The following is a 264181-nucleotide window of genomic DNA, read 5'->3' as shown; positions in this document are numbered from 1 at the left end:
CTGACCCTCTAGTGTTTCATAGAGCAGGGAGCGGTTCCTCAGATAGTCCCTCAATATTCGTAAGAGATAGTTCGGCACGTGGAAAGTATTGTCTAGTGTACCTAGAATGTCTTTCCATCTTGCGGAATTAAAGGCGTTTTTGAGGTTAAGCTTTACGAGGAGCATCACTCGTCGAGTTTGGTGGCTATGTGTCTCCACTCGTCGAACGGCATCCACGACTTGCATGACAGCATCAACTGTGGATCTCCCTGCTCTAAAACTAGCAGCGCGTATCGCTTCAGCGAGTCTACTTCTGATGAGCTTTTCGAGCACTCCAGCAGTGTCAAGCATACATAGTGGGCGGTATGAAGCCGGCAACTCGAGGTCGCCTTTCCCTCTGTGGATCAGCGCAAGCCTTGCCACCTTCCAACGAGCAGGGAAAATGTCCTCTTTCAGGCAAGGGTTGAATGTGCCGAGCAGTGGGTCTGGCCGGTTTTGGAATCCGAGTAGTAGGTCTGGCCGAGTTGAATTTACGATAGTGTCGGCTGCAGTGCCACCGCCCCCAGGAATACCCTCCAGCGCGATCCCACCTGTCCCAAGAGTTTCGGCAAACCTTCCGGTGTTCACTTTCGCGACGTTCCAAGCATAGAAAGAACGTCGGGGTTGCGCACACCGAGATTTTGTGTCCACCACTTCCAAGACAATGTATTGATGGTCGCTTACCGAGAAGTCTTCCAGCGACACCAGTGATTCCGACGTGAAGTTTACGTCTGGAATGCTTCCCTCGCAGCCCGGGGTGGATCCAGTGTTTAGAACTACCAGTCCTGTTCTCGCGTCATTTCCAGAATTCGTTTCCCTCTGGAGTCTGTGTGAGGCATTCCCCATTCAAATGCCCTAGCATTGAAGTGATCCCCAACCAGGATCCGCCCATCTGTGTCTAAGATAGCGTCCTCCAAAGCATGAAACCTGTGTCGAAAGTCCGGCATCGTTTCATTCGGTGTAAGTTATATACTAAAAAACGTTATCCCTGAACACCGAATCCAGATAAAGCCGGCCTTGGGTAAGAACCCTAAGGAGGGTGCCATCCCGAACCCAGATGGCAGCGGTACCTGATATATCAGGGTGCCATGAAACTGGGTCCTTGCTTTGGTACTGCTCACTGATGAGTACTAAATCAGCTTTGGTCTCCGCAGCGAACTGCGCTAGTAGCTCGTGAGCGATTGCACTCCGGTGCATATTGAATTGTAGGATGTGAATCATGTTGACCGCGTCCTTGTTCTTTTCAATTCTGCTCTGAAAACTGGACACCGCACCGAGCCCGCGGTGTGCACAACGTTCTCATCAATCGCGCCACGGTCCCTGCATAGGACGCAGCTTTCCTTCTCGGATGTGTGCCCATAATCCAAACATCTGTAACATTTCATTGGGGCGGTCCGGATTCGTATCCTACACACTACCCAACCAATTCTGATTTTCCCGCTGTTTAGAAGCGGGAGTTCGCAGAGGTGATACCAATCCGGGCATTGGTTACCTCCGAATATTCGCGTTTGATGGCCTCTTCTATCTCGTTCTTTTCTGTGAGGCAGTCAATGTCTCGGATTTCCAGAGAAAACGGGTTCCAGGCTGCAAACCAAAGCTTTTTCTCCCAGAAAACCCTTGACTGCTTCACAGAACGTAACTTTATTTATTGTCTTCGGGCCTAGTTCGACTAGGACTCAGGGCTCTTGCTTTTTCATTGGTAACAACCGTTCTCGTAGTGCCCCGATTCCCCTTGCAACACCTCCGTGTTGCAAATTTGAAGAAACCGCCAATTCTCTTTTTCTCACTTCTGAGACCCGTTCTCCCGGGTGGTGTACTTCCAAGAGAGTCTATATAGACTCAACTCTGGAGTTCGTGAAAGTATCATCCGGTTTTCTAAGAGAGTCCAACCTGGCTGATATTTTTGTTCAGAAATTGAGTGGGAAGCCCCCTTAGGTTTACCTTGGAATCATCAACGTTTGCAAATATAGGCTATACTGTAGAGCATGACACTACCAAGTTTGGTGGAAATTGCACTATTACTAACAGAGTTACAATAGGTCAAAGTTGACACTTTTGTGCAAATTTAGTGCATTCTAAGACTTTCAATGAAAGTGTCCATTCAAATATGTTTATATAAGCAATACACAAAACCTTTCATACCTGAGGCGTTTGGCTTCCGGTTTCCCGACCTGTTTGTCGGCGTTCGCTTTTGATCTCAGAAGCTATGGACCAGATTATGGACTGCATTTCCTCAGGATATCATCAATACCCGTCGCTTTAATGTTTTCCTGGCTCCTGATATCCTGGATGTTATTTTAAAAGCAAATTTCTCGTTGGCAGATTTATTACAAAATGCAATTTGTCCTACATCATGAGAACTTCCCCTTTGTAAAAATTATGTAAAAGCGACAAATGCTCCTCCGGAAATTGAGAAATATTCAACTTTATGTTGGAAATTACTCCTTTAATTTTGAAATAAATGGCCTCACTTCACCCCAGTATTGTTTTGAAAAACAATTACCATTTTTTTTGGAAGATAGTTAGATATCTCCGTGTTAAAATCTATTTTTTGCCTTTAGAAAAAGACCCCACAATGTCTGTAATGCCGGTCACAATGAACTCTGCTAGACTCTACTCATATCATTAAGTGATAAACAACAAATTCATTATCACTTCAATGTTTGATTTTGTTGATTAAAAATCTAGAAATATTCAATTTCGACCACTTACCATTGGACAAAGATCAGTGTCATGGAAAATTTATGACAAAAAGCATTTTGGCAGCAGATAAAGTTTCGCGTATTTCTGGAAACAATACTAAAACAGCTTCTGAAAATTCCTGGACTTTTATCAGAAAATCAGGAAGTATACATAACATATGCACTTTTTAAGGGTTTTTGTAAACCGCTAGGTCTCCTTCCGTCTACTCACGGGGTTCGTAACCGCGCCTTCCTCGCTTTTTCTGCTTTTCGCAATTTATCCTGGATTACTGCGATCATGGAATTGATCGCATCCCAGTCTTCCTGACAAGCTACCATTCTCCAGACAAAATTTTCCGGTGATAGCAGAGTTTCCTCTAGTTTCCTCCTTCCTTCCACAGAACTAGGACACTGGAAGAATACGTGCGCTGAGTCCTCTAGGACCCCGTCGCAGTTTGGACAATTAGGCGAGGTGTCCAATTTAAACCTGTACAGGTATTGACTGTATCCTCCATGGCCGGTGAGAAACTGAGTGAAATGAGGGATCAACCTGTAAGTTCCACGACCCTTTTCTGACTGGTTACATCGCTGTTACCATCTGCTTATGGATCTCTTCCTTTCGGCTTTTTACACCTGCAATAAGGGAGAGATGGACCTGGTGTTCTAAATGTTCATCATTTCGGTTGCCAGGATGTCAATCGGCATCATTCCCGAGATGACGAACGTTGCATCGTCGACGATCCTCAAGGCAGAACACACCCTTAAGGATGTTTTTCTGTAAACCGTACTCAGTTTATGTGTATTGCCTCAAATCTACAGCGCTTTTCCCCAAACTGGGACTGCATACAGCAAGATAGAACTCACCACCCTGGTTATGAGCAGCCTCCAAGTATGCCGCGGGCCTCCTACGTTCGGCATCATCCTTGCCAAATATATACTGGTGGTGGCGCTTAGTGATGAGGACCGCTTCCGTCTTTTCTTCAGCGAGTGCCAGTCCAGCACTCTCTAACCAAGCCTTAACAACACTGATTGCTTTGCTTGAGTACAACTCAGCATCCTCGAGATGCTTTGCGACCACAACCAGTGCTATATCATCGGCGTAACCCACCACCGTGGCCTCTTCCGAAACCGGAAGGTTAAATGCATCATTATACATGATGTTCCACGGTAGTGGGCCCAGCACAGAGCCCTGTAGGACCCCCACGAAGACAACGTACTCCTTAGGTCCATCATCGGTATTATACCACAGTGTCCGCTCTAATAGCCGCGAGGTAGAAGGGAACACCAATCGTCGCCAGAGACTTTCGTATAAGGTTTCAATTGGCCGAGTTGAATGCATTCCTCACATCCAGGGTCACCACCACACAATATTTGCTGGTACAACCCCTTCCGTGAATTGCATTTTCGGCCAAGCCAGTAACCATTTTGATGGCATCAATGGTTGATCTGGCTTTTTCGAACCGATACTGCCTATTTGAAAGCCTCCTTGGCCCGCTCCAACATTTTCCCCATAGTATCTAGAAGACATATGGGTCTATAGGAGGACGGTTCCCCTGGAGGTTTGCCAGCCTTAGGCAACAGCACCAGCTTCCGCCGCTTCCATGGTGCAGGAAAGATACCCTCGGACATGCACGTTTCGAACAGCTCCACGAACATATCCGGTTTACATTTGACGGCAAGTTTGAGAGCCTTATTCGGTATACCGTCCAGACCCGGGGCTTTGCTGTCGCCTATTCCACTGCAGATCTCCAGCAGCACGTCCCTGGTGGCTGGTGGAATCGGCGTCACATTCGGCGCTGGAAGGTGTCAGTACCCCCTCTTGTTGGAAAAATAACCCCTGGATTATTTTCAACAAGAGTATAGGGCACGTGATCTACGGAGATGTTCGGCCTCTGAATCGTCCTGTCACGATTTTATAGGCGCTACCCCACGGTTTTATGTCCGCTTCCAAACAGAGCTCCTTAAAACATTCCCTCTTACTCCGCTGTATGGCGAGCTGGAGGTTCTTGCGAGCTTCTCTATAGGCATACTCCTTTTGCCCTTGATCAATCCTACCTATTGCCTTCTGAGCCGTTCGTCAGGCTCTGTGGCAAATCGATCGAAGGCTGGCAAATTCACTATTCCACCAATAATTGGGTCTTTTAGTGGGGAATGAGCATCTCCTAGACATCGATGCGTCACATGCTTCAGAGATGCTCTGTGTGGCATGGAGAGCTCTATCCGTGGTGCCTGCTTTGCTACGCAAGTCTAGCCACACCTCCATGAATGTTTGCTCACCCATCGCTTTTGCAGATCATCCTGGTGTTTTTTTTGGGTTTCGGTTTCCGGGGGGCGGGTCTCCTGCATGGTGGTCGCTGTACGTGAAGTCCTCGCTAACTTGTCAGGACATGTCACGTGCTAACGCAGGGCTAACAAAAGTCAGATCTACAACTGAACCAGTTCCCCGTTTCCGGTAAGTATTTACATCGCCTTCGTTGGCTGTCTGTCTGTCTGTCCGTCACACGCAATTTTCTCGGGCACGGTTGTAGCAATTGACACCAAATTTGGTAGAAAGGTGGGAACTGTGAACGCTCACGCATATAGGGAGTTACATCCTTTTATATCGAATTTAAGAGGGGGGGGGGCGTCCCCATACATGCAAAAGCGGGGTTTACATTTTTTGTTTTCATCAAATATAATCATGAAGGTCTCAGTTAGTACTTTTCGAAGTCGGTCTTAGTTTTGACATTTGGTGGAAAGGTGGGGAGTGCCGGGGGTTGAAAGTGATAATTTCTTTAACGGATCCATTCTCAGAAATTACTTAACCGAAAAATCTAACTCTGCACTGAAGAAAGGAACAAGTTGTTCCCGAAATGTCGATATTTGCTGAATAGAAAAAATCTACTAGCGACGGAGACGGTGTCGAATTTTAATTCCTACTCCCTTTCAAGATAGTCCGTCTAATCATGAAATCCATTCTGGAAATGGGCACCATTGCACCATTTTTCAGTGAAGTGTCATCTATTGAAAATTGTCCCCTAAATATTAAACGTTAAAGATAAGTAACAATATCAAACTGATAACGTTGGACAGCAATTTCTATAAGGAAGTAAGTACAGGCAAATGTAACCCACTCATAACGGAGAAATGCTCAATATTGCATTTTAGATAAAAGTCGATATCAATACCTTTTTGTCGTTATGTCTACAAAACCTCTTATCTACGAGTATTAATTACGAAACACCAGAGTAATATAGGGTATCGATCTTTTTTGAATTTTCATTAGTTTTAAGCATGTTCTCCCCCGAGTTTCCGGCGGCTGATAAGGAATTTAGGATAAGTCATGTGATCTTTCCAATTTGTTGAGGACTATTTTCGTTCGAAAACAACCGAAAGCAATTAATACTTTTCAACATGTTCTCGCGTATAAATGAATGAATGACAGGCACCTCTGATTTCTAGCAGTTCTTATCTCCGATCCAAATAATGAACAATGCCCAATTTTTCTGTAATTTAAATCGCATAATGGTTTTTATCAGGTTTTTTGAAATTAATTTAAATCTACCCAGGATTGAAAGAATAAAAGTTAATTTGGACATTCTTAAAGGTTTAGTATTTAATGATAATTGTGTGTGTTTGAATTTATTATCGACTTAAAACTGCGTATGAAGCTGTATTAATGGCTTAACTAATGATAGTTGACGAATTTTCATAATTGCGGAAATACAGGAACTGAGTCTAATTATAAAAATTAATATACATTCACTCCGTACATATGCATTCATTTTATCATATATGATACATGCCCATGCTATGTGGTAGTAAATATATTTTGCCTAGCGGGGTCTTCTCGGTGAATTGCGAAATGTTTGTGTCTTGCCTCGAAGCAGCTGAACGTATGTGGCCTGGGTGCGTCTGAGATGACTTGTTCGGGAAAGTACCGCTGATGTTTATTTTTGCTTTTGACGACTGTTGAATAGGGTTTGGGAAAAGTTGATTGAAGATTGGAAATTAATTTGTCGCAAAAGTATTGGGGATTGAGAATGAAATTGAAAGTAGTAGACCTGAAAGAGTTGGATAGGAGGATTTTCCGTAAAAAATTGTAAAATATTTGAAATAATTAGACGGTTTTTGATTTCTCGCTAATATCTTTATTCTGCAAAACCGTCTAATTATTTCAAATAGTTTAATCGTTAGAAACACTGCAAGATTACACTTAGATGGGTTGTAAAAGTCAACCTGCAGAGATTTTTCAATATCTTGTCATGTTACATTTTTTGGTGAATATTCTTCAATACTCTTCAGATGCCGGTTTCCCGATTTCGCCTGAATAAAGAAAAAGAAACTTTCGTGATTTGAGTGAAAAAATTGATGTCCGAATCGCCTCGAAGATTTTTGGGTGACATTACTCCGGACTTTCGTTATCGAATCATGTTCAAAATTCAATTGGCGGTTCATTTCAAGCCAAGGTTTAAATTTGTTTATAAAATGTGTAATGAACTAATCGGATTGAGATGGTCAGATGACCATCACGGGTGGCCGAGGACAACCTAGAGGAGCTATTCCCAAAACCTAAAAAGATGGCAAAATTGACCATGAAGGGCCATCCAAGCGCTCGATTGATACGTGCTTGCTTGCCACTATGCTAGCCAGACTCGGGAATGTGGGGGTCCTTTGAGCGCTTCACGTGCCATTATACAAAATTCTCTGTCTATACCAGTCCGTGGTTTCGCAGGATGTCAAGGAAGGGAGGGAACCTTAGAAATCGGTCCTCAATAAACATCTGAAGCAAAAGAAACAGGGATCGAGACTGTGATCCGTCATCGATCTTCCATCTCGACAGTGACCCTTTGGGTTCGGAGAATTACGGCCCAACCCGCGCGGTCGAGTCGTTGTCTTTTTTTTATTGTCATTTTTTAGGTTTTAACTTGCGTTTTGGTTTATCTCGTTAGACTGACACGAATCTCCATGTTTTTGTGGTTATTTTCAAAATCCGGTGTGGACCCACGCACTGGTATAGACACGTGAATTTTCTATTCTCGATCAAAGCGCTCAAAGGACCCCATAGTACACAATCGTGAGCCTGGCTAGCACAGAGGCGTGCAAGTACGTGTCGACCAAGCGCTAGGATGGAGCTTTAATATTTGCGAGCGGACTTTCGCGGTCAATTTCGCCATCTTTTTAGGTTCTTGGGATAGCTCTTCCCTCTAGGTCGTCCTCGGCCACTGATGATGGTCGTCTGACCATCTCAATCCCATTACTTCATTAGAAATTACCACCCAGAATTTGCAATGAAATTTTAGCGCTTTGTCGATACAACTAAAGATGTTGATGTGTGCAGGACGGTTCAACGTTCACGAGGATCCAGCAAAGAAATGTCATTGGCGCCCACGTTGTGCCTCAGTGTACCTTCAGTATTTGTACGCGAACCATCACGGCAAATTTCGTCATTTCTTTAGGGTTTTGGAATAACTCTGCTTTCTTTAGTCAATTCGAATGGCATTTGACCATTACTCAATACAATGTGTGAGAAACACTAAAAACCCAGGGAACAACGAGAAAATCGACAGGTTGGTATAAACTTTTAGGTAGAGGCCTAATGCATCAACCACAATTATGTTTCACATTTTATTAGGGCATTTTAGGTGCAATCCTTACATAATGCTTTCTGGTGTATTGTTACGGTGTTAAAATGAAGTCATCTAGCACGCTCTAATGAACGTCGATGTTGGGGAGGTGCAGAATAATCACCCGGGTTGTTGATGATCAACCACGAGGGTAGAGCTATTCCAAAAACAATGAGAAGAGAAGCGGCAAAAGTTTACAGTGCAGGCTTACCAGCACATAAATGGAACTCAACTGAATCTTCCCTTTAAAATGCGCTTGTACGTCTCTGCATTAGCCCTGCTCAGAAATGAGGGGGGGGGGGTCCTTTTTACTTCATATATCCTTTACCTAGTGCATTGGCATCACATCTACATCTATACGAAGTGACGTCAAACTGGTAATAACGCCACAATGACGACTCTAAGACGTGGATGGGACCGGAAAATGTCTGGATCTGGTGCTGCTATTTAGGAAGGTGATCAATAACCGATTGTATCTTCAATATGATCTAGAACCTGTGCGGCTCCCTTTCATCCTCGTCATCTCTTCATCAGTGTGTTATAAGATGCTCCAAAGCTGAAAAGGAACAAAGAAAGCTTCTGCTAGAGGCTAGAGAACGTTGGAAGAATGGAGATCCTTATTGATAAGAAAAGACTTAAAATTATTGACAAATTTTATAATTGGTTCATATTTATCAGCGAGAGAGCAGGTTGCCATCTCCTGTGGTTGTTTACGTTAGGAGAGAAAGAATTGTTATCCCCGCGAATTGACCTGGATCGATGCTAACGTATCTTGGAGTCAGTCCACCATCTCAAGATATAATTGAAGTTAGTTATTCTCCACAAAAAGTGCAACCACGCAACTCACGCTCTTAATCAAACAAAGGGTAAATTTAAATCTCCCGAAATCATCTTCCCAGGGAGGATAATGTATTCCCTGGAAGTAATTTCTATATTCTAGAAGGACTAAGTAGGAAAGTTAAATTATCGTTACGTGGGGAAAAAATTTCGCGCATTGCTGAACAGTGTCATCGATTTCGAAGAACTTATAGTTCCGTCCAGACGTCGCAAAATTCGGTAAATGCCCCTAGCCTGGGCTTCCCTCAAGAATTTGTCCAAACTGGAACTGATAGCTTCCCTCGATCAAGACTCATTGTCACACTCTTTATTCGGTTCTTAAGTAGCAATTGAATTGAACTTTCTTTCTTTCTGTAACACTAATATATTACACTCGCAGAGGCTCCTCATATTTCTTCCTCATAGGCTCGCAATCCAATCTATCATTTTCCGAATTTATTCAATTGCCGTTTTTCCGTTCTTCCAAAGGAAATGTCTTTTGAAAAACACTTCAAATCGGTTTTTTCTCTATTAAACCGGTATCTCGTTCAGGGTACCTCGAAAACATGTCACTGTTTGAAGTTTTCGACCGATGCTGGCGGTCACTTTTCATGTGCCCTTTCCCTATAACAGAACAGTATTAATCGATGATAAAGAACTTGAATTTGAAAAAGACGACTTACGGTACCGTCCAGAATGAGCGGACTTATCAGACGTTACCTCACATATGCCCTGGAAGTGGCGTGACTGAAGTAGACCCCAGACGTACGAAAACTGCCTTGTTCAGGCCCATGGTTGGACGAAGCGGGCCTCTTTGTTTAAGGATATATGAACTGGACTCTCCCCGTTTATCAGCAAGGATTTCATGATCAAGCTTGATGCTAAAATTTCGCACCTCGGGCATTGGAAGAATACGTGCACTGGGTCCTCCGGGACCCCATCGTAATTTGGACAAACATGTGAGGTGTCCAATTTAAACCTATGCAGGTGTTGGACGGCCAGCTTATGTACAGTTCTGTTCCCCTAACTGGGACTGCATACTCTATGAAACTCACCACATGCCGCGGCCCTCGGCATTCGGCATCATTCTTGCCACAGCCGTATTGTTTGTGGATGTCTTTTCGCAAGTACTCTAAGTGCAGCTAGAAATTGAGCTTCGCATCTATCATCACCCCCAAGTATTTGATGACTTGCATGTAAGTGATGATATGACTACCAATTCTAATGCGAGCGAAATTTATCTTTCGGCGCTTGGTGATCAGGACTGCAATCTAGAGTTAGCCTCGCATGGGTACAACTCATTATCCTCAAAATGCTTTTCAACCCCAACCAGTTCATTGTCGTCGGCGTATTCAACCACCGTGGCCTGCTCTGGAAATGGAAGATTAAGATTGCCAACAGATCGGTTGTGGTTACTGCCGAAATTGCCGATCCATACACACATCTCCAAAAGGTGTTAATGGTTCTCTCTTCCTGAGGAAAAAGTTCCTTGATGGCTTCCCGCAAGAAAGTAGGGCATGTGATCTGCGAGGATGCCCGGCCTCTGAATCGTTCCATCATAACTCATAGCGCTCCGTCACGGGTTAACATCCGCCTCAGAGCAAAGCTCCTTAAAATATTCACTTTTGCTCCGTTGGATTGTCAGCCTTAGATTTTGCGGGTTTCCTTGCATGCATGCAGTTTTTGCACATACTCGACTCTATCTGCTGCCTTCGTCCGGATCAGTGGCAGGCTGATCGAAGGCTGGGCAATTCAGTTTGGTCTAATATCGGGGAATGTACATCTCGTAGACATGGATGCGCCACATGCCTTTGAGATACATTGTTTCACAGGGCGAGCTTTTCCATCTATTCTGGGCCCCGAGAAAACTGCGGTCCCGGGAGGAGTCCCTCTCTTTCCAGCTTCCTCTCGTCAGACTCGATTATGGAAACTAGTAATGACCTTCAGAATCCACGCGCTTTTTAGGATGAGTTCGTTTTTGTATTTTTATAATAACTTTTATTGTATCGATTCTAGTCACCATTTATTAATTCCCTATTATCTTTACAGTATACATGGAAGGAACATGATAAACACAAAAAATGTCGATCACCACAGCAACCACAACGTAAGTGCATCACGTTACATACTTTCAAAAACATAACATTTATTATTCCCATTTTTTCAGGTCCTGCCGCTGTACCGACTACCACATTAGTTTATACGATTCCTACAATAAGACAACTCGAAGTAATGTTCCCCAATTTTACGGAAGTCACCCTGGTTCAATGCAGCGACCAGTTACCGCCTTCTTACGCAGATGTTTCAATGCCTCCTCCCAGTTATGATCAAATTCAAATTGACGTCCGATTCTTGAATGACAAGAAAGTAGTTGACCATGGAAATTCGAACGAGCAAAATCCGATCACGTAGTAGATAACACGTAATTAGGGACATCTAGTTCGTGTTTATTTAAGCTCTTAGTTTTTAACTAGAAGATTGTGATTTAAATAATTTATTTATAAATTAGAATTAATACATAAGGACCACATACATTCATAATACATAATGTTTTTCACGACTGGTGTCTTTTATTTTTTCCAAATCAGTTTGCAAGGGTGACGAAGACCAGACGATAATTTTGAACATTCTTATTTAAAAACAGATTCTTCAAACGATGTAGTATTAAACTCATTTTGAAGTTTTCTCCGATTATTTAGCGCGAAATATTTCTTGAACGCCCCACTCCTTACACTTCTCTGGGGTTAATCATATCTGACAACGTTATCCGGAGAGAACTCCCCTGCGTCTGAACACAGTTCCCATTCCACTTTCCACAAGAAAAAAAGTTATGATCAGCGCGTCGCCTTCCACTTTATTGCAAAACACAGTAGATTGTGGTTTGCCAACCTTGTGTATAAAAGACTGGTAACTTCCATACCCGCTTAGAAACTGGATAAGGAAACAATCAATCATCAGCATGTTTTCGGTACATGCCGCTGGCCTAACTTTCCGATGAGCAGCTAAGGCCATCTGCCTTTTGGCTCATTTTCCCCAAGATAGTTTAGACTTATTCAGTAGGAAATGATGTTCTTCGGGAATAACTACCTCCCTTGAGTCTTTTTCCTTGCGCTTGTAAGTTATTTCACATTTCTTAGTAAGAAGGGAAACGGAACTCACTGCGTCACACTCATGAGAAGAGATCTCTTGTTAAAGGCAGGACGCCAGTGCTTCACATTCGGCTACTTGAAGTCGAAACCCCTGCTGCAACTGTGTTTGCCGCTGTTCTGATTTGCACGAAAAAGCCGAAAAGCATCGAGTCGTGCGTCAATCCAAGGTACTCACCCGCTGGCGTTTTCAGCAACATTTGTCGTCGAGAGAGAGAGCATGCACGGCCTCCATGACAGCACCCACTGTGGATCTACCCTCTCTATAACCGAGATGCCTTGGGATACGGGTACATATCGCTTCGGTAAGTCTACCCCTGGTGAGCCTTTCAAACAACTTTCCTGCTATGTGAAGCATCCATATGTGTGCAGAGTGATCTCTATGTAGCCGGCAACTAATGACTTTGAGTGCAAGCCTCCAGGGACAGTAAAATACGCGTTTGTGTGTGTCTACCGAAATACCGTCGGATCCAATGGCCTTCCTATTTTTCATAGAGAGAACTACCTCTTCCTCTTTCAAGATGAAAAGAGGGCAATCCACTCAATATGGACCATTATTTGACATTAAGTTAACAGGCTTTCTCAGAACTCCGATTTTTCGTTTGTAACCAAGTCTCTTTGAGTTCCCATATATGTACGTCAGTAATTAGCTCCTGCCAATGTTGAGTTTTGCTTATATTTATCGCGCGGCGGGGTTTCTGATCTGTATCCTTCCCTTCCGGCGCGTGCCTCTACATAGTTGGTTGAACGCAGTACTAAACAGCCGGTATTGCGAGTATGACACTCCTTTCACAGTTCGGCAATTTCTGCCACCCACCAATATATAGAGGTCTTGTCACGACTAGGTACCGTTACCAAATTCATAAGTGAGTTTGCGAGAGTGCCAAAGGCTTCGACACTAACTTTCGCGACGTTTCACAGACAGAGAGAAAGCCGGATTTGTGCACGCTGGGAGATAGCGTCTACTACCAAAATGGCCAAAATGCGTCTTCCAGAGAAACTAGCTTGAGTAGCAAGTCCGTCATCGTATCATTCAGTGTTAGAAAGATGCTGAAAATTCAATTCTCTTCTGCTCAGCCTTGGGTTTAAACCCGACGTCGGGCGCAGCTTCGAACCCAGGTGAAAACCGTATCTGATAGGTCGAGATGCCATGAAGCTGGCTCCTTGTTTCGGTATCGTTCGTTGATTACTATAAGATCAGATTTTATCTAGAAACTCAGGAATGATTGCTTTTTGATACATGTAAATTTGTAGGATATGGCTCATCTTAGCCACGACCTAACCCTTTCTATTTCCGAACTGAAGGCCGCACACCGTTCTCAGTAGCAAATCTTCGCTTTGTGATCTACGACATGCCGCCTCCTGTTAGATTGCCAGGAGGTTGTAAACGAATGCTCATCGCAAAAGCACTTGCAACACTCGTGAGAACTACCCGTGTTGGTATTTTTTCATTGAAGTCAGCGCCTTTCTAAATTCCGGGCAATATGCCGGGAATCCCGACCCTCACTTCCTTCACACAATAAGCATTTGGGGTCCCTATTGCACGCTTTGACAATATGGCCTTTCTCCCCACACTTTCTGCATCGATCGGACCGATCAATGCCGCTGGTGCAAGTCTTCGCAGAATGACCAAACGCGAGGCATTTCAAGCACCTCTTTAGAGAAATCTGCTCTCTCAGACAGCAAAAAACCCATCCGATTCGAACCTTCCCGGCCGCCAATAACTTCAGCGCTGCGTCCACTGGTAATCGCAATGTGGACGTTTGAGTATTGCCATAGGCTTTTCGCAAACTCACAGCGGACTCTTCGGCAAGTTCCTCCAACATAAACTGTTCCATCAGGGCAGTGCAAATTTCTCCTTCGGATATCATTTTATCGAGATTCTTGCACTGTATATAGACCTCATGTTTTTGGGTCCGTACTGTGACATTCTCCCCAAGTGAGTTCTTAACCTCAGTTCGGAAGCCATCAGTTTTCCCCAAGCTGTTGTTTTCAGCTCAAACATGGGGTAACGCTTTTGGGTTCTTCGAACCTTGCTGACATTTCCGCCTAGATTTTTTAGGTCGGGGTCAGCTTTGACCTTTTCCAGTATCTCTACGTAAGACAAACTTCCATTGCTGGAGATTACAGTCGCTTCTGGGCGAATTCTCACCTTTGTCTTTTTCTTCGCCTTTTTAAGGTTTTGTGTAAAACAAAACCTTATTAAAATCGGTTTACTGTCTGTCTGTCTTTTTTTTAAGGAGGTAGATATCTTCAAAAGACTCTGGCGTGGGCACGTCAGAGTGTGGGATTTTTACCCACTAAAACCACCCCCGACTCACCCCCTAACTCCGGGGAACCACCTTTAGCTATTACATCACGGAGCGGAGTTAGCTTGCTTTAGCTAGGTCTCCTTCCGTCTTCCCGCGGGGTTCGTAACCGCGCTTTCCTCAATTCTCCTGCTTTTCGCAGTTTCTCCTGGATTACTGCTATCATGGAATTGATTGCATCCCAGTCTTCCTGGCAAGCTACCATTCTCCGGGCAAAATTTTCCCGTGATAGCACTTTACCTAGAGTTTTCTCTAGGTTCCTACTTTCTTCCACGAACCTAGGGCATGTAAGTCCAACGACCCTTTTCTGACTGGTCCCATCACTGTTGCCATCTGCTTATGGATCTCTCTCTTTTGGCTTTTTTCACCTACGATAAGGGAGAGATGGACCTTGTTGTAAATGTTCATCATTTCGTTTGCTAGGATGTCAATCGGCATCATTCCCGAGATGACGAACACTGCATCGTCTGAGACGGTCCTGAAGGTAGAACACATCCTTAAGGCTGTTTTTCTGTAAATCGTACTCAGTTTATATGCATTGCCTAAAACCTGCAGCGCGTTTCCCCAAACTGGGACTGGATACAGCATGATAGAGCTCACCACACTGGCTATGAGCAGCCTGCAAGTATGCCGCGGTCCTCCTACGTTCGGCATCATCCTTGCGAGAGCCATACTCGTGGTGGATGCTTTTTTGCAAGTATGCTCTATGTGCTGCTTAAAATTGAGTTTCCCGTCTATCACCACCCCCAAGTATTTGATCGCAGGCTTAATAAGTACTACTTACGTCTTATGCTCTGCGAGCTGTAGACCAGCATTCTCTAACCAGGATTTAATCTCATAGACTGCTCCATTTGTATAAAGCTCGACTTCTTTCAGAAGGCGTGCAAAAACCGTCACCTGCGTGCAACAACCGTCGTCTGCGAAACCAATGGAGGCCACACCAGTAGGAAGGTCTAACGTCAGTACCCCGTTATACATAATAATCCACAACAGTAGCCCTAGGACAGACCCTTGTGAAACTCCGCATGTCGTTTCGTATGATTTCATTCCTTCATCTGATTCGCAGCACAGAATCCTATCGATTAGGAATTCGGCAACGATACGCACCAGGTACTTCACCACGCCTAAGTTGGTTAGGGACTCGAGTATCTTGCTCCATCTAGCGGAATTGAAGGCATTCTTCACATCAAGTGTAATCATTGCACAACATTTGCCCTCATCAAGTGCGGCCTCAGTTGTGTTAGCTACTAGGACAAGTGCATCCGTTGTAGATCTCCCCTTTCGAAAACCAAACTGATTTTCGAAGAGACCGCCATCCTTTTCGGCAATTCGAATTAATCTGTTATAGATTACTCATTCGAATAGTTTTCCAGTATTATTTAGGAGGCATATCGGCCTGTAGGACGAAGCTTCACCCAAAGGTTAGTTTGGCTAGGGGACTGCTTCTTCCATTGTGTAGTAAATGCTCCTTCTTTAAGGCATGTGGTGAACGCCTCGGCAAACATATTTGGAGCTATTTTGACTGCTGGCTTGAGAGCTTTATTGGGGATGCTATTCCAGTCAGGTGCTTTATTTGCAACAATTTTATCCGCAGCTTCAAGGACTCCCTTTTCGCTTACCATAGGAAATTCGGCAGTGTCTATCTCGATAGTGGGAAAGTTAGCAGTACTCACATTCTGTGGGAAAAGATCCGTTACTATTTTATCAAACAGAGTAGGGCAAGAAATCGGTGAGGAGCGTTTACTTTTAACTTTTGATATTATGGTTTTATAGACGCCACCCCAGGGGTTCGTGGCAGCTTCATTACACAGTCGCTTAAAGTGTTCGCTTTTACTTTTTTTTCTCGGAGACGGTTATAGCGATTCACAACAAATTTAGTAGAAAAGTGGAAACTGTGAACGCTTACACATACAGTGAGTTACATCCTTTTATGTTGAATGTAAGGAGGGGTCCCCATACATGCAAAAGGGGTGTACATTTTTTTTCATGAAATATAGTCATATATACCCCATAATTGAAGGTCCCGGTTAGTACTTTCCGAAGCCGGTCTTAGTTTTGATATTTGTTAGAAGTAAGGTTGAAAGTGATCATTTCTTGAAGGGGGCCATTCTCAGAAACTACCCAACCGAAAAATCTGAAAAAAAATCAGGATTTTTTACATGGTGCCTGCTTTCCGAAATACTTTTAATAATAGTATATTACCATAATTTTTAGTAACTGGCAGGAAAACCCCCCGTACGTTCATCCTAGTGATGCAGGCTATAATATAGGCCACAATCTTACCAAGTTTGGTGGAAATCGTACTATTACTAACAAAGTTATAATAGGTCCAAGTTGTTACTTCTTTGCAAATTTAAGACTATGAATATCAATATGATCCGAAAGTGGATACTCTCACATAATGTATGCATATATTACGTGCTACGTACTAAGAAATACACAAAAACTTTTGTACCTGAAGCGTCCAGCTTCCGATTTCTCGACTTGTTTGTTTATGTATCCATCCTGGCATTCATAAACTTTACCCTCCAGTGTTCACGATCAATGCCAGGATGTTGTGGATGTCGATGATGTCCTATGCCTTCCTTTGAGAGCCAGATATACAAAATCTGACATGCTCCGTACTTGTCATCTCTGTGTTCACTATTGTGAACAGTCAACAATCAGTTGAAATTGCCGCTGGAACCACTTTGATTTAGCCTCATTAGTGCCTTCCAAAAATACGATCCAATTAAATCTTGACTTTTATGCTGGTCCCATTATAATTATACTACATGCACCCCCACAGAATGATAAATTCTCCGTCTCACATCTTATCATCTTTGGAAGAAACTCGGCTGTTGCTTGCACATATGTACGTTCTTTTCTCTCCCGCCACTTTGTTAGGGTTCCTCGCGGAGGGACCAGCTTCACCAGCTTCGTCTCACTCTCGCTGAATGTCCAGTGTAGGTCATGTTTTCATTCCTAAGAAGCTTCGTTTTTGTGGACACTGCCGTTTGCAATTTTCGGTTGGAAGCCTCCTCACTTTCACGGTACCCGTCTGTATTTTTTTTACATACCGGTATTAGACAAGTTGGGTCCTCAGAACCAGTCTCCCTTCCTTTCACTTCTTTTAGTACAAGCGGAGGAGAAAGCTCTGACTGGCAGGATTAGGCCTGTTGTCCTACTTTCTTAGCAGCTGGAGTTTCTTTCTGCCTAGGCTTTCTCTTCTGTTTTCTGGTCATTATTGGCAGTGGTGCACCGGCGAACCGTAGCAGGGTTTTCAGTTTCTCTCGCCTTCTGCCTTCCTGGCTGACTGCACCGTAAGCACTAAGTTTAGTTTTTTCGCTAAAGTGGAGAGCATGCCTTCTAAAAATTTTTTCCGTGAGGATTCGAAGTGTGCGACTCTTTACTACAACGATAGAGATTTAGATAAGGTCCTCCATAGACTGCAACTGCAGCAGACTGTTTTATTTTGAGACGCTCATATTCGTCCCAAGAGCATGACTTCCCCGTAGGTCCTCCATCGTAACAGTTCGACTACATATGACTTGATGTAGAACCAACTCTTTCATTTCTATGAAGTCATTTATTAGCTGTGCAAAGAAGCTTAACTTTTTACAACCACTTTGTATCTATCCGACCCCCCGTTCTATATTTCGACCAAGAATGGATTCACTTCAAGAGTAAAACCAAAAATAACTTATAAATTTACAACTTTCCAGCTTTGATATGTCCCGCCTGCTAATGCATATTAAACCCCTTTTCAAGAGCCTCACTAATCCCCCTCCGATAAAAAGTCATGGGTTTCCTCCGCGTGCGTAGAACCCTTCCTTAGATTGTGTCAATTTTCAAGTAACGCAAATGGCTGGAATGGAGCGAAACACTATAAATTTCAAAGATTGTTGCTAATTATAGGTAATCATTGTTCGATCGAGAGCAACAATAAAAGTCAGCGTCAGCGTTTCACTTGTCAGCAGATAGGAACGCGCAGAAGTAATAAATTATTCACTCCGCCATAAATTAATCTTAATTAATATTCCGTTTGAGTGCAGACTATTATTGATGTTGTTGGATGTATGAGTAATTACACAATTGCATTTATAATGCAGAGCAGTTAATCGGGGCTTTATATCAGGGGATATGCACTTTGATGGTCTGAAATAGAAAAATAACCATTTCCTCTCCTGCAGTCAGGGGGAAATGCACTATTGCAGTCATGGTTGGAAAAGTAATTCGTACCTTAACTTCCCTGGATATCGTATCTGAAGGTGAAGTTAAGACCAGATTGCAAACATCGTTGAAGTGCAGTAGTATCTTTTTTCCCAGGAATATCATCTTTTTACTGATTCATTCGCTGGCATATCTAAATCATCTCATCCATTGAGATTTCCCCGGTGGTGAAATGTGTCAAGGCAATCACAAAATTATTGAGTGCGGCACATGCGGATATGAGCAAATTCAATTATAATGCGATACTTCCATATCTGAGCGAGGGGAACGCTAACTGTTCATTTTGTATCTAAATGATGCTAATTGACTGAGGAAATGTCGAACAAACTCGGGTCCAGAGGACTAGGTAGTTCCCAGAATATCACTCACTTTGTGAGGTGCCAAAAATTTTCCGCCTGTCTATGAAGGGGAATGACTAACAATATCAGTACATGTGTAATAAAAACGTACCCACAATTGGCGAACTTGCTAAGAGTTATGACGAAATTTGTGGGGAACACGGAGCGTTGTTATCAGCGCGCCATTCTCAGAGATAGTGTGTGAAATCGCCTCCCAGAAAAATGGATTGTACATTATTTGCAAGGCAACTCTATTATTTATCTATTTGTTTAATATCTGATGGAGGTATCTTATTTTTAATTAATTTTTGCATACATGTAGGCTATACCAACTATGGCATTTATATAAGCTTTTTTATCGTGTTGTTAGGTGGCGTAAACAATTGTGGATCACGTTGATTATAGTCTTCAATATGGTGCCTAACTTCGTCACTACGTGTTTGACGTGGGTGAAAAAAGGTATTAACAAGAGGTAATGTTTAAAGGAAAGGATTTTCGGTCAAATATAAATGGCGGGGGCTCGAATCATGGTTGATTGTTGGAAAGAAAATGACAATTTAGACATTAATTGCATAATAAGTGGTAATTTCAATAAACTTGCCACACAACTCGTGAAGACAAGGGTGCAGCGCGTGTGTGTATTTGGCCCCTTAATCCCCAACAAAGACCTGCATGATACACTCTGATTTAGCCCTTACAGCCTGCATCTACTTTCAAGTTGGTAGTCACTGGATAATGCAGAGAGGGTGAAAGCCGAGTTCTCTAATTCGTACAACAGAGATGAGCCGAGTGGTCCTCCAGGTCAGCGGCTGTCCAACAGGCTAACCACCTGTCCACAGTATAAATATACAGTAGAATATTGAGTCGGAATTCAAAATCGCGCCTCGGATCGGATCGGGAATCCAACGATGACTACGACCACGGAAGGACTATATTCTAGCCTGGAATCTGGAGTATAGGCTACCTGGCATATTTAGAGTATTCTTCAAACAGGTTGAAAAGTAGATAGTCGGATTCCAAGAGCTGGTTCTGGCCCCACCATTGTGGATCCAGACCCTCGGCGAGCCGGTCTGTCAGCCTCCTCATTACCGGCGATGTTAGAGTGCCACGGCACCCACATCAGGAATGTTTCGTTCAGTCGGCCAAGTTTCAGCAGCACCTGATGCCAACTCCACACCAAATGGCTTGATGTGTCGTTGCCATTTAGTGCTGATAATGTGGCCCGACTGCCGGAACATATTCGAATGGTGAAGGACCATTTTTCCATTTTTGTCGCAGACATTCTTCTGCTGCCAATGAAATAGCATATATCTCCGCCTGGTATGCTCACCGACAACACTTAGTGCCTGAAGAATTCGCGCGCTGGGTTCAATTGCTCTACCACGATCCGAAAAATAAAGTTGAAAGTATGGCGGGTGTATCAAAGCCGCTTCGTGTCTCTATGGGGGTTCATCAAGGAAGCACCCTCTCACCACTGCTGTTTGTTCTTGTTTTCGACACCATCACGCGGGACATCCAACCTCCAGCGCCGCTTGCACTGCTTTATGCAGATGATGTTTTCCTAGCATCGAATAGCAAAAATGATTGTGAGCAATTTGTCCAAAAATGGAATGATCGCCTCATGCAACACGGTCTCAGAATGAATCTAAACTAAACTGAATTTTTGACGACCGATTCCCATGAAACAGACACAATCACTGTCAGCGGCAGTGATCTGCCCAGAACTGAGCAATTTAAATACCTCGGGTCAACGCTATCAGCCAATGGAGAACTGCGTTGTGAAATTGCTTCACGCATTAACGCAACCTGGATGAAGTGGCGTTCCACAACTAGTGTTCTTTGTGATCGACGTATCAACGACCGTTTCAAACATAAAATTTACCGTAATGTTGTCCCACCTGTCGCCCTCTATGGTTCTGAGTGTTGGCCGACTATAAAAGACAATGAACGGCGTCTTGCGATAATGGAGACGAAGATGTTGCGTTGGACTAGTGGCCTTACACGTTTTGATCACATCCGAAATGAGGATATCCGCGATCGTTATGGGGTTGCACCAATCGTGGAAAAGTTACGAGAGAGGCGTCTTCGATGGTATGGTTACGTAATTCGTGCTAATGAGAATTCACTTGCCAAGATTGGTCTGAACATCGAAGTTGATGGTAAACGACCAAAAGGCAGGCCAAAACAACGATGGCTTGATACGCTGGATGGAGATTTAAAAGCCTCGAGATTGCACCCAGATCAGGCATTCGATAGAGCTAAATGGCGAAACCGATCACGACGAACCGACCCCGCTTGTGAATGGGACAATGGGTGAAGAAAAAGAAGAAGATAGTTTAGAAAGAGGCAAATAAGATTACACTCCCGTCGCGAAGCCGCGGTCGCTACACTAGGTTAGGAATATCAAAACCACGACAAGTGCAGGGTCAACTTTCCTTTTTGACCGGTCGTGCAATATTCGAGCATTGTTATTATTGTAGAAATTGACAAATTGTTAAAATGTAAATGAGTTTTAGAATTTTTAGGAAAGGTTAACAGGTGGTAGGCTTTGGCAAATGAAAATGACATTATTAATTTTAAAATATTATATGGTTGATGTAATGGGGGGAAGTTGATTGGGAGGAGTATATTAGGAAAGCTAAGGGGTGTTGCAATGGAAAGCAAAAAAAAATGGAAATGCATTCCCTTTTAAGATTGCCTCTGGAAAAAGCGAATGAAGTACTGCAGATTTACTAAAAGAAGCGGACACTACAAGGGGCGTACATTTTCTTCAGGAAATCTAGTCGTGTGGAGTATCAAATGAAAGGTCTCGATTACTACTTTACAAGTCTTAGGCCATCGGTTTCCAAGCAGAAGAATGAAGGTTTGGAAGGCACAAGTGAGGTTGGACTCATTCTGAAAAGTACGCAAGCAAAAAGATTTGTTAAAAAATAATGAAGATGCTTCTATCTGAAATCTGGAACCTCAAAATGCATTCATATCGATCTCTGTGGAAAGCAAGGTAATAGTATATTATTATAATTTCAAATTTTACTGGAAACCCCCTTAAATTCTTCATAGTATTATCAAATTTTGAATCCGAGCTTCCGGTTTCCGACTTGTTTATTTTATAATAATCGTTGGCGCAACAATCCATATTGGATCTAGGCCTTGAAGTGTGTTAGAGCACTTCATTCAAGACCGTAACGGTACACTACAGTATACTGTAGGAGGCAATGTGGTCAGCATTGCGCTCGCCCGAGATTATTACCCTGATTTGACTCAGGTACTCATTCACAGCTGAGTCGACTGGTATCCGACGTCAAATCACGATACAAATTCCACTGTCACCAGTGAGATTTGAACCGCGACCTTCCGCACGACAGCCTTGTGCTCTAACCACTCAGCTATCCGGTCACATTATATTTTATTTTAATAATAATATTTAAAAGCCACAAAGTAATTTAACACCAGCGGCACTCATGTATTCAAACTCTCAATATTTGGTATGTAAGCTAAAAAAATACGTTATCATTTTATATGAAATACGGAGATAATGCACTCTACCACGCCTGCACCGTATACAAAAGACTAGCAGGTGATTTGCTATGAAGTTGTGGGCATACTTAAATCTTGAATCATCATATATTCAGGAGTCTAAAAAAGGTAGTCGGATTCATTGTGCAAACGATCATTTCCAAAAGAATTATCATTTTTGATACTACATATCCATAAATCAGTTTTTGCTTAGAATCTGCAAGGTCAAGGACCCAAACATGTATCACTATAGGTGGTTGAGTAGTAACACACGGTATTCAAACTGAAGTGACATAAATCATCATTAGGAAAGATCGATAATTGCATCTACCCAAACTGACTACCCCAAAGAATGTGACAGAATGGGCAGGCTCAAATTGTTCAACAAGTCCCTTGTGTTATGCAGAATAATCTCAACCAAGTTTCCATCTTTTCTGTTATTATAATACTTGTCAATCACATATACCAATTGACAAAAAGCTCAAACGTTGAGTTGTCTTCTCTTACCTTTATTCAAGGTGATACCAGCTCCATTTACCTATGAAAGCTTATCATTTTAGAACTTCCGAAGCCCATACACATACACCTCGATTGCGGAAAGTACCCACGAGATCTCTAATTTCATTTCTCAATAAATATTTAATTTCCTAATTACTGAGACCCATATCCATACTTATTGGTAGATATAGTATTTCATGACCACATCAACTCTCTGTAAATGTACATAAATGGATCCAATAAATTCTCGTGACTAAGAAAGCAAACATAGAAAATAAAATTCATTTATTTAACTCTCTTAGATTCTACTTTGGGTAAATATTCCGACTACCTTGTTCTAGGTGCGTACCCAACTAAATTGTTTCTTAAACTAACTTAAATATGTGCTTAACATCCAGTCACATGCCCCTATTTATGGTGACAAACAGCTCTTCCTCGTGAGAATATAGACAGAATAGATTTCCAAGTTTATTCAGCGAATTATTTGGTGTATTTTCTAATATTCTTAGATTATACTCTGCGATAAATTGGGGGTTTCCAGTGGCTGCCGGGGAGCCTGTCAGATGAACTTTCTCCAATAGCTACCACTATAGACATGCAGCGAATTCATGGGGCTACAGTGGCGGCTGCAACAAAGAGAACCTAGGAATGCTATTAATATTTGGCATCTGTAATTAATTTTCTTGAAGATGGCATTTACCTTAGGGTTAGCAAATATGCACTTCGAGTGGCCTGAAAACTTGTATGATCTTTTGATAGCATAATCACACCAAACTAGCTTTCCATGTAAGATATTTTAAACAATTCATAACATGGCAGGCAAGGTTGCAATTTCACTAATCCCTTGTAAATCTTCAGTTTGTCGGTTATCTACTACACTCGTGTTCAACCGCTTCTTTTCTTCTTTTTCTAATTGTTGGGTAAATGACTAAATCTAAACAAAATGGCTAGTTCACCCAGCCGACACCTAAGTGCAGCCCTACTGATGTACCCAGTCGACACCCGCTTGCATGCCTCTGTGCTAGCCATGTTCGGGAATGCAGGTGGTCTTCTTGGACAATTGAATCCCCTGGTATTCTATGTATTCATATATAAAATCCAATTTATGGAAAACTATGCAACTTTTACTTGCTACAACCTTGTTAGTAATGGCAGGGTTTCGACCAGAATTTCCAATATAATGCCCTGTTGTGATATTACTGATTAAGTGACCTTTTGCTAATTCCCCTTTCCGCTACATTGCAATTGATCTAGAACATGATTCGGTAAGAACTGATCAGGACCTGCTATTTGATAACCTACACAGCTAAGCTCAGTGAACACTGCCCTTTGGCAGTGCTGTTGCTGATATTGCTCCTTAATCTCAATGTAGAGCAATATCATTCACTGCTGTGTGAAGGTTCATAGTTCCAACCTTCCCATCGGATGTCATGTCAGTAGATACCACCGTTTTTTTGGGAAAAGTTCGAATGATAGACAGGAGACATACACACTGGGCTTACAATCGAGTTAGATCACGGAGTGCACAACTTTGATGAATCTCTAACTACCTTACTGTCTTAAAGCCAGAAGGCACAGTCGTGTAGCACCCTAAAGGTGTGTGCTGCCTTCAGGACCTTCCCAGATGATACAATATTCGTCATCCCGGAAATGATGCCGATTGGCAGATTGGCAGAGGAGACGACGAGCATATATAATATGAAGTCCATCTCTCTTAACAGCAGAGTTGGGAATGCTCAGTCTGAGTCTGTGTGTAAACAGGCAGATTCCTATAATCAAGGAATAGACGGAGACACAGCATAGGAAAATTAACTATCATTTCAAATGCAGCATAATAGGTGCGTCGAACAAACTTAATAATTAACTTTAAAATTCCGTTAGTTACGATCCCGTTTTGACTATCCAGCATTATTCTTGATAATTTTTTCAATCCTTCCGGTCATCGATGACATCAACTTCCGACAAGTTTTTATATAACTGCGACTTGTTTTGGCAAACTATCTTCGAAATTTTTCGTTTAAGGTGGTTTCTCGTCTAAAGGCCGTTTTTTCGCTTTTTTTAGAAATTTTTTGTGGAGAACTGGATAAAGATACAAATTTGAATTTTTCACCATATATTTATAAATATCTTGAGCATGCGTAATAATTTTTTCAGCCCGATAGCATGGTTCATGATTGAAAGACAGAGCAATTTATACACCCAGCTCCAAAAAAGGTGTTTTCTGCTGCCACGATAGAGAGCGCTGTGATCATCTTAAAGAAAAAAAGTAAACGCATTTTAACGTACAGACTTAACTAGAGTCCGCAAACTAGAATTATTAAAAAAAATTGAAAGCTAAATTTTTGGTGCCTTGTTAAACTTTTTTTTTGTGAATTTTGGTGTTTTTTCAAGGCTTCTTTAATGATTAAAAAAGAATACTAAATGAATCGCAATTATACTAGTTTACGGACCGGAGAAATATGTTCTGAATAAGTCGTGAAAATTTCAAAGAATTTCGTTTGATAGGCTTTGGGCTATCGTGGCAGGCGATTTTCAACATGCAGTTCCGAGAAAAACCCATTTAAAAAGTAGAATTCGATTTTTAGCCATAAACCCTTAACTGACCATTAACCTGCTATACCTAGTCCACAAATCTTAGGTTTCTTGAAGAAACACATGTGCAGCCTTGGCTTCAATTCTTGCCCTTTTAGCAAAGTCAGTCGAACTTCATTCGGATAGATAAATACGAGCTTTATTAAGACGATCGACATAAATCTGGCATGTTACTTATCACGTGTTTAACACTATAATTTCGGAACGACTCCGAATATCAAAAAATCACTTTGCCCATATATTTTACACTATATCTGTAATAGATACAATTGATGCCATTAAAAAAATCGATTCCGCGGATCTGACAGACGGGATGACCCCCTTAAAGCCTATATTAATGCAATTTTAGTGATCTAGAGTAAAATTCGTTCGAGTTGGTTCACAGTAAATTATAAATAAATGAATATATTATTATTAACTTTATCTTAGATATCCGTATGGAGGATATTTCGGAACCTTGATGGCATAATTATGATTTTTTCAGATTTTTCTGATGGTTTCTGAGTTTCTGAGAATGGCCCCTTAATTTCAGAATTTCAGTGACCTCTTTAAGACCCCCTCACTCCCTCATTTTGCAATCGGCTTCAAAACTGATTTGGAAAGCACTAATCGAGACCTTTTATTTGATGCCCCGCATGACTATATTCGGTGAAAAAAATTTTACTCCTTCCTTTGCATATATAGGGTCCAACCCCTAAGTTCTATATAGAACGATGTAACTGCATACATAGGCATTCACAGTTCCCACCTTCCTACCAAACTTAGGGTCAATCGGTGCAGCTGTTTATGAGGAAAGTCCGTGGGACACAGACAGACAAACCGACAGACAACCAGACAGACAGTACACCAATTTAAATAAGGTTTGATTTTCAACAAAACCTTATCAAAATTGGTTTAGGCTTCACCTAATAGAGGAAAAGAGCAGAAGAGCTGGGGAGAAGTACCTTCTTCAAATATGGGACTTTATTATTCAACTCGAATAACAATTATTCTCGTTAATTATGACGTCATCTTGTTTGCATGGCTTAAGATGCAGTAAATTCGCGCAAAATTGACAAATATGAACTGCTTGAACTTAGGATGAACATAAGGAGGGGTTTCCCGTCAACTTCTAAAAGTTGGCAATATACTCTTATTAAGTTAATTTAAGCAGTTATCGGAGTAGGACATATTTCGAAGCCTAGATTCCATACAAGTGCATGACCCTGAATTATATCAAATTTTTGGGATGGGTAATTTACGAAAATGAGTCCTATCCCACTCGAAATGTGCACATTTCGGTTCCTTACCCGCGAATTTTGGAATTTATGTCAAAACTGTAAGCTGCTTGTGAAAGTACTTGTCAAGACACATAATATTCTTCACGAGTACATTAGGTGAACAAAAATTTTACACCTCGCCTTTGCATGTATGTGGAGCCCCTCTGTAAATTCCAACTAAATTTATGTCACTCACTGTATTTCATAGTTCTCATATGCTCACGAAATTTGGTTCGACTCGGTGTAGCCGTTTCGGAAAAAAGTGCGTTCGACAGGCAGACAGACAGACAGTGAATCGATTTTAATAAGATTTCGTTTAACACAAAACACGTAGCTTCCCCTTTTCTTACGTCGTTCCCCCTTTCTTGCATCAAAAGCTTTTGCATTCACCCAAAGTCACAGTGTGGTGTGCAATTTCCTCAGCTGGAATTATTGGTCCCTGGTTTTTTGAGGAAAATAAGGTTACAGTGACAGTGAATTCGGACCGGTATGTAAACATGCTACGGAATTTTTTTTTCCCACGGCTAGAAAATTTGGATTTGGGGGACACTTGGTTCCAACAAGACGGTGCAACAACACACACACTTCAAGAGCATCGATGGCTGTTTTGAGGGAACACTTTCCAGAGCACCTTATCTCAATTAGAGGCGATTTGGAATGGCCGGCACGCTCTCCCGATCTGTCCCCTTGTGTTTTTTTCCTATGGGGTTTTTTGAAATCCCGTGTTTATGTGAACCGTCCAAGAACACTACAAGATTTGAAGACCAACATGACAAACGCCAGAAATCGGTTTACGCAATGTATGTATACCTAACAGATTTGATCTTCAAAACAATGTAAATAAAAACTTTAGACATGTACCTACATTATAAAAAATTAATAAATATTTTCCGATGCATACAATAGTTTTTATTGAGTTTTGAAAAAAGGAAGTTATGCTGCCGCACCCTGTACCTTTTCCAAGCCCTGTAATTGCCTAATGAACAGCTCTGCCTTGTCGGATATCATCTTCCGCATTGCCTCCTGTAACACACTTAACGCAGAAAGTTTTTAAGTTTCCTGTGCGAAGCTCGAGCACTACCTTGAGTCTCTGATCACAAGGTTATGGCCGTCCTAAAACGCCCTACAGGTTGGTTCCTTTGACAATGTCACACTTCTTAGTTTTTAGCGTAGAATAAACCATGTACTTGCTTCTCCTCCTGAGGAAAGTACATAACTGGAAATTCGACCTCTTGTGGATTTTTTCTTAAATTAAATAAACTAGGGCACTGCGATACGAGCCGGTTTCATTTGCCTCGTGGGTCAGAGCTCTGAGCTAAGTTAACGATATCGTAATATTTTAGCGGAGACGCAATCCCGTCCGCCGAAAGAAAAGCTCCTCTTCTTTTTCCTCAGCAACCCAATTCGCTTTCAGTAATTCAGTTGGGATAGATCAGGGTCAATTCCAAATGCTGGTCACTCACCTCAAAAGTTTCATAGCACGCTAACTGAATACAATAACAATATTCTGAGGTGCTTCTGGCGAAGTTTTAAGAAGGTGAAAAAGTAACAAACAGAAAATACAAAGTGAATAGAGGAAGAGGAAGAGGGGGTGATCAGGGAGTTACGAAGGAGCTGAAGACGCGTTAGAGGCATTAACATGGACTGAAGGACAGCTGCTGATTACGTACAGTGGATATTACCAAGCAGCTGAGATTTCGAAGGACGTCTGACAAAATATAGCTGAGGACCAAATACTTTTTAATTCTCCAGATTCAACACAGCGCGGATGTTACCGAAGATGCCATGGTAAGGCCAGAGTCCTCTTAGCCGTGTCTCATTGGCACCTAAGTCTTGAAGAAGGATGAAGTTGAGAACGCAATCGCTCATGAATTTCATTCCCACGATTCTCCATTTGAGAGGCTGAAGTGTGCAAAGGACAATACCCTCACTCCTAAGCCTGGATAGCGCAGAGGCAAGTGTCGATGGGTCACTTGCTTCGAAATGCACTTAATGGCCGGACCGTATTTCCGATCGTCTCTCGTGGTTGGTTGTAGTCCACACGGATGATTATACTGGCCTTCTCTTACAGTAGCGTACGTTACAAACTAGAAAACGACTTTTTAGCTCTTCTCCTCCTATCAAGTCGTAATCAGGAAATTCACTCCTTTTTTTCAAGTGTTGTAAAGTAACGAAGATGTCGGTGTTTTTTGCCAATTTCCCGACTTTTTCGACCCCCAAGCAATGTATTTCTTTCCAAATCCTTTCCTCTAAATTGGTGAACGCAAATTTCACTGGGTTTCCCCGAATTTCAGATCATAACCAAGATGTTACCGCTTAAAGTTTTTCAAAAGATTTTTTATTTTTCGCCCATGTCCTTTTCCCTTTCGAAATGGGGACCACAAAATTCACTTCATTTCCATGCTTTCTTCATAATAGCGAAGACATCGATGTGTAAACTTTCTTATTTTTTTTTTATTTTTATTTTTCTCTTTTTAATTTTGAGTTGAGTTGGCCTCAAATCAGGAAGGGGCAGATCCTTGAATACCTCAACTTCCAGCTTTACATCTCCATCCATCCATAGTGAAAATCGTGGCATATTTTGAGCCCAATATGGGTTGGTATTTTATATTTTCAGATAATATCTTAAAGGTAGATACGACAATAAATTACCAGCATTTTTTAAGGACTATCTTAATATTGAAGTACAATTAACGTATATTATCGGAATCTTCAAATAGAAGTGCCCGCGATATGATCCTCTACATTAATTGCAACTGACGACGGTGCTGCTGCAGGTGGTGCTTGGCCGGGCGGTGGGGTGGGCGGTAGACTACTATTCGCTGTGCCACTGGTATTACTCCGGTCAGTTGCAGTTGCTTCTTCGTACGTAGGAAGTCCATCATCTTTCTTTAGCTCATCGAAATTATAAGGTAGAATGTGAGTTCGACTGAAGTAGAATCGCCTGTCCGAATGGTCGTTTGGATCACCTCCACCCATACTTCGTAGTGGTGAACTGATCCTCGAACTCTGTGTTGAGCCTAGTTGTCTGCTTTCATTTTCCACGGTAGAAATCTGAACTTCTGTAAATTAGCAATAAATTATTCATTTATATTTTAGATTCACTTTCTAAGTTTCTTACCGTTATCTGTATTTGAATTCCCAGCTCTTTTAGATGCCAGATGATGGTGAATGGCTTTGCAGCAGCGTGTGGCTTGCACCTGGAGTTGAATGCGTGCGTTGAAACTAATTAAAGCATTTCACCAACGTTAATAATTAAGTAAATTGGAACTAGAGCTCGGTCACCAAAATTAATTACTAATTCTATCTTTATCTTCGGTTTCACCTTCAAAGAAGCAAATCATTGACCTAATTCGACTCAATATTTTCCGAAATTAATAAACCCTGGAATGTTTACAAATATTCATTAAAAATGCTTTGCGTAGTTTACAATTTCATCGCATGGTGAATGTTAAATATTGGCCTGAGATACGATGCGTTTGTTTTTGTTTTGAATCTTGGAGCTGAGCTCCTTCCCGTACCAATCGGTGCTTGTACCCGTTCACCAAATATCTTCTGCCATCAAAAATTTATTCAAATATTTGCTCCCAACGGAACCAATTTCTTCATATTTATACAAGATTCAAATTTGCAGGTAATTTTCTTGCAGCAAAGATAGGTCACGCACAATGCGAATGTTGAGTAAGGTAATTGGTCCCTCTATTATCATCATTCGATACAGTTTCTCCACGAATTGGAACCACGTTACCTACCGATCTGAACACATGAAGGTACAGTTTCAAGAAAGAAAGGAAACAACCCAGAACAAATGTATCCTGATTTTATTTTAGGAACCCGATCAGTTAGGAAGGAAGTAATCCTAAAACGGGTTCGACCAGTTTAGACCTGAATTATTCGATTTTCGTTTTTTACACCCATGTCGTATTGGATACAGATAAAAGAGCGAATAACACCTGGGGACCACTTTCGGATACTCTGTTGCTAGGGCAGGATACATATCTTACACTAGAAACTGCTCTTTCCGACAAAATTATGCCTGAAGTGCGGTAACTATTTAGAAGCTTAATTCCTGCCAACACTCGTATGCATGGACTACCACTCAAAAAATATCTTAAATCATAGTATGCAATAACAGGAACAAATATCCAAAAACTCTTTAACCGGAGGGAACATCGGGGATTGGTCAAGGTACAAAAACGCACTGACAATGTACGCGATCAGAGAAGCAAACGTAATAATTATATTAAGGAAGAAAATAAGGAAACTGTGGAAACCTCGCATGACATCTTCCCAGCATTACTTCACAAAGGGCAGGAAGGGCAAGAAACAGTATCAGCTTGGGACACATACCAAGAGCATGGAAGGGGACAAAAGTTGGCTTGGTTCCGAAAGTGAATAAACATATTCCTTTTGATTCTAAATCTTTCAGGACATTTTTCCTCTCATTTTGTATACTGGAAACAATAGAGAAGGTCCTAGACAACTACACTGTAAATAAAATTGTAACATGAAATCCCTTATATCATCCCCTGGAACACCTTATTATGGTGAAGAACCTGTGGTAGTTTACTACTAGTAAAGGGGGTGTGCAAAAACACATGAAGATGGAAACAATGGACTGTAACTCTCTAAGTGGTAAGAAGTCACAGATTTCGAATCCACCCGCGATTGTGAGAAATCAGTTCGTCGCTAAGAAGACAGACTCTCTACTTCAGTAAAAAATTTGCGGCCGGTGTTTACGACGCGGTCAGCCAGAAAGGATAGTACAGCAACATCATTGATGAGAGGAACTGGAAACCTGACTACGGCTGGTCTGTCGGTAACACTGTTGCCTAACTCTTTCAGAAAGTGGGAGAACTTGCGGCAGAAGGAAACTTCAGCTGGTGATATGGACGCAACAGGTCCAATTCTAGTAGATGGGAACACATCCATGCAGCCTCGACGCCGTGACTTTGGGAGGGCTCTTAGCCAACGACAATGGAAGGCACTGCGAAATAAGGCGAAGTTTCTTGAGACTGAGGACATAGGAATTGGTACACCACCAAGTGTGGCGATATCGGACCCAAGGAAGCAGAACTTTCAGCGGAAGGTGAGAACGTGGCAGACTTTTCAATTAGCGGCGGTTTTCAAATCAGATTACATTTATTAGACATAAACATAAAGATTAGTCAAATTAACCTGCAGCATGCGAAATTCTCTTCCTGTCTACTAGCAGTAAAGTTGCGGGGCTACCCTTAGATATTTTTGGTGTAAGAGCTATGATATTGGATCAGTGACCGGAGCTAGGAACTTCTTCGATGAGAAATTAAATTTAATTAATTAATTAATTGATCAATTTAAAACTGAGCCTGCGTCCTGATGTCAAAACTATTAGAGGCAACCATGCTTACTAACCCTACGACTCTTTCTGTCCTCCGCCGACCCAATAATTAAGGGATGTGATAGTGTTTGCAGAATCTAGTGGCCTTAAGATCTTAATATGTTGGGATGCCAAAACACAGCATATTTATTGGGGAAGTAGCAAATGCAGTCCTAGGGGAGAGAAGCTGTTTGATTTTATCACTTCAGCTGATTTGTTTCCCCCACTTTTGTGGAGGCTGCATCCCTACGTTCTTGGGGCTAAGAAGAGTAAACTTTATTGACCTAACAATCCGCATTTCAAAGTTGTTAGAGTTGATTAGAGACTGGCGAGTGTTAGAGAAGTTACTTAGGGTTTAGTCCGGAAATTGTAGGCGAATTGTCTGTAATACAAAGACGGAATCATAGAAAAACAGATTGGACAAAGTTCAATGAACTCCTTGGCAACAAAGTGGAGCTCCCTAGGCGATTAAGGACTGCTTTGCCGATAGAAGATCATTTGGAAACTATGAATCGTACACTTTTAGATGGCTTTGAAGAGGCTTGTCCTATTTTCCGCCAAAGCGGTAAAATGATACCATGGTTGAACCGAGAACTGCAAAAACTCAGGAAATCAATCAGACGAATTCTAAATCTTCCTCGCAAAAGAAATAAGAATGGTTAGACTTCCAGGACTCACAGCGTGAATATAAGAGTCTCGTAAAACGTTCAAAATGAGACTCCTTTGGAGCATACTGTGAGGAATTGGAAGGTGGAAAGAAGACTTCCAGGCTGTGCAGAGTCTTTAATAAGGATGTGTCGCCCAGTTGGATTCTCTTAGAAAATCGGATGAGATTTTCATGAACTCCAGAACTGAGTTTATACAGGCTTTCTTGGCAAGCCACCATCCAAGAGAACAGGTGTCAGAAGTGGGAGACAGAGAATTGGTAGGTTCTGTAAACCTTTTATCACGAAAGTGTTGCAAGGGGAATTATGACTGCGAGAGTGGTTATCGCCAATGAAAAGGCGACAGCAGCTATACTATCCTTTGAAACTTAAACCATCTGGCATGGATGGTATCTATCTAGCGATGTTAAAGGAGGGTATAGAGCACTTCAAAGAAATATTCTTCGTGGATGTCTTACTCTGGGCTGCATGCATTCTCAAGAAGGCGTTAAGGTCGCACTCACTAAATGAAAACCAATAGGCTTACCGGCGTGGACGCAACTCTGAAAGGAAATACGCGATGGGGGTGTCCGTGGACATTGAAGGTGCGTATGACTGTGCGCCTTTCCAAAAGGTCTGTGATTTTACCAGAGAGCGTGGTGTTGATGAAACTTTAATTAAGTTGATCTATGCTATGCTAACGTACAGATTGTTGGGTGCAGAAGTGGGTGTTGATCGCTACCTAAGGCTGCTCCCAAGGGGGTATGCTATCGCCACTTCTGTGGTGTATATTGATCGACTCCCAACTATGCGAACTGCAAAATCTGGCGATACACGCTCAAGTTTATGCGGATAATGTGGGTTCCCAAGTTTCAGTACAAAAACTACTAAGCCTTTTACCAAAAAGTAGAGGTGTAGCCTGCAAATTTTAAAACTTTATTCCTATCGAAACGTCAACGACGCCGCTGATAGGGATTGACTTCCCGCCAAAGGCCTTTGAAGATCGGAAACGGGTTATGTTTGGTTTCTGGAATGTGTGAACGCTCTTCGACAAGACTAGCGAGGGTTTTTAGAATGCTCGATTTCTCCACCTAGAGCGGGAATGATATAAACTGAACATTCTGGGGCTAAGCGGAGTAAGATGATGGTACTCTAGAGATTACTTTGGAAAGCCAAGTGGTAGCAGACATGAATGCGGAGTCGGGTTGGTTCTAACAGCTACCGCAACCCGCAAGACTTCTAATTGCAAGATTCCGGTCCAAATTAACGAGCATCACAATTATACAATGTTACGCATCAACGGAGACTTCCTCCTAAAGATGACAATTTGATCATGATGGGGGATCTGAATGCCAAGGTAAGTTCTGACAATACTTTGCTGGGACATGTGATGAGGAAACACGGTCTTACCGACCGCAACGATAATGGTGAGAGGTTTGTGGATTTCTATAAATTCTACCGCCTCGTTATTGGTAGCACATTGTTCGAGCACAGAGCCTGCCATAAGGTCAGTTGGGTTTCAACTGACTGACACCGTATGAGCAATCAAGCCATCTGACGGGTGTGTTGCGCCGTTGCGTGTTACCCAACGCGTTAACAATGCTAGCGGGCGTCTCATGAAATCGTGAATCGCTGAAGCACATTTCAGGTAATCGCGAACGATGGCGCGTAGGTATGGTTGACGCGCTATAACCTACCAAAGGGTAAATGGTAACCATATAGATTTTTCGCGGTTTTCCAATTCTCCTGTGATACTTTCGTGATGAAAGGTATACAGAAACAAAAAACTCTCTCTCTCACACACTTCTGCCACCTGTTCTCTTGGATAGTTTAATTTCCAGAGAGTATGTACTGATTAACCTCTGAAGTCCCATTGCATTTTTTTAGAGACGAACTTCCCCGACTCATCCTTTTTAAGGACCTTGCACAACCTGGAAATCTGTCTTTCGCCTGCCAATTCCTCACAGTATGTTCTAAAGAAATCTCATTTTGAGTACTCTTATATTAGCGCTGAAGGTTCCGGAAGTTTAACCAGCCCGAGTGAGTCTTGGTATCAAAGTTATTAGAAAACCACACTTAGTCAAATCTGGGCTCAGGAGCTACCAGTACTCGTCTTACAAAACCTGGCTAATGACAAGAGGAGTAACGTTATAGTTATCTCTGTGTAGTTTTCTTGTGATACTCTGTGTCAATCATCGATGCTGAACATTTTAATACTATTTTTGTTTTTCCTCTTGCCTGCTAAGATACGGTAACGCATGCGGCATCAAGCGGCTTTCAACTCCTGATAGGTTGTGATAATGATGAGCTAATGATGAACTTTTTGGCGGCAAAGTGCTACTCCGGAGGGGACTTATAAAGCTCTTTAAAGTGGCTTGGCTCTGGATAAATGCGGAAAAATGAAACCTCGAACTCCAAAGACTTATAAAAATAACTAGACGAACTCTAAGCGTGAATAAAAGGTTCCTGCCGTGTTGGTTGAAATGAGTGTCTTTTAGAACAATTTACGTGGAACTGGACGGCGAAAGAGAGGCTTTATAGCTAAGCCTCTAGATGGGATGAATCAAGTCGCAAATCCTCCTTACGGAGCTGGCTAGGCCTACTGGCTTGCTTAAACAGTATGTCTTTCAATCAAAATTTAAATAAGATTTATCCTGATTGACGTGGTGTGAGAGTTTCAAGTTGTGACCTCCGGAAATTAACTGCAGGCGTAAGACTCATACTCCATACAGATTTTCAATTTAAATTCGGAAAATTACCCGCAACTAGATCAATTCAATTCCGGTTATAGAAAAACGATTAATCACTTAGTATACATATATAAATTGTTGGCATTATAATGATGATAGTTGAACTGTGGAGTAACTTTTTATTGATTAATGTTTCAATGTTGGGGAAGACGAATACTTGCATCGTTATTAGTTGAAAGAATTTTTATTATTTGCAAGTACTATATTTCAAGAACCAACTGTTCCTGTTCTTCAGGACATCCTCGAAGTCTAACAATACAAAGCTTACAAGGGCGCTTCGAACAACGCCGCTTTACCCGCCACGTTTGTGGCCTAAACATTGACCGCGAGGATTCACTTATTCTTGCAAAACTTACTCCTAATATATCAGTGATTTGCGAGTACAGATCGCGAGCGTTCCTGCACTTGTTAAGAATGATTTTCTACGGACACCTCAGGGCCCTTGTTTCCTTAGTATTGTATGTATTTCGGATGCCTAAGTCACTCATTGGCGTTATGCGTTTTATCCTCGCAGCTTCAGCATTGTCTGCATCGAAGCAACTTTTGTCCGCCTTTGCGAAGTATCAATACATGAATTACCTTTCTGGCGAAACCTGCTTTCAGCCGGCAAATGACCCATCCAAATTTTCTAGCTGCCAATAATTGCTGTACTGTTTCTGTTGGTAACTATATTGTTGCTGTTCAATCGCCACCATACGCCATTTTGGGATCTATAATCGATGCCTGTCAAAGTTCCGCAGTTTGGATTGCACTTTCAAGGAAATGTGAATTAATGCTCTAAATGTGACCTCATTCAAATCCTTGCCTTGCAAAGCCAGCCTCATGTATTTTGGGATACGCAGCAGCGTCAAATCAAGATATTCAAAGTTCAAACATAAAATTCTTCTTCTGAGGTCTTCGAAGCTCCTGGACAAATTTACAACTTTGCTTTATTTTGATTCATCTTTTTAGTTTTGACCTGAGTCCACCCACCGGAATCACTTCTCTAGGATTCACTTCGCCTCTTGACACTCGCACTTGGAGACCCTTTCTAACGTTTAGATCTGTTTCTCGGAGAGGTCGACACGCATTGCTGCCTTTTAGGTACTTGCTCTTTCTCTAGAGGATTCCCTCCGTTTCCCAAACTCTTTTATTTGTCGGACGTTGAATGGAAGTGTATCATTTTGGACAATTCAACTATTTTCAGCCTAAGCTGAATGAATAATTCCTTCGGATAACTCCGGCTCAAGACTATGTTCTTTAAAATTCTCCACTGGGAAATCTTACTATCCACGCTCTCATCTTTCAAGGTATGCGAAGAGCTCTTTTGAGCTTCATTGAGCCGGTGTCGTAACAATTTGCGTCGACCAGTGTTTTACCCTTAGTTCCTTCTTCTGCGCTTTTTGAATGGGTATTTTTGGTAGAACCGCACCTCCTTTGCAGTGCTTATTCTTAATGTGTCAATATGTATATCAAATATTACGGTTACCAAGTTGTCCTTCAACGAATGCTGCTACTGGGAAATAGGACCACTCCTACCAGGGTCTATCTACCTGTCTCTCAGCCTCTTCGTCCGTTCATCTGTTCAACTAGCCGTCTCCGCTCACTTGTTCGTCTGCCCCTCCCTTCGTCTTCAACCACCATAGACCACTTACTTCTTCTGGACACTAGACAAAATACCAAATTATATTTTCAGATTGCAGATACAGATACATATATTGGATGTCTGTAAGTCTCGCCACTTTTACAATAAATAGGTTGGGTGGGAATTATTTCGACCCAGAACATCCCCGTGGCAAGCAAGTCCCCACTGTTTTACCAAGCGTAGACGAAAAATGATTTTTTTAGTCAAACTTGATAGCACCTTACTTCACACACCAATTCAGATACTGCAATGTTGCGCTCAAGATACTGAGATATTTCATTTATCATTATTGAATCGATGGAGCTTCATAAATATTAACTTATCAAACACTTGTACCCATTAAATTTGCCAATTAAAAATGTTGTTAACTGACATATTGATGATAAATTTCTCGAAAGGGCAGTACAGGCGCCATTTCATTTAATTAACAAAGCCATCTGCACTGCGACAAATTTTTTTCAACAGACATGGATTAAGTGTTAGAAACAGAGACAATAAATGACTGAAACAAATTGAAATACTTCACATACCGCGGTATAGATGAGGAAGAAAATTATGACGAAAATCCACGCGAAGATGGTTATATCCATTTCCTTACATTTCCGTTTACAAGAAAAAGTTTAAAACTGACCACGACTGAACAAAACGCTGCGAAATTCGCTAAATTTTTTAAATTTGCAATTTCTCCACAAGAACTTATTGCTAAGCTGGTAGCCTTCGGCGAACTAAACGTCTGAGTTTCGCAGGCATTCTTTTTCTAGTTTCCTGCGACATCAGCGCATGTCGCATGTTTATCTAGCAATAATATCAACCTTTAGATAAGATACCCAAAATTATCGAGAACACGGAATCACTTGCAGCCACCATGTCATTGATTAAATAAAGTGGAAAACAAAAACAAACACTTGTCGTCTCATTAATGTAATTTGAATGTTTCTTTTTAGATCCAATATCGAGCGATAGTTATGTACGTTGGCGCTGATAAGAAAAGATAATCCATGGTAAGATCAACTTATGAAGTTCATTTTAAGGTGCGTCGGCTGGCACACGGCTGATTAGAAATAAAGAGAATGGGGTGTGATTGCCCAGGTTTGAAGCCAATATTCCTTGAAACCGAGTGCCTGCACGGATAGTTAAAGGAGGGAATAATTATCTAAGGGACCAAGTAGGAAATAGTGTTTCGTCCAAAATCTGAGACTATTTCAACGCCAACATCAATATGGGGTTGTTCCGCACCAATATTCTCTAAGTCCTGTCAGAGTAGCACGTGTAAACTGTCCGCCACTTTTACTGGAGAGCTTCAAGCCTTCGTCTACCACTGGGGTGCTCTGGTTCGAAATAACCTCAAATGAAGAACTACATTGACGTACGGGGCAAATTCCCGTACAAGTGTTGATGAAAAGGCCGAAGCGGCAGTGGCTAGGTCACCCATTAAGAAAATGCCCACATTAAATTCCATGTCAGACATTAGAATTCACTATTCCAAAATGTGTCGCATCAGAACTATAAGGCACAAAACAGTGGAGGAGTGTGAGTTTCTCAGCAAGTTTCGAAATACATATATTTGGGCGAACTAGCGACCATGGCACGGAGGTTGGGTTCACCCGGTATGTCCTATTTAGGAGCTATTGGATACCACATACATTCAAGCGGATCTCTATGCTAGGAGTACTAAGAAGCGGGGTAGCGGATTCAATACGCTCTTCCACATGGTTAGGCCTAGGTGACAGAACAGTCAAATTCTACACAACTAACTTTCCTGGTGTGGAATGCTATATTATATAATTTTATCTTCTTTTTCTTCAGCCTTTGTCCCGTTCACAAGCGAGGTCGGCTCATCATGATCCCTTGCACCAATTTATCCTATCAAAAACCTGATCTAGATATAAACGCGAGGCTTCTAAATCTCTATCTAGCGTGTCAAGCCACCGTTCTTTGGGCCGGCCTTTTGGTCGTTTACCATCGACTTTGATGTTCAGACCAATCCTTGCAAGTAAATTCTCGTTAGCACGAATTACGTAACCATACCATCGAAGACGCCTTTCTCACAATTTTTCCACGTTCGGTGCAACCCCATATCGATCGCGGAAATCCTCATTTCGGATATGATCAAAACATGTCACGCCACTAGTCCAACGCAACATCTTAGTCTCTATTACCGCAGGACGCCGTTCATTATCTTTTATAGTCGGCCAACACTCAAAACATAGAACGCGACTGGATGGATGATATTACGGTAAATTTTAGATTTGAGACGTTCGTTGATACGTCAATCACAAAGAACTGTTATTTGTGGAATGCCACTTCATCCAGGTTGCGCTAATCCGTGAAGCAATTTCATAACGCAGCTCTCCTTTGGCTGACAGGGTTGACTCGAGTTATTAAAACCGCTCCGTTCTGGGCAGATCATTGCCGCTGATAGTGATTTTGTTTCGTAGGGATTGGTCGTCAAAAATTCAGTTTTATTCAGATTCAGTGTGAGACCGTGTTGCATGGGCGATCATTCTATTTTTGGGCAAGTTGTTCGAGATCATTTTTGCTATGTGATGATAGGAAAACATCATCTGCATACAGTAGTGTATAGAGCACTGGACGTTGAATGTCCGGTGTTACAGTGTCCATAACAAGAACAAAGAGGAGTGGTGAGAGGGCGCTTCCAACAAAGACACGAAACGGTTTTGATACACCCGCCACACTTCCAACTTTACTTTTCGGATCGTGATAGAGCAATTGAACCCAGCGCACGAGTTCTTCTGGCACTAAGTGTTGTCGTAAAGCATACCAGATGAGTTCGTGTGGCATACGGTCGAACGCTTTCTCTAGGTCCAGAAATGAAATGTAAAGAGGGAGATGCTTCTCACGGTGTTTCTCCATAAGTAACTAAGCAGCGTGCATTGCATCAGTAGTTTCGCAATTTTTGACAAATCCGGCTTGATTCACTGTTACTTCAACGATTTTGCAAATACAGTTGTCAAGAATGCGTTCAAAAATCTTCATTGTGTAGGAAAGTTTGAACATTCTGCGGGACTACCTTTTTTTCTCTGGTACTTTCGTGCCAGTCAAATGGTGTTCTACCTTCCTGAATAACCCGATTAATAAATTCACTGAGTCACAGTGTTGGGTCCAAGCTCTTCGCTTTCCAGAGCTCAGATGCGATGTCGTCAGGTCTTGTGGCTTTCCCCGATTTCATTCGTTTTATTGCCTCCTCGACTTCATCTGCGTTGACAGTTAAGTCCTTGAGGGTTTTACGTGAGCACCTGTCTGGAAGACTTAATCCCACGGTCTCCTTAGGACACGGATTGATTTTGTGGCCACAATCAAAGCCCCACTGAGATAAGCATCAACGGTACCAGTCTATAACAAATGCATGGCTTAGCATTCATACTGGTGGATGCAAGACCTACCTAAATCTCTACCGAACTAAGGAGTACGGCACCCGTGTTGAAACGCAGCACCACGCCGAAGCCCGAAGGTCTCTTCTCGCTTGAGCATAACCACAACCCCCATGAAACTCCCACTAGGAGGCCAACCGCAAACAACCGAGCTGTACTCACATACAACGGGAGTTCACCCGAAGTGTGAGAGTCCAGGGGTTATCCCGGTTCCCATGGTACCAGTATATCCCTGGTAAGGTTTCGTGACCAATTTACCACTTCATATGAGTCCCCGTGCAGACTCGGATCTGATCGCCCTGATTAGGCCTTTGGACCATTGGCTGTAAGTGAGTACAGCGTCTCTCGGTGCCACCACTATGGAGGTTCTCCTTGGCCACTTGGTTTTGGTTTGGCCGATAGGGTTGCCGCCTCGTCTTCGTCACCGCCACCTCTGAGCACCCATCTGCGCTGACAGATGGAACTGGTCCAAATGTCGGCAATGATTGAGGAAGTGGAGGATAAGCAAATTCTTCAGTTGAAATCTGTTCGAAGTATTCTCGCCATCTATCCGTTTCGGCTCGACGGTTGATAAGCAAAGTACTTTAACTTTAATAGTCCAATTCTTTGCAAACCACACTTTTTAGGTACACCGGAACATAGACTGGGTTTTTACAATCAATACTTGATAGATTTAACAATTAGACTTTATTAAATAATTTATTTAAAGAATGAAGAAAAAGTGAAGTGACTATTTGCTCGTTAGAGGCAGAAGAGAATAATCATCTCCTTCATGTGTTTCTTTTCTGCCCCTAACTCATGGCACACTTTTCTTGCCAGTCCTCCACTCCCGTGGCGAGCTCTGCAAAGTGTATAGTTCCGCGCCATCTATTTGTTCGCATTCGCAACATTCGAAATAAATTTCGAATGCTGCGAATCCTGCCGCGCCACAGTACCGTTCTTGTCATTAACACAACAGAAGTGTTCGATATTCTGTGTGCGTTCGTTTCGGCTTTTGGCAAGTCGATACAGATCATGATTCTTTCGCATTCGTAATGGTTGGTAATCGCGAAATCGCCACCATTTAATGCGTGGAGGGCCAGTGCGTTCATCACGGTGTTTATCGGTGACTTAATTCGCAGGACGGCAATCAATGGCCAATGTTGAAGTGCGATGGTCTCATAGGGAACAGCTTTGCAATCAGTGACGGTGGTAAAATATATAATTATTGCTCCAATAACATAGATTTTATCAAATCGAACCCATAACTGTTATACCAGAAATATGTATATAAGGGCAGTCTTGCAGCTTTTTAATTCTTGCGGCCATCCGAATGGAAGAGACTTTGACATGCTGCAGATTGATTTGACCAGTTTTTATGTTTTTTTCATAGGCATAATCTCATATGTAATAGAAAACAGAAACGTATGCCAGTTTCCGTTCGAGTGACTAGCTTCCCTTCCGTTTGTTCCATTGAAGGTGTAGGGGAGGGTACTAACAGATTGGGTCTGTTCTGTAGTCTCTTCGGCAGTGCAAATCGTACGGGGGTTCTGCCAACGTTTGCACTAGCCTCTACGCCCAAATCTATTGTGCAGAAGCGTTTCCCCTTAGCGCCTTGAGACTCTTTTAGTTCACTTTGAACACCAATCTGGAACCTCCCTGTTGGCATCATACTCCTTCGTATTCATGAACTTTACTTTACATTGTCCGTTATTAATACCCTTAATATGTGAATGATGCGCTGCGCGTTCCTTCAACAGCTGAGTATTCAACAGAGACACGAAACTCTGAAGTTTCCTTCTACGGTAGTTTCCTCTTCCCTCTGGTCGATGTAGGCAGTAACGTGGATGGACTAATCATAGTCGGATTTCGAACTTCTCTCCTCACGACAGTTGCCATACTCTCCTTTTGACTGACTGTCCTGCAGACGCTAAGTACAGAAATGGATAGAAGAGTTTTCCGGAAGGAAATATACCATATATCTATGTGAGCTCTGCGCTTCAGCACAGCACAGCACAGTCGGGAGTGGATCCGAAGTCTGCTACTCTTTATCGCTTGGAGGCAACCCCACAATGACAAGGTAGTGTCCGAGGGAATACAGGATTGAATAAATTTGGGATGCGAGCTGTTGGTTCAAAATTGTTCATTGGAAAGATGCTCTCCATTGTTCAGTTTGGTTCAGCCTAGAAATTAAAGCAATTGGGTGGGAAAAAGATCGACGACGAATTTATGAAGTCGCTTTGGCTGCGTCGGCTCCCGGAGGCACCCAGGCGGTCCTCGCGTACGTCTCCGGTTCTTTGGAGACACTGGAAGCTGCGGCTGACAAAGTGCACGAAGTGCACGCACGCCCGACCATAGCGGCACTTCAACAGCCGTCGGACGAGGTGGGCGATTTAAGGCGCGAGATAGCCGCCTTAACAGCCAATGTGGCTGAGATGCGGGCGACGCTGGACTCTCAGCGTTCGGGCGCCAGATCACGAGCTCACCCGCGGTCTGCCACTCAAAAAGGGCGATCAGGAAGCAGGTCGTCAAGACAGCCTACGGACCGAGGGGTTTGCTGGTACCATCGCAGATTCCGCGAAAAAGCCACCAATTGTACGATCCCGTGCAAATTCGCGCCTGCAGCAAAAAACTAGGTCCGCGGGGGTCCTGGTGACGGCCACCCAAAACGCAGCGCCACGTCGCCTAACAATTTACGACCCTCTCAGCAGGCACAACTACCTCGTGGATAATGGTACGGAAGTTTCGGTTCTTCCCGTACCCCAGCACCATCGGCTATTTCCACAACCACTGAAACTGGCAGTAACAAATTCCTTCCGTATCAACACTTACGGGTATAGGCAAGTGGACGTGAGCCTTGGCTTGCGTAGGACATTTTCGTGGCGTTTCATCCTGGCGGATGTCAGCTTCCCCATAGTAGGCGCAGACTTCTTGTGTCACTATGGATTGCTGGTAGACTTGCGAAACAAGTCTCTTATACATTCTACCTCACTCAGGCAATTATCTTTCCGTTCTTTTAGAAGACATTACCGACTCTCGTGTTCGAGCACTTCTCCAAAAGTTCAGCCACATTACTACCGAGTGTAGTCTCTCCAAACCAGTCAAGCACAATGTGCAGCACCACATTAACACTACTGGTTCCCCGATCTTCTCGAAGGTGCGTCCTCTACCATCCCAGAAACTGGCTATTGCGCGGAAAGAATTTGAACAACTTGTTCAACAGGGTATCTGCAGGCCCTCAAACAGCTGTTGGTATTCCCCACTGCATATGATCCCTAAGCCAAACGGCGAATGGCGCCCATTTGGGGACTACCGAAGGCTAAATGTACAGACTGTTCTTGACCGATATCCGGTTCCACTCATCCACGACTTTACGCATCACCTCGCGAATTGCCGCATCTTTTCGACCTTGGACTTAACCAAGGCTTATCATCAAATCCTTGTTGCTCCAGAAGACATTTCAAAGACGGCAATATGCACACCCTTTGGACTCTTCGAGTTCACCTCAAATCCAACCCCAAATACAAATTTCGGGAGCTGCCCATCTTCGGCTCGAACCTCTCTCTCTGCTGCGAAGACTCGGAAAAGGGACCTTGGCCATATATTCCGGCCACCTTTCGCAAGGAAGTGTTCCAAGTGGTTTACGACTTAGCGCATCCCAGCATCAGGTCAACAAATCGGTTAGTCACCGAGAAATACTTCTGGCCCTCTATAAACAAGGATGTTAATTCCTGGGCCAGAGAATGCATCGCATGCCAGAAGTGTAAAGTCACCAGGCATGTAAGGAAAGAAGTGGGCTCATTCCCCCGCACTACCAAGCGGTTTCACACAATACACCTCGACATAGTAGGGCCTTTGCGAGACTCGCACGGTTACAAGTATTGCCTCACAATCATCGACAGGTTTACGCGGTGGCCTGAGGCAATACTTCTGAAAGACATTACGGCGCAATCTTGTGCCGAAGCCCTCTGTCAAGAGAGGGTACCTCGCTTTGGCGTTCCTGCAGTGATCATCACTGACCAGGGAATGCAATTTGAGTCCACCTTTTTGTCGGAGTTAGGCAAGCTCCTGGGATTTAAACGCCAGCGGACTACTGCATACCACCCGCAATCCAATGGGATGCTAGAACGTTGCCACCGGACGTTGAAAGCCGCCATTATGGCATGTGACGATCCGTCCTGGACCCAAGTCTTGCCTCTCGTACTACTCGGCCTACGTACAACCCGCAGAGAGGAGTTTGCTGCCAGGCCCGCGGAGTTGGTATACGGAGAGAACTCGAGACTCCCAAGTGATCCTGTCTTCGACGAGAGATCGGGTCTCACAGAGTCGGGATTGGTGCCTCTGCTGAAAGACAATCTCCGACGCATCAAGGCCACACTGCCCACCCAACACTCGTCCGCACCTGTCTGTGCGCCTAAGGAGCTGGACACGTGTACGCACGTCCTGGTCAGGACGGATGCCGTCCGGAAGTCGCTGCAGCCTCCTTCTGACCGCTCACATTCGCGAATCCCGCCGCGCCACAAAATCTCGAGGTAATTGGTTGTCCAACAATTTATTTCCCAAAACAAACGAGAAAAAGAATCCTAAATAAACTAACAATTGAACGAAGAAAAATGAACGTTTTCCTACTCTGTGTGGTTGGTATACGATAATGGCATTATTTAACAAAATAGACTCCCATTTGTTAGATAAGTATAATCAACTTGGAGATGACGTTTATTTCGTTATCCATTTGGTCAAAATCAGAAAGTGTTACAGCTAAAACTGGGACAGGGAGGAGGGAAACCTCTCATTAAAGTTTCAGAGGATCAATGACAATTTCTGTCGGCTTTTCTTCCTTTACGGCCTTGTTCATATTCCGCATTGCCTCCTCATATGTTGGAAGGCCACCTAAAAAAATGTAATTTGATATTGGAATGACCTGAAAACTCTAACCACAAGATAATATCACTCTTATCTTCCATATTGTATTCTAAATTCGTAGATCTTGGATCAATAATTGCAGCGAGACCATGGCTATCGTAGATTCCAATCCTCAGAGCAGGATGGCGGCTATCTGTAACATTATTCAAAAATTTACCATTGGAGATGCCGAAATTTCTTACAATACCATAGACTGTGCTTCTTCGGACAATCGTGTTTCCGCATAGATTGCACAGACACCATCTCAGAAGAACCTGGTGCAGAAATGTTTGCAGTGAGAGTAATCAATAAAACAGCCATTGGTTACCAGCAACAAAAGAATGGTAAAGGACCCCAAAATGATTGCAGAAAATATACCCATCAGTGCGCTTCGTATAATTGACGACTCCATTTAAATCATCTTCTGGATGACAGGACACATCAAATATTTATCGTTGTTAAAATTTCCCATGGAGCTTTAAATAAAATAATTATTAAATTTGGGTTGACTTTCGCTGAATACAATATTTAGGAACGCCTACTTTTGGAACAAATTATGTGCATACACTCGAAATTTCATCTGAAATTTACATTAAAATTTCAAAATTTTAATTTCAAGCTTTTAGAATATAGAAAGTTGTTAACGCTTTTGTAGTTACAATGTTGAGATTTGAATTTTTTAATTTTAATTTTTTTTTGACGGTTATGTGTCAAAACAATTATCATGAATGGAATCTATTGTGCTCACCCTAGAACCAGGGCCATAGGAAGCAAATCCAGGTCCAGGGTGAAAATTATGCGAAAAAATCGAACCCGAAATGAAAGTTATGCGGACCACCTTAAATTTCCATTCTCAGGTCCCCCCTCCCCCCCCAAAAAAAACCAAACCGCTTATTGGCTAATTAAAAGTCGCTGCTTACTTTCAACAGGGTGCATTTCACCTTGGTTCTTCCCCTCTTATAAGGCCTCCCCCTATGTTTGGGCTCCTCTTCAAAGTAGGTTTGTCAATTTAAAGGTTTTGCTTTAAACCATTAGGAATGAGGTTGGCAGCGTTCTTCATATCTTTAATATAATAGGTAAAGTAGCTAAAACAGATCCCCCAAGAATTACTAAATAGAAAAGTAATAAAATACTCGTATATACACGCTGGCAAGGGGAACTCCATTGTCATCATGGAAAGGAAAGAACTCGTTGCACTTGTGGAAGAAACACTCAACAACCCGGTATTGCCAAAAATCCGTCGCTTACCAAAAATCCATAAATCTGAAACAAGTCGGGAAACCGGAAGCTGGACGCTTCAGGTATGAAAGGTTTTGTGTATTTCTTAGTACGTAGCACGTAATATATCCATATATTATGTGAGAGTATCCAGTTTCGGCTGATATTGACATTCCTAGTCTTCAATTTTCAAAGAAGCAACAAATTTGCGGTGTTATAACTTTGTTAGTAATAGTGCAATTTCCACCAAACTTGGTAAGATGATGCTCTATATTGTAGCCTATATCACTGCAAGATTTCATGGTATTAGGATGAAGTTAAGGGGGGTTTCTAACCGATTACGAAAAATTGTAGTGATATACTATTATTAACTTTATTTAAACAGATATCGGCATGGAAGGTATTTCGGAGCCCAGGCACCATATTGAGGCAGCTTCCTGATTTTTTTCAGATTTTTCGGTTTGGTAGTTTCTGAGAATGGCCCCCTTAAAGAAGTGATCACTTTCAACCCCCGGCGCTCCCCACCCTTCCAACGAATGTCAAAACTAAGATCGGCTTTGAAAAGTACTAATCGAGACCTTTAATTTGATACCCCACATGACTATATTTGATGAAAAAAAATTTTACACCCCCCTTATGCATGTATGGGGACCCCCCCCCCCCTTAAATTCGACGTAAAAGGATGTAATTCACTGTATGCGTGAACGTTTACAGTTCCCACCTTTCTACCAAATTTGGTGTGAATCGCTATAACCGTCTCCGAGAAAAATGCGTGTGACGGACAGACAGACAGACAGACAGATGGGGTTGTGGTCGACAGGCCAAACAATGTACTGCAAGTCAGGCAGGCAGTGGCTTCGTGTGGGCGAAAATAAGTGGTGTATATGTATACAACTGCTACGCCCCGCCAAGTTTGACACTGTTTGAATTCGAGCAAATGCTTGATAATCTTGTTCTCGACGCGAAGGGCCCTAGAGTGGGGTAGTAGGGAATCAAATGCTAGGGGGCGCAGTTTATTAGAAGCTTTTGCGCAGATGGACATAGTTTTGGCTAACGAAGGTGCTGTAAACACCTTTCAGAAAGGGGGATCAGGCTCGGTTGTAGACCTGACCTTTGTCAGCCCTTCGCTGGCGCGTGGTATGTCCTGGTGTGTCAGCGAACGCTACACCCACAGCGATCACCAGGCAGTTTTCTTTGAGACATGTGTCGAACCTCAGGGCAAAGAGCTATCATGCCTGAAACCGAAAAAGATTTCAGGCTGGTCTGCAAAATCTTTGGATGAGCAGAGCTTCTTAGAGGTGTGGTTGGATCAACCTGATATAGCAGGCGCCTCTACGGAAAGAGCTGTCCATCTGGCTCAATGCATCGCCAAAGCATGTGACGCGTCCATGCCTAGGAGGTGCGCATTCCCCCGTAGAAGACCAAACTACTGGTGGAATGATGAACTGACCGGCCTTCGATCAGCCTGCCACCGAGCGAGAAGAGCGGCTCAGAGGGCGGTAGGTAGAGTCGATCAAGGGCAGAAAGAGTGCGCCTATAAGGCAGCCCGCAAAACCCTCAAGCTCGCCATCCAGCGAAGCAAGAGGAAATGCTTTAGGGAGCTCTGCTCAGAAGCGGACGTAAATCCGTGGGGGAGAGCTTATGGAATCGTGATGGGACGATTTAGAGGCCGTTCGTCTCCGCAGATCACGTGCCCCGCCCTCTTGTTGAAAATCATCCAGGGGTTATTCCCCCAGCAAGAGGAGAACACCGACACATTCCAACCACCTCTGAATGTGACGGCAATCCCGCCAGTCACCAGAGACGAGCTGCTGGAGATCTGCGGCAGAATAGAAGACAATAAAGCACCGGGTCTGGACGGAGTACCGAATAAGGCCCTTAAGCTTGCCGTGAAATCCAGGCCGGACATGTTTGCTGAGTTGTTCGAAGCGTGCATGTCCGAGGGAATATTTCCAGCGGTATGGAAGCGGCAGAAGTTGGTGCTTCTGCCTAAGCCTGGTAAACCACCAGGTGAATCATCCTCATACCGACCCATATGTCTTTTGGACACGGTGGGGAAAATGCTAGAGCGGGTAATCTATAATAGATTACTCCCAGTAGTTGAGAGCCAAGGCGGCCTTTCAGATCGGCAGTATGGATTCCGTAAAGCCAGATCAACCATTGATGCCATCAAATTGGTTACTGGCTTGGCCGAAGATGCAATCCACGGAAAGGGTAGTACCAGCAAATATTGCGTGGTAGTAACCCTGGACGTGAAAAATGCATTCAATTCGGTCAATTGGAATCTAATCCGGAAATCCCTAGCGAAGGTTGGTATTCCCGCCTACCTCGCCGCAATTGTCGATAGTTATTTAACTGAAAGGAGGCTCTGGTACGACACTGATGACGGCCCGCAGGAGTACGTCGTTTCCGCGGGTGTCCCGCAGGGCTCCGTATTGGGCCCACTACTGTGGAACATCATGTACAACGATGTACTTAATCTTCCCCTTCCGGAGGAAGCCACAGTGGTGGGTTACGCTGACGACATTGCACTGGTTGTTGTCGCAAAGCATCTCGAAGATGCTGAGTTATACTCAAGCGAGGCAATCAGTGCTGTCAAATGCTGGTTGGAGAGCTCTGGTCTGACGCTTGCGGAGGAAAAAACGGAAGCGGTCCTCATCACGAAGCGCCGGAAGAGAAATTACGCCTGTGTTAGAGTCGGGAATCATATCATCACTTCCAAGCCGGCCATCAAATACTTGGGGGTGGTGATAGACAGGAAGCTCAGCTATAAGCAACACGTACAATATGTTTGTGATAAATCATCCACTGCCAGTATGGCCCTGGCCAGGATGATGCCGAACGTGGAAGGGCCACGGCATACCTCTAGGTTGCTTATAGCCAGGGTGGTGACCTCAATCATGCTCTATGCGACCCCAGTTTGGAGCGATGCGATGCGAATGTCAGTTAACACTAGCAAACTGAATGCAGTCTACAGCAGGGCAGCTCTGAGGGTATGCTCTGCCTTCAGGACTGTCTCAGATGATGCAGCAGTCGTCATCTCTGGAATGATGCCCATTGACATCTTGGCAGATGAGATGGCGAATATATACCATGCGAAGCCAATCTCTCCCTTATTGCAGACGAAGAAGGCTGAGAGGGAGAGATCCATAAATAGATGGCAAGAGCGGTGGGAACGCTCGGGAAAGGGTCGGTGGACTCACAGGCTCATTCCTGCCATCAAGGAGTGGTTGGAGAGACGACACGGTGAGGTTAATTATAATCTCACCCAGTTTCTCACGGGACATGGAGGATATCTCCAATACCTTCACAGGTTTAAATTGGAGACCTCACCCAACTGTCCAAATTGCGATGGAGTCCCAGAGGACCCAGAGCATGTATTCTTCCACTGTCCGAGATTTGTGGAAGAAAGGAGGAACCTAGAGGAGACTCTAGGAGAGGTGCTGGTACCAGAAAATCTGGTGCCGAAAATGCTAGCACATCAAGATAATTGGGATGCGGTCAACTCCATGATCGCATCAATCCAAGATAAACTCCGAAAGGCAGAGGAAAGGAGAAAAACGCGGTCACGTGCGCCGCGTATAGAAGAAATGGGATTAAGCTAGAGTGAGCTGACTCCGCCCCGTGATGTAATACCTTATGGTAGTTCCGCGGGGCAGGGAGGGAGTCGGGGGTGGTTTTAGTGGGTAAAAATCCCACACGCTGGTGTGTCCAGGCCAGTGTCTTTTGAAGATTTCCACCTCCTCAAAAAAAAAAAAAAAAAAGACAGACAGACAGACGGACAGACAGTAAACCGATTTTAATTTTGTGTAAACACAAAACCTTAAAAAAGTTCGGGAGAAAAACCATCTACACAGGGGATGGAAACAACAATTCAACAGAGACGAACTAGAAGACATCCTGAATAGAATCTGAAATAATAAAAAACTTGTTGTTTCTTTTTCGTTGGTGTTGATATGTGTTTCCAACATTGGCAAGTACAACATCCAACTCAGCAAATGCCTTTGGTAGCGTGGTGTCTGGTCCCTGGTCCAGACACCACCACCGTAGTTACGATAGGGTTCACAGATAATGGCAACGTCAATTCCCTTCTCTCGGATGGTCTGTGAAAGAAGGGCTTGCACCGCCTCACAATTTTTGAGATTGATTTGTATCAATCTCACTTTGGCCTTGTATTTAGCGCTCTCCTGAACACTGGACATCTGCTACTGCCAGAGAAGGACAGACAACATCTCGTTTCAGCAGAACCAACGAGAATATTATAAAAATCTCACCAACCCAAGTCGGGAACTCTAGTTGTTGGTTATGGAACTGCGAAGAGGAGGCCATCCAGCACATAATATCTGCGTGTATCATACACGCAGTACCGAATACCGAGTACACCAGTCGTCATAACTCCGTCTGCAAGATTCTCCATCAAAACCTTGCGCTGAAGTATAACTTAATGGCAACCTACCATCCTTACTATAAGTATACTCCACAGAGAATCTTGGAAAATGTTGGGGTCAAACTACTGTGGGATCACACTGTTACCACCGCCAACAGTGTTAATCACAATAGACCCGATCTGGTTCTGCTTCTCAAGGATGAACGAGCGTGTTTCATAATCGCCGTAGCCGTACCATTAGATCCGGTCCAATGAACTCCACTTTTGGAAAACAGCACGAAAAAATCCGGAACTACGGCCCTTTGGTGGACGATATGAAGCAGACTTGGAGACTACAAAAGATCAAAGTAGTCCCAGTGGTAATTTGAGCGACAGTATTAGTCCCGGAAAATTTACATAACACGCTGAAAACGCACGATTTTAGGGATGGACTATACATAGAGAAGCAAAAAAGTGGTTATCTTTGCAACCTGTGCTATAGTCTGAAGAATCTGTAAAAATTTGACCTAGTGGGCTTCAGTCTTGATTCGTACTGTCTTCCATTTAAGATCTATGTCTCTATAGTATAGAACCACCGCGTCATGCTTCAAGTGTTTGCGACAATCGGGATGTAGCGTTGAAACGCATCATCGCTTTGATGCGGGCCTTTGGATCTTGTCTTCAGCTCATCCTTAGGTTGGTCGTCCCACGGTCCGGTTGGGCGGGAAGAGGATTTGTGGGCGTTTTAACTATACATACATATATATATATATAGCGGCTCCCCTCCAAATACCTTCCCTACCTTTGGAGGTAACCATGGGGCATTGCAACAATGGAGCTCTGTTGCAGGGTTGACTGCCTCCCCAATATTCGTGGGAACGAAATTACGGACATTTTTAAAAATTTTAATGGTACACAGGGACACGAAGACAGTACCCAACACTGTTAAGAGTCGCTCAACAACATCAGAGCGGCTCTTTGGACAGTCGGGTGAGGTCTCCAATTTAAATCTGTGCAGGTATTGGCGATATCCTCCATGCCCAGTGAGAACCTCGGTCAGATTATTATTAATTAATCTATTCGTCTGTCCATCTGTTCGTCTGCCCGTCTGTCCGTCTGTCTGCTTGTCCGTCTGTCCGTCTCTCCGTCTCTGCGTCCGCCCGTCTGCCCATCTGCCCGTCTGCCCGTCTGCCCGCCCGTCCATCTGTCCGTCTGTCCGCCTATCGGCCTGTCCGTCTGTCACAAAATTTGGTGATAAGGCAGGAACAGTGAACGCCCGGACATTCAGTGAGTGATATCCTTCTACGTTCAGACTAAGGGAGGTCCCCATACATTTTTTTTCACCGAATATAGACATGTTGGGATCAAATGATTAATACTTTTCGATGTCAGTTTTAATTTTCACATTCCTTGAAAAGGCGGGGAGTAGGAGGGGCCAAAAGTGATGATTTCTTTAACGCACCCATTCTCAAAAATAACCCAACCGAAAAATCTGAATTACCAGTCCCCGGATCGTTGAAATGGACAAAAATGCAAAATTGGCGGATTGCAGTGGGCGATGCCTCGTTCGAACGGGTACGCGACCCAGATTCAGAAAATGCAAGAATTTTCACTCTACGACTCGTGAGAAGCGAGATATCGAGGAAAATCGACGGCCAGAGGGCCTGGTCGAAATCGAGGAAAATTGAAAATTTTCACGACCCCCGGGTCGTAAAAATGGACAAAAATGCAAAATCGGCGGATTGCAGTGGGCGATGCCTCGTTCGAACGGGTACGCGACCCAGATTCAGAAAATGCAACAATTTTCACTCTACGACTCGTGAGAAGCGAGATATCGAGGAAAATCGACGGCCAGAGGGCCTGGTCGAAATCGAGGAAAATTGAAAATTTTCACGACCCCCGGGTCGTAAAAATGGACAAAAATGCAAAATCGGCGGATTGCAGTGGGCGATGCCTCGTTCGAACGGGTACGCGACCCAGATTCAGAAAATGCAAGAATTTTCACTCTACGACTCGTGAGAAGCGAGATACCGAGGAAAATCGACGACCAGAGGGCCTGGTCGAAATCGAGGAAAATTGAAAATTTTCACGACCCCCGGGTCGTAAAAATGGACAAAAATGCAAAATCGGCGGATTGCAGTGGGCGATGCCTCGTTCGAACGGGTACGCGACCCAGATTCAGAAAATGCAACAATTTTCACTCTACGACTCGTGAGAAGCGAGATATCGAGGAAAATCGACGGCCAGAGGGCCTGGTCGAAATCGAGGAAAATTGAAAATTTTCACGACCCCCCGGTCGTAAAAATGGACAAAAATGCAAAATCGGCGGATTGCAGTGGGCGATGCCTCGTTCGAACGGGGAGGCGACCCAGATTCAGAAAATGCAAGAATTTTCACTCTACGACTCGTGAGAAGCGAGATATCGAGGAAAATCGACGGCCAGAGGGCCTGGTCGAAATCGAGGAAAATTGAAAATTTTCACGACCCCCGGGTCGTAAAAATGGACAAAAATGCAAAATCGGCGGATTGCAGTGGGCGATGCCTCGTTCGAACGGGGAGGCGACCCAGATTCAGAAAATGCAAGAATTTTCACTCTACGACTCGTGAGAAGCGAGATATCGAGGAAAATCGACGGCCAGAGGGCCTGGTCGAAATCGAGGAAAATTGAAAATTTTCACGACCCCCGGGTCGTAAAAATGGACAAAAATGCAAAATCGGCGGATTGCAGTGGGCGATGCCTCGTTCGAACGGGTACGCGACCCAGATTCAGAAAATGCAACAATTTTCACTCTACGACTCGTGAGAAGCGAGATATCGAGGAAAATCGACGGCCAGAGGGCCTGGTCGAAATCGAGGAAAATTGAAAATTTTCACGACCCCCGGGTCGTAAAAATGGACAAAAATGCAAAATCGGCGGATTGCAGTGGGCGATGCCTCGTTCGAACGGGTACGCGACCCAGATTCAGAAAATGCAACAATTTTCACTCTACGACTCGTGAGAAGCGAGATATCGAGGAAAATCGACGGCCAGAGGGCCTGGTCGAAATCGAGGAAAATTGAAAATTTTCACGACCCCCGGGTCGTAAAAATGGACAAAAATGCAAAATCGGCGGATTGCAGTGGGCGATGCCTCGTTCGAACGGGTACGCGACCCAGATTCAGAAAATGCAAGAATTTTCACTCTACGACTCGTGAGAAGCGAGATATCGAGGAAAATCGACGGCCAGAGGGCCTGGTCGAAATCGAGGAAAATTGAAAATTTTCACGACCCCCGGGTCGTAAAAATGGACAAAAATGCAAAATCGGCGGATTGCAGTGGGCGATGCCTCGTTCGAACGGGTACGCGACCCAGATTCAGAAAATGCAAGAATTTTCACTCTACGACTCGTGAGAAGCGAGATATCGAGGAAAATCGACGGCCAGAGGGCCTGGTCGAAATCGAGGAAAATTGAAAATTTTCACGACCCCCGGGTCGTAAAAATGGACAAAAATGCAAAATTGGCGGATTGCAGTGGGCGATGCCTCGTTCGAACGGGGAGGCGACCCAGATTCAGAAAATGCAAGAATTTTCACTCTACGACTCGTGAGAAGCGAGATATCGAGGAAAATCGACGACCAGAGGGCCTGGTCGAAATCGAGGAAAATTGAAAATTTTCACGACCCCCCGGTCGTAAAAATGGACAAAAATGCAAAATCGGCGGATTGCAGTGGGCGATGCCTCGTTCGAACGGGGACGCGACCCAGATTCAGAAAATGCAACAATTTTCACTCTACGACTCGTGAGAAGCGAGATATCGAGGAAAATCGACGGCCAGAGGGCCTGGTCGAAATCGAGGAAAATTGAAAATTTTCACGACCCCCGGGTCGTGAAAATGGACAAAAATGCAAAATTGGCGGATTGCAGTGGGCGATGCCTCGTTCGAACGGGGACGCGACCCAGATTCAGAAAATGCAAGAATTTTCACTCTACGACTCGTGAGAAGCGAGATATCGAGGAAAATCGACGGCCAGAGGGCCTGGTCGAAATCGAGGAAAATTGAAAATTTTCACGACCCCCGGGTCGTAAAAATGGACAAAAATGCAAAATCGGCGGATTGCAGTGGGCGATGCCTCGTTCGAACGGGGAGGCGACCCAGATTCAGAAAATGCAAGAATTTTCACTCTACGACTCGTGAGAAGCAAGATATCGAGGAAAATCGACGGCCAGAGGGCCTGGTCGAAATCGAGGAAAATTGAAAATTTTCACGACCCCCGGGTCGTAAAAATGGACAAAAATGCAAAATTGGCGGATTGCAGTGGGCGATGCCTCGTTCGAACGGAGACGCGACCCAGATTCAGAAAATGCAAGAATTTTCACTCTACGACTCGTGAGAAGCGAGATACCGAGGAAAATCGACGACCAGAGGGCCTGGTCGAAATCGAGGAAAATTGAAAATTTTCACGACCCCCGGGTCGTAAAAATGGACAAAAATGCAAAATCGGCGGATTGCAGTGGGCGATGCCTCGTTCGAACGGGGAGGCGACCCAGATTCAGAAAATGCAAGAATTTTCACTCTACGACTCGTGAGAAGCAAGATATCGAGGAAAATCGACGGCCAGAGGGCCTGGTCAAAATCGAGGAAAATTGAAAATTTTCACGACCCCCGGGTCGTAAAAATGGACAAAAATGCAAAATTGGCGGATTGCAGTGGGCGATGCCTCGTTCGAACGGAGACGCGACCCAGATTCAGAAAATGCAAGAATTTTCACTCTACGACTCGTGAGAAGCGAGATACCGAGGAAAATCGACGACCAGAGGGCCTGGTCGAAATCGAGGAAAATTGAAAATTTTCACGACCCCCGGGTCGTAAAAATGGACAAAAATGCAAAATCGGCGGATTGCAGTGGGCGATGCCTCGTTCGAACGGGGAGGCGACCCAGATTCAGAAAATGCAAGAATTTTCACTCTACGACTCGTGAGAAGCGAGATATCGAGGAAAATCGACGGCCAGAGGGCCTGGTCGAAATCGAGGAAAATTGAAAATTTTCACGACCCCCGGGTCGTAAAAATGGACAAAAATGCAAAATCGGCGGATTGCAGTGGGCGATGCCTCGTTCGAACGGGTACGCGACCCAGATTCAGAAAATGCAACAATTTTCACTCTACGACTCGTGAGAAGCGAGATATCGAGGAAAATCGACGGCCAGAGGGCCTGGTCGAAATCGAGGAAAATTGAAAATTTTCACGACCCCCGGGTCGTAAAAATGGACAAAAATGCAAAATCGGCGGATTGCAGTGGGCGATGCCTCGTTCGAACGGGTACGCGACCCAGATTCAGAAAATGCAAGAATTTTCACTCTACGACTCGTGAGAAGCGAGATATCGAGGAAAATCGACGGCCAGAGGGCCTGGTCGAAATCGAGGAAAATTGAAAATTTTCACGACCCCCGGGTCGTAAAAATGGACAAAAATGCAAAATTGGCGGATTGCAGTGGGCGATGCCTCGTTCGAACGGGGAGGCGACCCAGATTCAGAAAATGCAAGAATTTTCACTCTACGACTCGTGAGAAGCGAGATATCGAGGAAAATCGACGACCAGAGGGCCTGGTCGAAATCGAGGAAAATTGAAAATTTTCACGACCCCCGGGTCGTAAAAATGGACAAAAATGCAAAATCGGGGGATTGCAGTGGGCGATGCCTCGTTCGAACGGGGAGGCGACCCAGATTCAGAAAATGCAAGAATTTTCACTCTACGACTCGTGAGAAGCGAGATATCGAGGAAAATCGACGGCCAGAGGGCCTGGTCGAAATCGAGGAAAATTGAAAATTTTCACGACCCCCGGGTCGTAAAAATGGACAAAAATGCAAAATCGGCGGATTGCAGTGGGCGATGCCTCGTTCGAACGGGGAGGCGACCCAGATTCAGAAAATGCAAGAATTTTCACTCCACAACTCGTGAGAAGCGAGATATCGAGGAAAATCGACGGCCAGAGGGCCTGGTCGAAATCGAGGAAAATTGAAAATTTTCACGACCCCCGGGTCGTAAAAATGGACAAAAATGCAAAATCGGCGGATTGCAGTGGGCGATGCCTCGTTCGAACGGGGAGGCGACCCAGATTCAGAAAATGCAAGAATTTTCACTCTACGACTCGTGAGAAGCGAGATATCGAGGAAAATCGACGGCCAGAGGGCCTGGTCGAAATCGAGGAAAATTGAAAATTTTCACGACCCCCGGGTCGTAAAAATGGACAAAAATGCAAAATCGGCGGATTGCAGTGGGCGATGCCTCGTTCGAACGGGTACGCGACCCAGATTCAGAAAATGCAACAATTTTCACTCTACGACTCGTGAGAAGCGAGATATCGAGGAAAATCGACGGCCAGAGGGCCTGGTCGAAATCGAGGAAAATTGAAAATTTTCACGACCCCCGGGTCGTAAAAATGGACAAAAATGCAAAATCGGCGGATTGCAGTGGGCGATGCCTCGTTCGAACGGGTACGCGACCCAGATTCAGAAAATGCAAGAATTTTCACTCTACGACTCGTGAGAAGCGAGATACCGAGGAAAATCGACGACCAGAGGGCCTGGTCGAAATCGAGGAAAATTGAAAATTTTCACGACCCCCGGGTCGTAAAAATGGACAAAAATGCAAAATCGGCGGATTGCAGTGGGCGATGCCTCGTTCGAACGGGGAGGCGACCCAGATTCAGAAAATGCAAGAATTTTCACTCTACGACTCGTGAGAAGCGAGATATCGAGGAAAATCGACGGCCAGAGGGCCTGGTCGAAATCGAGGAAAATTGAAAATTTTCACGACCCCCCGGTCGTAAAAATGGACAAAAATGCAAAATCGGCGGATTGCAGTGGGCGATGCCTCGTTCGAACGGGTACGCGACCCAGATTCAGAAAATGCAAGAATTTTCACTCTACGACTCGTGAGAAGCGAGATATCGAGGAAAATCGACGGCCAGAGGGCCTGGTCGAAATCGAGGAAAATTGAAAATTTTCACGACCCCCGGGTCGTAAAAATGGACAAAAATGCAAAATCGGCGGATTGCAGTGGGCGATGCCTCGTTCGAACGGGGAGGCGACCCAGATTCAGAAAATGCAAGAATTTTCACTCTACGACTCGTGAGAAGCGAGATATCGAGGAAAATCGACGGCCAGAGGGCCTGGTCGAAATCGAGGAAAATTGAAAATTTTCACGACCCCCGGGTCGTAAAAATGGACAAAAATGCAAAATCGGCGGATTGCAGTGGGCGATGCCTCGTTCGAACGGGTACGCGACCCAGATTCAGAAAATGCAAGAATTTTCACTCTACGACTCGTGAGAAGCGAGATACCGAGGAAAATCGACGACCAGAGGGCCTGGTCGAAATCGAGGAAAATTGAAAATTTTCACGACCCCCGGGTCGTAAAAATGGACAAAAATGCAAAATCGGCGGATTGCAGTGGGCGATGCCTCGTTCGAACGGGTACGCGACCCAGATTCAGAAAATGCAACAATTTTCACTCTACGACTCGTGAGAAGCGAGATATCGAGGAAAATCGACGGCCAGAGGGCCTGGTCGAAATCGAGGAAAATTGAAAATTTTCACGACCCCCCGGTCGTAAAAATGGACAAAAATGCAAAATCGGCGGATTGCAGTGGGCGATGCCTCGTTCGAACGGGGAGGCGACCCAGATTCAGAAAATGCAAGAATTTTCACTCTACGACTCGTGAGAAGCGAGATATCGAGGAAAATCGACGGCCAGAGGGCCTGGTCGAAATCGAGGAAAATTGAAAATTTTCACGACCCCCGGGTCGTAAAAATGGACAAAAATGCAAAATCGGCGGATTGCAGTGGGCGATGCCTCGTTCGAACGGGGAGGCGACCCAGATTCAGAAAATGCAAGAATTTTCACTCTACGACTCGTGAGAAGCGAGATATCGAGGAAAATCGACGGCCAGAGGGCCTGGTCGAAATCGAGGAAAATTGAAAATTTTCACGACCCCCGGGTCGTAAAAATGGACAAAAATGCAAAATCGGCGGATTGCAGTGGGCGATGCCTCGTTCGAACGGGTACGCGACCCAGATTCAGAAAATGCAACAATTTTCACTCTACGACTCGTGAGAAGCGAGATATCGAGGAAAATCGACGGCCAGAGGGCCTGGTCGAAATCGAGGAAAATTGAAAATTTTCACGACCCCCGGGTCGTAAAAATGGACAAAAATGCAAAATCGGCGGATTGCAGTGGGCGATGCCTCGTTCGAACGGGTACGCGACCCAGATTCAGAAAATGCAAGAATTTTCACTCTACGACTCGTGAGAAGCGAGATACCGAGGAAAATCGACGACCAGAGGGCCTGGTCGAAATCGAGGAAAATTGAAAATTTTCACGACCCCCGGGTCGTAAAAATGGACAAAAATGCAAAATCGGCGGATTGCAGTGGGCGATGCCTCGTTCGAACGGGTACGCGACCCAGATTCAGAAAATGCAACAATTTTCACTCTACGACTCGTGAGAAGCGAGATATCGAGGAAAATCGACGGCCAGAGGGCCTGGTCGAAATCGAGGAAAATTGAAAATTTTCACGACCCCCGGGTCGTAAAAATGGACAAAAATGCAAAATCGGCGGATTGCAGTGGGCGATGCCTCGTTCGAACGGGTACGCGACCCAGATTCAGAAAATGCAACAATTTTCACTCTACGACTCGTGAGAAGCGAGATATCGAGGAAAATCGACGGCCAGAGGGCCTGGTCGAAATCGAGGAAAATTGAAAATTTTCACGACCCCCGGGTCGTAAAAATGGACAAAAATGCAAAATTGGCGGATTGCAGTGGGCGATGCCTCGTTCGAACGGAGACGCGACCCAGATTCAGAAAATGCAAGAATTTTCACTCTACGACTCGTGAGAAGCGAGATATCGAGGAAAATCGACGACCAGAGGGCCTGGTCGAAATCGAGGAAAATTGAAAATTTTCACGACCCCCGGGTCGTAAAAATGGACAAAAATGCAAAATCGGCGGATTGCAGTGGGCGATGCCTCGTTCGAACGGGGAGGCGACCCAGATTCAGAAAATGCAAGAATTTTCACTCTACGACTCGTGAGAAGCGAGATATCGAGGAAAATCGACGGCCAGAGGGCCTGGTCGAAATCGAGGAAAATTGAAAATTTTCACGACCCCCGGGTCGTAAAAATGGACAAAAATGCAAAATCGGCGGATTGCAGTGGGCGATGCCTCGTTCGAACGGGTACGCGACCCAGATTCAGAAAATGCAACAATTTTCACTCTACGACTCGTGAGAAGCGAGATATCGAGGAAAATCGACGGCCAGAGGGCCTGGTCGAAATCGAGGAAAATTGAAAATTTTCACGACCCCCGGGTCGTAAAAATGGACAAAAATGCAAAATCGGCGGATTGCAGTGGGCGATGCCTCGTTCGAACGGGGAGGCGACCCAGATTCAGAAAATGCAAGAATTTTCACTCTACGACTCGTGAGAAGCGAGATATCGAGGAAAATCGACGGCCAGAGGGCCTGGTCGAAATCGAGGAAAATTGAAAATTTTCACGACCCCCGGGTCGTAAAAATGGACAAAAATGCAAAATCGGCGGATTGCAGTGGGCGATGCCTCGTTCGAACGGGTACGCGACCCAGATTCAGAAAATGCAAGAATTTTCACTCTACGACTCGTGAGAAGCGAGATATCGAGGAAAATCGACGGCCAGAGGGCCTGGTCGAAATCGAGGAAAATTGAAAATTTTCACGACCCCCGGGTCGTAAAAATGGACAAAAATGCAAAATCGGCGGATTGCAGTGGGCGATGCCTCGTTCGAACGGGGAGGCGACCCAGATTCAGAAAATGCAAGAATTTTCACTCTACGACTCGTGAGAAGCGAGATATCGAGGAAAATCGACGACCAGAGGGCCTGGTCGAAATCGAGGAAAATTGAAAATTTTCACGACCCCCCGGTCGTAAAAATGGACAAAAATGCAAAATCGGCGGATTGCAGTGGGCGATGCCTCGTTCGAACGGGGACGCGACCCAGATTCAGAAAATGCAACAATTTTCACTCTACGACTCGTGAGAAGCGAGATATCGAGGAAAATCGACGGCCAGAGGGCCTGGTCGAAATCGAGGAAAATTGAAAATTTTCACGACCCCCGGGTCGTGAAAATGGACAAAAATGCAAAATTGGCGGATTGCAGTGGGCGATGCCTCGTTCGAACGGGGACGCGACCCAGATTCAGAAAATGCAAGAATTTTCACTCTACGACTCGTGAGAAGCGAGATATCGAGGAAAATCGACGGCCAGAGGGCCTGGTCGAAATCGAGGAAAATTGAAAATTTTCACGACCCCCGGGTCGTAAAAATGGACAAAAATGCAAAATCGGCGGATTGCAGTGGGCGATGCCTCGTTCGAACGGGGAGGCGACCCAGATTCAGAAAATGCAAGAATTTTCACTCTACGACTCGTGAGAAGCAAGATATCGAGGAAAATCGACGGCCAGAGGGCCTGGTCGAAATCGAGGAAAATTGAAAATTTTCACGACCCCCGGGTCGTAAAAATGGACAAAAATGCAAAATTGGCGGATTGCAGTGGGCGATGCCTCGTTCGAACGGAGACGCGACCCAAATTCAGAAAATGCAAGAATTTTCACTCTACGACTCGTGAGAAGCGAGATACCGAGGAAAATCGACGACCAGAGGGCCTGGTCGAAATCGAGGAAAATTGAAAATTTTCACGACCCCCGGGTCGTAAAAATGGACAAAAATGCAAAATCGGCGGATTGCAGTGGGCGATGCCTCGTTCGAACGGGGAGGCGACCCAGATTCAGAAAATGCAAGAATTTTCACTCTACGACTCGTGAGAAGCGAGATATCGAGGAAAATCGACGGCCAGAGGGCCTGGTCGAAATCGAGGAAAATTGAAAATTTTCACGACCCCCGGGTCGTAAAAATGGACAAAAATGCAAAATCGGCGGATTGCAGTGGGCGATGCCTCGTTCGAACGGGTACGCGACCCAGATTCAGAAAATGCAACAATTTTCACTCTACGACTCGTGAGAAGCGAGATATCGAGGAAAATCGACGGCCAGAGGGCCTGGTCGAAATCGAGGAAAATTGAAAATTTTCACGACCCCCGGGTCGTAAAAATGGACAAAAATGCAAAATCGGCGGATTGCAGTGGGCGATGCCTCGTTCGAACGGGTACGCGACCCAGATTCAGAAAATGCAAGAATTTTCACTCTACGACTCGTGAGAAGCGAGATATCGAGGAAAATCGACGGCCAGAGGGCCTGGTCGAAATCGAGGAAAATTGAAAATTTTCACGACCCCCGGGTCGTAAAAATGGACAAAAATGCAAAATTGGCGGATTGCAGTGGGTGATGCCTCGTTCGAACGGGGAGGCGACCCAGATTCAGAAAATGCAAGAATTTTCACTCTACGACTCGTGAGAAGCGAGATATCGAGGAAAATCGACGGCCAGAGGGCCTGGTCGAAATCGAGGAAAATTGAAAATTTTCACGACCCCCGGGTCGTAAAAATGGACAAAAATGCAAAATCGGCGGATTGCAGTGGGCGATGCCTCGTTCGAACGGGTACGCGACCCAGATTCAGAAAATGCAAGAATTTTCACTCTACGACTCGTGAGAAGCGAGATACCGAGGAAAATCGACGACCAGAGGGCCTGGTCGAAATCGAGGAAAATTGAAAATTTTCACGACCCCCGGGTCGTAAAAATGGACAAAAATGCAAAATCGGCGGATTGCAGTGGGCGATGCCTCGTTCGAACGGGGAGGCGACCCAGATTCAGAAAATGCAAGAATTTTCACTCTACGACTCGTGAGAAGCGAGATATCGAGGAAAATCGACGGCCAGAGGGCCTGGTCGAAATCGAGGAAAATTGAAAATTTTCACGACCCCCCGGTCGTAAAAATGGACAAAAATGCAAAATCGGCGGATTGCAGTGGGCGATGCCTCGTTCGAACGGGGAGGCGACCCAGATTCAGAAAATGCAAGAATTTTCACTCTACGACTCGTGAGAAGCGAGATATCGAGGAAAATCGACGGCCAGAGGGCCTGGTCGAAATCGAGGAAAATTGAAAATTTTCACGACCCCCGGGTCGTAAAAATGGACAAAAATGCAAAATCGGCGGATTGCAGTGGGCGATGCCTCGTTCGAACGGGTACGCGACCCAGATTCAGAAAATGCAACAATTTTCACTCTACGACTCGTGAGAAGCGAGATATCGAGGAAAATCGACGGCCAGAGGGCCTGGTCGAAATCGAGGAAAATTGAAAATTTTCACGACCCCCGGGTCGTAAAAATGGACAAAAATGCAAAATCGGCGGATTGCAGTGGGCGATGCCTCGTTCGAACGGAGACGCGACCCAGATTCAGAAAATGCAAGAATTTTCACTCTACGACTCGTGAGAAGCGAGATACCGAGGAAAATCGACGACCAGAGGGCCTGGTCGAAATCGAGGAAAATTGAAAATTTTCACGACCCCCGGGTCGTAAAAATGGACAAAAATGCAAAATCGGCGGATTGCAGTGGGCGATGCCTCGTTCGAACGGGGAGGCGACCCAGATTCAGAAAATGCAAGAATTTTCACTCTACGACTCGTGAGAAGCGAGATATCGAGGAAAATCGACGGCCAGAGGGCCTGGTCGAAATCGAGGAAAATTGAAAATTTTCACGACCCCCGGGTCGTAAAAATGGACAAAAATGCAAAATCGGCGGATTGCAGTGGGCGATGCCTCGTTCGAACGGGGAGGCGACCCAGATTCAGAAAATGCAAGAATTTTCACTCTACGACTCGTGAGAAACGAGATATCGAGGAAAATCGACGGCCAGAGGGCCTGGTCGAAATCGAGGAAAATTGAAAATTTTCACGACCCCCGGGTCGTAAAAATGGACAAAAATGCAAAATCGGCGGATTGCAGTGGGCGATGCCTCGTTCGAACGGGTACGCGACCCAGATTCAGAAAATGCAAGAATTTTCACTCTACGACTCGTGAGAAGCGAGATATCGAGGAAAATCGACGGCCAGAGGGCCTGGTCGAAATCGAGGAAAATTGAAAATTTTCACGACCCCCGGGTCGTAAAAATGGACAAAAATGCAAAATCGGCGGATTGCAGTGGGCGATGCCTCGTTCGAACGGGTACGCGACCCAGATTCAGAAAATGCAAGAATTTTCACTCTACGACTCGTGAGAAGCGAGATATCGAGGAAAATCGACGGCCAGAGGGCCTGGTCGAAATCGAGGAAAATTGAAAATTTTCACGACCCCCGGGTCGTAAAAATGGACAAAAATGCAAAATTGGCGGATTGCAGTGGGCGATGCCTCGTTCGAACGGGGAGGCGACCCAGATTCAGAAAATGCAAGAATTTTCACTCTACGACTCGTGAGAAGCGAGATATCGAGGAAAATCGACGACCAGAGGGCCTGGTCGAAATCGAGGAAAATTGAAAATTTTCACGACCCCCCGGTCGTAAAAATGGACAAAAATGCAAAATCGGCGGATTGCAGTGGGCGATGCTTCGTTCGAACGGGGACGCGACCCAGATTCAGAAAATGCAACAATTTTCACTCTACGACTCGTGAGAAGCGAGATATCGAGGAAAATCGACGGCCAGAGGGCCTGGTCGAAATCGAGGAAAATTGAAAATTTTCACGACCCCCGGGTCGTAAAAATGGACAAAAATGCAAAATCGGCGGATTGCAGTGGGCGATGCCTCGTTCGAACGGGGAGGCGACCCAGATTCAGAAAATGCAAGAATTTTCACTCTACGACTCGTGAGAAGCAAGATATCGAGGAAAATCGACGGCCAGAGGGCCTGGTCGAAATCGAGGAAAATTGAAAATTTTCACGACCCCCGGGTCGTAAAAATGGACAAAAATGCAAAATTGGCGGATTGCAGTGGGCGATGCCTCGTTCGAACGGAGACGCGACCCAGATTCAGAAAATGCAAGAATTTTCACTCTACGACTCGTGAGAAGCGAGATACCGAGGAAAATCGACGACCAGAGGGCCTGGTCGAAATCGAGGAAAATTGAAAATTTTCACGACCCCCGGGTCGTAAAAATGGACAAAAATGCAAAATCGGCGGATTGCAGTGGGCGATGCCTCGTTCGAACGGGGAGGCGACCCAGATTCAGAAAATGCAACAATTTTCACTCTACGACTCGTGAGAAGCGAGATATCGAGGAAAATCGACGGCCAGAGGGCCTGGTCGAAATCGAGGAAAATTGAAAATTTTCACGACCCCTCGTAAAAATGGACAAAAATGCAAAATTGGCGGATTGCAGTGGGCGATGCCTCGTTCGAACAGGGACGCGACCCAGATTCAGAAAATGCAAGAATTTTCACTCTACGACTCGTGAGAAGCGAGATATCGAGGAAAATCGACGGCCAGAGTGCCTGGTCGAAATCGAGGAAAATTGAAAATTTTCACGACCCCCGGGTCGTAAAAATGGACAAAAATGCAAAATCGGGGGATTGCAGTGGGCGATGCCTCGTTCGAACGGGGAGGCGACCCAGATTCAGAAAATGCAAGAATTTTCACTCTACGACTCGTGAGAAGCGAGATATCGAGGAAAATCGACGGCCAGAGGGCCTGGTCGAAATCGAGGAAAATTGAAAATTTTCACGACCCCCGGGTCGTAAAAATGGACAAAAATGCAAAATCGGCGGATTGCAGTGGGCGATGCCTCGTTCGAACGGGGAGGCGACCCAGATTCAGAAAATGCAAGAATTTTCACTCCACAACTCGTGAGAAGCGAGATATCGAGGAAAATCGACGGCCAGAGGGCCTGGTCGAAATCGAGGAAAATTGAAAATTTTCACGACCCCCGGGTCGTAAAAATGGACAAAAATGCAAAATCGGCGGATTGCAGTGGGCGATGCCTCGTTCGAACGGGGAGGCGACCCAGATTCAGAAAATGCAAGAATTTTCACTCTACGACTCGTGAGAAGCGAGATATCGAGGAAAATCGACGGCCAGAGGGCCTGGTCGAAATCGAGGAAAATTGAAAATTTTCACGACCCCCGGGTCGTAAAAATGGACAAAAATGCAAAATCGGCGGATTGCAGTGGGCGATGCCTCGTTCGAACGGGTACGCGACCCAGATTCAGAAAATGCAAGAATTTTCACTCTACGACTCGTGAGAAGCGAGATACCGAGGAAAATCGACGACCAGAGGGCCTGGTCGAAATCGAGGAAAATTGAAAATTTTCACGACCCCCGGGTCGTAAAAATGGACAAAAATGCAAAATCGGCGGATTGCAGTGGGCGATGCCTCGTTCGAACGGGGAGGCGACCCAGATTCAGAAAATGCAAGAATTTTCACTCTACGACTCGTGAGAAGCGAGATATCGAGGAAAATCGACGGCCAGAGGGCCTGGTCGAAATCGAGGAAAATTGAAAATTTTCACGACCCCCGGGTCGTAAAAATGGACAAAAATGCAAAATCGGCGGATTGCAGTGGGCGATGCCTCGTTCGAACGGGTACGCGACCCAGATTCAGAAAATGCAACAATTTTCACTCTACGACTCGTGAGAAGCGAGATATCGAGGAAAATCGACGGCCAGAGGGCCTGGTCGAAATCGAGGAAAATTGAAAATTTTCACGACCCCCGGGTCGTAAAAATGGACAAAAATGCAAAATCGGCGGATTGCAGTGGGCGATGCCTCGTTCGAACGGAGACGCGACCCAGATTCAGAAAATGCAAGAATTTTCACTCTACGACTCGTGAGAAGCGAGATACCGAGGAAAATCGACGACCAGAGGGCCTGGTCGAAATCGAGGAAAATTGAAAATTTTCACGACCCCCGGGTCGTAAAAATGGACAAAAATGCAAAATCGGCGGATTGCAGTGGGCGATGCCTCGTTCGAACGGGGAGGCGACCCAGATTCAGAAAATGCAAGAATTTTCACTCTACGACTCGTGAGAAGCGAGATATCGAGGAAAATCGACGGCCAGAGGGCCTGGTCGAAATCGAGGAAAATTGAAAATTTTCACGACCCCCGGGTCGTAAAAATGGACAAAAATGCAAAATCGGCGGATTGCAGTGGGCGATGCCTCGTTCGAACGGGGAGGCGACCCAGATTCAGAAAATGCAAGAATTTTCACTCTACGACTCGTGAGAAACGAGATATCGAGGAAAATCGACGGCCAGAGGGCCTGGTCGAAATCGAGGAAAATTGAAAATTTTCACGACCCCCGGGTCGTAAAAATGGACAAAAATGCAAAATCGGCGGATTGCAGTGGGCGATGCCTCGTTCGAACGGGTACGCGACCCAGATTCAGAAAATGCAAGAATTTTCACTCTACGACTCGTGAGAAGCGAGATATCGAGGAAAATCGACGGCCAGAGGGCCTGGTCGAAATCGAGGAAAATTGAAAATTTTCACGACCCCCGGGTCGTAAAAATGGACAAAAATGCAAAATCGGCGGATTGCAGTGGGCGATGCCTCGTTCGAACGGGTACGCGACCCAGATTCAGAAAATGCAAGAATTTTCACTCTACGACTCGTGAGAAGCGAGATATCGAGGAAAATCGACGGCCAGAGGGCCTGGTCGAAATCGAGGAAAATTGAAAATTTTCACGACCCCCGGGTCGTAAAAATGGACAAAAATGCAAAATTGGCGGATTGCAGTGGGCGATGCCTCGTTCGAACGGGGAGGCGACCCAGATTCAGAAAATGCAAGAATTTTCACTCTACGACTCGTGAGAAGCGAGATATCGAGGAAAATCGACGACCAGAGGGCCTGGTCGAAATCGAGGAAAATTGAAAATTTTCACGACCCCCCGGTCGTAAAAATGGACAAAAATGCAAAATCGGCGGATTGCAGTGGGCGATGCTTCGTTCGAACGGGGACGCGACCCAGATTCAGAAAATGCAACAATTTTCACTCTACGACTCGTGAGAAGCGAGATATCGAGGAAAATCGACGGCCAGAGGGCCTGGTCGAAATCGAGGAAAATTGAAAATTTTCACGACCCCCGGGTCGTAAAAATGGACAAAAATGCAAAATCGGCGGATTGCAGTGGGCGATGCCTCGTTCGAACGGGGAGGCGACCCAGATTCAGAAAATGCAAGAATTTTCACTCTACGACTCGTGAGAAGCAAGATATCGAGGAAAATCGACGGCCAGAGGGCCTGGTCGAAATCGAGGAAAATTGAAAATTTTCACGACCCCCGGGTCGTAAAAATGGACAAAAATGCAAAATTGGCGGATTGCAGTGGGCGATGCCTCGTTCGAACGGAGACGCGACCCAGATTCAGAAAATGCAAGAATTTTCACTCTACGACTCGTGAGAAGCGAGATACCGAGGAAAATCGACGACCAGAGGGCCTGGTCGAAATCGAGGAAAATTGAAAATTTTCACGACCCCCGGGTCGTAAAAATGGACAAAAATGCAAAATCGGCGGATTGCAGTGGGCGATGCCTCGTTCGAACGGGGAGGCGACCCAGATTCAGAAAATGCAACAATTTTCACTCTACGACTCGTGAGAAGCGAGATATCGAGGAAAATCGACGGCCAGAGGGCCTGGTCGAAATCGAGGAAAATTGAAAATTTTCACGACCCCTCGTAAAAATGGACAAAAATGCAAAATTGGCGGATTGCAGTGGGCGATGCCTCGTTCGAACAGGGACGCGACCCAGATTCAGAAAATGCAAGAATTTTCACTCTACGACTCGTGAGAAGCGAGATATCGAGGAAAATCGACGGCCAGAGTGCCTGGTCGAAATCGAGGAAAATTGAAAATTTTCACGACCCCCGGGTCGTAAAAATGGACAAAAATGCAAAATCGGGGGATTGCAGTGGGCGATGCCTCGTTCGAACGGGGAGGCGACCCAGATTCAGAAAATGCAAGAATTTTCACTCTACGACTCGTGAGAAGCGAGATATCGAGGAAAATCGACGGCCAGAGGGCCTGGTCGAAATCGAGGAAAATTGAAAATTTTCACGACCCCCGGGTCGTAAAAATGGACAAAAATGCAAAATCGGCGGATTGCAGTGGGCGATGCCTCGTTCGAACGGGGAGGCGACCCAGATTCAGAAAATGCAAGAATTTTCACTCCACAACTCGTGAGAAGCGAGATATCGAGGAAAATCGACGGCCAGAGGGCCTGGTCGAAATCGAGGAAAATTGAAAATTTTCACGACCCCCGGGTCGTAAAAATGGACAAAAATGCAAAATCGGCGGATTGCAGTGGGCGATGCCTCGTTCGAACGGGGAGGCGACCCAGATTCAGAAAATGCAAGAATTTTCACTCTACGACTCGTGAGAAGCGAGATATCGAGGAAAATCGACGGCCAGAGGGCCTGGTCGAAATCGAGGAAAATTGAAAATTTTCACGACCCCCGGGTCGTAAAAATGGACAAAAATGCAAAATCGGCGGATTGCAGTGGGCGATGCCTCGTTCGAACGGGTACGCGACCCAGATTCAGAAAATGCAAGAATTTTCACTCTACGACTCGTGAGAAGCGAGATACCGAGGAAAATCGACGACCAGAGGGCCTGGTCGAAATCGAGGAAAATTGAAAATTTTCACGACCCCCGGGTCGTAAAAATGGACAAAAATGCAAAATCGGCGGATTGCAGTGGGCGATGCCTCGTTCGAACGGGGAGGCGACCCAGATTCAGAAAATGCAAGAATTTTCACTCTACGACTCGTGAGAAGCGAGATATCGAGGAAAATCGACGGCCAGAGGGCCTGGTCGAAATCGAGGAAAATTGAAAATTTTCACGACCCCCCGGTCGTAAAAATGGACAAAAATGCAAAATCGGCGGATTGCAGTGGGCGATGCCTCGTTCGAACGGGGAGGCGACCCAGATTCAGAAAATGCAAGAATTTTCACTCTACGACTCGTGAGAAGCGAGATATCGAGGAAAATCGACGGCCAGAGGGCCTGGTCGAAATCGAGGAAAATTGAAAATTTTCACGACCCCCGGGTCGTAAAAATGGACAAAAATGCAAAATCGGCGGATTGCAGTGGGCGATGCCTCGTTCGAACGGGTACGCGACCCAGATTCAGAAAATGCAACAATTTTCACTCTACGACTCGTGAGAAGCGAGATATCGAGGAAAATCGACGGCCAGAGGGCCTGGTCGAAATCGAGGAAAATTGAAAATTTTCACGACCCCCGGGTCGTAAAAATGGACAAAAATGCAAAATTGGCGGATTGCAGTGGGCGATGCCTCGTTCGAACGGAGACGCGACCCAGATTCAGAAAATGCAAGAATTTTCACTCTACGACTCGTGAGAAGCGAGATACCGAGGAAAATCGACGACCAGAGGGCCTGGTCGAAATCGAGGAAAATTGAAAATTTTCACGACCCCCGGGTCGTAAAAATGGACAAAAATGCAAAATCGGCGGATTGCAGTGGGCGATGCCTCGTTCGAACGGGGAGGCGACCCAGATTCAGAAAATGCAACAATTTTCACTCTACGACTCGTGAGAAGCGAGATATCGAGGAAAATCGACGGCCAGAGGGCCTGGTCGAAATCGAGGAAAATTGAAAATTTTCACGACCCCCGGGTCGTAAAAATGGACAAAAATGCAAAATCGGCGGATTGCAGTGGGCGATGCCTCGTTCGAACGGGGAGGCGACCCAGATTCAGAAAATGCAACAATTTTCACTCTACGACTCGTGAGAAGCGAGATATCGAGGAAAATCGACGGCCAGAGGGCCTGGTCGAAATCGAGGAAAATTGAAAATTTTCACGACCCCCCGTAAAAATGGACAAAAATGCAAAATCGGCGGATTGCAGTGGGCGATGCCTCGTTCGAACGGGGAGGCGACCCAGATTCAGAAAATGCAAGAATTTTCACTCTACGACTCGTGAGAAGCGAGATATCGAGGAAAATCGACGGCCAGAGGGCCTGGTCGAAATCGAGGAAAATTGAAAATTTTCACGACCCCCGGGTCGTAAAAATGGACAAAAATGCAAAATCGGCGGATTGCAGTGGGCGATGCCTCGTTCGAACGGGTACGCGACCCAGATTCAGAAAATGCAAGAATTTTCACTCTACGACTCGTGAGAAGCGAGATATCGAGGAAAATCGACGGCCAGAGGGCCTGGTCGAAATCGAGGAAAATTGAAAATTTTCACGACCCCCGGGTCGTAAAAATGGACAAAAATGCAAAATCGGCGGATTGCAGTGGGCGATGCCTCGTTCGAACGGGTACGCGACCCAGATTCAGAAAATGCAAGAATTTTCACTCTACGACTCGTGAGAAGCGAGATATCGAGGAAAATCGACGGCCAGAGGGCCTGGTCGAAATCGAGGAAAATTGAAAATTTTCACGACCCCCGGGTCGTAAAAATGGACAAAAATGCAAAATTGGCGGATTGCAGTGGGCGATGCCTCGTTCGAACGGGGAGGCGACCCAGATTCAGAAAATGCAAGAATTTTCACTCTACGACTCGTGAGAAGCGAGATATCGAGGAAAATCGACGACCAGAGGGCCTGGTCGAAATCGAGGAAAATTGAAAATTTTCACGACCCCCCGGTCGTAAAAATGGACAAAAATGCAAAATCGGCGGATTGCAGTGGGCGATGCTTCGTTCGAACGGGGACGCGACCCAGATTCAGAAAATGCAACAATTTTCACTCTACGACTCGTGAGAAGCGAGATATCGAGGAAAATCGACGGCCAGAGGGCCTGGTCGAAATCGAGGAAAATTGAAAATTTTCACGACCCCCGGGTCGTGAAAATGGACAAAAATGCAAAATTGGCGGATTGCAGTGGGCGATGCCTCGTTCGAACGGGGACGCGACCCAGATTCAGAAAATGCAAGAATTTTCACTCTACGACTCGTGAGAAGCGAGATATCGAGGAAAATCGACGGCCAGAGGGCCTGGTCGAAATCGAGGAAAATTGAAAATTTTCACGACCCCCGGGTCGTAAAAATGGACAAAAATGCAAAATCGGCGGATTGCAGTGGGCGATGCCTCGTTCGAACGGGGAGGCGACCCAGATTCAGAAAATGCAAGAATTTTCACTCTACGACTCGTGAGAAGCAAGATATCGAGGAAAATCGACGGCCAGAGGGCCTGGTCGAAATCGAGGAAAATTGAAAATTTTCACGACCCCCGGGTCGTAAAAATGGACAAAAATGCAAAATTGGCGGATTGCAGTGGGCGATGCCTCGTTCGAACGGAGACGCGACCCAGATTCAGAAAATGCAAGAATTTTCACTCTACGACTCGTGAGAAGCGAGATACCGAGGAAAATCGACGACCAGAGGGCCTGGTCGAAATCGAGGAAAATTGAAAATTTTCACGACCCCCGGGTCGTAAAAATGGACAAAAATGCAAAATCGGCGGATTGCAGTGGGCGATGCCTCGTTCGAACGGGGAGGCGACCCAGATTCAGAAAATGCAACAATTTTCACTCTACGACTCGTGAGAAGCGAGATATCGAGGAAAATCGACGGCCAGAGGGCCTGGTCGAAATCGAGGAAAATTGAAAATTTTCACGACCCCTCGTAAAAATGGACAAAAATGCAAAATTGGCGGATTGCAGTGGGCGATGCCTCGTTCGAACAGGGACGCGACCCAGATTCAGAAAATGCAAGAATTTTCACTCTACGACTCGTGAGAAGCGAGATATCGAGGAAAATCGACGGCCAGAGGGCCTGGTCGAAATCGAGGAAAATTGAAAATTTTCACGACCCCCGGGTCGTAAAAATGGACAAAAATGCAAAATCGGGGGATTGCAGTGGGCGATGCCTCGTTCGAACGGGGAGGCGACCCAGATTCAGAAAATGCAAGAATTTTCACTCTACGACTCGTGAGAAGCGAGATATCGAGGAAAATCGACGGCCAGAGGGCCTGGTCGAAATCGAGGAAAATTGAAAATTTTCACGACCCCCGGGTCGTAAAAATGGACAAAAATGCAAAATCGGCGGATTGCAGTGGGCGATGCCTCGTTCGAACGGGGAGGCGACCCAGATTCAGAAAATGCAAGAATTTTCACTCCACAACTCGTGAGAAGCGAGATATCGAGGAAAATCGACGGCCAGAGGGCCTGGTCGAAATCGAGGAAAATTGAAAATTTTCACGACCCCCGGGTCGTAAAAATGGACAAAAATGCAAAATCGGCGGATTGCAGTGGGCGATGCCTCGTTCGAACGGGGAGGCGACCCAGATTCAGAAAATGCAAGAATTTTCACTCTACGACTCGTGAGAAGCGAGATATCGAGGAAAATCGACGGCCAGAGGGCCTGGTCGAAATCGAGGAAAATTGAAAATTTTCACGACCCCCGGGTCGTAAAAATGGACAAAAATGCAAAATCGGCGGATTGCAGTGGGCGATGCCTCGTTCGAACGGGTACGCGACCCAGATTCAGAAAATGCAAGAATTTTCACTCTACGACTCGTGAGAAGCGAGATACCGAGGAAAATCGACGACCAGAGGGCCTGGTCGAAATCGAGGAAAATTGAAAATTTTCACGACCCCCGGGTCGTAAAAATGGACAAAAATGCAAAATCGGCGGATTGCAGTGGGCGATGCCTCGTTCGAACGGGGAGGCGACCCAGATTCAGAAAATGCAAGAATTTTCACTCTACGACTCGTGAGAAGCGAGATATCGAGGAAAATCGACGGCCAGAGGGCCTGGTCGAAATCGAGGAAAATTGAAAATTTTCACGACCCCCCGGTCGTAAAAATGGACAAAAATGCAAAATCGGCGGATTGCAGTGGGCGATGCCTCGTTCGAACGGGGAGGCGACCCAGATTCAGAAAATGCAAGAATTTTCACTCTACGACTCGTGAGAAGCGAGATATCGAGGAAAATCGACGGCCAGAGGGCCTGGTCGAAATCGAGGAAAATTGAAAATTTTCACGACCCCCGGGTCGTAAAAATGGACAAAAATGCAAAATCGGCGGATTGCAGTGGGCGATGCCTCGTTCGAACGGGTACGCGACCCAGATTCAGAAAATGCAAGAATTTTCACTCTACGACTCGTGAGAAGCGAGATATCGAGGAAAATCGACGGCCAGAGGGCCTGGTCGAAATCGAGGAAAATTGAAAATTTTCACGACCCCCGGGTCGTAAAAATGGACAAAAATGCAAAATTGGCGGATTGCAGTGGGCGATGCCTCGTTCGAACGGAGACGCGACCCAGATTCAGAAAATGCAAGAATTTTCACTCTACGACTCGTGAGAAGCGAGATACCGAGGAAAATCGACGACCAGAGGGCCTGGTCGAAATCGAGGAAAATTGAAAATTTTCACGACCCCCGGGTCGTAAAAATGGACAAAAATGCAAAATCGGCGGATTGCAGTGGGCGATGCCTCGTTCGAACGGGGACGCGACCCAGATTCAGAAAATGCAACAATTTTCACTCTACGACTCGTGAGAAGCGAGATATCGAGGAAAATCGACGGCCAGAGGGCCTGGTCGAAATCGAGGAAAATTGAAAATTTTCACGACCCCCCGTAAAAATGGACAAAAATGCAAAATCGGCGGATTGCAGTGGGCGATGCCTCGTTCGAACGGGGAGGCGACCCAGATTCAGAAAATGCAAGAATTTTCACTCTACGACTCGTGAGAAGCGAGATATCGAGAAAAATCGACGGCCAGAGGGCCTGGTCGAAATCGAGGAAAATTGAAAATTTTCACGACCCCCGGGTCGTAAAAATGGACAAAAATGCAAAATCGGCGGATTGCAGTGGGCGATGCCTCGTTCGAACGGGTACGCGACCCAGATTCAGAAAATGCAAGAATTTTCACTCTACGACTCGTGAGAAGCGAGATATCGAGGAAAATCGACGGCCAGAGGGCCTGGTCGAAATCGAGGAAAATTGAAAATTTTCACGACCCCCGGGTCGTAAAAATGGACAAAAATGCAAAATCGGCGGATTGCAGTGGGCGATGCCTCGTTCGAACGGGTACGCGACCCAGATTCAGAAAATGCAACAATTTTCACTCTACGACTCGTGAGAAGCGAGATATCGAGGAAAATCGACGGCCAGAGGGCCTGGTCGAAATCGAGGAAAATTGAAAATTTTCACGACCCCCGGGTCGTAAAAATGGACAAAAATGCAAAATTGGCGGATTGCAGTGGGCGATGCCTCGTTCGAACGGGGAGGCGACCCAGATTCAGAAAATGCAAGAATTTTCGCTCTACGACTCGTGAGAAGCGAGATATCGAGGAAAATCGACGACCAGAGGGCCTGGTCGAAATCGAGGAAAATTGAAAATTTTCACGACCCCCCGGTCGTAAAAATGGACAAAAATGCAAAATCGGCGGATTGCAGTGGGCGATGCCTCGTTCGAACGGGGACGCGACCCAGATTCAGAAAATGCAACAATTTTCACTCTACGACTCGTGAGAAGCGAGATATCGAGGAAAATCGACGGCCAGAGGGCCTGGTCGAAATCGAGGAAAATTGAAAATTTTCACGACCCCCGGGTCGTAAAAATGGACAAAAATGCAAAATTGGCGGATTGCAGTGGGCGATGCCTCGTTCGAACGGGGACGCGACCCAGATTCAGAAAATGCAACAATTTTCACTCTACGACTCGTGAGAAGCGAGATATCGAGGAAAATCGACGGCCAGAGGGCCTGGTCGAAATCGAGGAAAATTGAAAATTTTCACGACCCCCGGGTCGTGAAAATGGACAAAAATGCAAAATTGGCGGATTGCAGTGGGCGATGCCTCGTTCGAACAGGGACGCGACCCAGATTCAGAAAATGCAAGAATTTTCACTCTACGACTCGTGAGAAGCGAGATATCGAGGAAAATCGACGGCCAGAGGGCCTGGTCGAAATCGAGGAAAATTGAAAATTTTCACGACCCCCGGGTCGTAAAAATGGACAAAAATGCAAAATCGGGGGATTGCAGTGGGCGATGCCTCGTTCGAACGGGGAGGCGACCCAGATTCAGAAAATGCAAGAATTTTCACTCTACGACTCGTGAGAAGCGAGATATCGAGGAAAATCGACGGCCAGAGGGCCTGGTCGAAATCGAGGAAAATTGAAAATTTTCACGACCCCCGGGTCGTAAAAATGGACAAAAATGCAAAATCGGCGGATTGCAGTGGGCGATGCCTCGTTCGAACGGGGAGGCGACCCAGATTCAGAAAATGCAAGAATTTTCACTCCACAACTCGTGAGAAGCGAGATATCGAGGAAAATCGACGGCCAGAGGGCCTGGTCGAAATCGAGGAAAATTGAAAATTTTCACGACCCCCGGGTCGTAAAAATGGACAAAAATGCAAAATCGGCGGATTGCAGTGGGCGATGCCTCGTTCGAACGGGGAGGCGACCCAGATTCAGAAAATGCAAGAATTTTCACTCTACGACTCGTGAGAAGCGAGATATCGAGGAAAATCGACGGCCAGAGGGCCTGGTCGAAATCGAGGAAAATTGAAAATTTTCACGACCCCCGGGTCGTAAAAATGGACAAAAATGCAAAATCGGCGGATTGCAGTGGGCGATGCCTCGTTCGAACGGGGAGGCGACCCAGATTCAGAAAATGCAAGAATTTTCACTCTACGACTCGTGAGAAGCGAGATATCGAGGAAAATCGACGGCCAGAGGGCCTGGTCGAAATCGAGGAAAATTGAAAATTTTCACGACCCCCGGGTCGTAAAAATGGACAAAAATGCAAAATCGGCGGATTCCAGTGGGCGATGCCTCGTTCGAACGGGGAGGCGACCCAGATTCAGAAAATGCAACAATTTTCACTCTACGACTCGTGAGAAGCGAGATATCGAGGAAAATCGACGGCCAGAGGGCCTGGTCGAAATCGAGGAAAGTTGAAAATTTTCACGACCCCCGGGTCGTAAAAATGGACAAAAATGCAAAATCGGCGGATTGCAGTGGGCGATGCCTCGTTCGAACGGGGAGGCGACCCAGATTCAGAAAATGCAAGAATTTTCACTCTACGACTCGTGAGAAGCGAGATATCGAGGAAAATCGACGGCCAGAGGGCCTGGTCGAAATCGAGGAAAATTGAAAATTTTCACGACCCCCGGGTCGTAAAAATGGACAAAAATGCAAAATCGGCGGATTGCAGTGGGCGATGCCTCGTTCGAACGGGGAGGCGACCCAGATTCAGAAAATGCAAGAATTTTCACTCTACGACTCGTGAGAAGCGAGATATCGAGGAAAATCGACGGCCAGAGGGCCTGGTCGAAATCGAGGAAAATTGAAAATTTTCACGACCCCCGGGTCGTAAAAACGGACAAAAATGCAAAATCGGCGGATTGCAGTGGGCGATGCCTCGTTCGAACGGGTACGCGACCCAGATTCAGAAAATGCAAGAATTTTCACTCCACAACTCGTGAGAAGCGAGATATCGAGGAAAATCGACGACCAGAGGGCCTGGTCGAAATCGAGGAAAATTGAAAATTTTCACGACCCCCGGGTCGTAAAAATGGACAAAAATGCAAAATCGGCGGATTGCAGTGGGCGATGCCTCGTTCGAACGGGGAGGCGACCCAGATTCAGAAAATGCAACAATTTTCACTCTACGACTCGTGAGAAGCGAGATATCGAGGAAAATCGACGGCCAGAGGGCCTGGTCGAAATCGAGGAAAATTGAAAATTTTCACGACCCCCGGGTCGTGAAAATGGACAAAAATGCAAAATTGGCGGATTGCAGTGGGCGATGCCTCGTTCGAACGGGGACGCGACCCAGATTCAGAAAATGCAAGAATTTTCACTCTACGACTCGTGAGAAGCGAGATATCGAGGAAAATCGACGGCCAGAGGGCCTGGTCGAAATCGAGGAAAATTGAAAATTTTCACGACCCCCGGGTCGTAAAAATGGACAAAAATGCAAAATCGGCGGATTGCAGTGGGCGATGCCTCGTTCGAACGGGGAGGCGACCCAGATTCAGAAAATGCAAGAATTTTCACTCTACGACTCGTGAGAAGCAAGATATCGAGGAAAATCGACGGCCAGAGGGCCTGGTCGAAATCGAGGAAAATTGAAAATTTTCACGACCCCCGGGTCGTAAAAATGGACAAAAATGCAAAATTGGCGGATTGCAGTGGGCGATGCCTCGTTCGAACGGAGACGCGACCCAGATTCAGAAAATGCAAGAATTTTCACTCTACGACTCGTGAGAAGCGAGATACCGAGGAAAATCGACGACCAGAGGGCCTGGTCGAAATCGAGGAAAATTGAAAATTTTCACGACCCCCGGGTCGTAAAAATGGACAAAAATGCAAAATCGGCGGATTGCAGTGGGCGATGCCTCGTTCGAACGGGGAGGCGACCCAGATTCAGAAAATGCAAGAATTTTCACTCTACGACTCGTGAGAAGCGAGATATCGAGGAAAATCGACGGCCAGAGGGCCTGGTCGAAATCGAGGAAAATTGAAAATTTTCACGACCCCCGGGTCGTAAAAATGGACAAAAATGCAAAATCCACAACTCGTGAGAAGCGAGATATCGAGGAAAATCGACGGCCAGAGGGCCTGGTCGACATCGAGGAAAATTAAAAATTTTCACGACCCCCGGGTCGTAAAAATGGACAAAAATGCAAAATCGGCGGATTGCAGTGGGCGATGGCTCGTTCGAACGGGGAGGCGACCCAGATTCAGAAAATGCAAGAATTTTCACTCCACAACTCGTGAGAAGCGAGATATCGAGGAAAATCGACGGCCAGAGGGCCTGGTCGAAATCGAAGAAAATTGAAAATTTTCACGACCCCCGGGTCGTAAAAATGGACAAAAATGCAAAATCGGCGGATTGCGGTGGGCGATGCCTCGTTCGAACGGGGAGGCGACCCAGATTCAGAAAATGCAAGAATTTTCACTCTACGACTCGTGAGAAGCGAGATATCGAGGAAAATCGACGGCCAGAGGGTCTGGTCGAAATCGAGGAAAATTGAAAATTTTCACGACCCCTAGGTTGTAAAAATGGACAAAAATGCAAAATCGGCGGATTGCAGTGGGCGATGCCTCGTTCGAACGGGATGGCGACCCAGATTCAGAAAATGCAAGAATTTTCACTCCACAACTCGTGAGAAGCGAGATATCGAGGAAAATCGACGGCCAGAGGGCCTGGTCGAAATCGAGGAAAATTGAAAATTTTCACGACCCCCGGGTCGTAAAAATGGACAAAAATGCAAAATCGGCGGATTGCAGTGGGCGATGCCTCGTTCGAACGGGGAGGCGACCCAGATTCAGAAAATGCAAGAATTTTCACTCTACGACTCGTGAGAAGCAAGATATCGAGGAAAATCGACGGCCAGAGGGCCTGGTCGAAATCGAAGAAAATTGAAAATTTTCACGACCCCCGGGTCGTAAAAATGGACAAAAATGCAAAATCGGCGGATTGCGGTGGGCGATACCTCGTGCGAACAGGGAGGCGACCCAGATTCGGAAAATGCAGGAATTTGCACTCTGCAATTTACGGTGTCCGGATAGCTGAGTGGTTAGAACACAAGGCTGTCGTACGGAAGGTCGCGGTTCAATTTTCGCTGGCGGCAGTGGGATTTGTATCGTGATTTGACGTCGGATACCAGTCGACTCAGCTGTGAATGAGTACCGGAGTCAAATCAGGGTATTGATCTTGGCCGAGCGCAACGCTGACCACATTGCCTCCTACAGTGTACTATAGTGTACCGTTACGGTCTTGAATGATGTGCTCTAACACACTTCAAGACCCTGATCCAATATCGATTGTTGTGCCAGCGATTATTATTATTAATTTATGGTGTCCAAATATTCTCCATATCAATATCTGTTCAAATTAAGTTAATAATAGTATGTTACTACATTTTTGGTGGTGGCCAAAAGGTAGTATAGTCCCCAGGGTGAAACGTGGATTGGTACCCATGATGGAGCCTAAAACCTGGGAACCGAATGCTGAACCGATACCAACAGCTCTACTACCAAACTCTATCTCCACCTCCACGCGGTGACCGCTGAGAGCTCTTTCTTAACTGCAGACAGAAGGAACCACGGACAGGATAGATTTTACAACGACAAACCCGGCAACGAATAACGATTTGCGCATTTTCTCATGGAACGTGAGCTCCCTGTACAGAGATGGAGCTGCCAAGCAGCTAGCCGATACCCTGTCTCAATATAAGACTGATGTAACAGAATTGCAGGAAATGCGTTGGACAGGGACCGGTCTCCTGGAGAAGAACCACTACACCGTGTATTATAATGGCCAACCAGTAAACTATGTGCTCGGAGTAGGTTTCTTAGTCGACCAAAATATGAAACCTGTTCTTATCGGCTTCGAAGAGATAAGTGAAAGGCTATGCACTCTGCGTTTGTGAGGCAAATTTAGAAATATAATATCAAATATAAACGTTCACGCCCCTACAGAGGAGACTGCAAAGTCGGAGAAGGATACCTTCTACGAGGCAGTTGAGCGGACCTTCGAAGCCTGTTCCACGTATAATATCAAAATCATATTTGGAGATTTCAACAGTCTAGTAGGGACGGAGCCCGTATTCAGGCGATACGTTATAAATGATAACGGACTGCGGATTATTCAATTAGCAGTGTCACAGAAAATGGTTGTTTGGAAGCACCTGGTTTGCGCGGAAAGCGGTCCACAAACATACGTGGGCCTCACCACATGGGACCACTTTCAACCAAGTTGACCACGTGTTGATCGAGCTCCGCTACCCCTTAGCCTTGATGAATGCTAGAACATATAGGAGGGCCAATACAGACTCAGATCATTATCTCGTTGGCATGGTGCTCCGAGCTCGAATAACAGAATAACGAAAGTTAACACTGAAGCCATCCACAACACAGCCCTCCGCAACACCTATACGTCAGTCAATAGAGATCCTGGAGATAAAGCATCAACAAATGATTTTCACAATCACCTGAAGAACGTTATCATAAATACGGTCATAAACATACTCGGGCCCAGCCGCATAAAGAGTCGAAACGGCTGGTTTGACGATGAATGTAAGCTAGCAACGGAACGGAAGAATGCCGCATACCGAATAATGTTGCATTCTCAAAGAACGCGGGCACGCGCAGAGACTTATCACGAACTCCGTCGAGTGGAGAAGCGACTTCACAGACGGAAAAAGGAAGCCTGGGAGAACCAACAAGTCTGTGAACTCAAAAAGTACAGGGAGCAACCGCACCAGGCGTTGAAGTTTGTTGTACCAACAAGAAGCAGGGTGAAGCCTTACACACCTCGATGCTCATCCTGCCGACACAAAGAGGGAAATCTGATTTCCGACAGAATAGACATAATGGAGCGATGAGTTAAGTACTTTGATGAACTACTGAACAACCAGAACATCGACGAGTTGGAGGTTCCGCCAACTGAAGACGACGGACAAGTACTGCCACCACCAAGCATAGGAGAAACAGTCCGTGCAATTCATCGTTTTAAAAATCATAAGTCACCAGGAGCCGATGGAATTACAGCCGAATTGGTTAAATATGGAGGCGACCAGTTACACCAAGTGGTTCGTCAGGTTTGAACGACTGACAAAGAGGCATTACCTGTCTCATACATAAAAAGGGAGATATCACACAGTGTTGCAATTATAGAGATATCTCGTTGCTGAGTACCATCTATAAGATATTCTCAGCTATCTTGCTAGGCCGGATAGCCGCATACGCCCAGAACATCATTGGCCCATACTAAAGAGGCTTCACTCCAGGCAAACCAGCACAGATCAGACTTTCTCTCTACGGCAAGCGATGGAAAAACTGTTAGAATATGGATATCAATTGCACCATCTTTTCATCGATTTTAAAGCCGACTATGATAGCATTACTACCGATAACAGCTACGATGATGAAATCCGCACACAGTTTTTGTCAGCCAACAGAGCCTATTTCAGCTTACAAAGACTGTTCCGCTCGAAACGTCTCACCATAGGGTCAAAGCTCTTGCTGTACAAGACTATGATCTTGCCAGTCCTCATGTATTCCTCGGAAACTTGGGTTCTTAGCAAGAAAAATTGCGAGCTCTTGGCCGCGTTCGAGAGAAGAATCCTCCGAAGAATTTTTGGCCCCCTACATGAGGATGGACGATTCCGTAGCCTACACAATGACGAAATCTATGAGCGATACCATGACCGTCCGACTCAATAGGTTACGGTGGGCGGGTTACTTAATCCGTATGGATGAGGATGATCCCACCCGGCGTGGGGACCAGAGCTGACTGGTTCATAAATACCTTCGAGGCGTACATGGCGGGAGCCGCATTTCCTCCAGAATGGAAAAGGCAAAAACTGGTGTTGCTACCTAAACCAGGGAAGCCACCAGCGGACCCAGCATCCTATCGGCCTATCTGTTTGTTGGACACTTTGGGGAAGATGTTCGAGCGCATCATCTACAATAGATTACTCTCAATCGTGGTAGACTAGAATGGTCTTGCGGATGAACACTATGGGTTCCGGAAAGCTCGCTCTACTGTTAGCGCGGTAAGAAGAATGGTGGACTTGGCTCAAGAGGCAATCCTCTCTGGTAAGTGCTGTGCCGTAGTGACGGTGGATGTAAAAAATGCATTCAACTCCGCCAACTAGGACTACAATAATTCATTGGCCAGAATTAATACACCTGATTACTTCATCATCATCAACGGCGCAACAACCGATATCCGGTCTAGGCCTGCCTTAATAAGAAACTCCAGGCATCCCGGTTTTGCGCCGAGGTCCACCAATTCGATATCCCTAAAAGCTGTCTGGCGTCCTGGCCTACGCCATCGCTCCATCTTAGGCAGCGTCTGCCTCGTCCTCTCTTTCTACCATAGATATTGCCCTTATAGACTTTCCGGGCTGGATCATCCTGAGCCTGGCGGAGGAAAAAACGGAGGCAATCCTCATTACAAATCGCCGGAAAATAAATACGGTCAGTCGGCGGGTTGGAAGCCAGATGATTGTCTCAAAGCCGACCATCAAATACATTCGCCTGACTCTCGCTACAAAGGGCATATACCGTAGGCCCGTTAAAAAGCCGCAAAGGCCACCACGGCCCTTACCAGGATGGTGCCGAACCTAGGTGGGCCAAAACAATGTAGCAGGTTACTGATAGCTGGGGTCGAGCGGTCCATATTGCTGTACGCGTCGCCTGTGTGGGCGGAGGCTTTGGACAACGTACAGAACTGGAGGAAGATAAATTCTGCCTATCGTCTGATTGCGCTGAGGGTATGCAGCGCATTTCGAACTAGTTCGGATGATGCGGTGTTCGTAATCGCAGGGATGGCCCCTATTGACCTATTAGCGAGCGAGATGCGATGCTTGTATGGACGGAGGCAGGCGGGTCCATCAGGAACAGTAGCAGGTCACCGAGAGAAGAGTCGCATAGACTCTGGCAACAACGGTGGGACGAGTCGTCGAAGGTTCGATGGACATACAAGCTTATTCCTGAAATTAGGGAATGGCTTGACCGATGACACGGGGAGATAGACTATCACCTCACGCAGTTTCTCACTGGACATGTTGGTTGCTACCGAACGTATCTGCATCGTATCGGATTGGATGATTCCCCGAACTGTTCCAGATGTCGTGGGATCCCAGAGGACTCGGGGCATGTGTTGTTTGAGTGCCCGAGATTCCGGAAGGAGAGAAGAAGCCTGAACGAGGTCCTGAGAGTCGGCGTGAGCCCCCAAAACTTAATCCGGGAAATGCTCAGGTCGGGGGGAAACTGAACTTGCGTCATTCACACAATCGTGCGGATACAAACCCAGCTCCTGAGAGAAGCACGCGGAAGAAGAGCACAAAGAAATGGAGAGGCTGTACCCTAAAAACAGAATGAAGCTGTGAAGGAAGCAAGGAGGGCTGCACAGTTGGAAACATGAGGGCCTACAAAAGGCAGGTCCGCCCCGTGAAGTAATGCCTAGATGGTGGTCCCGTGAGGCAAGGGCAAGAAATAGGAGGGAGTGCTTTTTTAGTTGGTGCGAATCCCACATTACATCCATGCTAGCTTTGACATTCACACGGCAGAGCTGAAATGCATGTGTCTTTTTAAGATTTTTTAACACCTACGTGTGTTAAAATATAGTTAAAAAAGCCCACGGACCCTCTTCCCGCCCAACCGGACCGAGGGGCGACCAACCTAAGGATAGGCTGAAGGCAACATCCAAAGGCCCGCATCACAGCGATGATGCGTTTTAACGCAAAGTGTGTGCGACCATGCGAAAATGTATTATTACATCCCGATTGTCGCAAACACTTCAACCAATGACGCGGAGGTTCTACACTACAGAGGCATGGATCTTATATCGAAGACAGTGCGGATCAAGACTGAAACCCATTAGGTCAGATTGTTACCTGACAGGACTCTTCGGACTCTAGCACAGGTTGCAAGGATAACCGCTTTTTGCATCTCCATGTATAGTCCAGCCCTAAGATCGAGGGTTTTCAGCGCTTTATGTAAGTTCTGCGGGACTAATCCCGTCGCTGAAATTACTACTGGGACTACTTCGATCTTTTGTAGTCTCCAGGTCTGCTTCATATCGTCTGCCAAGGGGCCGTAGTTCCGGATTTCGTGCTGTTTTTCAACAGTGTTCCGGTCCAACGGTACGGCTACATCGATTATAAAGCACGCTCGTTCTTCCTTCAGAAGCAGAACCAGATCGGGTCTGTTATGATTAACACTGTGGTCGGTGGCAATAGTGTGATCCCACAGTAGTTTGACCCGATCATTTTCCAAGATTCTCTGCGGAGTATACTTATAGTAAGGATGGTAGGTTGCCACTAAGTTATACTTCAACGCAAGGTTGTGATGGAGAATCTTGCAGACGGAGTTATGACGATTGGTGTACTCGGTGCTGCTCAACATCCTGCACGCAGATGTTATGTGCTCTTCACAGTTGCATAACCTACAACTGGAGTTGGTGATTGAGGAGTCGTGAAGAATGTACCGTTTATAATTTTTTGTTGGGAGCGAAGCATCCTGAATTGAAGTTAGGAATGCTTCGGTCTCATAGAAAAGTACACCATTTGTCAACCATTTGATGGAGGCTTCGATGTCAATGCCTGACAACAACAAATTTTTTATATGACCTCCGTGAATAGGTTTCTCTTTCCACATGTCGATCTTCTGTTGAACTGAAGTAACATTCGACATGGGATCCCATTCTCTGCTTCTCAAGTTCAAAGGATAATTTATTATCTGCCATGACGGTAGCCTGATGTATTTGGCTAGAGGATTGTTTCTCATAGAAAAACTCACGAAGAGAATGCACTTGATTGTAGTGCATCGTTTTTAAATCAAGTACCCCCCTTCCTCCCTGATGACGTGGGATAGTGATCCTCAATTTTTCGGCAGCTCTATTGTGCATGTTGTTGTTTGCAAGAACTACCCTTACCCGTCTATTGACAGATTCTAAATCAGTATTACTCCACTGTATCACACCGAAAGTGTATAGAAGCACGGGAATGGCGAAGGTGTTGATTGCCATGATTTTATTTTTCCCGTACAGCTCAGTTTTAAGGACAAGATCCAGACGCCGTTCAAATTCCCCCAGCAATTTAGATTTGATTATTGCCACAGCAGGTGTGCCGAGGTATTTGTAGACGTCGTCCGAATCCATGCCCTCAATTCGGATATTATTTTGGCTGTATCCTCCGTTGTCGGTCTGTTTTCCCCGAACAATTGTTTTTATGCGACATTTCTCCAAACCCAACTGCATGCCGATATCCCTGCTGAACTGGATGGTGATGTCCAGCAAGGAGTGAAGTTGGTTCTCGTCTTTGGCAATGTACATTAAATGGCTTAATGTACATTTCGACAATATGCCATGCTTGACTTGGAACCCGTATTTGCTTTCATGCAAAAGATGGGATAGCGGATTCAAAGCCAAACAAAACCACAGTGGGCTTAGAGAGTCGCCTTGAAAAATGCCACGCCTGATTGGTATCTCTCCTGATGTTTGTGAGGATACCGATAGCTTCGTGCTCCAATTCTTCATTACTGTTCTCAGAAGAAGAACAAGCGTAACACTTGTAGTAACCACGAATGTGATATGGAGTCAAAGGCTGATTTATAATCGATGTAGGCTGTCGAGATATTTCGTTTCTGATGGACAGCCTGCTTTACAGCTACCGTATCGATTATAAGCTGTTCTTTGCAGCCTCGGGAGCCTTTTGCGCATCCTTTTTGCTCCTCAGCTATCAATTTATAAACATCAAGATGTTTTGAGATGTTCGCGCACAGAACTGAAGTGAAGACCTTGTAGATGGTAGGAAGATAAGTAATTGATCGAGATTTTGTAGGGCAACAGGCACCCTGTTCCTTGGGGATGAGGAAAGTTATCCCCTTGGTGAAAAATGGTGGAACTAAATCAGGATCGGCAATCATCTAACTAAATTGATTTGCCAATATCCTGTGAGTGCTCTTGAACCGCTTCAGCCAGAAGTTGTGAATTTTGTCAACTCCTGGCGCCTTCCAGTTACCTGCCTTGTCAAGGGCTGCTTCAACGTCGACTTCAGTTACGTCAAGCATGGTCATTTCAGGGAGGGCCTCGCATGAACGCATAAGGTGTGGGAGCCACGCTGCTTCTAAATTGCAACGGCTGGATTCGCTCCAAACACTTCTCCAGAAGTCTTCTGCCTGATCCAAATCGAGGTTACTTTCCCTATCTGAGTTGGTGAGATTTTTGTAGAATCCCCGTTGGTTCTGGAAGAACAAGGTCTTGTCTGTCCTTCGCTGAAAGCTTTTCTGATACTTACGGATGCGATTGGAGCATACCGCAAGTTTTTGCTTCAGCACCTCGAGGATTTCTTCGACTGGCATATCATTGGACAGATGGTAGTTTCCAATGATGTTCGCAACGCATTTGTGCACTCTTGGTGATGGATTTCCAAGGAGTGCTTGCGTCACACGACCAATCCGCATACCTCTGTTATTCGCTCTAAGATGTTGATTATGGAGACGAATAACCATAGCAGCTGCAACGTAGATCAGGCTGTGAACTTCTGTAGCAGTAATCTCGCTAGCCAAACAATCAGCCAAAATTCTGTCAACGGCAGCAATGATGTTAGTAGTTGCCGAAGTAAACTTCAGTTTTGGGATCTTTGGCCTAGCGTCTAGGAGAATCTCAGCATACTCTCTCAATGCGACCTGGAATGCGGTCAAAGCCTCATTATAAATTGGGTCGACATCCCCAGTTACTAAGCTTCTCCTGACTATTGGATTCATGGAGTGCCTTACAGGTGGAGTACTTGTGTTACTCCTTTGTCTAGTCCAGTAATTTGATGACTCCAGCCCGAGCTCAAGTGAAACCTCTTGGAAGATTTGTTACCTAGTTGGTAAGGCAACTCGGTATTGGTTGACGACGTTCTGTTCCGGAACATGACTTAGCTCCGGAAATCGGGTTATGAACGCGTCATGGAGTCGATGTCTATACCCTGATGGATTCCGTTCCAAATCCGTGACACGGTAATAGGCGCGGACGATAAATTCGTGGTCAAAGGGTAGTATAGGTCCCGGGGCGAAACGTGGATTGGTACCCACGATGGAGCATAAAACCTGGGAAATGCCTGCTGAACCAACACCAACAGCTCTACTACCAAACCCTATCTCCACCTCCACGTGGTGACCGCTGGGAGCTCTTTCTTGACGAAAAGCTGCAGACGGAGAAGGATGAACGCGAGTCTCCCGCGCCTAAAAACGGGACAAATTGTACCAACTGGTCCTCCAGGTTGGGGGTTGGGTAGGGCTGACAACCCTACACGGAAAACAACCTGTTACGAAGCCACAACAGGAGCCTCGGATAGGACGGATGTTAAAACGACGGACCCGGCAACGACAAAGGAACAACGATTTGCGCATTTTCTCATGGAACGTGCGCTCCCTGTACAGAGATGAAGCTGATAAGCAGCTAGCCGATACCCTGTCCCAATATAGGGCTGATGTAACAGCGTTGCAAGAGATGCGATGGACAGGGACCGGTTTCCTGGAGAAGAGCCACTACACCATATATTATAGCGGCCATCCAGTAAACCATGTGCTCGGAGTAGGTTTCTTAGTCAGCCAAAAAATGAAACCTGCTGTTATCGGCTTTGAAAGTATAAGCGAACGGCTATGCACTCTGCGCTTGCGAGGCAAGTTTAGAAATATAAGCCTCATAAACGTTCACACCCCTACAGAGGAGACTGCAGAGTCGGAGAAGGATACCTTCTACGAGGCAATAGAAAGAACCCTCGAAGCCTGTCCCAGATATGATATCAAAATCATACTTGGGGATTTTAACAGCCAAGTAGGGAAGGAGCCCGTATTCAGGCGATACATTGGCTCCCATAGCTTACACGAAAAAACAAATGATAACGGACTGCGGACTATTCAATTAGCAGGGTCACACGAAATGGTTGTTGGAAGTACCTGGTTTGCGCGGAAAGCGGTCCACAAACATACGTGGGCCTCTCCAGACGGGACCACTTTCAACCAAATTGACCACGTGTTGATCGAACGCCGCCACCTCTCAGCCTTGATGAATGTCAGAACATATAGGGGGGCCAATATAGACTCGGATCACTATCTCGTTGGCATGGTGCTCCGAGCTCGAATAACAATACCACCTAGAATCCCCTCTGACAATCAGGTGAGAGTGAACACTGAAGCCATCCACAACACAACCCTCCGCGACACCTATAAGAGGGAAATGGATGCCGCAATAACCGCAGTCAATAGAGGACCTGGAGATGAAGCATCAACTAATGATCTTCACAACCACCTGAAGAACGTTATCATGGATACGGCCACAAATATACTTGGCCCCAGCCGCAAAAGGAGTCGGAACGGCTGGTTTGACGATGAATGTAAGCTAGCAACGGAACGGAAGAATGCCGCATACCGAGTAATGTTGCATTCTCAAAGAACGCGGGCACGCGCAGAGACTTATCACGAACTCCGTCGAGCGGAGAAGCGACTTCACAGACGGAAAAAGGAAGCCTGGGAGAACCAACAAGTCTGTGAACTAGAAAAGTACAGGGAGCAACCGCACCAGGCGCGGAAGTTTTACCAACAAGTCAGCAGGATGAAGCCTTATACACCTCGATGCTCATCCTGCCGAGACAAAGAGGGAAATCTGATTTCCGACAGAATGGGCATATTAGAGCGATGGGTTGAGTATTTTGATGAGCTACTGAACAACCAGAACATCGGCGAGTTGGAGGTCCCGCCAACTGAAGACGACGGACAAATACTGCCACCACCAAGTTTAGGAGAAACAGTCCGTGCAATTCATCGGCTAAAAAATCATAAGTCACCAGGAGCCGATGGAATTACAGCCGAATTGGTTAAATATGGAGGCGACCAGTTACACCAAGTGGTTCATGAACTTGTGCTCAAGGTATGGGACAGCGAATCAATGCCTGACGATTGGCAACGAGGCATAATCTGTCTCATACATAAAAAGGGAGATATCACACAGTGCAGCAATTATAGAGGTATCACGTTGCTGAGTACCATCTATAAGATATTCTCCACTATCTTGCTAGGCCGGATAGCCCCATACGCCCAGAACATCATTGGCCCATACCAAAGAGGCTTCACTCCAGGCAAATCAGCAACAGATCAGATTTTCTCTCTGCGGCAGGCGATGGAAAAACTGTTGGAATATGGACAACAGTTGCACCATCTGTTCATCGACTTTAAAGCCGCCTATGATAGCATAGCCAGGGTAAAACTGTACACGGTCATGAGAGAATTCGGTATCCCGACGAAATTAATAAGACTGACTAGGCTGACCCTGACCAATGTGCGAGGCCAGATAAAAGCAGCAGGATCACTCTCAAGATCATTCGACATCAACAACGGTCTACGACAAGGGGATGCGCTATCATGCGTCCTCTTTAACCTGGCCCTGGAGAAGGTGATCCGTGATGCTGAGGTGAATGCAAGAGGTACGATCCTCTTTAAGTCCACCCAACTACTGGCCTATGCTGACGATATCGACATCATGGGAAGAACCACCCGAGACGTTCAAACTGCCTTCATCCAGATCGAGCAGGCGGCGCGAGATCTTGGGCTGCACATCAATGAAGGCAAGACAAAATACATGGTGGCAACGTCAGCACCGAAGACGAATCAACCAACAATATCAAACCGCACTGGTCAAACACAAGCACGAACAAGAATAAGGATAGGGGAATACAACTTTGAGACCGTTGACAATTTCTCCTATCTAGGGTCGAAAATCACAACCGATAACAACTACGATGATGAAATCCGCGCACGGTTGTTGTCGGCCAACAGAGCCTACTTCAGCTTACAAAAACTGTTCCGCTCGAAACGTCTCACCATAGGGTCAAAGCTCTTACTGTACAAGACTATGATCTTGCCAGTCCTCATGTATTCCTCGGAAACTTGGGTTCTTAGCAAGAAAAATTGCGAACTCTTGGCCGCGTTCGAGAGAAGAATCCTCCGAAGAATTTTTGGCCCCCTACATGAAGATGGACGATTCCGTAGCCTACACAATGACGAAATCTATGAGCGATACCATGACCGTCCGGTTGTGGATAAAATCCGGCTCAATAGGTTACGGTGGGCGGGTCACTTAATCCGTATGGATGAAGATGATCCCACCCGGAAAGTCTATAAGGGCAATATCTATGGTAGGAAAAGAAGACGAGGCAGACCCTGCCTAAGATGGAGCGATGGCGCGGGCCAGGACGCCAGACAGCTTTTAGGGATATCGAATTGGTGGACCTCGGCGCAAAACCGGGATGTCTGGAGTTCCTTATTAAGGCAGGCCTAGACCGGATACCGGTTGTTGCGCCGTTGATGATGATAAATTCGTTGAGTTGGTTCGTCCAAACCATACGACGCCGGGGTCCCTGGTGATTGACGGCATAACCGCCAAAACATCCAAGGGCGAACAGCCGCTCTGATGTTGTTGAACGACCCTTAACCGTGTTGGGTACTCTCTTCGTGTCCCTGGGGTCCCATCAAAAAAATTTGAATTATTTTCCCCAATTTTGTTCGCACGAGTATTGGGGAGGCAGTCAACCCTGCAACAGAGCCCCAATGTTGCAATGCCCCATGGTTACCTCCAAAGGTAGGGAAGGTATTTGAAGGGGAGCCGCTGAAATACAGTGCAACGTCACTGCAATTCATCCGATAGGCGCGTCGATCCCTTCACCCCGGATTACGGATTTGTTAAGGAGGTTTACTCCCCCTGAAAGGGAAGAATCGGTAAGGGAGGACGAACACAAACGTTCTACTTGTCCGCGGCTACTTATTTACAAGATTAACTTGCGATATTCGTAGCTGACCCGGTGGGTCATGTCATTATCCGCAACCCCGCTCTGCGTTTGCAACTCAGGTGAGGATAAACCTGGTACGCCAGGGTGGGTATATATATATATTTGAAATGTGAATGAATGAACAGTGCATATTACATTGATCTCATATCACCTTCCTTTGCTTCACTGAAACCGTATCTAATTTATTTTTGTTAGTCCTTGAGTTGACTGCTATACTTGTCACATAATGAGAGTTTCCGCTCAAGCAAACACCAAACAAACAGCGATATGTTCTGTGAAACACCAATAACAGCCAATCATTGATTTTATCTGCACCATATCATTATCAAGGATCACGATTGCATTTAACTAATCTTAACCCAAATGCATTTTATCAAGCCGATATTGTAGGTCGTAGTGATGACTCCGCAAAAAAATTCCGCATACAAACACATGTATATATCTAAAGATAATACATAGATTAGATCTTTCACCTTTTTGTTTTCAATATATCACAATGTGTAATTGTATCGCAAATATTTAGAAATGTAAATACTTATACTAGGCTATTTGCTATCTAATCAACCTATCGCGGTTGTAAATCAGATATAAATTATTTACTGTATTATACATACGTCGATGAGTTGAAATTCGGTAAAGGTTCAGATAAATTCTCAGCACTTAGTAGATTCTACACCAGCTCCAAGTGCAGTATTGAGAAATTGGCTCATGTTTTGTCCACACCATCTGTTCAATATTTAGTGGTCCATTCAGCAGTCTGTATAGATGGAATATTTTATCGCTATCTGGATTTTCGTCTTTATGTTTTTGTTATATTTCGCGGTAAGTAAACAATCATCCAGCCGTAACCTAATTCCTAAAGAAAAACCGTAAATACAATACAATCTTTAACTTTCAGGTCAGGATCCATGATATATTAGTAGAGAGGGCACTAGGAGAATCAACCCCAAGCCAAAGTATGCCCCATAGTTTACCCGAATTTTAGCTTGAAAATATTAAAATCTGAATTTCCCCTTATTAGCCATACGAGTATATTCGATCAGCAATCCTAACCGAGAAGGAACCTCCAGATCGGGCGAAGGAAGTGTAAAAGACGACTTGCCTTCATACGAGGACTTTGTTGTGCAAAGCGGTCTACCGGATTTCAAAACGGCCACAGCAAGCCAAGAAAACATAGCTTCAAACTCCGCGGATAATTCTGTGACGATTCCTATTGAAAACAGTACCCGTTCCGGAAAATAATATTCAAAATTAGAAAATAGAATAAGATTAGATAAAAGAATTTAGTTTTGTATTTAAAATACAGACATGAAAATATTTTTTTATTTAGTCCTTAAGTGTGTTATTGACTAGGAGCTATTAACGCGAAAATCCTTATAAATGCAGTTCCATCGCTTGGACGCCCCTTCACATCTGGACTTCAACGAAATAGGACTTGAGACCCAAATGTCAAGCGAAGCCGAGATAAAAACGTTATCACCTAGACCGCCATAACAAAGACAAAAAAAATGGCTCAACCTTGCACGTGAAGCCAAATATATCTGAGTAACAGATGTCGAGACGGCATAATGGTTGAGGGGGCAGATCGTTAGCCACTCAATCTTGCATCTCTGGGTTCGAACCTCAGTCCCAAAAGGTGTCTTTGCTCGTCTCACCGCTGTGGGCTTATCACTTCCAGAGCTTTACGTGTGATGATAATGAAACTGAAGAGCAGTCTGACTGTGTCGATGGCATATACTCCACTGTGAGGTGAACAGGAAACAGTAACAAATACCGCGATCAAGGTGCAGTGAAACCACTACGGATTGGATTCGCTCCCTTTAGCCTCAGCTGCAAACGGGGTGTAGCATATGGGGTTTCCTCCCTCCTCCTCCTCGGCATTTTAAGGCTCAATCTCATTTGAAGTCCGCTTTATTGATGGTTTGCTTGAACTTAGAAAAAACAAGTCGGGAAACCGGAAGCTAGACGCTTCAGGTATGAAAGGTTTTGTGTATTTCTTTTATAGAGAGATTTGGGTGTGCATTTGTCCCATTAGCATGTAGCACGTAAAATATGCATATATTATGTGAAAATAGCCACTTTCAAGTGATATTGACATTCATAGTCTTGAATTTGCAGAGGAGCGACAGCTTTGACCTAGTATAACTTTTTAGTACTAGTGCGATTTTCAGCAACTTTGGTAAGATCATGCTCTATACTGTAACCTATATTGCTGCAAAATTTTGTGATTCTAGGGTGAACTTAAGGGGGGTTTTCCTGTCAATTACTAAAAGTTATAGTAATATACTATTATTAACTTTATTTAAACAGGTATCGATATGGAGCGTATTTCGGAGCCTAGGCACAGTGGCAGCCTCCTGATTTTTTCCAGATTTTTCGGTTTGGTAGTTCCTGAGAATGGGTTCGTGAAAATAATGACCAGTTTCAACCCCCCGCACTCCCCACCTTTTCAACAAAAGTCAAAACTAAGACCGGCTTCGAAAAGTACTAACCGAAACCTTTAATTTGATACCCCACACGACTATATTTGATGAAAAAAATTTACACTCCCCTTTTGCATGTATGAAAACCCCCCCCTTAAATTCATCGTAAAAGGATCTAACTCACTATATGCGTGAGCGTTCACAGTTCCCACCTTTCTACCAAATTTGGTGTCAATCGCTATAACCGTCTCCGAGAAGAAAGCGAGTGACGGACAGACAGACAGACAGACAGTAAACCGATTTTAAAAAGGTTTTGTGTTTACACAAAACCTTAAAAAGGGGGGGGGAAGGCTAAGGGTAAGGAGGATTCGTATAAAATAGCTGAAACTTGTTACATCGATATAACTTCCTGTCCGCTTTCGAGGTTTTAAGATTCAAATTTGAAATTTCAAATTCACAACAACCAACACAAACTTCAAAGATAGGTTTGCGTGTATATCTTGGAGCAATGAAAACTTCCCCAATGGCATCCGTAGAGGTTCTTCGGGGATTAACTCCTCTCCATTTGTACATGCAGATGCAGGCCAGTCGATCTTCAGAATGTACGGGGAGCCGCCTAAATCGAAGGAAAATTGATAGTCTTTCTAGGCGGCATCCTGAATTGCTAATGCCAAGGGATAACATGACAACAAAGTTTCACTTCAGCAAGATGTTTGAAACATTTTGACGTAACAGGGCAAACTGAGAGAGCGTGGCATTGATATAAGGCTTCAACCAGCAACTGATTACCTGGTACACTCACGGAGAACAGTAGAGGAAGCAGGTACCGGGATTATTGGGCACTTCAAGCCAATGGGTAAGCCCACACTAGTATATTTCAGGCGGAGATATACGCTATAAACATATGTGCCTCAGTGCGACAGTCAAGCGGCTATTAAGGCACTAGTTCCTACTAGGTAAATTCCAAACTGGTATCGGAATGCCTTAACAAACTGAATACGCTCAGCTCGTTCAAAAAGGTCTGGATACTCTGAGTTCCAGGCCACATTGGGTTAACATAGAAGGCAATGAAGCAGCGGACGAGCTGGTCTGGAAAGGACCAGCGACGCCGCTATACGGGCCAGAGCCATTCTGTGGAGTCGGAAATGGGTTCATGGCTACGACATGGCAAAATGAAGACGAACGGCTGAGGGAGCTTTACTGGGCGGAATGGAAGAAATGGGGGATACGAACCCGAGGGCTCGAAAAATTGTTTAAACCTCATCAAGAAAAGCGTCCGAATTATAGTGGGAATACTTGCTACGGAATACTTGCTGGCCATTGAAGGCTAAACTATCATTTGGGGAAATCGTTCAACGCGAAACCTAGATAATCATCAGTGAGGCCAACTTTGCATACTTTAATTGCAGCTCCCTCCTTTTCTTCTAAAGCAGATTCATATTGTCCATTACCTTAAGCATGGACACTGAACCCGCTTTCGAGGTTTTAAAATTCAAATTTGATATTTCAAATTGGAATCGTCAAGTTTGGGGCACGGAAGGGAAATTTGTGGTTGTGGCTGCCCTGCTCTGGTTTGCGCGCAACCCGGCAGGAAAAGTTTTTATTTTCGAAAAGAAAAAGAGAGTGGAAAGTTTTGGGGGAGAGAAGTGTCCTGAATGGAGGAAAGAGGATTTCCCATGTGAGTTGGTGTACAAAAATTGGAAAACATTTGTACATATATTAGGAACGCTGCGTTTTATCCGGATTGTAGCCACAGTAGATATTAGCTGGGTTGCGCCAACAACTCCCTAAAAACAATTACCAAAAATCCGTAGTCCAATTGCCCGCCAATCATAATTATCTTTTTCAGTTGAACTTAAGCTCCTGTGATAAAAACGGTGTGTGTCGATGCAATCTCAGGCCTGCAAACGGGGTTATTAAAACCGATTCACTGTCTGTCTGTCCCACGGATTTTCTCCAAAACAGCTTAACCGATCCGAACGAAATTTGGTGGACAGATGGAAACTACGAAATCCCATACATACAGCGAGTGACATAATTTTAGGTGGAATTTAAGGGGGGCTCCCCATGCAGAGGGGGAGGGGGGGGGGGGTTCAAATGAAAGGTCGCGCTTAGTAAAACTGTAAAGTGCGCGAATAAGGAGTCAAAATTGACACACTTAAAGTGAGACAAGACTAATTTCCAGAAACTACCGAACCCAAAAATCCGAAAAAAAATCAGGGTGGAGCGCTTAGATGAAATCAAGGCCTCAAAATATGTGCCATTTCGATGTCTGCTCAAATAAACTTACTAATAATATTTTAATAACTTTTAGAAATTGACTGAAAACCCCCCTTTAAGTTCATTCTAGGAATAACAAATTTTGCAGCGGCATAGAGGGCAATATCTTGCATACACGTACACGCCAAAGTTATAGTAGTGCAAACTTAGCAATTTTGCGCGAATTTATTGCTCCTAAAGCCATGCAAATAAGATGCTGACTTCATAATTATCGAGAATAATTGATATTAGCGTGAAATATTAAAGTCACATTTATGAGGAATCTACTTCTCCCTTTTGTGTAAAACACTTATGTGAAATCTAAACCTCGAAAGATGTCCCATTCCAATATCTGTCCAAATAAGCTTATTAATAGTATATTACCAACTTTTAGAAAGTGACTGAAAATCCCCCTTAAGTTTATCCTAGTAGTACTAAATTTTGCATCGGCATAGAGGACAGTATGACAGTAGTGACATGCGTATGCAAGGTCAAGTTTCATGAATGAATCCGGCTATTAGTGTGAAAGTTATAGCAGTTCAAATTTATCAATTTCGTGCGAATTTACCGCATCCTAAACCATACAAATAAGATGCCGACGTCATAATTAATGAGAATAATTGACATTCGAGAGAAATATTAAAATTGCATTCATAAAGAATCTGCTTCTCCCCAGCCCTTTTTAAGGTTTTCTATAAAAAAAAAAACAAGATAGAACTCACCACCCTGGCTATGAGTAGCCTGAGAGTATGCCACGGTTCTTCTGCGTTCGGCATCACCCCTGCCAGAGCCATAATCGTGGTGGATGCTTTTTCGCAAATATAGTGTATGTGCTGCATAAAATTGGGTTTTCCGTCTCATCACCCGCAAGCATTTGATGACCGACTTGGAAGTGATGATACGATTCCCGATTCTAATGCAGGCGTAACTTCTCTTGCGGCGCTTTGTGATGAGGACCGCTTCCGTCTTTTTCTCCGCAAGTGCCAATCCAGCACTTTCTAACCAAACCTTAACAACACTGATTGCTTGAGTACAACTCAGCATCCTCGAGATGCTTTGCTAGGATGATATGATATATCGTCGGCGTAACCCACCACAATGGCCTCCTCCGGAACCGGTTAAATACATCATTATACATGATGTTCCACAGTAGTGGGCCCAGTATAGAGCCCTGTGGGACACCCGCGGAGACAGTGTACTGCTTGGGTCCATCATCGGTAGTATACCAGAGTGTCCGCAGAATGTGCCAACAACCATGCGCGGATTTCATCTTCGTAAATGTTATCGGTTGCGATTTTCGGCACTAAATAGGAGAAATTATCAACGGCTTCAAAGTTGTTGTCTCCTATCTTTATTGTCCTTTTTTGACGAGTGCTATTTAATGTTGTTGCCTCTTTGGTTTTTGGTGCTAACCGTGCCTTTCGTCGTGCCTTCATTAAGGTGTAGCCCAAGATCTCGCGCTGCCTGCGCCATCTGGATGAAGGTAGATTATACATATCAGGTTGTTCTTCCCATGATCGTAGCCTTAAAGATGATGGTGCCTCTCGCATTTACCTCAACATCACGGATCACCTTTTCTAGCCCCAGGTTAAAAATAATGCACGGTAGGCCATTCCGTTGTCTTAGACCCTTGTGCTGCTTGCCCTGCTGCTTTTATTTGTCAACCTAGTCAGTCTTATCAATTTTGTCGGGGTACCGAATTCTCCCATGGCCGTGTACAATTTTACCCTGGCTATCCTATCAGGTTTGCTTGAAGTCAATGAAAAGATGATGCAACCGATGTCCATATTCCAGCAGTTTTTCCATCGCCTGCTGCAGATCTGCAGAGATCTGTTACTGACTTGCCTGTAGTGAAGCCTCTTTGGCCAATGATAATGTGGGCGTATTTTGGCTATCCAGGCTAGCAAGATGTTGTCGATTGTGACGAAAATCACTTTGGAAGATTATGTGACGACAATATAAATCGTAGTAATGACAATTAGCCAGGACTTCCAAATTGTAGGGCGAATATTTAGTTACGATAATTGTTAACAGATGACTCTAATGTCGGTAAGAAGATCTTTACAAAGGCGCAAGATAGCTTTCTATTAAAGTGTTTGCATGCCTTTCGAGAATGTCCCGCGAGGTATAAAGGGCCGGGAATCCGCCCGCAAAGTCAGTCTAGTTCTAGAGTTAGAACAGATTGCGTCGAATTGTATCAGTTAAAGAAATTGCTCTATAATTAATTATACAGTACAGTTATATAATTTAGTGTTTAATAAACGCTTATATTTAAATTATAGAACGGCTTTTGGTTTAGTGCTACGCAATCCAGTGATACGAGCCTACTTAAAGCAAGTAACGTAACTAGTGACAGCGGTAGGATTACGTAAAAGCAACAATATCTTATAGATTGTACTTAGTAACTTGATATCTCTAATTGCTTGACAAAACTGAAAGAAGATTGATGTTTTTATGAGCGGCATCCCGAATCATTGATAAGGGATAATATGACAACCAGGTTTCATTCCAGTAAGAAGTTTGAAACAATTTGGAGCAACAGAGCCAACTGAGAGAGCTTGACAGTGACCTATGACTTAAACCATCAAATCACCTGGCACACTGACGAACCTCTCACAGCAGATAAAACGGAAGGCGGGATCATTAGTCCAAGGAAAACGTACTTTGAACGAATGGGTAAGCGTACCAGCATATTCTAGGCGGAAATATAAGCCAAAAATAGATGTGCCTCGTTCAACCTCGGAAGGAACTATAGCGGCAGAACATTGCAAGCCGAGCGTCTGTTAAGGCTCTTACGTCCTATCAGGTGAATTCCAAATTGGTATGGGTATGCCTTAACAGACTGAACACGCGCGGCTCGTTCAATAAGGTCTGAATACTCTGGGTTCCAGGCTACATTGAGTTAGAAGGCAATGAACCAATGGATAAGTTGGCACGGAAAAGGGCTACGACGCCGCTCTGAGGGCCAGCGCCATTTCGTGGATTTTAAAAAGATTGCTACGCTAAAAAAACGAAAAAGAACGGCTAAGACAACTGTACTGGGTCAACTTACCAGGGTGCTCATGGGAGGATATGAGCCCAAGCGCTTGAAATATTGTTTGAACTTCACCAAGAAGAACCTCCGGATTATAGTAGAAACACTCACTGGTCGCAGCATGCTAAACTATCATCTAGAAATATCTATGGACGCTACTTGTAGATTCTTGGATGAAACCTCCACACATGTTCTGGAATAGTATTCGGCACTTGTGCAAAGTAGGTTCGGGTACCTAGGAGAACACTTAACACCAGATGCCAGTTTGAAGTACTGGGAAGTAGGAAACATTGTTAGATTAATGTTTGCCCCTTTACCATAAATAAAATGATATTTTCAAAAATAATTTTATTCATAACTTATAATTAATTTATGTAGTTCTTTCCACACTACCGATTTTCATAAATAATCTATAAAATACAAAACACTTTTAAAATAGATCGTTCATGAACGATTCAAAATCGTGGCTAGATTTGGGCCAGAACGGCCATATGGATCCTTCGGTAACATGAACATATCCTTGCACCACGTGTATCCAATTACGCGACTCTCAATAACTTTCTTGAATGCTGGACTCTCATTGATCAAATCATTGAAATTATCATTTGATACAACAGCGGCGTCAAACTCCACAGCCAACTGTAATATAAATCTGAAACAATAAAACTCCCTTAAATAGTGGTCGCGAAAGGAACTTTCAGTTACTGACTTACCTGTCATCATACGAGGCCGTACTCTTGCCTGGCAAGTTTTTACATGGGGTCAGTACTATCTTTCCTTGACGATGAAGCGCCGCCAACAATTGGGGATCGGAAGCCGCAAACTTCCGTAGCCGATGTTGAGGTACAACTGCTTTCGCTTCATGGCCTATTCTTTCGAAGTACTGTAAAGCTATATCGATTCCTTTTACAGAGAAAAATTTGTTGCAAGAGTGCCTATGAAAGAATGAACACGAAACTTTATTATTATTATTAATTAAGGAGCATTTGCTATTTAATCTACATAAATTTATTACTATATTGAAGCTTAATGAGTCCAAGAGATAAAGACCAAAATGTTCCTGCTTGGCGCATAAGGGATTACGCTTTTGATGGTCATCTATGGCTCTAGGTTGAAATCTCGGTCTAGGTTATAGTTCTGGATATTTTTGCTAATCCGGTGGCTAAGATTTATTGAACCTTATAATAGTATCAGATTATAAATAAAACATGCCAATGTAAAACAAGTTTGTAAAAACTTCCAGTAATTCATACTGATTTATCTGATCTTTTAAATACTGCAATGAATGCCGTTGTTGGGCATGGTCAGATTAACTATTCGAGCAGACTGTCGTCAAACGCAAGGATATAGTCACCCTAAAAGTCTACGGGAAAAGTGGAAGAAGTCAACCGTACAGGTCAACCAGCACTCTGAAGTGTCCCGTCGACAGCGCTTACATGCCTCTCTGAAAGCCAGTTTCGGGAAGGTTCCGGTACACTATTTGACACTTTAGTCCTTCTCATCATCATCAATAACAGCGCAACAACCGATATCTGGTTTAGGCCTGCGTTAGTAAGGAACCCCAGACATCCCAGTTTTGTGCCGAGATCCACCGATACGATATTCCCTAAACCTGTCTGGCGCCCAGGTCTACTCCATCGCTCCATCTGACGAAGTTCTTCTTTTTCTACCACAGATATAGCCTTTATAGACTTTTCCAGCTAGCTCATCCTGATCCATAAGAATTAAATGATCTTTACCACCATCTATTTAGTCTCGCCTTCATTCATGTGCAGCCCAAAATCTCGCTGTCGGCTCATCATCATCAACGGCGCAACAATCGGTATCCGGTCTCGGCCTGCCTTAATAAGGAACTCCAGACATCCCGGTTTTGCGCCAGGGTCCACGAATTCGATATCCCTAAAAGCTGTCTGGTGTCCTGACCTATGCCATCGATCCATCTTAGGCAGAGTCTGCCTCGTCTCCTTTTTCTACCATAGATATAGACTTTTCGGGTGGATCATCCTCATCCATACGAATTAAGTGACCACAACCTGAAGGTCATGGTATCGCTCATAAATTTCGTCGTTATATAAGCTACGGAATCGTCCATCTTCATGTAGGGAGTCAAAACTTCTTCGGAGGATTCTTCTCTCGAATGCTGCCAAGAGTTCGCAATTCTTCTTGCTAAGAACCCAAGTCTCCGAGGAATACATGAGGACTGGCAAGATCATTGTCTTGTACAGTAAGAGCTTTGACCCTAAGGTGAGACGTTTCGAGCGGAACAGTTTTTGTAAGCTGAAATAGGCTCTGTTGGCTGACAACAACCGTGCGCGGATTTCCTCATTGTAGGTGTTATCGGTTGTGATTTTCGACCCTAGATAGGAGAAATTATCAACGGTCTCAAAGTTGTATTCTCCTATCTTTATTCTTCCTGTTTGACCAGTGCGGTTTGATGTTGATATGGTTAGTTGGCTTTCGATGCTGACGTTAACACCATATACTTTGTCTTGCCTTCATTGATATGCAGATCTCGCGCCGCCTGCTCGATCCAGATGAAGGCAGTTTGTACGTCTCGGGTGGTTCTTCCCATGATGTCGATATCGTCAGCATAGGCCAGTAGTTGGGTGGACTTAAAGAGGATCGTACCTCTTGCATTTACCTCAGCATCATAGATCACTTTCTCGAGGGCCAGGTTAAAGAGGACACATGATAAGGCATCCCCTTGTCGTAGACCGTTGTTGATGTCGAATGATCTTGAGAGTGATCCTGCTGCTTTTATCTGATCTCGCACATTGGTCAAGGTCAGCCTAGTTAGTCTTACCAATTTCGTCGGTATACCGAATTATCTCATGGCCGTGTATAGTTTTAGCCGTCAGCTCGATCTCGATTAAAGCAGTTTGTACATTTCCGGTTGTCCTTCCCATGATGTCGATATCGTCAGCACAGGCCAGTAGTTGAGTGGGATTGAAGAGGATAGTACCCCTCACATTTACATTAGCATTATAGATCACTTTTTCCAGGGCCAGGTTAATAAGGGTGCACGGCAGGGCATCTCTTAGACCATTGTTGATGTTGAATGGTCTCAAAATTGATCCTGCTGTTTTTTCTGATCTCGTATATTGCTCAGGTTCAGCCTAATCAGTTTTATCAATTTCGTCAATGTCAAAGTCAATGAAAAGATAGTGCAACTGATATCCATTTTCCAACAGTTTTTTCATCGCTGCCGCACAGAGAAAATCTGATCTGCTGCTGATTTGTCTGGAGTGACAGCTCTTTGGTATGGGTTAATGTTCTGGGCATATTGGACTATCCGCCCTAGGACAATATGTTATAGATGGTACTCAGCAACGTGGCACCTCTATAATTGCTGCACTACATGCTATCTCTCTTTTTATATATGGGACAGATAATTCCTCACTGCCAATTGTCAGGTATTGATTACCTACCCCACATCTTGAGCATCAGTTGTCCAGAGTCCCTCGCCTGCCATGTAGAAAACTCATGGGTTCTTTAATCTGGTGCATTAGAGCCGGACCCAAATTCAAAATATGAACTTGGAAAGCGCGAGAAGTCACTATAACCCATGTGGGCTAAATTGGGAAACAGAAAGAAAATTATGACCCGACCATGTGTGGAGTTGGAAAAACTTGTGACCCGAACGCCGAATTGGGAAAGCTAAAGGGAGAAAACGAAAGAATATTGCATTCCATTAAATGCTTTCTCCCGTCAGGTTGTCTTTGGTCAAAGTAAAGGAAATGTTGCAAATGTCGCAAAGCTGCGGACCCAACAAAGGTGAAAAATTGTTGGGCTAGCAATCTGTAAAAGTTCGAAACACTATTGCAACTGAATCGTTAACAACGCGTTGAATATGGTCTGGCCTAGTGGCTACCACCCCCCCCCCCCCCCCCCCGCTGTAGAAAACGGAGTATGATTGGTTTCTGGAATGTGCTCATGGTCCTTCACAACCGTATCGAGGTCCCCGAGAATGCTTGTTTTTTAACCTTTTGTTAAAAACAAAACCTTGTTAAAATGGGTTCATTGGTCTGTCTGTCTGTCTTTCTGTCCCCCAATCTATTACACGCACTTTTTTCACCTATTGACACCAAATTTGGTGGAAAGGTCGGAACCGTGAACCCCCATATATATGGTGAATTATATTGTTGTACGTCGAGCTTAAAGAGGGGGAGGTCTCCATCTACGTTAAAGAGGAGGGTAAAAATTGTTTCACCTAATATAGTTATGTGGGGTATGAAATGAAAGATCACGATTAGTACGTCTAAAAAAATAGTTTTGTCATTGGTGTCAAATAAGAGGAGTGCGGGGGTCTGGAAAGGACCTGTTCTCAAAGGCTACCCAAGCGGAATATCTGAAAATAATTTAGGTGGCCCTCGGATGGCACTGAGGCCACAAAATACTTTCCGTTAAGATATCTGCTCAAATAAAGTCACTAATAGTATATTATTATATTTTGAAAATTTACTTCGAACCACTTTTAAGTTGATCCTAGATCCGTAAAACTACAGTAAGATAGGCTTTCATAAGAGGCATCATAGTGAAAGCGTTGGTGGAAATCCTACTATTATTAACATAGTTAGACTAGGTTAAAGTTCCTCCTTTGAGTCAAATTATTACTCCCTAAAAGATGAAATGTCAATACCGCATCGAATTTAAAATCGAGTATATTCAACGTATATACAGTAAGAGCTACATATAGGACGAACCATCGTGTAGTCAAATATTCTTATATAAAAAATCAACAAACCCTTTCATACTTGAAGTGCGGAACTTCCGGTTTCCGACTTATTTCAGCTTAAACGATAGTTCCGCCGATATAAGCAGGTCATTCCGAGCCTAAGTGAAGGGGGGAGACTCTGGAGAGTGCTTGTGCTTTGGAAAGCCTAAAGGTAACAGACGCGAGTCCAATATGGGACAGTTGTTGACGACTACCGCAAGAGTTACTTCTTCTTGTATCAAACGATATCACACTCTTGGATCACAGACGCATTAATTTCGTTATGGGCATGGATCTACCTCCACCCACTCCATTTCGGAATCCGAGGAAGACAGATTGGGTAATGCATCAAACAGAATTGAACGCCCGAGTCACGATCCCTGGGAGGCGCATCAAATCCATTGCTGGAATTGAGAAGACAACCCAGATGATCACAACTAGCATGAGAGAAGCTTTCGAAGAAAGCTGTCCACTCAAGATGCCAAAGAAGGGTAAAACACCATGGTGGAACTCGGATTTGGCAAAACAGAGGAGAACGACAAGGATGCTTCTTAATCGTGCTCTGAAGGGCGAATCAAGCACTAGCTGGAATCGCTATAAAGAGGCACAGAAGGCTCTAAAGAAGAGCATAAGATCGGCTAAACGATCATCTTGGAGACGCTTTTGCGAAGAGACTAACTCTCTTGAGGCAACCTCAAAGCTGAAGCGGATTCTGGTCAAAGAACGCAGCCGCAGGGTTACTTACGTTTACACAATGGGAAGTACACAGAAAGCGATGAAGAAACGGCAAACCATTTGCTTGAAGTACACTTCCCAGGCAGCATCCAAAATCTAATCTCGGGGCCAACAGGTGCATACAGCCCTCAACCGAGAGATTGGAATCTGGCATGCAAAGTAGTATCACTGGAGCGAGTGAAATGGGCATTTAACTCGTTCCACAGATATAAGTCTGCAGGTCCGGATTGCATCATTCCTGCGCTAGTAATAGAAGGAATGGATGCCCTAGGTCGACACATTCGGAATATATATCGGGCATGCCTAGCACACGCTTATATTCCAATTATATGGCGGGATGTGAAGGTGTTGTTCATTCCCAAACCAGGAAAACCCACCTACACAGACGCAAAAAGCTTTCGACCGATCAGCCTAACGTCCTTTCTGCTAAAAGGACTAGAAAGATTAGTAGATCGGTTCATAAGGGATACACACATTCCTAAATGGCCACTTCACCATAGGCAACACGCCTACCAGAAAGGCAAATCCACGGAGACAGCACTCCATGAACTTACGGCAAAAATTGAAAAGGCGATGTCCGATAAAGAATACGCTTTAGGCGCATTCATGGACATCGAAGGTGCCTTCAATTATGCCTCATTTGCGGCAATTTGTGATGCGGCAAGACAGCATGGAATCGAACCGCTGCTAATCAGCTGGATCCTTCACATGCTAGAGTGGAGAAAAATCCACATATCGGTCGGCCAGAAGTCTATTAAAGCAGGATGTCTCAGGGGCTGTCCACAGGGAGGGGTTCTCTCTCCACTGTTATGGCTCTTGGTGATGGATACCCTGCTGTGGCTCCTGGAGGACAAAAAAGTCTTCGCGCAAGCATTTGCGGACGACCTAGCCGTAATAATTACCGGCAAGTTTGCGGACACAGTATGTGACCGCTTGAATGCAACTCTGCATGTAATCCACAGCTGGTGCCTCCGCAATGGACTCACGGTGAACGCTAGAAAGACTGGACTAGTTATGTTCACTAAGAATGTCAGGTGGGGCAGCTATACGCTACCCACCTTAGCAGGGGCGGAAATCCAGCTGGCACAAACAGTCAAGTACTTAGGAGTACATTTCGACTCCAAGTTAACGTGGAAGCATCATATCCAGGAACAATACCAGAAATCCTGCAGATTGCTCTGGTGCTGTAGGAATGCGATAGGTAAGACCTGAGGACTTTCACCTAAATGGATATATTGGATGTATACATCCATAATAAAACCCATTTTGATGTATGCATGCATCGTCTGGTGGCCAAGACTGAACTTTGCTAACAGCAGGAAGCTGCTAACGCAGATTCAAAGACTTGGTTGCCTAAGTATTACTGGAGCAATGAGTACTACGCCGACTGCGGCACTTGAAGCCATCCTAAATTTACCCCCCATCCACTTGGAGGTGAAACGGAAAGCAGCCAACGACGCATATAGGCTCGATACCATTAGGGCGTGGAAAGGCGGCCAATCCAACGGGCATGCGTCTATATGGAAATTCCTTGAAAAACATCCGGTAGCCCTGATGCCGACCGATCATATGGTTTCCAGATTCGTCTTTGAAAAGACATACACTATCGTAATCACCGAAAGAGAAGAATGGTCGACAAGTGGCCATGAGTCTTTTCAGATTACAGACCTAATAATCTTCACCGACGGGTCAGTCACGGAGGATGGATCGGGTGCAGGCGTGTTCTCGGAGAATCCGATTATAGAACTGGCCCGACCCCTCGAAAAAATGACGACCATATTCCAGGCGGAGATATATGCCATTTCATTGGCAGCAGAAGAATGTCTGCGACAAAAATGGAGGGGTGCACCATTCGAATCTGTTCCGACAGTCGGGCGGCATTATCAGCACTACAACAACATATCAAGCCAGTTGGTATGGAGTTGTCATCAGGTGCTGCTGAAACTTGGCCGACTGAACGAAACATTCCTGATGTGGGTGCCGGGGCACTCTAACATCGCCGGTAATGAGGGGGCTGATAGACTGGCTCGCCGAGGGTCTGGATCCACAATGGTGGGCCCAGAACCAGCTCTTGGAATCCGACCATCTACTGTCAAGTCTACTCTGAAAGGTGAAATTGCAAGGATTCACGCAACCGAGTGGAGAAATTTGGACTCTTGCCGGCAAGCGAAAATCCTTGTGAAGGAGCCCAGGGCCACTAGAGCGGCATTTTTGTTGTCCCTTAAGAAGTGGGACATGAAAACCCTAGTAGGGCTTTTGACGGGACACTGCCCCTTAAACTACCATATGGAAAAGATTGGGGTAGTGGTTTCGGCTGTGTGCAGCCAATGTGAGGAGGAGGAGGAAACTGCCCTGCACTTTTTATGCAGCTGCCCGGCATCCTCAGATCTCAGACGAAGATACCTTGGCAAGGTTTTCTTCAATGAAGAATCTGCACACTCTCTGCCTCTTGAGAATGTTCTCAGATTCGCTAAAGCCTGCGAACACCGTAGGCGGGAAGCCATTGAATAGGCAACTTACGGGGATAGTACAATGGGCCTAATAATGGCCTGAGTGCTCGGAGCTGCGGCTCCTCCCATTTAACTAAACTAACTAACTACTTTCTTGACCTAAGAGCCGGATTCTGACAAAATCTTGTCTGTAAAATTTCGCTGCAGGTTAGGGGGTACCACAATTGTACAGTGCCACGAATATTTCTGGTATAATGGAGAAAAGTGTTGAATAACACGCAGCTCACGAGAGAGACTTCCTAAGTTGACATTGCGATGAACACGATGAACAGTTGAAGAGGTCGAAGGACAAATTGACCAGGATTCTAAATTGTACTACATACGGTGAAGTTCTACCTCTTGCGTGAAGTTACACCTCTTGACAGTATCTGAAGCCAACGAACATGTTAGCCCGGATAACTCCTAACAGAAGTGAAATTATCCTTGTCACCAAGGCATTCAAACGGAGTAAAGTTGATTTTCCCAATGGTTTTCTTGCGTAACTCTTCAGTACAGTTTCTACAGTCTCTGTAGAATTACTACTTCCACTCCTTGATAAAATCCTAAAATCATCCTGACAAATAACAAGGGACATCATGCTATCCGACATCAATATCTGACTCTGACGAGATAGTGGTTGATGTCCCGATTTATCCCGCGGTAGGAGCGTACGTCACATTGTTCGAGAGCAGTCAATCAAATACTCATTCGTGACGGCTATGGAATTCGTCTTTTACTGAGTCACCGTTGTCTTCCTTTCATTGATTAGTCTGGAGTTTTGTGGACGAGAAAGCATTCTTGCCTTCGAGACTTTTGCAGGCTCCATACTTCTACATAGTCCTTGCTCGGTTGCTGTAATCGTAGTTTTATTTCCAATCAGATCCGGGGCTCAATTTTGGCTTCCAAGACAATAGTCTATTGTGAACACCTTGTCTGCTTGGCTGTGGAACAGAGCCCCCAACCTGCAGTACCAGTCTTATTTCTGTTTTACGATGCTTTCGCCGCTCAATCTCTCTGGTCAGTTGCTTTGTTTTGAACAGGGGTTATCATATACTACATGATATGAAAATAGGATTTGGTAATAGGGCTGTAGGTATTAAATCTGCGTCCATTACCCAGATATTTGTTGAGGATTTAATTGCAGAATTTGCAAAACCCTTGAGACACATACTAATTCAACCCTCAATTTAGAGAAATTTTGCAAAATTCTAATAAAAACTTACGCATATGCCACATTACTTCCATCAATTATGACCATTCGTTTTCCAGGGGACCTTTTTTCTTTGTTCGGATTATATGTGTTTGAGGTATAGAAAGAAGTTCGCTTGCGGTCCGAAGAAGTTATTGCAGGAAGAGAATCAAATATAATATCGGTTGATGGTGTTGACGACATGCTCCTCAAATAATATGGGAACCGTAAAGTATCCCTGAATTTCTTGAATGGTTGCGTAATTCTTTCAAAAAGAGTGCCAGGGCGTCTCGTTTGCTGTGATTGTTCCAAGTTCGGAGAATGCACTGGGAGATTGGGCTGTGGATTGAATAATATATTTTAAAATTATTGCTTCCCAAAAAGAGTTTCGAATATAGAACAAAATGACGAAAAAAAAGATTGAAAGAATGGAAGTTATTTCCATATATACTTACGAATTTAAACCTCCGAAAGCATTCGATAAAAAAACAGCTCAGATTGAAAATTTATTAAATACAATCAATTGAAATACATATTCACACTCCCAAAAGGAACAAAGTTAGAGTTCAATAAATTATTGTTTTCGATCCCCATTACAACCATAGCTCAACTTTTCATTCGTTCGTTATTATTATCCCCAACATCGTTTGAATTCGCAGCGACCACTGGTTCATCTATCTTTTCATCGTCATCATCAATTACAATAACTTCAGGAGGTTTTTCCACCAGGATGCAATCACTTATAGAACTTCTGACACTTCGAGACGACCTAACATCCGATTGCTCTGCTATTGAGCTGGAGCTGATAAAAATTGGCGAAGAGGTTTCTCCTAGGAAGTGCCAGCTTCTCCAGCGCATCCTTCCCAATCCAACTGGAAAAATAACTCCATTATTTCTCATATTCCATCTGACTCTCTCAATTGGGATCTCTGGCCTGAAAACCTGAGCGAAAATGAAATATTTTAAATTTTTTTGTGGATGAGTGTTCTCATAACTTAGAAAGATGACTTTGCTCGTAAAAGAAGAGTTAAAATTTTATTACACACTACACTATTGCAAACTAGGGACGCAAATTGACTGCGCGTCATCCCTTCGGCCTCGTTGTTCTGGTTTCTAATCTCCGTTTATGTTCGTCTTTGTGTTTGTCCTGCTGCTGTAGTCATTAAGCGTGATGATAATGAAACAGAAGGACAGTCTCATTGTGGATAATAAGGATTTTATCGGGGAAAGTAATAAAGAAAAAAGAAATTCATAAAGAAAAGAACAACAGACATAAGACATACACAAGTTATTTTTTATTTGAAAAAACGAATACACCATTGAAAATGTCAGGGTTACAAGGGGGATGAGCAATGACTTCCCAGCAAAGTACTGTCGACGATCTGCTGTTTGTGGATTCTTGAAAGCTTGTGTAGCACCCAGCGCGCACACACCTTGTGGTAGTCTAGCTGGCCTCTCAAAATCCGGTAAATTAAAGCCTCAGAAACCTCAAGAGCCAACTGTTGAATCATGGTTCGCTGAATCTTCGCCACAACTTCATCGGAGATTGACTGCCTTCTGTTCCGTTATTCATCTTGGATGTTCGTGCGGCCGTCACCATACTCCCTACACCATTTGTTGAATGCTTATACACGTTTTCCCATACACTTCACTTAACTGGCGATGAATTTCTCTGGGTGATAACTTTTTTGTGTGCAAAAATCAGATGACCGCACGAATTTCGCAACTGGCCGGGACGGACTCCATCGCGGTTGGCTGTCAAGCCGGTATTGACCGTCGCAGACAGGCGGTTGTTGGGATCGATGCTAAGGGAACTAGCGAACAAGGCGGTGCTGCCAGATTGCGCCTAGTCTCACGCCCGGCAAACTTACAGTTCGGTACCTTATTTTTGAAACAACCCTCGTAATATACACAGAGCACATTCGAAACGCGTCAAATACTAAAATTGAAGGCAATCTAATCGCTTCAAATTCAAACCACAATTGTTCTATTTAAAATATATGTCCATCGAATATATTTGCATGGGAACTTGGAACATAGAATGGTCAGATATAATCATTTGTTATCACATATCATCAAAAAACTGCTTAAAATGTTAATAAATTATTAATTCCGGATTAATGAAACTTCTGATTACGATGCTACATAAATAGTTTTTGAATTGTGCTTGGCTTCGATTGGCTAGAAGTTCACAAACATGTCCTTCGTATTCATGAGCATTACTTTTTAAGATCCTCAATTTCCGATTTAATATTAAAACGAGCCTTTTCTTCGAACTTCTCCCTAAAAGTATCGGTAGCGTAAATCGTTGGAATCGTGAGGAAAGTTTGCAAAATCTGGAATAGAAACGTATGACAATTCCGTTCTGAAGTATCCAAGGAACTTACTTACTTTTAAGCGCATACTCTTATAGCTAACATCACTTAAATGGGAATATTCCTTTCGCACAAGTTGAGTGTAGTTTTTGTATTCATCCTCAGGAAGCCTAAAAATAAAAGTTATAGTACATTTTAAAGTTTTCAACATGCTTAAGGGAGCCCATATGCGACCACTTAATATGGGGTGACAATGTATACAAACGTATCTTATTATGAGTGCATGGCAAACCTAAACAAGACGGAATACCAAAAGCTGAACGCTTCCTTGATATATTTCCAAGCTCCAAGGCATGCATATATAAAAGATATAAATATTTAGCACATCCCAAACTAACAAACATTTCCCATCACCGGTTACTGGCACTGAAACGAAAAAAAACTTAAAAAAGGAACACTAAGATGCCCCCATGCCCCCCGTCGCTCATATGAGTTCATTTTACATGATAATGACGTTTTACACGTCTTAGGGTGCAATAAATTCGCGTAAAATACAAAATTTTGATCTTTCATAACTTTGCTAGTAATATTTAGATTTTCTTCAAACTTTCCAAAATTAAGTGTTATATTGTCACTTATAAAGGTACCTCTAGGCGGAAGCTAATGACGTGTTTCCAGTAATATTCTAAAATATGGCCATTTCTTTAAAATTATTTGAGCAGATGTCGCAATTGGATACATTTTGCAGCCTAGATTTCATATAGATGCACCATTGTAATTTTTTTGCAGATTTTTCGGTTGAATGCTTTCCTAGAACGAAACCTGTTACACTTTTTGGGGTATATATTTTGAGCCCTCACCCCTCCATGCTTCACTCAGTATCGGAACTAAGATCAGTTTCGATACTCATCGAGCCCTTTCATTTGATATCCCTCATGATCATATTCTGTGAAAAAAAAATTACACCCTCTTTCGTATAGATGTGGAGCCCCCTTAAATCCTACGCAAAATAATGCCGCTCGTTGTATGTAAAGAGACTCACAGACCACCCGTTCGCACCACACTTTGTGACGATAGCTTCAACCGTTTGCGAGTAAATCGGGTGTGACAGGCAGACAGACGTTGAATCGATTCTAATAAGATTTTGATTCGCATAAAACCTTAAAAAGTTACTAACGACATATGAAATACCTACGCAGTTACATAGCCACACATATATTCACTCTACATTAAGCTCCTAACCAAATAAGTAGTTTTGTCTTTTCATGAACCTGCCTGCCTTAGTAAAGCAATCTAGACATTCTATTGTTGCGCGGAGGTCCGCCAATTCGATATTCATAAAAGCTGTATTGTACGCTGTGAGTTGGGGCTTAAGAATACACTCAAAGCTTTCCCTGCTTGTCATAAGAGGCGACTAAAAGGGATAGAAATTTGCGGGCTAACCTGCAAATTTTAAAACTCTATTGCTGCCAGAACGTCAACCACGCCTCCGTTAGGAACTGACCTCACGGCAATGACCTTTAGCTGTTGAAAATCGACTATGATTGGTTTCTGTAATGTGCACACGCTCCTCGACAACGGTAGCAAGGGTCCTTAGAATGCTCGCTTTCTCCAACTTGAGCGGAAATTCCAGCGATATAAATTGGGCATTTTGGGCCTAAGCGAAGTAATGTGGTGGGACTCTTGAGAGTATTCCTCTCCCTCTTACGGCAATGTACTTTTGTACTCTCTTGTTCTGGGACCCAATTTCTGACAAACTTCTAATTGCTAGATTTCGGTCCAGGTTAAGGAGCATTACAATTGCACAATGCTACGCGCAAACGGAAACATCCGATGTAGTGGAGAAGGATGCTTTATATAAGAAATTAAAAGCGGTTCAGGGGAAGCTTCCTTAAGGTGACATTGTGATCGTTATGGGTAATCTGAATGCTAAGGTGGAATCTGACAACACCTTGCTGTGTTGTGATGGGGAAGCACGGTTTTATCGACCGTAACGGTAATGGTGAGAGGTTCGCGCGTTTCTGCAACTTCCACCGCCTCGTCATTGGTCTTACACTGTTCGAGCATAAAGCCTATATACGTAACAAAAGAGGCGCTGTCATTAGCCTCGAAAGAGATCATGGTCGCTCACGTTGGCTTGCGTGTTACGTAGGCCACTTCTTGCACGGTTGAGGAGCTGCGACCCCCTAAGTTCAACATCGACCGCTTCAACGACCCAGCTGTCACTCGACACTGGGAGAGCTATATTATTGATCAAACGACAGATCTACTGAGCACAATATCGATGAGCTTTGGGGCGCCATAAAAAATGCTCTTTTCTCGGGAGCTGCACAGGTCGTCGGCCCCGTTTCAAAAGGACGTCATGAGATCTGGGGGAATCGTGGAAGCGGATCGATGAACGGAAGAGATTGAAAGCTCTACTAATCGCTACGAGCGATGGCGGGCGTGATGCGCTCGGCATCCACAAAAGAGAATTCGCTATTGCTCTGATTAGGGAAGCGATCTACAGAACTGTAAACTGCATCACGAAAGATCTTGCATGTACTCGCAAACCATTTGATGGTCCAGTGAAAGACATTAACGGTCGACTTCCCATCCACAGTGATAGACAACTGAAGAGGTGGAAAGAACACTTCACTGCACCACGGTTATTACTCGCATCATATTCGCAATAATTTCGGCCATCAACGCACTTAAGTAAAGCCGTTGGGCTGCACTTCCACTCGTACGGCAATCTTGGAAATCTGAGACTACTCCCATAGATCGTGCTTCTCCCTCCATATATCAGAGCAAGGTTTTACCAAAGTCCATCTTGACGTTTAGATCACTTATCACGATCCTAATGTCCCCTTTCGGACTGGATTCAGTTACTCATAGCAAGCCTCCTTCTTCTCCGATCTGGTGTTTGTATCGGAAGCCTCCATTGGTGCATAACGCTACATTATTGAGATGTTTCCCATTCTGGGCGGGATTCTCGTAGTTAGTATCCTTGTGTGTGTGCTCCAAGTAATAGGCCTTCACGCTTGCTTTTGACAGGCTTCCCGGAGTAGAAGAGCACAGTCCCGCGAGGTAAAGGAGTATTGCTCTGAGTTAAACCAGCTTGCCACCTGGAAGCCAGCGAAAATTCTGGGGAGCCTCGCACATTTCAGAAACCTATTCTAAACCGATTGACAACTGCAAAAAGAACCTTTTCACCACAAAATTCAAAATTAAGACAATAGAAAATTGAGCCTCTTATCTGATACCCACCACGGCTATATCCAGTCGAAAAAGTCGTTGCACCCCCAATTTGCATGCCTAAGGATTCACTGTCCCAACATTAATAGTTATGTTTCTCAGAAACTGGCACGTGACAGACAGAAAACCGATTTTATAAATCACGAAATCGGTAGCTCAGCGTTTCAGGTATGAAAGGCGTGAATTTCAATGTAGACCGTAATGTGTACACACTTAGCATGTCTGACTGTTTACTTTCATGTGATATTGACATTCTTTAACTCATATGGTGGCCATAAATACCTAAGTGGGACATACCGCTTCTACCACACATAGAGCATGCTTCAGCTTTCTTCACAATTATCCCAGAAGCTTGAATTCCTCTTCCACTATCCTGATAGCGAGGTTGCATTGAGGGCGTTGAGTAATCCTTTGATCACCTCGAAAATCGTTCAGGAATGCAGAAACCGTTTGAACACTATCTCTAGATTCAATATAGTGGAACTACTCTGCCTACCTGGTCACTGTGGCATAAAAGGAAATGAAATTTCGGATGCTTTAGCGAAAGAGAGGGCAATCTCCATGTCCATGCCGGGACCGGAACCAGCAGGAGTACCGGTAGCATTGGCTAAGGCTGTCTTCAAAAACTGGGAACAAGCTTCTCACAATGACAGGTGGCAGAGCCTAAATGCTGCTAGGCACACCAAACTTTTCCTGTCCGCAAAGTTTATCCTGTCGAAAAGCAGAAGCATTGTGGGCATTTTGACTGGCCATAATTCACTAGCTGGGCATATGTTTAGAATAGGAATTATTCAAGATGATACGTGTCCCTACTTTAATAAGGAAGCGGAATCCACGGAGCATTTCCTATGTGAATGTCCCGCCTATGGGCGCATCAGGCATCAGATCTTTGGTGCTGAAGTTCTCCAGTTGCGACGGGTAGCATGACATCCACTAACGGAAATCCTGCGATACGTTAACGAATTCGAGGTATTCTGTTAGATGATGGTAGCGAGTACAGTGGGCCAATACGGCCTGAATGCTCAGAAGCGATAGCTTCTCCCCTATCACACACACACGCATGCTGGTACCACCGTAGGCTTACGGATGAAGCCACGAGATGTACCACCCCATGCACTTTTAAAGTGACTCCCAAAAACTAAGTTCACTGAGGGTTACGCGACGTCTACCCGAAGTGCAGGAACACCCCTTAGTGCGTGTAATTATCTGGTAAACACAGACGCGGAAGTTTTCGTCCAGACCCAACAGACTCCACACCCATCACAACTTACGGCTACACGCAAGTAGACGTGAGTCCCTGACAGATCCCACAACCTCTCTTCAATCGTCGGAGAAAATTTCAACCTGCTCTTACAATAACACTCTTTTTATCATTTTTTAGAAGGTTGTCACAACATTACTGCAGAATGTAGCCTCCCTTAGCCAGTTATGCATGATGTCCAGCATCACGCCAACACTACTGGTTTTCCAGTCTTCTCGAAGGTGCGTCCTCTACCACCCCGGAAACTCGCTTTTGCTCGGAAAGACTTTGGATTACTACTTAAGCAGGATGTGTGCAGACCTTTCAATAGCATGGTCATCTCCACTCCATTTGATCCCCAAGCCCAATGGTGAATGGCGACCTTTTGGAGATTATAGACACTTGAATGCTCAGATGATTCCTGACCGGTACCCCATTTCACTTATTCAAGACTTTTAGCAACTGTCTTGATTTCTCGACCTTGAATCTCACCAAGGCCTACCATCAAATCCCTGTAGCTCCCGAAGATATTTCAAAGGCAGCAACTTGCATACCTTTTGGACTTTTCGAGTTCACAAGGATGACTTTCGGCCTGTGCAATGCGGCGCAAACCTTGCAGAGATTCATCCGCTCTGTATTACGAAACTTGGACTTCTATTTCGTCTACCGAGATGACACTCTGGTCGCTTCTTTCACCGAATCTGAGCATTTAGCATATCTCGAGTGCATTTTTCAATTCCTCTATGAAAATGGCCTAATTCTCAACATTGGTAAATGCAAATTTCTCCAGCAGCAGGTGAAATTTTGTCACCCCTGACGGCATTCGACAATCCCTTGTGATAGATATGAAATGAAAAACAGGATAATTAACTTTTTTTGAAAGGATGCACTTAAGTTGTTTACTGTTGGTCTGCAAATTTAAATGAAGACGCGAAAAAGATACTTTAAATGTATTGATTGGAACAACTTTGCGGAAGCCTTTTTAATGGACAAGGAGAACGCGTAGGTAATAGCTCCGTAATCATGCATCACAAAGAAGTACTCCAGGGCCCCCACGATTTTAATGGCCAAAACAGAATGAAAAATTTTCGAACACATTACTCTGGTAACTCTGAAAATACACACCCCATTGTGTCAATATTCAACTCAAAGGACTTTAGAATTTAGGTCCTTTGAAAAGTGGCTGCTGAAGCGGTTAATACTCCATGGATTACATGTTTTAAATAGATATAAAACATGGGGGGATGGGGTAATTTGCGTTCTTTATTCGGGTGACATAGAATCCTTTATGAGGGGATGCATGAAGCACATATGGCCGCTCTTTTACTACTAAAAATACCAATTCTTATGAAAACAATGCTTTATGTGGACTGATATGCATTTCCGTGAGAAGACCAACTCTTAGCGTGAATACAAGTAACTGAAATTTCTACAATATAGAAACCAAAGGTGACTCACCCCAAAACAATTAAATCCAAATCCTGTAGTATTTGCATATCCTGTTCAAATCCATCGTAAGGTTCAACATTCTCGTTACCTAGGAGTCTTTCTATTTTCTTTATATTCGTTTCCTAAGAATTAGAGTAAATTAGGATTATCCTTGAAATAGAAAATGACATCATCTCCACTCACATCTTTGTATCCTGCTTCACTGCAAAACTCACGAAACGCTTTGCAATTCTCTTCAGCGCATCCTTTTTTCACGTCAAATTCAAAGTATTGGAAGCACACGGCAAACACTAGCAACTCATTTACATTCCCGAGGTAAGGAGCCTTAGACTCAACGATATCACTCCAATTGTGAAAAATTCTCCCCGAGTCCGAGGACATTCGCGCCTTTATTTTTGCTAACCAACTAGTAGCGGTCGAGTCGGGAATCTGAATTTTCTTGCAGGCAGACTTCCAAATTTCCTCCATGTTTTTGGGACTAATAGAGAGTGCTACTGATTGCGAAAGGGGTGATTGTTCTATAGACACTAGATGATGGTTATGAATCACAAAGAACAATTATGCGAAACTCCCCCACGTTGACAATGGGGTGGCACACCGCCACTTGGCAACCCCCATGCCAAGCTCCAAGGTGAATGGATAGTATGTGTTCTCGTTTAACAGTGAAAAGTGGTGAGCATGCTCAGAACCTTCTTGGCAGTTACAATTCATATTTGAATCACCCACAAGAATTCAACTTCACTTTTGAAAATTCTCAGAATAAAACGTATGGGAACAACTTGTAAACTCAAAACAAAACAACTCAAACAATTATACACACAAGGAAAACTCTACCTGAATATCACTCGACGTCGAAGATGGTGAAGCGCATGGGTTCCTACCGGGTCGAGGCTTTCGTCTGGTCTTCGATGTCCTTATTATCTTATTTTGGGGTCTCCGATTTCGTTTCACTCTACTCAAAATATTCCTGGATTTAGTCATTGGTCGTTTCTTAACGCGGCCCGGTTTAGTCCTGGGTCTCATCTTCCCTTTAGCCTACCAACATATCACACAAACAAACGTCTAGGACGTGAACGGGCCAAACAATAATTTCAAACGAATTATCAATAATAATTTTCCTCTCCTGAGATACTTTCTGACAAAAAACAAAAATTTTGTGGCATCACTTATGCTAGACATTGAAAAAACATGACTCTCCGATTTGTGTTTAAGTCAGTTATGAATCCAACCCATGACAGGGATTTCAAAATTTTTGATGATATGTATATCGACTGATTTTTCATAGGCAACCTGACCCGGGAACATGAAGCCAATGGCAAATTTAATGCTATGCCAAGCGGCTAAAAATAGACCATAACAGAATAGAATAATAGAAAAGTAATAATTCCGTCGGGATTCCGTAGTACATAACGTAGGACATAATGAGACCAAGACCGCTACTTGGAAGGTGATTTTTTATCTAAACGCTACAACAACTAGCAGCATTACTTCAACAATTATTCAGCGGAAGAAGTAAATCTGGCAAGTGGCACGACCTAACTGGCAGGCTCTCTACTTCAGTGGAAAACCTGCACCCGGTGTCTACAACGTGGTCAGCCAGAAAGGATAGTACAGCAACTCCCTTAATGAGAGGAACCAGAAAACTGACTCCAGCCGGCCTGTCGGTGACACTGTTGCCTAACTCTTGCAAAAAAACAGGAGAGAAAGGCTCGACACAAAGAAACTTCGGCCGCAAAGGAGAAGGGACTACAGGCTTGCTTGTCAGAACCTTCTCCTCCGCCTCTATCAGGAAAAACGGAAGAAAGGGACGCTGGTAATGTGGACACAACTGGTCTAACGCCGGTATGTGAAAACAGACACCGAGAACCTGGGAGGGCTTCTAGCCGACGACAATGGAAGGCACTACGAAAGAAGGCGACGATTCTTGGGAATGAGGACATTGTTACACCACCAAGTGTGGCGATATCCAGCGAAATCGGACGATAGAGACGAGAAGCTGTTTGACTTTATCACTTCAGCTGGTCTGATGACCGACGTTCGTGGGGCCAAGAAGAAGTAAAGTAATTGACCTAACAATCAGTACTTTAAAGTTGTTAGAGTTGATTACCGACTGGCGAGTGCTAGATGAAGATCACCGTTACTTAGAATTTAGTCTGACTATTGCAGGCGAACAGACTGTACTACAAATGCGGAATTCCAGAGAAAACGGATTGGGCAAAGTTCAATAAACTTCTTAGCGACAAAGTGGAGTTCCCTAGGCGACTAAGGACTCCTTTGGTAATAGAAGATCAATTGAAATTGAAAAGTCTGAATCGCACACTTTTAGAATGCTTCGAAGAAGCTTGTCCGATTTCCCAAGGCCAACGCGGTTAAATGGTTCAATGGTGGAACCGAGAACTGCAAAAATTCAGGAAATCAACCAGATGACTTCTAAATCGTGCTTTCAAAGGCAATAAGCATGGAGACTTGTTAAACTTCCGGAACTCACAGTGTGAATATAAGAGGCTCGTAAAACGTCCGAAACAAGACTCCCTTAGAGCATACTGTGAGGAACTTGAAGATAAACAGGCGACTTCCAGGCTGTGCAGAGTCCTTAATGAGGATGAGTCGCCCAAGTTGGACCCTCTTCGAAAACCGGATGGTACTTTCACGGCTCCAGAGTTGAGTCTATACAGGCTCTCTTGGAGTCTATACAGGCTCACCACCCGGAAGAACAGGTCTCAGAAGTGGGAGGAAGAGATTTGGCGGTTTCTGCAAACCTTTCAACACGAAAGTGTTGGAAGGTGAGTTCCGTTATTATCAATGAAAAGGCGAGATCTACTATTCTATCATTTGAACACTTCAAAGCGCCTGGCATGGATGGCATCTACCCAGTAATGGTAAAGTAGGGTACAGGGCAACTTATAAAAAATATTTATCGAGGATGTCTTGCTCTATACTACGTGCCCTTTTGGCGGCATATCGGAAGCGAACCTGAACGCCATGGTGAATTTGCTACTTGGCAGAAGGTGAAGGTAGTCTTCATACCGGGAAAGATGACTTCAAATCCAAAGAACTTGAAGCAAATTAGCTTAAGATCATTTTCGCTGAAATGTCTGGAGAGACTGGTTGAGAGTCACATTCGCGAGAAAGCGCTAAGGTCGCACCCACTAAATAAAACCCAACATGCTTACCAACGTAAAAAGTCCTTTGAGTCTGCTCTTCATTCTTTAGTTTCAAAGATAGGGGATGCAACTCTGAAAGCGGAGTACACGATGGGCGTCCTTCCAAAAGCTTTGTGATGCACTCAAAGCGCATGATGAAACTTTAATTAAGAGGATCTACGCTATGCTAACGCAAAAATTGCTGTGTGCTGAAGTGTGTGTTGATCGCTACCTAACAAGGGAAGCCACGAAGGGCTGCTCAAGGAGGTGTGCTATTGCCACTTCTATGGAGTATGCTGATCGACTCACTACTATGCGAACTGCAAAATCTGCCAATACACGTTTAAGCTTATGCGGATGACGTGGCTGTGCTGGTTGGGGAGTTAGTCTGGACAAGAAGCTTCTTTGGAACAAACATGTAGAGGTAAAGATGAAACGAGCTCTCACAGCTTTGCCTCGACGTGGGGACTTAAGCCTCAGGTAGTAATGTGGATTTATGTTCCAATCATTAGGCGGATGTTGGCTTATGCATCCTTAGTCAGGTGAGTTAAGGTGCTTTTTCACCAGTTGTCGCTGTAAACTAGCCACACTGCAACTATGTCTGGGTACCACTAGTGTCATGAGCAAGACATCCGACATAGCTCTGAATGCATTACTCAATTTGCAGTCCTTGGCTTTGTTTATTCAGAGCACTGCAATTAGAGCAGCAATGGATGTCGGGGGCAGAGAGCATTGGAAGAGTAATTGGCAGAACTGAATCCAGTTTTCGAAACGCTTTCTGATTCTCAAATCCCCATACATCCGTTTGGTAGAAGATATGAAATTATCTTGAAACGAAAAGAAAACCGCCTAACAAGAAGAATAATAATAATAATCGCACAGTCTGGTTCAAACCATGCAGAAGTACACCATTCTGCACACGTGCTCGATGTTGCGGGGGGTACTCGACGGATTCTCCCACTGACCTACCACCGGCCACCACCACCAGTGCCCCTTTAGTTTTTAAGTAGGTAGGATCGTCCGAGCCTAAATGCTTGGCGCTTAGTGCTAGTATTAGGTAAAATCCGGCATCTGCCGAGATTGTGATAACTCAGAAATAATAATAATCGTTGGCGCAACAATCCATATTGGATCAGGGCCTTCAAGTGTGTTAGAGCACTTCATTCAAGACCGTAACGGTACACTAGGAGGCAATGTGGTCAGCATTGCGCTCGCCCGAGATTATTACCCTGATTTGACTCAGGTACTCATTCACAGCTGAGTCGACTGGTATCCGACGTCAAATCACGATGCAAATTCCACTGCCACCAGTGAGATTTGAACCACGACCTTCCATATGACAGCCTAGTGCTCTAACCACTGAGCTATCCGGACAACAAGAAGAATGCATTGAGGATATACTAACACTTTCTACACCGATGACTCAAAAACAGAACAAGGTTGTGGAGCAGGAGTCTACTTATCGAATAAAAACGAGAAGTAGGCTTTTCCCTTGAGACAGTATACAACGGTCTTTCAGGCCGAAGTGTATGTGATTCTAAGGGCGGCAACCTGGATGATTGACGAGCGGTTAAAGGGCAGGCAGTTAGGCGATAGTTACGCTGCATTTAGGGCGTTGAACAGCCATTTGATTACTTCAAAAATCGTTCAGGAATGTAGAAAGCGATTGAACTCTGTTTTTGGATTCAATACGGTGGAACTACTCTGAGTACCTGATCATTGTGGTGTAGAGGGAAATAAAGTCTCGGATATTTTAGCAAAAGAGAGTTCAAGTTGACCCATGCCCGGACGGCAACCAGCAATTGGGGTATCAGTAGCATTGACTAATGCTGCTATCAAAAAATGGGAACAAGCTTCACATAATGACAGGTGGTGAAGCCTTAATGCTGCTAGACACACAAAACTTTTCCCGTCAGAACCAAACAAACATATGTTCAAAATAAAAATTCGACAAGGTGATACGTGTCCTTCCTGTAATGAGGAAGCGGAATCCACGGAACATTTTCTATGTGAGTGACCTGCCTATGGACGCATCAGACAGCAGATTTTTGGTGCTGATGTGTTACAACTGCAGCGGATAGCATCATATCCACTAACGGAAATCGTGCGATACATAAACGAAGCCGGGATATTCCGTTAGACGGGGGAATCGAGTACACTGGACCACTGGAGAGGCTTTGTCTCTTCCCCACCTCAAACACACACCTAACTGACTTTTATTATACTTCACTATGCAATGAATTTCAAGCCAGTATCTTTCCTGTGCGTAGAGCTACCATCAAATTATAGCCTTATAATGCTGCAGACGTGACTCTCAGCTCAGGTTTACCCTTACATTCAGCGCCTAATTAGCATTACTGGCCCTCCAATGCGTAAAACTCGCATATGGTTGCTATTCACCCCTAAGTGGAGTGTGGCGCGCCCATCAAACAAACGCCCAACGCCATCGTCCCAGGCAATGTGTTTCTATCTTCTCAAAACTTTTTCAGAAGCTTGCGCTCTTCCTCCTTTGTTCTAAACCGCGCACTTCTAGGGCGATCCACTCGACGGCCATCATGCAATAATGTGTTCCATTGCATGGCATCACAAACAATGGAGTTGTCGCTCTTTCTTAATGCGTGACTTATCTACTGGCGCTTTCGTTTTTCAATCAATACATCCGCGAGCACCTCGCCCGCCTGCCGACGAAGGTCTTCGTTTGATATGATCTCAGACCAAAGTACATTGATGACACGACGCAGTCATGGGTTGATGGAAGGTTTTGGCTTTCGAGTAAAAACAGCGACCACTTTTTATATGAAATAAATTGTCGCGGAACAGTCTCAACTTGATGTTGGAGTTGAGGTACCAGTATTTCAAATTTTCAAAAAAAAACAACAAAGGTCGTTTTCCCGTTTTTGATAGGTCAAGCTACATCAAGATCAGTGTCACCATCGGCGAAAATAACGCTTTCTAGATATGTGAAGAGTGGGATGACCCATTAGGTTGAGAACTAAGGTTTTCTTGGTGTTTATCTTCGATTCGACTCTGTTTGCCTCCTGTTCAAATTCCAGAGCCATCTGGCCAAGGTACACTACTTAGCGAAAGAGCCACAAGATATTATTTACGTGGTCGAAGTATTTAAGGAAGGTTGACATCCATACCATAAGCTGTATTCAGGGGGAACTTTGAAGGTTAGAGCGCTTAAGAAGTAGCGGCAGGAAGGGGGCAATTCTCGCCGATGTAATCTTTTTGTATAGTTACGTGGCGCATATCGGGTGAGGAGAGGTCCCACATTGTGGCTATCGATGATTTCCACCTTTATAAAAAAACAGTAAACCGATTTTAAGAAGGTTTTAATTTACACAAAACTTTAATAAAAACAAACCACTTGCCAACATTTAGAAGTCTTTTATTACAAAAATGTTTCATTATCTTCACAAGAATATTCCGTAAAATATATTATATTAATTTCTCTTCTTACTTTCTGAATTCAGTCTTAGTAAAGGATACCATCGATAGCAGAAATCATTTTTCTATTTCTTTGGAGTTTCTTCGAACGCCACTATAAAATATTAGAATCCAAAGTACTGAAATAAAACTTATAGGAGATGACAAACACATTCAACACTATTTTCTTTTTTTGATTTTCATGAAAAATATGGCATAAAGCATTGACATGCAATTTTCGTGTTTACCAAATTTAAAGATTTATTCTTTTTAGAGCATAAGATTGTGAGACATTAATCCAAATAAATTGAAATCAATAGGCACCACTGAATACGTTCGCTTATGATATAGGACTACCATTTCCGACGAGAAAATAGAAGGAAACTACTTCTTACAGGATAAAAAAGCATCCGGTTGGTAAGTCAGCATTAATAAGCATTTTTTTCAGATCGATATAATATATATTCCCTTAAACGCGAACTACAAATACACATTACAGAGCGTTTGAAAAAAACATATCAAAATATTATTAAACGTAAACCGAAGAGACTTAAAAAATGAATTCCAGGTGAAATGTATGTACATCTTATATGAACTTAAAATAACTCCGGTAACAAAAAACGTTTATACTCGATTCAAAATTACGCTTAAACTAGGACCAGCTCGACCATACGGATCTTTCGGTAACATGAACATATCCTTACACCATGTGTAGCCAATTACTCGTGATTCAATCACTTTTTTAAATGCTGGATTCTCGTCAATAAGATCGCGATAGTTGTCATTGGAAACTACGGCTGCATCGAATTCGATGGCTAACTGAAGAATAAAACTGTAATAGGAATAGGAAACAAAGATAAACAATTAAAACTATTTATTTAGCAAGGTATCCCGAACCATATACGTTGAGAAAAATTATCCGGCGTTTAGAATAACTCGCTTTTATTTACGAAAATAAGTAGATGAGAATGAGTGTCGAAAATAGTGCTTTTGACTTATTTTATAATAAAAAAAGGCAAATTTTATTTTTTAAATGCCGAATAGTCCAACAGACAAAAACTCACTGAGGAAGAGGCCAAATGGTCCTCGAAATACCGGTATATGAGCAATAAAACATTCACTATACGGCATTTAAAGCATAAAATTTGTCTTTTTTTTCATTATAGTATTCATTGTTTATTAGATTATGCTCTTCCCACTTTGAGGAAATGAGAAAGGAAGCCCGACACAGCAATCATTCCACGGTCCCAAAGTTTCGAAGATCAAATATTTCCAACACCCGCTGTAAACAGGGCAAAAATGTTTTGCGTTGCAATCGATGGGGTTGTGTTTGAAGGCCGCGATTCTCGATCAGACCGCAGCAGGGTTCGGATGTACAAAATACTAGTGAAATCTTCTCTTGTTTGAATCTTGTGTTTTATTCATCACCTCAATTCCCGGGTGGAGTCTATGGTAGTGCGTAGTAACGGTCATTTGAATTATTTGACTGAATCCTGAATGCATAAGGAAATTTGTTCCTCAGGGGTTCCGAGGGGAAGCAACGTGCACCCTGATAAGTTTTTAATAGCTGGGAACAAACCAGGAATGTCTAGTGCAGACGTGGACGTGTCGGATCCTGCGCTTGGCGACGACGAAAATTTCAATTTAGTAGTAAGGAAAGAGATCGCTGCAAAATGCGCATATTGCCTCCGGCTGCTCGTTCTCAAAACAAATTACACAAAACGTGTTCCCCCATGATAACCCTGGCTCAAATGAAAGACCGCCCTGCATACCAAAAAGGTGAAGCTCTTAATGTCAACATAACCAACCTCGTTGAAAATATGACCGAGGCAACCACAGCTTCCTTTCCTGTGGAAAACTCGGCTAAAACAATTTCCACCCCCATCAGCAGAGGCACGCCTTCAAAGGCCCCGGAAATGAATTTGTACGATAAAAACACCAAATACAGATAGTATTCGGTTTTAGTGGACCGAATCCAGATAAATCAGAATAAAAGGGAGCGGATGAATCCGTTAAACCTATACACACACGCAGAAGCCCTCAACTACAGCAAAGATATTGTCAACATCAAACGTGAGAGTTTCGTTTTCGATATTTTTCAAGACGGCCCCAGCTGCTAACCGCTTCATAATGGATCCACGGGTCAAAGTACGCGGCCTTAAGCCTCCATACCGTTTGGTGCATCGTGCTGCTATGGCATCATTAAGGATGTATCACTCAATTGGACGGAAGGATCATTCAAGCCTCAGAGTCCAACGTAAAAGTAATCAAAGCCCAGAGGATGACCAAAACTGACAGTAAAAATAAGGAGGTCAAAATAGCCACGGGCATGAAAAATTAACCTTCCTGGGAGAATCGCTGCCGGTGTCAGTTACAATTGGGAAAACATATTTCAAAGTAGATCCCTGCAAAGCATAGTTAGATTTTACAACTTAAAGAACAACGACATAGTGTCTCTGCAAGAAACCTATGACATTCACTTTACTCCGGTTTCCAAAGTTATAACAAAGATTGAGAGATGATGGATATGGCGGAGTGGCGCTGTTCTTTCGCAACGGAGTAACCTTTAGAAAACTCAAGTTTGACACTGAACATGAAATACTGATTGCAGAAACACTAAATCTTAAACCCAACATCATTGTAACGTCGATTTACAAGAATTTCCTCAGAACCAATCAGACAACTAAACGATGGAAAGAAGAAATTAGGAGGGCAAACAGAAACTTCTGGAATATCTCCCTAACCCCTTAGTGTATGACCTACCAACTGCCACTTTTACATTCTGATCAACACAGCTGAGATATCTGACCCGTGCACCAACGAAGCTTTTCGTTCGACTCGGACCCTGTTCACGCTATTGAAAACCTTTCTGAAATTGATGAAGAGCATTTTTGTTTAGGAATTGCGGGATCCTAATGTTTAACACCTGCGAACTGCTTTGGTCATTGCTCCAAGGGCAAACAGACAGCTACCCTGGTACGAAACCGTGAGAAATCTTCGCCTCTCGATTTTCGATAGAACGCAAAGTGAAGCGGAGATGTTAACTTCCCACACTGTTCCAAAAGGATCCGATGGGTGTTGAAGGAAAGTAGTCTTCTCTCTGCCAATCAAGCTTTCGAGATCTACCCGACGGCAGCGAACACGCACCCTCCCAATTATCTCACTCAAGACTAGTACCTTTTTCGGTATCCTAACGATAGTATACTCTCCGCGAAAGACTTCGCATTCCCAGGATTTATAGATAAGTTGAACTATCTGCTGCTGGAAAAACTAAAGGAGCTGCGATGTATAACTCGGAGAGACCGTCGCTCGACGGCTCTACTTCGTTTGAGTGTATTGATGGCCGGGATGATTTCCATTCGATTTGCAGGAGCACTCCGTATCCATAATGTTACGATGACTAACCCATTTTTGTTAATAAGAGGCAGAACTTTACCGAATGTGATACGGAAATGGGAAAGTACTCTTTCCACCTTTTCAGTTGTTCATCATCTTGAATGAAGAGTCAAACTTTGACGACCCTGACCGGCCCATCGAAAGATTTGCTACCACCTGTAAATTCATTAATGCAATATACGGTTCTGAATTCGTTGTCAACTTTCGCTTCCTTGACCAGGGCAATACTAAATTTTCTCTTCACATAGCGCACATTACGCTGACATTCTTGGGATTTCTCACGGTAGTTCGTCACCATCGCCGCCACTCGTAGCAATTCATAGAGTCATCAATCGAAATGCAAGTGTATCGATCCGCTTCCATGATTTTGAAGTCAGTCAGATCTGGTGACGTCTCTTCCAGACCTAGCGCTCAAGAAAAGAACATTTTTAATTGTGGCTCAATGCACACTCATAGGGCATCTACCACCTGATCAGCAAGAAAGCCCTCCCAGTGTCAAACGACAGCTGAATTAATAAGAACCGTGGCTGAACTTGGGGAGTCAAAACTGTCTGCGAGAAGCGGCAGACGCAATACGCAAGCGACCATCAGATTATGATCCCTTTTGAGGCCGATGCTTAGCGCCTATTCACATATTCAGAAGGCAGCTCCCAAACCTACTACTGATCACAATGCGGTAAATTGATTGTCCGTACATTGCTGGGCAGTTGAAATTGACCTTATGGCAGGTTTTTTGCTCGAGCAATATGCTACCAGTATCGAGAAGATGGAAAGTGCAGAAATCCGGAATCCTCTAACCATTATCGTTACGATCACCAAGACCATGCTTCCCCACCATATGTCACAGCAAGAAGTTATCAAAGCCCACATTCACATCGCTCATCAAGATCACAATGTCTCCTTTAGGAAGCCTCTTCTAGACTGTCTTTGATTCTAATAAAAAGCCTGTTTCTCCTCTGTAATGGTTGTTGGTGCGTAGCAATGTACTATTTAAATGTTTCTCATTCTGAACCGGAATCTCAGCAAGTAGGCTGCCTGACTTCCTTAATTCGAGAATGCCCAGCTTGTGAAACTGGAACTCCCGTTGAGGTAAAACTAACCGAGCATTCGATATCGTTGTCGAGAAACGTACGCACACTTCAAACATCAACTTGTGCCTTATTACGATACCCAAAGGTTGTAACCAATAAGTTGTAGAATCGACAGCTCAGCGACGGGAGCGGGATTTAATTCACCTTTTTCGGGGTCGATTTGACCAAATAATGTGTAATATTTCCTCTTTCCAAAATTTTTCCTTAACCCTTTTGTTTTCCCCATTTATATTTGAGTGCAGAACTATCGCATTTGTACGTAGCCCGTTACTACTCACTTTAGCGTGAAATTTAAATGGTAAAGTAAACTTTGAGCTACTGTAACTTTGTTAGCAATAGTATGATTTTGATCAAACTTGGGAATAACAGGCTTCATACCAGAATCTATATTACTACAAATTATTTTATAACTCTAAGATAAACATAAGGGGGGTTTTTACTCAATTTCCCCAAAAATATAGTAATATACTATTATTAACTTAATTTGAGCAGATATCAATATGGAGAGTATTTTGAGGACTGGACATCGTGTAGAGACAGTTTCATGTTTTTTTCAGATTATTCGGTAGGATAGTTTCTGGGAAATCATCACCTTCGACCCCTCCCACTCCCCGCCTTTCCAACAAATGTCAAAAATAAGGCAGGAATCGAAAAGTATTGATCGAGACCTTTCATTCGATACCCAACATGACTATATTCGATGAAAAAAAAATTTACACCCCCTTTTGCATGTATGTTATGAGGACCCTCCGTTAATCTCAACGGAGAAAGATGTCACTCGCAGTCTCGGTGTTCACAGTTTCCATCTTCGCACCAAATTTCGTGTCAATCGGTATAGCCGTTTCTGAGAAAAGTGCGTGTGACAGACAGACAGATAGACGTTTTGTTTTGTAAACAAAACCTTAAAAATGAAAAGTAAAAACATACCGTCTCGACCGCGCGCGTGGAGCCGTACAATAAATCTGGACACCCGCGAGTGCGTTTTGCGGCCCTTGAGGTTCCCACACTCATAAAAATGAAGGATGTCCCTTTCATATGGATCATAAAGAAATCTACAATTATTCCCCACGAGAAGAGGTTTATACTTCTAAATTGACTCGATCATTACATGCCAGAACTGAAACAAGATACTTCCAGCAGTAATTTCCACCAAATTCCCACCTTAGTCAAAACCTTCAATTGATTACGGAAAGACCGCAACTTGTACTCCACTGGCAGAGGGCAATCATTGAATTCTCGTGGCGCTCCACTAAGTTTCTCACAAGGAAACCTTGGGTCCCTGAGAGTTCGATTATCTTGTCCCTCCGCTTCTTTAGCTGTCTTCGCCAATCGGTAAGCACGTCCTCCAATTCCACTAACACTTGTTGTAATGGAATTCGGCCTAACTTTCACGTTTAGAACGATTTAGTTCCATTGTCTTCTCCTGCTGTTCGGCGATACCAACAGGGACGCGTTCCTGCCGAACACTAAATCACCTTTGAAACAACAACCGTCTCACGATGATTTCACAGTAGTGCATATCCCAAAAATTTCTAGAATGTTTGTCTCGGTCTGTTAGGCAAAATGCATTTCAGATGGGTAAATGTTTTAAGCGAAAAATAAGAGTTTGAGGATCCGATTTATGAAACGCGTAAATACAAAAGGGAATTTTGGGGCTGCCGGGATGCTAGCTTTGTGAAGTTTATGATAAAAAAATTTAAAGTAAAATAATCATTTAGTCTTGCAATTTAAGCGATGTTAATTTTTTGGGACGTAAAATCGGGACGGGGGTGCGGAAAAAAAGTGGGATAATGAAAGGTAAATGGAAAATGAACTGTTATCGGAATCAAAAGAAATATTGCATGTCATTCAATGACTTCCACTAGTTCAACACCAAACACGAGAGCATAGAATAAATATCATTAAGGACTTAATTGTGAGTGATGCAGATCATATCAAACTGCATTCGTTATTAAAAGAGCCACATGATGAGGATTAGCGGTCATAGATTTCGAATAAAAATGATAAATGCTAGGTCAAAATAAACAACAACCTCTATCTCATTCAATTTAGAATACCAACGCTGTTACCCTGATTTGACTTTGGCACTTATTCCCAGTGGAGTCGACTGGTATTCGACATACAACCTACGGTAGAAATCCATGTACCACTAGCGTCATTTGAAAATTGCAATTTTAAATCGAAAGCTTATCACTGTAACTTTCAGTCACCGAAATGTAACTGAATTTATAACGCGCTGGATAAGTTTATGGTCGATGTTTGTCTATGCAGTTGACCGTCTGCTACGCAAATGAGTGAAGTAGATTAATTCCATTAATTTTTACTTAATTTGTTTATTCAAAAAGCCGGATAATTAGTATTGATGGAGGTTGTCCTCTCGCACAACCGAAATACAAGTAATATTCTTACCGATCATCATATGATGTGCAGCTCTTTCCCGGAAGATTTTTGCATGGTGTAAGGACAACCTTACCCTGTTTTTGAAGTCTTTCCAATGTTTGTGGGTCTGTCGAGCTTGATTTCTTCAGTCGAAACTGCGGCAAAACCGCCTTTACTTCATGACCCATTTTTTCGAAATATTTTATCACAATTTCTAGGCCTTTCACTGAAAACTGTCTATTCAATGAATGACTTAAAGGAACAAAAACCGATATTTAATAAGTTATCAATGTTTTCCAGTCAAACCAAAGTGAAAAATAAACATGAGTAAATACATACGTACCTGCAAGCGACATTAGAGCCATCTATTATGACCATTCGTTTACCTGGCTTTGGAGTCTCTTTATTTGGATTGAACGTGTTCGAATTGTAGATTTCATTGCGTTTACGCTCAGAAGCCGTGAACAAATCAGAACTCGGCTTAGTCCCATTCTTTACAGGGGTGACAGGGCTAGTTTCACCCTTACTAATGTTAGGAGCGGGTGGCACTGGGCGTTTTTTCCTAAGCTTTGTTATTTTTACCCCATCTCGCGCCTGGAACCATAAAATTCAGAATTTCATGCCAACTGCATCTAATTAACTACTACTAACCCTGACAACTTGCTTTCTTGAAGGATCGTCACTTGTATCCAAAGTTAAATATTCCTTATTATTATTATTATTTGTAACACTCGGCGAGGCAACGGTTTCACTAACGAATATTACAGAATCATCTCTTCGTTTGCGTTTCTTCTTCGGTTCTGCGACAGTCGGCGTATGCGGAATGAAAATGACATCTTTCGGTATGGGTGAATTTTCCAAAAGGGCACCTGGGACAAGTGGAGTTGAGATATAAAGAGGAATATCACTTTCTTTGAGTGTAGGATTAGCTTTGGTGTCCTCGAAGAATAGATTCGAGTTGTTCTCCCCTTTGTTGTTATCATCTTTTGAAGAATCGTTTTCCAAAGTTGCAACTTTGGGGATATTACTTTTAACATCGGAGACAATTTCCATATCAACGACGGTGTCATCACTCTCTGAACTAGAAATTGAAATGTTCTCAACTAATGCAGTGTCATCAGTGAGTTCACAGATATCAACAGTATCAGCTTGATTGTTTCTTGAGATTGTGTTTTTGATGGGACCCGTTGTTAGCGAGCACTTTCGCAAAGACTCTCTAGTTTCCGAAATTTGTTTTTCGTTAGGATCTACATTTTCTGTATGAGATAATCTGCTACTATTTGCATAATCATCGTCGTCAATTACGATAACCTCTGGCGTATCTTCAATCAAAATGCAATCGCTATCTATTCGCTTAAGTAAGATGGAGCGCCTCTTGTTGAATGCTTTCGATTTCATTTCTGACTTCGCTTTCATCCAAGCGGCATTCAGTGCTTCTGTATCTCTTAGAAATAGATTATCTCTTATAACTTTGTCTTTTCTACGCGCTTTCGCAGATCTTTGCTGTCTTCGCTTCAAAATCGATATCAGTTGTTTCTGTCGAGGAGTCTGTATAGTGAGTAAATGGTTGTTTTTGAGATGAACGTTATTGATTCAAACTTCAGATGAACATTTTCAGAAACTAAATAAGTGACGAGATTTCAATACGAACCTTCTTCCTTTTCTTTTTTGCTACCTTTTGTTGGATATTTTTTGCTTTTGCTCGGGAAGTTGAAGGACCGCCAATCTATCACGAAAATAACTTTTCATTGATTTTCTTCGAAAAATAAAACAATCGAACGTGGATCACTCAATCCTTCTTGAATTTCTTCTAACGCCGAAAATAATATAAAATTCAGGCCGCATATTCTTTGAACCAACCACGTTCGCGTTTTTATTTTAGAAAAAATAATTCTTTATAAAATTAGATCCAAGGGTTAATTCAAATCTCAATATTATATTCTTACCTGCCTTTATGCGACTCTGAGAGTTCATGCAAAAAAAAAACTAGAAACAAAAACCTTCATAACAAATTTTATTCGTCTTCATCAATTTAACAACAATTGGCAAATCCAGGAATGGAATGGAGTTAAAAACAAAAAGTATTACTAAAACCGGAATGCCAGAACAGATCAGATCTTTGTACACCACTTGACAAGTTCTGAGGAGCTTTTTACAGGACATACATTTAAAATTAAACTATTAAACAATCATCGTATACCAGCCCCGCGGGACTTGCAGCAAATTCTTCGCGATTTCCGGAGACCAAGTAGAACGAGTGGCAAGAATTGCGACCGCCGTTTGCTCCCTGTGTCACCTTGGCAGCAACCGATTGGATTGCGAGTGGTACGCGGTTGTCCGGTGGCGAGGAGTTTGCCTAACAACGAGAAAAGGGAGGACTAAAACTGCTTTTACTGTTCTGTGATTATAACTGCCGACACACCGAAGCGTGGAATCCATTTCGAAATGTCCTTCGGAGGTAACACCTGACATCCCCATGCGAACCTATTGACGATTGTAAGGCAATACCTTAAGCTGTGCGAATCCCCTCAAAGGGCCGATTATGTCAAGATGAATTGTGTGAAAGCGTTTGGTGAACCGAGGGAATACGTTTTGCAGTTTTGCACTTCTGATATGCGATGCATATCTTGGCTATAAAATTGATGTCCTCGTTCATTCGTTTAGATAACTAACCGGTTTGCTACCCGGATGGATGCGCTAGATCATGAACCGCGTGAAATTTTTCCTTGCGAAATTCCGCCGGTAATACGGGCTTGGTCCCTTGTTTGAAGTTTCGCAGTATATGCTGGACGTTGAGCTGATAATAGGAAACTCTCTAAATGTGTATTTAGAGTTGGTCCTGAGGCTCTGAAAAACTCCGTCGTCCTTCTTCGATTGCCAGAAAATCGACAGTAGTGGGGATTTTCACCTCCGCAACACATGACAAAGCATCGAAAATTACGTTATCTTTTCCAGACTCGTGCTGAATGTCGGAAGTATACGGGATGATAACACTCTGCTGTCGAAATTGACGAAGGGACATTTTGTCGGGCTTCTGTGTCAAAGTAACGGTGAGTAACTTATGTTTCGTGGACACGGGAATGCCAGAAGTATTTTATTGCTACTTAGATACGGAACTAATAACTCAGGAGCGTAGGTGCTATAATTCCGTCGAGTGCGCGTGAGCTGCTAGGAAAAGAAGTGCGCCCTTTGTTAAAGGGCATCACCTACGATAATATGTGAGATATCGACTCATAGCCTTAGGAGTGCATCTTGCTCGGATGTGTAGCTTCCACCAGCTATTGCTTGGTGGTTTCAAATGCCTAGAAAGCATGCAATCAACCCGGAATTATTAGACTTCGGGCCAAACAGGTAAGCATTAAAGATCGATTAATTGTGGGCAGCAAGAAACCACGGTAGAAGTTTAACATCCCCAAAAACCTTCTCAGCTCCTTAACTGTTTCGAAAGCAGGAAGCTCAAAATCGCTTGCACTTTGACTGGGTCCGGTTGCATGCTTTCACGTGTTATTAGGTGGCCAAGGAATCTCACCTGTGATTGTACGAATTTGCATTTCTTAACTTTGAAAAATGCATTCGAGATACTCAAAATGTTCAGACTCAGAGGAGGTTGCGACCAGAACATCATCGAAATAAACGAAATAAAAGTGGAGCTTTGCGTATTTTGATATCCGCTATAATGAACCGCCAAGAAAACAGTCGTCGAAGTGCTAAACTCATGTAGCCACACATGCAGATCGACGTTAATTTATGATTTCGATATGTGGGACGATATGTGAGATTCCAGTGCCTATATTGACTAAGTGGTGGCGTTGGCTCAAATTGTCAGGCGACGTGGTGCTGCATTTCGAGTAGCCGTCGCCAGAGTTCCCGGCAAGTCTGGTTTTTTGTAGAGAAATTTCAGCGGACGGTACATGTTGTGGCCTTTTCGGACCTGTGCTGGTATCAGTATACCTCGATACTTGTCGCGAGTCCTGACGACCTACTACCCGATCGCCCTTTCCGGGAAGCAGATCTGGACCGTAATCTAATCCTACTTCCCGAACGCAAAGCACCAACTGTCTCCGACAATTAAAAAACGGTAGCTGATAGCACTGCCACATTTGCCGCACGCAATACCTCGTCAACCACAGATTGCGCGTGGACCTCGTAAATATTGTCGGTGGAGGGGACTAACATGTCTAGAGACTTCACAATGCTCCACCCAAGTGTTCATTTGACCCAGCAGTTGGTTCAGCTTGGACGACTCTTTTCAGAGTGTTCACAATTAGACGCGTTCATTACACAAATTGCATGTCCACCACAATGTAAATTATTAAGGTGTGATCCTGAATCCCATGTTAAATTGAAAGCTAAACATAACATTGAGGACAAGAAGGCATTCCCAACGGACTAGTCGAGTTTCAAGAGAAAACTCACCGATAGTGAGCATGAAGGGTAGGATCTGCTTGCAGTATTTGATAGACCCTAACTCGATGGCAAACGCCCACCCCCTGCGCTAAGTCAAGAAACATCTGGTCCTCCTATAACAAAATCCGATCGGGAGAGCTTTTGGGTACTGGTCTATAGAGGACCACGCTGCCAGACTTGACATACCCTACAATCTGTATTTTCGAAGTTACAAGGAAGGAGAAACCACCCTCACGCGCCTTCTTTCCAAACGCCTAGCTCTAACTAGGGCCGAGCTGCAAACATATTTAGACAATTTTTAGTACCTCAAAGAAATCTCTGGTTAGTAAACACTCAACAAGATTTGCGCCGGCATTTTTTCCAAACTAGTCACGGTCTTAGAAGTTAATGGCACCACAGGGCTAATTGGTCTCCTTGGAGTGGCCACTGATACCTGCCTACCTACACCGTTTCTGGGTCAGACAGGCATGCCTGCTTCAGAGAAATGTTTATGAAAAATTTCTGTGCGTCTCAGACATCTATCTGTCTCAGACAATAATTATTTGAGTTAGACAAATGGAGCTCACTTAGACACATATATTCGTGTACATCTCAGTTTACCATCTCGACCTGCTGCGAACACGTTCGTAGATATGTATACGCGTACAAATTGAAAACAGCCGACTCCACTTTCAATTTCAGATTATCTATGTGCATACTGTGATGAATTGGTCTCAAATTGTACGCGTATGCTATGAGCGAGTTTGCAGTAAGCTGTAATAGGGAATTAACATTCGCATAAACTTATGTGTGAGCTGCATTATACCCAATTCAGAAACATACATATTTATGCGAATTTCATGTACAATTCAGATAGAAGCATTTGTCTGATTCAGACCCAGAAAACTATCAGTTATCTGAGGTAACAAACATACATGTATATATCTTGCAAATACACCAAGCAATATTCTGTCGTGTCGTGTAATTCCCAATGTATGTTAGCCAAATCTTTCGTGTCTCGTCGATCCATGTGGGCGTACTCCTTTCTTCATTATCGTGATCTACACAGAACATCTTTACCTGTCTACTCTTTCCTCATGCGGTATGCAGAGCCGAAATCATTCCTGTTTGCGTGGGTCGAGTGATTAGCGAAGAATTTATAATGGCTTTACTCTACCTGATGCGTTTTGGTGCGACATTTGAAGGGGTATTTGCATGCTCCTTGTCGTTCCAAAAATAAAAACTAAAATAATCTTGGAACGCATTAAAAACATCTCGAAAGCTTCATCGACATAAACCAAGCTGATTCGCTCCTCGTGCATTGGCTTCAGATCTCCGCTTCATCAGTTTCGCGAAAACTCACGACAGCATCACAGGGAGTGTATCTGGAGTGCTCCGCGGAGGAGGGGCATTTCAGAAAAACTAATAGCGACATATGATGACACAAATTATAACGTGCTTCATCGAGGAATTCAAAGTCCAAATCCGCCAAGGTTCCATCTTGTCACCCATATTATTTCTTCTTGTTATCAGTGACATTTTTTGTGTTGCCTTGCCCGGAGGCCACCTAGAGTTTAAATGGGCAATGGCATCATTCTTCAAACACCTCGATTTCGAAGATGATATCTATTTACTCTCTCACACAGTCATGGACCTTGCGTAAATGGCTTTAGATGTGAAAAGAGAAGTAAGTATAGTCAGACTGCTGAGATAAACACTAATAAAACCAAAGTGCTCAGTCTAACGGATAACCGCACTCTTTCTATATGCATTATTGGGCAAAACATCGTTGTCGTTGGTCAATTTGTATATCTAGGAAGCGGCCCACGATGGCGCCGAAATTGATGTAGCTCAATGCCTTCCCTGCTTTTCCTATAATCTGCAAATGCAATTATCTCAACACCAACTATCCACTATCGCCGCAGGAAGACGTTGCGCAGAACAGTGGAGGAGGAACGTAAACGTCTCTGGAAGTCCTGGGGGAAGCTGAAGCGTATTACAGTAAACTGTGAGCGATGGCACGTAGGCGGGGTAGATGGCAACCATATACATATATACCTGAGGCCGAATGAGGAGTCGAAGTCATTCCTACATATAATAGCCTTCCACTAATTATAAAATTCCGCCACTTGTGGGTGAAATGACCACTGCGACCAATGCGGGCTTACATCTCTTACCAAAAATTGGAATCCTATTGGCCATCAATTCTGTTAAAAAGTAGAAAAGCCCCATCTTTGACCTCATTTCAGGTTTATATATAATAATAATAATAATCGTTGGCGCAATAATCCATATTGGATCAGGACCTTGAAGTGTGTTAGAGCACTTCATTCAAGACGGCAACGCTGCACTACAAGATTACAGTACCCTGTAGGAAGCAATGCGGTCAGCATTGCGCTAGCCCGAGATTATTACCCTGATTTGACTCAGGTACTCATTCACAGCTGAGTCGACTAGTATCCGACGTCAAATCACGATACAAATCCCACCGTCAACAGTGAGATTTGCACCGCCACCTTCCGTATGACAGCCTTATGCTTTAACCACTCAGCTATCCGGACACAAAGGTTATATATGATTGCCATAAACAACTTTGCGGTACATAGAAAGTCAGCGACGAATACGTGCTCCCCGAAATACGTTTCGAGACTGTTCCTCGACTGTTCTCCACCATGTAGTCCTAGGATGTCATCAGCGCAGTCGAATTGTTTAAGGAAAGACAGCATGAAAAACGACACCGAAAAGTTTTATATTTGTCTCTTGTTCACTCCTTTGGTAAGTACGGAGCGTATACGGTATCTTACTTCTCATTGTTTTTTTTTTATTTTCTAATTTTAATGATATTAAGATTCGGTTCGGGAAAATGAAAAGCAAAGAGACAAGCACAAAGAGGGAAAAGACGTCCATGATGCTCGGAATTGAAACCTGTGGCAACGAAATCGGAAGCTGACGCTCAGCTAACTCAAAGCCATCAGACTCGTCAACTCCACTTAAATCACTCGAGGTAACAAAAACATTTCACACCGTTATATGTCGCCCTGATAATAACTATTAATTTTTCTAGATCGCACTTTTTCCAAAGAGCACTCCATATACAATACATACTAACGCTGGCTATTCCTGCTAGGATTATTTTAGTAATTATCATTGAGATAACATGAAGGACGCAGTTATCCCTCAAATCATTGCACTCAGGGCGGATCCTTTCCCTGGGATCTCAGTGATCATCCTCTAATGCAATCCTTGGGAAAGTATTCGAATTTCCAGAATTTTTGGATAAGAAAAAGTAGCAGTTCTGCGAAAACTGCAAAGAGCAATTCTACGTGGAGAGCATCAAACTTAGCCGTGCTTCTTGATTTGAGTGCTTCAATGGCAGAGGCAACCCAATTTGGATATTGCGATGAAGTGTCTCTTCCACGGGTCAAGTATCTTATTATCGTTGATGAGAAGCCAAAATCCTTTGCAGCACTCTCGAAAAACTTGCGACCACCTGCAAACTCGTTCGTGGCACGACATATGGTACCGAAATCATTTCTATTTGTAGCGGCTTCTGCTTCCCTGACAAACGTAAATGTGAACTTCCTCTTGTCACGGTGTACGCTATGCTGTATTTCTCGTATTTTGTCACGGTATCAGACCTCTAAGGCGTCACGCTCGCCTCCACTAACAGCGCAGCAATTACACACACTAACAAATTTCCGACCCTGCAAGTATTTGCATTGGGGTACAATTGAGGACAAATACTCTATTAAATATCATCATCAACGGCGCAACAACCGATATCCGGTCTACGCCTGCCTTAATAAGGAAATCCTACCATTAAATATGCATCATAATATTTTCTCGTTTGCAGGTACACAACCCCTGACAAGGGAACTTCTGTACTCAAACCATGATGTCTCCATACGATATCACCATCTTGACTGTGTTATCTATAATTTGTGATTACTTACATAAATGTTTTTTTTTTAATGTTTTGCGAATATTGATCCGACTACCGATAAGAGCGGTAGCCGTTTTACAATAATGCAATTTTTATTTTGAGATGTGTGATAGGAAGTTCACGATATGTGACCTTTTGAACTCCTTTTTCACTTCTCTTGATAACACTATAAAATTAGGTTTAGCGTTCGCTAATATTTAAATAACGGCACATACCTATAACGAGAGTTTGACAATGTAAAATGAACTCTCAATTATTTTTCTTTTTAAAAACAATAAGAAAAAATCTAAGACTTCTCCTTTGCTTTCCTTGTTTGTATTATAATTCGACCAGGTCAAAGGTATCAATATCGAACAATCTCAATACTTAATACGAATTCTTTAACAAAAAGTGCCCCAGCCGTTCGAAGCAAGTAGTAGACATCCATAGCCACAATGCATACACGCTGAATGCTAACAATATATTTCAACTCTCCTCCATTCCCTCCATTGTTTCATGCCATTCCGTTATGTGCGACCCATTAGCCGATGAGAAAATGTGAACACATCCCGAGGTCACTGAGGGTGTTGACCTCCATTGTCGCATGTCGGGAAGGTGGAGTCGGTCGCAACTTCGAAACCGACGACAGACACAGCATGCCAGAGTCGCTAGCACAGGGTCGGCAAGGAGGCGCACATTCTCTCCGTACACCATCTCCGCGGGGTTTGCCGTGAACTCCTCTCAGTGGGCTGTGCTGAGACCGAGAAAGACGAAAGGCAAGGACCGCGACCACGACGCGAGTCATTAAGGTGGCCTTTAGCGTCCGGTGCCAACGTTCCAGCACTTAGGATGGTATGCAATAGTCCTTAGCCGTTTGAAGCCAAGGAGCTTACCTAACTCTGCGAAAAGAGTATATTCGAATTACATTGCCTGGTTCGTGATGATTACGGCTGGTACACCAAAGCGCGGATTGGACTCTCGACAGAGGGCCTCGGTACATAATTGCGCCGTAATATCAGTCAGAGGTATTGCCTCAGGCCACCGCGTAAACCTGTCGATGATTGTGACGCAATACTTGTACCCATGCGAGTCTCGCAAAGAGATGATGGTCCTCAGCGACCTTCAACCCTTACGATACGGGGTGTGACATCCCCGAGGTGCCCGAGTAAGTAGTTCTGAGCCCCTAGCTGGCAGTATACCTGCGTCCTAGGTAGCAGCCTTGAGAAAGCCTCGGTGAAGGGCGAACCACGAATGACCGATGCACGTCAGAACGCACTGGGAGTCCCCGGAGCCACAGCTCTTTGTCAACGTCGATGGTATGATGTGAGCCTAGCTCTGCCAAGGTGGCAGTTGCGACGTGTATCAGGAGCCGGCTCCTTCGGGACCCTGGTCGGATATTGTGCATACGCCTCAGGGAACTGGGGTGGGGGCTGTGTCCCCGAGGGTACACCCGTTCTTAACTATTGCGGCCCACTCCCTTGTACACGAAGCGGTGCTGAGTTTTCAATGGAGAATAAACTAAAACCAACAAAAAATCGACGAAATAACAGAGAAGGAGGAAGAGCTGAGTGCGTTTGGGTGCCGCACAAAAATGCATCGTTCATCGCAGCGATCAGCGTGTAGTGACCCTGTTCCGAAAAAAAGTCCAGTGACAATCGCTAGTCCCGAGCAGGTGGATTCGGACACGAACCGAGTGCAAATGCAGTCGACCGTCCTAGCTAGAGCCGAAGAGGAAAAGCTCATCAGGAAATGCGCAGCAGTGGTGAAGCGTATGCGGTCGACAATGTTCTTCCAAAGGAACGTCAGCAAAAGTGTCAAAAACGGACTGATGGAACTGGAGGAACTCTTGGATCGCATCTCCTTCTACAGGCGACCGTGGACAGCAGCGGAAGACCACGTTCGACTTCGTGTTCTTGCCCAGGGCCGAGGGAATGGGTGACGAGACCTGGAAGACTTATCGGCAAGTGACCACCAGTACATCGCGTTCGTGTGTGGTTGCGGCTACTTGCCGACGAGCCCCAACGCGACGTTCCTCATGCCTGTGGAATGCCGCGAGGATGAACATCGGGAAATTCTTCGAAGCTCTTCGAGCAAGCAGAGCCGCGCTGGAGGATAGCGTCGCAACTGATACCATCAGTGATGAATCTGATAACGGAAGGGCCCCAGTCACAACAAGCCTTCTATGTACTGGTGGACGACAGAAATTGACGACCTACGGAGGGAGTGTCATAAGCTCCGCCGTTTGCCGCAACGTATACACGAGGAGCCATGGGTCATAAAGACACAGTGTAGCAAAAGGAGACTTCGCAGCGCGAGAAATAAAAGCAAAGCTCGCGGCTAGCAGAACCTGGTCAATGAGGACCCGTGGGGACTTAGCTATAAACTTGTCACCCGGAAAATCGAAGCGCTGCGGAAGCCGTGCATACTAAATACCGACGAAATGGGCAGCATTGTACGGGCATTATTCCCCAGACATCCTCTACGGGTTAATATTAATAACGCGGAAAGCGTCGGGGATTGTCCACAATAAGAGTGCTCGAAGAAGCGGTTCTCACTATGGAAAACAAGAAGAAGCCACGACCGGTAAAGTGCTCGAGAAGCTCACCAAGAGCAAACTCACTGAAGGGATCCGCGCTGCCGGGGAATTATCCCCAAGGCAGTTCAGGTTTAGAACAGGGAGATCCACAGTGGATACTATTATGGAGGTCGAAGATGCGGTTCATCGAGCCGAAGCACACAGCCATCGATCTCGACGGATAGTACTTCTTATAACGCTTGATGTCAGAAATGCCTTCAACTCCGTAAGATGGATGGATATGCTAGGCACATTAAAACAATTCATTTCACGTGCCAATTCATGAAACAGGCACAATCACTGTCAGCGGCAGTGATCTGCCCAGAACTGAGCGATTTAAATACCTCGGGTCAACGCTATCAGCCAATGGAGAGCTGCATTATGAAATTGCTTCACGCATGAACGCAACCTGGATGAAGTGGCGTTCCACAACTGGTGTCCTTTGTGATCGACGTATCAACGAACGTCTCAAATCTAAAATTTACCGCAATGTCGTCCGTCCAGTCGCTCTCTATGGTTCTGAGTGTTGGCCGACCATAAAAGACAATGAACGGCGTCTTGCGGTAATGGAGACGAAGATGCTACGTTGGACTAGTGGCGTCACACGTTTAGATCACATCCGAAATGAGGATATCCGCGATCGTTACGGGGTTGCACCGATCGTGGAAAAGTTGCGAAAGAGGGGTCTTCGATGGTATGGTCACGCAATTGGTGCAAACGAGAATTCACTTGGAAAGATTGGTCTGAACATCGAAGTCGATGGTAAACGACCAAAAGGCAGACCTAAGCAACGGTGGCTTGATACGCTGGATGGGGATTTGAAAGCCTCGAGATTGCACCCAGATCAGGCATTCGATAGAGCCAAATGGCGAAGCCGATCACGACGAGCCGACCGGCTGAAGAAAAAGATTTCACGTGCCAAGCTAGAGTCAGAGCTTCTTCGAGCAAATGAAACAACAGCGGGCAGGACTGCAGCTAGAGTCTCAGCCTTGAGTCGACTAATTCCGAATGTTGGGGGCTCTATCTACTAAATAACGTCTCCTTATGGGAGCAAAACAGTCGGCTCAGCTCAATGACGCGGAGGTATGAACTGATGCCGACGCTGAACACACCTTTTTTTCTTGTGAAAGGTGGGACGGCTTTCGTCAGCAGCTTTATTCAGACATAGGAGAGCACTCTCCAGACAGAATTGTCAGAGAGATGCTAAAGAGCGCTGAGAGCTGGAGTCGTGTTAAGCATTATGTTCGGGTTCCCTAAACTAACAACTCCCTTGCTCCCCTCCCCTCTCGTTGGTGAAAGGGATTCCCTGACTTGAAGGCTCCCAAAGCCGGGAGAGCGGGAGGGCTAGCCTGAAGTAATGTATCAAACGGTTCCAGGCTAGTTCTCTGATGACAGCTAACTGTAGTGGGAGTCCAACATTCTGTGCATAAACGCATTCACCTACTCCAAAAAAGAGCCGATGATGTCGAGATGCATGGTGTGAAAGCGCTTGGTTGACTTAGGGAATCTACTTCCTTTCGAAGGTGCTTGTTGATCTTGCACTTCTGGCACGCGATGCAGAGTTTACGTCCTTGTTGTGGACGGCCAGAAGTATTTTTCAGTGACTAACAGGTTCGTAGTCCTGATGCCTGGTTGCGCAAGATCGTGTATTGCTTTAAATACTGCCCTGTCAAAATCGGACGGAATAAATGGCCTGATTCCCTTATCTAAGGTTTCGCAGAGTAAATAAGAGTTTGAGCCGAAAATAAGAAACTCCTTGAACTTTTATTTGGAGTTTGCCTTAAGCTCTGAACTGTCTTTCTGTGTCTCGGCGATTATTATATAATCGACGGCGACGGGGATTGTGACCTCCGAGATTCGAGACAAAGCGTCTGCCACAACATTGTCTTTTCCAGCCACGTGTTGGACATCAAAAGTAAATGGCTGATATAACGCAAGTGCCGAAGTTGGCGAGGGGACACTTTGTCGGGCGCAAAAGTAAGGGGCTTGTGGTCCGTGAGCATGGTGAACAGTCTGCCCTCAAGGGAGAAACAGAAGTATTTTATAGCGAGGTACCCGGCGAGTAGCTCACGATAGTAGGCGCTTTAATTACTTTGAGCTGGGTTGAGTTGCTTTGAAAAGAAGCTCAACGGTGGGTACATTTGATTCACCCGTTGGTGAAGAGCGGCGCATATCGTTGTGTCTGAGGCATCGACGAACACAGCTAGGGGTGCATCTGACCGAGAAAATGTCAGTAGTATTGCGTCAACAAGCTGCTGTTTGACCGACTTAAGTGCATGGACGGCCTCTGCAGACCACGCAACCTCGCGGGAATCTTTGAGCCCAGACAAGTAAACGTTAAGTATTGCTTGGTGATGAACGGCCTTGGCCAAGAAACGACGATAGAAGTTTAACATGCCGAAGAACCTTCGCAGATCCTTCATCGCGGTTGATAGGGGAAAGCTCTTATCGCCTCAACCTTGTCTGGGTCAGGTTGGATGCTGTCAGGGGTTATTAAGTGGCCCCTGAGCGCTGCTCTTGTAGGAATCTGCATTTTTCAACGTTTGGGTCCGGTCTCAAGGAGACGTTGAAAAAATGCACTCGAGATGGTCCAAGTGCTCAGATTCGAACGAAAATGCGACCAAAACATCATCCATATGAACGAAATGAAAGTTCTGTTTGCGGAGCATTACACAAGCCGAAAGTCATCCTGGTGAACTCGAAGAGTCCGAAAGGTGGGCAGATAGCTATCTTCGGGAGGGTCAGAGATTTGGTGATACATCTTGGCTAGATCCAAGGTTGAAAAAATACGGTAGTTCGTAAGGATGAGTGGAATGGGGTATCGATCTAGAACTGTTGCCTTCGAAGAATGGCGCAGAACAATAGAAGAGTGCAAGTTTGTCAGGAAGTCCAGGAGAGAATTGAAATACATTTCAGTAAACCATCAACGATGGAGCGCATTTGGCGCGCTATACTCCACTTAGGGATAAATAATAGTCATATATACACATTGAAACATTTATGACCGGAATTGGGCAAGAACATAAACGTTGATTATGCCCAATTAGTTTAAAATCCTCCGTCCCATGCGGACGCGAAACAACACAGAGCGACAACAGGAAAATATACATATTTCTCATTAGTTTCTACGCACTGTAAAAATATATACATGAAAATACCCTTAATAAAAACTATTTCCTCGCATTGATTGTGCCATTTAATCATTAGCCGTAAAATTATGAAAAGAGAGCAAGCCATAATCCCAGGTGGAGCTAAGGTAAATGACTAGAAAGCAATACTACCTGAGTTTCGCCGTCCGATACGATCCTCAAGGCCCTCTTCAAAGCCTTTTCCGCAATTCTTATCCTTTGCCTCTTTCTCTTCATTTTTCGCTTTTGAGTCCTGCGGGTTTTAGCGGTTTGAGCGTCGTTCGTCGACCCCATTCTTGCTGTTAAGACAGAACTTGAAAAATTTGCAAATGGCTTCGCGGGCGATCTACGAATTACCCGATTTTAATAAATCCCAAAACTGCCAGTCGAGATGATTGAAATAAAGGAAAAGCTTCAAAGTATCTAAACTTTACAGATGGACTAAAATCAACGAACTATTTACTTTTATTTACTCCAATTCACCGCCAAACAACTTATTATCATCTGACTTGCCTTTGACAGTTCAGAGCAGCTGCTTCAATGTTTTGACGTGACAATTGGTAATGCGATGAAAACGTGCTGTGGTGAAATTAGGGCAATCGTTACTACCTTTCAGGGATAATTTCAGGACTAAATGTGCGTCAAAGTGAGTAGTCGGGCAGTGACGAACAAAATACTTCAATCTAAAGCAATGATTCAATGATTTCCCTAATAAATCGTTTAAAATCCATCAATTTCCCGCCACACTCTTCGAAAAACCTTCGCAAGTATTTCACCACACCTGAGATATCTACCACGGAAGTGAATAGCAATTGAAAGATATTTAGATTCGTGATACCAACTATTCCAGAACGAAACAAAACCGATCGGGAAAGAGGAAAACAAAGTCAAGAGTGACACTCCTGTCAAAACATACGTCATAGTTCCGCGAAAGTGCAGTTTACATGCACTTGCAGTTCGTATTTGTTTCGTCGGTGGTTACTCAAGATCTGTGTTATCTGGAACAGTTGATTGTCTGTGCCGTCGCGAAAAATCCCTTCCCTGTAAAACGAACGTTCCCTGGTTATGCGCTTGTAGCTCGTTAGATTCCACAAAAAACTGTTTTGGTAAGATGAAAGTGGAAAGAGCGCCTGAGCTCACGTAACTGACGACGTCCGGCTTTATTCTAATTTCGCATTTCAGATCAAGGGCGGATAATGGATATCTTGACACCAATTCTGATTTGCCTGTTTGTCTTCTTCCTGTGCTCGCTGTGCGGCTACTGTTGCCGAAGGAAACAACAAGGGGCCATATTCTCAAGTAAGTGCTAATTACAATAAGAAGTGAGTAATTATGGTGAGACTAAGGTCCGCCGAGGCCTTGACGACTTTTGATAATTTCACAACTGTCGGCACCTCATCCAACCAATTAGCGATTCACGAAACGTCGCATGTATCCATAAATATCGTTTGAAAGGAATTTGACGCTGAAATCGCAAGCGAAGAACCACTTGTTGGAGCTCCGCGACATTTGATAACACCAACAGCTACCTCCGCGCATCTCCCAGCCGCTGCATAGTAACCGAGTGCTTGGGAGATGAAGATCAGCACTTTTCATCTATTGATTAAAACGTCTAATCTAATCGATCCGCTATGTGGTGGAAATTGTTAAGAATGATGACTAATCGTTTCGACTGAAGGTCCCAAGAGAACATAAACATTTGCTTGGGAGAGGCCAGTAATGCGTGTATTGGCGGGGAATTCCCGCAATCGTGCTGACGACAAGAAAGATAGAAACCATGTTATGTACTTTTCGTGATACTTGTCTAGAAAAAAGTTTGTTGACTGTGTCGTTTTGATGTTGAGAGACCAAATATTGATGCATATGGTTCGATGATGTGCTTCAGACTTCTGAATGTAAGGAATATTCGAACGTGTCGACAAACTATTGCACATGGTATAAAATAAGGAGCTTGTGTCCAAAATAATAGTAATCGTTAGCGCAAAAATCCAATTGGATCTGGGCCTTGAAGTATGTTGAGGCACTTCACGTAAGACAGTAACTCTACGCTTACCTGCGGCGACCACCCCTATGTCTATTCTGTTTCACAGTTGTTGTTGTTTTGTCAAGCTGACGATGCAATGCGTTATAATAAAAGTCCGGCATTGCACCAGCTTGGCATTAACACGATCACTAAGCCCATGATCTCGCCAGTCCTTGTGTATTCTTCGGGACTCGGGTTCTTAGCAAAAAGAAATGCGAACTCTTGGCCGCGTTCGAGAAAAAAAAATTTTTGGCACCCTACATGAGGGTGGACAATTTCAGCGGCCTACATAACGAAGAAATCTATGAGCACTACGATCGTCTGGTTGTGGATAAAATCCGGCTCAACAGGTTGCGGTGGGGGGTCACCTAATCCGTATGGATGAAGATGATCCGACCCGGAAAGTCCATAAGGGTCTATCTAATCACACCCCCTAGTGAAGGGGGTCTAATTCAATTGGCCTGGTCCCCCAGGTTGATGGTTCGCAGCGATAGGTTTTGCCCCCTTCATCCACGAAAAAACAAACATCATTTACAGAAATAAGATGAATAGCTTCAGACAGTATTCTTTTTCTTCAGCCTTTGTCCCGTTCACAAGCGGGGTAGGCTCGTCGTAATTGGTTTCGCCATTTGGCTCTATTGAATGCCTGATCTGGATCGCGGATATCCTCATTTCGGATGTCCTTGAGGGTTTAACGTAAGCACCTGTCTAGACGACTTAATCCCACGGTCCTCTTAAGACACGGATTGATTTTGTGACCACAATCAGAGCCCCGCTGAGACAAGCAACAACGGTACCAGTCTATACCAAGTGCATCGCTTAGCATTCATACTGGCGGATGCAAGACCTACCTAAATCTCTACCGAACTAAGGAGTACGGCACCCTTGTTGAAACACAACACCATGCCGAGGCTCGAAGGTCTCTTCTCGCTTGAGCATAACCACAGCCCCCATGAAATTCCCACTAGGGGGGCAACCGAAAATAACCGAGCTATACTCACATACAACGGGAGTTCACCCGAAGTATAAGAGTCCAGGGGCTATCCCGGTTCCCATAGTATCAGTATATCTCTGGTAAGGTTTCGTGACGAAATTACCACTTCAGATGAGCCCCCGTGCAGATTCGGGTCTGATCGCCCTGATTAGGCCTTTGGAGCATTCGCCTACTGCATCACGGCCGGCAAGCCAAAGTGAGTATAGCGTCTCACAGGTTGCGTTAATGCGTAAAGCAATTTCATAACCCAGTTCTCCATTGGCTGATAGCGTTGACCCGAGGTATTTAAATCGCTCAGTTCTGAGCAGATCACTGCCGCTGACAGTGATTGTGCCTGTTTCATGGGGATCGGTCGTTAAAAAATTCAGTTTTGTTTAGATTCAATCTGAGACCGTGTTGCATGAGGCGATCATAGTTGGATAGTTTTTGCTATTAGATGCTATGAAAACATTATCTGCATAAAGCAGTGTGTAGAGCGCTGGACGTTGGATGCCCTGTGTGACGGTGTCCATAATAAGAGCAAAGAGGAGTGGTGAGAGGACGCTTCCTTGATGAACACCAACAGAGACACGGAACGGCGTTGATACATCCACCGTACTTCGAACTTTACTTTTCGGATCGTGGTGGAGCAATTGAACCCAGCGCATGAGTTCTTCTGGCACCAAGTGTTGTCGTAAAGCATACCAGACGAGTTCGTGCGGCACACGGTCAAATGCTTTTTCTAGATCCAGAAATGCAATGTAAAGAAGGCGATGCTTCTCACCGTGGTTCTCTATTAATAACCACGAAGCGTGTATTTCTTCTTCAAATAACGTTTGGTTTGTGTGCAGGTAAGACTGAAAACCTCCATGCCCGCTTAGAAGTTGTATAAGGAAGTAATCAATCTCACCGTGCGTTCGCTTCAACCACGGCTCTAAATCGTCTCATTTTGCCAAGAAAGATGCCACTCGGTAAGGGTGCGTTGATGTTCTTCACGGGCCACCACCTCTCTTAAATTATCGCCCTTACGGCAGTAGAGAGCTTTGCGCTCCTTGGCAAGGAGGGCAACGGGGATCACTCCCGCGATCACCATCACAGTCGGTTCGGAGACGGTGCGATAAGCAGACGCCACTCGCAAAGCTCCCCGCCTCTGCACTTGAGTAAGGCGCTTACGATGCACCTCCTTGTCAAGGGCATCAGCTAATATCTCCGCGCCATAGAGAAGAACCGACTGCGTTGCGCCCATAAGGAGACGTCTCCTAGTAGATATAGGGTCCCTGACATTCGCCATTAGCCGACCCAAGGCCGCGACCCCAGCTGCAGCCCTGTCCGCTGCTGCTTTGTTTTGCTCAAAGAAAGTCATCTTCGAGTCGAGCATTAAACCAAGGTATTTAATCGCTGGTTTTGACTCTATAGTCAACTCGCCGACCGATATGGGACGCAGGGTTTGGATTCTCCTTCTGGTCAAGATGACTACTTCGGTTTTTTCCAGTGCAAGGCTGAAACCGTAAGCAGTCATCCATCCGCTTACCCGTCGCATCAATATGCCAAAACTGCTTTGCGCCTGTTCAACAGCGTGTCCGGCAACAAATGCTGCAACGTCGTCTGCATAACCGACCAGGCGCGATTCTTCGGGCATATCGAGTCTCAGTAGACTATCATAAGAAGCGTTCCAAAGGTCCGGCCCTAGGAAAGATCCCTGCGTCACTCTCGACGTGATTTCCATCCTCCTTTGGCACTCTAGCATCTCATAGAGCAGGGAGTGGTCTTTCAGATAATCCCTCAATATCCGCAGAAGATAGCTTGGCACGTGAAATGGGTTTTCTAGTGTGCCTAGCATACCTGTCCATCCTACGGAATTGAAGACATTTCTGACATCAAGCGTTATGAGCAGCACTATCCGTCGAGAGTGGCGGCTGTGTGCCTCGGCTCGATGAACCCAATGCGGCCCATCTGGTCCGGTATGGTACTTAGTACGCAGGACCTCCGCAGAGCCCCGATTTTCCGGGTGACAAGCTTATAGCCAAGTCCCCGCCGGTCCTCATTTACTTCGTTGACAAGGTTCTGCCAGCCGCGAGCTTTGCTTTTATTTATCGCGCTGCGGAGTCTGCTGATCTATTACTGTGCCTTTATGGCATATGCCTTCTCGTTGGCGTGCAAACGGCGGAGCTTATGACACTCCCTCCGTAGGTCGACGATTTCTGCCGTCCACCAGTACATAGAAGGCTTGTCGCGCCTGGGGCCCCTCCGGGGCATGGAAGCCTCACACGCCGTCTTTATCAGGTTCATCACTGAATGTACGACAGTGTCAGCTGCGACATTACCACTCCCCGGAGCGCCCTCCAGCGCGGCTCTGCCTGTTCCAAGAGCTTCCCGATGTTCTCCCTCGCAACATTCCACAGGCAGTAGGAGCATCGCATTGGTGCTCGCCGGCAAGTAGCGTCAACCACTTCGAACACGATGTACCGATGATCACTTGTCGAGAAGTCTTCTAGGACTCGCCACCCGTCCACCAATGATGCCAGGTTTTCCAACGCAAAAGTGATGTCAGGAATGCTCTTGTCTTTGGACAGACGTGTCTCTGGCGGCGTTGTCAGTTGTTTCTTTTTTTCTTTCTTCGCCTTCTTTTTTGGGTCCTGGAAACTACTTCGACGAAGTAGAAGAGTCTCCTTCCGCTTTTCCCCAGTTCGCTTTGCAGTGGGCTATCTGCGGTCCGTTTGACACAAGCAGCCTTCTCAGCGGGGAGTGCGGCTGTTTCTGCTCTCGAATCGTCTTCCGCTGCTGCTCTCCACGTTCGCCTGTAGAAGAAAATGTGATCCAATAGTTCCTCCAGTTCCATCTGTCCGTTTTTGACGCCTTTGAACGTTGCCGACCGCAAACGCTTCACCACTGCTGGGTATTTCCTGATGAGCCTTTCTTCTTCGGCTCTAACTAGGACGGTCGACTGCACTTGCATTCCGTTTGTGTCCGAATCCATCTGCTCAGGACTAGCGATTTTGACTGAACTTTCTTTCGGAACAGGGGCACTCCAAGGTATTAGAGTTGCCACCTCCGCACGGTCAGTCGCGCCACTTGATAAGGCTTCCTTTTTATTTGGGCGCCCCGGTGTCACATCGTGTATGTCAGCCCTCACTGATTGCTGCTGTGAACGACGCATTTTTGTGCAGCGCCCAAACGCACTCAGCTCTTCCTCCTTCCCTGTTGTTTCGTCGATTTTTTTTATTAATTTATGTTTCTCCTCCATGAAAAACTGACCAGGACATCGTGTGCAAGAGAGCGGGCCGTAATAGTCGGTCTACTAACACCGGTTTAATGCACACTACCCAACCAGTCTCCCGAAGGGGCTGGCTCCTGATACACGTCACAACTACCATCTTGGCGGAGCTACGCTCACGTCACCCCTTGAAGGTTGACAGAGAGTTGTCGGCGATTCCGGAGACTCCCAGTGTGTCCCGACGAGTACCGGTCATTCCCGGTTCGCTCTTCACCGAGAAGCTTTCTCAAGGCTACTACCTAGGACGCAGGTATGCTACCAGCTAGGGGGTCAGAACTACTTACTCGGGCACCTCGGGGACGTCACACCCCGTATCATAAGCGATCCGTTAAAGGTCGGTAACGATCCCTGAGGCAGGAACCGGAAGGTAGGCCCAGTACGGAGCTCTGTGGGACACCCACGGAGATAACGTATTCCTTGGATCCATCATCGGTGTCATGGTCTATGTAAATTCAATGCTATGTCAATAAAAATTGGCAAAAGCCGTTGAGAAAAACCCTGGCCCGGGGGTGAAAATTATGTTGAAAAATTGGACCCGGAGTGAAAATTACGCGGGCTCTGTATTATCCCTTTTCTCACTATATTTCCATTTTGCGCTCAGAGGGAATGGCCTTTTCTTGCCAGGCCTATAATTGGCCACTGCTTATTTTTTTATCGCGCTCGTGCCTGCCATGTGCGAGATAATGTTATGCTTTTTTTCGACATGCACTGGACTATAGCCGTAATAATATGTGTTTTTTTTCTTTAATTTTTGTGTGATCATCCAATCACTGAATTTCTGCTTGAAGTAGCCCAACATTTGTTTGGCGAATTCACAATAAAAACCGCAACTTATTATTCTGATTCATATTTTTGATTCACTGAAGTTACTATATGTTCACTATCATCAATTTGTCATTGTACCCATTCGAATTTAGTTCAGAATTCCATAACAACAATACTCAAAATACAAGTAATAAAGTGTATGTTAAGGTGCCCGTAAATTTTATCCACCCACAATATTTTCAATTAATTTCACCGCACAATTGCAGTCAGATAGACATCTACTATCTTCTTGAAATTTGTGATTATGATGAAGACCCCTAATCCATCAATTCTCCTCACAACCGATTACATAGTATCCCGATTAGATAAAACCCATTAACAACGAACTCCAAAATACTTTCGAACACTCTTAGTGAGTTTTGGAGACGTAATAGCGTTCGGTCACTGGATTTTGGAAGTTTGTGCGGATCGTTTAAGTGTTCCATTGCAACAGGATCTAGAAGTTCCATTCGAATGAGTTTAATTTCTTAAATCTGATCCATACCAATAATAGCAAATAGTGCATAATGTATTTCGGCTACTGGATAGCTGCCCCGATTGTCGTCGTGGTTATTATAATTACTGCAATCGCGTTTCATGCCATTAGAAGACGCAGATACATGACAACTGAAGTAATTGCCGGTGAGTACATTACAAAAGGTGAACCTAGTTAATATCCTGCCGAATAAGCTGGCTTGCGTCGAAAATGACCATGATACTGTTCGCTCTTCCCCTCTGATCGTGGCGTCATTTTTATGTGTACGAAAATTGCAGAAGTATCTAAGATAAACTATCGAAGGTGTGTTTCTGATTTTGATCTCTAGTTTGCATGTAATGTTACCTAAACCTAAATGAGTGGAATAAAATTACATTTTTTAAGAATGAATCATAATAAAAAACCCCATGTAGAATCGAAGGCAAAGAACATCGTCCTCAAGGCCCAGTGAAATGCGTTGGGAGTCTGAAAACAAATTAAGAAAGGCATATGTTCGATAGCAATAAAAAAGTTATTGTTTATGAGTTATCAGTGGAAGAACAACTCATACACCCACTTCCGCTTAAAAGATTCCAATCATTAGACATTTTCCCCTGAAATTCAAAGTATTATCAGTAGAATAACGAAAATTAGATCATTCAATATTGGGTTCGCGACAAAGTCTTTTTCGAATTTTTGGCTGAATTTGATTCTATTTGTTTATTACCTTAAATTAATAAATGGTAAAAAAATGTTCACAGTCCCGAATCTAATCTGATATATGTATCTCCCACAAGAACCGTGGGCTGTTGCTGGAGAAATTGAGGGCTCGAACTTCCGACATAGTGATCTACTGTATGCCAACGGATACTCCAGACCCCACTCTTACATGGTGGCTTGAAAAACCTTCTATCTTGGTCACCGACCCATATGATGGTATGATCGTTGTAAGGTGACTTATCATAATAAGTCAACGGGAAGATAAAGAAAATCTTTGTTACTCTACTTATTTCGCCTACGACGAGGACGAACTTCTACGCGGGACGTTCATAAGAGCTATTTAATATACCAAAAGTAAAAGCATGGGGTAGTAGCAGGTTGTGAAGCTAACGCCCATCAACATATGGGGATACAGATCTTCAACTGGAGTAATGAACCCAACTTTTTCAAGGACCAAGAGAGGAGCCACCGACATTTTTTTTATGAGTTGAGGTGAAAATCTTAAAAAGGCGCTCCTATGCCAAATTCCAGCAGTGTGTGGAAATTGCACCCACTAAAACCACCCGCACTTCTCCGTTCATATCTCCGCGGGACCACCGTGAATTATGACTTCGTGAAGAGGGCTCTAGTTTACAGCAGTACAACTAAGTCATGTGTCCGTCGCGTTTTTCGAGCTCTTTCCAGTTCCTGCAACTTTTCGTATATTACAGTTACTGTTGGTTTTATCGCACTCCAGTTTGCTGCGAATCTCAGCATCTCCTCCACGAAATTATGGGATCCGATAACTGCGTTGAGGGCGTCGTTTAACCTCCCTCTTTCAATCGCAAATCTGGGATAGTGGAATATAACATGCTCCGGATCGCCCGGTGTAGCGACGCATTCGCGGGACAGTCTAGGAACTTATCCAATCCGAAGCGATGTAAGTACTTCCTGTATCCACCGTGTCTTGTAAGGAATTGTGTTAAGTTGTAATTCAATTCTCGCAATACACGGGATCAGTATATGGGTCGAGCAGCCTTTTTTGGAATTATCCCACCGTTGCTGCCATCTCCTGTACAGCTCCTTCCTAGTGGCGTTTCGGAAGCCACAATCACTTCGGCCGGATTCACCCTCCTTCTCTGGTATAGACAGTGTACCTCATTCGCGAGAAGTTTCAAGGTAATCATCCCCGCGATGATACACACTGCCTCACCAGATACTGTCCTATACACTCTTAGCGTGATTGGCCGGTATGGCGAAATTATCCTTCCCTGGTTCATTGTGTTATCCAATCTGCACGTCCAGAAAGGAGGCGCGTGTAGCAGTATGGATTTCACCACCCCTGCGATAAGCAGCCGGCGACTAAATTTTGGCCCTCCAATACTAGGCATCATCCTTGCTAGACATGAGCTGCTGCCTTTGTCTAGGTGCCCCTTGAAGCTCACCTTGGCTTCGATCATTATCCTCAGGTATCTAATGGTCGACTTTGAAACGACCTAGTGATTACCAACCCGGATTTTGACAGTGTTGTTTTTCCTGCGATTGGTAATACAAGACCGCCTTCGTCTTATCTTCCGCCAGGTCCGGTTTCACCATTTGAATCCATGCTTTTATGGCATGAATGGTTTCATTTGCATACAGTTCCATGTCCTGGTGATGTTTGGCAACTACTACCACTGCCAGGTTGTCTGCAAAACCAACCATCTTTGTCACCCTGGGCACGTGAAGGCTGAGCACTCCGTCATGCATTATGTTGCACAGTAGGGGGCCCCAAAACAGAGCCTTGTGGAACACCTACTGCCACAACATATTCGTTCGGCCCGTCATCTGTCTCGTGCCAAAGAAGTCTCTCCGAGAGATAACTCTGGATTACCCGAACTAAGTAACCAGGGGCACCCAGTTTAGCCAGGGTGCCCTTAATCCAACCCCAGTTGGATGAGTTAAAGGCCTTCCTGACATCCAGCGTCACCACCGCGCAGCACTTACCAGCGCCCGATGCTTCCCGGGTCAGGTCTACGACCGTTGCAATGGCATCGACCGTGGACCGCGCGCTGGGAAACCCATACTGCCGCTCCGCTAACTCGACGAACGTAAGCAGCCTGTTGTATATCACCCTTCCCAACACCTTCCCCACAGAGTCTAAAAAACAGATAGGGCGATATAAAGAGAGTGCGGCGAGTGTTTTTTGGGGCTTTGGTAGCAGAACCAGCCTCTGCCTTTTCCACTGGGCGGAAAACACTCTTTTGATCATGCAAGATTCAAACGTACTTATGAACCCTTAAGAAGCTGACGTCATAATTAACGAGAATAATTGACATTCGAGTGAAATATTAAAATTCCATTCATGAAGAATCTAGTTCTCCCCAGCCTTTTTGTATCTGTTACAGGTTAAGTTCTTCATATTTGCTAATAATATTTGGTTGGGAAAAAAGTAATCTCGTATTTGTGATCGAATTTTAACACTTTATTTAATATACTTAGAATAATCCGATTTAAGTCAAATATGCGCCGTTTTATTCGCAAACTTGTTGCCATTTAGAAGGCAACTCCATTATCCCCCTCTTGTAAAACCTCCCCTCCTTATTTGCAAAAAAAACTCAGACAGCCAGTTTTCGCAAGCCTCTTTTGAGGCCAACTTTGTAGCACCAAGAGCGTTTTGCATGGACCGGAAAAGATGGCCCGGACTATATGGTGGGTGCGATAGGACATCCCGTCCGAGCTCCCGTAGCTTCTAGCGGGTCATCAAAAATGTGTGTGGCCGAGCGTTGTCCTGGTGGAACAGAACACCATTCCTATTGACCTATCCTGTCCGCTTCTGGCCAATCGCCTGCTTCAAACGGTCGAGTTGCTCACAGTAGAGGACCGAATTGAGGGTCTGCCCATAGTTGAGCAGCTCATAGTGGATGACTCCCCTCCAATCCCACCAAACACAGCAAAACCTTCCTGATCGTCAATCCGGGCTTGGCGATGGTTTGGGCCGGCTCGCCGCGCTTCGACCACGATCTTTTTCGCTTGACATTTTCGTACGTGATCCACTTTTCATCAATAGTCACCATCCGCTTCAAAAATCGATCGAATTCGTTCCTTTTCAGCAGTGCATCGCAGGCGTTGATTCGGTCCAAGAGATTTTTCCCGTCAACCCGTGTGGCACCCAAACATCCAGCTTTTTTTGGAATCCAATCTTCTGCAAATGGTTCCAAATGGTTTTATGGTCTATACCCAGTTCCTGGCTAATCGAGCGAATGCTAGACATGTTCGTGCCCACTCGAGAATGTCCTTGGACATACTAGGCCAGACATATTTTCGGCAAATCAGCTTCTTCGTGACGCGTCCGCTTGGATGAGATAGTCGGTGAGTAATCTCAAATATTCTCCTCCTGAGAAGTATTGGGATATACGGCCGTATTTGGGAAGTTGACACGTCGCAGTACAACATTGTATCCTTGTCGTCAACTCGCAACTTTTTCAAATCCAAGGTCGTTTCAGAACGCAGTAGATGTTGGAGTTCCTCATCCTGTCGTTGCACTGTAGCTAATTCTTCGGGCGTTATGGCAACCGGCAATGTAACAGCACTAATTCGGGACAAGGCGTCTGCTGTAACGTTTTCCTCGCCAGTGACGTATATGATATTGGTCGAGAATTGGCCGATATAGTCCAGTTGCCTTAATTGCCGTGGACTAGCTTTATCGGCTTTCTGTTGGAAGGCAAACATTATCGGCTTATGATCGGTTTTGATTAATAACGGACGACCTTCCACCATGTAGCGAAAAAACTTGACTGCACTGTAGATTGCTTGGAGTTCTCGATCTTAAGTGCTGTTGTGTATCGGAGAACTTCTTCGAAAAGAAACCGAGCAGTTCCCACACATCGTTGTTCCACTGTTCGAGAACTGCTCCCATAGCCGTGTCCAATGCGTCTGATTTGATGGCCAATGGTGCATTCTCAATGGGATGTCGTAGTAAGGCAGCGTTGGCAATTTGCTGTTTGCACTTTTCAAATGAGACATCTGCTCGTGGATTCCATTCGATTTTGCGTTTATCCCCTTTTCCTTGCACCAATGAGATACTCGTGGAGAGGTGCTTGAATTTCGGCTGCATTCTGCAACGATTTTCTATAGAAATTAACAGCTCCTAGAAATCGTCGCAGATCGGCAATTGTTGACGGTTTTCCGAAATTCAAAATGGTTTCCACTCGTTCTGGAAGGGGCTTGATGCCATTTTCGCTCACCAAATATCCTAAATATTCGGCAGAAGATGTTCCAAAGCTGCATTTATCGACATTGATGGATAATCCGTATTCACGGAGTCGATTAAATATCGTCAATAAGTGCTTCCGATGCTCCTCGTTCGATTTAGAAGTGATAAGAATGTCATCGATGTATGCATAGCAAAAGTCCAATCCGCGCAGTGCATGATCAATGTACCGCTGGAAAGTTTGTGCGGCATTACGTAGACCGAACGTCATTACTCGGAACTCAAAAAGCCCAAAAGGAGTAATGACAGCTGTTTTGGGAATGTCCTCGGGTGCGACAGGAATCTGGTGGTATGCTCTCGTCAGATCAATCGTGGAAAATACCTTGCATCCACTCAGTTTGTGCGCAAAGTCACTAATGTGAGCGATGGGGTACTTATCTGGGACGGCGATAGCGTTCAAACGCCGATAATCTCCACATGATCTCCATTGTCTGTTTTTCTTCCGTACCAAGTGTAACGGGCTCGCCCATGGGCTACTCGATGGTTGGCAAACTCCCTGTTGTAGTATGTAGTCAAATTCGGCCTTTGCTTCGCGCAGTTTTTCGGGCGTTAATCGTCTGGGTCGGTCAAAAACAGGCGGTCCTTTAGTCAGGATATGGTGGTAGATATCATGAACCATCACTTTCGCTCCGTCAGATGGAATTGTGATGTCGACAAAATCTCTCAGAATGTCATGATAACTTTCGCTAGACTTCAGTGTTGCCATACCACAAGTTATGGTGCCGGTGAGCTTTGCGATGCAGGATAAGTTGGTCTTATCGTCGATTATCTTCCTCCTGCGTAGGTCCGCTAATAAGCCATAATGGTGCAGCAAATCGACACCGATTATTGGTTGTCGAACATCCGCTAAAACGAACTTCCAGGTAAACGGTCGTCGTAAGCCGAGGTCGAGCGTTATGATGCGATGTCCATATGTTTTGATCGGCGTATTGTTGGCGGCATAAAGCTGAAATTGCATTGGCGTGTGCTGATTTTTGTCTTTAGGCAAAACTGAAATATCAGCACCAGTATCCACCAGTAAATGCATGCAGCTTTTCCGATCGAGTACTAATAATCGGCTGGGTTTACTGTGAGAGGGGTCGTCCTCGACCGCCGAAATTCGGGACGACGAATTTAGTTTTCCGTTGCCATGTTGGTGCTGTCATGTCATTACCATGTCGCTACAAGCCGTATTTAAATGTCGTACCGGTTCCAGGCTGTCTGCTGTCACTGTTTTTTTTTTGCAAAAAATTCAATTAGTTCGACAATGCGAAAGAACATTTTCCGATATCGCCAACGTTACACAATAGATATGCGTTTCAAACTTCATCTATCAACTTTCGTGAAACTACGCCGTCTACAGTAATTACATATTTAAAATTTTCACCTGGACATGCATTCTGAAGGTGCATTTCAAATTTTTCTCATTGTTGTGAATTGCCCCGCAATCCCCTACTTAGTTTTATTGATTTCTGTAGCATAGATATTGAACGTACATTTTTGTCCTTATTATTATAATACAAAAATTTTGGATAAGGAGTTCGCTCAGCAAACTCGTGCGCCTTTTGGGCAATACTGCTTCCTATAGATCATGCGAAAAGAAATACGCCTCCCGCGCAAAGTTCTCTTACAAATTGATTGGCGGTAGTTGCACTCGATAATTCACATCTAAATATAGTACGACGACATGATTATGAAATATCTAGCAGGAGAGTCCACTTTCTTAGCAAGCCCAGCCAGTGGATCATCTCAAAACTACAGGGTACAGATCATTTGAGAGGAAGGTCCTAGTGAGAATTGAACCCCATAGCTAAGTACCGAAAAGGCTTGCTCACTTAGGAGTCGTTTCAACCATAGCAGGGGTGTTATGCCATATTATCTTTATCCCCATTTGAATTTGTTCGCCATATATATATTCGTATTTGCCACATTTTGTATTGATAACTTGAATATTAAATGATACCATGAGTACTCATTTACGCTTCAATTGAACGAGAAATTCAAAAAACTTTATCGAGAACTTGAAAAGAACAGGTTTCAAAATGACTTACAATCTTCATTTTATATGGTAAAACCGAAACCTCGAAACTTCAATAGATTGGCAGAAAGACTGCCCTGGTTGGTACTCAGAGAGCAGAAAGACGCACTGCAAAAAGCCAGACTGTCGACTCACCGAATGCTAACGCCAGTCAGTTATACTTGCTAGATTGTCGTTTGAAGTGTTGTGAAGATGTGGTTATCGTTCATTGCAATTCTCAGCTTCCACTGCTTCATTGGCGAAGCATGGCACACTACGCCTCCCAGTTCTTTATCATCCACTACGATTCAGTACAACTCCACCACTACTCGCCCAACGAGAAAGCCTACAGTTAGAATCTATCCTGGATTTTTGGCTGCGAAAATAATAATGTTGATATTAATTGCTACATGTTTTTGCTGCGCTGGTAACCAATGGCTTCGCAGAAGAGGTTATTACATGCAAGACCCAGGTAATTCTTATCAACCATTTGCACCATTTAATCGCCAACTGCACGTCATCTGATGGATATCCAAATTGCATTCAGCTTTGTTTGAATTATATTACGCGCACCTTTCTGGGAATGAAGACGTTCGATTGTGTTCAGAAATTATAGCTGAGGATCCTATGATCTGATCCCTTCCTTGTCATGAACCAAATTTACAAGTTCACATGATATTCCATACAAAATGTTTTTCTGGTTCTATGTTCCCCAAGCTTCGCGTAAACGAAGCAGTCATGCTGCTCATTATCAGCTGTAGGAAAACACTTGTTCACACACACTATATACACTTCATAACACGTTCGCCCAGAGAGATTTTTCTTAATTCATGCGCTTCATGCTGTGCACTGTAAAGTCTCTTTTAGAATTGTTCTCAGATCAATAATAGAAGCTGAATTAAATAAGCAACTGGTGCCTGCCATATACTCAACATTTTGTGTGCAGCTTTCGATAAAGATCGGAATAAGTGTTAGCAAATATTTCACTATTTTAGGGTTGTTCGAACGAACGTAAGAAAAGATATATTTTCCCAGAATAACTGAATTGCTGCTATGCCTCCATAAAAATTGGTCCGGAACTATTAGATACCATTGGGCCAGATGATGCATTAGTACTTCAACATAATCGCATAAATGAAAATATTTACAAGAGTTTTCCGTACCGTGTTGATACCACGTCGAAAAATTTTTCCGCCAGCTCCTTCATTCACTTCCCCTTCACTTCTTAATTCGCTGGAAACCTTTTTCCGCCCATGTGTACCTTCAGGGTAAACACAAAACCTTATTAAAATCGGTTCAATGTATGTCTGTCTGTCACACCCGATTTACTCAGAAACGGCTGAACCGATTGTTACGAAATTTGGTGAGAACATGTGGTCTGTGTGTCCCTTTACATGCAGCGAGTAGCGCAATTTTGTGTTAAGTTGTAAGGGGGCTCCCCATACATGCGAAAGGGGGGTGTAAATTTTTTTTTCACAGAACATAGTCATGGTATTACATAGTATAGCCATAAGTTTTGTCAATCAAATAAATCTTTATTTTTCAGGAACTAATAAACCAAATCAATCGAAAAATACACCACTAGAAAAGGGAAACATAGAGATTTCAAACGAAAAAAAAATATTCAAAATGGCCGCCGCTAGCAGCTACACAGTCTGTGAGGCCATACATTGATCGCTTCACGCACGGTATGAAGCGGCATTTCTCGAGCTGCACACACGATGCTGACTTTCAAACTCTCCAAATCGGTGTAAGTTCGATCGCAAGCAGTCTCCTCTAACTTAGTCCAAAGGCTGTAGTCCAGAGGATTCAAATCTGGGCTGCCTGATGGCCATTCATCTGCGGTTATGAAGTCAGAAACATGCGCCGCTAACCACTGCTGAATTATCTTGGCTTTGTGAGCGGAGCCGGGTCCTGCTGAAAGCAGCACAGCTATCCAGCGAATAGAGATATGAGACGCCCCACTATATCATGACAGAAGGCAGATGGTGACGAGCTTGGACTCGAGGAGCATTTTCTTTGGCTTCATAACAATTGTGAGCATATATTCGATCATTTTATCGGGTCAATTTTTCCTCGATGGTCAAAAATTTTTTCATCGGAAAATTGAATTTTCGGATATTTTTTACTGAGAAATCTGAGTTCGTCGTATTTCCTTCAGGTTTGGCGTTAACATATGGCTAACGCCCCGAGACCAAGATCTTCTCGTAAAATAGGACTCATACTGCACTTCGAATTGAAATGTCCATTTCCGCCGACATTCGTTTCTGCTTGCGGAGAGCATTGCGACAAACACGCTCACGCACAGCATGCACGACATTCGGGAGCGCGGGCGCCACTCCCGCGGCCTGTCAACCACATCAGCAATTTCGCGGTATCGAGCTAATATCCTAAAAAGGAATCGTTCGTTTACTGGCAGCTTTTTTTAACAAACTATGAGTCTTTTTCGGCCTATTCCCACATTGGTGCAACGCAATAAACTCGATTCTTTTTTCGTAGTTACCGAACTTCATCGTGTTGTCGTTGACGTGCTATTAACCTTCGGAACCTGAAAGTCTGACGAAAATGGGGTATGGTTAGGTACTCTCCGTGCGCAGTGTTACCAGTTTGGGCGACCTAACATTTCTCGCCATACGCGTCGACTGACAGAACAAAACAAATACGTGTCTGCACGCTAAATGTTGGTACCCTAACTGGAAAGACCGAGGAACTCGCAAGAGCCCTTCGGAAAAGGTGCATTGACATCTGCGCTCTGCAAGAAATCCGATGGTCTGGTTCCAAAAGCTGCGACATTGAACGCGAACGCGGTAAAAATGGCTACAAACTTCTCTATTTTGGTAACCCACACACTCAATATGGTGTTGGCATTGCCATCTCAGAGGGTTTCCGTGATGCCATTAAAGAAGTCGAACGATTTGATGATCGGCTGATGAAGCTCACCATTATATCAGCTGATCGCACTATTCACTTCTTCACCGCGTATGCACCACAGACAGGCCGACCTGATGCTGAGAAAGATGCCTTCTGGCAACTTCTCGATGAAAAGACTTGTCACGTGCCTGCTGACGATTACATAATCATTGCCGGCGACCTTAATGGTCATGTGGGTGAAAAGGCAGACGGTAACAGGTGCCATGGGGGAAAGGGGTTCGGAGCGCGCAACGAAGGTGGCGAGCGTATAATCGATTTTGCGGACACCCATGACCTTGTACTTATGAATACATGGTTCATCAAACGATTGTCTCATCTTCCCACATTTTATAGTGGGAACAATAAAACGCAAATCGACTATATTCTCATAAGACGTCAACATTTTACCACTGTCACTGATTGCAAAGTCGTTCCCTATGAGACCATCGCACCTCAACATCGGCCGTTGATTGCTGTCCTGCGAATTAAGCCACCGATAAAACGGCGGGAGGAACGCACTGGCCCGCCGCGATTGGTGAGAAGAACGAAGAAACGGTCTCACTCATACGATTGCCAATCATTACGAATGTGGAAGAATCATGGAACCAAATGAAAGACATGATCCACAAAGCGGCCTCTGCAACCCTCGGGGTCACCAAGCCGGGTAAGCGGTACATCAACCGAGATACTTGGCTTTAGAATGATGATGTTGAAATGAAGGTCCGTGAGAAGAAACGCCTCTACCACAAATTTCTCGACGATAAAACGCCTGCTAATTGGCAAATTTATAAGAATGCCAACCGGGAAGCAAAGAAAGCGGTCGCTGTCACCCGAGCGAACCATTTCAAAAATCTTTACGATAAACTGGACACTCGGGATGGCGAGAGAGATCTGTACCGACTTACTAAAAGCCGTGATGAACGCACACAGGATATCGAACACTTCTGTTGTGTTAATGACAAGAACGGTACTTTGCTTACTGATCGTCGAGCCGCGACGGATAGATGGCGAGAATACTTCGAGCAGATTTCAACTGAAGAGTTTGCTCATCCTCCACTTCCACAATCATTGCCGACATTTGGAGCAGTTCCACCAGTCAGCGCAACTGAAGTCGAGGAGGCAATAAAACAAATGAAATCGGGGAAAGCAACAGGACCTGACGACATCGCATCTGAGCTCTGGAAAGCAAAGAGCTGGGACCCAACACCGTGGCTGAGTGAATTCTTTAACCGGGTTATTCAGGAAGGAAGAACACCATCTGACTGGCAAGAAAGTACCACTGTTCCAATATGGAAAAAGAAAGGTAGCCCAGCAGAATGTTCAAATTACCGTCCGATCCGGTTACTTTCCCATACCATGAAGATTTTTGAACGCATTCTTGAGAACCGTATTCGCGAAATCGTTGAAATAACCGTGAATCAAGCCGGATTTGTCAAGAACTGCGGAACTACTGACGCAATACACGCTGCGCGGTTACTCACGGAGAAACACCGTGAGAAGCATCGCCCTCTTTACATTGCCTTTCTGGATCTAGAGAAAGCGTTTGACCGTGTACCACACGAACTCATCTGGTATGCTTTACGACAACACTTCGTGCCAGAAGAACTCGTGCGTTGGGTTCAATTGCTCTACCACGATCCGAAAAGTAAAGTTCGAAGTATGACGGGTGTATCAAAACCGCTTCGTGTCTCTGTTGGAGTTCATCAAGGAAGTGCCCTCTCACCACTCCTCTTTGTCCTTGTTATGGACACCGTCACACGGGATATCCAACGTCCAGCGCCCTACACACTGCTTTATGCAGATGATGTTTTCCTAGCATCTGGTAGCAAAAATGATCTCGAGCAACTTGTTCAAAAATGGAATGATCGCCTCATGCAACACGGTCTCAGATTGAATTTAAACAAAACTGAATTTTTGACGACCGATCCCCATGAAACAGGCACAATCACTGTCAGCGGCAATGATCTGCCCAGATCTGAGCGATTTAAATACCTCGGGTCAACGCTATCAGCCAATGGAGAGCTGCGTTATGAAATTGCTTCACGCATTAACGCAACCTGGATGAAGTGGCGTTCCACAACTGGTGTCCTTTATGATCGACGTATCAACGAACGTCTCAAATCTAAAATTTACCGCAATGTTGTCCGTCCAGTCGCTCTCTATGGTTCTGAGTGTTGGCCGACCATAAAAGACAATGAACGGCGTCTCGCGGTAATGGAGACGAAGATGCTACGTTGGACTAGTGGCGTCACACGTTTAGATCACATCCAAAATGAGGATATCCGCGATCGTTATGGGGTTGCACCGATCGTGGAAAAGTTGCGAGAGAGGCGTCTTCGATGGTATGGTCACGCAATTCGTGCAAACGAGAATTCACTTGCAAAGATTGGTCTGAACATCGAAGTCGATGGTAAACGACCAAAAGGCAGACCTAAGCAACGGTGGCTTGATACGCTGGATGGGGATTTGAAAGCCTCGAGATTGCACCCAGATCAGGCATTCGATAGAGCCAAATGGCGAAGACGATCACGACGAGCCGACCCCGCTTGTGAACGGGACAAAGGCTGAAGAAAAAGAAGAAGATGTAAATGAAAGGGCTCAATTAGTGCTTTTCGAAACTGATCTCTTTTTCTGATATTGGGGAAACCTAGGGAGGGTAGAGCACAAAATGTGTGTCCCAAAAAGTGAAACAGGTCTCGTTTTCAGAACCTACCCAACCGAAAAATCTGAAAAAAAAATCACAGTGATGCCACTATATGAAATCTAGGCCTCAAAATACATCCAATTCCGATATCTGCACAAATAAAATTAATAATAGTACATTACCATGTTTTGGAAATTTACCGGAAAGCCCCCCTAAAGTTCATCCCAGGAGTACAAAATTTGACATCAGTATGGACGATAATATAGAACATAATCCTGAAAAGATTGAAGGCAATCCGACTATTATTAACAAAGTTATAGGAGATCAAAGTTTCGCATTTCAGGTAAATTATGGTACCCAAGATATATATGACGTCATCAACATATAAAGTGAACTTATAAAACCGTTATTTGCAATTCAGTATCAATTACTCCAGGTAGACATGTGCATGTATATCATCATCATCATTAACGGCGCAACAACCGGTATCCAGTCTAGGCCTGCCTTAATAAGGAACTCCAGACATCCCGGTTTTGCGCCGAGGTCCACCAATTCGATATCCCTAAAAGCTGTCTGGCGTCCTAATCTACGCCATCGCTCCATCTCAGGCAGGATCTGCCTCGTCTTCTTTTTCTACCATAGATATTGCCTTTATAGACTTTCCGGGCTGGATCATCCTCATCCATACGAATTAAGTGTCCCGCCCACCGTAACCTATTGAGCCGGATTTTGTTCACAACCTGATGGTATCGCCCATAGATTTCGTCGTTATGTAGGCTACGGAATTGTCCATCACAGTCTTGTACAGTAAGAGCTTTGACCCTATGGGGAGAAGTTTCAAGCGAAACAGTTTTTGTAAGCTGAAATAGGCTCTGTTGGCTGACAACAACCGTGCGCGGATTTCATCATCGTAGTTGTTGATCGGTTGTGATTTTCGACCCTAGATAGGAGAAATTTTCAACGGTCTCAAAGTTGTAGTCTTCATTGTTTTCGTTTGACCAGTGTGATTCGATGTTGTTCGTTCATTTGGTTTTAGCGCTGACGTTGCCACCATGTACTTCATCTTGCCTCCATTAGTGCGCAGCCCAAGATCTCACGCCACGCAGCTTAGGCCAGTAGTTGGATGAACTTGAAGAGGATCGTACCTCTCACATCGGCATCGCGAATCACTTTCTCGAGGGCCAGGTTAAAGAGGACGCATAATAGGGCATCCCCTTGGCGTAGACCGTTGTTGATATTAAATGATCTTGAGAGTGATCCTGCTGCTTTTATGGCCTCGCACATTGGTCAGGGTCAGCCTAGTCAGTCTTATCAATTTCGTCGGGATACCGAATTCTCTCGTGGCCGTGTACAGTTTTACCCTGGCTATGCTATCATAGTCGGCTTTAAAGTCAATGAAAAGATGTGAAAGTGCAACTGATGTCAATATTCCAACAGTTTTTCCATCGCTTGCCGCACAGGAAAAATCTGATCTGCTGCTGATTTACCTGGAGTGAAGCCTCTTTGTTATGGGCCAATGATGTTCTGGGCGTATGGGGCTATCCGGCCTAGCAAGATAGCTGAGAATATCTTACAGATGGTACTCAGCAACGTGATGCCTCTATAATTGCTGGACTGCGTGATATCTCCCTTTTTATGTATGAGCCAGGTAATGCCCCTTTGCTGTCCAATACCTTGACCACAAGTTGATGAACCACTTGATGTAATTGGTCGCCTTCATATTCAACCAATTCGGCTGTAATTCCATCGGCTCCTGGCGACTTATGATTTTTAATCCGATGAATTGCACGGACTGTTTCTCCTATACTTGGTGGTGGCAGTATTTTTCCGTCGCCTTCGGTTGGCGGGACCTCCAACTCGCCGATGTTCTGGTTGTTCAGTAGTTCATCAAAGTACTCAACCCATTGCTCCAATATGTCCATTCTGTCGGAAATCAGATTTCCTTCTTTGTCTCGGCAGGATGAACATCGAGGTGTATAAGGCTTCATCCTGCTGACTTGTTGGTTAAACTTGCGTGTCTGGTGCGGTTTCTCCTTGTACTTTTCGAGTTCACAGACCTGTTGGTTCTCCCAAGCTTCCTATTTCCGTCTGTGAAGTCACTTCTCCGCTCTACGGAGTTCGTGCTAATTCTACGCTCGTGCCCGCCTTCTTTGAGAATGCAGCATTACGCGGTATGCAGCATTCTTGGGTTCCATAGCTAGCTTACATTCATCGTCAAACCAGCCGTTCCAACTGTTTTTGCAGCTGGGGCTAAGTATGTTTGTGGTCTTATCAATGATAACGTTCTTCAGGTGATGGTGAAGATCATTTGTTGATGCTTCATCTCCAGTATCTCTATTGACTGCGGTTATTGTGGCATCCATTTCCCTCTTATAGGTATTGCGGAGGGCTTCAGTGTTAACTCTCACCTGATTGTCAGAGGGGATTCTGGGTGGAGTTGTCATTCGAGCTCGGAGCACCATGCCAACGAGATAGTGGTCCGAGTCTATATTGGCCCCCTTATATGTTCTGACATTCATCAAGGCTGAGAGGTGGTGGCGTTCGATCAACACGTGGTCAATTTGGTTGAAAGTGGTCCCGTCTGGAGAGGCCCACGTATGTTTGTGGACCGCTTTCCGCACAAACCAGGTACTTCCAACAACCATTTCGTACGATACTGCTAACTAAATAATCCGCAGTCCGTTATCATTGGTATCCCTATATAAGCTATGGGAGCCAACGTATTGCCTGAATACGGGCTCCATCCCTACTTGACTGTTGAAATCTCCAAGTATGATTTTGATATCATACTTGGGACAGGCTTCGAAGGTCCGCTCAACTGCTTCGTAGAAGGTATCCTTCCTCTGTAGGGGCGTGAACGTTTATGAGGCTTATATTTCTAAACTTGCCTCGCAAACGCGGAGTGCATAGTCTTTCGCTTATATTTTCAAAGCCGATAACAGCAGGTATCATTTTTTGGCTGACTAAGAAACCTACTCCGAGCACATGGTTTACTGTAGCGGCTCTTCTCTAGGAAACCGGTCCGGGCCCAACGCATCTCCTGTAACGCTGTTACATCAGCCCTATATTGGGACAGGGTATGGCCTAGCTGCTCATCAGCTTCATCTCTGTACAGGGAGCGCACGTTTGGCTCTTCTCCAGGAAACCGATTCCTGTCCATCGCATCTCTTTCAACGCTGTTACATCAGCCTTATATTGGGACAGGATATCAGCTTGCTGCTCAGCAGCATTCAGTCTGCAAAGGGAACGCATGTTCCATGAGAAAATGTCCAAATCGTTAACCCGTTATTGTTGCCGGGTTCGTCGTTGTAAAATCCATCCTGTCGGAGTCTCCGTTCGTGGCTTTGTAACATCGGTTTTCCGTGTAGGGTTGTCAGTGCTACTCAACCCCCAACCTGGAGGACCAGTTGGTACATTTTATACAGTTTTTAGGCGCGGTAGACTCGCCTTCATCCTTCTCCCTCTACAGTTTTTCATGAAGAAAGAACTCCCAGTGATCATCACGTGGAGATGGAGATAGGGTTTGATAGTAGAGCTGTTGGTTCATCAGGCGTTTCCCAGTTTTTATGCTCCATCGTGAGTACCAATCCACGTTTCGCCCTGGAACCTAGAGGGGTCCGCTTTTCACCTTTCCAAATTTAAATTATATTTTTAGGAATTCCCAATACGTGTCCGGATGGCTCAAGTGGTTAGAGCGCTGGGCTATCATAGCGGAAGGTCGCGGTTCAAATCTCGCTGGGGGCAGAGGAATTTGTTATCGTGATTGGATGTCGGACACCAGTCGACTCAGCTGTGAATGAGTACCTGAGTCAAATCAGGGTAATAATCTCGGGCGAGCGCAATGCTGACCACATTGCCTCCCACAGTGTACTGTGGTGTACCGTTACGGTCTTGAATGAAGTGCTCTAACACACTTCAAGGCCCTGATCCAATATGGATTGTTGCGCCAACGATTATTATATTAATTCCCAATACGCATAGCGCCCCCGTGTACAACATCGCGGTCTCGTCCTCGCGTAAGCTACTATAATTTTAACGTGCAGCAAGGTCGCTCAGACTGCACATACTGACCGACAGAACCTCTTGCCTCATCATAACGTCTTGGCATAAAATATCACAAAAAAGAAATATACGAGAAACTGATATTCAGAAACATGTATCCATGCATCTGGGTTTTTGCGAAGCGATTAAGAAGTGGGAGCTGAATTTCTAGTGACTAAGGCCTCTTGTTAATTGTGTTAGTAAGTTGCCACCAAAAGCGGTTGGCAGTGAAACTAAGAATCTGCAAGTCCCAAACAAATATTATCTGGCGGATGGGAAGGTTGTGTCGGCGAACTTCTTTTCAAAACGAAAAGTGCAAAATGTTAGTTAAGTGCATAGTGATTTTTTGTGCCTTTAGTGCAGTTTGTGGAGCTATTAATAATGATGAGCTTGAAAATATACGTCAACAAGCTAATTCTTTTTGGACAACTTCCACTATCGCACCTGTGATAATTGGAAAACTTATAGTTGTAGGACTATGTTTGTGTTGCCTGGTCTTATGTAAAGCATGTTTGCGATGTTGCACATCAGACAACCAAGGGGCTGTCCTGATTGAATCAGGTAAGCACGGGTTTATAATTCAATTTTAAAGAAAACTGCTTAATACAATTTCCTGAAATGTATAAAGAAAATATTTTTCGTAAACATTCGTCGGTCTAGGAAAACGAACAAGTGGTATTGAGGGTTCTGAACGATTATTAGAGTAGGATTGGTCAGACCAATCCTTATATGGCATTTTGTTTCCATCTTTTGTTAACATGTATCGATTTTTTGCGTCATCTTGCTGAATTTAACCCTGATTTTTTGGAATGGGATCACCTGAATTGCCCTAGAACAGGTTAGCTAGTGTAGGACTTGTACACCACTTTAAACTTCTGATAATACAGTAGTTCAAAATACTTTATTAAATTAGAACGTGATATTAAGACACGAGACTTCAAATGAGCAGAGTCCCACTTCCTGGTCGAAATCATGACGTGTGATTAAATGCTCAACAACATTTTCTTTCCTGCTGCAGCCTGCTCGGCTTCACCTAGTTCATGGTCAAATGTCTAAATTCATGGCAGAAAGTGCATACTATCCACACTGGCTTTGCTAAAGCCTTCGATACTGGAAATCACAAGATACTTCTGTCCAAACTCACCTCTCCCAGCGTTTCCATATCACTTGTATCATGGCTTGCCTCTTATCTTTCCAACCGATCCTGACGCGTTTCTTTTGGTGACTGTACATGCTTCTGCTCCTCTGGCGTCCCGCATGGCTCTATTCTGGGCTTTTTATTATTTCTATTCCTTACCAATGGCCCGAAGTTTTGTGTATTTTATTCTACTGCAGATATCCAGTAGCTCGTCTTTAGCTACTGGCGAAATTACCGTCGCTAATGTCACTCTCTTGCTGGATTTTTTTGAATAATTTCCGGCAACGGAGTTGGCCATGTTTTCTGTGGAGTTAGACAGCCTCTGAGTCATCACAATTCTATAGGTACTTCCCCGTCGCTCATCTAAGTGAGTGTTCTATTAGGAAATGTGCATCTTCTTAACATGACACGAAGGCACTAGCCAAGTAACTGATTTTATCTTGAATTGCTTGGCGACCGCACATTCATCTCGCTGCTCCACTAATCGAATCCCATACATTACCCTCAAGGTTTCTTTAGAGTTCACTTATAACCCCAATTTCTACCAAGCATTGGTAAGTGGTCTACGGTTTATTTGAAATAACTTCACTTCCTTATGCTTTTGACGCCTTCCTAAGTTCAATTGTTATCCACTGCCGATAATATTCCTGTTATTCCTTTCTCTTTTCCTTCCCACAATATGCATTTGAAATCCAATATATCCTCCTGCCTCACATAGGCATCGATCCTACACATAAAATCCGCTGAGCACGACCTCGCGGAATGTGCAGATATGAAGTATTTGAAGCACGACTTTAGTCAAGTTTGTTCTCTTAGAAAGAGGACAACCCATCCAACGTAAAAGTTTCCAACTCCAATTCGGAAGATCCACATGGATAAAGCTCGTCCAATCCTTGTGCCTTCAAAACCCCAGGATTCCCATGGACGACTGAGTGTTTATCAAAGAGGATTAACCCCAGGCGAACAGCCGAGTTTTTTTACTCCATATATCATAGATGCAGAATGCTGAAGGTCCTGGAAAAGGCGAATTGTAAGTGCGGTTCGGAGTCAGGAAAGCAAAGGTGAAAGTGAACCGGATTCCGACCTGGATCCAGGTGACGTCGCCAACGAACTGTTCGTGGAAGATCGACGCTCCGACAGGAATTGGCAAGCAAATTAGGCTGAGGGAATTGCAGATCAATCTGTAGCATTCGAAGTGTGCCTCAGTTAATCTGCTGGTCTTCATCCTACAGTGAGACATCGACGTCGCACTAATGCAGTAGCTCTGGATCGGAGGAAGCCGAACAATCAAAGGACCCTAAAACAAATATTACAATTTATTCCATAGCGCAAGAGACACTGATCGAGGCAGACCTAGAGCATATATCCTCGCCAAGAAGAACGTGCATGCTTTTCTGTGTTTGGACTTGAGTTCCAGCGATTTAACCGTGGTGAAACTGAAGTATTTGAGAGCGGAGAACGTGTAATTTCCTCGGCTTATATGACTCACGATCGATCAATTCTGCCAGAAAAAAAAAATGTTGCAGCATTTGGCATGCACCATCGCAACAGAAACCTGTTGATAGACTGCGACGTCAATGCAAGGCATACGCTTTTGGATAGTTCGGTAATCAACAAAAGAAGCGAATCATTCTTTGATTTTATTATTAACACAAATTTATCGGTGTAGAACAAGCACAGTATACGAACCTTCCATTTTCCCAGCTTGCAGAACTGAGAAGTTGAGAAGACGTCCTAATAACCGACACAAGGATTTTTACGATGGAGAACTGGAAAATGTCTGCCCAGAGATCCTTCTCAGATCACAGTTGAATACTTTTCCGGGACGATCGACTGGAGGAAATTTGGGCAAGTTATCAAGAATAAACTCTTGTGTGTGAAAATTGGTAAGATTGGCACGACAGAAGAACTGGAGTCAAAGATCCGCGCTCTGGAAAAGGCACTCAAGACCTTCTTCAAAGTTTCGTGCTCTGCTAAATACAGCAAGAATCTGCTACAGCCACAAATATTGGCACTCACACAGGACCGTATTTTTCACGTGAAGACGAAGCGCCGAATATGTTGTCAATGTAGTCATAGCAGAAATCCAAACCTCTCAAGGGCTCATCGAACGTTTGCGCTGCATTTTGTAGATCGAATTTCATGCATGTGCAATAATTTCTGCATGGTCTCCACTCTTCTTTTCTTCCTCTATTCTTCTTAGGCACCATATGCAAGGGTGCAACTAACGGACTATTTGATGGACACGCCAATTCTAGCTGGATCTTGGTATTGAATTCCTTTTTCAGCTTGCCCGACGGCTTTAAAGCAACTGGTCGTCCTGGCGCTGTGATGATGATGCTTAGTTTGGTAACACGCCATTTTTCCAGTTCTGTCCGGGCGAGTTATTTCCGGAAACTCCTACAGAATACCTTGATAAAGGGTTCCTCTAGTAATTGTCCTGATAGTCGGAATTGCATATTCAGCCATCCGGGAACAGTTCATAATGTGTTAGGAAATCTGCTCCAAGTATGGGTTTAGAATAATAATAATAATATTGCCAAGGGACGTCGCGCTGCTTCCTAAAAGAACTAATGTGCCCCTTTATTGGGTATAATATACCTATAAGTTCTAGTATGTCGTTTAAGCCTATAACCAAAAGGAACTCTATTATGTTCCCTACTGCCAAGTGTTTCAACCTGGTATCTGGTATTGAGTATTCTCCCAGTTGTCTCAACCTACTTTGCACACGAATATGTGTGGAGGTTTCATCACTCTCCTCACGGAATCGGCAGGCACTGTCCGTAGATGTTCCCATCTTCCCCTGGTGACAATTTTACCTGCAGCGACGAGTATGATCCGGAGGCTCCTGTTAGGGGGCTTAAACAATCTTTCGTTGGGTTCATACCGCCCAGACGCACCATAAACTGTTTGATTTCTGGTAAGTTCGTCCAGTACACTTCCGTCAGCCGTGCTTTATTTTTCAACGTCGTAGCCAAGAACCCATTTCTAACTCCACAGAATGGGTCTAGCTCGTACAGCGGCGTCGCAGCTTCTTTCGGGGCCACCTCGTCCACAGCCTCATTGCCTTCGTAACCCAGAGTATCCTGACCTTACTGAGTCAGCCAAGCGTATTCAATCTTTTCATCATCATCATCATCGACGGCGCAACAACCAGTATCCGGTCTAGACCTGCCTTAATAAGCAACTCCAGACATCCCGGTTTTCCGCCGAGGTCCACCACTTCGATATTCCTAAAAGCTGCCTGGCGTCCTGACTTACGCCATCGCTCCATCTTAGGCAGGATCTGCCTCGTCTTCTTTTTCTACCATAGATATTGCCCTTATAGACTTTCCGGGCTGGATCATCTTCATCCATACGGATTAAGTGGTCCGCCCACCGTAACCTATTGAGCCGGATTTTATCCACAACCTGACGATCATGGTATCGCTCATAGATTTCGTCGTTATGTAGGCTACGGAATCGTCCATCCTCATGTTGGGGGCCAAAAATTCTTCGGAGGATTCTTCTCTCGAACGCGGCCAAGAATTCGCAATTCTTCTTGCTAAGAACCCAGGTCTCCGAGGAATACATGAAGACTGGCAAGATCATCGCCTTGTACAGTAAGAGCTTTGACCCTATGGTAAGACGTTTCGAGCGAAACAGTTTTTGTAAGCTGAAATAGGCTCTGTTGGCTGACAGCAACCGTGCGCGGATTTCATCATCGTAGCTGTTATCGGTTGTGATTGTCGAACCTAGATAGGAGACATTATCAACGGTCTCAAAATTGTATTCTCCTATCTTTATTCTTCCCGTTTGACCAGTGCGGTTTGATGTTGTTGGTTGGTTGGCTTTCAGTGCTGACGTTGCCACCATATATTTTGTCTTGCCGTAAGACCTCGTGCTGCCTGCTCGATCTGGATGAAGGCAGTTGGTACGTCTCGGGTCGTTCTTCCCGAATATCACGGCTAAACATCTCTACTATTTGCAACAGACTACTAACGAGGTCATCAGTATCATCTAAGTATATCAAGTGTGTCAGCTTACACTTAGCACGTAGGCCATACTTGATTGCAAAAGCATGCTCTCTAGTATCATTCGGTAGCCATGAAAAGGGGTTCAGTGCCATGCAGAACCAAAGAGGGCTCAGTGAATCCTACAAGATGCCTTTCCATATGCGGATGGCTCTGCGATGTTGGTACCCTCAAATGAATCCACTGACAAGGTAGTGATATTAGTTTGGAATCAATGCGGAACAGAGGTGGGGGACATCGATTAATCAGGTGTGCGAGACGCTGCCAAAAGCCTCGGCATAATATAGTAATTAAAGAGATTTCTTTGGCCTCTAGTTGCCTGTCCTACAACTACCGGGTCGATAATGAGTTGCTCTTTGCGCATTGATCCTTCCACTTGTCAAGCAAGTAATCGGTCCGGTATCTGTCGGGTCCTGCACCGTGTCGTTTTAGGGATGAGGTAGGTAATCCCAGTAGTGTGGAAAGGTGGAAATTCCCCTGACCGACTAATGACCTAATTTATGCTATGTGCCAACCGATCATATATGCTGCCGAACTTTTTATATCAGAAATTCAGCACCCGGTTCAGACCAGGACCCTTTATTTGGTCGGCTCGTCGAACCTCCGTTTCGGTAGCTGCCGCAAAATTCATGCCCGACATAATGACATGGCGGGTGCCTTCAGCAGTAACCAACTAAGTATGCAGGTGGGTGATCTGAAAAAAACCCCGCTGGTTTCTCGCGTACGTTGCATTCTGAACACGTCTGGAGTAACTTCCACTTTCGGTTAGGTAAATGCGTTTACACACAAAATGTTGGAACTCCCGCCGTCAGACTACCAACTAAATACCTCCCCATCGTCGTTAAAGGGTTAAATCTATTAAAAAGTATATAATGTAATCATTCATAGAAGTCTATATTGACCGCCTCACCATTACCCCTGGAGCAGAACTTGGCAATTGTAAATTTGCGCATCTCGAGCTCATTAAATCTAAACAGTAAGATTAGATAAAACATCTACGAAAATAACATTCATGTACCAAAAACGGTGGGAATCTTCAATGATAACAATTCTTATCAAATGTTTTACCGTATTTCCTACCGCAGAAGCTTCTCCTCAACAACATAAGTTCTATCGTGGATTGGAATTTCCTGTGGTCTGTTGCGAATTTTCTAAAGTTTTTCTATATTGCCAAAGTTTTTTTTTTTTAAGTGAAAAACTGTTAAACACATTAAAAATGGATTCGGAAACGTGGTTTACTATTCAACTTTTTTGTTTTGTGGTGTTAATAATTTTAGCTATTGGCGCTTGTTGCTTAGCAAAACGACGAAAAGGAAGAAAGCCAGATGATTGTTAGTATTATTTCCAATATAAAAAAAAAACCTTAATGACCCTCGCCCTGTATTACGTAAGAATTTAACTTCATAGAAGACAGTGAAACTATCGCATGATCTAAGTGGAATTCCAAACATTTTGACTTTAGTTATTTGTGCCGAATCCGGGTAATACCAATCATTTTCGCAAGAACTCAAAGTATTGCAATAAAATCTACAAATGAATATATTCCTTCGCAATTGAGACAAATTTAAGTAAGAAGTGTGCCAGCCGTCAGTCGCTATGCCCCCATCTAAAAATCTCCCAATATCTCTTTTGAAACCTCATTTCTGTCAACTGTCAAAATCAACCCTTCTTTCACTAGAGTAATTAGGAAGACCATTTTGAATGATTCTAAAATTTCAATCCTGCGGAATTCTGTGACTTTTTCTTCAACCTTTTATTTTTTTTTTCTATTATGTACTATGCGTGTTCAAAGCTCCACGTTTTGTCATAATTTGATTTAGTTTTGGGAAGGTCTTTTTCCATTGCTCCCGGCACGACTTGACAGCCTCGTTTACATGCACGATGGATGAATTCTCAGAAAAAAAGGCCCAAGATTTGTTTTTCAATAAACCCAATGAATGAAAAATTAGAACTAGATGATAGTAATGTATCACGTATCTTGCTTAATCTTCTCAAGGCCATATGATTCAACTTCGGGAAAAAACATTCGTTATCATCTCTCTATACCCTTCATTTTGGCTTATTGCTCGTTGTTCTTTCTATCGTGAATCAGCCATATGTGTATGCCATCTGACGAACAAAAAACACTAGATATTTCTTCAAATAAAGAAAGTTATTGTAAATTAAAAATTCCCCTGGATGTTGAAGATAACCCACGTACTCGAGGAGCGCGACCAGACCCAAGTCTGCAATGGGACTCATCTAAAGTGGTTCTTGCCACGACGCTTCACCGGAAGTTATCTGGTACCATAGGAACCGGTCGCCATATCCCCTAGTTCCGGTAAAGGTGTTAGATAGACCTCACATCCACTAGTATGAATGCTGAGCCTGCAAGCCAATATTCAACTAGTGCTAGCCATGGTGGAGTTCTGATTATGGTCCCCAAACCTATTCGTGCCCCAATATCCTTTTCGGGGTACACTTTACGACCCGCAGTATAGTCCTTCAGCGGAATAATTCCAAGACCTATAAGCACTACATGACAAGTCCCTAAGTCAGTTCCTTCTCAAAACCGCAAATAGGGATAAAAACGGATACTTGAATCCAGGATTTAAAGGCAAATAGAAGTAGCAAAAATTTCAGAGGCTGAAAGAGCAGAACAGCTTCGCAGGGAAAGCATCCTTTAAAGGCTGGCAATCTGAAATGTCTCCTCCGGAAAAAGGAGATGGTCGTTAAGATGCCGAAGAAGAGCATCTTACAGTGAAACTGACGTCAAACATCTAAAACGAATGATCGCCTCATGCAGGATACTCTACTAGCGAATTTGAACAATAAGAGTTTCTGATGACCAACCCCCTAAAATGCTCAGATACCAGCGATTTATGTATCTTAGGCGTTCATGCATTGGTATACTCAGGGGGTAAATTTCATATACTGACGAACCCATCGGTCGAGCCTTCTTTCCTCAGGAAGCGCAACACCCCTTTTACTGGAATGCTGCGGAAAAAAGTTCTCATCAAAGGAAAGCTTTTGAGATGTTAGCTTTGCCAGTACCCACTCTCTCACTGTGCTATGGATTGATGATTTTATTGCTGCATTTAACTCCCACAAGTGATTTTTTTTATTTCCTAAGTGCTGGCTTGCGAAGAGATTATTTAGAAAAATAAACTCTCCTTTGGCAAGAGACTCTGCTCCAAAGTATGAGGACTGATAACTGGTTGTACCGCTCATCTCTGGAAGGCAATGACCATTCAGTTTCCTCCTTTTTTTTTAAATAATACCATTGTGGTTTTATTTGGATCTATTGAAAGTCCATGCCTGAGGCACTAACTCAATCAAATCAACGGTGCGTTATGTGTTTCTACAGACTGTTGCGAGGTCTCGACTAACAGCTAGCACAGCCAGGTTATTCGTATAAGCTTGAGGGTCTATTGGCAGATTTCGCAGTTCACATAGTAGTGAGTCGATCAACATACTCCACAGAAGTGGCGATAACACATCTCCTTGAGGGCAGCTTTTCGTCGCTTCCGTTGTTAGGTAGCGATCAATACCCACTTCAGCAATCTCTATGGTAGCATAACGTAATTCCACTTTTCATCAACACCATGCTCTCTCGCGGCATTACGAAACTTTTGGAAGAGCGCACAGTCAAACGCCCCTCAATGTCCACGAACACCCCCGTTGTGTACTCGCCTTTCATGTGAATGTGACGCTCAACCAGTCTCCAGACATTTCAGCGAAAAATGATGTTAAGCTGATTTGCCTGAAGTACTTTGGATTTGAATATTGATCTTTCCCAGGCGTAGGTATGAGGACCACCTTAACCTTCTGCCAAGGGAAGGCACCTAGCTCAGAGCACGACATCCGCGAAAAATATTTCATAGAATTAGTAAATTATGATAAAACCTAACATCGTCTCCGTTGCTAGTAATGAATATTTTACTAACCATACATCGATATTTCGGGAACAACCGGGTGGTGTACTTCCAAGAGAGTCTGTATGGACTCAACTCTGGGGTTCATGAAAGCGCCATCCGGTTTTCTAAGAGAGTCCAACCGGGCCGACTCATCCTTATTAAAGACTCTGCACAGCCTAGAAGTTTCCCTTCCACCTTCCAGTTCCTCACAGTATATTCTAAAAGAGCCTGGTTTCGAACGTTTTACGAGCCTCTTATATTCACGCTATGATTATCAGTCTTCTTCCTTAATGTTTTTGCAAGCACGATTTAGAAGTCGTCTGGTTGATTTTCTGAGTCTTTGCAGTTCTCGGTTTCACCCGCGTTTTACCGCGTTGGCTTCGGGAAGTAGGACAAACCTCTTCAAAGCACTCTAAAAGTGTGCGATTCAGAGTTTCCAATGGATCTTCTATCGCGGTGATCTGAAAGTGAGACTCGCCAGTCTCTAATCACCTCTAACAGCTGATGTGATAGTGCGATAAAATTAAACACCTTCTCTCCTCTAGGATTGCATTTAATATTGCCTCAACAAATATGCTGACCATTCCCATCACAATTTCTCCTATGACATCGGTCGAAAATCACAATCGATAACAGCTACGATGATGAAATCCGCGCACGGTTGTTGTCAGCCAACAGAGCCTATTTCAGCTTACAAAAACTGTTCCACTCAAAACGTCTCACCATAGGGTCAAAGCTCTTACTGTACAAGACAATGATCTTGCCAGTCGCCATGTATTCCATGTTTCCAGCCCGGAAAGTCTATAAGGGCAATATCTATGGTAGAAAAAAAAAGACGAGGCAGACCCTGCCTAAGGTGGAGCGATGGCGTAGGTCGGGACGCCAGACAGATTTTAGGGATATCGAATTGGTGGACCTCGGCGCAAAACTGGGATGTCTGGAGTTCCTTATTAAGGCAGGCCTAGACCGGATACCGGTTGTTGCGCCGTTGATGATGATGATTCCCATCACAACCTATTAAGAAATAATAAAAAAACTTGTTTTTTCTTATTCGCTTGATTCGGGAACAAATGGTTCCTGAAAGATCGGTATTTGCAAAAATAAAAATATCAACACTAGCGAATAAGAAAAAAACAAGTTTCTTATTATTTCCAATCATTAATCGCTGGAAACACCGCATAATTACGCTCAGAGCTATTAAAAGTTCACGGCCACTTGATTCTGCATACACTACCCCTTAGTTTTTACGTCGGCGGAGGACACAAAGAATCATAGGGTAAGTAGGCAGAGGCAACAATGACGTTTCTCCTCTTACCATTAACCTGGTGGTGTAACTTGACCGTAGCAAGGTCCTCTCCGCATGGTTGCCTCAAACAATTTTGACATCAGAAGCCATCGTAGAAGATCCCAATCCCCTTGACTGATCCAATACCACAGATTTTGTTAAAACAAACCCAGTGCTCTTGAACCAGAAATAAATAAGGACAGTCCTACAACTTTGTCAGCCTTGCCGCCTGTCGATAGGAAGAGGCTTTGGCATGCTGCAGATTAATTTAACTAACTCTTATGTTTGTAGACATAAATGTAGCCTAATATGAAAACCGCCGCTAACTGAAAAGTATGCTGCGTTCAGTGTGGATCTCACCGGCGTTACCAGTTTGTCCTCACTTTCCGCCGAAAGTTCCGCTTTCTCACGTTGGATTCCTCTGAACATCGGCACACTTGACGGTGTAGCAACGTCCATGCCCTCATTCCCAAGAAACTTCGCCTTTTTTCGCTGTGTCTTCCGTTGTCATCGACTGGGAGCCCTCCCAGTTTCAGAGTGTCCGGGCTGCATGGATCGGAGAAGAAGGTTTGACAGGCAAGCCTGTAGTCCCTTCTCCTTTGTGGCTCAAGTTTCCTTCTGCTGAGCCCGCCCCCTCCCCTTCCCGTCTTTTGGAAGTGTTAGGCAACAGTGCCATCGGCAGGCCGACCCCACCCAGCTTTCCGGTTCCTCTTATTAAGGGAGTTACTGTACTATCTTGTCTGGTTAACCGCACCGTAGATACCGAGTGTAGGTTTTCCACTGAAGCCGAAAGCCTATCTTCCACAGATTTCTCCGTGGGAGAACATGAATCTGGTGAGGCCTTCAAAGTCAGTGTCTCGGCCACGGCCGGATTTCTCAAAGTCGCGGATGAATTTGAAGTCTGTGACTTCTTATCACTTGGAGAGTTACAATCCTTTGTTTCCATCTTCTAGTGTTTTTGAACACCCTTAGTGTAGTAGTAAACTACCACAGGCTCTCCCACCACGACAAGGCGATGTTCGATGGGGAGACGTAGAGGTGGAGATAGTGTTTGATAGTAGAGCTGTTAGTGTTGATTCAGCAGGCATTTCCCCGGATTTATGCTTTATGGTAGCAATCCACGTCTCCATCCATTGACCGGCCAATGAATATGGTTTTATAAAAAACTGAAATATTTCACAAAATCATTGGGAAACCGGAAGCTGAACGCTTCAGGTACCTAAGGTTTTGTCTATTTCTTAGTACGTAGCATGTAATATATGCATATATTATGTAAGAGTATCCACTTTCGGGTGATATTGACATTCATAGTGTTGAATTTGCAAAGAAGCAATAATATGACGTATTACAACTTTGTTAGTAATAGTGTGATCTATTATAGCCTACATCATTGCAAAATTTAGTGCTGCTAGGATGAACTTAAGGGGGGTTTGCAGCCAATTACTAAAAATTACAGTAATATACTATTATTAACTTTATTTAAACAGATATCGATGTGGAAGGTATTTCGGGGCCCAGGCACCATATAGTGGTAGGCTCCTGATTTTTTTCTGAGAATGGCCCCCTTAAAGAAATGATCACTTTCAACCACCCGCACTCCCCACCTTTCTAATAAATGTCAAAACTAAGACCGGCTTTGAAAAATATTAACAGATACATTTAATTTGATACATTTAGACCCCGGTTTTGCATGTATGGGAACCCCTCCCCGCCCTTAAATTCGACGTAAAAGGATGTAACTCACTATATGCGTAAGCGTTCACAGTCCCCACCTTTCTACCAAATTTGGTGCCAATCGCTATAACCGTCTCTGAAAAAAATGTGTGTGACCGACAGACAGACAGGAAACCGATTTTAATAAGGTTTTGTATTTACACAAAACCTTAAAAACAGTAAATATTTTATGCCGGCTCCACATGCTTAGCACTTGCCGTAAACTCCAAACCCCCACAAACGTGTACGGGATCAAACATGCCATCTACGTACTTATAAGTGAGCCAGTATTTTCTAAGCAGACAAGTAAATTCTCTTTGATTTGTCCAAAAAATGGACACTCAGTCGGATCGGTGGCAAGCGCTTGCAAACCTACACAAGCCAAACCAAACATTATCCGCGCGTGGATGTACGTTCCAAGCTACTATAGATTACATGGGCGCGAATACGAAGGGCTACCCGCGAATACACCGGATACAATTTCCAAAATATTGTTACGAATTTGCTTTTACGTAATCCCGTCGCTGTCACCAATTGTTACGATTTCCTTCACGTAATTAGACTGCTGTCACCAATTGCTATGTTCTTAGCTTTACGTACTCTCCACTAGTTATGTTGCTTGCTTTACGTAGGCTCGTATCACCACTAATATGTGAGAAATTCCAAATTTCAGGCGCGCTGGAAGCCGCCAATCAGACCCGAAGATCATCTTTGCTGGAGTATTTAACGTTGTGCCATGAATTGCCGATAGATATGCCATCAAAAGTAGTGGTATTACTTCGTCCCAGTTTCTCTGATCCTTGTTCGATTCAACCTTTCCACCATTCCATCTGGTTGTGGGTGCATTGGCGTTGTTCGGATCCTCCGGATACCTAATGATTCACATACATTTTTGAAAAACTCCGATTCAAAGTTTCTTCCCTGGTCTGTGTGCAATTCTAACGGAACCCCAAACCGACATACCGAATTTTCCACAAATACGTTCGCGCACGTTTTCGCCTCCTGATTGGGTATTGGCCATTTACTAAAATAGTCAATAACGACGAGGACATATTTATTGCCTTTGGTGCTCGTTGGAAACGGCCCGGCTATATCCATGGCAATGCGCTCGAATGGTGCTCCTACGTTATATTTCCGTAGAGTTCCCCAACTTCGTGTTTGCGGTCCTTTTGCGGATACACATTGCACGCATGTTCCTATCCAGTCGGCATCCAATCCAATAAAATTGACGCCTAATTTTCTCAACAACTTTGGTTATACCCAGGTGTTCCGTTGTGTGGTATTCCTTAATGATTCGTTTATTTTCGCCTTTGGAACGACGATCAGCTTTCTTAAGGTTTCTCCATCCTTACTTTCCCAAAACACGATAAGGACATCCATCTTCCAACTGGAGGCTCTGCCATTGAGCCTAATAAGCCTTTGCGGTTGGGCTTTCATTTGAAATTTCTTCCCAAATAGGCTTCTGATTTTTCTCCTCTATTATTATGACTAGATCAGAATCATCTTTCTGGTCTTTTCGTATCTGCTCTTTAGTCTATTTTTCATCGGGTAAAACCATTAGTATACGAGTGTCGACGATTCCGTCTTTTCCTTCTGTACGGCTACAGAACTTGCACTCTACATCACACGGTCGTCTTGACATTGCATCCGCGTTCCCGTGCCGCCCTCCTTTACGATGTTCGATATGAAACTCATTTTTTTCGAATCTCTTAATCCAACCAGCCAATTATCCCTCCGGATTCTTAAACTGTAGAAGCTACCGCAAAGCATCATGGTCCGTCCTCAAATGAAATGACTGTCCATAGAGATACTTATGGAAATGTTTCACCGGGTCTTCCGGCAATCTCGAGCCTTGAGGCGTTGGTTATCCCAAAGTCTTCACTACACGGCAAACTTTCATTTCGAATTCGTCATCTTCGCACTCCAGATTCTGCACCTTGTAGGCTGGTCGACATACTGCAGAGGCAGCTTCCGACGCTAATGCATTCGAAACAGTCTCCATGAAAATTTGTTTTGGCGAAATGATACCCATTCGTTTCGTTTCAGGATCACGAATGCCCGAATGTTTCAATTTTGCATCGCTCGATGTAGTCTGCCGAGCAATCTGCATAAGCCATATACGCCAATTTTTCGATTTCTGCCGCAAAGTCTTGCAGTGCTTCACCAACTCTTTTGGACCTATTCTTCAACTCCATTCGGAAGACTTGTTTTTTATGTTCGCTTCCGTATTTCCGCTGAAGCGCTGCCATGACCGCTGTAGTTATTTCGCTCGTCCTCCGGAATCGTTTGTAATACTTCTGCTTTGCGTGCCACTATTAACGCAGCAGCAGAATCAGCGTCACTCCAGTGACTTTGATCAGCCGCAGTTTGAAAATAGAGAGCGACGTGGTTCCATCATACGTTGGAGCCTTGAAATTAAGTCCTATATTCTCCTTAGCTACTGAAACGGGGTATCCAGATTTCTCTACCTTTTGCAGTCTCTGCTTCAGTTTCCTCATTCACCCAGATTCGCATTCCATTTTTACTTCCAAATTTGGAAATCTAGTGTTCAATTCCTCAACTTTCGAATCGAACTTTTTCGTGACTTCTTTGAATTTAATGTCCATGCTGTTCTTGAACTCTTCAATAAATTGCGCCTGTCTTTCGTCTTGTTGTGTTGTATATTCTTCTAGTTACTTTCTAGATTCATCTCGTTGCTTTCCAGATTCTTCTTTCATTCATATAAAACTTACATTAGAGCTGCATTGTCGTTGTTGTTTATCTCAGTCGTTCCAGATGCTTCCTCGTGACTCTGAACAGACGGTGTAGGCTCACACTGGAACTCACGTTCGTCGACATTAATACCTCTCCACTCCAAAACTTCGTGAAGTCTCTTCTGCAGTTCCGCTTTAGTTCCCGTCGTAGGGAGCTCTAACGCTAACAGCTCCCTTTTCAGCTGCTCCACTTTCAAGCCCTTGAATTTAACCATCCTGGCTTACGTAATCCTACCACTGTCACCAATTGTTATGTTCTTCACTATTCTTATTCGTCACTAGTTATGTTACTTGCCTTACGTAGGCTCGTATCACTGGATTGCGTAGCACAAAACAAAAACCCGTTCTATAACTTTAATATAATCGTTTATTAAACACTAAATTATACAACCATACTGTATAATTAATTATGGAACAAAAGGCATGTAAACACTTTACTAGGTTACTACTTTGCGTCTTTGACAGGATCTTCTTGCCGACATTAGAGTCATTTGTTAACAATTATCGTAACTGAATAGTCGCTCTAATGTTATACAATTTTGGCGTCCTGTCTAATTGTCATAACTACGATTTACATTGACGTCACACATAATTTTCCAAAGTGATTTTCGTCACAATATCATGTCAAGAAGCAACTTAATTTTACCCATTATTTGTAAAGTATACGATAAGAACCCGAAATAGCAATGAATCCCCCTGTTTATCTACAGTACTTTAAGTCACTATATCCTAAACTCAAGTTTTTATTATTCTTTTATATTGTCACTATCAGTTTACAGTGTGAAACTCAAAATAGAATTTTCAAGCTTAATTATAATTTTTAAGCATAAACTCACGTTAGCTCTGAATTCTGATTATTCGCATTCAATGCAAAAGAGCAAGGTGAAGAAATCAAATACTTTTGTTAGCAAAAAATGCTTGGAATGAGCTATCAGCTACATAGAGTGAGGTATAGTCGACCAAAATCCAACCAAGTCTATCCGGACGTCACAATTTCATATTCCTACTTTATCGCTCCTCCACTATAGATTAGATAAAATGTGCGGACATACTCGTACATACATCCATGATTCACGTACTAGAATGGGTAAAAAACTCACTGCAATTATCAATTGAATCTTATCTTTTTTTTGTATTTAATTTTTCTAGCGGGTTCATTCTTGCTTTGCAGTCGCGAAGTCAGCATTCTAAACAAACAAGTACATCAGTTCAAACTGTCTCGAGGTCTTGGACTTAGCATAAAATCGTAGTAATCCGTGAAACGCGATCCAAATAAAGGTTTCAACATGAAAGACGGCTTGGAAGGCTTCATAATCGCGATCGTTGTTGGTTTAGTGATAATGGTTACCGTCGGTATAATTGCCTGTTTGAGAAGACGACGAAGATCAGGAGCCATACTGGGATGTTAGTACAATTGACAATTATTTCAATTTAATATCATTACTCAAAGGTCCTAGGAAATCGTATGTTGCTCCGGCGATATTCGTTATTCTCACTTAAGTTTCAACGAGTGTAATCTCCCCACTTTGTGAGTGCATGTGCCAGTCAATAATGTCATAGTTTTGCGCAACAAAACGGGTGTAATGTGATAACGTTTAAGACAAAAAACCCATATCTACTGGAACTTCCGTCACGGATGTCATATCATAAATTTCCCCATTGGATTTCGTAAAAATGTTTGCTGATTTGCAGATTCAAGAAGGACAATTTGTAAAATATACGTGGGAAGCTTTAATGACTCATCAATAGAAGCTACTACGACCTTGATAATGTCCAGTCAAAGTAAATGAGCCGGACGTAAACTCACAAACGCTACATTCTGAAGAGATTTATCTACGATCTTTCAATCTGAATTATTTGTGCAGAGTAAATACAAATCTGAGAATGTAGCATCCACGGAATAACGTGAATACTGTACATTTTTTTAGTGGGATTCCCTTAGCTCTGGCGTTGTTTGCTTCCCGATGTGATTTAACATTGACGTAGTCGAAGATCAAGCTTTTTTAATTTGTAAATACTGAAAATTTGATTCGAATATTGGCATCGAGTCTAGTGGGGGCTTACAATGCTTTTTCGTTATAATAGTGCAGTTAAAAGTGCATGATTCTCCTTGGATTTTATCAAATGCAAAAGACTGTCTTCATTAGCTGGAGAGAGTAGTGGTTTGTGACAATTTCTTTTTTTTTTTAAGTACAAACACCTGACAGGAGGGGAAAGCCATAGCGTCTGAAACCGCAACCCGTATTCGCAGGATCTCCGCTACTAGATGTGATGCGACTGGCTGCACTTGGACCATAAGCGGAGCACTCACATAAACGCATGCACATTCACACAAGCTGGACACGTATCATTTTATATAGTTCCTATTCTGAACATATGCATACCCACCTAGTGAATTATGACCAATCAGAATGCACACAATACTTCTCCAAGTCTTCCTGCTTTTCGACAGGATAAACTTTCCAGTACGTTTGTCTGACTCTGATAGGAAAAGTTTTGTGTTTCTAGCAGCATTTAGCTTCTGCCACCTGTCATTATGGGAAGCTTGTTCCAAGTGTCTGATAGCAGCCTTGGTCAATGCTGCTGACACTCAAATTACTGGTTCCGGTCCGGGCATGGGGGAAACTGAATCCTGTTTTGCTAAGGGGTCCTAAATTTCATTTTCCTCTACAGCACAGTGACCAGGCACCCAGATTAGTTCCAGCGTATTGAATCTAGAAATAGAGTTTATACGATTTCTACATTCCTAATCGATTTTCGACGGGATCAAAGGGCACCTCAACGCCCACACTGCAGCTTGACTATCACTATAGATTGCAATACGCCTACCCTCAAACCGCTCGTCAATCACTCAGGCTGCCCACCTTAGAATCACAAATCGTCTGAAAGATCGTTGCATATTCTACCAAGAGAAAAGCCCACTTCTTATTTTTATTCGAAAGATAGACTCCCGCTTAGAACCCCGTTGTTTTTGAGCCATCGATGTAGATGATCTTAGTATATCCTGCCCGTATTCTTTTGATTCGTCCCAATTCTCCTTAGGTATATAACTAATATCTTCTACCAAACAGGTATATGGGATCGAAGAATAAGAAGGCATTACAAAAACTGCATTCAGTCGTCCCAACAACTCTTCCAACGCCCTCACGTCGGGGCACGTCGGTTGCTTCGCCATGGCTCTAAACTGCTTTGAATATAGAGTCAACCACTTTGAAGTCAAATACTTGCTAAATTTAAACGTGGTCATACAAGCCTTAAAGACGATCCACGTCAATCACGTCCAAAAACAGCAACACATCATCATCAACGGCCCAACCACCGGTATCCGGTCTACGCCTGCCTTAGTAAGGAACTCCACACACCCCGGTTTTGCGCCGAGGTCCACCAATTCGATATCCCTAAAGGCGGTCTGGCGTCCTGACCTACGCCATCTCTCCATCTCAGAAAGTGTCTATATCGTCTTCTTTTTCTACCACAGATATTGCCCATATAGACTTTCCGGGCTGGATCATCCTCATCCATACGGTTTACTACTGAGCCGAATTTTATCCACAACCAGACGATGGTGGTATCGCTCATAGATTTCGTCGTTATGTAGACGAAGGAATCGTCCATCCTCATGTAGGGAGCCAAAAATTCTTCGGAGGATTCTTCTCTCGAACGCGATCAAGAGTTTGTAATTTTTCTCGCTAGGAACCCAGGTCTCCGAGGAATACATAAGGACTTGCAAGATCATAGTCTTGTACAGTAAGAGTTTTAGAATAATTCACTCAAGCAAACTTTTAACAAGTCGGGAAACCGGAAGCTGGACGCTTCAGGTATGAAAGGTTTTGTGTATTTCTTAGTACGTAGCACGAAATATATCCATATATTATGTGAGAGTATCCACTTTCGGGTGATATTGACATTCATCGTCTTCAATATTCAAAGAAGCAACAAATTTGAGGTATTATAACTTTGTTAGTAATAGTGCGATTTCCACCAAACTTGATAAGATCATGCCCTATATTATAGCCTATATCATTGCAAAATGTCATGGTACTAGGATGAACTTAAGGGGGGTTTCTAACCAAATACAAAAAATTGTAGTAATATACTATTATTAACTTTATTTAAACAGATATCGGGATGGAAGGTATTTCGGAGCCCAGGCACCATATAGTGGCAGCCTCCTGATTTTTTTCAGATTTTTCGGTTTGGTAGTTTCTGAGAATGGCCCCCTTAAAGAAGTGATCACTTTCAACCCCCCGCGCTCCCCACCCTTGCAACGAATGTCAAAACTAAGATCGGCTTTGAAAAGTACTAATCGAGACCTTTAATTTGATACCCCACATGACTATATTTGATGAAAAAAAATTTTACACCCCCCTTTTGCATGTATGGGGACCCCCCCTTAAATTCAACGTAAAAGGATGTAATTCACTGTATGCGTGAGCGTTCACAGTTCCCACCTTTCTACCAAATTTGGTGTCAATTGCTATAACCGTCTCCGAGAAAAATGCGTGTGACGGACAGACAGACAGACAGACCGACGGACAGACAGACAGACGGTAAACCGATTTTAATAAGGTTTTGTGTTTACACAAAACCTTAAAAATGAGCACTGCAATCACGTATTGATCAACTTTAAATATCAAACCCCACTCCCATCAGCTCTTCAACGACTCACTGAGTCCTGCTGATTATCGGTCCATCTTCGTTTCGTTGACCTTCAACTCGAAATTCAACATCGCTGGGACCATAGCAAAAACTGCCTCAAATTTTTCCCAAACCGTCTCATTACAAAAAAAAACGAACCAAGTCCCTTGCACACCATCCCACTTAACCAGTGAAATCTCGAAATGGTTAAGATTTCACAAATTCCATCTCACATTATTTTCTCCAAATCTGAAAAATATCTCTATTTCGAGACTTCCTCCATTAAAACCGAAAAAGTTCCCCAAAATGGTTGGCAAATGCCAATAGGATACTTTAAGACTATCTTCACATGAGTTGAGATTAAATTTAAGACGGAAACTGCGTCCTATGCTTTAGCTTCCCGATTTTAAAAAAAAATTAAAATCATGAAGACCATGCTATCCCAGCAACAGACCCGAACAAAATCCCCTGATCAGTTGTCACATTCAATCACCCTCAATTTTTCGGCCCAGACAATGAACCCTGAATTTATCATCAGCTGGGATAATAAAAAAGCGACCTTCAATTTTTAAGGTTTTGTTTGTAAAACAAAACCTTATTAAAATCGGTTTACTGTCTGTCTGTCTGTCTGTCCGTCTGTCTGTCTGTCTGTCTGTCCGTCACACGCATTTTTCTCGGAGACCGTTATAGCGATTGACACCAAATTTGGTAGAAAGGTGGGAACTGTGAACGCTCACGCATATAGTGAGTTATATCCTCTTACGACGAATTTAAGGGGGGGTCCCCATACATGCAAAAGGGGGGTGTAATTTTTTTTTTCATCAAATATAGTCATGTCGGGTATCAAATTAAAGGTCCCGGTTAGTACTTTTCGAAACCGGTATTAGTTTTGACTTTTGCTGAAAAGGTGGGGAGTGCGGGGGGTTGAAAGTGGTCATTTTTTTAACGAACCCATTCTCAGGAACTACCCAACCGAAAAATCTGGAAAAAATCAGGGGGCTGCCACTATATGGTGCCTGGGCTCCGAAATACCCTCCATATCGATACCTGTTCAAATAAAGTTAATAATAGTATATTACTATAATTTTTAGTAATTGACAGGAAAACCCCCCTTAAGTTTTTAGTAAATGAAAATTTTAAATGTCAACATATTTATGACTAGATATAATATCAAATCAATGAAATAACACTTCCAATTCAGTCTCTGTACATTCAGTCTTAATATCAAAAACGGTATAAGAAAATAACGAACAACTTTAGTAATAGACTTTTCCCGCACTTCTAGGAGACTGACCGATGGAGCCTTTTTTGATTATAATATTTTTTTATATTACTCGCGCTGAAGTGTTCTGTCTCGCGGTTGGGAACAGAAGAGACCGACTTATTTCCATGCGGTCCTTACTGTCCCAACCAACGGCACTTTTTTACCGCTGGCTCTCCACTTCCCCGGTGCGTTCTGAAAACGCGTGAGTGGAGAGTTTCCACGTTCAGCGCCATCTACCCGTCCGCATCCGCAACATCCGAAATAAATTTCGAATGCTGCAGATCCTGCCGCGCCACATCACTCCGCCCCCAGACGAAACCTAGGGGGTTTCGGCGACGGATCCCCGAACTTCGTTCGCCGTTAATCCACAAAGCGGACACGACGTTGCTTCGGGGCGCACACGGGTTTCAGCCTGGCCAAAGAGACCGCCTTTTTGTGACCACCGATCTCGAGCTGGAAGAAATGTTCTCCCCTCTCGAGAACGCGGTACGGGCCCTCATATGGAGGCTGCAGCGGCTTCCGGACGGCATCCGTCCTGATCAGCACGTGCGTGCACGTGTCCAGTTCCTTGGGCGAACAAGCAGGTATGGACGAGTGTCGAGTGGGTGGTGGCGCTTTGATGCGTCGGAGATTGTCCCTCAGCAGACGCACCAACCCCGACTCCGTGAGACCCGATCTCTTGTCGAAGACCGGATCGCTTGAGAGTCTTGGGTTCTCCCCGTAAACCAGCTCCGCGGGGCTGGCAGCAAATTCCTCTCGGCGGGTTGTACGAAGGCCGAGAAGGACGAGAGGCAAGACTTGAGTCCAGGACGGGTCGTCGCGTGCCATAATGGCGGCTTTCAGCGTCCGGTGCCAACGTTCTAGCATCCCATTGGACTGCGGGTGGTATGCAGTAGTCCGCTGGCGTTTAAAACCCAGGAGTTTGCCTAACTCGGAGAAAAGGGTGGACTCAAATTGCATTCCCTGGTCAGTGATGATCACTGCAGGGACGCCAAAGCGAGGTATCCACTCTCGGCAGAGGGCTTCGGCACAAGATTGCGCCGTAATGTCCTTCAGAGGTATTGCCTCAGGCCACCGCGTGAACCTGTCGATGATTGTGAGGCAATACTTGTAACCGTGCGAGTCTCGCAAAGGCCCTATTATGTCGAGGTGTATTGTGTGGAAACGCTTGGTAGTGCGGGGGAATGAGCCCACTTCTTTCCTTACATGCCTGGAGACTTTACACTTCTGGCATGCGATGCACTCTCTGGCCCAGGAATTGATATCCTTGTTCATGGAGGGCCAGAAGTATTTTCCGGTGACTAACCGGTTTGTTGTCCTGATGCCGGGATGCGCCAAGTCGTGAACTGCGTGGAACACTTCCTTGCGAAATGTGGCCGGAATGTATGGCCGAGGTCCCTTTTCCGAGTCTTCGCAGCAGAGCGAGAGGTTTGAGCCGAAGATGGGCAACTCCCGAAATTTGTATTTGGGGTTGGACTTGAGGCTCTGAAGTGCTGCGTCATCCACTTGCGCCTTGGCAATAGCCGAGAAATCGAGTGAGGCGGAGATGTTAACTTCGGAGACACGAGACAAAGCGTCAGCAACAATGTTGTCCTTCCCGGACACGTGCTGGATGTCTGACGTGAACTGGCTTATGAAGCTCAGGTGTCGAAGCTGACGAGGGGACGCTTTGTCGGGCTTCTGTTTCAAAGCGAACGTGAGAGGCTTATGGTCCGTGAACACTGTGAACGGCCTGCCTTCTAGGGAGAAACGGAAGTATTTGATGGACAGGTATGCGGCGAGCAGTTCGCGATCGTAGGTGCTGTAGTTCCGTTGAGCGGGATTCAACTGCTTCGAGAAGAAGCTCAACGGCTGCCAAACTTGGTCCACCTTTTGGTGAAGGGCAGCACCTACTGCGATGTCAGAGGCATCAACAAAAACGGCTAGGGGTGCATCTTGATGAGGAAATGCCAAAAGTGTAGCATCAGCCAGTTGCTGTCTGGATTTATTGAACGCGCAGACAGCCTCTTCAGACCACACAATCTCTCGTGTGTCTTTTGTTTTGGGGCCAGACAAGTACGCATTCAAAACGGACTGGTGATGGGCGGCCTTGGGCAGGAAACGACGGTAAAAGTTTAGCATGCCCAAGAACCTCCTCAACTCCCTCACTGTTTTTGGACGCGGGAAGCTTGTGATTGCTTGCACCTTGTCTGGGTCGGGCTGTATTCCTTCAGAGGAAATGGAGTGGCCGAGGAATCTCACCTGTTTTTGAAGGAATTTGCACTTCTCAACGTTTAAGACTAAACCGGCCTCAAGGAGACGTTGAAAAATGCACTCGAGATGGGCTAAGTGCTCAGACTCAGTAGAAGAAGCGACCAAAACATCATCCAAATAGACGAAACAGAAATCGAGGTTTCGCAGGACTGAGTGAATGAACCTTTGAAAGGTTTGCGCCGCATTGCACAATCCGAAAGTCATTCGGGTGAACTCGAAGAGTCCAAAGGGTGTGCATATTGCCGTCTTTGGAATGTCTTCAGGAGCTACTGGGATTTGGTGGTATGCCTTGGCTAAGTCCAAGGTCGAAAAGATGCGGCAATTCGCGAGGTGATGCGCAAAGTCGTGGATGAGTGGAATTGGATATCGGTCAGGAACAGTCTGTGCGTTTAGCCTTCTGTAATCCCCACAGGGACGCCATTCGCCATTTGGCTTAGGGACCATATGTAAAGGGGAAGACCAACAGCTGTTTGAGGGCCTGCAGATACCCTGTTGAACAAGTTGTTCAAATTCTTTCCGCGCGATAGCCAGTTTCTGGGGTGGTAGAGGACGCACCTTTGAGAAAATCGGGGAACCAGTAGTATTTATGTGGTGCTGCACATTGTGCTTTACTGGTTTCGAGAGACTACATTCGGTAGTTATCTGGCTGAACTTTTGGAGGAGTGTCCGAACACGAGAGTCGGAGATGTCTTCCAAAAGAACGGAAAGGTTATTGTCAGTGTGAGATACCATTTGGCCCGACGAATTTAGTTTGGTTGTGGGGTCTATAAGGGACTTATGTTGCAAGTCCACCAGCAACCCATAGTGACACAAGAAGTCTGCGCCTAATATGGGGAAGCTGACATCCGCCAGGATGAAACGCCACGGAAACGTCCTACGCAAGCCAAGACTCACGTCCACTTGCCTGTACCCGTATGTATTGATGCGGGATGAATTTGCTGCCGCCAGTTTGAGGGGTTGTGGATATAGTCGATGATGCTGGGGTACGGGAAGAACCGAAACCTCCGCACCCGTGTCGACGAGGTAGTTGCGCCTGCTGAGGGGGTCGAAAATAGTTAGGCGACGTGGCGCTGCGCTCTGGGTGGCCGTCGCCAAGACCCCCCGCGGACCTAGTTTTTTGTGGTAGGCGCGAATTTGCAAGGTAGCGTACATCTTGTCGCTTTATCTCCGAAGTTACGATGATACCAGCAAATACCCTGGTCCGCAGGCTGTCTTGACGACCTGCTACCCGAACGCCCTTTTCGTGTGGCAGACCGTGAGCGAGCTCGCGGCCTGGCACTCGAACGCTGAGCGTCCAACGTCGCCCGCATCTCGGCCACGCTGGCCGTTAAGGCCGCGATCTCGCGCCGTAAGTCGCCGACCTCATCCGACGGTGGTTGAACGGCCGCTATGGTTGGGCGAACGTACACCTCCTGTACTTGATCGGCCGTTGCTGCTAGTTCCTCCAAGGAACCGGAGACGCAGGCTAGGATCGCCTGGGTGCCCTCCGGGAGCCGACGCAGCCAGAGCGACCTGATCAGGTCGTCGCCGATCTTGCTCCCACCCAATTGCCTCATTTCACGAAGCAATTGGCTGGGAGTTCGATCACCCAACGTTAAACCCGCCAGCAAGTGGTCTAATTTTGCCGACTCGCTTGCCGACAGGCGCCTGATCAACTCGCTCTTGAGCTGAGCGTACGATGCCGACTTCACCACGTCGGACACCAGAAGTATGGACTCTTCGTCCAGGCCGACCACCGCGTAGTTGAAACGGGTCGCGTCCGATGTGATACCGGACATTTGGAACTGTGCTTCCAAATGCACGAACCACAGCTCGGGGTTCCGACGCCAAAACGGAGGAACGCGTACGGCGAGGGCGGTCACTTGTGGGTCCGATGGGCCTGCCGCGTCTTTATTTTCTAACGACATTTTTCCTAACGAGAAGTACGATATTGTGATGCAGACGCGGTGAGTTTATACTGAAACGCGGTGAAATTTACACCGACACGGCAGGCCGCACCCACAAATGCACGCACGAAACGAGAAAAAGAAAACGACGACCGAAGCGGACGCTCTCCAGCGCAGACCAAAAACACCGGGAAAACCGAGAACTTGCGATTTGAAACACCTCAACGCCGTCTCTTGCAGCGGCTTTAATTTTATTAATTTCTTTTTTTTATATTTACAATGTATGCACGAAATCACTTAATTTAGCAAATAGTAGTAAATGTAGTATAGTAGTAAATAGTAATTTAGTAAATGACCTGTAAATGACCTAATTGTCCGCTGTGGTAGCGGTGGCTACGGCGTCTGCAGCGGCTACGACGTCTGCGGTGGCAACGTTGGTGGCTGTGTCTGACGAGACGAGGACGACGATGATGATGATGATGAAAGTGTTGGCGGTCCGGTTGTTAGAGATGTCGATGCTGATGATGTAGAATTCTGCTGCTCAATGACGACGGCAATGACGCGGCCCCTGACGGCGAGGAGACCGGGCGGTTGTTCAACTTATCCTTTCCGAACGCTGCAGCGCCCAATTGCTCTGCACCTGATCGCGGGCTGGGCACGGACTCGGAACAGCTGCGAGCGACACAGCCACAATTCAAAGCGATAAGCAAAAATGTCTGGCGTTTACAGGAATTCAATGTGGAGATCTCGTCGACACTTTCTTTTTGTTGACGAACGTCGTCAGATTTTTACGCCCTTAATCCGCACACACCATTTGGAACACTTCTGAAGCGCGGATAGTATTTCATGCAAAGATTGTCGGAATCTCGTGGCAATGATGGCTGGTCCGGTGTGTGAAAGGCGTTTGAAAGTTCCTTATCGGGGTCACCACTTTAGTAAATGAAAATTTTAAATGTCAACATATTTATGACTAGATATAATATCAAATCAATGAAATAACACTTCCAATTCAGTCTCTGTACATTCAGTCTTAATATCAAAAACGGTATAAGAAAATAACGAACAACTTTAGTAATAGACTTTTCCCGCACTTCTAGGAGACTGACCGATGGAGCCTTTTTTGATTATAATATTTTTTTATATTACTCGCGCTGAAGTGTTCTGTCTCGCGGTTGGGAACAGAAGAGACCGACTTATTTCCATGCGGTCCTTACTGTCCCAACCAACGGCACTTTTTTACCGCTGGCTCTCCACTTCCCCGGTGCGTTCTGAAAACGCGTGAGTGGAGAGTTTCCACGTTCAGCGCCATCTACCCGTCCGCATCCGCAACATCCGAAATAAATTTCGAATGCTGCAGATCCTGCCGCGCCACAAGTTCACCCTAGAATCACAAAATTTTGCAGCAATGTAGGCTGCAGTATAGATCATGATCCTGCCAAATTTGGTGAAAATTCCACTATTACTAACAAAGTTATACTAGGTCAAATCTGCGCTCCTCTGCAAATTCAAGACTATGAATGTTAATATCATTTGAAAGTGGCCTTTTTCACATAATATATGCATATTTTACGTGCTACATGCTAATGGGACAAATGCACGCCCAAATCTCCTTATAAACGAAATACACAAAACCTTTCATACCTGAAGCGTCTAGCTTCCGGTTTCCCGACTTGTTCTATATTTTGCATCGAACCGTCCTCTGTCCAGCGATAAAATCTCAGCATTTGCATTTGCATGTACAACATTTTGCCTTAGTCCAAAACAAACGCTAGGGATGCATTTAATAATAACATCGTCGGCCTAATTTGCAAATCGGCTAACTCCAGTTTTTACCCAAATATTTTTTTTATATGATTATGAAAGAAAATTCAAAGACGCATTGACGGCCTCACAAAATTCAGCTAACTCCACCAACACAATTATTCATACGTAAAGTTGTCGCTCAAGTGCGTTGCATACGATTCTTGAGACTTGAATAGCCACAAGGTCCCCGGTCAGGAACTCTGAAAGACATATATATTTTAAATTACATTTAAGAATTATGCCAGCTCTTGGTTTTTCACATGAGGAGTCCCAAATTCCCTGCATGCTTCCTCCTTGCAGACCGCGAATCTGCCCCCGGTACATCCAGGGCTCCTGAGCCAGCACTATTCTTCTTGGAACTTGCCCTTGCAATTACTGCAGATGCAGCTTTATCTGGGTTATTTTAGTGCTGGCCATTGACTCCGGCATGGTGCGTTCCTACGCCTCGCTGTTCACCCTGAGCCCTAGGAGTCCTCGGTCTAGGTCATCCAGCTTCTGCTCTTCACTGGGCAGTAGGTCTACTTCCCGGGTTTATCCAGTCCCTTCCACCTCTATGGCTTTTGAGACTTCTTCGGGGACCTCGGTATGCTTTTCACCCGGTGTCTCCTCCGAGGTGTCTTTCCTCCACTTTTCGCTGTGCACTTGCACGGATGTGTTGCCCAATCGATAGTTAATATGGCAACTCTGACGTTTGATTGCCTCCAGGAATCGGTGATCTATCCCGATCGTGAGGAGTTTACCCTTTCCTTTCACCTTGCTGATCTGACCAGGTTTTCTCCCCCCTGGGATTCAAGTTTGGATTTTTTGGGAGCATTCCCTTCATGCGGGTTAATCTCTGTTGCCCCCCGCTTTCTCGGCTCCGGTAAAGATGACTTAGGTCTGTCCTGACCCTTCTTTAGGGCCTCTTCTGGATTCAGGCCTTCCTTCAGGTAGCACAGGTACCATTTAGCACCTACGCCACTGAGACCTGTCTCCTTCCTGACGTCTGATATATTTATCTCAGACGTGCTTTTGTTGGTCCTTGCTTTTTGAACAGTGGCGTTTGTTGGTTGTTGTCCCCGCAGTATACCAATGTTAACCTTGCATTCACTGCTTGACGTCCCAACTTCTCCCTTCTTGAGGGTAATCACCTGACCCTCAGTATTTCGGAGATGTGCCTCCGCCTGATTAACCAGTTTGTGTGCGGTGCGGGATCCCGCTTTATTGGTTTTAGTTTTTTTATTTTTATTTTTGCTGGTACTCATTTGATTCTCACGAGTATGGGGGTTAGGAGGTCTGCCGTGCCATAGCCTCCCGTAGCACGGCAACGTCTAACTTACTCATTGAGGTGACCAGGTATCAGTGAGACTCCGTTCGAATACAGTCAATAGGAACTCTGGTGCGCCTGGATTGGAGGAGGTATTTTTCGATTCCCAGTCTAGATCCGTAGTGTTTTGTTAATAGGAGGGTCACCTCGTACAGTGTGTGGTAATCACCACTCACTAAAGGTCTGGTAGACGAGAGACTTGGCCCCTGAAAAGCCACACATCTCCCTAAAGGAGAAACAGCTCAGAGAGAGATAGGATGGCCTCAGGGAGCTGTATTCCGCGTAAGTCTATCCTGCAGTGCACTGCTTAACCCCATTATAGACATAACTGTAACTTGAAATATTACATTTTGTTGAAACGGAGTTAGCCGTTTTGCAAAGTAGACCGATGATATAGTGCATAATCTACTCTATCGTGAAAATAACAATCAAAAAGGTTAATGATCATTTTTGAAACCTTTGAAAATTTGTAATTATTGGAAATAGGTTTTCGAAAAGTTTAAAAGGTCGGACGGCCTTATGGATAAAATTGTCAAAAGAAAAATCATTTGTAGATTAATATTTTAAAATAAGTAAGTGTCGCGGTGGGAAGTAGGTAATTAAAAGGAGGGTAATGGAGGTATTGAAGGCAAATCTCTTATGTTTGAAATGAACGATCAGTGTGAGAATATAGTTCACCAGAATCCAACGAAGCCTATCTGAACGTCACAACTTCATATTCTTACTGTGGGCGCACACATACATGATTCATCAACTGGAATGAGTGAAAACCCATTGCAATTATAATTGAATCTTTTATTTTTTTTTTGTGTCTATGTTATCTTGTAAGTTCATTCTTACTTTGCAATTACGAAGTTAGTATTCTAAACAAACAAGTACAGTTCAAAGCGTCTCCAAGTCTTGGACATATGATCCGTGAAACTCGATTTAAACAAAAGTTCAAAGATGCTGGGCTCGCTAGTCTTCACATTTATAATCGCGATCGTAGTTTTTTTAGTGATAATGGTTACCGTCATTATAATTGCATGTTTGACAAGACGACGAAAATCAGGAACCATAGTGGAATGTTAGTATAGTTGACAATTATTTTAATTTAATATCATTACTCAAAGTTCCTAGACTATCGTGTGTTGCTTCGCCCATATTCGTGATATTTACTTAAAAGTTTCAACGAGCGTAATCTCTCTGCTTTGTGACTACTTACGCCAACCAAAAATTTCATAGTTTTGCGCAACAACCTAATCAGCATTGACTTCTATTGGTGCGGGTGTAATACGGTAACGCTTAAGACAAAAGGTTCACATCTGATGAAGCTTCCATGGATATCATATCATGAAATCCACCCATTTGGTTTCGTGAAAAATTTGAAAAATATACGAGGATAATTATATGACTCATCAATAGGGATTACTACGAGCTTGATAATTCCCAATCACAGTAAATGAGCCGGACATGTCTCTTCATTCCGAACAGATTTATCTACGATCTTTCATTCTAATTTATCTGTGTAATTTCGCAAACTAACTGGTTATTCCAACACGTATTTCCAATGCCTCATATGCATCTCTTTCGCCTTTCTAGGTACAGAGTTACTAATCGAATCTCTGACTATTGCAATCTGAGAATAGAATTATAGTTAGATACAAACTAATTAATCTTCCACTTCCAGGGAAAGAATCTGATTTTTCAGTGGAAGGTCCATGTGTAAACTTTCGTTAACTTTTTGAAAATTACACACTAGGTTTTTAGGCTATTCTCCAACAAGCAGAGTAGATGCAATTCTGAGGAATGAAGTGGATGCTGTGGAATTTATTATTGACTTCGGCACTTTTTGCTTTGCGATGTGTGATTTAACATTGGCGATAAATGCTAAACATTTAATCCGAATAATCGTATCGAGTATAGCGGGGACTTAGAGTGCTTTCACTCTTTCATTTTACTAGGTGCAAAAGACTGTGTTTATTAGGGGGACAGAGTAGCGATTGCGACAATTTCCATTTTTCAGGTTTTGTATAAAATAAAACCTTATTAAAATCCGTTTACTGTCTGTCTGTCTTTTTTTTTTAGCTGGCGGAAATCCATCATGTAAACGCGTCTGGAATCTAGGACATGCATTCCGGACTCTTACTACCGACTAAAAGCTCCCATATGTTCTCTGCACTCTCCCCGTGGGACCACCGTTTCGGTAATGCTTTGCGGGGCTGTTCAGTTCTTAGCTGTTCACTCCAAAGGAGTTGCTACCGCTTTGCGTGGCGTTAATTGCAGTAGCTTCCCTTCTATGTCTCCGCTGTACTTCAGCTGTTTTTAGTTGCTGGTGGATCCGTTTCACCAGTGCAACTACCGCGTCCCATGCTGTATTTGATTGCACCATATACCTTATCAGATTTTCCTCCGTTAAACGGGTATTTAGCTCTGTTTCAAGCTTTCTCCTTGAGCTTTGAAATCTGGGGCAGGCGAAGAAAACGTGCTCTGTATTTTCGACTGTACCTTCACACGTAGGACAATCGGGCGATTCATCTAGACCGAACCTATAGAGGTGACTCCTGTATCCACCGTGTCCGGTTAAGAACTGAGTCAGATCGTAACTCGTCTCACCGTGGTTCCGCATAGTCCACATGCTTATGTCTGGGATAAGCCTGTGTGTCCAGCGGCCATTCTCCGCCTGGTCCCATGTCGTTTGCCATGCAGCTAATGACCGCATACGCTCACTTTGGTTGTTTAGGCTCGCTTCCTGATTTTCGTACAGACGACTTGCCTCATCGGATAGAATATCTACCGGGATCATCCCCGCAATCACGCATTCTGCCTGATAAGATGTTGTTCGGTAGGCGCAACATGTTCGGAGAGCGCTTAATCGATATGCAGCTTGAAGCGGACTGGTGCCGCGTATAAAAGTGCAGAGCTGACGACTCGCGATAAGAGTAATCGTCGACTGTGTTTTGGGCCGCCTACATTTGGAAACATCCTTTCCAGTGTTGAGCTGATAGTCGCCGCTTTCTTCTTCTTTTCTTTAAGTCGGGTTTAAAGCTCAGTTTGGAGTCAAATGTTACTCCCAGGTATTTCAGCGCTGGCTGAGAGCTAACAGCATGCGCTTCGGTGCAAATTTCAGTTTTTTGTTTCCGCCGGTTTGTAAAGAGCATCAACTCCGTTTTGTGTTCGGCAAGCTGGTCTTTAAGCCAAGATTTGATCGTCCTTATAGTCTCGTTCGCATATATCTGTACTTCGTCGGGGTGATTAGATGTTATGACCACTCCAACATCATCTGCGAATCCGACGACAACAGTTTGTTTAGCTACTGGAAGCCGTAAAACGCCATCATATATTAAGTTCCATAGCAGAGGGCCCAGAACAGACCCCTGCGGAACTCGTGCCGTTATTACATACATATTCGACCCTTCGTCCGTATCATAAAGTAGCTTCCGCTGCTCGAAGTAATCGAAGATTATATTTAGTATGTATTTTGGTGTTTGTGCCGCGATGAGCGCTTCGATGATATGGTTCCTTCTGGCATAATTGAACGCGTTCTTGATGTCAAGAGTCACCAATCTGGCTAGCTCAAAAACCAGTTTGGTAGCATCAACCGCTGACCGAGCCTTCCGGAAGCCAAACTGCCTATTCGATTAATAACCTCCGCTATCAATTAATGGATATAACCGATTATAGATTACCCGCTCGAGGACCTTGCCTATTGTATTCAGAAGACAGATAGGTCTATAGGATGTTGGGTCACCTATCGGCTTACCTGTCTTCGCGATCAATACAAGCTTTTGTAATTCCCATTCTGTGGGGAAGAACCCTTCTTTTAGGCAGTCTGTAAATACTCGTGCAAACATGCTTGGTGCCATTTTCATTGCCAATTTCAGCGCCTTGTTGGGGATTCGATTCATACCAGGGGGTGCGGCATCCCGGACCCTTTTCACTGCGTCCAAGCCTTCGTCTGTGGTTACTGGAGGTATGTCTTCGGCACTCATTGGTGTCATTGGGAAGATTGTTTCCAGATGTTGGGGGAACAATATCGAAACTATCTCCTACAATAATCTAGGATACATAATAGAAGAGGACCTTTTGCTTTTCATTGCTGACATAACGAGCTTGTACGCTCCTCCCCATGGATCTGAGTCTGCCTCATCACAGAGTCGTTTAAAGCAATAATTTTTACTTTTCGTGATGGCCCACTGCAACTTCTTTCGTGCCTGTTTATATTCGAGGTACCGTTGTTCATACTCTGGCATACTTCTTCGGCGTTGGCTCCGCCTTCTGGCCTTCAAGCATTCCGTACGACACGTCTTGGCATAGAACCGTCACATGCTCGGTATATCTGTTAGGACAGCTGCGATGTTTTTTCTATGGCCGTTCCAGTAAGCTCGGTGCTCCACTGCAATACCTCGAGAAATGTATTCTCATCAAGTGCTCTTGATGACCAACCTGTTTCTGGTTTCTTTAGGTGAGGATGCATTGTTCTGGGTCCCTTTTCAATAGTAATATATATCCCCTGGTGGTCGCTATGCGTGTTTTCTTTGCTAACATGCCAGTGTAGATGCTTGACCAGCGAATCACTTACAAAAGTAATATCTACAACGGAGCCTACCTCCCCACGCCACGGTGTTTACCTCCCCCCGCCACGGTGTTTACGCTTCCGATGTTAGCCAGAGTGACGTTTAGGCAGGAGAAAACGTCATTTGTTTTCGGGCTTCCCCACTCCATTGCCCAAGCGTTAAAGTCGCCAGCAATAATTTTGGGGTTGCGATCTTTGGCGTCTCTCGCCAGTCTAGCATGTTGCAATACCCTGGTATTATCATACTTGAGGCGGCATAATAGCTGTATATAGCTGAGGTCATCGATCTTAACCCTTACAAAATTGTGTTCGCGGTGCTTCATTGTTTGCTGTAAGACTCGATTGCCGCAAGCCCACACCGTAACCTTTCCACCTATTTGTGTTTCCCAGGCGCCGTGATGGAGGCTTCTGTATTGCTCGCAGACAATTTTTGGTTTCCCTGCATAGAAGGCAATGAGGGTTTTTACTGCAGTCTTTCGCGAAATGGTTTTCCTCTCCACATCTTCGACACAGTTTAAACCTATCAATGGTGCTAGTGCAATACTTCGCCATATGACCGCATCCGAAGCATTTAAAACACTTTTTTAGTGGAATTTGCTCACGTAGCCTACACAGGACCCAACCGATGCGAATTTTACCCGCAGACAGTGCTTTTTTAGCTGAGGTCATAGACTTGTCTGTTTGTCAGTCACACGCATTTTCATTGGAGACTGTAGCGGCGATTGACACCAAATTTGGTGGGAAGGTGGGAACTGTGAACGCTCACACATACAGTATTATTATTATTATTCTGTTAAGGGAAAGTCGCACCGCGTCCTTGAAGAACTATTGTGCCCCTTTTACTGGTTATAGTGTACCTGTTGATCATAGTATCTCAAGCAGGCCAGTAACCGTTAGGAACTTTAGTATATTCCCCACTTCCAGAAGTTTCAGCTTTGCATCTGGTATTAAGTGTTCTCCCAGATGTATCGACCTACTTTGCACAAGTGCCGGACACTGTCCCAGGACGTGCATAGACACATACAGTAAGTTACATCATATTATATCGAATTTAAGGGGAGGTCCCCATACATGCAAAAGGGGGTGTACATTTTTTTTTACACTTTGGAAACTGGTTTTACCAGGTATAATTCAGCTTATGTACTGAAAAGTCGCTACTGTCAATACTGTAATCAATTTTTAAACGTACTTAAAACAACATTTTTTCGGTTGACGTGGAGGCCTAAAAAAACACTTGACCATTCGCTTTGGAATTTTAATCTGTCATTGTACAAAAATAAGCCTCTGAGAAGGAGATAGGTGCTAAATATTTTTTGGCACCAAAAACCGAAAAATTTAAAAAATTGCTGCCATTTTTTTATTGTGGCTCATGCTGATTCTGGGTCTCAGTGACCCAAATTATCCACGCCGTCAATTTTTAACATTTTATTAAAAAAATTGTAGCAAACAAATAGCAGCCTGGAAAATCCCAAAAATCCTTTTTTCTTAAACTTTAACATTATGACAACAAATACAAAACTTCATCGAAATATCTCTTTTTTTTTCTCAAAAAAAAAACCGTTTGAAAAAATTCAAATAATCAAAATTTGAACCCGTCACGTCCCCTTAATATTTTTTTAACTGCTCATCGTAAATTTTCGTAATGTTCTCTTTTCGTCCTTATGCTTTGTTCTACATGTTGTCTGTCTGCTTCGCTTTTAGGTCATACCATGTGTCATCTATAGGCTTCCCCGTGAGATCCTGGAGAGTAAGACTTAATCAATCTTTCAGTTTTGTCTTGTACTCTTCCATTATTAGACCATTTGTTAATTTTCCAACCTCAAATTTTCGAAATGGTTTTGTTTTTTCTTCAGGGGGCCTTTGAAATTCGGCAACTGTAGAAGCTTTTTCCCATGTAGTGGTCAGAGTTTGCTCCTCGATATGATCTCCCCTTTCCCAACGTTGGCGTTGAAATCATCAAGCATTATCTTGACATCATTCAGAGGCAATAGATCTTTAGTCTTTCCAGGCTTTCGTAAAATTGCTCCTTCACTTCATCCTCTTTTTCTTTAGTTGGGGCGTGTATGTTGACACTACTAAAAATCTTCGCTTTGATGCGAAGTGAAGGTGATTGTTGTAAAAAGTTGGGGCTTTTTCGCGGATCGACTTGTCAAGAGAATGAATTTCGTCGCGGGGAAGAGAGGATTGGAGCAGGGCCTTAAAATGTGTTAGAGCACTTCATTCATGACCGTAACGGTACACTACAAGATTACGGCACCCTGCAGGATACAATGTAGTCAGCATTGCGCTCGCCCAAGATTATTACCCTGTTTTGACTCAGGTACTCATTCACAGCTGAGTCGACTGGTATTCGACGTCAAATCACGATACAAATCCCACTGTCACCAGTGAGATTTGAACCGCGACCTTTCGTACGATAGCCTTGTGCTCTAACCACTCAGCTATCCGAACACACAAGAGTATCTACTTCTAAACAGTCCCGCCTTAGGGTGCGTTTGTATTTGATATTCTTATGGATATCATTGAAGAGAGAAATTGGATTGCGGTAGTTGAGAAAACCAGATGGGATCAGTTCGTCACATACTTGCTGAATTGCTTCAGTGTTTTGACGAACTATCCTAGCTATGGTATCGTTGGAAACTAAAGTTTGGATTTGAAGGTTCGGTTCATGATTTTATAATTTGCCTTCTGGAAGTTGGGGACTAAGGTTAGACTAGGACGGATGCCTCTGCCGGAGAGTAGGATATCTAAGAGCATGGCATCGTGCTCTTTGATATTGGGAGCTGTTTCTAGGACAACATAAATATTGGGATTGGGTTAGAGAGTTGATTGCTGATTAGAAAATGGTCAAGTTAGGAATGATAGTATCTTTCATTAAAGGTGGGAAAGGCAGGGCCGAAGTGGAATATGTTATTGTTGGGATGAGAGCTGGTGAGGGAACGATGGAGAGTTTTCTCGTTCTTTTCCACCGTGCATCGACACAGATCGGGTGCCTGGCGTTGAGGTTTGCGCCTATTATTATGAACCAGGGCTTATAAGCTCACGGTTGAGCGGCGCAGAAAATTAGGATTTGAGGCACGTCACGTGCATTGAAGGATTGTTCGGGGCAGTGTACAGCAGCAAAGAATATCAAGGAAAATTGGGTTTCAAAGGAGATACGCGTAAGTTCAATAGACCTGTTGCTATTGGGTGGTGGGAACAGTTGATTGGAAAGAAATTTATCAGAATTGAGGATGCACGTGCCACAACAGTTGGCTCGATATTAGGAATTGGTGGATGAACGGTCAGTTCGGAAAAGGTTGAGGACACAGATGGCCGTGTAAAAGCGAAATTGGTAATAGTTCTGGCAGTTGGGTTCGGTGGGAGGATGGTGCTCGTTTCTGAGCATTACTCTTCGCCACAGCTCGGACGAAACTCGAGCAGTTCCGCTAGCTCGGACGAACCTCGGGCAGTTCTGCACATTCATGGTGTTCACCCAGGTTGTGACGAAGGGCTTGACGCTGATGACAGTGGAAGCTCCTTGTGGGTTCGGGTCTGCAGCGCTTTCAGCAGGGGAAAAAGAAATCTCAAGATATCTAAGAATGAGTCTTGTCGTCTTCTGAAGGGGTTGGGGGGAGGCTATACGTGCAGAACTTATTGTTGTTCTTCATCATGATTTTTTCACCGTAGACCAGTCTTTTGGCGTTTTTTGGATGTTTGCGATTGCCTGAAGGGAGCAATAGGATAGTAAAATCGGCTTCCCCTCATTGAAAAGACAGGTCTTTTCAAGTCAGTGGGATACGCTTTGCGAACCACCCTTTATTGTTTCTCCATGTGAATAACAGAATCCAATTTCCATGCTCGCACGTTTGCCATAACTAATGCCTTTTCTCATTTCTGAATGATTTCACATAGATTTCACGCTCGTGATTCAAAGCCTTGTGCTTATCTATTATAATTTATTGCAATTATCGCATACAGTAATGGTACATATTAATACAATTTCTATTTCATAACTTATCTGACTGCATAAATTTACAGTAGATAACGTGGGAGGCATCACATCCCACAGACTATTGCTAATTTCTGCCTATTTTCGCAACTATAGATTCATTTTTGTGTAAATTTGCCTGATATTGTTTATCTTTCTCCATTAAACGGTTCATTATCATTACTTTCTTCAGTGATAATCTCGAATTCGTTGTGAAATGAATCATCAAGGCGAATATTTATTCCAAGTAAACAATGTCGACGGTATCAACAGATCTCTATTTTTAATCATGACAAACTACAACTTCTTCCTATTTCTCAGGTGGGCTGGTTCCTCTCTCTTGAAACAATATTACATTTAGTACGACTGTTCCCTAACATACAAACAATGATAATTGGGGGTTGTTCAATGGCAGATATTAGTCCAATAATTTCTCCTCGACATGCGTGAGATTAGTACTTTCATGTGCGCTATCAGCGAAAAACAGAAAAACCTAGAGCTTATCATCATCCCGCAAAGCAAATCAAGAACAACAATTATAAGTCTGTTATCAAAACGTGAACTATGAGAGGTACAATAAAAAGCCTGAGTCTCACCTCACTTTTATTGCCAATACTCAAGATGGAGGAGGTACGTTGATTTATTCTCTTTTTCCTGTTTTCAATTTCAGTACTCCATTCAGCCTCTGAAATGTCGCGAAAATTCAAATGGGAAAGTTACTGAAATACAAGTCAGAGAGCGTGTGTAGATTTTGAATCATTTTTTTTATTTATATTTTATACGCTATGCCTTTCGAGTTAGTGCCGTAATGGAGATATTCGTTGCAGTTCCTATATTTCTGTTTTCTACTCTAATAATAATACCCATAGCGTTATATTTCTGTTGGCGGTATATTCCATACAGCAGAAGTATTAACAAGAAAAAGAGGAAAAGGATGGCTGAGGAGATGAACAACGTTTTCTATATCGTACATGACAAAGACTGTAATTGTGAAGAAGGTGTGTTGTGTTTCCTACTATTGAAACTACCAGTAAATTAACGAATATTTACTTTGAATGGTGAACAGATGGTTTCTTTTCCGCCCCTGGCAATCAATTTCAGTTAATTCTAGTTTCACAGTGAGTTAAGTTGTGCATAAAGTAAATATTTGCCATGGGGGTGCGAACATTTGCATTAATAATGACCTGTGATCAGTAAATGGAAAGCAATTTATAGTTTTGGAGTTATTCGTGTTTCCAACTTGCCTCCTTGGAAAATCAGTAGTCGAGTGTTTGACCCAAAGCTCCAAGTTCTGAGAACTGGAAAAATGTCGTAATGGGAAAACCTGACGCCAATCCTCTACAGTTCCACCTTTTCGCGAAGGATATCGTCAGAGCTGCAACATGGTTTAGTTCACTGTGAACCCTTGGGGAAGGTTCTCATACTAAACAACACCCTGATCGTGAAAGAAAAGTGTCACCTGATGACAGCATTGGATCAAACTTGGCAAACATTGTTGGGTCTTGAGGACGTTTCACCTAGCTACTCGGAAAATTGTACCTTCTTGTCAAACAGACGTCATAACCATAAACTCATAATGCATCACCTACTACGATCCTTAACGAGAAGTGTTCATCTTCTTGTGGATGACCAAGTAGCTTCTGGCAAGCCTGGACCCGACTGGCATCCTGATCGTTCGTCATCAGGCGGGGTACAACTTCTGCAGTGACTTCAATTCATTTTCGCTCAAACTCTCGTAACCAGGTCCAATTGATATCCTACACCCTTCAGCAAGCTCCTTAATGGCTTAATGGCTAGACGTCGATTTACCCGTACCAGAATGTTGACTACGTCGCTGTGTGGATCGTCAAATAACATGAAAAGACGTCCAGGAATCTCATGTCGGACACCTTTAAAATACCCATGCTCCTTGAAACACTATACGTTTCTTAGCAATATCACCGTAAACTGTGTTATCAAGTTTAACACAAAATTTCATAAAAAGTCGTTGCTTCTTCCACTTCATTCTGAAATCCAATAAGCGAAAAAATCGAACTTTACTAAAAACCATGTAAATAACCAACAAATATACAGGTGAATATCTGTTATCCGAAGACAACCTTATCTTCAGCCGATACAATTCTAATAGACCTCGTACGTAATACAAAGTATAAATCTTTATAATCAAAAGTGTAGTTTTGTTCAACGAATTTGAATTGCCTCTGTAAAGGGCTCCACGGAGAATGCATTAATAAGTGATTTGAGCTGTTTAGTTTGAGCAATTCCTTCTATCCAGTTTAGTTTTACTTAGGTTACTCATCGTCCTCCGTGTGACAACGATATTCTGGAAGCCTGGAACGATTAATACTTGCCATCAATGCTCCGGAAGGGAGCTTCGTTTTTCTCATCTCCGGGAAGCATAATGAGGGATATTTGTGAATCTTCTGACTCATGTGAAGGATTCGTCACACAACTTTTCTGTTCGAATTAATTCAATTTTCTATTAGTGTTAGAAAACTCCATTTTTGGATTATCATTAGCAATTTGGATATATGCACCACCATTGGTTGATTGTGGATTAATTGCAGGAATAAATTGTAAAATCTTCTTTTTTTTTCTCCAACCTTTGTCCCGTTCACAAGCGGGGTCGGCTCGTCGTAATCGGTTTCGCAATTTGGCTTTATCGAATGAGGCTTTTCAATCCCCATCCATCGTATCAAGCCACCATTGTTTCGGCCTGCTTTTTGGTCGTTTACCATCGACTTCGATGTTGAGACCAATCTTGGCAAGTGAATTCTCGTTAGCGCGAATTGCTTGACCATACCATCGAAGACGCCTCTCTCGCAATTTTTCAACGGTCGATGTAACCCCATAACGATCGCGGATATCCTTATTTCAGATATGATCAAAACGTATCATGCTACTAATCCAACGCAACATCTTCGTCTCCATTACCGCAAGACACCGTTGATTGTCTTCTATAATCGGCTAACACTCAGAACCATAATGGGGGACAGGACGGTCGACATTACGGTTGTGGAACGCCACTTCATCCAGGTTGCGTTAATACGTGAAGGTTGCGTTAATACGCAGTTCTCCATTGGCTGATAGCATTGACCCGAGGTATTTAAATCGCCCAATTCTGGGCAGATCACTGACGCTGCCTGTTTCAATGGGATCAGTCGTCAAAAATTCAGTTTCGTTTAGATTGAATCTGAGATCGTGTTGCATGAGGCAATCATTCCATTTTTGGACAAGTTGCTCGAGATCATTTTTGCTAATTGATGCTAGGAAAACATCATCTACATAAAGCAGTGTGTAGGGCGCTGGACGTTGGATGTACCGTGTGACTGTATCCATAACAAGAACAAAGAGGAGTGGTGAGTGGGCGCTTCCTTGATGAACACCAACAGAGACACGAAGCGGTTTTGATACACCCGCCATACTTCGAACTTTACTTTTCGGATCGTGATAGAGCAATTGAACCCAGCGCGTTCTTGTCATTAACGCAACAGAAGTGTTCGATATCCTGTTTGTGTTCGTTAGGGCTTTTGGCAAATTGATACAGATCTCTCTCGCTATGCCGAGTGTCCAGTTTATCGTAAAGATTTTTGTAAAGGTCCGCTCGGGTGCCACCGATTGCTTTCTTTGCTTCCCGGTTGGCATAAATTGTAAAATGTGTCTATTAAATTTCTTGTGACTGATTATTACAAATTATAAAAGGATAGCGTGGTCATCCCACATAGGCGTTTAATAAGGGATGATTTTTTTAGTTGCACATCCCATTAATACCAAGAACCAACGTTGCACTTGATGTTTGAGCTGAATACTATCTCTCATGTTATGGGTTTTCAAGGTATTCGCTAATGACGTTGTCAACCTGCTCAATCTACTCTCACAGGTTATTCATCGTTATGATGATGTACTCATAATACGAGTTCGAATACTGTTCATCCGACTAAATGCCTTGGAACAGTCTTTCCTGAGAGCTCGTCATGGCCCCTTTCCGTCGAATCTGTTTAATAGAATCGAGGTTTGCGGGCATTTTGCTTGGAATTCGGTCCCCAAGAGCGTCTTCCTTCCCACGTATTTGTTCTTGCTCTTGTATTAATTGTAAATGGACATCACAACCTTGTAATAATCCTTCCATGTTCAAAAAAATAGTAGTTGATTGGACACCTTTGCTTAAAAAAAAATACTAAATCTCTTGGGAAAATTGCGAAATTGAATGGGTAAAGCTATATCGCCTAAATTATGAAGTTGAATTATCGTTATTTCCTCCTCTTCTCTGTTTTTATTATAAGAGTCAAAGTTGGAATCTAAGAAATGTGGTAGCATTATTTCAAAGAAGGTGTATCTTATCAATCATATCGCGATATAACCGCTTTAAATTTTGCCTAATTCCGTTAAAAATTCATTCTTTCTTTTCTCGGTAATGTGTGATAAGCCCACTGGCAACAAACCAATGTATGAACATAACATATCAGTGCTGGGCAGGTGCAACTGTATCGGTCGTTTCATTATTGATACGAAGTTGCAGTAATTTTACCTTTTCTTTTAAATGACTGCCTGTCCAAATATGCATCTCAAACTACAGCTGAAGCACGCGCCATGCTAGTCAAGATCTCACCTTCCATCATCAGAAACAACATTTTTATCTAGTCGAATTGTCTGATATCTCAGGCATTCTGTGTAATGACGTGGAACGCACTGATGTCTGAACACCGGCATTTCCAAACCAGTTCCCTATTCTTCAGTTCAATTTAAAGTCTTGCGCAAAAGATGATCAACTGGTTCCTGAAATACATTTAATGCGAAAAGGAGATTTATTGCAGCCTTCGATCTCACATCGAAATCCTTCTATTACATCATCATCGTGGCACTACTGCCCCACGTCGGACCCTGGCCGTCTGGATCGTTGTCCTCCAATTATCTCGGTCACGTGACCACATCCTCCAATCTTGGAAGTCCAGTAGTTGCTCGGGGTCCGCGTATATTGTGCCCTTCCATCGTACTCTGGGTCTTCCTCGGAGTCTCGCTCCGTCAAGATGTCGTCCGTTCATAACCTTTTTAGGCGTTGTAGTTTAACGAATTTCGAGACTTCTATCTCATCGTACAGTTCATATAATTCATGGTTGTACGCGAACTGCTTCGAAAATTCACCGAAGGACTTTGCTTTCGAATGTGTTTAACAAATTTTCGGAGGCTGGGGTTACGGTCCAAGTTTCGCACCCATAGTATAGCACTAGTCGTATGATGGTTTCTTATACACGGAGCTTCGTGTTTGTGTGCACATGTTTCGATTTCATGATTGGAAGGACCGAGAAGAAAGTCTTATTCGCTAGCTGTACCCGTCGCTTGAGCTCGTCAGTCTAATTGGCGTCCTTTGACAGGCTACTATCCAGATATATAAAGCTGTCTACGAATTTGGTGTTGAGGTCCCCTACGTTGATGCTCCAATGAGTTGGCGTTCTACTTCTCGATTGCGTCATTATTTTCGTTTTGCCCTCATTGATGCGTAGTCCAACTTCTTTTGCAGCAGTGTCAATAATATGCAGGAGTTCCGTCGCCCTACTTCAAACCAGTACGTGTTTCAAAAGGATCAGTCAGCTTGTTCTGCATCCTAACCTGTGAGATGGGGTTGGTCATAGTCATCTTCGTTAGTTGTACTAGTTTAGCTGGTATACCAAATTACAGCATTATGTTGTACAGCACTCCACAATCTATATTGTCGTATGCCTGCTTGAAGTCGGCAAAGATTTGGTACACGTCAGCGTTATATTCCCAGCACTTCTGCAGGATTAATTTAACGGTAAAAAGCTGGTCGGTTGTGGAGTTACCCGGCCCGAAACCGCCTTGATGCTCGCCAATGAGTTGTTCGGAGTATGATCTTATTCTATTCTCCAGAATTTTCGTCAGTATTTTATAGGACGAACAGACTAGTGAAATGCCTCTGTAGTTTTAAGAACGCAATCTATCTCCCTTTTTGTGGATTGGGCAGATGATGTCACTGCGCCGGTCGTCTGGGATCTCTTTGCCCTCCCAAATTCGCAGCAGTAGTTGGTGTATCGCATTTGGTACACCCGTTCGACCGGATTTTAAAAGCTCGGCTGGAATCTCGTCCGCGCCCGGCGCTTTGTTTGATTTCAGTGACCGCACAGCGAAATCAACTTCTTCTGCTGTCGTAGGATGTGTAGTGGAGCCAGGATCACCAATGCCGCCATCGATTTGAGCTACTTGTATGGGGGCGCCAATTGTCAAATTCAGAAGCTCTTCAAAATAGGATGCCCAGCGTTAGTTGATAGTATCGGCATCGCTGATGATGTTTTCATCTTTGTCCTTGCAGAGCGTAGTCCTGAGTTGATAACCGTCCTTAAGTGTATTCACTAGTCTATATGCTTGTCTGGTGTCACTATTAGCAAGGTTTCTATTAATGTTCAGCAGTTGCTCGCCAAAATATTTCCGTTTCTTACGTCTAATTATTCGATTCGAATTACATAAATTTTCAAAAATGTATATCAACAAACATTAACGAAAGAGACAAGTGGTTCCCGATTTGTCGGTATATGAAATAAGAACGAATTCACTGGCCAATAAAAAATGATACTAGGAGGTCATAAACAACAATCGTTCATTCCGTTTTCAACAAAAAACATCTACATCAATAACGATTTCCTTTCTACATTTTGTTTAAATTCAAAGACTAATTTCAAAATTGCTCTTTCTTTCTAGCTCCGGTTATAGTGACCTCAACAACAACTACAACAGGACCTGGTGGTTATCCAATCACAGTACAGGGAACACCCGGAGGTGGTCTTCAAGCGACACCATATCCAACAACAACACATATGCCAATGCCCCAACCACAAATGCCAGTCAATCCACCTTATCCAACACACGGAGGGTAAATTACAACTAAAATTATTAAAACATTTAAATTATTTAAACAACACATCTTTCCTTTTTCTTTCTATTCTCCTAAAACAGGGCCATGCCACAACCATATATTGGAACGCAAGGGTGAGTCCTAATGTGCATGGCATGGTCGAATGTGTTTCTGTGTAATAAAAATTGCATGAATTCAGCTTGTAGTTAGTCAGAATAGTGAAACTAAAAAGCATGATTTTACAAGAGAAGACGAAGTATAGGAACTAAAAGAGTCAACGACAAAGCAGAACCATTGATATACAGTGGAACGATTTTTTACCTCTAATAAAGCTTGCGAGCATTATTCAATTGCTTCATTATTTTCCCGTAACAAACCAATCTAATCACTCATTTGGCAAACACTTAAACACTCTTAAGTATAATTGAGCCGTCTGATTGCGCAGAACGTTAACTTTTATGCAATTGTTTATATATATAGTATGCCTCCTCTCTACTTCTTTGTGAAGTGTAGGGCATCCAAACGTTATTATTTCCTGTTTGATTTTCAATGGGAATGTGTTTCAGTTTTATCATCATCAACGGCGCAACAACCGGTATCCGGTCTAGCTCAACCTTGAATAAGGAACTCCAGACACCCCGGTTTTGCGCCGAGGTCCACCAACTCGATATCCCTAAAAGTTGCCTGGCATCCTGACCTACGCCATCGGTCCAACTCAGACAGAGTTTGCCTCGTCTTCTTTTTCTACCATATATATTTCCCTTATAGACTTTTCGGGTGGGATCATCCTCATCCATACGGATTAAATGACCCGCCCACCGTAACCTATTGAGCCAGATTTTATCCACAACCTGACGGTTATGGTATCGCTCATAGATTTCGTTATTGTGTAGCCTACGGAATCGTCTATCCTCATCTAGGGGCCAAAAATACTTTGGAAGATTCTTCTCTCGAACGCGGCTAAAGGTTCGCAATTTTTCTTGCTAAGAACCCGTCTCCGAGGAATACATAAGGACTGGCAAGATCATTGTCTTGTACAGTAAGAGCTTTGACCCTATGGTGAGACGTTTCAAGCGAGCAGGGTTAGTTTAGTCAGTCTTATCAATTTGGTTTTACCCTGGCTATGCTATCATAGGCGGCTTTAAAGTCGATGAAAAGATGGTGCAAGTGATGTCTATATTCCAACAGTTTTTCGATCGTTTGCCGCACAGAGAAAATCTGATCTGTAGTGTGAAGTATCATTGGGCCAATGATGTTCTGCGTATGGGGCTATCAGGCCAAGCAAGATAACTGAGAATATCTTATAGATGGTACTCAGCAACGTGATACCTCTATAATTGATGCACTCTGTGATATCTCCCTTTTTATGTATGGAACAGATAATGCCCCCTTGCCAGTCGTTAGGCATTGATTCGCTGTCCCATACTTTGAGCATCAGTTGATGAAGCGCTTGGTGTAATTGGTCGCCTCCATATTTAACCAATTCGGTCACGTTTCCCGCAGCATAGAAGTGGGACAGTGCCTAAAGAGGTGCCTTTATGCCACTATAAAACCGTCAGCTATTGTTGGATTTAAAGAAGGGGGTACTTGCCAAAAACGAGTGATCCATAAAACGTAGGTGTCAATTGGTTCTCAAAATTAGTGTCATCGAGTTTGAAAAAACACGGAACGACGATGCCGCACTCTACTACTGCACACCAGATTGTGACTCATTCTAAATGCCGAGCGTGCACGTGAATCACCTGTAGATTTTCATCGAAGTAATAACGCTAATTTTGTTTGTTGAAATATGCATTTAAGTAAAAATGTTCCTCCTCGTTGATGGGCCAGAAACCCTTCAAACTTCTCAGAGGAGCCTCTCATACACGTTTTTTATTCTGTGATGACGTTCCCCCCCGAAGCGCTCAAAGATTTTTTTCGAGCCGGGACAGTTTTCCTAGGTTTCGCTCCATCAGTATTACGAAGAGACACTGGATGACATAGCCTGAAAAGCAGACTTCACAAAAGGCGCGAATCGTTAAAATCTAGGAATCGTTATGTGGAAAAAACTTCACTTCAATTTTTTTTTTTTGTTGGGGGCTACAACTTGCATTCTACATTGCAAGCTGGCTTGAGCCGTGACTAACAACCTGTGACCATTCTATTCTTTCGTATTCTCGTGAGGAGACATCCAAGCGAAATCAACAGCTATTACTCTTTTGCGTGGTCCCACTCCTATCGGTACCGGGGCCTCGCCGTCGACAAGCACTTTTCTGCTGTCGCCTGGCTACTAGCTCATCTTATTATAGCTAGTATTTTATGCCATACAGGCTGTTATTAATTACGAATAGAGTAATCTTCATATTAAGATTAAATCTACATATCTGGCGTTAACTGTTATCACTTCCAGATATTCTAGTACCCTCAGCTTCTTGCTGAACATTATGTAATACCATGCACTCTATATTACGGTGTAGATATAACAACTTAGAAGTATTCATTTCCCCATTTCATGAAAACTAGTAAGCTAAACCTAAATGCTTGTGAAGAGCTTTCCCTAGTATGTGTCAGGCATGACACTCTAGGGCATAACATTAAAACTAACTGTTCATTATGTTCACCACACTATGGATGAACAAGTGCCGGATACTGTCCCAGGACGTGTATAGACGTTTCATCACACTCCGCACAAAACGGGGGAGTGTCCGTAGCTATCCGTAGCTGCCCTAAGTGACAGTTTAGCCTACAGTGACCAGTGAGATTTAAGCAATCCTTTGTTCTTCATTTCATTTCTTAGTGTCATAGCCATGAAACTGTTTCCGATTTCACAGAAGGGTTCTGGCATGTGTAAAGGCATCCCTGCTCCCTTCTTGGCTAGTTCGCCTGCTGCCTCGTTGCCTTCCAACCCAGCTTGGCCTTGAACCCAGTGTATCCAGGTCTTGTTGGACGAGCCGAGTATATTCAGTCTCTCAAGGCACTCCCATACCAGTTTAGAGTTCACCTGGTTGGACTTAAGTGCCTTAATCGCTGCTTGGCTGTCGGTGAAAATAGCAATGTTCTGCCCCCCGTAGTTCCTTTAGAGATTAAAGGAGGCACATCTGTCTATGGCGTATATTTCGGTCTGGAATATGCTAGTGTACCTACCTATTGGCTCGAAGTACATTTTCCTTTGACCAAACACATCGGCACCCGCTCCCTCTGTTGTGAGAGATCCGTCAATGTACCAAGTAATCAGTTGCTGGTTTGAGCGGTATGTTTGCCTTGTTACTCCAACGTGTTTCAAGCTTCTTATCAAAGTGAAACCTCGTTGTCATGTTATCTCTTGGTATCAGTAATTCGGGATACCGCCTAGAAAGAATATCAATCTTCCTTCGGTTTAGGCAGCTCCCCGCCACACTGATACTCCCGGCCATCCTGAATACTGCCCTCCTTGCCTGCATCTGTATGTGCAGATCGAGAAGGGTTAATCCCAGAAGAACCTCCAGGGATACCGTTGGGAATGTCCTCATTGCCCCACTGATACCCACGCAAGCCAGCCTTTGGAGCTTATGTAATTCCCTGGCTTGTCTGCTGAGTTCGGTCCTTCCTGAGCAGATTACCGCTCCGTAGGTAATCATTGGCCTTACTATTGCAGTATATACCCAAAGTAGTATCTTCGGGCTGCAACCCCATTTTTTTCCTGCTATGGACCTCGAGTCATCAGGGCCCTCGTTTCTTTCCGACGAAAGCCAGAGTAATTTTTGATCTAACGTAATTCCCAAATATTTGACCTCTGTTTCTCGATTCACCTCCATGTCATGTAACCTTTTGGCTGTCAGGTGATCAAGCTTACGTCTCCTAGTGAATGGTACTATGGTGGTTTTGGCTGGATTGATCCACAGTCCCACCGTCCTGCACGAGGCACTAGTAACTCTCGTCCAGTTTGGATTCTATCACATAGGGTATCTTCATATTTGCCCCTACAGATCAAAACAATGTCGTCCACGTAACCCTGAACTTGTATTCTAGTATTTGTTAGCACGTCCAAGAGTTCGTCCACTACTATACTCCACATAAACGATGATAGTACCCCGCCCTGTGGACAACCTTGGGTAGTATTCATGACAATAGAATTTGTACCTTTCGGTGCTTTTATTTGCCTGCTTTCTAGCATTTTGCCCATCCAGAATGCCAGGCTGTTTCCCACTCCCTTGCGGCTCAGGGCATCTTGTATCTCTGTGTGCGATGTGTTGTCGAATGCTCCTTCGATATCCAAAAACGCACAGAGTGCTATTTCTTTTGTTGCCATGGCATCCGCCAGCTGATACAGAGCAGTTTCAGTTGACCGCCCTGCCCGGTAAGGGTTTTGACAGTGATGTAGGGGATTACGCTTTAGAACGTTAGTTCTAATATAGCTGTCTGTGACCTCCTCCACCGTTTTGAGAACGAACGAAATTGGTCTGAAAGATTTAGAATAAAAAAGATCCTTTTTGCCTGCTTTCGGAATAAAGGCCACTTCTCCATGCCCTTGGTATTTATCCCAGTGCTATGCTTCCCCTTACCACCCTCAGAAGAGACTCTAAGATGATTCCTAGGCCTCTTTGGATTAGTGCTGGGAAAATGCCATCTACTCCAGGTGATTTCAGTGGTTTAAAAGTTCCCATTGCCTAGCTTCTGAACATACCTCTTTTGCTAGTTTCCAGTTCTCCTTTCTCCCCCTTTTATTCGTTGTTAGAGTGTCAGGCAGAATGTTGTCGCTTGCCACCGTGGGATAGGATCCCGGGAAATGAGTTCTGTCAAGCAGGTGCACCCTATCCTCCTCATTCTCTTCAAACAGACAGAGGATATAGCCCCGTCTTTGGCTGCAGCCTTGTAAAGCCTGTATATGCAATTCACGATTACCAAACTATGCGGCAGGTTTAATCAAAGCTCGCAAATATCGATAACGAAGAAATAATGCACGCTTTAAAATTATATAAAATAATAGTTATAATTGGAATTGCCAATTAAAAGAAAAACCGTTTTCGTATGCTCCGGAGGACCCCTATCGCATGAGTGCGTAGAACTTCTTGAAATGTTTATATAAGCTTTAAGTGTTTATGTAAGCGTTATGTGAATCGTTGATTATATGACAAATTTTAATGGAAAAATCACTATTTTTTGTCCTTATCTTCGTACTAAAAGACGAACTGTAAATTAATTTATATTTTTTTCTATTCTAGATATCCTTCCAATCCGCCTTACCCGCCGATGAACGATCCCAGCCGAATGAATCCACCATCCTATGACCAAGTTGTGAGCTCGGAAGCTACCCAAAAGCAAGCTCCTTACAATCCAAACTACATGGGAAACTAAGACGTCTTATTATATACATTTTTCCTTCCTACAATCCACATGTAAAGTACATTTTTTTCCAAAAAATACTGTTTTACCTTTAATCGCTCGCCATAGTATAGCACATACATACATTATCCTTCAGTCGCAAAGACGATGACAATGACAAGGGAAGTGGATAATAACGCAAAGCTATAGTCATGAGCAAACAACAAACAGTTTATATTCGAGATATTAAGACTTTTCATTAAGTGTGATTTTTTATTTTAGTTATAAATAAAAGTATATACATGCAATATGCTCATAAGTATATGATTGAATGGGAATTTAACATTATTCAGATACGTAGGGCAAGGATCCGCGCGAGTCTTACTGTTAGACAATTCGATTGGATTAATTTTTCAACGACAATTTCTTAAAAACGAAACCAAGTATAAAACTGATGCTGTGTGTCTTCTAACAAATTTATTGAATATTGTTAGCCATAAATGATAAATTTAGAGCCTTACAGATAATATACGAATGTATATATATACAGTGTATTAAAATGTGTATTTAATGCTTTTCTAAGAGATCTTAATCTAGTTTTGAAATTAATTTTTTATTCATATGAATATGTATTCGGTTGTATAAATAAAGTGAAGTTTTCTTGAAAAGTGTAAATATGTGAGACCAGCATTTTGGTGTGAGAGAGTTTGCCTGTTTTCACATTTACGGAAGGCCTTGGGGGGGGTTTAACGTAAATACCTGCTTTGTAGACATAATCTCATGGACCTCTTCGGACACGAATTGATTTGGAGACTACAACCAGAGCCCCACCGCAGCTAACACCACGGTACTAGTTTATACTGAACGCAGGCTTAACATTCATACCATTGAATGCGTGGCCTATCTAACACCTCTGCCGGAACCCAGGGGTACGGGACCCAAGCTGTACAGGGCAATTCCACCCTGCCCGCGATATGGTCGTAACCACAAAACCATGGATCTCCTATCGAGTAAAGAGCACATCCTCCAAGAATTCTATTGGAGCCTATGCTCTCACAAGGTCATCCCGATTTCCATGATAGTAGATAACCCTCGGTAAGGTTTCCAGACTAGAGTGATGAGTCCCTTGCAGACTGAGATCTCCTCCTCGAGTACGTGGGGACGGCACTCTCAACGAGTTAATTGGCATTCTCGCATCTACTGGTCCATTTGCTGAAAAAACTGGGGGTTATTCTGGAGGTTTTGCCAAGAAATCAAATCATTCTTTTCAACTAGGCGACCGTCTTTTTTTGTGTAAAACAAAACCTCATTAAAATCGGTTTACTGTCTGTCTGTCCGTCACACGCATTTTTCTCGAAAACGGTTGTAACGATTCACACCAAATTTAATGGAAAGGTGGGAACTGAACGCTCACGCATACAGTGAGTTACATAATTCTACATCGAATTTAAGGAGGCGCGGTGGAGGAGGGGGGGGGCTCCCCATCACATGCAAAAGGGATCTGTAAATATTTTTTTATCAAATATAGTCATGTGAAATATCAAATGAAAGGTCTCGGTTAGTACATTCCCGATGCAGGTGCTAGTTTTGACATCTATTAGAAAAGTGGGGAGTACGGGGCGTTGAAAGTGATCATTCCTTTAGCGGACCCTTTCTCAGAATCCACCCACGTGAAAAATCTGGAAAAATATTAAGAGGCTGCCACTATATGGTGCCTAGGCTCCGAAATACCCTGCATACCGATATCTTTTCAAATAAAGTTAATAATAGTATATTACTATAATTTTTAGTAATTGGCTGCAAACCCCTCCTTAAGTTCATTCTGGCACCGCGAAATTTTGCAACAATGTAGGGTATAAGATCAAGTTTGGTGGAAATCGCTTCTTTGCAAATTCGAGACTTTCAATGTCAATATCACCTGAATGTGGATATTCTCACATAATATATGCATATATTACTTGCTGCGTACTAATGAGACAAATTCACACCCAAATGTCTTTATTTATTTAGTTTAAAACTACCCGAAGTAGCCATAAAACAAGTGGTATGGGAACGCTTAGAGACGAGAGTTTGGATAGAAGTATTTTGTGATTTACAGTGTCGAGAAGGGTTTAGCGAATTCAGTGTGTAAATGGTATGTACTTCTTGCCTTAAATTTAGACATTCTTAAGGTAGCCGCGTTGCTCTTTCACTATACGATGGCCAAAATGGGCGGACAACCAATCGCTGACATATCTTTCCAGGATTTCGGAACAGGAGGAGAGGAGGGAAATGGAACGGTAAATACACAAAACCTTTCATACCCGAAGTGTCCAGTTTTCGGTTTCCCGACATCATAAAAGAAATTTGATCAAATATTTTTTATCGGGGTGTTATATACATACATAGCAAAGGCTTTTTTAACCTGGGTACATAATAAGGATACAATAATAATCGTTGGCGCAACAATCCATATTGGATCAGGGCCTTGAAGTGTGTTAGAGCACTTCATTCAAGACCGCCACGGCACATTACAGTCCACCGTAGGAGGCAATATGGTCAGCATTGCGCTCTCCCGAGATTATTACCCTGATTTGACTGAGGTACTCATTCACAGCTGAGTCGGCTCATATCCGATATCCAGTGACGATAGCAAATCCCTCCAGGACCAGTGAGATTTGAACCACTCTAACCACTTGAGCCTATATGCTGCTGAGAGGTTGTGAATATACAAAGCGTGTTCTCAGAGCCAGGTGCAAGCTGTACTTGTTGCACTCTGCACCTGCTGTTACAAAAGCGACGACGGTCATTGCTCTGAAAATTCAACTGCCGCGGGAAGTCAACGTGTAGAGAGAATAGCGCAGGTGATGCACAATCTTGAGGCACATTTTATCAGCGGTAGATAAATTTCGGGGTAGCGAAGTTTGAAATAACTTGGCTGGACTGATAATATTTGTTTAGTCCCTCACTGGGTCATGCGCCTTGGCTAAATGACTTGGGATTTAGAAAGAGAAGCAACTAAAACTGGACTGAAGATAAACACCAACGTAATCCAGGTTTCCAGTCTGACGGCTCATCGCACGCTCTCTATCTGCAGAGCAAATTTTTGTGCGCACTCATGACAACCAGTGTTCTTCGGAGGTGACATTAGCCAATGTGAATCCTTTAAGGGCGTATTTAATTCGGTTTATGAAGACTCGGACATTGGTTGGGTCGAGAGATCAATGATGCTTCGAAATCGGCTTTGGGATGACGCCAAACGTTTAATCGAGCCCCTTGGTGTTTATGGTAACAATTATTCCAAAGCATAGGAATTGTTGGACCGCTGATACAGTAATCAACAGGCTTCGGTGGAGAAGGAGATTCAGGCATTGATGACACCAATCATTCGGAAGGAAGCTAAAACCCTTGGAAATGCTGTGGACACAATGGGATCAGTAATTCAGAACCTCCTGAAAGCTGATTTCAACCCTGACGCTAAGAAATCCGAAATTATCGGTCACCATCGAGGACATCGATCAATTCCTCGAACATCAGCATATTATAATTTCACTCAGCTGCGACGGCTGGTGTGGCATGCAAAATCAAAGCGAAGTGAGTTCGAAGTGCAAATCTGAAAAGGAAATTACGCTTCTACCGAATCAAGATTGGCAAGCGGAGAAATGGGTCAAATGTTTTATCTGCACACAAGCTAATAGCACACCCAAATGAGCCAAACTGGCCGAAAATAAGGACAAAGAGGGCTTATTGCGTCAATTGCGTCTTTGTATTTACTGGGCCTCGCACAAATATAAACGGGAGACCTGCGGCAAGAGGAAGAAAATTAAATGCGATAACTGCATCCATGCAAGAACCAAAGTGAAATTGGGGGCAAGGATGGTTGGAGCAGGCCAGTTCAACACTGTTCTCCCCAGAGTAGCCATCAAAATAAGGGCGGAGGATGGTGGGAAAATGGCTATCCAATGCCTAACAGACCAAGGTAGTCAAAGCAGCTATATTGCCGAGGACTTAGCCAAGGAACTAAAACAAGCCAGGAAGAGGACGAATATTGAACTTTCTGGGGTGGGATGCATTTCGGCAGAAAGGGTATCTGCTTTGGTGAAATTGAAAATTCGGCTAGAGGAACCACAACCCTAGTTATAAAAAGGGTCACAAAAGGGACTGGCGGATCCAGTATTCGAAATCGCCATTCAACTACTGGCCTATGCTGACGATATTGACATTATGGGAGGAACAACCCGAGATGTACAGTGTACCTTAACCCAGATCGAGCAGGCGGCATGAGATATCGAGCTGCACATTAATGAAGGCAAGGCGAAGTACAGGGTGCGGCAGCATAACTTCCTTTTTTAAAATGCGCGCCACTCAGTTAGTTGATGTCATAGCGGAGCGCTAGTGGTCTCGTTCAAGAGGGGATACTGTAAAGTTTTGTCCCGACACGGTTCAGTCGCCATCATGCGTTGGAATAGTGAGGAACTTGCCTTTGCCATTGAGGTTCACTTTTCAAGCGGATGTTCGGTTATTGCAACACAGCGTGCATTTCGGTTAACAAACAAAACATACGCTACTGGGCTGACACCAACCCTCGAGAATTGCATCAAAAGCCTTTACATTCACCCAAAGTCACAGTGTGGTGTGCAATTTCCTCAGCTGGAATTATTGGTCCCTGGTTTTTTGAGGAAAATGAGGTTACAGCGACAGTGAATTCGGACCGGTATGTAAACATGCTACAGAATTTTTTTTTCCCACGGCTAGAAAGTTTGGATTTGGGGGACACTTGGATCCAATAAGACGGTGCAACAGCACACACTTCAAGAGCATCGATGGCTGTTTTGAGGGAGCACTTTCCAGAGCGCCTTATCTCAATTAGAGGCGATTTGGAATGGTCGGCACGCTCCCCCAATCTGTCCCCTTGTGATTTTTTTCTATGGGGTTTTTTGAAATCCCGTGTTTATGTGAACCATCCAAGAACCCTACAAGATTTGAAGACCAAAATCCAAGAAGAAATTGCCAACATAACACCTGCTATGCTAACAAGAGTCATGACAAACGCCAGAAATCGGTTTATGCAATGTATGGAGAATGGGGGACGTCACCTAACAGATTTGATCTTCAAAACAATGTAAATAAAAACTTTAGACATGTACCTACATTATAAAAAATAAATAAATATTTTCCGATGCATACAATAGTTTTTATTGAGTTTTGAAAAAAGGAAGTTAAGCTGCCGCACCCTGTATATGGTGGCAATGTCAGTGCCAAAAAGCACAGAACGGACAACATCGAATCGCAAATTGTTCCTATCTAGGGTCAAAAATCACAAACGATAACAGCTATGACGATGAAACCCACGCACTGTTGTTGGTAGCTAACAGAGCTTATTCCAGCTTACAAAAACTGTTTCGCTCGAAACGTCTCACCATAGGGTCAAAGCTCTTACTGTACAAGATTATGATCTTGCCAGTCCTTATGTATTCCTCGGAGACCTGGGTTCTTAGCAAAAAAACTGCGAACTCTTGGTATTTTTGGCTCCTTACATGAGAATGGAGAACTTCGTAGCCTACATAACGACGAAATCTATGAGCGATACCACGACCGCGGTGGGCGGGTCACTTAATCCGTATGAGTGAAGATGATTTAGCCCGGAAAATCAGACCCTGGCTGAGATGAAGGGATGGCGTAGGTCAGTTCGCCAAACAGCTTTTAGTGATATCGAATTGGTGGACCTCAGCACAAAACCGGGGTGCCTGGAGTTCTTTATTAAGGCAGCCCTAGATGGGATACCGGTTGTTATACCATTGATAATGATAATTTGTAGCCCTACCCAGTATATGCCCTTAATGTGCTGCTATATCCCCCTTTTGGCCCTTCGTAATAAATGTGTATCGTGCACAGCTGTTGGACTTTATGAAGGCAAACATAGGGCAGTGAAGCCCTATGCCCTAGACATTTTGAATGAACTACGCCACACGCAAGCCGAGCTTGAAGAGGAATTTTGTGGTGTGCTTTCCACCAGAACAAAGTGGAAGACCAACGATGTGTTGTGGGATTACGACGCAATATTCACGATCCAAGCCTCAAGCGCAACACAGTCATTCCGACCGACAGTCAAGCCGCACGTTAAGTCCTTGTACTTATTGGCGACATTCTCCATGCTCGAGGAGCAGTGCAAAGACGCTGTTGATCCCCGTTGGACGCCAATTTTTGGACAACCTTAAAGATATCACTGGTTGTAGGGTGCTTCGAGCTGAGTCAGCCAGATTCTGCTCCCCTTATCAATCCCACAGTAGCTGGTCTTAGAAATTTGTGTCATGAAAAAAAGCACACCACAGCGCTAATGAGGCTCCTTTTAAAGGCCACTTATCCCAAGCTACTTACCCGATTGTAGTGTAGGAATTGCTACATCTCTTGGTTTTTTCTCTAACCTGGCTTGGAGACTTGGTAGTTGCGTCCACTTACTCAGCAAAGCCGCCAAATCAGAGCCGTTGATATTAAAGAACTGGGTTTTTTAATACTTGGATCAGGACATTTTCACGTACCAACAAGGCCAGCCGGCTTCTGATGTATTCTGTCACAGAAATAATTTGCGCCGAAAGATTTATTTCCGTTGTGCGTCGTTGGGGAAAGGGTTAGAACTCCATCGGTGAATATGGCAGTTGCATAGCGCGAAACAGTTGAGGGTTGTAGGCAGGAAGGAGTGGCTAATGCGCTGCTCACAGCGATGATATACAATTCCAACTAACAAAACATTTCTAACATTTCGCTCACCCAGAAATTTTTATTTGACTTATATTGCATTTAACAATTTTACCAGAGCGCGGCTGTGTTTGGGTAGTTCACGCACTTCCTGTACATGTAAATATCTCGCACATCCGTAGGTCCCCCACAATTCAATTTATAATTAGCTAAGGAGTTTGAATACGTTTCATAGACGGATCTCTATTTATAAATACTATTCTGCTTTATAAATAAATTTAGTCTATTGATCTGCTCGCTATCAACTTCTTCGCAGAAGGTTTTTCGGTAGCTCTCATATAAAAATTGTTACTAAACACATCTACACCTCTTGAATTTGTTTACTCTGAATTAAATTTATCTCTCCAAGTTCAATTCTTTAAAATTTAAATTAAATATGTCTAGTTCCTATTCAACAAGGTTACGACTCCTTAATATCGACATTGTTAGTTTCGTTTGCTCTTGCTCGACTTCGCCGCCGGCTTCTGTTTCTCCTTGTCTTTGCTCGAGGTGCCAGTGAAGAACGACGTGAGCATCTCGCTGATCTCGGGCATTTCGTTCGTCATCTGCGGAGGAGACTTGGATGCATAAAATACGCTCATGTGGACGAGAGGTCGCTTACCTTGGGGAAATTGATGTTCTCCATTTCTTTCTTCGTTTCCGCGTCACTCATCATTTTTGGAAGGATCAGCATCAGCAGAAGCGGTAGGAGCATCATAAGGACCATCGGGCTGAAGAGGAAATCGGTGATCTGGAATGGATGTGCCAAAGGCAGTATATTATTACCCCCATTGAGGCTTGCTTTATCTTTATAAAGGGTTGGAAGCGAGTGGCTAAGACGTTGGGCGCCATTTTGCAGGCTACTCTTGGAACTGGTTCTAGAAATGTTTCAATAAACGCCGAAATCCGACATTTTGTTCTCAGTCGCCGCTCATTAAGCCTTGCTTCGTTAATTAAAATGACATTGGTGAAATTTACATTGTTATGTAGCTGATAATAACGCACTTATGCTAATGCCCTGGAGTCTAGAAAACACCGAAGCAGTTCTCATTCTTATCAAGCCATCTTACCTTCCATTGTTCCCGCGTCTGGAAATATTTATATTTCATGATAGATTTCATCCTCAGCGGATACGGGACCTGCAAGATCTGACCGGGTTGAACGAAGTTTACTTTCCGAGCCCGGAACTTTCCTTTCGGGTTGATTTCCACGCGAACCTACAACAAAAACATCACCTCCATGAATCACGCCGTGAGAAACGCACCGTAATGGCAACTTACGGGCTCATAATAGAAGTCAGGGTCGTGCACTTCGAGAATGTAGCTCCCGGAAGGGACGCCCATTATCGTGAACGTGCCATCGTCTCGGAGGAACCCTTTGTATTCGCCGCGATTTATTGATACCGTCGTGTCCTTTTGCCAATCTGAATCGATTCCCAGCATTTGGGGCGGGTAAACTCTGCCCTCGATTGTGAAACGACCGACCTCCTCATTTTCATCGCTCGTGACTAGATCGGCATGTGACTGGATGTGAGGATTTGAAAGGATCAAGAGAATTGAGGCGAGCAAGCTCGAAAGCAATAAATCACTCGTTTTTAACATCCCTACGTGGTTCCTATGTGGACTTGCAGTGATAAGAAAAAATACGACTACGATATTGACATTTATTTTGACAATGACATCTTGTGACCGTATCTTGTTCTTAATTAAATTTCGGGAAGGCAATTTTGAGAAGTAAGATGGAATTGTGATAAACGAGAATACAACTATAATTTTGAATGCCTATAAAATAAAGGACAACCCATATTACAAATTTGTACTCAAGGTTAGAAGCTATTTGTAAAACTATGAACAGTTACCGTGGCTTTCCCCTATTTAAGTGTAAATGTCGTGTAAAATATAAAAATATATTTTCACAGGTTTCCAAGTTTGCTTTCGAATTTAGGTTAATCGCACAAGCTATGATGCACAGTATCATCAAAGATCGGAAAGATGAAATTTTTAGTGGCTTAGATAAAAAAAGAATCGAAGGAGACCGCGCTTCCTTCGCTGATGTGATATTTACTCAACACATCCATATTTTGGGAAAAACATCTTCTCTTCCTCAGTGCAAGGCGTTCCCTATGCTAATTTAACTGTAGTGAAAGTGACTATCGTTTTTAACACCTTTTTAATCATCATCATCAACGGCGCAAAAACCGGTATCCGATCTAGGCCTGCCTTAATAAGGAACTACAGACATCCTGGTTTTGCGCCGTGGTCCACCAATTCGATATCCTTAAGGGGGTCATCCCGTGTGTCGGGTTAGAGAAATCGATTTTTTTGCATGAATTGTGTCTATATATAGTGGAGAATATGTAGGCAAGAGATTTTCCGATATTCCGAGTCGTTCAGAAATTACAGTGTTAAACAGGTAAGGAGTTTGCAGCCGTGACTAGAGTACTCGATGAGAAAGAGCATCGAATCTTTTTTTACCTATTAGTTTTATACCTGAGCCTTATAAATTCGGACACAGGTATAAATATAAAAAGATGGAAAACCAATCAATTGCTGTTTGGAATAAAAAGGATGATCCAGTCTAGAGTGAGCACTGAAAGGCTTTCAAGCTATACTCAATTATATTTTGTTGTAAGTATTGTGCTGTTTGCGTGTTCAGTGATTTTTTTAAATGGATCGTACGAAGGGAGATCGCTTTAACGTTCAACGTCATGCTCGCACTACAAAACGAGTATTTCATGGGAATCGATTCTTATCAGAGAAGAAAAACGACTTCGCATCAACATCAGCAAAGAAACTTTTAGCAAGCATGAACATGGATCTTCCAATTGCGACAAGTTTTGTATATTGTATATTGGATTTTTCTGGAATTTTCTCCGGTATTTCTGCAAATAATAAAATATGCATAGTAGTAAAAAAGGAATGCGTAGAACATGTCGAGAAAAGAATGGGAACGCGGCTTAGAAATGCAAAGGAGAATCGCAAAGGCATTGGTGGAAAAGGGGCTGGAAAACGTACTGATGAGGTTATTAACGACCTCACTACATTTTTTGTGTTAGCTATTCGTCGGCACGCAAATTTGATAGAAGGAATGAAGCAAGAAATTTGGGCAACTTTCTTCCATAAATGTTCTACAGACGAAAATCCTCAGCATCAAAATTGTCCAGCAGGCGAGGACAGTTGGTGCAAATGGCGCAAAGCGGAAGCTAAAGGAGAACTGGATAGTTTCCACCACGATAAGGCACCTTTGACTGAAGAAGTTCAAACAGTCATCAAAGCAATCTACGAAGATATGTCACGAGATCTCTTGAACAAATGCTTAGGAGCAGAGACCCAGAATAACAATGAATCGTTAAATGCACTGATCTGGACTTTCGCTCCTAAATACCTTCATTCTGGGGCCAAGGTCGTAGAAATAGCCACTTTTCTGGCTGTAATTATTTTCAATGGAGGATTCAATGGCTTTCTCAAAATCCTAGTAACAAGTTGGTCACATATGTCAGGTTTATGTCGACCGCCGTGATGAAGCGCGAATTTAGCGGTCCGACATATGATCGACTGATCTCGCTAAAAGACCCAGAATTGCAACCAGAGAGCAACAATCGGCCTTACAAGACTTTTTTGAAGAAGCGGAAGGTGCTCTCTATAGACTAGGTATAGCAGATTAATGGTCAGTTAAAATTTTACTGTTGATAATCACATTTAAATTTTCAAATGCGTTTTTCTCGAAATTGCATATTGAAAATCCGCTGCCACCATAGCTCAAAATCTATCTAACCAAATTCTTTGAAATTTTCACGACTTCTTTAATACATATTTCTACGGTCCGCAAACTAGGATAATTGCAATCGGACAGGTCGTTTTTTTTTATTCATAAAAAAAACCGTAAAAAAACACCAAAATCCAAAAAATTAAGGTTAAAAGCCCACCAAAAATTTACCTTTTAATATTTTCTAATTATCCTAGTTTGCGGACCGTGAAATATTGTCCTCACTAAAATGCCGTTTAGTTTTTTTTCCTCAGATGAACACAGCGCCCTCCAGCGTGGCAGTAGAAAAACACCTTTTTTTGGAGATGGGTGCATAAATTGACACGTATTCCGAAAACTAGCTACGATGTCATGCTGAAAAATTTATCACATATACTAGAGATATCAATAAAATCACGTTTCTATCTTTATTCAGTTCTCCAAAATAATTTTTCAAAAAAAAGATAAAAAAACGGCCTTCACACGGGATGACCCCCTTAAAAGCTGTCTGGCGTCCTGACTTACGCCATCGCTCTATCTCAGGCAGGGCCTGCCTCGTCTTCTTTTTCTACCATAGATATTGCCCTTATAGACTTTCCGGGTGGGATCATCCTCATCCATACGGATTAAGTGACCCGCCCACCGTAACCTATTGAGCCGGATTTTATCCACAACCGGACGGTCATGGTATTGCTCATAGATTTCGTCATTATGTAGGCTACGGAATCGTCCATGCTCATGTAAGGGCCAAAATTCTTCGGAGGATTCTTCTCTCGAACGCGGCTAAGAGTTCGCAGTTTTTTTTGCTAAGAACCCAGTTCTCTCATAAGGACTGGTAAGATCATAGTCTTGTACAGTAAGAGCTTTGACCCTAAGGTGAGACGTTTCGAGCGAAATAGTCTTTATAAGCTGAAATAGGCTCTGTTGGCTGCCAACAACCGTGCGCGGATTTATTTCATCGTCATAGCTATTATCGTTTGTGATTTTCGACCCTAGATAGGAGAAATTATCAATGCCCTTAAAGTTGTATTCTCCTATCCTTATTCTTCCCGTTTGACCAGTGCGGTTTGATGTTGTTGGTTAGTTGGTTTTCGGCGCTCACGTTGTTACCATATATTTTGTCTTGCCTTCATTGATGTGCAGTCCAAGATCTCGCGCCGCCCGCTCGATCTGGATGAACGCAGTTTGTACGTCTCGGGTCGTTCTTCCCATGATGTCGATATCGCCAGCATAGGCCAGTAGTTGGGTGGACTTAAAGAGGATCGTACCCCTCGCATTTCCCTCAGCATCACGGATCATTTTCTTCAGGGCCAGGTTAAAGAGGGTGCATGATAAGGCATCCCCTTGTCGTAGACCGTTGTTGATGCCGAATGGTCTTGAAAGTGATCCTGCTGCTTTTATCTGGCCTCGCACATGGTCAGAGTCAGCCTAGTCAGTCTTATCAATTTCGTCGGAATGCTGAATTCTCTCATGGCTGTGTACATTTTTACCCTGGCTATGCTATCATAGGCGGTTTTAAAGTCGATGAAAAGTGCAACTGTTGTCCATATTCCAACAGTTTTCCATCGCTTGCCGCAGATGCGGTTGTTCCCTGTGTTTTTCGAGTTCACAGACCTGTTTGTTCTCCAGGTTTCCTTTTTCCGTCTGTGAAGTCGCTTCTCCGCTCGACGGAGTTCGTGCTGCGCGTGCCCGCGTCCATGAATCCAACATTACTCGGTATGTAGCATTCTTCCGTTTTATTGCTAGCTTACATTATATTCACCATCGTCAAGCCAGCCATTCGGACTCTTTTTGTGGCTGGGTCAAGTATGTTTGTGGCCGTATTTATGATAACGTTCTTCAGGTGATTGTGAAGATCATTTGTTGATGCTTCATCTCCAGGATTTCTGTTGACTGCGGTTATTGCGACACCCATTTCCCTCTTATAGGTCTTGCGGAGAGCTATGTTTTGGATGGCTTCAGTGTTATCTATCGGCTGATTATCAGAGGGGATTCTGGGTGGTGTTGTTATTCGAGCTCGGAACACCATGCCACCATGCCCTATGCGTTCTGACATTCATCAAGGCTGAGAGGTGGCGGCGTTCAATTAAAATGTGATAAACTTTTTTGAAAGTGGTCCCGTCTGGAGGGGCTCACGTTTGTTTTGTGGACCGCTTTCCAAACCAGGTACTTCCAACAACCATTTCGTGTGACCCTGCTAATTGAAGAATCCGCAGCCGTTATCATTTGTTTTTTCGTGTAAGCTATGGGAGCCAACGTATTGCCTGAATACGGGCTCCTTCCCTACTTGGCTGTTAAAATCCCCAAGTATGATTTTGATATCATATCTGGGCGTGTATTTCTAAACTTACCTCGCAAGCGCAGAGTGCATAGCCGTTCACTTATGTTTTCAAAGCCGATAACAGCAGGTTTCATTTTTTGGCTGACTAAGAAACCTACTCCGAGCACATGGTTTACTGGATGACCGCTATATTATATGGTGTAGCGGCGGAAACCGGTTCCTGTCCAACGTATCTCCTGTAACGCTGTTATGTCAGCCCTATATTGAGACAGGGTATCGGCTAGCTGCTTATCAGCTTCATCTCTGTACAGCGAGCCCACGTTTCATGAGAAAATGCGCAAATCGTTATTCCGTTGTCGTTGCCGGGTTCGTCGTTGTATAATCCGTCCAGTCCGAGGCTCCTGTTGTGGCTTCGTAACAAGTTGTTTTCCGTGTAGGGTTGTCAGCCCTACCCAACCCCCAACCTGGAGGACCAGTTGGTACAATTTGTCCCATTTTTAGGCGCGGGAGACTCGCCTTCATCCTTCTCCGTCTGCAGAAAGAACTCCTAGCGGTCACTACATGAAGGTGGAGATTGGGTTTGGTAGTAGAGCTGTTTGTGTTGGTTAAGCAGGCGTTTCCCAGGTTTTATGCTCCATCGTGGGTACCAATCCACGTTTCGCCCTGGGACCTATACTACCCTTTGACCACCAGACTAAATACAGGCTTATAATGGAAATAATTTCACTCTTCACGATGGTGAAAATAATGTCTGTCCGCTGAAAAGGTGACCTTTTTCGCAGATTTTCTTCGTCCTTCGGTACATATAAATATATGTCAAAGAGCTTCAAGTGAATTATCTGCACATGAATATATTTATGAAGTGCTCCACAACAATAGTGGGATTTCAATAAGGTCAAATTCCCACTTTAATATAAATTAAAATGCGTTATTTTGGGTACACCAGCAAGCAGCGCTGCATCGGAACGCATTTTCTCAAAAGCAAGAAATTTGTTTTCCAAAAGACGTTGCATAATTGGATCAAATCAACATTTTTTATGGCCGCATCAGACATCAGGATTTTGGTGCTGACGTGCTCCAACTGCAGCGGGTCACATCACAGCCACTAACAGAGATCCTGCAAATAATAGACGTATCCGGTATATTCCATTAGACGGGGGAATCGAGTACAATCGACCAATAGGGCCTGAGTGCTCAGAGGTCTTGCCTCTCTCTCAGTTCATACACACATTATCGAAGAACACGGATTGAGTCCTACATTTAAGGTAATTTCTTTTCGAGACAGTAAACATTCATTTTCTTTTCATGAGTAATTTTAACTTACTCTTCAACTTTACAGATCCAATGCCAAATCTACCATAAAATTTATTTCATGGACATGGAATAACTTGTTCGGCGCTAATCGATCAAAACAGCAATTCCGTAAGGTCCGTAGCAACCACTTTATGAAAATGCAGTGATCACGTTGTTCGAAACTGCGTTGGATCGCATGCTATGTGATGACTGCACCCTAAACAACTGAATTTAACTCAGCAAAAAAGTCAACACAACATGGATTGATTCTGTGGCGATACGAAGTTCGTCGCGCCAGCTAGTTGGAAGTAAAACATGGGAGAAGTAATAGTAATGAAGAGACTGAGTGGATGCTCCATACTTCACAAAGAAGCGATCAGAAGAATTATATAAACTAAAGAAAGGATAGGTGGAAAGCATGGCTTTGCTGGCAATTGTATACTCTACTCTCCTTGCAAAAAAAACGACTAGATTTTCCCATACATAATTTTTTTATTTAGAAAAAGATGTAATCATAACAATTTCAATTTCCTGCTTGAATTGCGGATCCTCCATCGGTTGCGAAATATATTCTACGTTCAATACCATTTTTATCGATTATACCAATACGACAAACGCCACCGGAGCTACCATCGTGATACATAGCGTGTTGAACGGCTGTAAAAGAATTATAAAATTACCCTTTCTACTTTTGATGCAAACCTTATTGGATTTACTCTTCTTAACGAATTCCACGCAATCTTCCTTCTTCATGTTCTTCTTGAAGAATTCACGAATGAATCCATACACATAGCTACTGCCAGAGCCTCCAATGGTGACCTCTTGACGGAGCAGCATACCGCCCAATGGAATTGAATAAACCTGGCCGCCAAGTTTCTCATCCCAACCAGCCACAATGATACCTGCTAAGAGTGACTCCCTGTAGTTGTAGCAGTAGTTGCGGAACTCTGAGGCTGCTTCGGCTACCAATGGTTCTTCGCCGGTTTGATTCCTGTAATGCATTTTGAATTAGACAATATTATCTAGGAAATAACAGTCCTTAATCAAATGAGGGCAATTTCTAAACATATCACAATGTATTGAACTTAATTGGGTAGGATGGTCAGAACGATTATCCTAAGTGACCGACAATGACCTAGAGGGCAGAGCTATCCCAGAAACCTAAAAAAATTGGCGAAGTTGACCGTGAAGGTCCGCCCGCAAAGATTGAAGGGCTCGGTCGACACGTTCTTGCACGCCTCTGTACTAGCCAGGCTCGGGAATGTGGGGGGTCCTTTGACTGCTTTGATCCCTCACGCTTCATTGCTATAAAATGAACGCGTCTATTCCGATGCGTGGGTCCGCACTGAATTCCAAAATATGATAGACAATACAAAGGAATTCGCGACGACTTATCGAATAACGACCAGAATGCGAGCTAAAATCGAAAAATAAAAAAAAAAAAGGGTCGACCGCGCACGTGGAGTCGTAACTCTCCGGACCCGAGTGCCGCGATCAAGGAGGGGAAGATCCACGACAGATCACAGTCCCGATTACTGCCTCTCCCGCCTCAGATATTGAATGAGGCGCGGCCCCTGAGGTTCCCAGGATGTTCCTAAAAGGGTGGGAACCTCAGGGGCCGGTCCGGTGCGGACCCACGCATCGGAATAGACACGTTGATTTTGTAGCAATGAAGCGTGGTGGATCAAAACACTCAAAGGACCCCCCACATTCCCGAGCCTGGCTAGCACAGAGGCGTGCAAGAACGTGTCGACCGAGCACTTTGATGGAGTTTCAATCTTTGCGGGCGGACCTTCACGGTCAACTTCGCCAATTTTTTTTAGGTTTCTGGGATAGCTCTGCCCTCTAGGTCGTTGTCGGCCATTTAGGATGATCGCTCTGACCATCCTACCCAATTAAGTTCATTACAACAAACTCAGACTGTTTTATTTCATAAAATATTTGTGATCTGGGAAACACAGGTAAAACTGGGATGAAACCAACAGTCTGTCCGTTCCTATCCCGTAATTGTAATGCAAGCAATTTTACTAAGTTTTACATGAAACCAACTTATTGAAGCCAGTTTGAAGCATATTTCTCAGAAGAATGTGGTTCACTTAATAACCACTTTCTTGATCGAACACTCTAAGGCAAGGAAACAAAATCATAGACTTACTCGTGATAGTTCAACGAATAGGCAACAATGTCAGCCACTGCCTGAGTATCTGCCGCAGATCCACTTCGGCAGCAGTAGATTTTGTCTGTGATTCGAGTTAATTTGTCAGTGACACGGTTTGCAACGTAGGTTCCGGTACTTGTGCGGGAATCGGCTCCAATCACAACTCCTCCATCGAACTCGACAGCCATGATAGTGGTCTATTTATCGAAACAACCATTAAAATTCAGAAATTCCTACTAAATTGAAAAGTCTTACGCCTGTGCTATGGGGAGCATTCATCCAGTCATCTTCGAAGACCATTTTTCACAGATTTTCTGCTAAACAAAACACAAGAATAGAATCGAGGAACACGATTTGCAACCTAATGTTACTATTGGGATGAAATGACAAGCAAAACTTCGTGAGTGCGATGAGAAGTTGGCTGCAAATTCTAATGCCGGGAAAACTTAGGTAGTAGAAAATTGTCAAAAGATGGCTCGTTTGGAATTTGTCTTGGATAAATGTTAGGTTAGGTGCAAAGAAAACAATGTTTTGACGTTCGCTGCAGGTTTCGTTTATTCCTTTCACGTTGTTTTTAAATAGGAAAGATGGCAAATATCCTTTTAAGTGATGCAGAGAAGACATTCATTTTACATGGTGTTGAGGTAATGGATTTGGAAATCTCCTTTCTTAATATTTGAGACATATGTTATAGTCGGTATCCTTTCTGCTAGAGATACATTAAGTGCTGAATTTATTAAGCAATCTAATATTTTATTATATTGTTATCTAGTCTCGGCCCACTTGATCCTGTTTAACACTGCAATCAAAAAATGAACGCAATTCACACTATGCGCCTACATCTGCCGCTGTTAATATAAATTTGGATCATCATCGTCAACGGCGTCAACCACCGGTATCCGGTCTAGGCCTGCCTTAATCCAGCAATTCGATATCCCTAAAAGCTGTCTGGCGTCCTGACATACGCCACCGCTCCATCTCAAGCAGGGTCTACCTTGTCTTCTTTTTCTACCATAGATATTGCCCTTATAGACATCTGGGCTGGATCATCCTCATCCATACGGATTAAGTAACCCGCCCACCGCAACCTGTTGAGCCGGATTTTATCCACAATCAGACGGTCATGGTATCGCTCTTATATTTGGTCGTTATGTACCTTACGGAATCGTCTATTCTCATGTAGAGGGGCAAAAACTCTTCGGACGACTTTTCTATCAAACCGGCCAAGAGTTCCCATTTTTTTTCGCTAACAACCCAGGTTTCCGAGGAATACATAAAGACTGGCAAGATCATTGTCTTGTACAATAAGAGCTTTGACCATATGGCGAGAGTTTCGAGCGAAAGAGTTTTTGTAAGTTGAAATAGGCTCTCTTGGCTGCCAACAACCGTGCGCGGATTTCATCGTCATAGCTGTTATCGGTTGTGATTTTCGACCCTAGATAGGAGAAATTATCAACGGTCTCAAAGTTGTAGTCTCCTATCTTGGTTTTGGCACTGACGTTACTACCATGTACTTCGTCTTGCCTTCATTAATTTGCAGCCCAGGATCTCGCGCCGCCTGCTCGATCTGGATGAAAGTAGATTGTACATCTCGGGTTGATGTTCCCATGATGTCAATATCGTCAGCGTAGGCCAGTAGTTGGCTGGACTTGAAGAGGATGGTGCCTCTCGCATTTACATCGGCATCATAAATCACTTTCTCCAAGGTCAGGTTGAAGAGGACGCATGATAGGACATCCCTTTGTCGTAGACCGTTGTTGATGTTGAATGGTCTCTAAAGTGATCCTGCTGCTTTTATCTGGCCTTGCACATTGGTCAGAGTCAGCCTAGTCAGTCTTATTAGTTTCGTCGGGATACCGAATTCTCTCATGGCCGTGTACAGTTTTACCCTGGCTATGCTATCATAGGCGGCTTTAAAGTCGATGAATAGATGATGTCCTGGGCGTATGGAGCTATCCGCCCTAGCAAGATAACGGAGAATATCTTATAGATGGTACTCAGCAACGTGATACCTCTATAATTGCTGCACTGCGTGATAAAGGGGGATTTCATGTATGGGACAGATAATGCCTCGTTGGCAGTCGTCAGGCATTGATTCGCTGTCCCATACTTTGAGCATCAATTGATGAACCACTTGGTGTAATTGGTCTCCTCCATATTTAACCAATTCGGCTGTAATTCCACCGGCTCCTGGCGACTTAAGGTTTTTAAGCCGATGAATTACACGGACTGTTGGATGATCACACTTATTCCTCTAAATCAGATTGTGAACTTCTTCGGGATTATTTCTTCTCCGTTTTTACTCTTAACCACTCATCTTACCTCTTTTTCCGACACATTTGATTCCTCTTTCTCTTTTAAATCCTTCTTGGAAACGTCATTAGTGACGGTTGCGATCCCGACGGTATTTCGAATCTCTTCCTAAAAAAATGTAAACAGAACATCCCCCTTTCCTTTACTATCATTTAAAACAAGAGCTTGTCCAAAGGTATTTTTCTGGATATGTGAAAGGAAGCTCGTATTATACCCTTACACAAGAAAGGTGACAATACCCGGGCCGAAAATCATTGACCTATATCCATCCTTTCCTCGTTCTCCAACAAGAAAGATGCGTAAAAGACTGAATTTCGTCCCATTTCGTCTCGTTTCGGTCACCTCATTGTGAAAGAGCAACATGGGTTTCTACTTGCCCGCTCGCCTGTGACCAACTTTGTTGCGAAATCTCTAAATACAAGAAACGATGTCCATACAATATATGCATACTGACATTTCCAAAATTTTCGATTCCATTGACCACTCCTTGGTTCTCATCAAACTCCGATCGTATCGTTTTCTGAAAAGTATTGTCTCCTGGTTAAGATTTTACTTGGATAAAAATAATCGTTGGCGCAACAATCCAAGAGATTTGAAAAGCAATCTTTCATACGAAAGCCTTGTGTTGAAACCACTGTACTATCCGGACACACAGATCTTACTTAGGCGATAAGGTAAATCGTGTCTTCTTCAATGGTTGTATTTCGTCTCGATTTTTCCCTTATCGGGAGTACCCCATGGGTTCATTTCTGTTTTCATTTTTCGTGAATGGTCTTCCTTCCTCGTTTATCTGCCCTAGCCTTTTATATGCAGATAATTCAAAATTGTGTCCTGGTGTCGGTTCGTCTACTAATCAGTGCAACCTTCAGTTGAATTTTGACATTATCTCAAATGGTGCGTTCATAACAAGTTCCCATTTAAAGTGCAGAAACGCTGCTTGTTACGTACGCAACTACTGTGGTCCCACGTTGGACGTCAATTTTGTTATGATGAGAGTCCAGCGTTGCATCACCTTGGCACCAACACGGTCATCAAGGCCATCAACTAACCAAACCCCCTAACAGGTTTACCAGTCGTGAACATCGACTGTGTTAGATAATAAATAAGACAACCACATCGACCGGGTGATTGCGTCTGTCAAGGTGATTTGTCCTCGCGAAGTTGACGTCTTCGGCAACCCTTCTTTCTAGCCTGAAGGTGTATTCATCAAACCATACAAGCGCCCCAATTCGCGAGTAAATTTCAGGACAACCCGCTTGCCTCGCCGCGCAATATAACTGGATCCATGTTTATTGTCCGTCTGTTTTATCAGAATGTTAGGGGTTTAAGAACCAAGCCGGGGCCTTCAATTTCTCCGCGCTGGCTCAGCAACACCATGCCATTTGTATCTTCGTAAACTGGCTGGCCGATGTCATATTAAAATCCGAGCTCCCGGAAGGGTGTTCCACTTTCCGCTGTGACATGGACAGGAATGCATCTCGTAAGTCCACCGGCGGTGGGGCCCTAATTGCAATAAAAAATACACTTCCCTCCGAACTCGTCTTCTCCTCCTTTGGCTTTCCTTTTGACTGTGTTGCTCTTCGTGTCTCCCCGCCCAACTTCCTCCCGTTCATTGTATCTTGTGTATACGTCCCCTATGTTTGCCCTTCTCACCAGAATGAAGAATGGTTTGACAGTTTGTCTGAACTTCTTACTTTCAGATTCCCTCTCTTTCTTTCTTTGCGGAAATGTTAATCTCCCCATTGCTCCACTGGCCTTATCATCCTAGCCTTCTACTTTCTTCCAGCAACCTCTCCCATTCTTCCCTTCTCCTTTCTTCCAGCAACCTCTCCCATTCTTCCCTTCTCCTTTCTTCCAGCAACCTCTTCCATTCTTCCCTTCTCCTTTCTTCCTTTATGAACACTTGCTCTACACTGAATTTCAATACAACCAAAACTCCTTGGTCCCCACTCTCGATCTCTTCCTTTCCAACCTCCCCGAGCGCTACCTCTCTTTATTTCCTTGTACATTCCCTTATGTCAAAACTGAGGCTCACCACTCCTTGCTTGAATTTGAAGCGGAGCTTCCTTGGCAAAACTCCAAAACCGGGCGTAAATCTTCTAAGTTCAACTTCTGCAAAGCCAGCGTTGACGGTCTGAACTCAGCCTTAGCGTCTTTCAACTGCGTACATATATTAAGCAACTCAACGTTTAATCAATCTCTAAACACCTTTTACAATATCCTGTCGGATCTCCTCTCCTGTTATGCCCCTTCTTCCCTTGCTTGCCTACGTTCGTAAGCAACTTGGTTCACAACAGAGATTCTTAATTACATTCGCCTGAAACATGCACTGCGGAAGAAGCTTCAGGCGTCTAAGAATGATGCCGACCTTGCTCATTTTAAGGCCATGTGCTTTACTGTGAATTCAATGATTAAAAAAAGCGCATAAAGGCTACTTATTGAGTGTCGAAGCCCCGCTTGCCCGCGGTAACTTGAAACTCCCCTTCCCACTTAATCTCCCCCTTCTACTATGAGTTTTGCTGGCTCCACTACCAACTCTCAACAACAATCTCGCGATCTCCTCTGCATCTACTTCTCTTCCGTCTTTTTTTCCCCGACCCCTCCACCCTCTACGCCTCTTCTAATTGCAGACTGCTCCGAATGTCTGGCCTTTCCTTACTCCTTCCTTGGTTGAGTTCCTCATTGGTAATCTTGACCACAACGTCGGACCTGACCCCGATGGGCTTCCTAACCTCTTCCTCTTTAACTGTAGAAAACACATTTCCCTCCCCGTAATTATAATCTACAGCAAAAGTTTAAAAGAATGCTGCTTTTCCAATTTCTGGAGAGAGGCACTTAGCATCTCTACCCTCAAGAACGGAGACCTTTCTCTTGCTGTGATCTACCGTCCCATCTGTCTTCTTGCTTCAAAATTCGGGAAAGATACGTCAACGACTGATTGACCGCGCACTTCGGTCACCTCATTGTGAAAGAGCAGCATGGTTTCGTGAAACATAGATCTACGGCTTCAAACCTTTTGATCTTTACCAACTTCCTTGATAAATTCACGACAGGAGGTACATGCTATTTATTCTGATTTCTCCAAAGCCTTTGACACCGTTGACCATAATATTCTCCTCTCTAAACTGTCATTACTCAACCTCCCTCCCACAGTCAACTCCGGGCTTTCTCCCTATCTCTCATATCGATCCTGCAAAGTTTATTTTCATGGTTACTCATCTCGTTCCTTCTCTCCTTCCTTTGGTGTTCCCCAAGGGTCTCTACTTGACCCCCTACTCTTCCTGTTTTTCTATCAATGACCTCGCCTCCATCCTCACTTATGTTTGCTTTACGCAGACGAATTTTTTGGGTCTGTTTCGTCTCCGCTAGACTGTGCTCTTTTGCACTCCAACCTTGATAATTTGGTCCGTTGGTGTTCGGCCAACAAGCTAACACTGAATGTCAGCAAATGCCACTGGATGCGCTATTTGCTTAAATCCTCCCCAACATCCTTTTCCTATTCTCATAGTGGACAATCTCTTTCACTACTGACCTTCTTTCGAGACCTGGGTATAATATTCGACGACAAATTTCGTTTCAATTCACTTCACTTCTTTAACGTCATCAATAGAGCTTCCAAAATGTCTGGTTTTATCCTATGTTCCTCTTTTATCTCAATTCAGCTTTCCTTAATACTCTTCAATTCGCTTGTCAGAAACAACCTTGAATATTGCTGTGTAGTCTGGTCCCCCTTCCGCATCCGTGACTGTCACGCTATTGAAGTTGTACAACGCAAATCCACCCAGATCCTCTTTTATAAAAAGAACCTTCCACAGGGTGACTATCCGTCACGACTCCGCACCCTTAATCTCCGCTCCCTGCAGCAAGGCCGTATCTTCCTTGATATGTGTACTCAAACTCTGCAATTGCCTGATGGACTGCTTTGCCAACTCGGATATTACTTTCCGCATCGCCTCTCATAGCACACGTAGTGCGGACATTTTTGAAGTACCCTTCCTGGAGCTCGAGATTTGCTTTCACTCTCCGATCCTGAGGCTATGCCGGTCCTAAAACGCCCTACAGCTTGGCGTCTTTAACCCCGGACGACACATGCTGGAGCTAACCCGAATGCTAGCAGTTCGGCGAGATGTGGGCCGGGATTCTTGGTTCTCACATACCTTCCTGTCAGGACACAGAGATTTTAACACGTGCCCTTAACTCAGGAGTCAACAAAACTAAATCCACCCGGGGTAAACTACTCTGTTAGAGACGTGAAATCTCGAGGCAGAGTGATACCACCGAAGATTTCATACCCAAAGGGGCTAAAATGCCAAACGATCTAATAAAGGAAAGGGATTAAATCGCAAAAACGTACCGCGTGCGGAATGAACGGGAAAGTATTAGCTCTGGCAACTACGCGACGAGTGGCCCCCGTCTTCCTTTCCTCTTCATGGGGGGCCAAATGATGTAATTGCCCTGTGGCGGCCCACCCCAACCTAATTGTTCATGTGCCTCCAATTACATAAGAATCGCTTAATGAGTTATGCGGCTGTCCTTATTCTTTACGATAATTTTCATAAGCTTCGGTACACAATTTCCGTCGTCTGTATTCAGCAGTTTTGTCGAGTCGTTGCGTAATATTTCCAGGCTCTCTCAGGAGTCCAATATGTGAGCCTTGTTCACATGTCATACTGACTCTAAATTGCCTCTTGTTAGAAAATGTCCCTCTTCAATAATATGCATCGCCACCGTCGATCTAACCGCATTGGCTCCTCATCTTTTACCATGCGCTGCTCTCTGGTTTTGTGTAAAAGAAAACATTAAAATCTATTCGTTGTACGGCTAGTCTGTCTGTCACACGCACTTTTCTCCAAAACGGCTAAACTGATCTGAATGAAATTTGGTGGCCACATGGGAACTATGAAATCCCATGCACAGAGCAAGTGACATAAATTTACATGAAGTTTAATGGGGGCTCCCCATACATGCTAAGGGGGATGTTCATTTTTTTGACCGAATATAGTCATATGGTTTATCAAATGAAACGTCTCGATTAGTATTTGTAGAAAAGTGATATTAGTTTTGACGTAAATTGTAAAATGCACGAGAAAGGAATCAAAATGTGCACACTTAAAGTGAGACAGGATTCATTTTCGGAAACTCCCCAACCCAAAAGCTGAAATCAGGATTGTGCTCTCTAGGCCTCAAAATATGTCCCATTACCAACTTTTAGAAACTAACTGAACTTATTTTATCTGAATCAAAATTACTCGTATACTGGAGAAACCATCAGAATCAACCATTGCTGAAATAAAATTCCAGAACCATTTCCCAATCAACAATAAACACAATTTTGTATTTTTTATTATAGGAAGACTTCCGGTGTGATGGAAGAACAAGGCGAGATTACCGTCCAATGGAATTGGAAACGGGAATCGTAAGCCATGCAAGTGGCTCAGCTCGACTGCGACTAGCCAACACAGACATATTAGTCGGTATCAAAACAGAAATAGATGTTCCAAGCCCCTATAATATAGACAAAGGAAAAATAGAGTTTTTCATCGACTGGTATTTCCTTCACAAGAAGTAAATTGAGTCCCCCATAAATATCATATTATCATTATAGTTCTGCCAATGCTACCCCTGAATTTGAAGGTCGAGGTGGTGAAGAACTGGCGCAAGAAATTTCTGATACACTGGCTAAATCCTATCAATCAGGACAAGCATTCGATTTAAGAAAACTCTGTATACTTCCCGGGCAACAATGCTGGAAATTATACGTTGATATTCTGGTTAGTATGGCTTAATCATTTGCTACGTGTAATTATTTGCTAAAAGCATTTTCGCATAGATTCTCGAATGTGGTGGAAACTTGTTCGATGCAGTATCGCTAGCTGTTAAGGCCGCTCTATTCAACACGAAAATTCCCCGCGTAACGGCTGCTTTAATGGATGGCGGAAATGTCGATTTGTCCTTGTCAGATGATCCATACGATTGTAATCGTATTGAAATCAATCAAATTCCGATTCTAGTGACTGTATGCAAAATTGGTGATTCATGCGTAGTCGATCCATCAGCTGAAGAGGAACAATGCAGTGCGGCAAGTGTTGTTGTGGGCGTATCGCAACGTGATAACAAAAGTAAGTTATGGAAAGGTTGTTTTTGCAAATTTAGCACTATTTTCGGACAAGGTAGAATTGCGTTTGAATTGCCATTGGAGCCACATATTCAAATGATTAAATATTTGTTGTGACATATTTCGAAGGCGTCAATAATTCACTAAGAATTAAAAATACAATTTATGCAACGTGTCGGAATTTAGAAACCTTGGTAGATTTCACAGAATTTAGCTGGCAAATACGCAAATATAGATGTTAATGTTTATGTGTTTCCTAATATAAAATTAATTCAGCTTCTCTACTGTTATTGCACTGATTATTCATGTTCTGTTGAAGGTTTTCTCACCAATATTCACATGTGTGGCGTGGGGTCATTCCATCAGGAAACCCTAGAAAGTAGTGTGGAGCTTGGCCTATCTGCAGCTGAAAAATTAGATGAAGAACTTTTAATAGCTCTCAAACTGGAAGAAGAACGATTCGGAAAATATGGAAAGAAAGAAATATTTGGTTTTCTAAGATAACTTTCAGATGTAACGTCGACCTTAATTTATCGTGGAATAAAAAACAATTTCAAGTTTTCATTTTTATCTTTAAGTAATTTAAAAATATCACAATTAGTGGTATAAACATTTTAAATTATAGGAAATCTACCCTAACTACTAAACATTAGGCAGAAGGAATACTGTTTGATTTATCACGGTTACCCTTGCGATTTTTAAAATATTTATAAACAAGTTCGGGCGCCCACATCACCGTTACTATTATTATAAGAGCATCTTGAGCATGTAGGGAGAGTGAGTAGCTCCCAGTATAATCACGAATCCATCCAAGAAGTTGTCCTATGCTAATAGCAAAGATTCCTTTTGCAATCATATTCAATCCAAGCCCTCCGGGTAAAGTCTCAGGAGTGCAATATTCAGAAATGGTTAAATTATTGTTCACTACTGTAGCTGACTTAAAGCCACCACAAATGGCCGAAAGAACTATCAATACATAGTAATTGGAGGATTCGGCCAATACTGAAAAAGATATTCAACTTTAATCTGCTTTGTTGTTGCAATTAAATTTTGTGTAAATTACTTGCTCGGCCGAAGAACATGCCTATCGCTCCCATAAGGAAAACCAATCGATAAGACATCTTCAGTCGGTCTGTTATCATTGGGAAACCTATTCGACATACAATGTCCGCGCCTGCTAGCACTGACATGCAAACTGCGGTGTTTCCTCGTGACAAGTTTGCTGAAAACTACAAATGCAATGATTAGCGTAAAATTTCTTAATCGAACCGAAAAGAAAGTCGAATGTCCTACCTGCAAGAAATATGGGAACAACATCGAAAAATTTATCGTTGAAGTGTAAACTAATCCTATCCCTGCACATATGCTAATGAAAATTGGATCCTTCAATAATTCTAAGTCCATGGCATTAGCCAAGTTACAAGCGATTCTGTGAAATATTCCTTGCGACTTGTGTCGACGGTGCTTTTCGCTGGGATCGTTCATAAATGTTATCTCATGATCGTCAAGAGATTTCCTTTTATCAGTAATGTCTCGCTTTTGCTCAGCAAGTTTGGCACTGTAGGATATTTCATGATCATTTTGTTCTTCATTTTTAACCTTATCGTCTTGAAGCAATAACTTAACCTCCTTAACATTCCGTTTCTTTCGTTTGTTTGGAGGGTTGAGTGGTCGAAACAATGATGCGCCTACTAACTGTAAGGAAAATTTTATCAATATTATGCTTAACAAATTCTCATACTCGGTTTACTCCATGTAAAGCTAGTGACCCTAGCACGACTGTAGTCATCCTGAATCCGTAGTAATCTAGTAAGTATCGTACGATATGAGGTAATATCATCTGCCCTACGCCCGTTCCTGCCATTGCTGCTCCAACAGCTACCCCTCGTTTTTCTTTGAAATAGGTATTTATTGCCATAAATCCAGATGGTGATATTAAGCCTAGTCCTAATCCAACCTGTTTTTAGATAAAATACGTTAATTATGAAAATTCATTACATACACAAAAGAAGTTATTTGTACATCAGAAATGAAAATTGATTTTTAGAAAAATCGAGTTAAACCTAAATTTGAAAAGCTAGTATTAAGCGTTCGGCCACATAGAACGATTTTGTGGTCCAAAGAGGTTTATTCTTCCATCCCACCCCCAAAACTAGCTACGACTTCAGTCAGTCCTGGAAAGCTGACAGAACCTAAAACATCAATCCAAAATTTAGGAGTCCGGAAATAGTGGTAGGAAATATGACTCTTTTTGACTCCCTCAGTTTATTGAGTCGTTACAAAAGAGTGTCTTAAAAATCACCACTATTTTTACCTCACCTAAAGCAATAGAGGCGTATGAGTATGAGCAAGGACTAACTATTGGCGTCGAATGTACAATTCGAAGCATTTGATGGGGCGTTTTATTTTAATAATTGGAGGATAACATCGACGTTTTCGGCAACACCATCAATTGATGCACGTAGCCAAGGTATCATTCAACTCTAAGACCGCTTATTCCTTTCTGCTCCCGTATTCGAAATGTTTGTTTTGTTTTCCTTATTGACTATGAACATTGTGAGGATGTTGTATCAAAAAATCTTGCGCTGAATCATTTGTGTCTTTTTCTCTGCATCATTTTAATGCGATGAGCTCGAGAACGAGCTTTTCTAGCATCAAACCACTGTTACTTCTTACTTTAGTGGCAATGTGTGACTCTCCATGTGGCGACGATAGCCGAAACAGATCGTAGCAAATACGTGACCTATAGTTTTCGTGATTTCCGTTCCAATAATAAAATGCCAGCTATTAATGACATTTTATTATTGGAACTAGTTTTTCCGAAATAACCCATTATATAGATTTCGGAATCACTCTCAAGACCATTGAACATCAACAACGGTCTAAGACAAAAGGAAGCCTTATCATGCGTCCTATTTAACCTGGTCCTAGAGAAAATGATTCGCGATGCAGATTTCAATGCAAAAGGCACCATCCTCTTCAAGTCCACCCAACTACTGGCCTACGCTGATGATATTGACATCATGGGAAGAACAAAACAAGATGTACAGTCTACCTTCATCCAGATCGAGCAAGCGGCGCAAGATCTCGGGCTGCACATTAATGAAGGCAAGACGAAGTACAGGACAGGAAGGAGACTACAACTTTGAGACCGTTGGAAATTTCTCCTATCTCTCCGATAACAGCTATGACGATGAAATTCGCGCACAGTTGTTGGCTGCCAACAAAGCCTACATCTGCTGCCGAAAACTTTTTCGCTCGAAACGTCTCATCATAGGAGCAAAAGCTCTTACTGTACAAGACTGATCTTGCCAGTCCTACTGCAGGAGGCTTGTGGTTCTTAGGAAGAAAAATTGCGAACTCTTGGCCGCGTTCGAGAGAAGAATCGTCCGAAGATTTTTTGGCCCCCTACATGAGGATGTACAATTCCGTAACCTACATAACAATGAAATCTATGAGCGATATCATGACCGCAGTGGACGGGTCACTTAATTCGTATGGATGAAGATGATCCATCCCGAAAAGTCTATAAAGGCAATATCTATGGTAGAAAAAGAAGGCGAGACAGACCCTGCCTGAGATGGAGCGATGGCGTAAGTCAGGACACCAGGTAGCTTTTAGGGATATCGAATTGGTGGACCTCGGCGCAAAATCGGGATGTCTGGAGTTCCTTACTAAGGCAGGCCTAGACCGGATACTATTTGTTGCGCCGTTGATGATGACGATAGATTTCGGAAACTTAGAAAAAAGGTATGGTTCATGTATTTCCAATGAACTCTTACGAATAGCTTTGACTCGTAGGTTCACCTAGCCCCAGGTGAAGAGTTGCATGTAGCTAATTGTATCGATCGTTTCGATAAACAAATGTGCAAGGCACAAAATCATACTGTGAGCATCCGTACATGCAATAGTTCTGCATGTGTACAGAATACATTAAAGTCTCGCTGTTTTGGCTGCGTAGCTTGCTTATCGTGCCAGTGAGTTTGTTTTATGTGATGTTTGTCCCTTCAAGTGAAGCGGTTCGATTTCGCTGAATCTTCTGATTCGACTGGCCTCTTTTTCGGTGAGTCGCATCATTCACATGAATGGACTGATCAAAGGATGTGGAGCTGATTCACCAGAACGGCAAAAGGTTAAAACAATCCCGAAATAGTAGAAAATTCCTTACTCTCGAAAATCAACAATTGCATCAGTAAACAAAAACCATTGAGTGGATGAGAAAATGAATGTATAATACTGTATGGTTTTTGCACAATCTACCACCGGGTTCACCAGCTACCAATAGAAACAGCATATTATTGGCTACAGCGAAATCTACTGGTTCAGCATCAAAAGATACCACAAAAGTAACAGCTACAGCAACACCAAAAGTTGCAGCTGCCTCCAAGATAAGTCGTGAGAAACTTCCTCCTATCACTTTGAAGGTGGACTGCCAGACCACCAAAAAAATTTTAAAACCCTTGTCCAACAAAGCTCTGCTTAAACGCAGCAACCCCACTAGAGCAAAAATTCTGATGACAACAAAAGCCAAATACGACTCAGTAGAACAAAAATCCCTTTATTCTCATTCGCACCTTTAACAGGTAGCCAGACCAATCTGGTTATAAGAGGATTAAATAATTCTTACTTTAAGGACAAGGCAATCTACTAAACTCTCTAAACTTCACGCTCGGTTCCATGTTTCCTGTCTGAACAAAAGACATAATGCAGTGTAAAAACTGCCAGAGGCTTGGTCATGTCGCATCAAACTGTAATATGCCGTATCGATGCATCAACTGCAATATCCTATGGGCCTAAAAAATGCCAGAAGAAGAAGGAGAGGTTCTGGGGTTTAACGCGAGTACCTGTCTTGTAGGCATAATCACACGGTGCTCTTGGGACACGGATTGATTTGGAGACCACAGTCAAGCCCCGCCATGAGTACAGGTTCAGGAATCTTGCAGTGGATGCGGGGCCTATCTAGCACCTCTATTGTAACTAAGAACTACGGCACTTGAGTTGTCCAACGCAACCCCATGCTTTTGCTTACAAGGAGGTCTGCCCGCGATTTTAGTGTAACCATAAACACCATGAAACTTCCACAAAGATATCAACCGCAAATAACTGGGCGGAAAGCTCATCCTTCAGGAGTACTCTTGGAGCGTATCCATCCCGGGTCCCATGATATCCGATAACCTTCAGGGAGGCTTTGCGGCAACATCCACTTTAGATCAATGTGCAATGCGTGGTGTTTTTAGCGAACAGTTTTAAGGAAATTAAAACGTAACACCGAGTGTATACACCCGTGCACTGAAGAAGGGAATCAGTTGTTCCCGAAATATCGATATTTGCTTAATAAAATCACTACTTGCGACGGAGACTTTGTATGAGTTCCATTGCAGACTCGTATCTCATCGCCCTCATCGAGTATATGGGGACGGCATTCCCCAATTGGTTGAGTGGGATGGGCCTTATATGTACTATACCTAATATTATATTAAAAATTCACTAAAACAATCAGCCCAATTCTTGCAAATATATTCAATGAATTCCTCCTTACAGCACACATTCCCACACCGTGGAAGTCCTTCCATACCATTCCGATTGGAAAAAAAAATCTCATTCCTGCCAAGTATCTACCGCCTTATATCACAATTGAATTGGACATCGAAAGGAAGAATTCTCTATGAAATTATTGTTGGACTTTTTACTAGACTCAATACTATCCCACACTTCCAATTTGCTAACAAACAAAAACATCCCACCTCCAATGCTCTGTTCATTGTTAAAAGTGATCTGCTATCGAAGATGAATAGATGGAAGGGGGATCCACATGCGTATTAATTGGCGCGAGAATCCACTGCGACAGCCTGACGCTCTCATCATTAAGTCATCCGGACACTGCCTATTAGACATTCCAAAAGCATTCGATTGTTCGGCACAAAATGTCTATCATCTTTCACTTTCATACGCAGATATGTAAGATCTTCTCTGAGCTACGTAAAAAATAGAAAAGCCTTTGTGTCCCCCAATAGTACATTCTCTGATTCACAGACGCGAAAGACAGCTGTTGAGATTATGCACCAGTCTGATAAATGATGTAGGCACCTACAATTTCTATACAAATCAAGGCATCTATGTTATAGATAACGTCAAATGCATTGATGTTACCTTAACCACCTTCTCATTAATCACCCATAGAAACCCCCTCATAGAAAACTCTTTCTAATAGAACACCAACCAACCTCCTAACCATAACTATAAACACTCCGTCCCTCATTAACTCAATATTGCCAAGGGACGTTCCACCTTTACTAGTTATATTTATAAGCCATAGTATGTATTTATTTTGTATAAGGATTGAAGATTCCTAGGTCCACATCTACTTGATATCAGACCAGACCAAATGGAAAGCAACTTACTCCCTCTTTTTTTGGTCCACGGATCCCTCGTTTAGGGTTTGGCACCCAAACTCACCTTCACCAATGATAAGAAACCTTAAAGTATGTCGTTTAAGCCTATTATAGCCAGGAATTTTATTATGTTCCCTACTTCAAAGTATATCAACTTGGCATCTGGTAATAAGCTAGTTACCCCAAGTGATACTTTCGTTTGCAGTGACCAATGAGTATTCCTACTATAATCCGGAGGATCTTCGTGGCGAGGTTAAAATATCTTTCGTGCATCTGAGTTCGTATCCCGCCATGAGCATCTTGGACTGCTCCATTCATGGTAAGTTCGCTCAGTAAAGTTCCTTCAGCCGTTCCTCTTGGTTTTTGCATAGTAGTAATGAACTCATTTCCGATTCCAGAGAATAGCTTTGGCCCTTACAACGGCGTCCGCTGCCCCATTTCCTTCTAACCTAATCTAGTACCCAGAGTATTCAGGCCTTATCGAGCGCACCGAACGTGTTGTCTGTTAAGGCATTCTCATACTATAATAGTTTGGAATTCTCCCGATAGGACCTAAAGTACCTTAATAGATGCTTGGCTGCCGATTAGGGTCACTACTTTCCCGATATAAAGAGAATCGTGTGTTTCAAGACAATACTTTAACCTTCAGACATAGACCAACTGCGCTATTTTGTCTAAAATATGGAAATGCAGATACCTTATACAGAGCTACTCTAAGCCTGTCTGACATCTGTATAAACGAATCTGGAGCGAAGGACTACGTTGGCACTAGACCAGATATCGACTTTAAAAAAGTGGCGACAATTCCATTCTTTGGCTATTTTCATAACGTCTTATTTTTTGGAGCAAAGAAATTTCATTAAATTTTATATGTAGAATAATATTTCTGCTGCAGAAAACTTCAGAATGTTCACAAAAAGCTTTCAGCGATCAGTATGTTATTATTTACACCTTCAATTTGCAAAAAACTTACAATTATACTATAGCAGATGATAACATGCCATAAACGGGTTGATACTGAACACATCAATAGCCCAAATGAAGTGAGGAAGCATCCAGCGAAAGCAACACGTCTAGGAGCGAAAGTTTTAATCGCAGGACCAATAAATAAACCTAAAAACAGGAAGGTGATATAATGTACAGTATTTATCTCATTGCTTAATTTCCTTAGTAAATATTTCCCTATTAATATCCACTCACCTGATAAATTTAATGCTAAACTATTCAAATTTGATACCAATGCAGCACCTGTAGTTCCTTCTCCCATGTTTTGTAAATGCTCTCCAAACAGAAGACCGAAAACGGATAAGACGGATTGATTGAATGACTGAAGAAAAAAATATATTGATTAAGGTAGGTTAAGCTATGTGAACACTTGTGTTTTTAATACATTCATGAGAGCCACTCCTGCGACGACGGCCCATCCCCAGCCACCGTCTGGCACTTGAGCCGTGTTCGCTCTATTCGTTTTTATCGCCATTGGGATTTTTTAAATCTAAAGCCTTATTTTATTTAGGAAATTCGTCAATTGTGAGATTATGATACAGAAAATCATTGTAGCTGGAAGGAAAGAAAATAACTTACGTTAGTAATTTATGTAGATTCGGAAATATCTTTTTCGTAACGTAAAAAATCTTCACATTATGCTCCTAAAAGAATGTCTGAGCATCCAAGTTCGTACAGTTTTTGAGCGAAACTACACTTTTCCTTCCAATTTGCGTTTCCTCTTTCCTTTTAAACATACATTGCATATGACTTTCAGGCATGTCTTCTGAGTCATTCAATTGGTTGTCCAGACTGCATCATCCAGTGTGAATTACGACGGATATGGTACAGAAGCGGCAAGTGATCTATGCAAGCTACATGATCTCAAAAAGATCCCGAAAAAAACCAACGTACCCTGTGGGTAAAGCAGTATTACTAAAACTCAAATATCTGGCCACTCAGAGAACTTCACCTTGATATAGGCGTATCTTATGAAATTTTACAAGTTGTTAGGAGCCATAGTCGGTTATTTAAAAAAAACCTAGTTTTCGAAATGCTTTTCCAGTTGTAATGAAACTACCAATAATGCTGAGGTTCCTTGGAACCGTGATTCACTGACTTCCATTGCTTCGGAATTTTACTATTACAAGGGCACTCATAGTATCCTTCCATTTGCCCTTGTTGGTGCTAACTGCCGCAAACTGGGAGGGGTATTCAAAAATACTATCTTGTACAAAAACAAGTCGGGAAACCGGAAGCTGGGCGCTTCAGGTATGAAAGGTTTTGTTTGCTTCTTCTGTGAGAATATTTGAGTGTAGAACTATCCCATTTGTACGTAGCCCGTTATGTATATGCATTTAGCATGTTCATATAGAGGTAGCTTCATGATTTTTTCGGTTGTGTGGTTTCTGAGAATGGGTCCGTGAAAAAAATCATCACCTCCCTTTCCCCCCCCCCCTCCCCCCCTTCCACTGCCCGCTTTTCTTACAAATCTCAAAACTAATACCGGCTTCGAAAAGTACTAACCGAGACCTTGTGGCGCGGCAGGATTCGCAGCATTCGAAATTTATTTCGAATGTTGCGAGCGAATAGATGGCGCGGATCTATCCACTTTGCGTGGCATGCCAAGGGAGTGGAAGATCGCAGTAATTATGTTTTTTTCAGACCTGTCACTGAATTTTAATTATTAAGTTGAAAATTGCTAAAGAATATGGAAGTCCTTTTTGAATTAAAAAAATAGAATTTGAGTTAAGTTTGCTGTATAGAATTCGCGTTGAGTTTGCTGTATAGAATTCGCATTGAGTTCGCTTAAATATTTTAATAAAAATATAAGTAATCATAAAAAAAAAACGGATGCCGTCCGGAAGCCGCTGCAGCCTCCATATGAGGGCCCGTACCGCGTTCTCGAGCGGGGAGAACATTTCTTCCAGCTCGAGATCGGTGGTCACAAAAAGGCGGTCTCTTTGTCCAGGCTGAAACCCGCGTGCGCCCCGAAGCAACGTCGTGTCCGCTTTGTGGATTAACGGCGAACGAAGTTCGGGGATCAGTCGTTGAAACCCCCTAGGTTTCATCTGGGGGCGGAGTGATGTGGCGCGGCAGGATTCGCAGCATTCGAAATTTATTTCGAATGTTGCGAGCGAATAGATGGCGCGGATCTATCCACTTTGCGTGGCATGCCAAGGGAGTGGAAGATCGCAGTAATTATGTTTTTTTCAGACCTGTCACTGAATTTTAATTATTAAGTTGAAAATTGCTAAAGAATATGGAAGTCCTTTTTGAATTAAAAAAATAGAATTTGAGTTAAGTTTGCTGTATAGAATTCGCGTTGAGTTTGCTGTATAGAATTCGCATTGAGTTCGCTTAAATATTTTAATAAAAATATAAGTAATCATAATTACTTAATTGGATTACTTAAACCTTTCATTTGATACCCCAGATGACTATATTCGATGAAAAAAATTTTTACACCGCCCTTTTACAGGTGGCGTTAATTGCATGACATAGCCCGCAAAAACAAGTTGTCCATCCGAATATCAGCCCTATCCATTGCAACTTTTACCTTCTGATGAATTTGACCATTGAAGCCTAAACTATATCTCAAAGTTTCTTCCTTCTTTTTCATGCCCAACGTTCATAAATCAGTTGAATAGTAAACTTTTCGCAAATCAAGCTCTTTAGGAAAAAATACCATAATCCGTGAAAGATCCGTACAATAGCTGACTTAGTTAAGCGTTTGCTTCTTGATTCAGTTGGTATTGGGGTCGAATCTCGCTCTATCATAGATGTTTTGTTCATCTTTATGTTTGTCTTGCTTTTTTTCTTTTTAAGGTTTTGTGTGAAACAAAACCTTATTAGAATCGAGTCGATGTCTATCTGTCTGTCTGTCTGCCAAGCCCGATTTATTTGGAAACGGCTAGACCGGTTGTCACCAAAATTGGTGAGAACGTGTGATCTGTTGTTCCCTTTACATATAGCATATAGCCTTTTGTGTTAAGTTTAAGTGAGGCTCCCCATGCATGTGAATGGAGAGTGCAACATTTTTTTTCACAAAATGTTTCCATGTGGGGTATCAAATGAAAGGGCTGAATTAGTACTTTTCGAAATTGACTGATTGAAACTGACATATTTGATATCGGGTGAAATATAGGGGAGTGAGGGCTCAAAATATGACCATCAAAAAGTGTAACAGGTCTCGTTCTCAGAACCTATCCAACCGGAAAATCTGAAAAAAATCACCGTAGTGCATCTCTACGAAATCTAGGCCTCAAAATACATCCGGTTCCGATATCTGCACAAATCAAGTTAATAACAGAATATTCCCACACTTTAGAAATTTACCCGGCAACCCCCCTATGTCCATCCCAGAAGTACAAAATACTACAAAGAAATGGAAAATTTTTTGTTAGTCAACTCCCTTAAAAAGATTGTTATAGCAAGGACTTCATATTCCAACAAAATCGGAAGAGATGCGAATTAATTTAAGGGGTTCATCCCGTGTGAAGGCCATTTTTTCGCTTTTTTGGTAATTTTTTGTGAAGAACTGGATAAAGGCACAAATGCGAATTTTTCACCATATATTTATTAATATCTTGGGCATGCGTAAAAATCGACATCATAGTCCATTATTAAAGTACAGAGCAACGTATATACTCATCCCCAAAAAAAGATGTTTTTCGGGTGCCACGCTAGAGGAAGCTGTGCATATCTTAACGCTTTACCGAACGGAAGCCTATTAATAGACTTTTTGTCCCCAACGCTTATCGACCGGAAGCCTATTAATCAGCTTTTTATCATTGATGCTTACGCACCAACCTATTAATCGGTTGCCAGGGCAATACACAATTTGTTATTATATGAGGAATAATTTGTTGTTTGGTTATGAAGTCTATTAGTCAATTACGTTAGCTGCGTTACTTTGTAAATTCCCACATTTTCATAGAGTTTCAAAAAATGATCCTCCACGATGAACGAACAAATTAGGATTGGAGGGTTTTATTTAAACTATTTATCAGGACATTTATTCAGGAAGGGATAGTGGTGATGAAAGTGATGGCAGCGATATGATAATTCGGAATTGAGCTTTTGTATTGCCACTTAGAGGTAGTGATAGTGAAATGACGAAATATCTTATTTCGATTATGTCGATATGTAGATTATGGTATATTATGTAAACTCAAAACCCTAATAATGAACAAAATAAATACAATTTACCACTAACATTATGGAAATAAATAGTCTGTTAACATAACTCTAATTATCATATAATAGAAAGCGGTCAATTTTGTCTAAGCATACAAAACATCGAGATATTTCCGTGCGACAGTCTAAACTGAAACAGCACCGGCGCAGTACCACAAACAATCGGCTACTGAGTGACCGGTCGGTGAAATGTTAAAGAAAAAAATAACGGCATTTTAACGTATGAACTATAGCACGGCCCGTGAACTAGGGTTATTAAAAAATCTTTAAAGGTGACTTTTTTGTGCCTTATTAAACATTTTCTTTCTTGGTAAATTATCTTAGTTTGCGAAACGCAGATATATGTTCTGAATAAGTTATTCAAAGAATTTCCTTAGACAGATTTTGAGCGATGGTGGCACCAGATTTTCAACATGGAACTTCGAGAAAAATGCATTTAAAAATTAGAGTGTGATTATTAACCATAAAATCTTAACTGACCATTAATCTGCTATACTTGGTCCAAAAACCTTCGATTTCTTTAAAAAACACATGTAAGGCCTTTGCTTCAATTCTCCCTCTTTCGAATGTCGTTTGACCGATAAATCCGCGCTTCATTACAGCGATCAACATAAACCTGGCATACTACCCTTTACTTTACTATTTCACACTGGAATTTCTAAACGACTCGGAATATCGAAAAATCACTTTGCCCAAATATTCTACACTATATCTAGATACAATTGATCCCGAAAAAATCGATTTCTCGGATCCGACACACGGGATGACCTCCTCAAATCATATTCCTCGGACAAGCAAAAGGTAGACATAAATTACAAAAACATATGTTAAACTCAATAATTAGGCAAAAAAATTGAAAATACCAATCCAATTGTTGATAAGATTTTTGTCTACAATCGTCGCGTTGTGCTTCACAATTATTCCCACATAATTTTTGCGATAAGGAAATACTACACAATAGAGCTTTATCGATACTACTTGCAGCGAAAGCCAAATTTTTATTAATGTGGCCTCAAAAAAAAAAATTAAGGAAAAGTTGCATTTATATTTAGTGTATTGTTAATTTACTGCTTTTATAATAGCAGTAAATTAACAAACAGAAAAATGAAGTCCAAGCTATTTGCATAGATTCCATGGTGTTGTATGGGAAATTTATTTTGATTATTTTGACGTAATGTATTACGAGCAAAAGTGCGCCTTACTATTCAGATGTACCCTTATCAGTATCTTAGTGCATTGGTTTGAACGTCCATATGAATGATGTGAACAAACGAGATAACCGAAGAGTTGAAATTTCGCAGCTACAACCACAGTCTAGATATTTGTAAGAATTTCTAGGTTGTGACCACAATAACGTATTCAGATAAAGTTCCATCTATGGTGTGTTTCATTATTATAGGACCACCACTGATTTTAGTAGTTAATTGTTTAACCTTTCGCTATAATCTAAAGTAAATGAAATTGTTTATTATTGAAAAACGGACATTTTAAGACCCTTATCAAAACTATTACAGAAAATATCATCGTTAAACTAACAAGATGGTTATAAATAATAAAAATTCCACTATAGGACCAGTTTCAAAACAGCAAACTTTATTCTGGGGTTGTATATTGCATCATAAGCAGGTACTGGGTTAGTGCCTCGCTGGTCGATTATGTAATTGACTGCTCTCGATTTTGTTATGGTTTGAGTAACAAAGATGCGAAGCAATTGGCATAAAAAAATCTTTGTTTCTGAATTCTTGTATCCCTGAGTGGGGATGAAAAACAAATGACTGAAAAGCATTGGTATTAATTATTCATATTACTCATTTGATCAATCATTTTGGGCGATCGATATAGCTGTTGAAAATGGTGTTACATTGTTCACGCTACCTCTGTACCCCTGTTGACATCGATGTCGCTTAGTATTGCAGTGTTTGGACTCCTTGAAAGGTGCATACGTTCAAAAACACAATGTCCGGATGAGATTAAAGGCAGTTCGCGCTTTCGACGTCATGCACACTCCTCTACTTACTCGTATGATAGCGGCCCAGATGAACGACTCCAGACAACATTTTGAAAACCTTCAAAGCTGTCAGTTAAGAGTATCAGCTAAATATGCGGACTAGTGTCCTCTTGAAGAAGTCAGTATCATTGAGAGACTGGTTGACGAAGGCGAATAGCACCGGATCATTGTTCATTTTTATGAATAGCAATAGTTGTTAGAGATGAAACGGATTCCACATCTATCACTTGGATTTGTAACCCTCTATCCAGCATTTTGCAAGTCAGTATCTACGCTTCCAACATATTAAACATTGATCCTCTATAAAAAGCACCACCGCAAAGTAAATCAAATCAAACAACAAAGCGAAAGAAGTTTCCATTATAACTGTTAAAGTAACAAATTCAAAACTGTTTTCTTTTGCTTTACTATTTTTACTATTTGTTTTTGGCAGATATGCTTATTTCGGCGACTACTTATCGCGTTGGTTTCGAACTCAATGCCGCATGCAGTCATGTGCTCGCAACACATGACACCGAAACTTGTAAGCGAATATATATATGTATGATTACAATTTACCCCCACCACCCACACCTACGCACCATCGTTCCCGGAATGCCCCTTCAGCTCCCTCACGATTTCCTGAGATGCCTGCACTCCTTATCTTTTGTTGTGTACCAAGTGTCCTTGAGGCGACCCATTCGTCGGCTATCTTAGGAGAGTGGATTCCACTGCATGGCGTAGCCTACAATGCAATTAAAAATCAAAGGTCACACATTAAGGAGGAGCGACAATTGTATTGCGGGTTACGCCATGCTCTGCTAAGATAGCCGACGAATGGGTCGCCTTAGAATACTTGGGACATCCACTGCCACTTTCGAAGTCCGTACTAGTGGCAGGCCTGCGCGCGACCATGTTCTTCGTTTAAGATAGTATTAGGCGAACGTACTCCAATGATACGACGCAGACAGTTGTTCACGAGGACCTGGAGTTTTTTGTAATAGTATAATTCATTTCATTTCCCACGTGGTACTCCCATGTAGCAACACAGAGAGAACAGAAGCACAGAACTGCCTCAACTTGATCTTGGTGTTGAAATAACTGCATTTCCAGATTTAAGACAAGGTAGCGAAAGCAGATCTAGCGCTGCTAATGCGTCGAGCAACATCCGGTTCGGTGCCACCGTCGGCAGAAACCACGCCTTCTAGATATACAAATTGATCGACATCTTCGGCGCTCTGCCCATTAATGCAGGTAAGGAGAGTACGATGACCCGTCAGACTGAAAACATTAGTTTTGTTAGTGTTGGTGTTTATCTTCAGTCCAACTCTACTTGCCTCTCTTTCTCAATCCAGATCCATTTGGCCAAGATCCATGACCCGGTGAGAAAGCAATCAGATATCAGCAGAGTAGTCGACGTATTTGAGGAAAGACGTCATCCTCAATTGACAAGATGCAACCCTGGCGGATTCCGTTTTGGACCTCAAAGTACTCCGAGATTTTATCTAGGGGCAACACGTGACATTATTTGAAAATGATCGGTAGGTGTTGATGTGATCAATACTGGAGAAGCCCGAGTACTTCCGTCGACCAAGTTTTCGAGATATTCTTTGAAATGTTCCAAAATTATTTTAGATATTATCTTTGCAACGACAGAGAGCATTCCGAAATCCTTGTAATTGCCACACTCGATTTTTCCACTCTCTGGGAAAAGGCTTGGATTCTCAATATTTCTGTACGAGTGGAAGTGGCAGATCTGGAGTAACAATGGTAGTGATAAACAACTCTGCTGGGAGACCATCAAGCCCAGCTTGGCCCAGGCTTTACTCCGTTTGAGTCCATTAGTATTTACTGTTCACCACTTAGTGGATTATAGCGCACGCACAGAGTCAGACTGTGGTTCAGTTTCACTATAATCACACTTAACACTGTGCAAGTGATAAACTCATAGCAGTGAGACAAATACAGACACCCATCATGACTGGGTTTCGAACCCAGAGCAACGAGATTGAGAGACTGACGGTCAACCACATGAACCATCGCACCGAAATGATTTCTTTTTCGCTTGGCAGAACACTCCGTATTGGCATGTCACGGTGGCTAGCCATTTCATCAACAAGAGGAGTAAGTTCGCCGGGTATGATACGGTTAAGAACTATGGTGCAGTGTTCTTTCCATCTCTTCAGTTGTTTTTCACCATGGATGAGAAGTATTATAGATCATTAAAATCCTTAATAGGTTCATCAAAAGATTTGCAACCAAATGCAAGTTTTTTCGTGATGCGGTATTCACTTCTGAAATCATATCTATCTGCGGCATCTTCCGCTTCCTGATCAGCGCAATAGCAAATTTTCTCTTGTCACGGCGTACACTATGTTGAAATTCTCAGGATTTCACTGTGTATCGGAGCTCGAGTGCGTCACGACCGCCACCACTTACAATGGTCAATATTGCTTTCAACCCCTTTCGTTCATCGATACGCTTCCACGAATCAGCAGCCAGCCAGATCTTATGATGTCCCCTCGGGTCGCGACCGACGGACGGTGTAGCACGCGAGAAAAGACCACTTGGTGTTGTCAGAGCCCACCTTGGCATTCAGATCACTAATCACGATCACAACGTCACTTTTAGGAAGTCCCCCTGAACTGCATGTAATTGGTCGCGAAAGCATCCTTCTTCACTATCTCGGAAGTTTCATTAATGTGGGCCGGAACCTTGCAGTTGAAATGTGTCGAAAACCGGCTCCCAGGTCAAGCGAGTGCGCCTTGAAGTAGCCGTCAGGAGCAACCCGACACCAGATTCTCGTCTGCTACCACCTGACTTTCCAGAGTACAAAACCACATTGCCATAAGTATAGTAAGAGGGAGGGAATAGTCTTCAGACGCACCATCTTATTTTGCTTAGGCCCAGAATGTCCAGTTTATATCGGAATTCCTATTCAAGTTGGAGAAAGCGAGCGTTCTGAGGATCCTCGCTACCATTGTCGAGGAGCGTGCGCACATTCCAAAAACCAATCATAGCCCGTTTTCGATAGCTAAAGGTCTAGGCTGTTAGTTCAGTTCCTATCCGAAGCGTTGTTGAAGTTAAAATAAAGTTTCGATATTTGCAGGTTGCTAGCCCACTAATTTGTATCCCTTTTAGTCGTCTCTTTCGATAAGCAGGGAAGACTTTGAGCATATTCTTAAGTCCCAACTAGAAAGGCTGTCATGCTTTTTTTCCGAATTCGAGAATTGGGTAGCACATTGTACCTCCTACACCTTATTTTTTTTTGTATTCTGAGTTGTGGCCGAGAAAACTGGAAGAATTTTAAAGACACTGGATTAACAAATTAAAATGCAGATATTCTCCGAAAGAGAGTAAGAAAGGTATCCGCTGAAAATCGTAATGCGAACAAAGTGGGCCAAAAAATGTATGGTAAACCCACGTTAATAAGCCGATTTCTGGGTTCTTATCACTTTTTTAGAGTCTGGTTTCTAAAAATGTATATCACGTTCGCTGCAAACTGGCTGTATTTTCCGCTGATCGTACGTAGGATAAAAATGTGATATGATAATACATCGAAGGAAAACGCTCCTTATGCTGTTAATAGCTATATGATCCAAAAGTGACCCACTTCTGTCCACTGCCTTTAGAATCATTAATTATGTGAACTTCTACCGATTTTCGACATCGACTTTAGGAAGTATAAAATCTTTTTTTCAAAACTATCTGGTATAAACTAGATAAGCTTAAATGATATAATAAAGTCTTGTGTCCACATAAAAATCCAAGCTCATATGATCAGAAAAAAAATAAAATTTTCGTTGATATTCCAAACTAGTTACCTTCACTGGCTGCTGATGGAATTCAATCCCTTAGTTAAGGAAACATTAATTGTTTTCTAACTTTTCTACTTTTCACACTAAGAACACGCAACACGAGAAATATATATATGTATATACAATCTTTCGAAGAAACTCCAACAATTTATAAGATGAAACACGAAATGCACATGCACTATGGGGGATAACTTTTGACTTCCTAGTTCCAGTCCCAAAGCGGTGCATTCAATTAAAACATATGTATCACTTGCTGCACACTATCATCTTTATCGTCATCATCAATTTTATCTTTTCAAGATAATCTAGTCATTATCACACAAGACAAAATGATGTGCAGAAATTCAAATGATGTTGCGAAACCGCGAATGACCACTATGCCAAGTTAGCATTCTATTATAGAAGACCGCTTGGCAGGACAATAGCCGATAGATCAATAAATAGTTCACGCAGTGTCGTCTGATTCTTGATAATGTCTAATTGAATAATTACTTAAATGTGATACTCTGACTACGTTTGCTATTTCGTCACTTGAACAAAATCACTCCAAATTGATAAAAGGAACGTGTAGAACTTGTGCGCGGTGTCATTAAGAAGTTAAGATAGATTACTCAAACACCCCAGATAAAACTGAATAATTTTTCCATTGATGTCGATTGGAAGTTATCAATTCTATGATCACATTTGCGGCATTTATTGACTATTCCTTATAAACTACACTTTCGATCTCTACCTTAGTTGACTTTGTGATTTTATAGTTCATTTTTGGTGAACGTTCTTCTACGGAAACCTTTGAATTACTCGCACCTTTAACTTAGATACACTCGTAAACTGATTATTTTACGTACTATCTAGAAACACTATCTAACACCCCTGCTTAACGCTAAAACAATACTGAATCCATGTCTTGTAGTCGGGGGCAGTTTACTCCAACTGTAAGCTTTTACGCGTCTAGCGCTAATCAGGCTGATAACAATACAGAGTAGTGTTTATGGATGGTTACTGACTAGCCATTATATGTTGCCTCCCTATTTCAGCAGAACTATATATTTGCCTCCGAAAAAGGAATTCTTCAAATTGAGTCTGAAATTGAATCACTTCAGTCACCACATTTAACTTTTGTTAACTAATTTACTCGGTTGGTCTGTGAGAATTTATATCAAGCGAAACGCATAGTTTGTTTTCTACTCATATGGGGGTGCACTGTGTTTGGCTGGAATTCTTTGTGGGTGTCAATGTAAATGATAATTTAGATTTCTATACAATGTTAAGCCTTATCAATCCTAGGTGCATTTGGATATTAGTAGCAATCATCGGAGTTGTTTTATGATTTCAAGTGCAGATTATTGTATTTGTTTACCAACATTATTAAGAGAAGAGATATGTTCAGCAGGCATAATCACAGCGATTACATTTTTTGGGGAGTAGGGTAGGTGAATGCGTTTACGCACAGAGTGTTGGACTCCAGCAACAGTACACTGTCGGACTATCAACTAAACACCTCCCTGTCATCAGAGAACTAGCCTGGAACTGTTTGACACATTACTTCGAGCTAGCCCTCCTGCTCTTCCTTGAAGTCATGGAATTCCTTTCACCTACGGGAGGCAACCCCTCAGGGAACCCCTTACCATACACTCCCTCTGCCGGTTGAGTTTAATCTTTTTCGCAATAAGAATGGCCCGAACATAATGCGCGACACGACTCCAGCTGCCAGCGCTCTTCATCATCTCTCTGGCAATGTTGTCTAAAGAGAGCTCCCCTGTGTCTGCATAAAGCTGCTGACGAAAGCCGTCTTACTTTTCGCAAGAGAAAAAGGTGTGTTCAGCGTTGTCCGTCATTCCATAGTAGAACACACAATCAGGAGATCGAGCCTTCTCAATCGTGTGCAGGTAAGACTGAAAACCTCCATGCCCGCATAGAAGTTAGGTAAAGAAATAAGTAATCAATTTCACCGTGCGTTCGGTTCAACCACGAGTCTAAATTGTTGATGAACCGCACAGTCCATCTGCCCCTTGGCTCATTTTGCCAAGAGAGTTGCCACTCGATAAGGGTGCGTTGACGTTCTTCACGGACAACCACCCCTCTTAACTTTTCGCTTTTACGGCGCTAGATAGCTTTACGCTCCTTGACAAGAAGGGCAACGGGGACCATTTCCGCGATCACGATCATGACCGGTTCTGAGACAGTGCGACACCCGCAAAACTGCCCTTTTCTCTACTTGAGCAAAGCGCTTACGATGCACCTCCCTGTCAAGGCCATCAGCCCATACCGCCACGGCATACAGCAAAACCGGCTGCGTTGCTCCCATAAGGAGACGTCTCCTAGTACATATAGGGTCCCCAATGTTCGCCATTAATCCACTCAAGGCCAAGACTCCAGCTGCAATCCTGTCCACTGCTGCTTTGATTTGCTCGAAGAAGCTCAACTGCGAGTCGAGCATTAAACCAAGGTCTTTAACCGCTGGTTCTGACTCTACAGTCATCTCGCAGAGCGATATGGGACACTGGGTCAGGATTCCCTTTCTGGTTAAGATGACTGCTTCGGTTTTTTTTTCCAGCGCAAGGCTTAAACCATGAGCAATTATCTACCTGCTTACCCGTCGCATCAATATGTCAAGTCTGCTTTGTGCCTGTTCAACAGTGTGTCCGACAACGAGTGCTGCAACGCCGTCTGCATAGCCGACCAGACGCGCCTCTTCGGGAATATCGAGTCTCAGCGCACGCTAACTAGGATAGTGTTCCAGACGTCCGACCCTAGAATGGATCCCTGTGCTACTGCCGCCTTGATTTCCATCCTCCTCTGGTCCTCTAGCGTATCTTAATCCAAGGAGCGGCCTTTCAGATAATCCCTCAGAGATAGCTTGCTACGTGGAATGAGTTTTCTGATGAACCGCATCTGCGACCTCCATAATGGCATCCACTGTGAATTTCCCTGTTTTGAACCCGAACTGCCTTGGGAATAAATTCCCGGCAGTGCGCATCGCTTCAGCGAGTCTACTTCTGATGAGCACCTCGAGCACTTTCCCGGCATGTCAAGCATACACGGTCGTTGGTATGCAGACGGGAACTCCGGATCTCCTTTACCCTTGCTGATTAGCCCGAATCTGGTCAAAAAATGATCTCCTTCAAGCAAGCGTTGAACGCTCAAAGCAGCAAGTCTGGCCGTTGGCGGAACTCCAGTTTGTAAACTTCCACCGAGATTCCGTCAAGACCTGGCACCTTCATGTGAAAACCGCTTTTTCGAGCTCTCTCATTGTGAAAAGGGAGCAATCCTCAACGCTTTCCGCGCTATTGACATTAACCCGTATAGGATTTCTGACGAATGATGCGCGTATAATGCAGTCCATTTAGTTGGTACTTAGTAAGCAGGGCTTCCGCAGGGCCCCGACTTTCCGGGTGACAAGCTTAAAGTCAAGTCCGCACGGGTCTTCATTCCACTTAACGAGGTTCTGCCAACCGCGAGCTTTGCTTTTATTTATCGCGCTGCGGAGTCTCCTTTTTGCTGATCTATACTGTACCTTCATGGCGCATGCTTTGACGAACTTCCCGATGTTCACCCTCACGACATTCCACAGGCAGGGGGAGCATCAGGTTGGTGCTCACCGGCAAGTAGCGTCAACCACTTCGAACGCGATGTACTGGTGATCACTTGCCGAGAAGTCTTCCAGGACTCGCCACCCGTTCACCGATGATGTCAGATTTCCCTCTGGAGTCTGGCTAAGGGACGCTCCATTCAAGGGCCCTAGCATTAAAATCACCACCTATCAGGATTCGCCCTCTGTGCCCGAAACGGCGTCCTCCAGAGCATCAAGCCGGCGAAAGTCCGGCATCGTTTCATTCGGCGTCAGGTAAACGCTAAAAACGTTATCCCTAAACACCGAATCCAGACAACCTTGTTCCCTCGGCAGACCTTTTAAAGAGTGGACACCGTTCGAGTACGCAGTGTGTGCGAAGCTTTCGCCAGACGTGCCACGATTCCTGCAAAGAACGCAACTTTCACTTACATTGCAGGTCTTCGCTTGGTGACTTAGCTGGCCACATCTCCGGCATGATGTTATTCTGTGGAGTACCTTGCAAGTTGCTGACCTATGCCCATAATCCAGACACCTGTAGCACTTCGTACCCTGCATACTATGATTTGATTTTCCCGCTGCTAAGGAGTTTCTTCCCATATTGCTCAGGGAATATGGTAGTGGACCACAGCGAGTTTTTGGACTCGAGCATTTACAGAGATGATACCTATTGGTTACCTCTGGACATTCATGCTTTATCGCCCCTCCACTTCAACCTTTTTTGTGAGGCAGTTAAGATCCCGGATTTCTAGAGAGTACATAGGCTCTAGTTTAAAAACAAGAGCCTTCTCCCCCGATAATCCCTTAGCCGCTACGCAGAACTTGCTCTTGCTAGTCGTCTTCGGGCCCAGTGCGACGAGGACTCCGGCACCCCTCGTTTTCGGTATGGAAAACACCTCTGCTCCGTTGTCTTCGGGTTTTACTAAGGACTTCCGCAAATGTCTTGCCTTCCGTCGGCTTAAAGAACAGAGCCGACGGTTTAGTCCTTCTTCGTTTCCTCGTTTTTCTACTACTGGCTTTTGCGTAGTTAGTTGTTCTTTTTCGGGCCTGGAAACTGCTTTAACAAAGTCTCCTTCAGGCACGTCGTCCTTTTTCCGCTTTTTCCCCAGTTTGCCTTGGGGGGGGGGGGGGGCTATCTGCGGTCCGTTTGCCGCAAGCACCGTTCTCAACAGGAAGTGGGACTGTTTCTGTTTTCCAATCGTCTTCCGCTGCTTTCCAATAGTTCCTCCAATTTCACGAGCCCATTTTTCACGCTTTTGATGACGTTCCTCTGGAGGACCTCATACGCTCCACCGCTGCCGCGCATTTCCTGACGAGCCTTTGCTCTTGGGCTCTAGCTAGGATGGTCGGCTGCACTTGCACTCGGTTCATGTCTGAATCCACCTCCTCAGGACTAGCGATCTGGGCTTCTGGTCTGGGCTTTTTTCGAAACAGGGACACTACATGGTATTGAAGTTGCCACCATCGCACCGTCGGTCGCGCCACTTGGTAAGGCTTCCTCTAGATTTTGGCGTCCCGTTGTCACATCGGGTATGTCACATCTCGCAGTCTTTTTCGCTGATCGCTGCGGTGAAGGGCACATTTTTGTGCTGTGCGCAAACGCACTCAGCTCTTCCTCCTTCCCTGCTCTTTCTTCGATTTTTTTGTTGGTTTAGGTTTATTCTCCATGGAAAATTCATTAGCTCATCGTGTGCAACGGAGCGGGCCGTAATAGTCAGGAACGGGTGCACCCTCGGGGACGCAGCCCCTACCCCAGTTCCTTGAGGCCTGACCTACGTCTAGCTGATCCCAGAATTGGTTCGAATCAGCGCTCGCTCGGGGCAACGCGGTCTACTTACACCGTTTCAATGCACACTACCCTACCAGGCTCCTGATACACGTCGCAAATACCACCTCGGTAGAGCTAGGCTCGCATCACCCCATCGACGTCGACAGAGAGCTGTCAACGGCTCCGGGGCTCATAAATGACGCT

General features: G+C 43.8%; 13 protein-coding genes across 23 annotated transcripts in view; 4 read left to right on the top strand and 9 right to left on the bottom strand.

The window, feature by feature from the left end:
* Positions 1–11681, top strand: part of LOC119658318 — a 14434-nt gene extending 2753 nt beyond the window's left edge. For both annotated transcript variants that reach the window (XM_038065649.1, XM_038065658.1), the window contains exons 2-3: positions 11171–11228; positions 11289–11681. In XM_038065649.1, coding sequence (XP_037921577.1) covers positions 11171–11228; positions 11289–11533 — 303 coding nt within the window. In that variant the 3' untranslated portion in view covers positions 11534–11681. The remainder of the gene's footprint in view (positions 1–11170; positions 11229–11288) is intronic.
* A 17887-nt stretch (positions 11682–29568) lies between these two features.
* On the bottom strand, positions 29569–38117 carry LOC119659435. The gene is made up of 3 exons (XM_038067521.1): positions 37899–38117; positions 30113–30191; positions 29569–30053 (listed from the first exon to the last, which is right to left on the bottom strand). Exons 1-3 carry the CDS (start codon positions 37956–37958, stop codon positions 29704–29706), a joined length of 489 nt encoding a protein of 162 aa, XP_037923449.1. The 5' UTR covers positions 37959–38117; the 3' UTR covers positions 29569–29703.
* Positions 38118–45439: 7322 nt separating this feature from the next.
* Positions 45440–92003, bottom strand: LOC119659621. 2 transcript variants are annotated; one of them, XM_038067820.1, is made up of 5 exons: positions 91871–92003; positions 45970–46117; positions 45850–45916; positions 45691–45795; positions 45440–45629 (listed from the first exon to the last, which is right to left on the bottom strand). In XM_038067820.1, the coding sequence occupies exons 2-5, from the start codon at positions 46051–46053 to the stop codon at positions 45532–45534; spliced, it is 354 nt and encodes a 117-aa protein (XP_037923748.1). In that variant the 5' UTR covers positions 46054–46117; positions 91871–92003; the 3' UTR covers positions 45440–45531. The 2 variants fall into 2 exon arrangements, with proteins under 2 accessions (XP_037923748.1, XP_037923738.1); XM_038067810.1 differs by lacking the exon at positions 91871–92003 and adding an exon at positions 46184–46372.
* Positions 92004–92028: 25 nt separating this feature from the next.
* On the top strand, positions 92029–92726 carry LOC119659628. Its single transcript, XM_038067830.1, has 3 exons — positions 92029–92219; positions 92296–92353; positions 92419–92726. Exons 1-3 carry the CDS (start codon positions 92163–92165, stop codon positions 92637–92639), a joined length of 336 nt encoding a protein of 111 aa, XP_037923758.1. The 5' UTR covers positions 92029–92162; the 3' UTR covers positions 92640–92726.
* Positions 92727–99449: 6723 nt separating this feature from the next.
* Positions 99450–117730, bottom strand: LOC119647063 (NEDD4-binding protein 1). Its single transcript, XM_038047821.1, has 4 exons — positions 117316–117730; positions 108275–108579; positions 99827–100048; positions 99450–99765 (listed from the first exon to the last, which is right to left on the bottom strand). The coding sequence occupies exons 1-4, from the start codon at positions 117502–117504 to the stop codon at positions 99558–99560; spliced, it is 924 nt and encodes a 307-aa protein (XP_037903749.1). The 5' UTR covers positions 117505–117730; the 3' UTR covers positions 99450–99557.
* On the bottom strand, positions 108816–109375 carry LOC119647066. The gene is made up of 2 exons (XM_038047823.1): positions 109287–109375; positions 108816–109182 (listed from the first exon to the last, which is right to left on the bottom strand). Exons 1-2 carry the CDS (start codon positions 109326–109328, stop codon positions 108847–108849), a joined length of 378 nt encoding a protein of 125 aa, XP_037903751.1. The 5' UTR covers positions 109329–109375; the 3' UTR covers positions 108816–108846.
* Positions 110226–117107, bottom strand: LOC119647064. The gene is made up of 4 exons (XM_038047822.1): positions 116665–117107; positions 116491–116603; positions 110632–110725; positions 110226–110576 (listed from the first exon to the last, which is right to left on the bottom strand). Exons 1-4 carry the CDS (start codon positions 116947–116949, stop codon positions 110460–110462), a joined length of 609 nt encoding a protein of 202 aa, XP_037903750.1. The 5' UTR covers positions 116950–117107; the 3' UTR covers positions 110226–110459.
* A 5267-nt stretch (positions 117731–122997) lies between the features above and the next one.
* Positions 122998–144483, bottom strand: LOC119647328 (NEDD4-binding protein 1-like). The gene is made up of 7 exons (XM_038048266.1): positions 144288–144483; positions 144084–144230; positions 131571–131645; positions 130571–131467; positions 130263–130513; positions 129950–130171; positions 122998–123885 (listed from the first exon to the last, which is right to left on the bottom strand). Exons 2-7 carry the CDS (start codon positions 144222–144224, stop codon positions 123678–123680), a joined length of 1794 nt encoding a protein of 597 aa, XP_037904194.1. The 5' UTR covers positions 144225–144230; positions 144288–144483; the 3' UTR covers positions 122998–123677.
* A 294-nt stretch (positions 144484–144777) lies between these two features.
* LOC119647329 (protein shisa-5) lies at positions 144778–217314 on the top strand. 8 transcript variants are annotated; one of them, XM_038048273.1, is made up of 5 exons: positions 144778–145036; positions 145113–145229; positions 211206–211377; positions 211461–211493; positions 216540–217314. In XM_038048273.1, exons 2-5 carry the CDS (start codon positions 145127–145129, stop codon positions 216670–216672), a joined length of 441 nt encoding a protein of 146 aa, XP_037904201.1. In that variant the 5' UTR covers positions 144778–145036; positions 145113–145126; the 3' UTR covers positions 216673–217314. The 8 variants fall into 8 exon arrangements, with proteins under 8 accessions (XP_037904201.1, XP_037904199.1, XP_037904196.1 ...); XM_038048271.1 differs by lacking the exons at positions 144778–145036; positions 145113–145229 and adding an exon at positions 151380–151646; XM_038048267.1 differs by lacking the exons at positions 144778–145036; positions 145113–145229 and adding an exon at positions 168296–168582.
* Positions 217315–223376: 6062 nt separating this feature from the next.
* LOC119646406 (ER membrane protein complex subunit 7 homolog) lies at positions 223377–225192 on the bottom strand. The gene is made up of 4 exons (XM_038046850.1): positions 224634–225192; positions 224424–224570; positions 223976–224104; positions 223377–223919 (listed from the first exon to the last, which is right to left on the bottom strand). The coding sequence occupies exons 1-4, from the start codon at positions 224952–224954 to the stop codon at positions 223800–223802; spliced, it is 717 nt and encodes a 238-aa protein (XP_037902778.1). The 5' UTR covers positions 224955–225192; the 3' UTR covers positions 223377–223799.
* A 5951-nt stretch (positions 225193–231143) lies between these two features.
* Positions 231144–233242, bottom strand: LOC119659090 (proteasome subunit beta type-6). Its single transcript, XM_038067006.1, has 4 exons — positions 233085–233242; positions 232827–233026; positions 231388–231662; positions 231144–231328 (listed from the first exon to the last, which is right to left on the bottom strand). Exons 1-4 carry the CDS (start codon positions 233127–233129, stop codon positions 231195–231197), a joined length of 654 nt encoding a protein of 217 aa, XP_037922934.1. The 5' UTR covers positions 233130–233242; the 3' UTR covers positions 231144–231194.
* An 81-nt stretch (positions 233243–233323) lies between these two features.
* Positions 233324–241821, top strand: LOC119659080 (exosome complex component RRP42). The gene is made up of 5 exons (XM_038066995.1): positions 233324–233473; positions 240493–240689; positions 240748–240913; positions 240973–241261; positions 241577–241821. The coding sequence occupies exons 1-5, from the start codon at positions 233417–233419 to the stop codon at positions 241759–241761; spliced, it is 894 nt and encodes a 297-aa protein (XP_037922923.1). The 5' UTR covers positions 233324–233416; the 3' UTR covers positions 241762–241821.
* On the bottom strand, positions 241814–259580 carry LOC119659066 (monocarboxylate transporter 12). 2 transcript variants are annotated; one of them, XM_038066987.1, is made up of 8 exons: positions 258645–259580; positions 249040–249209; positions 248850–248976; positions 248623–248762; positions 243008–243214; positions 242551–242952; positions 242321–242486; positions 241814–242259 (listed from the first exon to the last, which is right to left on the bottom strand). In XM_038066987.1, exons 2-8 carry the CDS (start codon positions 249127–249129, stop codon positions 241907–241909), a joined length of 1485 nt encoding a protein of 494 aa, XP_037922915.1. In that variant the 5' UTR covers positions 249130–249209; positions 258645–259580; the 3' UTR covers positions 241814–241906. The 2 variants fall into 2 exon arrangements, with proteins under 2 accessions (XP_037922915.1, XP_037922908.1); XM_038066980.1 differs by having other exon boundaries at positions 259372–259579.
* Positions 259581–264181: the final 4601 nt, after the last annotated feature.

Source organism: Hermetia illucens, chromosome 1 (assembly GCF_905115235.1).
Source record: "Hermetia illucens chromosome 1, iHerIll2.2.curated.20191125, whole genome shotgun sequence".
Taxonomy (NCBI): domain Eukaryota; kingdom Metazoa; phylum Arthropoda; class Insecta; order Diptera; family Stratiomyidae; genus Hermetia; species Hermetia illucens.
Note: the sequence above shows the minus strand (reverse complement) of the source record. Positions and strands in the feature narration are given on the sequence as shown.

Bases quoted from the DNA above. Each gene is read 5' to 3' on its own strand.
- LOC119659435 (XM_038067521.1), bottom strand. From the start codon at position 37,958: ATGGATATAACCATCTTCGCGTGGATTTTCGTCATAATTTTCTTCCTC. The intron at 30,192-37,898 runs GTATGTGAAGTA...ATTCAACTCCAG, and splicing joins TCTTCCTCATCTATACCGCG to GTGCAAGCCACACGCTGCTG. The intron at 30,054-30,112 runs GTAAGAAACTTA...GCTAATTTACAG, and splicing joins GAATTCAAATACAGATAACG to AAGTTCAGATTTCTACCGTG.
- LOC119659621 (XM_038067820.1), bottom strand. From the start codon at position 46,053: ATGGAGTCGTCAATTATACGAAGCGCACTGATGGGTATATTTTCTGCA. The intron at 45,917-45,969 runs GTAACCAATGGC...TTTCTGCACCAG, and splicing joins TTACCATTCTTTTGTTGCTG to GTTCTTCTGAGATGGTGTCT. The intron at 45,630-45,690 runs GTGATATTATCT...ACATTTTTTTAG, and splicing joins ATACAATATGGAAGATAAGA to GTGGCCTTCCAACATATGAG.
- LOC119659628 (XM_038067830.1), top strand. From the start codon at position 92,163: ATGGAATATTTTATCGCTATCTGGATTTTCGTCTTTATGTTTTTGTTA. The intron at 92,220-92,295 runs GTAAGTAAACAA...TTTAACTTTCAG, and splicing joins TGTTTTTGTTATATTTCGCG to GTCAGGATCCATGATATATT. The intron at 92,354-92,418 runs GTATGCCCCATA...TCCCCTTATTAG, and splicing joins AGAATCAACCCCAAGCCAAA to CCATACGAGTATATTCGATC.
- LOC119647066 (XM_038047823.1), bottom strand. From the start codon at position 109,328: ATGACGCGCAGTCAATTTGCGTCCCTAGTTTGCAATAGTGTA. The intron at 109,183-109,286 runs GTGTGTAATAAA...ATTTTCGCTCAG, and splicing joins CCCTAGTTTGCAATAGTGTA to GTTTTCAGGCCAGAGATCCC.
- LOC119647064 (XM_038047822.1), bottom strand. From the start codon at position 116,949: ATGGAGGAAATTTGGAAGTCTGCCTGCAAGAAAATTCAGATTCCCGAC. The intron at 110,726-116,490 runs GTGAGTCACCTT...TTTTATTTTTAG, and splicing joins TTGGATTTAATTGTTTTGGG to GCTTCCTGAGGATGAATACA. The intron at 110,577-110,631 runs GTAAGTAAGTTC...TTTCTATTCCAG, and splicing joins ATAAGAGTATGCGCTTAAAA to ATTTTGCAAACTTTCCTCAC.
- LOC119647063 (XM_038047821.1), bottom strand. From the start codon at position 117,504: ATGAGACCCAGGACTAAACCGGGCCGCGTTAAGAAACGACCAATGACT. The intron at 108,580-117,315 runs GTAGAGTTTTCC...TTCAATCCACAG, and splicing joins CGACGTCGAGTGATATTCAG to CCCAATCTCCCAGTGCATTC. The intron at 99,766-99,826 runs GTAAGTCAGTAA...TTATTGTTTCAG, and splicing joins ACGGCCTCGTATGATGACAG to ATTTATATTACAGTTGGCTG.
- LOC119647328 (XM_038048266.1), bottom strand. From the start codon at position 144,224: ATGGGGTCGACGAACGACGCTCAAACCGCTAAAACCCGCAGGACTCAA. The intron at 131,646-144,083 runs GTAGTATTGCTT...TTTTCGTGATAG, and splicing joins TATCGGACGGCGAAACTCAG to ATTGGCGGTCCTTCAACTTC. The intron at 130,514-130,570 runs GTTAGTAGTAGT...TTATGGTTCCAG, and splicing joins CAAGAAAGCAAGTTGTCAGG to GCGCGAGATGGGGTAAAAAT.
- LOC119647329 (XM_038048268.1), top strand. From the start codon at position 168,294: ATGGGAAGGTTGTGTCGGCGAACTTCTTTTCAAAACGAAAAGTGCAAA. The intron at 168,583-211,205 runs GTAAGCACGGGT...CTTTCTTTCTAG, and splicing joins GGCTGTCCTGATTGAATCAG to CTCCGGTTATAGTGACCTCA. The intron at 211,378-216,539 runs GTAAATTACAAC...TTTCTATTCTAG, and splicing joins CCTTATCCAACACACGGAGG to ATATCCTTCCAATCCGCCTT.
- LOC119646406 (XM_038046850.1), bottom strand. From the start codon at position 224,954: ATGTTAAAAACGAGTGATTTATTGCTTTCGAGCTTGCTCGCCTCAATT. The intron at 224,571-224,633 runs GTAAGTTGCCAT...TTTTTGTTGTAG, and splicing joins CTGACTTCTATTATGAGCCC to GTTCGCGTGGAAATCAACCC. The intron at 223,920-223,975 runs GTAAGCGACCTC...TCTCCTCCGCAG, and splicing joins AGAACATCAATTTCCCCAAG to ATGACGAACGAAATGCCCGA.
- LOC119659090 (XM_038067006.1), bottom strand. From the start codon at position 233,129: ATGGTCTTCGAAGATGACTGGATGAATGCTCCCCATAGCACAGGC. The intron at 231,663-232,826 runs GTAAGTCTATGA...AATGCATTACAG, and splicing joins TATTCGTTGAACTATCACGA to GAATCAAACCGGCGAAGAAC. The intron at 231,329-231,387 runs GTAAATCCAATA...ATTCTTTTACAG, and splicing joins CGTGGAATTCGTTAAGAAGA to CCGTTCAACACGCTATGTAT.
- LOC119659080 (XM_038066995.1), top strand. From the start codon at position 233,417: ATGGCAAATATCCTTTTAAGTGATGCAGAGAAGACATTCATTTTACAT. The intron at 240,914-240,972 runs GTTAGTATGGCT...ATTTTCGCATAG, and splicing joins AATTATACGTTGATATTCTG to ATTCTCGAATGTGGTGGAAA. The intron at 241,262-241,576 runs GTAAGTTATGGA...GTTCTGTTGAAG, and splicing joins ATCGCAACGTGATAACAAAA to GTTTTCTCACCAATATTCAC.
- LOC119659066 (XM_038066987.1), bottom strand. From the start codon at position 249,129: ATGGCGATAAAAACGAATAGAGCGAACACGGCTCAAGTGCCAGACGGT. The intron at 243,215-248,622 runs GTAAGTTTTTTG...ATCTAAAAACAG, and splicing joins TCATCTGCTATAGTATAATT to GTTGGATTAGGACTAGGCTT. The intron at 242,487-242,550 runs GTAGGACATTCG...TTGCATTTGTAG, and splicing joins TGTTCCCATATTTCTTGCAG to TTTTCAGCAAACTTGTCACG.